Genomic DNA, 271471 nt, shown 5'->3' on the forward strand with positions numbered 1-271471 from the left:
TGTCAAGGCCCTGACACAAGGCCATTACGCTACTGGCACCTCCAGAAAAATATCGGGCGGTATCAGCTCAGGTAACCGATATATCTCAGCTGAGTGATTAAATGGATTATGGCCTCATTTCACAAACAAGAGGGACATTTACCCAGCACTCAGTGACTGGAAGATTTAAGTTTCCACTCTGTTAGAAGCCCAGTGATTCTAAAATACAAATTAATACTGGAGATAATAGATCTATTTTCTAACATATTGAAATATAAAAATCTTCCCAAGGCAATAAATAATTACAACATTTCCAACTGCCCTTTTAAAACTGGGTATGATATTTCACGTATCACTTAAATGATAGCTCTGTCTGTGCTAGAAACTGGAATAAGCAGATACAATCACTAAACTAGACAAGAACAGACAAAAAGCATTAACCCCATGCTATGAGCATGTCCAAAGCAACAGAGATAATAGTAACTGGATATAATATTGAAAAGCTAACTCTCAAACTACTTTGGCAGTGAACGATTAATATGGTCTATTGAAAGCCTGCTCGATATCAAACAGCTCTGCTTCTCACTGTTGTTCCAAGTTTCCCAGTGTCCTAGCTCACACCATTGTGCCCTGCCTGCCTGAGGCAGAAAACTGCAGTAATTATTGACGATTACCATGATAAACTCAGCATTAATGATGTACGATGGTGTCAGTGCTTATGTTCATGTACCTATGACCCTGCACACTTTCAACAATAGTGATTATGTTCATGATTGATACATTCACTTTGTATCCTTTTAGATCAGTTCAAAAGGCAAACAGTTATTGGTCATCTTTATTATAAACCTGGATAATGAAAACCTTGCTGATGTTCTCAAAGCTTAATATTTCCTCATGCTTTTTATTTTCTCAGGTATTTGAGCAATGGTTTTGCATTAGGCCATATACCCTACATACCAGGAAGAATGAACGTATGGGCATTACTGTCTCTATATCTTAACAGCAGGCTGAAATTCAAAACTCCTTCACTCAGTCTCCTTTCAGTTTTTATGCTATTAAAATTCTTATTAAATCAGTTGGAGTTTTACCTCAGTGAGGATGCAAGAGTACACACAAGGATGATTTGGCTCCACTTGAGAGGTTGTTTGGGTGAAGATTGTGTACATTAGGATTACTCACCAATGGGTGAAATAACTGTATAGTTCAGGGACCGCTAATGTTTTGTTAAGGTTTTCAGTTCTGTATTACTGCTGTCTAGAATATGACTCATGGTGGCACCAGGTGACAGCTCTTCAGTGACCCATAAAAAATGAGCTGGTAGTAGATGTCAGGTCCTTGGGGAGCAGACATCCAAGCAGGAAAGGTGAGCGAATGCTGTGTGAACTCCCAAAGTGATCACTTCACAAGGCCAGGAGGTCCCTGGCACACCACAAAGGAATTGTCCTACTTGCAGTTACAACCTTTTATTTTCCAGTGCTGGTGGTAACCTGTGCTGTTAATTAACCTCTCATTTATAGCTGATGAAGCTGCTCCTTTGTTGCTGTGGGGACATAGATACCAGCACACTCTGTCCCTTCCTGATGTGAAACCTGATGAAGGTTTCATGGTTTATGAATTTGTTTGAACTTTGAGATCTTATAAAAATATAGATGTTTTTATTTTCTTTTTTTTCCCTACCTTTGGAGGGTATCAAGGATGCTTCATGAAAGATGTAGCATCTCACGTGAAAGAGATGTTGAGATATTTCCTATATTTCCTCCAAAATGTTAGCCAGGAGACTTGATGTGTTTGTTATGGACTTTTTACAAAATATTGAGCAGCGGAGCTGGTGTATGTTCTACAGACTTTCTCCAAAGTGTTAGCAAGCAGAGATACCTCTAGGAGTTAGCAAACACAAGCAAATGTATGCAAAGATGTCTTTATTTTTAGTTTTATTTTTCAGTATCTAGCTCTTTGAAGCCACTGTTACTCTCTGGTTCATACTGTGGTGTTCCTAGGCAGATAGGATTTGAAATGTATATGAGTTTACATGTGTAGGACAGAAAGGGAGCCTTTAAAGATAGTATCTTCTTTACAGAGACACAGTAAAGATCATTGGATTTTCCTTTTTTATTTCAGTAATATTTTATTCTTAATTTCAGTGATTATGCATTAACAGGCTCATTTTCATCATACAAGCAAATATTAGAAAGGTATGTTTCAATATCGTCCTGATAAAGCCTCTCCAGAGAAATATCATTTACTATAGGTTACAAGTCCAGATGTGAAACACTGTGCACTGTAAGCCAGGACTTTTGCTGGTACCTTGGAGTCATTGTTCATCAGTGAACCATGGGACAGGGCACAGCCAAACTTGAGTATGGGACATATGACAGATTCCAGCATGAGCAGAGTGCTTGCTTTCTTTTTAATGAATAAGCCTGTGCTCATGACTGTCAACTGCTCATCAAAACAGAGCTTAAATTCAAAACTTGACACATGCACCACAGCTCTAACATTTTCCCCTTTCTGTTCCATCTGAGAACATAGGTAAAATTACCTGAACACTTTTCCTTAATACACAGAATACTCACTGCAGGATAAATTTATAAATCAGTATCATTCAAACATATGGATTTAATCCCCTATTACAGAACTAGGTACTACAGAACTAGATTTTGTCTCTCTCCAAAGCTGGAAAAAATAGACAAAAATATTAACAATTGAATCCCACATGTCAGGCCCTAGCTACAGTTATAATTTATTTATATATATCTATGAACAGAATTTAATTTCTCAGACTGTACAATTTCAAAATATATATTTAAAGATCATTACTACATTATTGAAGCACACTGAATCTGTACTTATTTTCTAGCTAACTAATCTTCCTTATTTTTATTTTGTTATAAATGTATTGCTACACTATTTGGGGTTTTTTTGCTAAGCACTTGCAAAATCAAATCCCCTCAGGTAAGGATATAGGATGAGAATGTCAGCTCATGAAAATTCAAATGCTTCACCTGCTCCTTTAATACACTCATTCCTTCAGTGCCAGTTTCTTTAAATACTTATCTGAATTTTCCTCCAAAAGATTATTTTACTTCTTTTTATAATAAAAAGATTCAAATGTGAGGATTTTTGTTTTGAAAACAGAATGAAACTAAACATACATTACAGAATTTTTTTTTTTTCTGAAATTTCCAGTAAAATAGCACATAGATTGACACTGGATGTTTTACTAAACTGCTACTTCAGCTCACTGGCCAGTTGACATCAAACATTAGATCCATCAGTGATTACAAATGTGGAAGACACTTATTAAATGCTATTTTTAGGCCGTTAGTGGTTATTTCTTGTATGCTCTTTACCAAAATAAACCCTGCCTACATTATTGTCAATCTGACAGCAGTGAGCTGCAAAATACAATCAGAAAGGCTATAAAAACTGCTTCTTAATGAAACCACTAAGGTTTTTTGTGGTATTTAGATTACTTTCAACAGAGCAACTGAGGAAAGAAAATTTGCGATTTGGCATTCTATAGTAAGCACTCAATAGCCCACAAAATAATGCTTTCACGTTAATCAATTTTGCCTTAACAAACATATTTTTTTTAAAAAAAATTAGGTTTGTAAGCCATATTGCTTCATTCCATATCCAGCAACCTTGGGATAACAGTCCCAGGCAGTAAGAGATTGTTCTGTAGGCCTCGATATTGAAAAAAACCCCAGCTTCTATGACCAAACATAGATTTCTTGACAATTAGACTAGCTGGACTAAATTCCTCTCTGACATGATTTATAAATTCATCCAACCTAATTTGCTGATAGGAAGCTGAGCACTGTACCTGGGTCATTTGGTCTGATTTATATCAGAAAACTGTACAAAAGAAAATGGAGCTTCTCTATCTTGCTCCTGTCCTCTCCTAGATTCCTGTTACTATATAACAGGCATCCTTTTCCTTTAATTACCTTCTTCACGGCTTGAGAGCTTTGATGACTTGATTAAGCCTTGCAGTTCAGTTCCAGTCCCTACCCATCTGATTAATTAGCCCAAACCTTATTAACTTCCTAATTCCAATCAATAATGCACTGATGCTGAACTGTGCAAGGGCAAACTAAGGATAGAAATTTTATCTGAAGACACAGAGCCACGTACAGTTTGTTCTTTTACATATACTTCTTCATAGCTGCGAAATGAAAATGACCTGTCAAGAATATATTTGTACAGGGATGCATTTTGTCACCACCTGTCGCACCTTAACCACATCTGCAATAAAACTTATAGAGACAGAGGCATATTTAGCTGTTGCTGGTGGAGCATGCAGGGGTTGTGATTTCCTGCACAAAATGCTAATGGCACTGGGAAGGCATGGCAGACCCCTGTCCTCTCCTGCATACCCTCCCTCAGCCTGTCCAGAAGCAGGGAGAGCCAGCTAGTGCATTTTACTTTATTTTAATGATGTCAGTGGAGATATTCCAATGCTAAAGGGTTATTTCAGCCAAAACAGCATCCAGCTAAGTAAATGCATGTTTAACTATGGGTGGCTAAAACGGAGCTGAGAGATGGTGGCACTTCCCCAGTGGCCCTCAGCTCCTCTGCTTCCAACTGTCACTGCACTGGTGCTGGAGGCCTAAATGCTACCCAAGTCTGGGCAAAAGGAAATCAGGGACTTTTTCTAACCCGGCATCATCTGAATGTGCTAGCAGAGAATTCAGCATGGCTGGAGCAACTGCAAAATATGTCAGGCAACTGTTTCTCAGGCTGCCACTTTCCCATTCAATGTTTGACCATTGCTACCATTTCACGTATTTTCATTACAAGTGTGTGTTACACCTGACTGTCACAGGCAGTAGTCGGCTTTTTTCTTTTAATTTTCTCACAGCAGCATTGACAGTGAAAATGGCATTCAAAGGTCTCCAAAAGTCTGATTCAACAGAGACTGCACATTAGAGTAGCTCTACCTGTTTTTATGAAAAGCATTGCTCTTATTTTCATTCAGTTCACTTGAGTTGGTCTAGCTTTCTTCAACTACTAGGAGGTGAAAAAAAGACCTCTTTACCATTCTTCCACCTGTGGTAGATAATCCTGGCAATAGCAAAGATAGTAAAAGGTGCAGCTTACAGCACACTTCTCAGCAATGCAAACTACTTCTGGTTTGCATCGTTGGAATTTAGGATAAGAGTCGGTACCTAAGACTGATGCTTGCTGCTAACTATCCACCATTTATTCTCCAAATTGAAACACACAACTTCCAGACCAAATGCATCTGAATAACAGACCTTAAAAGCACTGGTGCTAAGAATGTCTGCAAGAAGGGACCTGCATAGGTAGGCTAGCCAGCGGGAGGACACAAGGTGTCCTAATGAAATACCATTGTTATTCTTATTTTCAATGGGTTTTCATTTTCTGCTCACATGGGCAACTTTTTTCTTCTTATTAATGTCTGCCTTTCTAAACAATCTATAGTACCAAGTACCTCCATTATGCTTTCCACAGGCCACTGACAACAAACCACAGTTCTCTGTACAATACATTGTCTGGGAGGTAGTGGGTATCAAGGACTCTTAATAGTGCTGTGGCAAGGATCATTTGTTTAGCTCTATAGTGCAGGAGTGTCTCCTGAGCCTTTCACTGCCCGCTTTGCCTACCCTTGTGTACAGTATCACTGATGGGGAGTGACATTTCTTTCTTAGGGAACCTTCCATTAGAGAGGCTGCTTCTAGGCAAATCCGGTGGTGGAGTGTTTGGAAAACAAAGCATGGGCAGAAGTGGGCTTTTATCACATTTAGTCAAGTGATTGATAAGGAATCAGACACTTTTCCGGGTACTCAATAGGAAACTCTATAGAAGCATTTTTATTCCTGAAGTATTGCTATTTCTCTGAAGTTTTAAATATAAATACCTGGCATCTCATTATCAGGGCAAATTTCCTAATACAGAATTTAAGACAAATACCAAAAATTCCTTTGTGTCTCTACATTTGATAGAAGGTTTACATTAGCAACTAGTATTCGGGTATCAATGGTTTCAAGCTCCCTCCTACAATTTCCTAAAGGCACGAAATCATGTTTTTCACGTGTCTGTGATGAGATTTATACGGTAGGAAGAGTTAGGCCAGAGTAGTAATTGTATAAGGGTTATCTTGAAAGAAAGCTGTACATGAAGTTTCAACCTCATGAAAAGCATGCCTACACTGCAAGCAGATCTGGTTTTGAACAACGCCTCCTATTGTACCTATGTAAAATCCTTCTGCATGTGTGCTTGTGAGTTTTGAGTCCAGCATCATGCTGGGGTGTGAAGTAAATCATGAAAATTTCATCTTTATTGATGATGGTCTTTACTGAAGAAGCAGAATGTGGTTTTTTGCTTGCATTAACACAGCCCTCCAAAGCCATCCCACAAATCCTTGGTTCCTAGCATCTCTTAGGATATTAGGGGAAATCAAGCTGTAGCTGGGGACAGCAATGGACACGTGAGCTAAAGGACTGCTCATTTATTAGTATTTTGAGTCATATTGCCCTGGAAGGAACTTATGATGACCTCAAATCACAATCTTGGTGTCTAAGCACCAGGAGTTAGGCAGAAGCATCAGCAAGAGAGGCCATACAGCCTCGCTGTGCCCCGGCTTCCCATCTGCAAGCTGGAAAGGAGCAGTATGCTGATAAGCCCTAACAGAGGACTATGAACTGCAAGAAGAAGGTGACTTCACCAGCAAGCAGTTCTGCATAGCTAGAGAAGGTGTAAGGAAATTATATTGTTGCAGATTTAAGGCGCAAGTGGAATTCCACATTAGCCCAGATGGTGAACACTTTCTCCATCCTGCTAAGGTTCACAAACACATGGCCCCAAGCAGGAAGACTTTAAGCCAGTTTTTCTACTGACATCCAGGCTTTGTAGGGGAGTCTCATGCCCTACCACCACCAGTACAAGACCCTGAGAGTGTGCCAGGCTGAATGCACTACACAACTTGGCTGCTCTCCCAAGGGCCAGCATAGGCAGGGGGAGGCGTGCTTCACTGACCGAGATAAGCATTTAAGCAGCTTCCGATAATCCTTTCATTCATTAAACCACACTAAGCAGATTTACGTGGTCTTCAGAATGAAGTCAAACATCAGGAGAAAGGAAAGTGCACCTAGACTGATTGCACAAAGGCAGCATGAGGCTCTTGGTCTTTCTGTGCACCAAGGGTCTCCTGCCCCAGGACGCACACCAAGGCATGAGGCTGGCTGCAGCAGCCAGCATGTCCATGTTTGAACGGGTCGCTGGGTGTTGAGAAGCAACATGACTGCAGAGATCTTGGCACTCACAGGTTAGAGAACTACGCAGCTCTCCAGACACTTCTGGCATGCTGCATTTCTACCATGCTCAGGGTCAGTCAAGAACTTCAGGCAGACAAGGCCCAACACCTATCAAGTCTCCAATCTACCTCACCTGATTATTTCCACCACTCTGTCTCCTTTCTGTCCTCTGAAACATGTTCTTCACCTTGTCTCTTCCTTCCTCCTCTCCTCTAAGCATTGTCTTCTGTTTCCTCCCCACCCTCCATTACTCCTTTGACCTTTACCTTGCTCTGATAAGATGCCAAAAGAGCCCAGCCTCTTTTTCACAGATATTCAGGTAGCAAGTGATATCTTCTACCTGTCTTTCTTTTTTTTTCATTACCTGTTCTTCTCCCTTTCCCATTACCCCTCACCCCACTCAGAAACATGCAAGCCAGATAACCATCACAGGACACAGACAGCAATCCTGATGGCAGACAGCACTAAAAGAAAAATCAGCTCCTGCTACCAAGCCCTTACATATGGGCAAAGTGCTGTGGAGCTGAGCACAACTGGCTACAGCAAGAGGAGAGGACAACACATGTTTGGCCAGGCATACAGAGACGGCCATTCCTTCCCCAGAGTCACTCAGAGAGAGGCTGTTTCATCGTCTCCTTCCCTTCTGCACAGGCACCAATTTGCAGGGATGCTCTCTTTGTCCTGATACTGCTACGAATGTGGTGTCTACCACTTCTGACACTTCTTATGGAAGCCATGCTCTCAAGGACTATATGGTGAGGCTCTTCCTAATCATTGTCTGGGCATATGCTCCTGACACCATGAATGGCATTATCTGATCTGGTATGCATTTCCCTGCAATGCAGCCAGACCTGCCAGCATCAAGTGATCACAGAAAGGTCATTATGTTAGGTCATGTGGAAGATTTCTATCTAGTGCAATGGGGGAAGGAACAGCTCAGGAGAAGGCTTCAGGGACAGCCCATTGCTCCCCAGGCCAGAGTCAAGATGGCAGGAACCACAGCATGGGGCTGACTCTGTCAGCCCAGACCTTCCTCTAGACACCCCTGGACTGTACAACAATCTAATTACGAATAGCAATTGCTTAGTAGTTACTGAGTAAAAATGTGATATTATTATATTGTATTTCTTTTCTCGATACTCTTATCACAAACTATATATCCCATTCCAATCTATGTCATCCTGTTTCGATAGTAGCTGCTAAAATTCTTTCCTCATGTTCCTTGGGACTGCAACAACAGGCTACTTAAAACCTGCCTGGACCATTCATAGCTTAAACAGATTGAACCTGCTTATCAAGTATGGTAGCTCCATCATGTGTTAAAATCTTTTTCATTCTTCAGATGTGCCTACGGGGGGAAAAAAAAACCACAACAAAATCCAGAAAAGTAGGAAAACAGCTGGTCATATATAAAAGAAAGGAAAAACAGTCTTCTATTTATTTCCCTATATTCTTCCCTTCAATTATGTGGAAATCTTATTCTAAAATACATGTAAGAGATGAGATTTAAAAAAAAAAAAAAGTAACAAGAAAAAAAGATCTGGTGAGCATATCATCGCCCTAAAAACTAAATATTTCAAGTTAGGATCCATCTCACTCAGCATATATTTTAGCAAATGGATTGCAGTGTACAGAGGACAGTGAAATTCCCCTGTTCCAGATACCCCAGGGGCCTGAGCTATAGCTTTCATTCCAGGACAGTAATGGAAGATTCCTAACCAGGCTGTTTACTAAAACAAAAACAACTCAAGGTCACACTTCTTAGGATGAGATATGTTCAATAGAATCACTGAAAAGGGCACATATGTTCCATGCAGATGTACTTACAGATGTCAATCATATATGTTCTTACTTTTTGAAACCTGAAGTGTAATGGGGGTATATTTATGTTAAAAGGCATTAAAAAAATCAAAAAATCCATTTCTGGTAAGAAGCCTTCATACAAGGAAAAGCAAATGTTCTGTCCAGCTCTTTGGGTCCTTTTTTTTTTTCCTTTTGGCTCACAGACATTGTGGTAAAGTACAATAGAGACTTTGTAACAGTTATCGATGAGTAGCCAAGGACATCTGTGGTCTTGAAAAACCACTACCAAGGAAAAAAAAAAAACAACCCAACCTCAAAACCATGAAGTGAATTTTAAAAAGACCACGAAAAGCTCCAGTTCACTCTTCCTGGGGTCTCACATGGGAATTCTTCAAACAGTTGCCCTTTTTTTTTGTGTTCGGATTTCCTGTATTATTAAGAAGCCCGTTGATTCTCTGGAACCCAGAAGAAATCAGTTTGTTCCCTAGGTAAAACATGCCATGACTGGAGGAAGCAAAAAAGTGGTGTACCTGGAGAACTATACTTTTTCATAAGAAGAAGAGTAACATTTTTCAGATATGGAGGTGCTGGTCTCTCAGTTCTATGCTGATCCATGAAACTTCCAAGGCAAACTTCAGACATTGGGAAGTCAGTCATGAAGGACCAGTTCTAGGATTTACCCCTCAAAGTTGTGTTTTTTTCCAAAAGAAAGCTGCACAGTCCTGACCAATGTTGGACAGAGAGAGACAGTTTTCTTGACATGCTGACAGGAAAAAAATCAGAAATTGAAATGATTAGTTAAAATTATGAAGATTAACGAGGGTTGCAATGTCAGCCTGACCTCTGGCTAAAACTGAAGACACTTTGTTCTCCAATGCTATCAAAATGGTGATTTAAAAAAAAAAAAAAAATTGCATGTGTATACACATATACACACACACTTCCCTCCAGTCTTGTAACTACAGACTCATTATGATGGTGACATAACAGCTTACAAAGGCACCAGCACCACAGTTTTATTACACTTTCTTTATTTTCTACTTCATTAGAAATATAAAAGTGCGGAAAATTAATGTATTGACATTGTCTTTAGTGCTGTGAATTAACATATATCAAAATATTTATTAAAAGCTCTTATTTAATGAAGTAAATCCTCTGTATTGCAAAATATGAAGGAAAGCATCATGTTCATTTCACTTCAGGTTTAACTTCAGACTTCAGGCATGTGATTTGTTATGCTGTTCTTGCAAGTTTAGGCTTTTAAATCGGGTAACACAAAATGTTGTGTATTTTGTGCAGCTCTGGTGAACTGCAAACCTGAAAATATATAACATTCACATTGTAGCTTATACATTTTTTGCTGTCCTTACCTCAACATGCCTTTATAAATACCTGCGTGTACATTTACACACAAGAGAATTAAGAATCAAAATGGTCAGCAGCAAAGAAGAAAACAGTAATTTTAGAGCTTAGGTTGTAGCGTGACAAGTATTTAATACAGAAATAAAGCAATGAGATAATGAAGTTTTCTTCTTCTAAGGAATGCTATCTTCATACCTTACACCACTGTTCTCAGGTGGAAAAGGAGTACTGACAAGGTTGTTGTCTCCCATTGCCCCATTCCTAATTATCATTTTCACCCTATCTCATACATAATATAAGGCTAAAACTTTGGTGATTCACTGGAATGGGAATTATTTGTTGAATTCTTCTGTTTAATCCCTTTGGATTCTTATAGCCTGTCCATCATGGTATAATCTGAGCATCCTCTAATGCAATTTTTTCTTCTGTAAGAACCTCCACCCACATCTGTGAGAAATATTCGTCAAGTGCATGTGTTTAGCAGTAAATATCATAATGAGAAAGTTGACATACAGGCCAAATATTAATTGGAATATCTTCATTCATCTTTGGTTTTCAGGCTTCTGTTGAATTTGCCATTCATTCAAAGGCCCCACCCTATCTCAAATGACTCATGTTCTACTTGTCACATTTTTAGATCTGAAATATACAAAGCAATATGTATAAACCAATAGCAACCAATAATTATGCTGCATGCTGGAGCTAAATACTGTAATGTTAGCACTCAGAGAAGAGCTTGAGCCCCTCTACCCCAGACTATTCTTTTTAGTGACTAAGGTGCAGAAAGCACTTGTAACTCAAGCAAGTGGTTTTGCAATGGGTGTTGCTCGCCTATCTGCCATTCCACCAGGCCCTAGACTGTGAAGGGAGTAACTACTGAATATTACTGAGGAAATGAGAGGTGTAACAGGCCATAAGTATTTCAACATAAATATGACTATTTTTTTCTTTCTTAAGAACTAGCTAATAAGGAGTACATTCTAAGCAGCATAACTGGTGTGGCAGAAGTTTTAATCAAGCAATTCAGACATCTGTCTCTCTTCTAAAGACTGTGTGTCTTAGATCTTTTCCCATATATGTGCTAATTATAATCTTGAAAGTTTAAGTAGGTACAAAGTTGTGTCAATTTGTTCACTATTTAAAATAACAAAAAGTCTTCATCTCCAAGGAGAAAGTCTACATAAAAGGAAATTCAGCAATGCAGGAGAAGAAAATTCCAAGTATACTTAAAAGCCTATAACAAATAACTTCATTAAAAAGGGTGAGAAATGCAACTGAAAGCAACCTGTCTGGGGTATTCTGAACAGCTACAAGAGCCCCAGGTACAATGGGGATAGATGCCCTCCATTGACCAATTCCAATGGAGGGTGAGTTATTAGCTTAGCAGACTATTAGATAGATTCCTGAGCATGGTTACAGAGGCACATATACAGTGATCCAGCAAAAGGCATCATCAGGTATGTAAATGCAAGTTCTGCCCTTGGAAACTGAGCAAAATGAACTGAACAAATGGGATTAGGAAGACATAGGCAGCAGGACAAAAACAAGGATCTGGCAGAGACTAGCACACCAAAACGTTCAAGAGGGAAACTTTCCTTGCTTTGGACTTAGCCAGTGAAGAAATAGTAAACAGTGATTACAAATGTGTTGATCTGCTGCTTATGAGGCTGAAATTTAGAAGAGCTCACCTGCACTATAATGTTTCTTTACTGCTCTTTTCTCCCCCCATGCAGTGGGAGAAACAATGTGTTGTAGAGCACACAAAACAAAGGCTAGTTCCAAGCAGTCTATAGAGCTGACATGTGCTGCAGCTCCCTTCCAGGCCAGGCACTGAGGCTGCTTCCTTTGGAGAATAGACCATAATGGAAGAAGGAGGCAAAGCTGGCTGTGGGAAGTACATGCTTGTGTCTCACTTCTGTACAACAATTTTTTGAAGTCCATTAACACGGATTTGGGCTCTACTTTTGGCATTAGTGCAAGGGAACTAATGTAGCTGATCTGTGGCTCTTTTTTTCCATTTGGAAAAATAAGATGTTTTCCTCATCTGTCTTTACAAAAGCCTCTGAAGATCTAAGGACAAAAAGTATGAATTAATATCACACTGGAACATTAAAATATACCTATTGTAGCTCTCTCAAGTTTCTGACAGTGTACATCAGCCCTGCTCCCACTTTTAGTGCCTTGAGAAGATCCTCTTTCAGCAGAGAAATCACCAACAGGTCACCAAAACAGCTCCACCACCTCCCTCTGTCGCAGGCTTTCACCTTGTCCTGGCTTCTGTAACAGGGCCTTGGAGAAGGTGGCAGTCAGAAGTCAGCAAGAAAGAGGCTTGGAAGAGACCAACCTTCACCAGAGCCTGCCTTACACAGCTGGGAGCCAGAGGTGTTGCCAAGACCATCTCAGCCCAGCCAGAAACTCCAGGATTGGGATCATTGTGCTGCAAAGGAGCCATTGTAATGAAATCAATAGGGACGTTTTAAAATACCTTTACATGTCAATTCTAGTGTCAGAACAGAGCAGGTCAAAGAGGGTTGACCCTCATAGCAGGTTAAACTCCTGAGGGTAGAGATAATCTCGCAGCAGGAAGGGAGGAAAGTGCTGTGCCCGCCTGGGCCAAGATGCTTTCACACTCCCCATCGCCAGCTTTAGGCTACAGAGCCGGCCATTATCAGAGTCATTGTCATTATTATCTTTAAATCTGCTGCCTGGCATTCAGGCACCTATCAGGAAAAGACCCAAGACCCTATTAGTGAAGGCAATAAGCCCCCAGAAGGAGGGGAGGAAACTCATTTATAGATAAATTAACGTTCCTGCTGGCTACATTCCTATCAGCTTTGTTAATTCTGAAGTGACATTTATTGGTAAATCAGATTTTACCACCCTTTCCCATCAATCAGCTGGACAAGTCTCCTACCAGAGGTTTTTTTTTTTTATTGCCACACACAATAAGTCGCCAGACACAAACACGATCTGCTGGCCCGGGGGAAGCTGAGCATCAACCCTCTGCTCCCGTATGAAAACTATATGCCCAAAAGGCAGCACTGCCAATGTGTCCTGGCTGGGTCTGTGATATCCACCTTCTTGCTCTCAAGCTGCAGTTCAGGAAGTCAGCATTTCCCTATTAAACATATGAATCATTTGTGAAAGAATATCACTCCACCTCCAAATGATACTTTCAAAGAACAGGATGCCTAAATAATAGAAAAATCCTTTACCTGGAGGAGAAGCTTCCATTGCAAGTGCACATTAGATATTTGAAAACAGTGGTTAGAAAAGCCTGTGTATTTTACTGATATAAAAAAAGTTAGACAAGCCATAAGTGTTCATCTCTCACCTCAGTCAGTCAAGTCCTGCTGAGAATCGAATTCCTCAAGCTGATTGAGAAACGTTTTGCCCTGATCTAGATGGTCAGTCACAAAAGACAGTATCTGACAGGTTCTTACTTGTAATTTTAAGTTAATTGAATATTTTACCAGCAACTGCATAAAATTAAAAAAAAAAAAAAAAAAAAAAAGGAGTAATAAATAGACTCTTTCCCCCCTCAGCTATTCTTTTTGGGAAAGGGTATAAAAACCAATTAACTTCTTGATATATTGCTATCCAAGTGAATGGAAATGGGTGGGAGCTCACAATAGTCCTAGAGCTGTTTAGGGAAAAAAAAAAATCTCTAACTCAGATGCAGGTTTAAGTAAAATAATCCAAACTCATGAAATTGAGTGTGAAGAGCATGGTCTTTAAGGTGATGAATAGTACTAAAAGACCTCTTTACCCCTCTGCAGTTAACTGAACTGACTGCCTCAAGGTTTGACACCTTTAAATGTCCTGTTTTGCAAGGGAAAGATAGATTGAATTTGTAAAATCTTTGCCCTTTTTCTCCAGCCATACATTAACCCATTAAACCATATGATCCTTTAATTTTCTTTTAATCCATACCCTGCAAGTGATGGTGAAAAGAGAGCTGATCTCACAGGGCCACCCAGCCGCTGTGAGACTCGACCATGGGGCAGCTAAAGCACCTCAGATTAAACTCCGGCAGGTTAAACTTCTGATGAGTTTCTAATGACTGTAAAAACTCCCCTTTGGCCTTGGGTGTTATAACTATTTATGAGGTTGACCTTTAATTACTCTCTCATGTAGAAATCTTTGATAATATGTCTTTGAAAGCTTGACAAATACGGACCTACACAGCACAGATCAATACCAATATAGTAACACTATGAAGTAGAGCAGCTTCCACAAAAGCAGATGCTAAAATGTATTACCAGCAAATCTGCTTCGAAGGACTTACCCCTTCAGCTGGGCACCGTCAGCTCTTTCATATTACAGAATGGTCTAGGGAATGTAAAAAAAAAGTGCAAGGGATGCCAAATATCAATGTAATGTAAAGATTGGAAAGGGTATGAGCCACTATCCCACTGGGGCCCAAGGGAACCGCAGCTGTCATCAGCAGTCGGACAAGAAGAGTGGCTGCCATCTGCCATTGCTGTAAAGTCTTCCGCTCATCCTCTGTTCAGACAGGGCTGGGAAATAAATTGATGATGTTGAGTACCTAGTTTGAAAGTCACAGCATTTCTTGAAAAGAAGCTCTAGCAAATTAATTATCTTTTGCAACATGAGTGCCATTCAAAGGAGTAATGAAACTGAAGGTGAATAGTTATTAGTTCTATGTTCAGTTTACTTGAATATTCAGTATTGCTTGATTTTTCAAAAGGACATTTTTAGCAGACATTATACGTATGCATAGACATACCTACATGTACAGAAATGCACATATATGTGCATATATGTACACACAAATACAAAACAGTCAATAATATTCTGTTAAGAATGGTGAATACGCTTGGAAATACCTATACAGTGTAGAGGAAGGGGTTATCAGTACAACCATACAGTTTTATAAAACAGAAGTAAATAGGAATCTAATAATCCAGAATACTTAATTTTGATTTTAACCCAACTAGCATAATTCTATTATTATTGTGCAAGTTTAATATATTGTGTCGTAAGTATTATGGAAATCAGTGGAGTTTTTTCCTATGACAATGATTAAAAACACAAACCTGTATAAACACAATATGCATCATCTTTGGCCATTGCTGTACATTATACAGAACTGCCATTTGTTCTAACCTAATGAAATTCTGCTGCGGAGGGAATGAGTCCCAAAGACATAGATGGAAGAAAAAGTAATTTTATAATAATTTTTATTTCCTTATTGCTGCTAGAAAAGGAAGTGATCCATCTACCTGACAGATATAATTAAAGAAAAGTGACATGGACCAAAAAGTTCCATGGATTTTGGGGAGGTTTTAAATGCTACCAGTCACTTCAGTTTTCCTTCTCTTCTGAATTTCCCCCAAACTAAATTATTTTCTGTTATTCAGAAGAACAACTGTTCTCCCTTTGCCCTCCCATAGAACCTTTTTGTCATAACAACACCCTGGCCAAAACAGCTCCCACAAGACAAAATCAATCAAAGCCATAAAAGAAGAATGTTTTTGTCATGCCAGGCCCTACTGCTCATGGCTTACAGTTACAAAACCAACAGCAACTTAACTGGGTTAGACAGACCATCTGAATATATCTGGCCAGTTACTCTAACCAAAATCAACACACCTTTTTAATTTTAACATTATACAGTTAAAAAACCCAACATATAGAAGCAAGCTATGTTAACATGGTGATAACAGTGTCATAACGGTGTAGAAACACAAAAGGAGCTTAAAAGCCTGAAATCCAGGCACATTCCCCACACGGAGTTAAGCTCTGAGCGGTTTTCTCTTTCTCCCTGCCTGCAGATCTGGCACCTGAACTCTCTTTTTGATGGAAAAAAACTCAAAAAAATAAACTACCAGAAAGGCTCCCTCCCTCTCCATCCTTGTTTTCTCAAACCCGTGGGAAGGGGTCTGGGGGGACAGGTGAAGAACCCAGAGGCTTGGGCAAATAATCAAATGTCTCTTTTCCATGAATTTTCCCTTCTGCTGACATGTTTTTTCATGCTGAATTTTGGTTTGTGTGCATTAGAGTAACTGTGTGTGGGATCCCTCTGGTTCTGAAAATGGGGGAAAAAAGCTTAGAAGGAGAGGCATGGGTTAAATAGAAGCTTACTGTGATAAATATAGTAATATCCATACAAGATTTGATACCACCCTTGACCATAGGTCCATCATAGTTGAGAGAAAAACTCATTTTGACTAGCAAAGGTCTAGATCAGCCTCGTTGCACTGTGTGGAGCAAGAACACCCAGCAGAGGCCTGTCTCAGCTCCCCTGGCTTCAGAGCCATGGTGCGAAGCCTTCTTTTACTGACAGCATGGGGAAGGAAACCTTAGAGAAGAGCTCTAGACACACCGGGAATGAAGATCCAAGCACTGCTGCCCTCCAGGGCAGGACTGCCAATCTTCCAGCACTGCACATGACTTATGGAGGGGAAAGCCCCCAGCCCCACCAACATCCTTCAGTGCTGCCATCTCCAGCGCTCCCTGTTCCTGTCTTGCCTGTCCCCCATCGCAGCAAGAGCAGGATGCTGCCAGCCTGCATTCCAGCTTGCTGATGGGTACAGCCACACATCAGGCTGCAGGGATTGGTTCAAGAAAGTGAATGGATCCCCCTTTGGTTGTTTCCTTGGGGTTTTCACATCCCTGAAAAAAAAAAAAAAAAAAAAAAAAGAAATCCACTTTTCATTGAAAGAATCGTTTGGGTCTGTTGGTGAAACTGATACTGCAGAAATATATGTTCCTGTGTGCTGCCTTCCTGCTCGGTAATGGCTCTTGCATTAGGGACTGGGGGAGGAGGGGCTGCTGTTTTCCATTTGCTTTAGCAAAGATTGCTATTGAATGAAACCTTTAATGGGGCGTTTATGCTCCCACTCAGCTAAGAGCTCCGAGCTTGTGACAGAGTAGTCTTTCCCTCCACCTTCACAGCTATTAGAGAATCAATACAGGTAATCCTTCAGCTGGCCGTCAGCACCCCTCCACCGTGGGGCTGCCCTGGCCACTCCAGTGGGGTCACTTGTGGGAAAGCGAGACTCCTCTGGGGAGCTGCGTGCCACCACATCCCCACCGCCACCGCACCCGGCCAGCATCCTCCAAACCACACAGAGCCCTGCGACCCCGGAGGGAACACACTGATTTTGCTCGGATTAAGGCAAAGGATGGACTCGACCCTTTCTTCCTAGGGAGGAGGTGCTCCACAGCTTGATTTAATTTCAGGGCCTATCTGTGAATTGCATTTTTTGGCTAGTATAACCCAAGAATTCACCCTTTTCCTCTTCCTTGATAAACAGAGTTTTCTCTGTTTTCTCTGCTACTGCATTTCTGTTAATGACCAAGGTGTCTCCTACTGACTCTGCTCAAGTCCCTGCAGTCAAAGGGGGAGAAATTGTATTTTCTCACTGCTACTTTGCAGACTAATACCATAGTTTACAGGACTGTATGACATTCTCACACTGAGGCATGCAACAGTGCTCTCTACACTACTAAATTGCTGGGCTAGCCAGAGGTTAGTCCTGTGAATTTAAGCCTGATTGGCCACTGTCACAATGCAGTTAAGCTGGGGTTTCCAGGACAGTCGCTACAGCAAGACCTGCTGCAGAGTGACTGGCTGGGGATGGAGATGGAGTAGAGCTGCTCAGGTCCCACCGTAGGACAGGCAGAGGTGCTGTGACACTCTCCTCTGGTGCTCCTGCATATCCCCAGTTGCCAACACCCAACTCCAGGCACCTCTGAGGAACTGGCTTTTCAGAAAAGGCATTCACTGGTGGAGATTAAGCCTTTTTAAAGCTTGTGTCAAACACCAGTGCTGGTTCCACTGAAAATCTGGACATATTTTATATGACATCAAAAAAGAAGGAAAGCAGTGTGCAAAGCCAGAGTCTCCCGACATCCCTCGTGTGCCTGAGGCCCTGCACTACATACATTAGGGAAAGACAGAAGGGAGAAGGTGCAAGGGGATGTGTGTGTGAAGAGAGAAAGGGGAATGAAGGTGACAGTGACAGTGATTGCAGGGGTCAAACAAACCCCAGCACTTGCTGCAGAGGCACGTAGGACACAGGGGACCCTGAGAAACAGCTTTGTGAAGGAGAGGACAGCCAGTCAGGGCTCCCTTGGTGAATGATCTCTCTTATTTAATGGACAGTTTGGCACTAATCAATATTTGTTTGTGGCATAATCTTCAATTCACTAAGCTCCTTGCTGCTTTTTGCCTTCCCTCAGTGGTTAACCACCTCCCTTTTCCCCTAAGTCCCCTGGGGAGCGCAGAGGGACAGGGGCCAGGGCGGCAGGGGGATGGGGACCAGGCATTTAAAAAGCAGGGAGATGCAGGGAGATGTTGGAGGCAGCAGATGTCGGTGGCCAGACCTTTTGTTCCCTCGAACTTGCCAGTCTGAGCTCTGGGACCTCCTTTTTGTTTTTGTCTCTCCATTGTCATTCACCAAAGCTTTTCAGGAGTTAGCCACACACGCTCATCTCTCTCTCTCTCCACAGCTCCAACAAAACAGTCAAGATGATTGCCCTCATCCTCTGGTTTCTATTTAGATCACTTTCCATTTTACATTTAAAAAACCCTGACACAGTTAATGCAAAGCACTTAAAATCAGCTAGTGTCTTACATGGTTGACTCATCCTAACGACTTGACTTGCTGCTCCCCTTGGCAGGACCATTTTTAATTCTAGTTAGGAGAAAGAGCCAGGGTGCACATGTCAGATCCAGGGAAGCCACGCTAGAGCCAGTTTAAGCAAAACTGAGTGAGAAACATGGGTACCTACTGCACATGGTGTATTACTATAGTCACTGTCATGGAAAATGTCCCTTCTGTCCCATATTTGATGATGCGAAGAAATGCAAGAGTTGGATCTAGTACAGCATGCAAAGCCACAGCCAGGTCCCTCAGAGATCTGCGGGATGCCCTGCTTTCAGCAGCCTCAGCTCAGAAATGGCCAGAAGGAGCAGAGTACCGTGGTGTCTGCTCAGGAGCGACCTAGTAGCTGGGACTTCCCAGTGAAAGGACAGCCTTTACCGTTGGCTTGGTCACAAATATTCTCCCTTCAGTCGAACTTGCAGTACAGCCTCCTCCATGCACGTGGCTTTCTGCACTGTACTATCATCCTGGGAACCTGCCAGACGAAAAAGCACAGTGTGCACGCATACTCCTTCCCTCTCTCCGGTTCTGATCTGTGTGTGTAAATACAGAAACCTGGCTCCTGGTTGAGCTGGCCAGAGCCGCTGATTCATCAGGCTGATGGCAGAAGGGCCACAGGTGCACGTAAATGTGCAAATCCCCGGGAAGGAAAACCTCAGCTCATTGGGTGCACACAGGGAACACGTACACTACAGGGGCATTTCTGAATCTAAATTAAATCTCTCCTAAACCCTGACCGGTACAATCTTTGCACTGACAGTCACTGCATTCTCCTTGCAGAAGGAAATTTGCTGCGGGCTGGCAGGGCAGCTCAGCGTGCCCTCTCCCTCCTGCTCCCCACTGCTTTATTTCTCCCCACCCTGCTGTGAAGTGTGATGCTGGCCAACTGCCACCCCTGCTGCCCCCCAGCCCCAGCACAGCTGGGACTCGCTATTCAGAAGGGAGAGGACGATGTTATAGGGTAGTTAAATGCTATAGGGTAGTTAAATGCCTTTTAGTGCTCAATTCGGATCCATCATCTTGCTTGCAAGTAGGAGTGAACTCAGTCCAGACCTGAATAGCCTCATCCTCCATGAGGTATTGGGACACTTTAAAGCCTAATCCATCAAGACACTGGGTGCCTTTGACTTCTAATGCAGTCAGCTGCTACCCAGCAGGACAAGGACTACAATTCTCAGTAAGAGACAGTTTGACTCTGTAAAGACTTACAAATGACACAGAACAGACCCTTCGTCCATTTAGTAGTATCTCCAACATTCCAGGCAGAAAATAACCTATAGCCCATTAGTGTACAGTGCAGCCTCCAATAAATTATTTTCATCCTTTCTATGAATTTCGTTGTAAGAATCTTAATAATTATCATCAACATTTACATGTACAGGTTTAATGTGCAAGACAACCAGTACCTTCAATCACAAGTACAACTGAAACCCTTCCCATACTCTTTTTTACAGACAAGTCATCACACACAACTGTAGAAGAGTGCTAATATTTTAGTACAAGATATTTGGGGGTTCTCAAGCAGAAGAAAATGCACACAGCTAAAAGCACTACGGAAGATGCAGCACTTAAATAACCCTCATAAGAAACAAGGACATTACCTGCATGGGAAGCTAGCCATGCAGTTCACAGCATTTGAAAGCCATTCTTAGTCATAACATTTATTGTAACATTAGTTGATGATTTCACCAAATCCTGAGTTATTTATGGGACCAAACCAGCAAAGCCTTCACACAGATTTCACATTTCTTTTAGCCAGGACTCTCTATGCTTGGAGAAAACCACCTCCATTTGGATAGGCAGCTGGAAGTAACATTCAGTTCCCCTACCTGTACTTCAGCATGGTTTGTAGACATAAATGGTGTGATAAATTTTCTGCTCAGGAGTGAATTTTACCTATTTAGAGCTCACCGGTTCAGCCCTCAATATGTACAAAATTCAGCCTGCTGTATTATGGGAATCTTTGATAATAAAAAAAATAATAACAAAATGTGATCTTTGTTCTACCCTAAAACCTACATACATTCTTGCACAATAGTAATGGCTTGCTTATTTCAGATACTGCCTAGTGCTGGGCCTCAGTATTTTACTTACCAGTAAGCAGTTTTATAATTTTTTTTAGTATTTTTACCATGAAAACAATGAGAACAGAGCAACTTAAGGTACAATAAACCATTTAAAATTAGTGCAAATCAATATAGATATTTACACAGTATCTGCATGATACAATTAAATGTGCAGGTAACATTTTTCTAGCTCTATGCGTATTTAAAGAGATTGTTAAGGTTGGCACAAAATAAAAACTTTAATCTCCAATACTTATGTGCAAAGTCCTTGTTAATCCTAGCTGATCTAGGATATTAAGAGAACTTCATGATCCCAGTAACATCAACCCGTCTGTGTTAATCAGCCAGCTCCAGCAAGGGCTTCCATTATCCCTCCTGGACGCAATACACAGTCCCAGGGACACAGCGCAAGACTCTCACTTGCACAACCCCCTGTCCATGGCGCTGGCCACTCAGTGGTAAGAGGCTTCTGCACCAGTTACAGCACTCCCTATACCATGCTCCTTCAGCACAGACTTTTTGCTAAGCCTGCACTGAGCTGAGATTTCTTTCGTGTTGCCAGGGAACACTGTTCTTTAAAGTTTTGAAAATACTTTGCAAAAAATCAGGGTCTAATCACCTAGGATTTTACACTGAAATTATTGTATCCATTGTAATATGCACTTGAGACAGTCCTGGCCTTATCTATATCCTACACCTTAAATCTTAAATTTAGGGTAGGAGAAGGTTTTCCCCCTTCCTAAACAGAGGTTTTACAGAGCTGCTTTTGAAACCTTTGTGCCTTGAGAACTAGTATATGGTTCATTTTTAAAAGCATTCAGGAGTGACATTACAGCAGCCATCCTACAATAGAGCCAGCAGGAAGAAGCAGAGGAGTCCAGCTTTCATGTCAGGACTCGCCGCAAAGGCCTGGCTGGCCAGGACTCCCAGTAGTGGCAAATTTCTAGACAAGAGATGGTTACAGGACAGAAGAGCCCAGTGGTGGGATCATGTCTACTCCTGGCCTGTGCTGAGCCCACAGTGCAATGCCTCTACGAGGCCACTTGACTTTTAGCAACCCACCTAAGAGCTCACTGGTGCTTGGGAATACCTTCACATTTGGTCCTCTAAACTGTGAGAAGGCAGAGCCATCCTCCAATATCTCTGCTAGCTGGCACAAGAGGCCTGCAGCTATCTTGTCTCACCCTGCCCCTCTCCTGCTGGGCTGACCGGTGTCCAGTATCCTCTGGAAGTCAGTGTCAGTGTCCTGGTGCTCCCTGAGTCCCAGCATCTGAATGAAGGAATTAAATGCCCCTATGCTGGTCCAGCAGTCAGTATCTCTGAGGGAGTTCACATTTAAAGAGAACATCATTAAAAGACTTGCACCTTAAGAGGAAGTAGACCCCATACCCGGTCATGCACCCAAACAAAACAGGTTATTTCAGCTTTGGGAAATGCACTTGATAAAATGTCCCTCACACAAGCTTTGATACGGACTGCACTAGGCAGCGCTTTAGAGGCACAGACACACTCCTCACAGTGATGTTCATGCACAAAAGGTTCATGGGAGGTCAAATTCCCTCCTGCCTGTGTTTCCCTTTTGTGGAAATTAAGAGTATGGGAGGAGAGAAAGAAAGTTGGGGTAGCGCATATTGGACTTCACCCCAGTGTGACATCAGGGTACCCAGGTGAGATAAAATCCTGTCCCCTGCACTCAGAAATATGCCAGAGACTGGACATACCCAAAGAGTCACTGTGAGGGTAAGTGTCACCTCCTGCGGCATGCACATAACCATGCACAAACACATGCACATAGACTGTCACAGACGTGCGCTAGTCCACAACACGTCTGCACGGCTCTTGACTAATGAGCGGCGTGAATCTTCATGTGGAAGTGGTAATCCATCTGCTCTGGGAAGTGCTGGCCACACACCGAGCAAGTGCAGCCCTTCTCCTTGTTGTGCGTGCGCCGCACGTGGCTGTCATGGGCTGCGTGAGAGGCGAAGGTTTTGCCGCAGTGCTTGCACTTGAAGGGCTTCTCCCCCGAGTGCTGGCGGATGTGAGTGCGCAGGATGCTGGATGCCGTAAATGCCTGAAAGGGCAGGGATCGGAAAGGGGGGAGAAGAGAGTTTGAAGTACTCTGTTTTCACATATATAATTGCCCAGTTTTCTGCTAACCCAGACCCTGTCAGAAGCACTGTACCCTGGAAATAAGTCCTCAGATAGCTCACATCCTCAGACAATTGGAGAAAAACCAAAAACTCCCAGCAACGAGGAACCAGAAGCCAACAGCTAACACTATACAGATGTGGCTGAGTCCATGGAGTTAGATGAAGCTCAGAAAAAGATTTCTGACCAGAGACACCAGTAAATATCTTCTACATGTCAAAGGATGAGAAGTCAATACTGTCCTAATTAACTTTGCAGCTCCTTTATGTTTGGGAAACATAATGCACGTTTTCCTTTCAAAGTTAAACCCTTTCATGTTTACATACACTGGCTTGGCATTCAGCTGCCAGAATTCATCCATGCAATTCAGCATCCTTCTTTTGGGTTTCATTTTCCCCACTCCATCATACTCTGCTCTTCCTTCAGCCAAACCTTCCAGCTCATTGCCCCCACCACATACACACTTGAGCAGCAAAGTGTGCACAGTCACACTCTGTCCCCCTTGTAAAGGCTTCTCCTTTCACTTGGGGAGAAAACCGTCTCACCAAGACTTCAGCAGGAATGTTGCAAATTTGCCCATGTTTTCCCCATTTTTTCTTTTCCCAAGAGACACTTTCAGGCCCTTCACAATTTGCAGATGACACAAAATAAATCCTCTTTAGTACCATTATGTTGCTGAAGCATCACAAGTTTTCACAGCAAAGAGCAATACATCTCAAATACCTTTTCACTAGGAACCTTAGAGCACAAACAGATCTGAGATTCCTACAGAAAAGTCCCTGGAGGTGTGTATCAAGAGGGCCAAAATGGTGATCTTGGCCTAAAACTTTTCCTTTAATCTCACGATGTCACCAAGATAGTGAGCAAAGGGGCAGGGAAAGCAAAGCTGCCCTGGAGCACAGCCACCATTAGACGTAGAAGAGGTAAAGAGGAAGCATGACTGTGTAGGAGGAGCAGATGAGGATGATTTAAAACTGCCCCTGATTTCCCAGACGCAGAAATGATGGCTATGTCCCAGGATAGCTGCATCCTGCAGCCTGACGACTAATGGTTTAATATGATCTAATCTGTAACAGTCCTACCAGAACGGCTGGGGGCTGGTCAAGGGTCCCACACACCCTAGAGATCTGTTGATAGAGTAACCTGTGAAGCTCTGCCACCTCTTTCTGTGATCAGAAGACTGAAGGAATGACGTTTCATCCTAAACTCTGTCTACAAGTGTTCAGGATGTCTGGGAGAAAAAAAAATATAATAGCCAAAAGGAGTTTCTTCTAAGGTTTTTTACTACAGGACGCTCCAGCTCTGTGTTAGTCCAGCCAGTCATAAACAAAACCTCTCTCTCTCCAAAATCAGGAGCACCTTAACAGATGCTGACAGTGTTTCTGCATTGCATGGACACTCCACAGCACCTGGAGCCCTACAGATATATTCATCCACCAGCAGCCTGTACATCCACCCTCCGTCTGCTGGGAGAGCTGTCACTGCTCTCCCAAAGAGAACTCACCTGAAAAAACCCTGCTGTTAAGGGTAGTAACAGCTGAGCACATTTTGACCAGTGCTGTATTGGCCTATTTACGTTCTTTTTCAAATTAAACCTCCACGCCCAGTTGCACATCAATGGCCCTATTACTTCAAGGTAAACACACACAAAGTCATACCATGCAGGTTCTGCTTATGGGCGAAATCTGTTCATCGCACTCCAGAAGCAGTGTCAGTAATACAAAAAATTACCTATCTGATGAAAAAGGGGAATATTGGATCTAGCTGCATTGGATGGTATTTGAAATACTCAAGGTTTCCTAGACTTATTCCCACAGCAGCTCTCTGAGCTGGGCTGAAACACAAATTCCACATCAGATGGAGACAGTAAAATTGAAAAAAAGAAAATGGAGCAGGGAAAGAGCCACCCCCCGAGGTGCAGTGTGATGCTGAGCACAGAAGAGGACAGACGGGGGTACAGGACAGGGCTTTGCCTTACCTTGTTGCAGTAGACACACTTGTAGGGGCGCTCCCCAGAGTGAACCCTCATGTGTTTGTTCAGGCTGGAGGACTGAGAAAAGCTCTTCCCACACTCTGAGCACTGGGAAAAAACAAGAAAGGGATAAAGTTAAAAGGAAGCACACAACAGCATAGCTAAAAAGGAAAATTAGGTATGTCGTGTGCATGTGTTTTCCTATATATATTTATGTATATGCATATATTTATCTATATACATATATTTATGTATTTATGTATATACAAATACAGTTGTAATTTTAGCAGTAAAAATCTGAAATACAGTCAGAATTTTAATCTGGTTTCAAGAACAATTTTTTTTTAAAAAGAAGGAAAATCATGTAAAATTTCAAAGCCATTAAAATTATGATTAAGTGGTTAAAGGTGTGGTTAAAATTGTTTAATTAAAAATCATCCGTCTTCAGAACATGAACATGTTCTGAATATTGAGTTCTAGTAATAAAAATCTGAAAATTTATGTAAAATCACAATTTTCTTCAAAATGTAAATCAAGCTCCATTTGCTATTTTTAATTTTTGCTCGGAAAAAAAATCTTAAGGAGACATCTTAAAATAATAACTATTTTTCAGAAATGTGAGTCAGTCACAGCACTTAAGACTACAGCTTGATCTGTCAGAAGTGCCTCTCCTTCCGAGTGAAACAAGCAGCACTTCATTCCTCTGACCAAAGGAGCTGCCACCTTCATGGTGTGGCAGCGTGCACTCTGTGGCTAGCAGCAACGGGACAAAACCCAATTCACAGGGGGCTGAAGTCACTCAAGAGACTTGCACTGATTCAGTGCAATTTTGTATGACCCCCAAAATAATTTTTCCCCTCAATAATTTAAAAGAAAGTATCTTTCATGTGTTCAAAAACTGAAGAAAAGGAAAGGAAAGGAAAGGAAAGGAAAGGAAAGGAAAGGAAAGGAAAGGAAAGGAAAGGAAAGGAAAGGAAAGGAAAGGAAAGGAAAGGAAAGGAAAGGAAAGGAAAGGAAAGGAAAGGAAAGGAAAGGAAAGGAAAGGAAAGGAAAGGAAAGGAAAGGAAAGGAAAGGAAAGGAAAGGAAAGGAAAGGAAAGGAAAGGAAAGGAAAGGAAAGGAAAGGAAAGGAAAGGAAAGGAAAAACATGATTTTTAATATCCATATTAGAATATTTTTCATCTGTACTAAACGAATACAATATTCTAAACGTTGTAATATTGCTAATTTGGTTATAAAAGCTTTTCCTGAAAAATCCACGTTATTGCAGGATGATCTATAAAATGGGTATTTGGAAAATTTTCAGGATTGATTTAACTGTGCGATTTCAAACACTGGAACTTGCCCTTCCCAAGCCTTTAGGAAAAGTCTGATTTTCCACTCCCAGTGCTCCTAGAGAAAACTAATGCTACAGAGAGGTATTTGGTGGAGATGAGGAAAGCACCTCAGAAAAGATTTGCTTCCATCAGTTGAAAATCTACTCCACATTGAATGTAAAGCTTTTAACTCCCGTTTCGTCCAACGGACACAGATGTCTGTCAGTTCTCAAGACTGATGTGGGGGAGAGACATGAGACATCAACTCTCCTGATCCTGAGCAAGTGGACCCCCTTCAAACACAATTTAGCCCCACGCTGTGTAAGAAAACTAGCAAAACCCACATGCCAACACCCAAAAAACCCAGGAGAAATACAGTTTCTTTTTGAAAACTATCACCGAGACTGTGGAGTTAATTTTCCCAATATTAATTAAATTTCTTCGACTAAGCTCTGCTGCACAAAACACACTCTTCCTGTACAGGCAGAGCGGTCCCACCAGGAAGCTGCCGGGGAAACTGGAGGAGGGGGAACAACATCAGCATCTTCTTACCTCGGCCAAAAAGACTTCTTAAGTCTTTAGCCCCCCCCCGAAGAGTCAGAGAGACCAAGGAGCAGGCTCACCTTGTGAGGTCTGTGCTTTTCGTGAACGTGGAGAACATGGATCCTCAGCCTGTCTCTTTTTTCAAAAGATCGGCTGCAAAGGTGACAAGGAAATTTACGGTCCCCCTGGTCCACGCAGCGAGTGTACTTGAGGTGCTTGTCCCGGTAGTACTTGTAGGCAAACACCTTGCCGCAGCGCTCACACTTAAAGCTGTCCCCGGCTTCTGTACGGCAGAAGGGAAAGTGCCACCTCTCCGTTACACCACAGCAAAAGGGGCTCATTTCAAATCTGCTTCCTTGTCAGAGCTGGAACCCAATCGGGAATTTTAAGTCACGGGGGGGTGACAATGGTAAATGGATTCTGGCAATATAATTAACAAAATACACGTCGGATCTCTTAAAGGTTCGCTCCGCTCCACTTGCCTTTCTAACGGAGGGAAACAAACTGGAGTCCACAGCCTGATAAAATCATGGGGTTTAGCTACTGACTTCAGCAAAGGCAGGATTTCATCCTTGTATCTCCATTAACAGCGAGCAAATGCGAAAAACAAACGCAGAGTCCCACATGGAAGCGTCTCCCCACCCGGAAACATAGGCAGTTATTTATTATCAAGATTATCGTCAACTTTACCACCCATCCCAAAAAGAGAAATTAATTTGCACGTCTTTTCTATCATTTTTAAAATACTAACGAACAAAACCACGTTTATTTGGTTTTCTTTTGTATTTCGAACTGTTTGTAACAGCTGAATTTAGGAACAACACAGGATATTTTTCAAACGTTTACACATCCTTTTCTGCCTTTAATAAAAGTAGCTTTGGCTTAAGCCTTAAAGTGAAATGAACAATTTACCAGCTGTCTGAACCAGGCACCTTAAGACAACAGCTACAAAAATTTCCATGCCAATTTGCTTCTCCCCCTCACTGTTGCATCCAGGCACCCACCCCTCACCCGCTCCAGCTTTCCCTGAGTTAGCATAAATTTGTTTTCTCCATACATAAGTTTTGCTTAGAAGATTACGTCATACTTTCTGCACATTATAAGCAGAACTAGTCCCGGAGTAAGCGTATTTGGCATTTCTTCCGCCAGCAGTATCAGCATTATCGGGTCGCAACGACTTCAGCCTGCCCCATTTACTGAGAGTGATAATTGCCTGAAAAATGTTATCAAGTCAGGTATGTGCACTCGCAGGATAAAACAGGACCCAACAAAAAAGCCAGGAATGCCCCCCCAAAAGTCCCTCTCCTCCCGGAACGGGACCCTCCCCTCGAACAACGGCGCTGCGGAGTTAAGCTCGGCCCAGCACCACCAGACGTCTTACAGCCCCAGACGAACAGTTTGAACTCTCCGAGGAAAGGCGAGCCAGGAGCAAGCTGCGGGGCAGAAAGGGATGCCCCCCGCTCCCAGGTGGCAGCAGCCCGCGGGGCTACCCCCGGCCTCCCCGGGGCTGAGGGGACGCTGCTGCTTTGGGGTGCCGGAGGCTGCAAGGGAAGGGAAGGGCGAGCAGACCCGTGGGACTACTCCGCCACCCCAGAGCACCCCCGCGGCAGGGCCGGTCACCCCGCCACGGGCTCACCGTAAGGGCTGGGAAGCGTTCAAAGTACGGCACAGCTGGAAAAAAAAGTGATGCCCGAGCTCCTTTACCTCCCTCCACGCGAACCTAGTCCCGGCCAGGCGCAGGTCCGTGGGAACAAGGGGCAGTGCCCCTCGAGGGGTGGCTGGCAGGCTCACCTTCGGGGTGCTGCGGGGGTCCCTGCCCCTCCGGCACGCTTTTCAGGCTGATGGGGATGCCCAGGAACTGCACGTAGCAATCGCCGTACCACACCAGCAGCTCCTGCTTCGGCAAGATTTCCTTGCAGCTCTCGTAGAAGATTTGCCCCTGGCACTGGATAGCCGCCAGATTCTGCTCCTCGGGGAACCTGGCACAGTTCACCAGGGACATCCAGTTGCCAGAGCTGCCCTTCCCGTCTATGAAGTGGCTCAGGCGCCCGTATTCGAAGATCTGGCGAGCAGGGAGGGCCGGATCAGGGCTGACCGACCCTTCCCGCACCCGTCCCGCTCGCACCAACCCCACCACCCGCACTGGGCCGACCCCCTCTTGCAGGCTACGGGAGAGGGGCGGCCGAAAGCCTCGCCCCGGCCCCGTTTAAGGGGCGCAGGGGGAGCCCGGCGGTGCCTCCGCTACCTCCCACATCAGCGAGTTGTCGTCGTAAATCTTGATCTCGCTGGTGTTGACCACTTTGCCTTCGAAAGGGCCGAAGCGGACTCCTTTGGGAATGGGGTCCGTGCAGAAGACTCCGAGCTGAGACACGTCCCCGTACGCCACCTGCAGCACCGTGAGCCCTGCGGGGGGACAGGGCGGGCTGAGCGCGGCTCGGCTGCGGCTGGGCGCGGCGGGGGGAGCAGGCAGCGCCGGGCCCCTACCTTCGGGCAGCTGCAGCGAGTCCCTGTCGAGCAGCGGGGCGGAGGAGGAGTCCGCAGCACCTGCAGAAGAGGGACCCCCGTCTTCAGCCCGGCGCCGACCGTGCGGGTGCTGCAGGGCAGGGGAGCGGGTCCCGCCGACCCCGGCCGCAGGCCGAACCGCCCCCCGGCTTTGCCCCGGTGTGGGCTCGTAACGCAAGAAAACCGCGGGGAAGGGAAGCCCGACGTGCCCCCGGCGATGCCCCGTGAGCCCTGGCTGCCTCCGCGCCGCCTGCGCCCCTTTGGGGACCGTCCCCGAACGCCACCGCACACCCGGCCGCAAGGAGCGACCTTCCGTCCGGTGCCGCCCGGTGCCACTCCTGCCGCCGCCGTCGGCAGCCCCCCGCGCCCGCGTCGGAGACCCCCTTACCTGGGCTGGTGGGGGGCACCCGGAGCCCCGAGATGGCGTGGAGGCTCCCGGGCGGCTGGCTGCTCTGGAACGCCCCGTACAGCACCGCGTTGAGCTCCTCCTCGGTGAAGTGGTACCTGTAGCTCTGTCCCGCCGCCCCGCCGCCCCCCGGGCTGTGGTCAGCCCTGCGCGGGGGGTCGGGGCAGGGCGCCGGGGGCGAGCCCGGGGCCCCCGCCCCGCGGGGGGAGCCCTCCCTCGGGGGAAAGGGGTCCGGCGGCTTGGCGTAGAGGGGCAGGGGGAGCCCAGGGAAGGGCTCTGCGGGCAGTGGGGGCGGCTGGCTCTGGAAAGCGGGGACGCTGTTGAAGCTGAAGGGGGTCAGAGGCGGGGAGGCGGGGACCAGCCCGTCCAGGGGTTTCAGGGGCTGGAAGAAGTCGGGGACCGTCTCGAAGTACTGGGCGGGAGGGAGGAAAGAGGGGTAGTAGGCAGCGAGTCTGGCGGGGCTCATCCCGAGCGCGTCTCCGCCGTTCCCGGGGACCGACTCGCCGGCCAGGGAGAGAGCCATGTCGGGCCGGGCCCAGAAGGGAGGGAGGTGCTGGGGAGGGCAGGGCAGCCCCCCGGCTGCTGCGGGGCGGGAAGGATGGAGGCGCGGGAGCCGCCGCTCGCTGCCCTCCGGCGCCGTCGGGGCTAGCGGGCCGGCCGCCGGCCCCCCGCGGCTATATGGGCCCGGGGAGGGGAGGGAGGGAGGGAGGGAGGGAGGGGGCGAGGGAGGGCAGGCAGCCGAGGGTGACCCGCCCCGGGGGTCGCGCATCCCTGGGGGAGGGCGGGGATCTGCCCCGACAGGCGCCTCTACCCCAGGGCGGAGCTGCGGCTACTCCCGGAGCGGCCGGGCCGCCCCTCTCCACGTGGAGGTCGGAGAGGGCGGTGGGATTCCCCCCCCCCCCCCCCGCCCCCTCCTCCCCCAGCTTGCGGGACCCACCTCCCCTGCCGCCGGCTCTGCCCCCCACCTCCCCAGGCCCCAGCCGCTCTGGGCTCTGCCTCTCCCCGAGCTGCTGCGGGGTGCGGGAGCCGTGCTCCCCTCGGGTGAGCGCCTTGCCGGCGGGCCTCCGAGCTCCGCAGCGGGACCCACAGCCCTCACACAGTGCCTGAGGGTTGAGGTGTGGGGTTTGGATATGGAAAAAGCCTCCCCAACCCCGGTGACCTGCGCACACGGCAGCACGCTCTCAGCCACTGTCGGTTTCACGGGCATTGCGGAGCTGATGTTGTTTTAGCTTGGGGCTGGCAGTTGGGTGCTTGGCAGGACACTGGGCTCCTGCTGACGTTTCCCAGACGCCATGACCAGGCCTCCTGTGCCAGGACCTGCCCAGAACGGGACCAGGGGAAGACATCTGGCCATTGCCCCCTGCAGAGGTGCCGGTTGATCCCCTTCTGCAGGGTTTCATCCTGGTTTTTTTGTGGGGTTTATCCTCCTAATCTCTCTTTCCTCCCATGTGGCTACGTGCTGCAATTGCTATAAAAAGGGGACCTGGAAGGGGCTGCAGGATCCCAGGAGTGCACCCTGCCATTGCAGCATGTCATCCCTTCTGGTGCAGGGAGATGGAGAAATCTTTAGTCCAGGGCAAAATTCCATGCAGGATGGGTTACTGCAGGGCCCCCCCTTGGGTAGCTCATTCCCTGCCAGTGTCCAGCCTGGGTGACACTGCACATGCAGGCATGGCAGGAAGGGACAGGCTGGGCTGTGCTGCACTGCAGAGAGCTTGGGGAGCATGGCAGCATAGGGCTTCCCAGGGCACAGCATAGCACCAGCCAAACTGCACAGACACAGCTGGAGTGGGGGACAAACACAGCCAGGTCTGACTCCCAGAGGTTTAGATGCCATTTGAATGGTTATGGTGTACTATAAAAATTAAGTAACATAGCTCCATGTGATCTGTAAAACACTGCCTTCATCCCAAAGAAGGGATATATCCGGAATCACCTGAAGAAGCCTCAGGCAGAGAGACTGTGGCTCCGGAGCAGTTGCTGACTGCACTTGACCAGAGGTGAAGCCATCCTTCCAGTCCTTATTACTTATCTAGCCTGAGCAAAGTGCTCTGAAATAGAGTTTGAGAAAGAATCACCGAGTACCCCAGGGGAATGAGGGTGTTCAGAGCATAGGACCTCAGGCACTGTAATTCCTCTCTACCAAAAGCTTCAATTTGGACCTTCCCCTTTTTTCACTCAGGACATAAACAATAAGACAGAAAACACGAGCACCCAGCACTACAGAGGGAGACCCAGAACTGATCATGCTCTCCCAGCTCCCCAAACCCCTTCCATAGTCAGCCCAGCACAGCTTTGTGCCCAACCTTGAGTTTGAACACTTCTGTACTTTGCATTAAATGTATTGGGCTAATTCTCCTACCTTCAACCTCATTCTCCATCCCAACCTCTGTTTGCAAGACAAAAGTACTGAATACACCAGGGACAGCCAATATGCACAGGAGGCTTAGGGAGAAGGTAGGAATGCAGACTTCTGAAACTCACTTGAGAGAGTCCCTTAGCTTAAATAGCCTGATTTTTTGGTAATCTGTCTTTTTTTTTTACTCTCTCTGTGTTGTTCCAAACCTCTGTTATTTGTAAGACAGAACAGAATGCTGTATTGCTTTAGAAAACAGTTTCAGGCAGGCAGTTTAATATGGTTTTATTGATGCAGCATCACTAGCATAAAAGTAGTACCAGCATTAATCAGATTTACAGGAATAAGGCTTTGACTCTGATTGCACAGAAAATTTGAGTTACCCATAGAAATTAAGTGTTGCCAGAAAATCTGGAATTCTTTGGCTAGCCCATGCCCAGGTACCGCAGCACAGGGAAAGGAAAAGGGGCTTTTGAGGGAGACATGCTCACACTGGAGATTCAGGAGACATTAAGATCAACAAACACAATGTGAGATTTTAAAATCCTTGTCATTAGTTAAATTGTAGACATGCCCAGAAATAAAAATATTTATTTTTCTAGAAGCCTGATGATGCAGAGCCCAGGAGAAGACAAGGGCTTGAGGCACTGTTACCACTATATTGCAGATATTATTCGGAGGCTTTGATCCCCTAAGAGGTTAAAGGCATTTACTGCATTAAAAGAGAGATGGGGGGGAGCAGAAGTGCAGCTGTGCAGAGCCCCCTCCAGCAGACAAGCCAGTGCCACGGCCAGCCCTGTCCCCGCGGGCCCCGACTCTCCAGGGCTGCACCTGAAACAAGCTGGGGGTTGGTTTTGCTCACCGTGGCAGGGGGAGCAGCTCTGTAAAAATAAAACCAATTTCGAGGTGCTAGTCTTGATGCGTGTTTTCAGCCCGGCCAGGGAAATAGCTCGCCTATTCTGCCTGTGAAAAAGCAGGGCAAACAGAAACGTTGATTCACTTCAAGGGGCTCCTACACTCGGTTTAGGCAGGTGCCCCTTGGTGCAGAGCATCTCTGCTGCCAGCACTGTAGGGGGGACATCATGTGAAGGGAAAACTCACTCTGAAATTATGGCTATAAAAAGAAAAGCATTAAAAGGAGCCCTGTGGACTCCCTCGCTGCCACACCAGGAGCTGCTGGTATTTAGCACCTCACTCAGTGGCACCTTACAGATGTCCCCCAGGCCAGAGCCAACCCACCCAGAGCACACGGCCATGACCAGCAACATGCCTGTTCCTGCAGCATTTGGCTTTTTGGCTACTGAAGTGCGGCTCAGGTTTTCCTTTGGGATTTTCTTATGATTTTATGGCTTGTTACAAAGTAATCACAAAGTCTGTCAGTCTCCCTCCCCCGCTGAAGGATTTCGGAGGGTCTTCCTTCTCCACAGTGATGTGGGAATGCATATTAAAGACAAGCACCAAGGGACATCCCTGCGGGCTGCTTGCATACCATTCAGTCAGCTAAAAGTGGCCTGACACAGATGTCATCTCCTTGAATGGATTCAGAGTTCTTGATCCAAAAAATTGCATCCCAAGCCCTCCTGTTCTCCTCTCAGTTTGGACACAAGATCTTCATCATCACCGTTACTCCCATCTTCCTTACTCCAGTGTTAAAGCGCTCTGCCTCCTACACCTTCCCAAGCACACAGGTTACACCTACGAGCAGCCTCCTGATCCTCCAAAGATCACAGTGCCACAGTAGACCCGGATGCCCAGCTTCCCACCTGTGGGATCCCGGTGCCCCAGCACTTACACCGACAACCAACTGCGGCATGGACATGCAAATCCCAGTCATGGCACCAGATACTGTTGTGGGAATAACCCAAATTACAATTTAGATCAGGTCAGAGCAGAAGCAGTTTCTTGCAATGGCTATAGGATACGGAGCAGCAAAGCAACCGCCTCTGCTGATATGGACTGTTACAAAAAGGGAAATCAGATATTAAAGTGCTTCAACTTTCTTTTTCCAGTACTAGTTGTATCTTTAGATATAGCAGCATTTTAATGATGTTGTCATTAGCTCAGTGACTTCACTAAAGCAATTCATTGCTCTCATCCCATTCCAAATACATTGAGAATAGACAAATAACTGAAAAATACATGTGCAAGAAAAAGTTGGAGCAAGCCAATCTAAAACTTGGAGCAAACCAATCTTGTCATATAGCTGCAATCCTCCTACCCTTGCTGGAGTGGGCCACTGAGTGGGCACACGAGCAAGGGCAAGAATATCTCTTGTCCTTGTCTCACAAAGCCACTTTGCCTGCAGTTTGCAGGGAGCTGAGTAAACTACCCTGGCCAAGTTAATCGTGGATACTTCCATCCTCCTAAATAGTTGTAGTACAGTTCATGTGAGGTGATGAAGTGAACTGTAGTCTGAAACTGAGGAGGCAGAGACATTTTTGGAGCATTAGGAGAGTCTGCCCACCTCTCCTGCGCTGTCTTCTCAGGAACAACTCCTAGGGAGAAATCCCTGGCGCATTGCAGGAGCCAGAACAACCCCACCACCTGAGCAGCTTGTATGGGGCTGGGGGGTGTCTCAGTGTCAGTTGGTTGACCCCCACCTTCTTCATCCTTAAACATCTCAGTCAGTGGTGGCTGATAGATTAATTTAGAGTGTATTCAGTATGAACTGAAACATTTAAAGCAAAGTTCCTGCCACCTCATTGAATGAGCTTGACTTTTGGCTCTCTGGTGGAAGGAGGGTTTGAATGTTATCTCAGCCCCTTCCCCTGCACAGAGTCCCCTTCACCACTGAGTGCTGCTGCCTTTGGTGCCTAACTTCAGGGTACCTGTGGGGAACACCATGTTGGATGGCATTGAAACTGTCATGTCCCCTGTGCCCAAACTGTTGTTCTTAAAGCCAGAATATTTTAATGATCCCCAGAAGGGTTCTAGCTCCTCAGGGGAGCAGAAAGTAAAAAACCCCATATACCCCATTGGATCAGGGAGTTATCTGAGCATCCTTGGACACATGGACCTCTTGTACCACTGACAATCATACTGTCTGACCCTGGATTGTCCTGCCCAGCCAGCTCTTGTACTCAAGCAGGCTGGTATGCATTTGTCTAATGGCAGCAGCCACAGGAGATTCACATTTCCACTAGATATGTTATTTGCAGAGTTAGATGATTGATCCACCATAATTCACCAATTTCCTCTGTATTACCTGGTTCTACTACTCAGCTTTTATCAGGTTTAAATCTCTGTAAGTTGAGGCTATTCCTTTGCAACTGTGCATCTCCTTTTCTACCCAATTCTTCGCAACTTTGGAAGTTCAAATTGTAGAGTTCAGCCTCAGCCGGATTCTCTCAGTTTCCCTCCTGCTTTATAGCCAACACCATTTATCCATTTAATAGTTGGAAGTGATCTGTTACTTACAGAAGGAGGTCGTGTATATACTCTGGTAAACCTCTCTTTTCATCCTCCACACTGCAAATTTGGATCACTAGGCCTTCAGCCTCAGCTGTTTACAACCCTTACTGTTCTTCTAATATTCTATAAACATCTCTTTTCCAGTCTACCCATTCCAATTAACTCAAGGATTTACTAGCACTGGTCCTGTTTGGGTGCCCCCATAATGCTCTAGAAGTTTGCTTACAAACTTAACACGATGGGCATGTTAGCAAAGGATCTGTCTCCCATACCATAAGGATTATATACATTTAATCTTGGGAATACTCACAACTTGATGAGATCCTGCTGGCTACAAAACTACTAAGGGATGTTAGAAGCAGCTGCCTCCTCTAGCAGCCCCAGACCTGCCAGCTCCTGCCCAGCTGCTGGAGCACAGCCTGGGACCCAGAGCCTTTGCCCAGGTTGGGGGATGCGGCTGCCACTTTCCCTTTTGCAGGTTCGCCCGGTAGCGAAGCTGAGCACAAATTTCAGAGATACACCGACACAGGACACACACACAGAGGACACTGACATAGCCGGGCTTTTCGAGAGGACAGTGTTTGCACACAACGGGCTGGAGCTGCCTTTAGGGGCAGTGGTGCTTCCTCTGATTGTCTGGGTTCCATTTTCACTCTTTCAGGGGAAGGAAAGTCAAGTCAGAGGGAGCCTGTGTCATCTGGATCTTCAGCCAGGGAGTACAAAGCTGAGACCTATCCACAGCAAAGGGATAGGAGAAGAGGTTCAGACACCCCCAAGAAGACTTAATCCCCTCAGAACAATCGATTGCATGTTTTCACGTTTTTCACCTCCAGGGCAACTATCCAGAACCAGAGACTGAAGGGAAGGAGACAAGACACATGAGGCGTCCCTCCCGGTCACAATGTCTAGCATGAGCCCACTGTGCTGGCTAAGGTTGGGGTCATTAGCAGTGGTACCAAAGGAGCTCAGACTGGAACCTGAGACAGGGAAAAGTTAATGGGGCTGGTCACACCACCTGAGCTTTTAATAGCTGAGTGATTTCTCTTGCGCTGAGGGATGTCTCAAGAGTCTGTCCCTATGTGGTACAGACCTCAATGCCCAGCTCTCAAGCACCACCGTTCATACAGGTTCATTCACACCGTAATTCCAACCCAGACCTTTCCCAGCCCACGTCTCCTTTATCAATTTGTGATCATTCTTCCCTCTTTTAGCAGGCTAAAGAGTAGGAACTCTTAGTGAGACTCTGGACTGGCCTATATTAAAAACTGGGATTTAGCAGCCCCTGGACACCGCAGGAGCCTACAAAATGACTCTCGGCTGAAGCCTCAGCAGGGATTTCAGAAGGTCCCATACCTTTCTGAGCAGCACTGGGGGTTCAGCAGGGAGCAGCCCGTGTTCCTCCCAAGCGAAGCAGGACATGTGAATCCCAGTCATGACACCAGATGCTGTCATGAAAATAACCCAAACTGCAATTTAGATCAGGTCAGAGCAGAAGCAGCTTATTGCTATGACCATAGGAGAGGACAGGGAGCAGCAGAGTGACAGCCTCTGCTGATGTGAACCCTGTCCCTGTAGAGTGGGTACACGGTGCACACGCACCTAGAGACGCTGTGCCACAGACAGGATTAAAAGACACAAGTTGTATGTACCTGATACACGCTCAAGGCCACAGAACTGCTCAAGGCTGCTTTGACTTCAGTGCAATTTTGCTTTCTTCAGTAGAACTAATTTATCATGATGGTTTCACCACAATTATTGTTTCAGGGGACAGGGCAAGAGTTCAGTCAAGAGGCCCACTCAGGCTGTACTCAGCATCTCTACTTCCACACTTTGGAGCCCAAGAGGACAAGGCAGAGGGCAGATACCCCCAGCTGCTCTCTTCCCTCACCACAAGCACAGCATGACATGCAGCCCTCTTCCCACACGTGGAGAACCAGGATAAGCAGCAACCTAGAGAATAATTCAAAGCCTCTGGGCATCCCTGTTCCATCCCTGTGAAAAGTCTGCTCTGCAAGGCTCAGCCACGAGAAGGACCTTCAAAAGGCAGTGTCACTTTTTGTCTCTTCTGTCATGATGTCAGGTTAGAAGAACTGGGCTGTATGTTACATGCACTGGTCTCTGTCAACAAAGTCTAATCCAGAAAGTAAAAGGCAGCACTTTTGTAAAATCAGTTACATCAGATGTCATTGTTATCTCATCATATTTAGACTGACGCCAAGAGTTTTAGCTAAAACTGCTGTCAATATTTTTTTATTTAATATTAATAAAATGTAAGGGCAAAATCATGTCAAAGGCAAAGTTCCAATAGGAAACATTTTTCCTCTTACTATACACAGATGTTTTCTCTACTTGCTTCTGAACTCACATGGGGAAGAAACATCCTTCCTTCCTTTCCTTAACGTGGCAGTATTTTCCTCATATCCAAGGATCATGATCATTTTGCTGAAGCCAAGAGAACTGCAGGATAAGCCTTATTGTTTTTGTAGGAATGGCGAAAGGTTAATAATATTTGGAGGTCTTTAAAATAACTTTAGCTTCCAAAAATCTTTAATATAAATAGCTTTTCTCCCTCATCCATTTCCCAGAGAGAACAGCAGATCATTCTGATAAACTAGCACTCTTGTAGCTACTTATTTTTTTTTAAATTGACCAAACATTTCTAACTGTCTTAAATGAACCATGTGGCATAGCAAAGAGAACCAGCTCTTAACTCTACTCAGTCCCACTTCACACCATTTGAGGTCTGCCTCTGCTGAAACTGTCATGAAAGATGCCCATTTTGTTCTGACTGTGATATAAAAAAGTAGTCATAATGAACTGTTTTCACATTAAGCTCTATGATTAACATTTTTAATTAATATAGCACTATAAAGACAAAAGGATTTGAGAGTTACAACTAGTTGGAATATATTAGAGCCTTCAACATAGAAAATCTGCTGTCTTTTTAAAACCTGCTGATTCATCTACCCTCTAGTGCTTTAGTACTACATCTTACACCGTTCTATGAATAAATGAAGACACAACAGAAACACGTTGAAATCTCTAAAGCCATGTAAAACCCGAAGGCATTAAAATTTATTAAATGATGCAATAACAACAGAATTCTTTATTTACAATAGCATTATTTAACATCAAATAAGCAAATAGCATCAGCAAAGCAATATTAACTTGCATAAATGTATTTAAAATTTCTCTGAATATATCTACCTTTGCATAAACTGCTCACACTAGAAATACAAACATCAATGCAGGTGAACAAAGTGATGTTCAGAGTCAACTCCGTTTTGAAAATAAATCACAACCTGAAACACTGTAAGCTTTCTCCTGAAGAACCATAGTTTATATATTGCTTAATTTTACCCTTGTATAATCTTTTCATATACACACATCTCAGATGCAACTTCATGATGAACTGTACAAATAAAACCCACAAATGACATAAAGGGAAAAAATTAAATGACAGTAAATGTTTGAAGAAACGTGTCCATCATCTCTATTGAACAACATAAAGATTAAGTGATGATGCACTTATTCCAAAATTGTACACAATTCACTATACAAATATAATACATCAGACAGCTATGTAGGAATATACAAGACTTAAAAACAGATCTAAGGCATTATGCTAGATTTTAGCATTTTGAGGTTCTTGCACATAGCTTTTACCTGTAGTAAGAAACTTAAAAGATTTTGTTTTAGTCTACAAAGAAACACCAGGGAGAAAATTCTAATTAAAATCAAAGCCACTACAGTAAATTTTCTTTTGTGCAGAGAATGCTTTTGCTCTTAGGCAGCATACTACCATACAAATACTAGAAAACTTTTAAATTCACACCAACAATTAATGGCTTAAGTTGCATTTCAAAACTGATTGTGTATCTTTGGGTTCTGCAAGTGGAGCTGTGCCACCCATTTCATCTGTTAAGCCCATATGAATTCCGCTTTTAAACAAAGATTAAAAAATGTATTGTATAAACTGCAAAAACATTGCTTTTGATTAATACAGGCCCAAAGGGATATTGGTGTGGGACAATATTTTAAAGATTGAGTACAAATTAATTCATTGTAGCAAAACAGCTCACTTCACTTTTTAAACTTACCACATTACATGAACATTTAAACAGGTCGAACGACCATGTATATATGCTTATTTTTCACATTATGCGCCTTTCACATTTAGTAATGTAAGTAGAACACTGATTAATTGTTCTGTTAAACAAAATCCAAGTACTTTCTCCAACAAATTTACTGTATACAGGATGAAAAATACTGATAATGAAGGGAATTGATTTGGCTTTTTGTTTCTATAGTGATCAATATGATCAGAAGATTCCTTCACTCACTTTTCTCTTTCATTAGTTAGAAGGCGACTAAAGTCACGATGAACCTAAACGGAGCCAAAGTGATAGGTACAATCTCCTTTCTGTCAAAACGGCAATGGATGAAGAAGTATCATAATCACTACAGATGATAAGGGTTTGCAGATCTGTCATGAAATGGAACAAATTTAAACTATTTTGTCCACTGTGAAAAAGAATAATCTATCTGCAGAGGTTAAAGAACTGGAAAAGAATGGAATAGAAACAAAATTATTTTAAAACTCATTTACACTTTGTGGTGCATGAAGTTAGTTTCTTCAAATTTATACATTCCCTACATAAATAATTTTTTGTCAGATACATAATGCAAGCTTAACACAAATGTTATTGTAGTAATGAGGCTGTGGAGCTCAGGGCTGACAGCTATTTTGGTTTCCCATCAGCAGGTAAGAGGATGGCTCAGCTGACTAAATATTCTGTTTGAGTTTGGTAACAGAAGGGTGACAGCTGAAAAATGTTGTTTCTCCAGAACGGTGGCACTGCCCTCCTTAGGGACAAGCACAACTGTACATTTCCTGGGCTTCAATTGAAAGCCTTCTACAGAAACAGCCTATTTCAAACCATCTTTATCATATTTTCCTCAGCCTTAATACAGAATAGCTGCTATTTTATTTGAACTCCCACCTGAGAACCGAAACAAATTAAATGGCAACAGAATAAACCTTTCACTCCCAAAAGGCATGGCTGTTGAGATATTATAAAATGCATTGCATTTTACATGACATAAAAAATTTTGCGTTCAGGTTAGAAAGTTTGTGGATTGGGGGTCAGTGGAAAGAAAACGGAGGTCAAAAACATCAATTTCTTAATATTTTGAGTCCTCAGAAACTGATGTCAGTTTAATAAAAGATTATTCCAACCACAGTGGGCAAGAAAAAAAAACCACCCCCTAACAGTGGCCTGCTTAGTAACAGTTAGTTTTTCTAAGATTTGTTACGAAAGGATATAAACATACAAAAATCAAGAATTGGTTCCTACAGTGGCTGCATATAATATAGGTTAGTTAAATGACATTATGAGCAGAATCACAAGGTTTAGAAAATGAGAAGTCTCAAGCCTACAAATTAGGTCTAATCAAGGCATTGTGATCCTTTACAAAACACTTTTCCAGGAGACACACACGGCTAAGAAGATATCTAATTTAATACTGAAGTACCTCATTTGGAATCAACTTCACAACATGTATATCTCACAAAAATTATACAAGTAAAACACTTAAGTTTTCAACTTAAATTATTGCTTGTTTACATATAAACTGGATTTTAGGTACCTTACAAAACATCCTCGTAGTCCACACTGCTTTAAAATAATCAGAAACACACGATAGTGGTGAAGTCTGTAGTGATATCTGCTATAGGTATTACAGGAATTGTTATTTTCCCAGCTAAGGGATGGGAACCAGAAATTATCATGCTTTAAAGCAGGTATCTTGAGCTCTTTGATATTATGGACCAATTCTGCCACTACCATAACCAGTACATGCATTACCATTGAACTTTGCTGTCCAGCATCCAGTAACAGGCCATCCAGATTGCTGGAAACACACCTAGGGAAATAAAGGGGTAACCTGTTTTTTTTTTTTTATTCTATTAGAAAGAAAAGGAAGATGACAGAGGTCAGGAGAGCCAGGTAAAAAAAAATAATCACCATTTGCTGATTGTTAGGAATTTAATTAAATAAGAATGTAACCAACTTGTATTTCTGGATTCATGACTTGCATTATAAACATTATCACAAAACCCAATCGAAACGCCCCTTATAAACAGCCCTCTCACAGGGTAATTTTCACCTGTTTTACAACTTTAACCCCATTCAAAATTGGTCTGTATAGTTTTCTGCATCGGTTCATCTTCTCTGACTTGTTGTCAGTGGAACGTGCTCGTTGGAGGTCTCTATTTGTACCAGACGTTGCTTCTACAACCCTCCTCCACACCTCCTCTTCGCCCCAAAATGCAGGCCTTAGTCTAAAACACCAGTTTTCAGACGGAACTGAATCCTTTGCACCAGACTGAGTAAGCCAGGGAAAACAAAGCAAAAAAAACCCAAGGTCTAGAACTAAACAGAAACAGAACAAGAGCATGGTTGTTTTTCCTTAAATACATACATTTAAATACATTCAATCTGACATGGTTTATGAAAATTGCCTGTCAACATTTACTTTGCAGGAGAGATCTAAGTTGCACTAAGGTGAATGCAGTGAACAGACTGAGCAACTGTCTGTACGCTAGCTTCAGACTGTCAAAGAAGAAGCTGCTCTTCGGCAACGACCGCCCGGCTCCCCTCGGGAAGGCAGGGCTGAGTCCTGTCGGCAGCAGGCAGCCGCCACCGGCGCTGGCAGCTCAGCTGGGTCACGACAAACAGACGCAGCTCTTCAAACCAGTAAGGATTTGGGGCCATAAGCCCAGTCAGCTGAAGAAAGGAGCAACCGAACCACCCTCAGGGTCAGCAATATTTCTGCAAAAAAAGAGAAATTGGAGAAACACAAATTAATTCTTCCTTCTGCGATAGTGAAGATGGATAGGTCAATGAGAGCTGGATGCTGGACTGCAGGATCCACCATACATTGGTGTATTACTTCAAACTTGAAATTTAATTGGAATTTATAAAGCTAGACTATTCTCTGTGTACACTGATACAATTGACCTGCAATGTAATTCCAGTGATAACAGTGGGGGTTTAATTTCACTGCATTCTTAGGTCCAGTTATCATGATTGTTATAAACAAATCAGGATCATCTACCCCTTGTAGACTCCAGCTAAAGGCACAGTAATGTGGTTTTAAGAGAATCCTCATTCTTGGAGTATGTGCAAAATCTCTCTGTGTTATGGCTGCATCACCCTCAAAGGAAACACCTGCCTTCGTCCACCTTCCCCTCCAAGAATCATAACAAAAAAGGGAATAGCGAAGTAAAAAAGTCTTCAGCTACTGATCCCTAGAGATGTTCTTCACACTTACTACCCTTGCAGTGTCTTTACACAAATAGAGTAGAAACTGGTCTCAGCTGAGTTGTATTTTCTTATTCTTATTTCAGTTTCTATTTGAAAGAAACTCAGGATGTGGTTTTCACAGTTGTTTTAAGACTGTCCATTTCAGTGACTGCAATCTGTGCCTCTCGGCCTTCCTCCCCTTGCAAACTCCTGCTCCCATGGGGTGCTGTGGTCAGTCAGGTCAGAGCCAATCCAGCCAAAACCCATTTTTGTTCTCCCCTGGGGTTGCTTTTCACTTGTATCCCGTGGCTCCAGCAGCAGAGCAGCTCTTTGCTCACAGCCTTCTGCTGTGCATGAGGAAGGCCCTGTTTGCTCAGGGATGGCGCTGGCAGTAGGCAGTTTTCTCACCGGCCCATGTGCATGCTAGACTGCCTTCTGGAAGCTGTCTACACCATGCTTTGGACTTTACCATGCTTTCCTCTGCAATCCCACAAGGCCTAGAAATGTATCTTTACTAACAAATAAAGTCAGTGTCAGGAACCATTCTGTGATTCAGGAAAGAAAGGTGCTATGTTTTGGACACCTGCTACTCCCAGCTCAGCTGGTGCAGCTGGAATTCTTTCGGGCAACCAGCCACAAGCACGGTCCAGACGCCAACACAGTGAGTCCTGCTCCTGCTCCTCCTCGCTTTATCACAGGACATACACATCACACTCACATCCCTCATGCCCTGACTAATACGGACAAGCTAAACTTTGGCTCCTCTTCCTAACATGTTGAGAAGCAGTTCAGGGACCCTGTGACAATCCAAACGTGTCCATATTTTCAGAGTGAACATTTAGCAAACAGTATCTCTACAGAGATGTTAAATAAACGCTTCCACCATACCAGTGTCTTGAAAAAAATTCATGCACTACAAAAGATTTTTAAAAATAATTTAGCAGAGATCTGAATCACAGGGTGATAAAATACATAAAAGAGGGAGTAAGACAAAGAAGGCACAAGCATACCTCTAGAAAAACATTCCCCCATCTCTTTTTATATAGATATAACCAAAACAAACAGGACTTTAAAGAAACATGTCAAATTATTATTCCCAGGCTGATGGTGAATGTGGGAAAAATTGCTCAGAATAACTTCCATGGCTGATGTATGCAACTTCAGAGCAGAGCAGTAATCTGAAAACTCCAAAGATCATTGACTATAAGATTCCTGCTACACTGGTATTAAGTTAAACTGGAAGCCCCTCAAAAACCTCAGCTATGAACAGTACTCTTCAGACATCTAATTTTAAATAGGAGCAGGTTCAAAATTTTCTTTTACCATGTGAAATTAGTTAATACAAATTTGTTCCAATAATGGAAAAATAATATATTAAACTGTTCCAGATGCAACTATTTTCAGCTCTACAAATGAAGGGTACTTTGCGCCTTGAAAAATTCTCTGTCCTCTAGTTACTTTAAAAACAGCTTCTCTGTTAAGCATTAGTATCATCCTTGCAAGTCTTGAGCTGTAGAAGTTTTATCCTTAACATGTTAAAACAAAGTGAAATCAGTATTAAGCAAACAGATTAAAACAGTAGATGTAGAGATCTGACATCCATAGCTGTACAGATTTCAGCAATAGCATGTTATTTCCTGGTTATTCAACTCTAAACAGAACCAATCCCTTTAAAGAATACAGTTGTTGAGCTCAGTTTTATGAAACATTGAAAAAAAATATTAAATTTGTCAGAGGAGTTTCTCATTTGTCAAATGAATTTCTCAGCTTTCACATGCTAAAGCCACAACTACCAAGGGATGAAGCACATTAATCCTCAGCATTCTAATTACAGAGCTTGTGCTTTAAAAAGTTACACAGGAATAGTTTATAGCACAGACACATGAAAATAGTAGCTACTTAACCTCTATTACAGTTCAAAGTTCAGTAAAAGGTATTTATAGTGCATATAAACCTTCTACATTTTCCTTGACAGTCAGAGCTACATCAGTAGAATAAAAGTAAAATCACAAAGTGCAGTCCAATGTACCCTTACAAAATAATCCAAGAGGTTTAAGAAGTTGCTTTTCTGCAGGTGAGACAAAACTGCTCTCTATGCACACTGTCCTCCTCATTGTCGTGGCACCGACTCCATTATTTCAACTTTAAACACCACAGGTTCCCCATCCAAAGTCCTGCCACTTGTTTCCTTCCACTTGCATAGTCTTCCCTGACTTCTCTCCACCCTCTCTCACACGTTTCCAAACCTTTTCTGTCACATTCATTCTCTCTTCCTTCTCTAAATATTGCATTTTTTTATTAATCTTCAAAGTGACCATGAGATGGTTGCAGAAAGCCTCCCTCTATGCACAGACCCTCCGCTCTCAGAGACAGCCGCTTGTCTTTTCATATGAAACATGAAGGTATGAAAAGAATAGGCCTCCAGAAAGTTTTAAACACATATGTGTGGAAAAAAAAAAAAAAAAAGAGGGATACAATAAAATACACATATGGTTACTTCTTCCTCAGTACTTTCACATTGTTCATTTTCACTAATCTTGATATATTTGCAGCTAATTTTTTAAAAATTTCCCCTATTATTCAAGTTTATCTTGTCTAACAGTAGAAAACTTGAAATTTTGCCACTGGATTCAGTTTAAAAGGAAAATTTGTTTATTTAATTTCATCTTTCTGATCTCGACACCGCATACAAGGAGATGACAGGAAACAATGATGCGGGGGGTGGGCCCTCCAGCAGGTTACCTGATGACCCCGGTAGGAATAACGGCTTAGATCTGCCTGTGATGATGACAACAAGCGGCTGGGAAAATGGGCAACTTAAAGCCTTTTCCCTCCCATCCTGCTGAGCCGGGGAGGAGCCGGCGGGGTGGGGGCGGCCGCGAGATGGCGCCCCCCCCCTCGCCACGGGCCCGGGTCCCCGGAGGGACGGGCGGGGGGTCCCCGCACCGCTGCCTCGTCCAGGCCGCTTGGCTGCGCTTCTAGGAAGGTCGGCGTCGGACGTTCGGATGGGCCCGCACGGCCGCGAAGCTGGGATCAGCCAGGGGAAAGGCTGAGCTCTGGTTTGAAATCACACCGGGTTCTTGAAACACCGGGTTTCTTGTAGCAAACTTATGTTACGTGAAGATTATCGCCACAAAAAAACCTTCCGCTAAGGGAGGGGCACATAAAACCCACCTCATTTACTTGGCCACTCGCCAAGAACTCCACAATGTCTTTCCTTTAGTACTGTTGCTGCCTGGAATACAAATCGGTTTCGACCTAAGCAAACGCTAATTACCCTGTCAGTTGGAAATTTGTGTGAAAATTAGTTCAGTTCTACCACTCTTCTCAGAAGAAGCACTGTATAGAAAGTAATAATTCATGAGATTTTTGCCCTAAGTATAACGCAATGAGAAGTAGAGAAACACTTAGGCAGGATGAAACATGAAATGGGTTAAGCATGCAGCAGTGCAAATATAAATCACTAGTAGGTCTTCCCCATCATCAGCAAATAGTCATGTAATTGCTCTGTAAAAAGCAAATACAACTATACATAAGTCTGCTGAATGTGACTGTTTGTTAATTCAGTAACATAATGTATTCTGGTAACGTAAATGTATTCTGTATTATTCACTTCAGTAACACTAGTGGGATCTAAACAAGGAACTTAATACAGATGTCACCAAAAGCAGAATTAAAAAAATTAACTGCAAAAAACTTAATTACTATTACCCTGGGTACTTGCAGCTTTGTAAGTAAAAAGACACTGTATTCATTCTAGACCACAATATATTCACAGTTCTGTTGCCTCTGTATGCTATTTCTTACCCGTGTTGCATCTCCGTCCTGCTTTATCATATCCATTCCAGGCAGCTGGTTTGGAAAAAGATTGCCTCCCCTCATAGCAGGATCATTAACCTATTGGTAACAAGATGTTAAGGAGAATGAAATAAAAAATATGTTGGGAAGTGGGCTGGGAATTAAAAAGAAGCATTATAAACCACTATGCCACTTGCATATACCAACATCCACTTCTGAGATGATGCTGCAATTAGGGAAGTGACTATATAGTTGAGCACCCTTCTTGCGCAGCATGTGTTTGACGCATATTATTCTGCTTCACAGTCAACAACAAAGATTTCATTCCTGATACTATGACCCTTGTGTGTATTTTACAAAGCAGGCTCCATAAATTAGGTCAGTGTTATCTGAAGAGGACATGCTTGCTATGAAAGTCCCATAACTACTTTCTTAACCTCAGTAACACACAGCTTTTCTGCTTGCAAATTGCCACACAATTTTTTCAAAGCCTGATAAGATAACATGTAGGCTGAATAATACCGACTACTGACTTAGTTTTAATGACACTTATTTTTCTGCTTCTAAGCAATGGCAGAAAGTTAGCATTAAGTGGGAAAACGTGCACTAGCATGCTTTCCTAACTGGATGGTCTCAACAATTTTCTGAACACAGCCACAGGAAAGTATTGAAACTATGTATTTCTGCACCACCAAAGGGTTTGTCACGTTTAGTTATGTGGAAAGAGGGGCTTGCCAAATTTACAGCATTGCTTTCTTAATCAAAGGATTAATCTCACTGTGGTATAAAATACAAAACACAGCCTTTCAAGGTTCTAAAATATTAGAAAATTCAGCTTTCCTTAGAAGTTTTACAGGGAAAGAAACCTCTTCCTAGGGACCCTTTGTTGACTCGGTTCTCTCTGTTACTTCCCTCAGATTAGATGGATGTGATAACAGTGAAGATACACACCTCCAGATTGTGCTGGAAGGAAAAAGATGTTTCCCGTGTCACCTGCCCTTCAGGAGACTCGTGTTGCCAAGGAGAGGATATTCTGCCACTGCACTGCCTCATGTCAGCTACAGCAACCTGCTGCAGCAAGTGGGGAAGACTGTCTTAAATTTACCGCATCAAAGTCTTCTCATTTCAGGTCCTCCTGACTGTTGTTTCTGTTGCTATTCACCAATTCTGCAAAACGTTGCAAAGCTAAATGCAATCTCACGCAACCACCTAAAGAGGTGGTTTCGAATGCTGACAGAGACAAAACTGCAGTTCAATAGGAACAGTTTTTGGATATGATAAAATATTTTTGTTATAGAAATTTCAACTCTGAAGAAATTGATTAAGTGCTGCAAGCCTGTTAGTGATGATTTCTTCTTAAAACAAATGAGCAGATTTTTAAACCTGAATGTGAAAATTTAAATCAGAAGGGAAGAGAACCACACTATTTTGTTCAGAAAGGAAGAAATTAGACAGCTTTGCAACTTTATCTACATGCATTTGACTAAGCAACAGAATCCATGTTTGAAAAGTGTTTTCTGCTATTGATCAACATTCATCAGAATGCACAGGCACAAATGCCTTTTCTGTTTTTTCAGCAGACAAAGGAAGGAAAAAATAAGTAAAAATACAAAAACTGTATACTGAATCAACAGCAGTTTTGGAACAAAAAGATGACTGCATGATTTTCATCATGGCAGTTAGGACAGGTATGGAAAAGGGAGCTGGTTCAGTCAAGTTCCTACCAGAGATTCTCTTTGTCAGTGATGATGCAAGAATCCTGGCTGGCATGGTATCAGATTAAAAAAAAAAAAAATCTGTGGTTTTGTTACATGAATACATTTGCTTCAGAAGTCCTTGAAACAAAACACCCCACATTCACATATTGACTTTTCTGACTGCAATAACAATGCAATCTGAAAAGTATGGAGAAGGACAAAGACATGGAAGGGTTTATATAATTTTCTAAGGACAAGTCAAGTGGTGTTATCAGATACGAAATCTGACTAAAACAAGACAGAGGATATTTTACCATTCCTTTGCAATTAAGCACATTAATAGAGCCTCCTGTTAATAAAGCAGAATTATATACAAGGTGTCTAATAAGAAAAGTTTCCTACCCCTCCAGAACTCCTTTCATCCAGTATGCTGAACAAAATCAAAATACTGTTCCAAGATGACTCTTTATAGATGCCATGATAATTTTGGCCTGGGGAGTACTGCCCTGTGCAGATTAACAAAATCTACTCTAAGCGGACATCTAGATAGGGGTTTATTTCATACACTGAAAAGCCTCTTCTCTTGCATAGGTTTCAAATTGCTTCTCCAATAGCTCAGTAAATTACATGGATCCATGCTGCAAAGTAAGTAACAAGCAAAACCACAGCAACAGTCCATCGTGAAAGAAGATGAGGGCAAAGACACAGTTAATTGTGTGAATGGTGCAACACCGGGAAGATTTAGACTTTCTCGATGCCTGGGGAAGCTGTTTTGGACAGAAGGAACCTGCAGACCTGGCAGCTAGCATTTCCATTCCTGGTAGCAGCTTCCTAGAAGACACACTAGTAAGAGCAGCCAGAAGAGCTTTAATGTAATTATAAGGGAGAAGATGATAATGAGACAAGGTCTGATCTGTCAAGTACATAAAAGGGTCTCTAAGCATCATAAATAGCAAGCCCATTTTGGGCATAATCTTCATTTTTTACTTGGTGATGCCAGGAGCCTAGGTAGTAAACAAGAGAAGCTGGAGATACACCAGTATGAGCAGAAACACCAAACTTAGTATTTCTGAGCTCCAGATATGTCTGTATGATACAGTATAGTGCCACAAAGAGACGGCAGACAGAGCCAAACCAACCTCTTTGGTACCAAAGGTAATATACTTGCTTCTCACCAGGTAAATAAGCCCAGGGCACAGCTTTCTACTGACAGGTAATACATATTACTTTCAAAACCACCCAATAACATGTGAAATGTTAAGTTTTTTTCAAAAGATGGAACACATTTGTAGTGTAACCACTGTTATTTGCTGTGGTTAGAAAGAGATGAGCATGTGAAGTAAAATTATGTTTTATGGAACAAAAAATGGCATTGAATAAGTAAGTAAAAGTGTAAGTGACAGTATAAAAAAACCCAAAAGAATGAATGAAATGGTGACAGTCAGCAGAATTAAAGAAAATGTAGCCATTTTGAAAACCACCAGTTACAAGAAGTAGTTCGGCACAGCCGAGGTCAACTGCTAAATAAAGATGCCAAATTGTAAAGCACTATGCTCTGAAAACTGAAAAAAAATACCAATTTTAGTATTCAAATATACGTATTTATTTATTCGTGTCTCTCAGAAAAGAAAATGGGAAGCAGCACAGCAAACATTCCTGAGGGCTAAAAAGTACTGTCTTGTGGCCCAGAAATGGCCCCTCAGCTGTCAGTTGGCCACCTCTGACCTAGATGAAACATAAAACACTTGCTTGCAGCATTTGCAGATGACACAGTGCTGGGGTGGCAAATCAGGAGGAAAACAGGTTACTGTTACAGAATGAGCCACAGCACTTTGGCTGAACAGACTCAATCTAAGAAATGCAATTTGATGTAGACAAGAGGAAGGCAGTACATTTGGGAACAAAGAATGCAGGTTTCATCTATGTAGAACATGCTGAGGAGGATTTGGGGATCATCGTTAAGGGTTTCACTATGTGCTCTCCAGTGCGACATTGTCACCAACAGAGCCAAGGCAACCCATGGATTGAAAGAGAAATCAGAAGCAGAACTTGACTTTACACAGCTTTGATAAAGACAGTGATTTAACAGTGACTGTAATTACTCTGTTCATACTTCTAGAAGGAGATTACAACAGTGGAGTGTAAAGTAGATCCACAAAAGGGACTGAAAAACAAATGTTGAGATGCACAAGAACCTCAGACTATCCAGCTTACTGTAAGTTAGATAACTGCTATCTTGAAACAAGACCTTGTAGTCTAATAGGAAGGAAAAGCCATGTGACAACTGTGCCAGTGGAAAGAGTAGTCTGCATGGAAATCCTTGAAATAAACCCAATCTCCTTCTATAATGCATGTGTCTCAGTTCAGGTTCCTGGGGAAAATTAAGTAGAATGGGCAGGCTGAAAAATCAGACTGGGCTGTCACCTTCAAGTCCCCACTCTTTCATTTTTTGGTTTTGTTTTACTGCATTAAATGTGTGCAACAGTATGCACTTGGGAACTAATAATAATAATAAAGTCTGCTATACTTGGGCTTAGCAACTGGGAATATCAGAGAAGGTGACAGATTCAGGAGTATCAAAATTACTTCAGGTCACCAGTATGTGGCAGCTGTAAAAGACAAATGTCATCTGGGGCTATATCTGTCAGAGTATTCCAAGAGAAATGGGGAAGAACTGGTGTTATGCACATGGCTCTAGTGCTTAGGAAATACTGATTCAAACTGGAACAGGTGCAGAAAAGGAAAGGGAATTTAAAGCCTACAAGAAGAGACTGAAACACTGTGGCTTGTTTAACTTACAAGAAAAATCCCAAGAAATGCGAAATAAAGCAATCCAACAATCTCAAAACAACAGAAAAATCATGTTGAAAGAATGGCTCTTTCTAAAATACAAGAGGAGAAAAGAGCTATTTAAGCTAAAGGACAACATTGGAAAAGTTATCAAATTTATGCTGGAAAATGGACATACGTTAACAAGCCAGTAATAACCAGCTTTAAACTGGAACGTTATAGTCTCAGAAAAAAGGTTTATGATATTGTCCACCACAGCAGGAGATGCTGCCTGAAGACACAAGAGGTACTTTCCTTCCAATATTTCTAAGAAAAGGCCATAATTTCAAGTCTGTGTTTTGAACAAATGGGAGTTCAGCTCTGAAACAAACATGTGAACCCATTAATTAAGAGGACTTGTTTGTCAAATACTTATTAATGTACTGTGCAGTTTAATTGCAGGTCGACAAACAGAAATGTTACTTTCCTTATTTCGGATACCCTAAGTAGCAGTCTCAAATAAAATCAAGTGTGTAAACCTCCTCTCAGCAGAAAAGAGCAGGTTACTTACCTATTGATTCAGCAACATATTTTATATGCACCACATTACAAAGTGTGGATTTTGTGCTTGTGAAGGTGCCAGATTGATAGTTCTTGAAGTTGACTGCCTATTGTCTGGTACTACAATCACAGTGGCAGTAGAAGCATCTTCCACACACTGCCCACACTAGTATCTTTCACTCTTATCTCTAGGAAACAGCTGTCTGCCATTCAGTCCTAGCCTCCACTGCTGAGAAAGTTAGCAAGGACACTTGTGACCTCCAACTGTGCTATGGCAACTTACCTACTGAGAACAGCAGCTAGGTCAGCACGCACTTTCCACGAAGTCCAGGAGCAACTACACGTGCTAACTACAGTGGTGCTGGGTCAAAATGGGAAATTAAGATGCAAAAAGTGCTCTCTACCTCATCGGTCACCTTGGTTGTCTGAGTGCAGAGCTAAAAACAAAGCCTTTTTAACAGCATCGTTTCTCAAGAAAACTAGTAAAAGAAACATAATGGCTTACAGCAGTTACAGCCCAACGCAGCGGACCTGAAAAACTACTGAAAGTCAAAGCAAATCCTCTAGCTGTCATCTCACGTCCTTAAATTCTCACCTGCTCAGGACCCATGGAGGACAACCCTGATGTAGGCACAGAGGTCGCTGAGGTCATGCTGATCTGCCCTGTCATCTGGTTCATGTTGTTCATACCACTTGTGTTGGTTGCCATGGATACACTGATGTTCATGTTATTATTGTACATGCTGGTGCTTGCTTGCTGCCCAAAATGTGGTGGGGACTGTTGTGAAAACATGCTACAGCAAGGAATGGAAAAAGCAATGTGTCAGACTTAGAACGCTGAAGCCACTAAGAAACTACTCTCTTTTTAGTATATCTTAAGCTAGACTTTGTATATAGTCATTTATTCCAACTTCAAAGGAAAAACTAGTTTTCAGCTACATTAATGTCTAAGGAATAGATTTTCAAAATTTAGGGTCCCATGTCTGTGCACAAAAATGCATGCCTTTGCGTGTGAAACTATGGCAGAGTACAAATCTGTTATACGTGTGCAATAACAGACAATTAACTGTTTAAATGAGCTTTGCATGTATTTTAACTATGTTTAAGAAAGTAATTTTTGGAGGGAAAGGAAACCACCTTTTTCTCTTTCCAGTGTTAGCACAGCACAGGACTGTTGAGCTGAAGTTGGATCTGGTCTAAGAAGTTTTTTTTTTTGCAAAAGAGGCTATTTGCACATATGAATACCAGATTTGCACATACAATTATGGCAAGTGGGCTCACAAATATAGACATGCAATTGTGCAGAAATTTATTTACTAAATCTTGGGATCAGGTTTTGAAAATGTGGCACTGTAAGAAATACCATAAAGTCTAAGACAATTACCCTCTACGTTCCTTTAAGGTCATTTCAGAACAACCTAAGGAGAAGTAACTGTGGAAGATCTCATCCCAGATTTTATACAAAGTCAAGTGCTTTCTGGATAGTATCTTCCTTCCCATTATGTCGGAAGTTATATGAGAGACTTTTTTACATCTCCTAAAATGCATTTCACTGTTTACGTCTCGGTCTTTTCTACTTTTTCAGCATAATCCAACAGTCAATGAAGGAATTATTACCGACAATGTGTCTGTTTAGAGATCTGCATTAGACTGAAATACTGTGGAAGGGCTCCTGTGTGTCAGATGGCACTCAGTAACCACCTCCATATCAATGGCTGACTTTTACTTCCCTGGGAAGGACTGCTCCCACAGCTGAGGAAACCTTTCAGGGTTAACGGTCAACCTTGCACTTGGGTACTCCATTAGGCTATTGCTGTGCACTGTGAGACTCGGTGGAGCGCAACGGCATTCTGGGCACAGGACCAAACTCAGAAAATCCCACCATTCTCTTCCTTCCCATTCCATGTCTTTTCAGGCCACCTAACCCCATTTTTAAGTTGTTATCTGGATGGCTGAAACAGTACACTACAGATCATTGTGAATACTCAGTGGCTTGTGTAAACGCATTTGACATGTCTCCACTGTAGAGCTGCAGTTTAGCAAGCCAACCATTAGTCTTATCGAGCTGCCCCTGATGCCGCTTCAGCAGAAGCCATGACAGTGGTAGCTATGCCTCCTGCAGATGCTTCAGGAAGACAGTAAGGAAGAGGCATGGACAAGGATGAGGATAAATCAGTTGCTTTAAGGGGAACTTCACTTGGATCAGCATCATCACTGAAATACTGGTGGTTTGGGTTTATTAAATCTTTGTCAACCAGCGGGAAAAAGTTTGTTGCTGGGCTGGGATAGTAAGAGCAGCCTGAGAACTTCAGGACAACAAAAGCACTGTGCTAGAGACAACTGTGCGTACTCCAGTTTCAAGTGACACAGGCTGTACACCAATCTGATAGCTCCTCCTGCCTTTCATTGAAAAGCACAGATCATTGCAATCTGGAAGCTCATTGCTGCCTATTGATAGTGTTCAACATCCAACCCATTCAATGGGGACAGGCTGATTAGAGCTACACTGACTGGGGCATGGGCCTCAACTGAAAAGGTGACTGCATGCATGAGGCACGCTACAATGCTCTCAGAGAATGACAGTTATATGCTGACCCCCAGTATGTGCAAGCACTAATGGATTGAACCCGGTTGCAATCCAGCATTTGAAGTGGGAGGTGATATCCAGTCGCCACAATTCCAGCACAGTAGGGAATGCATATGCTCCAGCTCAGCTGATCCAGCCATGTGGAAAGCAGTGTGGGAGCACAACATGAAAATTGTACGCAGAAGAAATGCATCCACACAAACATAGGGGCTGGAGTTCACTGTGCAGCAGAGGTGCTTCTTAAGGACACACAGCGTTTTATCAGTTATCACAGACAAAGCAATGCATTGTGTGGATGCAGGTCTTTTAGCTATGCACTCACTTTGCCTTGTACGAAGACAGAATTTAAACCAACTCGTCAAGCCAAATTGAAAAGAAATCTTTTAGGATATAGTTAACAATAAACAAGCAAACAATTACAGAAAACAACTCCCTAAGTAAGTGTAGACCATAAATGACCCCATTAGTCTGTGTGTTCATTTTGGTTTTGTTCTAGATTTACCTGTTTCCACCCATATTCCCTTGTGCCCACCCATTCATCTCCGTAGAGGACTGATAGGCAGGATTAGCCTGAGACTGCTGAATCATGGGGCTTTGAGTATGAGCCAGTCTTGGGGACATCAGTGGACTCTGAGGAGTGGTGGCCCCTGTGAAGCCTGGATCGGGCTGCTGACTAATACCTGAAGAAGAAAACAAGAAATTTAGCCACTGTACATTCAAAGCTAAAACAAGCCAAGGTCTCATACCTGCAGACATGTCTTTACACTGTCCTACTTATGTCATCTGGAATCTATAACCTTGTGACTTACTTTTAATCTAAATCCCACATTAAGACATCATCAACTAATATTAAATGCATAACCTTAAAAAAATAATTTTGCATATGTTGGCCACCTGTGTGTCCTAATCACATAAGTGGTCTCATTCCTCTACAGACCAAAAGAAAAATACTAGTAAGTGATTGGTTTTTTACCCCAGAAACTGCATTCCAAACAACATATAAAACATATTGCTTCTGTCTATGAATCCATTTTGGCGAAACTTATGCAGGACCCATTTACTGCATGGCACTGCCTTTTAACATTTAGGCTATAATTTTCAATTTTTTCTAATGTTCTTAGAACCTTAGTATCTCTATTTCTGTGTCCCTGCAAAAACAGGCAATGCCATTTTGTGCAATCATTTAATGATTTTGTAAAATCAAAAAATTATCTAGATGCAAAGAAATCCTAATTCAAGCTGTAAAATGCCAATTGTGTGCAGAAATTATGTCTTAAACCGAGTCACTTTGGTCTTGTTTAAGTTCATCACAAACAGCATACTCAACAGAAACAAGCCACTCTTAATGCTGGGGTAAGAATCAGGTGGAATGAAATCTGTTCTTACATTTACTGTCTGTGTGACTTAACTTCTTTGTATCTTTGTTTATATCATAACATGGAAGTAACACAATGTCTCTTAATTTTCATAAAGCAATTACAAATACGTGGAGTGAAAGCACTACTATGATTTAGAAACTGGTGTAAAGGATAACAGATTGGTAAGAGTAGATAGCAAATTTAGAATTGGACAAACATAATTTGTTGTATCAGCAGAACTTGCACATAACATATTATTTAATATATTTGCAATATAACTTATACAATACTTATCATTATAACGTACACATGAAGAATTATGTTTCCTGGGGAAGAATCTGTCTGATATTTAAGCAGGATCTCATTATCAAAATTAAAAGAATTATGTACAGCTTTGTTTCTGGTCATTTTATGCTGTTCACCAACATCAATTCCATCTTTTTCTTCATTCGCACTTTATATATTGGTTTGCTTAGTTCAGTCAAAATTCAGAGTCCATCAAGCCAATACATACACATATATGTGTTCATGTGTGCATACACACTTTTATCTGCATGTATCTATCTATCTATATAAACAAACACACACCCTGCACTTCTGCTGCTGCTCAAAAAAAGAGCCGTGCTTGGAGAATTCTTGGTACTAGAGCTAGGAAAGTGGAAGGCACTATGCTGCACTTAAGGACTCCCAAGGGGCCCCAACCTTCATGTTTCCCATTGTTCCCAGGGGGCCAGGCAAGGACCTGTGGGAGCGGGGCTTGAACCCAGTAGTGGGGAGGACACAGGGGAGTAGGACTGCTGAAACGCACTGGGGGGGGTGGAACCAGTACCATAGTTCGGAGGAAATGGAAACTGCTGTGCGTTTGCCTGCGGGATCCGCGGATTGCTCATGGTTGCTGGTATGCCACCGGCGGCCACCATGCTGGGGGTCATGCTCAAGCCCTGCCCTCGCATCATCAGCGTCCGCTGCTGCACCTGCTGCTGCTGCTGCTGCATCTGCCGCTGTCGCAGGTGCTGGCTCAGGATCTCCCGCTGCCTCTGTGCCAGCATCTGCGCGTTGATAGGACCCTGCAGAGAAAACCACCGCCACCTATCAATAACCCCTCCTAAGGCAACCTGACCAGTGGAGGCATTTCCACTGGAGTAATCTGGAAGATTCCACCTTTTTTTCCCCTCATCACACAACTAACAATAATATTAAATGGGAGAAAATAATCCTATTAATACTTCTGCTGGGAAAGACTTCCAACAGTGCAAGAGTCAGTAACTGAAATAATACCAGTGTTTAATGTTGCAGTGATTTGCAATTGCAAATAGAGTAGCTCATTAAAATTGCGTCTTTAGGAAATGAGAAGCTTGGTTAAAACACAGTTATATTGTATGTCTAGTAAACAACCATCCACCCCATGTAAATACGGGAAAGACTCTCAGAAATAAAACAGTAAAATACTTCTCATCATACAGACTGCATTATTTGTATTCAAGCTTTAGAATTTATTGTATGTGTTTACCACATAGCATTACTACCGTATTTAAGTGGAGAGAGAAAGAAGAAAACAAAGTGATTTTTAAAAAAGTACTATTTCTCTCACCTGTGTTGGCACTCCAGGTCTCAAAGACAGATTCATATTGGAGACACTACTGATCTGATTTATCAGTGGCTGCCGATTCTAAAGAAAAAAAAAACCCAACACAAAAACCCAAAAGTTTTTAGAAGGAAAACAAGAAAAGGGAATTTTTATATACAGAGGTATATACATCTACTTCCCAATCAGTTGGTTTGAGGACCTAGCTTTACATACCCAAGCAGGGACTAGTTTTCCTGCTCAAGTCCTATTACTACTCACAGAATTCTGTTTCATAAGGAGATAACACACCATACAAATAACAACACAGGCACTAAGCTGTTTACCAAACGTGCTGCCTTTACAGCTCCTACCGTTTTTGAGTTTGGGACTGGACTGTTGAGGTTTACTCTGAATTAGACCTTATCCTGATGTCTGAAGGCAGAAATGATCTTTCCTCCTCCACTAGAAAAGCACTAATATCTTATTTAGAGTACTACAAACCTATAAATTTAAAAATGAAACAAGAAACAACAACTTAAAATGATTCTTAAAAGTTGACCAAGGCCACAACAAGGGAAAGATGTAGGTAACAGGCAGCAACAAAAAAAAAGAACTTAGATTAACTGGAAGACTCAAGATACAGCAAACAGGAAAAGACCTGTATAACAAAAAGCACCACTGTAGCCTTGCTCAAAGAATCAGTGAGACCTAGGCTTAAATACTAGGCACGTTCCTGAACAGTATTAGAGAAAGAATAATGGAAAGATGCAAAAAAGATAAAAAAAAAAATAACGTGCAGGGTATTGTCTCAACAAAACTCATTATGGCTAGTGTTTTTAGTTTCAAAGTGGAATTAGACTATAATAAAGCAGGGTACACACTTAAGACCTGGTCTACTCGCAGCAAGCTGACAGTCAGCCGGCTCTGCCTAGGAGAGGCACCTGCGCCGATGTGGAAGTGGGCACGGGAGGGGAGGTACCTGCTGTGCCTGGAGCCTGTGCTGCAGCTGGAGCCGCAGCTGGTTTGGCTGGCTCTGCACGATGCCGGCGGGCCGGAGGCCGGGCCGGGGCTGCATGCGAAGGGCTGCGTACCCCGGGCGCTGCCCCATGGGGTGGAAGCTCGGGTCCTGCATGGGCGCATAGCTGCCCTGCGCCATCTGAGCCTGCGCCGCGTACTGCTGGGAGAACACCGGAGCCTTCTGCTCCATCAGGATGCTCGACTCCTGGCTGGGGAAGGTCTCTGGGTCGACAGCTTGGCTCTGCAGAAATACGTGAACAATAGAAACAGTTGGCAGGACATGGCTTTTCACAGGATTATATGAGACTAATACAGTCACCCTGCAAAACCAACCTGCTAGGCTGTGAAAAAGAAAATTACATAAATTTTCTTTACCTAAATATAAAACTTCAAAACAAACAGAATTGCATTTGAGTGTCAAAACATATTAATGGAGACAAATTCCTCCTCTTTTTTCTTTTTAAAACAAAGACCCACAGTCTTTGTCATTTTCTTAGCATCGTCATTGTATCATTCTGCTAACAAACAGAAACCTGAAATGACAAATACTATATCAAAATCTGTAAATGAAGTGTTGCCAGCATATTTTTGCCATTGAATCCAAGATAAATTCAAGATGTTACAAATGAATAAGGATAAGAAAGTAGATTTTTATCAGTATCTTTAAACAAAATAATGACTTCAAATAAAGATGCCTGAAACTATTACAAAAGCTAATGTGAACAGAGAGCCTAATTCTTTCAGGGCACTTTTGCACAAACTGATTTACATTAGCATAAAAAAGCTAACACAATTCTAAACTCCATTCTAGATACTCCCCTAATATTTGCTCTAGCCAGAATAATTTTATAGCTTATTCCACACCGACCTTGGAAATCAAGTTAAATATAAATTTCAGTGCCGTCATGAAAGAAGACTTTAAGCTCCTATAAAATGTTTGACGGGTATTTTAAAAACATGTTCTAAAATGCTACAGTTCTGTTATCTGCAAAATTCTTTAACTGTTTCCACTGAGGTATTAATTAAATGGAAAGATATTTACCACTTAGTTTGAAATAAAACATTATTCGTATTTTTTTTGGGTGGTGGACACTGCAAAATTGAAGTCCACCAATAAATTATATCTCCAGCTTAACACCTCACTGAGTTCTCTGTTGTACCAAACAGGCTTGGAGATAGTTTTCTCATGTCCAAAGCAGGATTTCATTGGTCCTATTTCATATGTAAAATGCAGAGCTAGTTCAGAAGTTATGCTCAGGATGCTGATGAGTGCTGGGAAATGAAATATGTATTCTAGGTTTGTCTGAGAATATTAAATCATTAGAGACATGTAGAGTTGTTTTTGGAAATACAATTTTGATGCCAGAAACATCAAGCACTAACTTTTCCCCCCCAGTTTTTTTTTTATACCGCACTTCTTTACATCATATAAGACTGAAATGGACCAGAACCAACTGGAAGCTAATAAAAAAATAACTGTGGAGAAAAAAATGGATCAAAAAGAATAGAACAAATTCATGCTGCAAAGTTTAGGAAGCATGTTTGCAATTTAAAAAAAAAAAAAAAAAATCTACTTTTAAGTGCTTGGAGTGGAATCAGCTGCTTCAGGTGAAACTTGTCCCTTAACAGACATTAATCAACTAAAGGAAAAACTACATGTGAAATTACACGTTACAGGTTTGCTCATGCAAAAGCTTGTTGCCCCCATCACACAAAGGTCTTGATCTTGCTCCTTTGCTCCTAGGTCTTCATATTCTTTTTTCATCTTTCCCATATCCTGATGCTGGCCGTGATCTTACCTTTTTCCCACACAGTCATTTCTCTGACCGCCAGATGAGGAAAAGCCTGTTAAATTTCTGGTTTTGGTCAGGTTAGTTGCATAAAGCGAAGTGGCACAGCACAGGTCAGAAGCAGGAGAGCTAGAGTGTGGCAGGGGAGAGGAAGGAAGACTAAACCTGGGGCTGAAGAAAGTTTTTCAGGTGACCCTGAGCTGTTAGAGGGACTCCCACCAAAATATGTAACTCTATCCTAGCTTGCAAGAAGTGTTTTATAATCCCCTTTTCAACACATTTTACCTCCACCTTGACAACATATACTTTAAACGCAATACATAATACATGCAACGCAATGTCCAGTATACCTGGCTAACCAGTTCTGGTATTCCTAGAGCCCTGTCGATTTCTTCTAAACCATCAAAATTCCTTAATGCCATGTAAAGCTGATCCAGGAGAGCACCCTCATCACTTGGTGACTCTGATGAAGGATGATTACACAAGAGATCATCTGGTGAGCTGCCAAATGGTTGCCTGTCAAAACATGAACACAGCGTTGGTAAACAGCTGCTGAGAAACAAGAAATAATATCAGAGGATTAGTACTCAGATTGAACTAACAAGTGGAGACAGAAATTATTTTCATCACTGCCAATTTTGTTTAGAAAACTATTCCGGATGAAAGTTATGTTACGCAAAGAAATAACTAAATAGCATGATTAATGTCTATCAAGACCCTACAGGCACTGTGCATCTGACAAGTAAGCAAGCACACCAAAGGTACTGCCGAGTACTCATTTCATATTACAGGGACAACAGAGGAGCACAGTATACAATATAGTCACTGAACACAGAAGACTAAATAACTAATTGTAACTGAATTTTAGACGTTAGATTAAGTATACTATCACAGGTAGAAAAAGAACTGATTTCCAGAGACACTCTTCTTAATTGTTTTTCTATCAGACTAAGCAAGCCAAAGAGGTCACAGAAGGGTCCGAGGACTGTCTGAGCTTGCACAAACTGAACATCTGGAAAAGCTGGCCAGAAGCATGAGGGAGCAGGGAGAAAAGGACATTCCCCTTTTTGTTTGCAGCAAAACACTGCATCAGCTCAACCCATCTTACGGAATTGCACAGTTGGGTACCAGCCTATGCACTTGGTTATGTGCCTCAGAAGGGTGTCAGCAAGAATTTGGATACTGTCAGGCAGAGTGTGCTGGCTCTATAAATCCTGCTTACCTCACCCCTGAATTTGTATGCAAAGCACACTCACAGTTACAAAGGCAGAATAAAGATTTATTCCAAACCAAAAGGACAAAACTTACTGAGAAACAAACTAAATCTGAAATAACACCTTATCTGCAGCCAAATGACATATTTTTATTTTGCAGTTCACACACAAGCTTTACTTCATGTACAATACTACAAGACTACAATAGAAAATATAAAGAGCAAAGCATTCTGCAAGCAAGGGCAGCTACTGTATGCACATCATGGCAGAATCTCATCCCAGATAATTACTCAGAGACAACAAAAGCTGTCACACATGGAGGGAGGAAACAGCACTATATGTGAGCCCTTTTTACATGTCTGTTTGGAAAAACAAAGAAACATGTTTGTGTATTTAGTTTCCATAATGAGATATATGGTTGCCATGGAAGTCTAATCTCTCTGTCAAAGCTAAGCAGAAGGAAAGAGCTGCATCGTCAGGCTATACACCTAAAAAACCAAAGGATGGCAGGCAGGAAAACTAACAAAACCCATGTTTTTAATTAGATCCTAGACTGTAAAAAATAAAAATATGGATACATATGACATACCTTTAAAACATCACAAAGTATTAATCAATCTCATATATAGAGAAGTTTCTATAACTCTTACAGATGGAATTATAAATCAGTAAAAGGGAAGAGAAAAAAAAAATCCTTTGAATCAAATTGCTTGCAAACTTTAAAGATGACTTAAAAGAAGGAATCCAAATATCTGGAAAAATAATTAATAAGGTGAGCCAAAAAAACTCCCTCAAATTGTAAACGAGCACAAATATATATGACAAGAAAAAGTCTTTTCCCCCTTTTTTATATACCACAATGATAATGTTTAATTTTTCTCTAAAAGAATTATTTTTACTCAAGATTTAACCTTTATCAAATTTAACACTCATGATGATAATCAGATTATAAAAATACAAATCCCAGGGATTAATAAATAAAATAAGAAATGCCAGTACCAAGCAATTAATCATCTCTAGGTATAAATGATCAAAATATGGTTACTTTTAGATGCATCACAATTAGAATTCTTTTCACCATCTCCAGCCACAAGGAAATTATGAGAAATACAAAGGTAACAAGATGGAAGAATTACCTGCCTGGCTTGTTAACCAAATATGGCCCTGTATTTTATTTTATGGTGTCATTTTTTAAGTGAATAATGAAGTTATGCAAACAGTGATTTTGGCATGTGGATGCCCATATGAGAATTAGCACCAGGAAACAACTTGAAAAGCATGGAAAGTAACAGAGAAAATGCCACACTTAAATTTACAGGTAATATTTTCAGACATCCTTTCATAATGATAAGAGAATATAGTCAGAAGATTAACTTTTTTCCAACACACTTCTTTCCCAACAGCTTCATCTTAATTTTCTTTTCAGTCCTCCCCCCATTTACTACTGAAAAATATCCCAACTTATGCAGTTCAAAATATTTCAACAATTTTCAATTACTTGTCCATTTTGTATCACTTACACAGTCCATACATATATATATATATATAGTTTCTCTAATGTAAGCGGCAAACTTTTCGGAGAAGATACAGCTCTTTTTTAAGAAGTGTAAACTGCTTTTCATAGTTTTAACATTATTTAACAAGTCTTAATAATGAACAAAGTTAATAGATTACATATGAGTTAATGAGCTGTGATCAGACTGTAGTTCTGGCTACCTGAGAAGGAACTTCAGGGAAGAGACAGCCTCCCTTTTCCTTCATCTTTCCTTCCTTGCCTTTTACAGAATTTAGGTAAATTAAAAAACCCCGAACAAAACAAGTTAACCATGTCCTGCACTACCTAAAATGCTACCCGGCTGCAGGAAAACACAGCTATGTTATAACTACAAAGGCTCTGGCATTTTTCCACATTTAGTGTTAAGTATGACTGTTAATAGTAAGAACAACAAAATCAGACAGCATCATGCCCACATTAATGCTTGAGAGGCGAAAATGGTGCAATTACTCAAAGCCCTGGCAGTATTCACTGTGATACAGAACTTCCAATTCTTCCAACACATTAAAAAGAGAGCATTTGTAAGTATTACTTGGACGTGTATACATTTCATGAGCATAAAATACTACAAGCATTAAATTGATGTACATTTGGTGAATATTTTATGTAGAACTTAGTTTCCATGAGGTATATAAAATATAGGCCTGTAAAGTCTCTCCATGTTTTGACATGACACTAAGACTCACCTGTTCTGATTACCAAAAGATGCCTGGTCTATAGGCAAGATGCTGTCTGGCCACGGTGCAGTCTGATTTGGAGGCGCCTGTTGTTGGCTATACTGAGGTCCTCCTATGTTCATCTCCAATTCGGATGGCCCTAGTCAAGGAAAAATAATCACATAACTTCTGTGAAAAGAATCTACTTTCATGTTAATTCTTTTCACTGAATTATGTATGTTACAGTAAAAGCAAACAAAAACATTAAGACTTCAGTAACATTACACTGAAAAGCATCTTGATTTTTTTGTTAAAAATTGCTTTTAAAATTTGAGAAAGTAACATGAGAAATCTGAAAGTGGTTCAAAACCATAAAATAGCAGATATGACATCATAGATCCAAATATTAGTAAGATAAGCATTAAAAAAAAGACAGTATATAGAGTCAGTATCATAATGTACTTGCTTTACAGTGACCAAGAACAATTATAATGTTCACAGCATTTCCTCTTAAAAAAACCCACAGCCTTTAATAAACAAGGGGAACTTCATATCCCCTTTCTTTGGCTGCACCACTGTGGAGCTAAAGAGTAGCAGGAATCGTTCATATCAATACATAAATTAAAAGGTAGTGTTTTTCGCGCCTTCCCACTTCCACAGGAAACTTTCACTGTGGAATACGGTTCTCATCAAATCTATAATTGAAGTGAATATTTTTGTTTGTTTGTTTGTTTTCTGCTTCATCTTTGACAATCCAGCGTATGCCAAAAGGCAAAACTCCACACATGCCCTGACTTACCCATATTCATGACCTGAGATGGAAGCATCTGCCTCGGGCCAGGCTGGTTGCTGGGTCTCAAGGGGATGCTGGCCGTGGGGTTGCGGATCATGCCTGCTTGCACCGGCCTGTTCATGCCACTAGCTGTGGGCGCGCAGGTCACCCTCACAGCAGGAGCTTGGCTTCCCCAGTCTCCAGATGTCATGGCAGGCCGGGGTGCATTGCCACCAATCATTCCTGCACAAAAGCCAAACAGACTCAGGTGCCAGCACATGATTCAGAACAGCTTTAGCATTACAACTGCCTGATGAGCTGCATTTTTAGCGACACAAATTCAGTAGAGTTTCACTCAAAGCACACGGTACCACAACTGCCCGTCCAGATGTGCAAAGCTACAGAATGATGCCTTACACTGCTTAGTTAAGGGACTGGAGATTATTATACATTTTACAAGAGGAAGATCCTTTTATCATTTCCGAAATGCTGTTCAGAGTAAGTGTTCCCACATGTAGTCTGCAACAGGTGCTGAGGGTGTGTGGATAGCCCTAACTTCCTTCCTCAGGAAATGAATCACGTTTGCCGATGTGTGTGTCAGTGCTTTACTTTCCAAGTGCTAAGTGAGAATGAAGACTTGAGTAACAACATGTTATTGCTACACACACTTACAAATTAGAAGGCTTGAATTTAAATTTTCATTCTGCAAACATCTTTTGGCAAGTCCTTTCATTCATAACCTAGAGCCTTCTTAGCTTCAAGGCTCACCCAGATAATCTTGAACCAATATACAGTGCAGGGAAATTACTCACAGGAACTTTCCGATAGATGCTGAAGTTCATTACCGTTATTTTAGGGGAAGTCCTCCTACATCTACTGTAAACAACTGATACAGTTTATTTACACTTGGAATATATAGAGAACTACACTCTGACAGTAGCCAAAAAAACCCAACCAAACCCCAACACAAAAATCCCCCAAACCCAAAGACACGCATTCATAGTATTTATACATTTCAATTCTATACAGTCAAGAGAGCAGATAAAACACTGATTTCGGATTGGACTACTGGTCTCTACTGTTGCATTTTACAACATCCTTAAATGAATACTAAAAGCCGCACAAATAATGATTACTATTCATCAGTTCAATTATTTGGTGATATATAACCAAGGAAAAAAACCCTCTGAAGAGGGTCATTGTTTCAGCTACTGTATAAAATTTGCCACAGTGTTACATCCTCAGGTTTGTTCTGTTTGTGTACACATTCTATCAGCTGAAATATGTGGTGCGCTAGAGCAAATGGCAGGAACACAGATAATACTCTCTAACTTGTATACATAAGATGAATAACATCCTCTAATATGTATACAGAACATGAAAGTAATAGGACACTTGAAAGACTACAAGTTGACCTCTAAACTGCTTAAATAGGCTATTTCAGTGTCTGGCAGCATGTCTTTTTTAATACTGATGCAAACTAAATATAAATTTTTGACAGTGAATAGCCAGCTTACAATACCCATTTATTTACTCACTCAGAGTTCTTAGCGGCTGTTGCACACTTGGACAGTCTCAGACTATGTACTAGTTGAAATAAGTCAATCAGCCAGACTTTTCTTGTGAAACCCCCTATGGTATCTTTGTACAGTATTAGGACAACATGAATCAATCAATGCACCACAGATCAGGCGTAATCTATGACAAGAGGTAATACCACTGCAATATCTGATGTTTCCCAAAAAGTTTGTTTCAGAAACTGATGAAAACATGAGTATTTCTTTAATTTAAAATGAGAACTAAGGCCAGTAAGTAAAGGATAACTGAGGCCAAAACCAAGGTCTGTAGAGATACACATCATAAGGACAACAGTATTGCCCACAATTTTGTTTTGAAAGAATGTCCACTACAGACAACTGGCTCATTTATTTGCTTTTCCGAGGCAGAAAGATTGGATTTTTACCTAAGCCCCAGCTGAATCTGGAACATTGATGTGAACAGACTCTAATTGCCAATACACTGTGTTCATCTAGAAGTTTTCAAGTAGATGAAAAGCAGTGCATAAAGAGCAGGACTAAAAATACGCAGAAACAGAAATTAAAAATAAGTATGCCAATACATAACAGCCCATGAAATATGATTTTTTCCAGACTTTTTTACTTATAATAACCTGCCCTTGTAATAACCCCAACATTAAGTTACACATGCTATAGTCTGTTACTCAATTATATTTAAAAAAATGGAAAGTTATCTTACCTGTGCTACTGTTGCCTAAAGTTCCTTGACTTCCTATCATCCCTTCATTCCTGCCCATCAGTCCCGGCTGAGGTATTACTGAATAGGGGCTACTCGTTCTTATGGGTGGGAAAGTTCCTGCACTTGCTGGGTTCTGCAGTGTGATGTCAAGTGGTAAATTCTGGTTTGGTAATAACCTGCCCAGTTGCCCTGCTCGTGGATTATTAAAAGCTAGACAGAAGGAGCAAAGAAAAAAGCAAAGTTAGAAGAATGGAAACTTTACTTGTTAAAAAAAAAAGAACCCAAACACACTTTAAGCTCTTGGGTTGAGCTATTTAATGCTGTGTAATTTAACCACTCCATAACTGTCTGAGAAACATCCCTTCTTGACAATTTTATGTAAATTTCAAAATGGAACATTCTGACACTAAACTAGATATGACATATATTTTTAAAACTTTAAATGATACAATTTAACTGACAGAAGAGCCACTATAGCAAAATATACCACTATGTGATGTGCATACTACTGCCAATTAATCTTATACCTAGTAGGACTGTAATTGCATGCAGATGTCATCCTGAGGCAGATCGTTAGGAATTATCTCAGTTTTGAATGTTTTCCAGCATAAGCTGTGCCCCTGAAGAAGTTACCAAAATTAAGGACAAACTGAGTCTATATCAGATCTTGTAGCGTCATTTCTACATCTCCCTCTTAAATTCTTTTTTTACATTTTTTGTCATTAATAAAAATAAATACTTCCATGACTCAGCAACAACAAGTAAGTGGTCCAGAATTAGAGCTGTGCCACCATAATACTCTGGTAAACAAAACCATGCTTGATGGTTACTGTCACATTTATATAACTATTTTCTTTTGTTGAGGTGTTTTGTGCTCTTAAAACCAGCCTCTGCAAAGAAAACTGCAGACTGTCTCAGAAAAGTGAGCTTCAGATCATGACTGGCAAACATCTGGCTCAGCTGGTCTTTAGGCAATGTTCCAATGCATGAAAGCATCTCCTATGTGCACAACTAGTTCTCAAACATGAGTCAAACATTGACCTTGTGCCTATGATTCCATTTCTAATCATACCAACAAAATACATACAAAATAAATTAACCACTTCTGTGAAATTATTACTTGCAATACTTCTTAATAGCTTCCCCTAGGACAGTCTCTGATATAATGGCATCCTTAAAGCGACTTCTGCATTTTTATATTCACCACATTATAAAGAAGTTAAAGAACTTCTTTCTTATTTTAGATCAAAGTAGTGATACTTTGATACTTTTGAATTTGAGAACTTAGATGAGGTTTATTAAGCTTGTTAAAAAGTACAGAAACATCTTATTACAAAGGTCTCTGACTTTTCTTATTTTATAAAACCAGATTACAGGAACTCATCGTATTTATTTTTTTTTTAATATAAGTTCTCTGCCAGGTGAATTTGCTTATATGTGTGTATAGGAAATACACCACATCTTATACACCTAATTCCTATCCATGAGATCAAAATTTTGTCTTGACCATTCAAACAAGCAAACAAAACTTACTTATGAGACAAAAATGACCGTCCCAAGCTTAGGGTCATCATAAAGTGTAAAACCAAACTTCAGTTACAGTTTCAGAACAGTTTGCCCCAAAAGTTTAAAAAAATCACATAGATGAGTAAGTTATTATATGCGTAGCTTTGCCAGCACCCACTGATCCTACAAAAAGGAAAGCTGGAAATGCAGAACAAATTAACAACACAGTTGATGAGGTGCTGAGATCACAAATTCGTCTCTTGGTCAGGATGGGACTGAAGGAGACTCCCAAGGCTCCTTGTCTGCCTGTCCCCCATGCAACAAACTCCAGCAATTTGTCAAATCTAGCATCTTTTGAGTCTTCTTTTTTTAACAGGTAAAAATATTTTAAGTATTTTCATGTAAAACCTGTAAAATGAAAGCTGGTTATTTCATCAGAAAAAAAAAAAATTTAAACCCCCAAATCTCTTTCGGAATTGTGTATGACTTGACAGTCATTCTACATAGCTTTCTTTGAGCATATGAGAAGCCACTCACTGTTTCTGTGCACCTGTACGCTCTTCTACTGAAAACAAGGCAGAAGTTCCCTAGGGGAATCGGGCACAGACACAAGACTGAGCTGGGGGAAAAGGTTTTAGGGTTTTAATTTACATGGGAAACAGGATGCTGCTTTTACAGAACTGCTAACCACTGAGACACTCCCATTTATAATCATACTGTTACTGTACTGCCAGTAGCTTTGTAAGCAGATTTTAAGGCAGGTTAACTCTGGAAAGCCAAAAGGCTACAGTAGAAGGAACCAGCAGACCTTACTTCAGAAAGAATATGCTAAAAATTTCAGATGCACACAGATTTCCTTCTGACTTACGTGCTGTTGCTGTTAGTACTCCCATACTTACAAAAACGAGCACATTAAATCAAAGCATCTTTCTCTGAGCAACACTGATAACAAATGATAATTTAAGGATCTGTAATGGTTTTAATATTAATTTAAACACTAATATTTATTATTAATATTAATTTAACAATTTCTAAGTAATAATATGAGTTCATTTGAAAGTGGCATGGTGTTATTTCAATATCATTAGAATGGCTAAAAATATTATCTAAGCCCTATGTTTTATAAAAAACCACCAGTGTACATTTAGGGAAGTAAATAGAAATATATACGGCATGTAAATATTGGCCATCCTAGCCAATAGAAATAAAAATGAAGCAGTGGCTTTTTACGCTCTTTTCTTCAACATTTATAGCTGATAAGACTCCCATCTTGCTCGCTTTCCATTATTCCATGGTGGTAGACCAACATTTCAATGCTGACTTGTAAGTTAATTAATAAAGTTAAGGAACACTGTCAGCTGGAAGTGACTCAATTAAAAGCCACAATTTCAAATTAAACTCGGGCATTCCTCTTAATCATACGTCTTTCTATTAATCTTGTGGTTTTAGAAGACGACTCTCCTTTACGCTTAGAAAAGCCTCTCTCGTCCCTTCTACTGAAAGAGCTGCTGGAAAGGAGCGATCTGCACCACAGCAAAACGCAGGCGCTCTCCGATATCCACAGCAGGGGACGTTTCGTTTATTCTGAGGGTGCCCCTTCCGAGTCCCCAGGGCCGGGGATTTCGGGGCGCTGGGTGCCGCAGACACAAGCTCCCGCCGCAGCGGTTCCAGGAAGGCCGACCGCAGGTGGCGCTGTGTCACCACGCACGGGCACACCGGGCGCGGGAGCTGCCCCGCTCCGCCCCGGCCGGCCCAGGGCACCGCACCGCGGCCCGCGCGCCTTGGCGGCTCGCAGGCTTGTGGCCTACGCGGGCGCGGAAGGTGGACTCACTGCTCTGTGAAATCCTCATTGCTGGTTTCTGGGTGGCCACAGCCGCGCCGGGGCTGCTGTCACTGGTGAGCTGCATGAGGTCATTGATGATGGCTTGCTTGTCGACCGAGCCCGCTGGTGCGCCTGGGCGGCTATCTGGGAAAAGCTGCGGTAACTGGCTGTTCTGCAGGTCATCCAGAATCTCCTCCAAGTTATCCAATTCACTGCCTGGCTGCAATAAAAAAAACACAAACCCACAGTGCACGTCGCTGCTCGCCTGCTGTTGGCGTCCTGCTCCTGCTGAGCCAGGCAGCCCACAATTGTTACACCCGCACCGGCTCTGGATGCTTCCTGCAAGGAACCTTGTGGAGGAAGCTCACAAAGCTGTTGGAAGGGGACTGTGCAGGCTTCCCAGGGCACCTCTGCCTTGCATTTGGGGAGCCTGGTGTGGCACTGGCACCCCTTCAAAGCCCTGGCATCAGGACATACAAATCCACACATTCTGTACCTCAGGAAAATGGGAGATTCTCCCTGTGCACTCTGTGACCAGCACAGACAGCATGGATAATTTGGCAGGGGAAGAGATCCAACAGTGATGAAGATGGGGTTTATGTAGGTATAACCAATATTCCTTTCAGCACAGTCATATTTCTAGTCTCTTTATGACTTGATTAAAAGCATATGATGGAAAAGTTGCTTCATGGCTAAAACAATTCCCCATACGCATTTGCTTTGTTACATTCAAAAATTTAACACTGAATAATGCGATATAAGTTAACTGGCAAGAAATATACATTTGAATGAAGTTCTATAAATTAAAACCTGTCAGCTAGTTACTAGACTTAAGAATTGATTTTGCTCACAACTTCCCAAATCAGTGATAATTAACTTCTCTGTAAGAAAAAAAAAAAAAAAAAAATCTAGTTACATTCAATTCAGTAGAAACTTATCATGAAATAAAGAAGGGAAAAAATTTTCATCCTAAACTAACCTAAATACCGACCTGCAAGTTTTTCTTAAAAATGTTGATTTTCACCCTTTTTTTTTTTTTTTGGTCAACTTATCTGTCTATGAACCCTCAGAACGAAAAACTTTTTCTGACTGAAATTTGGAAATTATTACAAGTATATTCTCCAATCCTAAACCTTTGAATGGGGTAAAACTCTTTTGGGTAATAAGTAACAACAGGTAGTCCAGTCTCAGTTACCACCAAGTTGCACAGGAAACATTTCATGACAGCATTTATAACAAAAGCCTACTCAAAATCAGCGCCTTCATTAGGAAATGTGCAATGACGGAAGAGAGGCAGAGAGTAAGCAGCCAGCCGTGAAGGATGGGGAACCAAGAATAACACCACTATCATGCACACAACAGAAATACAATTCTTCCTGTTCTTTTTTGTTCTACTGCCACATCGTAAGCTTGTTATTTATTGAGAGCAAGATTACGCTGCAGATCACAGGATAATGTAGAAATACCTGAGATGGCTTTAATCTACCTACTGAGGCTCTCACAGCCTAGCTAGGAAGCACTGCACATTAGTCTGTACTAAACTCCCGCTGCCACAGCTAACCTGCTCCTGGGAAGCCCAGCTATTTTATTCAATGGTAGCTAAGGTGCCTCGAGGTTACATCTCTACATACCTTTTTTGGATGACTGACTGCAGATAAACACAGTATTACTCTTTACTCCTTCCACACCACCTCCTAGTCTTACAGATTGGAATATATAGTGCAAAAGAGGAAGGAGTTTACTCTGTTAAAAGGCAGCATGTGGGTGATCTGGAGGCTGGTGTTACTGGCAAAATGGGAGGAAATCACAGAATCAGAGGACTGGAAGAAATTTAAAGCCTCCAGGCAAAATCAGTGTATGCCATTTCCTACAGAAGTTCATATAGCCTCTTGTTAAAGACATCCAGTGACAGAAAATCCACAGCTTCCCCCGGGAACTGGTTTCAGCACACTGTCATCTATACTATTTGAGTTTTTTTCCTCAGTGTCAATGCAAAATCTCCCTCACTGCAATTTAGGCCCTTCCTTCCTGTTGTATTTGGAATCTGGAGAACAAATTTTGTTTCCCTTTCTTTTCCTAACCTTTTCTGTATTTGAAAACATGTGCCTTTTTGGGTTTTAAGCTGAAGTTAATAAGCAATCTCAACTTGTCGAATTTTCTTCAGCACATAACCTGTTTTCTAGACCTCTCATTACTCTTGTTGCTCCTGTGGACCGTCTTCAGTTGATCCACACTTTTGCTGAAGTGCTGTGTCCATAACGGGACTTAAGATGAAGCCTTAAGTGCTGAGTAAAGCAGAAAATTTACTCTACCCATAGTACACTCTGATCGTATATTCCAGAAAAGCCTGTGATTTAATTACGTGACATTACTGACTCTTACTCATCTTGTGCTCACTGATCCCTAGACAGCTCTGAAAAAGTCCTATCTAGCCAGTTGTCCCCTCTTTTAAAATCTGTGACATTATCCTCGACTAATTATAATAAATAGCATTTGTTCATCCTGAATGTTCTCCTAAGATTTCTTCCTCCATATCTCCTGTTTGTAGCTGAATTTGAATTGTCCTCCAGTGTATTTGCAGACATTCAAGTGCCACACACAGCTCTACCAAGCATACACTCTATTCAAACACTGAGAAGCTCTAGATGCCGCACGAGCTCCTGCAGCACCTCCATTTTGACAGTGAATCCTTAAATAACTACTTCGTGTGTAAGGATTTCCAAACAGCTTCCTACCCACTCACAGTAGTTTCATCTTGACCATGCATCTCTAATCTGCTTATGAGAATGCCATGCGTAAGAGTGCCAAAGAGCCTTACTCAAACCAAGACACATGGCATACGCTGCTTCTTTTATGCCAAAATGCCTGCTAACCTCTTGCAGAAGGAAAACAGGTTGGTCCAACACTACCTGCTCTTGACAAATACCCCTGCTGACTCGCTGCCTTCCAGGCATTTTCAAGCAGTTGGGAGGATACAGCACACCAACAGAAAAGGTAGGGCCAAGAGGAATCAAATGTGATTATAAGAAGTCTAAATCATTGGGCGGACAGGTGACAAGCAGATTCAAAAAGGTGCTCTGAGAGACAGTCGTGAGCAATGTTTATAGCAGCTGCATTTTGAGCACTGGGAGATCTGGTACAAGAAGACTGCAAGAGCCAGTAAGAGACTGATGTAGGGTATCATAAATTATAGAAGGATGATTCAGTATTCTTTGGGGGAATTAAGGCATATGGCCTTCATTAAACATATTTGAGACAACAGTGAAGGGAAGTTTTATATGTTGCAGGGTATTTTTTGTTTGGTTTTGTGTGGGATTTTGTGTCTTTTTTTATTCCTTTTTTAAAAAAACATTCTGGCTACTGCAATTCTTTGTTTAAACACCAGATGTAGAAACCCCTCCCCAACAAACCAACCCAAAACAAAGCCAGAGAAGAACATATTGATCCAAATGTGTCAGAAAACTGCACTCCCCAAGATGCTTGTAATTCCTCTCAGAAAGTGGCAAAGAAAGGCCAAATACAACAGATGTATTATAACAATACAAATACATAACCTTCCTTTTTTTTTCCTTAACATAATATCAAATATTTCACCTTTATTTTTTTGATGGGATGAGGGCTCTCAACTGCTGCAAAAGCTCCAAGGTAGATTTAGAATTAACACCAAGCTATGATGCTAACCTAAGTCTTTCCAGACCCACCCTCAAATGGCACCATATGCACTGAAACTAGCATTAAAATATTTACTTGGTTAGTTTAATGGGATTTTTCTTTTATTTATATTCTATATTTATTTTGTTAATGGTCTAAATTGAACTTTATGTAAATAGAAGGCACACCCTAACCTCCCTGTAAAACAATTATTTGTCATGAATTTAAAAAAAAAAAGCCCGATAAAGTGCTAAGCATCACAAGAAAGTTCTCATGCACATATTTTCACTATCTCTAAGCAATGCAATTACAACAATCTCTGTAGAACTTGGACACTAAGTGCCAGAAAACATAAGACAAATTGTGCTTAGAAATATTTTTGCATTTGAAAAAGTACTTACTTTCGAAGTACTTATCACTGTCATGTACAGAAAGGCAGATTAAAGTGTTAATTGCTTACAGATTTTTTTCAGCTCTACTGAAAGGCAGTACACCTCAACATGAAGTTTTGTTTACAAAAGTTCCTATGTCAAAGTCTAGTTTCCATGGATTGTAAAGGACTGGATAAGATCCTAAACTCTCTGGGAAAGAGAGTTCCCCATTGTGGGAAAAGAGACGGACTGCACTGAGACCCCATATTCCAAACTTCATACATGTATATTTCCTTTAGGACTATGTATGACAGAGGCACCTGGGACTTTTTCCTTACGACAGGATGTCTTTTGGTGGGGACATAACTTGAACCTATAGCTGCCTTATATAAACCCCAAGTTAGCCCATTAGCTACCTCTGTAGCGTGGGCAAAACAATTGGCCGTAAAAGGTAAACAAAACCAAATCCCTGCTCCAAACTGGCCATAAATTAAAGGATTATAAAGAGAAGGAAAAAGTAAATCAGAAGTGGAATCAATATAGTCTTTTTGACCCTGGTAACTGCAATAAACACACAACTGGCTAGAGATCCTGTTATAAGGCTAATCTACTACTAACTTCTGGAAACAGAACTCTAATTGAAAGAGATTCAGAAAATGAAATTTCCATTCTAAGTTTTTGATAGAATTTCAAGAAGAAAGCAATGTCCTTCATTAATTTAATGGATTCTGGACATCAAGAAATAGGGTTTTGGAAGCCGAGGGGCATGTGTAAAGAAAATATTTTAGTATTGGGAAGATACTGGTTTCCACATAAAGCAAGATCACAGCAGAGTTGATAAAGTGTATGAGAAACCCCAGAGCAGTTTCTGAGTTTTAGGACAAAAAGGTACATGCTTAAGATGCCTTCTGGAACAGCACTGGTGGAAGCTGTGGCAAAGTCCCTGTCAGACAAACAGGTTGTCTATATTCTCTGCTGGCTGAAAAAGAGGAGAGTACACTTATGGAGATAAGGATTTTAATTCCACACTGTGCCAAGTGCTTTCTCAGAGAATAAGCTACTGAAAATTTCTACATTTTGGTTTCTTCATCTGTAATACGAATATAATAATCCATGCCCAATTTTACAGAAGAGTTTTGCAGTGCAAAACAATGTGGCTAAACAAAACGTTTCTTTAGCAAGGCAATACCTGACATTGTCAGGGCATGATGCTTCCCTGTCGTAACCCTACACTTTCACTCTCCTTCCCCCAAGCTGTTAGCCGGTCCTTGTCAGATTTGACCATCTGCTGACCACTACACAGGCTGCTCCCAACCAGCAGCAGCGTGTGCTGGCTGCAGCCAGAAGCACAGTGAAGGGTTTTTTGAGAGACAGCACAAGCAGTGGGGCACAGGGAAGGAGTGTGCGGGATGAAGTCCCACCATGGCAGCTCCACAGTAGCTGGTGGGCCAGCAGGGAAATGTAGGCTTACTGCTGAGGGATGCCCTATAAAACAAACACGTAGCAAATCAAGACTCGTGTTTCCACTGCCTTCCCTTTTTAATAGTGGAAAATGGTATCAGCACTCATGGTGCTTGATATCAACAGTCCTACTACTGTTGGTACTGTAGGAAAAGCTCTGCTGAGCCTCCCCAGCAGGTCTCTCTTTCATCCTCTCCCCCACAGCTGCCTTAACTGGAATAGCAATCAGCCTAATAGAGCTTGATAACCATCATCCCACCAAGGAAGGGAAAAAGGTACGGTGGCTCTGGAAATATTCTCTGCCATTTGAGAAAGGCTTCCTGTCAGTTGCTGCTCTCTGCAGAAGTGTATGTTTAAACACACTACCTAGAAGACTGCTATTTTTAGTACAGTGGTGCACTTCAAAGCATTTCCTGCTCAGAAAGTCACACCAAAAGTAAAAGGAGAAAACGTAATAGCTCTGCTACCTCCCAACACCCCGATCCCCCTTGCAGAGGCCATCCCACTGCTGCTCCACTGCAGTTTCCAGAGAAACTGCACACTCCAGTGACTAATTACTTAAAAATACAACATTCCTCAGGGAGGAGAAGTTTTAAATAAACCTGCAAAATAGGTAACACAAGCACATGGCTAATTTTTACATACGGGAGGAAGAAGGGGGGGGAAGGATGCAGGAGGATGGAAGAATTTAGCACAAGAATCTGTGTTCTAGTCTTGTACTAAATAGTTCCAGCTTTGATCTAAATTTAGGCAATGAGCACTTCCTGTGGGAGACTGTCTTCCAAAGCTGAAGAGTTTTTGATGCTAAATATTTTCAGTGATTTTATAATTGGGGTAAAGTGGTTATTTGTTTAAAGGCCTGGCCTTCAGCTAGATAAACGCTTACATTATTTTATATTCCCTACTATTTCCTCTCCTACTCCACGTTGGACTTCTCCTGTTTATTCAGCTCCAGATTTCACTGCATTTTAAGTAGGTTTTAAAACTCTATTTACAACCAATGGGAGCAACAAAAGCCTTTCTGTCATTATCCAGCAGCCTTTCATCACAGCTGTGGGACTGGCTTCTCCTTACTTTGGCGCTAAGGAAGCTTGAGCACTTCAGCCCTTAGCATTTTATCACAACTCCTGCACTGCTTCGCAGTTTTCTGAACAGCCACAACTCCTAGACCTTCCTGTACCTCTGGTTCCCCCTCTCCTGGGAGACAACTTCCATCTTCAAATCTTAAGAAAAGGCAATACATCCAATAGTCCATACTCCAACCCCCTCAAGTTCCTCCCCTGACCTCAGAAACACAAAGCCTAAAAATAAAAAATGAATAGACTATTCACTTTACAAAGTTCATAATACTGGGGACCTGATTTTCAAATGCTTGAGGTTGGCAATGCTTGTAGACACTGAAGTCTCTTTCTTTAAAGTTAGTCTTATAACTACATGTTTACATTCAGGGTGAGATGAACTTGCCTGTCTTTACTCATGGAAAAGTAAGGCAGATAGTTTCAACTAGCCATCTAGGCTACCACTAGTCAATGGGAACATCACTAGAGAGCAGCTTACCTTCCACCTCCCCTGTTTGAGACACACATTAGCATAAGACAAAAAAAAACTCCTGGAGTATTTTCCTATTTTTCCATCAATGATAAAAGGAGCTCGTAGAACTACCGTGGACTAGACAGCTAACTTCTAGAGGGGACAAAACCTGCTCTTTGTGAATGGGTTCACAAGCTAAGCTGTTTCTTGTCTACTCCACAGAGATCATGAAAGAGGAAATTTTAATTCTTTTAGAAATGTAATTCTTGGGCAGTAAAACATCTGAAGACCGTGATTTTGATCTACTTACATAGGCCCAATTTTTTTTGTGATTTCCATATTTTACGTTCCTATCCAGTATCAAATACTGAGGACTGAAGGATCTCTGCCTTCAATCCAGTATTGACTTCAATGTGTAGGATCTGCACTAGGAACTGAAAACTATTAGATATTTCTACAATAGTTTATTCTTGCCAGTTTAGCTGTGTATTTGTTGATATCTGTGTTTTTCTAGCCTAACAAAGCACAAGTTCTCACAGAAAATCTAAGCCCTTCCCTCTACAGGCACTACAAAATAGCAGCTGTATTCAGAACTAAACTAGCATCCAGGCTTGAGGATAAATCCCTGTAGAAATTAGTGTAATTTGGCTCAGTTTCCCCCTAAAGCATGGGAAGGATTGAAAAACCACAACTGCTCCTACATAATGGCAATAGCTGTCAAATTCTGTTGAAACAGAGGAGGTGAAGTAACCTTAGGAGATGCCTGGATAACTGAGATTTTAACAATGCTGCGTCCATGCTGTAGTAGCACATTTGGCCTCTATGTTTTGTGGTTATAACCACTGTTGAAAGAACTGTCTACTGGTTAGAGACTGCCAAAAGGGCAAAGTTAAAAAAACCCCATCCAGTGGTGTGACTTAGGGCTAAGAAAATTTTATCTATCCCTCCTCATCCTCGAAGTACAATATAGAAAATATAAAATATTATGTATATATATACACACACGCACAATAATAATAAAAATACAATAGATTCACAAAAATAAACAAGGTCACAAAAACCCAGTCCGCACATTAAAAATACACAGTATTTAAAAAGTGAAGGATATGGCTGTGAATGAGAGACTCATGAACATTTGCACAGTGTATGATCTGATCATGATTTACAAACTAAGGCTTCATGCACAGGGCACTGTCTAGGGATTAATGACCAGCTGGGAGAGTTGATAGCGTAGGACAAAGCTAAGGATCATTAACTCCAGGTAGCTATAAACTCCCCAGAAAATGCCTTATACTAAAATTGATATGGCAATTACCCATTTTATAAATAAAATAAGCAGTAATATTGAAGTAGCAAATTGCTTTTGCTGCGTTCCTTTTTCTTGTAAAGCTCTGAAAACTGGAGCATTTTGGGCGATGTGAACCTGGTGCTTTTTGAAAGTGGATTCTGCATGAAAGCCAGTGAAATAACACTTTTTAGCATAGGTCCTAACAACATACAGTTTATTAGTATGTTGTGCAGCAAAGCAACAAGCAATCTTGCACAGAATGCAAAGAAATTCTGAACGCAAAATTCAATGCAGATAACCTTGCACAGCGAGACATGATCTCTGCACTGAACAATTAATCATCCATGGGAACTTGTGGCTGAATATAAATTTTTTTTAAGTAAAAAAAAAAACCAACAACAACACAACCCCCTTAATTGGCACAGAAGCAAGGGAAGTGTATTTGCCTTGATTTTAATTTGCAGCTCAAGTATAGCACAAAGACCAGCAATGCAAAGTTGGTATCAGTCTTTTCAAACAACTCCTGTCCTTAAGCATGAACCTGCTTTACATGGGAGAAGTGTAGTTGCTATGCTGGGCTAGGTCAAGAGCCCATCTAGCCCACAGCAGTTCAACAACAGCCTATGGGAAAAGCTGTCACAATGTGAGCATTAACCAACAGTTACAAGTATTTTCTTTTCATCTGACCACCATCTGGGAAAAGCTCCCCAGCATTCAGTCCCTGCGTTATCTATCTCCTCCCAGGAAGAGTCTGTTCTTTTAGACAGAGTGATGATCACAACTTAGTAGCACCAACTGGAAAATTGAGTGAAGACTGGATTTCAAAAGACAGGTAACAGCCCCTTGAAGTGTCAAGAAATTACTCTTAGAGGGAGTCAGATGCAGGAATGCAGGCCTAGAACATCTCATTCACACGTAATGCAAAGATTTGCTTACCTGTTCGTTAGGCTCAAAGCTTATCTCTTCTTTTTCCGTCCTCATAGCTATCAACTTTGTGCTACCGGAAGGGTCTGTCTTACTGTCCAACCGCTCCAGTTTTGGGGGTATGTCTGGTAAACCAATATCTTTAGTATCATCTTTATCTAGCAAGTAGCGAAGTAGTGCATTATTATTCTTCTTAGGACTCGCTGGCTCCTGTTTAACAGTCACCTCTGAACCAGGAGCTGTGCTACTAGACTCTTGGTTCAGTTCTTTGCCTGTGGCCTCTGCTGTGAGCTTGGCCAAATCTACAGGAGAACTACTGTCCTGCAATAGTCTGTGCAAAATTTTATGCTTCTCCTTGAGCGAGGTTCCGTGTGCCGAACCAGACCCAGGCAACCCTCCCGTGGAGTCCTTGCTAACGTCTCCCATGGTACTGGCCAAAGGCGAAGGCTCCATCTGATCCGATTTGGTGGTCAGCAATTGTAAGAGCTTTGTCTGGCTTTTTCCGTCGTGCAGTTTATTCTGTCCATCAGGTCTCTCACCACTGACAACCGGTGGCATGTTGCTATCGCTATTATCTTTCTGTTCTCCTGAATGGCAGCTATTCTCTGCTTGTCCAGTTGTACCTTCCGATTGCTCCCCATATAGTCCAAAGCAGTCTTTAGAGTCCAGGCTTCCCATCTTGCTTAGCTGGGGAGGATTCATATTCACAGGGGAATTTTGTAAATTTCCCATTTTTAGGTCAGGTGAAGCCAACGATGATCCTAGAGAAACGCCATGGCCCTCGCTGAGGGCCTGAAGTGCGTTCAGGGAACTGTTGGTGTAGTTATGGCTATTTCCTGTGCTGCTGCAGACTCCCACGGGTGAATGTAAGCTTCCTGCAGGGGAGAACTGACTGGGTGGGATGCGAGGGCTTCCTGCCACTCCAGGGCTCACACGATGCCTTGGGGAAAGCATAGAGTTTGGCTGCCCTGGGTTCATGCCAGGGCTGCTTTGTGAGGGGCTATTCATTTTTAGTGCATAGTTACTACCCTGAGGAGTGGATGCTTGTATGCTTGACACATGGTTCATTCCCCCTGAACCACCAAACCTGCCTGCTGGCATGCCCATTTGTTCCTTTGGGCCATTTATGGCAAAATTTATATTGCTACTGATGGTCATATCCTGACCTGGGTTCCCACTGCACATGGCCTGATGGGCAGGGCTGCTGGAGCTAATTGGGTTCAATATCTTCCCCATTCCTTGTCCAGTCAAATCCTGATTCATTCCACAGACATTCTGCTCTCTATGTGGCAAGGGGAAGAAAAACAACCCATTAGCTAAATGACAGTGGCCAACTTGCAATTACATTACAGAAAAAGAAGCAAAACCTCAAACCTTGCTTTAAAATAACAGAAGAAACCTACAATTAAAAACAAATTGACAATTTGACAAAAGTGATATGCAACTCTCAACATGGTTGCCCGTTAACAGTATGGTTTTTCAGTACCTCATTAACAAATCAGTGGCAGAGAGGAAAAACAAAATTATACCTCATTTAAATGACAGTCATTAGAAATGCAGATAGATTACAATTTCAGACTCTCTCCCTTTAACGTATATCTTTCTCTACAATTCGGCAAGAGCTAACTTCTAGAACTGACAGAAATCTCATCTGAAACATATGACCCAAACAAATACATGTTTTACAACAGCTGTGGACATCTGCTGGAGTTTTGAATTTCTACGATTTAGCCCCACCACAAGGCTGGAGTGGGCTATTTGCCCACCAAGTTCATAGTGAAAGGAAAGTTGAAAAACTTGCATTTCTACACTGCCAGAATATTTCGATACCGCTCCAAAACAGCATGTGAGCCAAGAGAACTACTGGATACTGCTTCAGAATGGGAACAGTCTGTTAGCAATCCAGTCCTGCATGGGTGTTTAGGAAAAAAGGAGAAGAAGAAGAAAACCCCCCACACATAGAAGCTGAAACTCATATTTTACATATGTAGGCTGTAAGATGGAGGAAACAGAAGACACACACACAGAGAAAAAGCTCTTGGAGAGCACCCGAAGGTCGCTTCTCTTTTCCTCAGTAGATTTTAATTAGTTTATGGGAGGATGCAATATACTTTTTACTTCTATGCTAAAACTTAAATCAGACATATTTCCAAATGCTAAAAGCTATAGAAGAGACAGAGTCAAGTAGATTAGGAAGAAAAAAAAAAAAAAAAAAGAGGTTCTGAAAAAAATCAAGTCAACTCCGGACTGCCAAACACAAATACTAATGGGATATTTTTAATATGTATTTTTGAGGAGATGAAAACCATTTGTACTTGCACAGGATAAGTGTAGATAAACTTTCACATTTTGCTCAAGCATGAGAAGTGAAAGAACTGAAGCACACAGAGTACTGAAGCTTGTTACTCTATATTTGTTACCTTAGGTATAAAGGCAAAGGTGAACAACATTAACTATAAAAAGAGAGGTGGATTTTTAAAACCTTATTAGAAATACAATAGTACCAGTGTTCTGCTAAAAAAAGCATGAATATTTGCAAGTACCATTTTTAACATGATGGTGTTTTTTTAAATTTAAAATTTAGCACTTCATGAAATACCAAGTATATTCAGCAATCCAAAGAAAACAAATTTCAGACAGCTTTTGGTCAGGTCAATTTCCAAATCTACAATCTCTGTAAAATATTTTCAGTTTTAATTACATTTAAAGCTGTTTTCTTCCTCTCAAAAAAGTGATACTGTGGGTGCAGGGAAATAGCATTGTAATTATTATAATCAGCAAATAAAACCTGAAACAAAACCTGACACAAATATACCAGGATGTGCAATGACTTAATTCAAATTTTACGCTGAAGTTCTGAGGTCATTGATTACTTATGCTTGACTTCAACATATTATTGCTTGTGCCTTTTTAAAAAAAAAAAAACCTAAGAATGGTGGCATTTATCAGGATTGGACATGTGCAAGTCACTACTCCAAGCACCATAAAAGACAAGGAATGAAGAGAGACAAGGAGTTAAAATATGCTGTTTGTCTAAAATGCAGTTCTAATAATCATAACATATTCATTAAAGAAGACCCAGGCCCAACATATGACTGACTGTGAACTACAGGAATTTAATCCTTCAAAGTTTTCTACATTTAATTACATTTGGAAAGCTTCTTGTGTCTACTATGCAAAATACAGTAAATTAAAGTACCAAAATTAAGAACATGAGATTAAGGGAAATGTTTTATGTTTAATGAAACATCTTGATGTGAAAATCCATCATGCCATTTTTAAGTACTGAAATAATCTTACAGCCTTTTCCTGCTCTAAGTGTTGATTCCAAAAACTTACTTTGTTTTCATGCTATCAGTTCTATGTCAACTGAACATCTATCAGCCTTAAACAGTCTATTTGCTTTGGTAACTTTGTACCTTCCCTGTTTCTCTGCAGAGTGTGGAAGTAATAAACTGGTCAGGATTACCTGTGAAGCATATGCAAGGAGATTACAAGCTGAGGTTCACTAGTTGTCTGAGAACGGATGAGCTTGCTCTTCGTTTGGGCAGAAACGATAGTGCCATCAGACAAGGAAAACCGATAAACAGGACTAAACGCTAGTCCCTGCCTCAGCACTGCAAGAAAGCAAAATAACAGAATTAAAGAGAAACTATAATACAGGTATCTTAGCTGCTCAGCATCTGATGTTCTAAATCCATCAGCACTGATACCACAAACACTGCATTAATTTAAAACAAATAAACAAAAAATAACGCAGAAGAAAAATTTTGAAAATAAGTAGATGGGATGCATATAAAATAAAGGGTCCTACATACTCTAGGGTGATCAAAAGAAAACCTATGTGGAGTGACAGCAATAACAGGACAGAGTATTTCAGAAGTGGACGAAGAAGTCCTCAGTATCTATTTCACTCTTCATCAAAGACGTGTCTAACTCCTTTTGTTCCTCATACATTTTTTCATCTGTATCATCTACATCATGATGATTAATATAAATGCCTTTAGCTTCTAGATCATCTGTTTCCATTAGCCTGTATCTTTTCCTCCTTATTGCCTGCTTAAATTATCTCGTTAGAGTTACTCTCACTACTTCTTTAATTTAAAAAGTACATAAATCTCTTCAATAAGAACAATTAGGAATAAGAAGAACTGGAACAAGAAATTATTACTTTTTAAAGAGCAAATACAAAAATATACAGCTCAAACAAATTACAAATACAATTACCTAAACCAAAAGTGGGGCTGTGCTATCCTTCCCCAGTGTTAAATATGACTGCATGTCAGGTTTGGGGTTTACTTCACTGCACATATTCTGAAGCCCTTAAATTTTCAATGTAAATCTGAACTTCAACAAATTCAGTTCCCTAACTTCTGTAGACCTCTGTGACATTTCTTTAATTAAAAATGAAAATCGTGTTATGGAAAAGCAAATTTCCAACCATTTATTCTGCTGTTCACTCTTTGCCATCAATGAAACAAGTCTAATAATTTTCAATTCCTAGTCCAAAAACTGTAAGATTAGGATTGCAGATACAGCGGGAAGGAAATACTTAACTGCAGAATTTTCATATAATTGTTTAGGGAAAAATAGGAATGAAGCAAATACAAATACTTTTAATTTCCTATTTTTCATACATATACATTTTATGTGGGTTTGTTTGTTTGTTTGTTTTTTTAAATTAATTGTATCATCGGATCTTCATTTCATTGCTCGTCTTTTAATATTTCCTGTTGTAATGAAATGACATGGTTTTCCAAGTGTGGTTTTATTAAATAGTCTCCACTACGGAGCTACTAGCTTTTCAGCCTTGCAGGGCTGGTTATGATTGCTTTCCTTCCCTGTCCCCCCCACTGTTATATATTGTTCTGCAAGGTTTTAAAGTATTATTTAGACAGTGAGAAAACAGGAAGCACAATTTAAACAATCAGAAGGGGGTTTTCAGAGTAAAACGTAAAGAAAAACAAAAACCTACAACTGTGAAACAATACAAAGCAGAATTTCACTGTTAGGTATGTCATTGTTTCAGTTTAACCTTTGGGCACCAGAAGGTCCAAAGCTCTTAACTTTAGCATATACCACATCAGGAAATTCCAGTACTCAATGCCAACAGGATACAAGTGAAATCTCTACTTAAATCATTTTCCAAACTAATTCTTTAAGCAAACAAGAGTGTTTCCGTATTCCTCTTGAGGAAATGCTATTTTTCTGACTGTGGCCAATAAAAACTTACCATATATTTTGCACTTTATACTGAGAGTTAATTTGAAATCTTTGTGGTTTTTGTTGTTTATCAAGCTAATGCTCTTTTTTTTTTTTTTTTCACACTAACACTGAATTACATGCAGGAGACCATTACTTTCTTTGCTTCTGTTCTCAAACCATGATGACTTAGAAAATGCAAGGAGTTCCTCACTCAAGTGCAAAGATGATACTGCCCAAGATACGCCTTGTTTTTCTCCTCCATGCTGCAGGGCAGGGGAAGGAAACATTTCAGCCATTATTCCTCTCTAGTGCTGGATCCTTTGCAGCAAAGCAATTCCAGAGGTTTTTCCTCCTCCTCTTATCACTCACTCTCTTCAGTTGCACAAGAAGAGCCCCCTCATTTAGACTAATTCTACAGTTGATATGATGATCCTAAGCCTCTCCTGCAAAATGATACAGTGTAAACTCCAAAACATGTATTTTCATCACTTCACAGATAGCTTAGAGAGGACCCACTCAAACCTCAGCACTGGAGCTGCTAATTTGGTCAGGAATCATTTGAAGAGGCCTGAAGTAACAAGTGGCTGGATGTTGTAACAGAAACTTCTAAATCACCTTTGGAACAGACAGGTCCTTACCTGACACTGCTCTCTAAACACCTGCTGTAACTTTAATTGCATACTATCTTCTTCAGTTCTGTCTTGAAATCACAGCATGAGGCTGTGAACTTTTAGCACTCCTACTGTATACACCCCAAAAGCTGTTATCTAAAATATCACAGTATTTCTGTGCCCCCACATTCCCAGAATGAAACCTGAAGGTTCCATGAAAGCAGAACATATTAAAGTGTTAAAGAATATTTAACTAACGCCGCATGACTAAAGCTTTTCTTTTTTTTTTTTTTTTTTTTTTGGTGTGTGTATTTGGTGGAATAATTTGAGATTCCAGTTACAATTCAGTTTCCAAGACAGCATGCCAGTTGTTTAATGACCATGGCAACTATTTCTTACAGGCCAGCTGTAAACCCTGTTCTACAAACACGAACCCAAACAATGATGCTCCTGCACTGGAAATGTTCCAGATATTCCCCACTGGTTTTGAAAGGACCTTCTTGTGGACTATAAAGGGTTATTTGTTTTTAGTAATTTGGATTTGTGTTACTAGAATTATTAGTATCAGGGTTTGATGAAAAGTAAAATTCCCACCCAGTCACTACCACAGAAACCTCATGGGGAACATTTCACAGTGCAGTACTCTCCTACATCTTGCCTACCATAATCTTGACTGAGTAGATGTGCTTGTGGTGTATCCTATAACACTTACCAGCTAGATACACTACAACAATGTAGGTTTCCAGATAGTACAAGTTCTGCATCTTTGATAAGTCACACTGAGTGTTTCTCACAGGAAATGTGACAGTAAAAGCCCATTTTTATAGAGAAAAGGAATACAGGTCAATGAACTGCAATGTGTGAGCTCAGGTTCTGAAGAATAGTGGGTAGTGAACGTTTTGGTGGGCAACATGCAAGGGTCTTTCTTTCTAAAATAACTGCGACAATCTGAAGATTTACAACCCTCTCCAATACTGCACAGTTATAACAAGCAGGCTAAAACAGGGAGAAAGGTGCAAAACCTCTCTAGAGCGAGTCAGCAGTGTGTCAAGCAAATCAGCTTGAAAAAGGGACTGTCAGTAGCCCTTGATTGTTCCATGTAAACATAACAAAGAGAACACAACCAAGAGCTACAAATGACAAACAGTTTAAATATAGAAAGTGCTAAAAATATGAAACCTAACCTTCCTGGTGATGCCTCTTGGCAAAAGATATTTCTCCCTCGTGCTGCGAATGGAACCTTTGAATGCATCTTCTCACCAAATCCTCCCAGCCAGGTTTCATAGCTGCTCGCATGCTACTTGTGTCCAGTGAAGTTATTTTGCCTGATATTAGATAAAACATTTGTTACAGCAATTTCCCCTTTGGGAGGGAAAAAAAAATAAAAATTAAAAACTCCTATTTCACAATACCTTGTAGATCCTGGCGAGTAGTAAAGCTCTCTGATGAAGGAAGAAGTGGTCTTTCCTTCATTGGAGCTCTTCTTGCAACACAAATCAAGCAAGACTGCAAATCTTAAAGAAAAATATTACCTGAGTAATTTGTACAGAAGAGAAAGATTTTTCTTCCACAAAGAATTCAGAAATATTTTTAAAAAGGTCTTTAAATCTTTTTGCACCAAAAGAATAGATTTTGTACCAATAAAAGGACAGACAGAACTCAGTAGTTTTACATCTTCATTATTTCTTACAACACTAAACAACACAGGAGAGGTGGGTTTGTTTTCTTTTTTAGAAGAAAAATTATCAAGGACTCTACCACAGACCACAATTATCGGCACATGTTTATGCATATACCTGCAGCAGCTCAATCAGTCAGGAGATAAAAAAGTATACTGCATGCACGGAGAGCACATTTCTTCACCACTTACCATTTCATACCTTCTAAGCCACATTTCTTAAACATGCCCCAAATGCTTGCTGTCCCTGAGAAAGCAGCTTCATAATAAGCCATTTTTACTTATCTGAATATTAAAATACAATCTGAGTAAATTTACCTGCTGAAGTAGTAAATGGCAAAGGAAATGGTGAACCACACTTGTCTTCAAATTCTAAGAACTCAGAAGATTGCCCATTGAAACTTTCCTCCCAGTCAGCTACATTCTTCTTACGCTTGCAGTAATATAAAACTAGGATATCTCTTTAAGGTAAACAGCTTCTCTCAATTTCAACTATATTGGTTTAACAAATAGATGCCTGCAAGTGTATATGTTCATAATCCAAGATGAAAGTACACTTCTACAGTTAAATGAAAAAGCAAAAATCTTACAATTTTTCCATTTTTCAGAATTTAGAAGCCACTTTATCAACTTTACCTCACAATCAACTGCACTGGAACTGCCAACCCACAACAGCATGGAAAGAGAGAACACTAACACAAATAGAAAGTGGTAATTACCTTCACCATCCTCCTTGAAGGAATTTGGTTGAGAAACAGCAAAGCACTGCATAGTTTCGTATTTCTGATGTGCTTCCTGGTTATCATGGCCTTCTTCAGAATCAGCAAGAGGTTTTACCAGCATCCGACAATTAAAGGTATGGCTATTACGCCTAGGAGTGTCACCAGACCAAGATCCCCCGTTCACTGAGCAAAGCAAAGATCATATAGTGAGATAAATCTGGTAGCAGTCACTTCTGCTGCTTATCCACAGGAAATTAATCAAGGTGCAGACTGGTCGGGAAACAAGCTCATTTAACAACAACAATCTATTTTTAATATTAGAGCCCAAACCAGTACATAACAAAGTAATTTATAAAATTATCAGATTTGAAGAGCACTGCTAATTTGTTCAGCCATCATGGTTTTTTTAAGTGACTTACAACAACATAGTAGAAAAGCAGGACAAAAGTCTAAATATTGGTGCGTGTAAAAGTTATACAGTACAGTGAAAAGCCTACTGAGTAGATCAAGTTAATTTATGTGCCTGGAAGAAATAAGGCAGTATGTAGGCTCTGTCCAGTGAATTTAGAAGTGATTAATACAAAAGAGATGGCAGCATTATATAAAAATCTGTGTCCAGATTAGAAATAGAAAGAAAAGAAACTAATATGCATTTATAAAAACAGGAAGCAATAAAATTGGGAAACACACAGTCTCAGCTACAACAGCACAGACTGAAGGGATGAGAATGTCCTGGGTGCAGTGATGGACAAAACTAAAGCCTAACATAGTGCTTAAGTAAAAAAGGAAACAAAATTCTGAGATGCACAAATATAGGTATTGGACATCAGTCAGAGTGAATTAATGTAACACCACATAAGGAAATATCAGGGTCATATTTAAAATACTCTTCACTTGCCCTCTTCAGTCATAAAATGTAATAGAGGCAGTAATTTATGGGGTTTAGCCATTTACATTTTTGATCCTTCAGGGGTTTATAAGTAAAGTCATAAAATGCTAAAGTGAATTACATAATACTTTTTAAACTGCTGTGAGTAAATGAGGTGCCCAGTATTGACTTTTTCTTTTCACCTCTTCCAAAAACTAATGACATTCAACACAGTATTAATATGAATCCAAAAATGTCTAAAACTAACAAAAAAGAGGTTTTGAAAAATAAGGTAAATACTGGTGAGACTAAAAATACTGAAATAAAAATTCTAGCATAAGGAGTTTTCTGATTTTTCTTTTATATTCCCCCTTTTCTTGGGCCGTTCTTAGAATAACCAGCCTAGACAGAGAACTAACAGAGAGTTCACATAGCTAATGCTGTCTTTTAGTGATTCACTCTGGAGATCCATTAAAAATATCAGCTAACATGAGTTACTAAGAGTAATTTTAACAAAGAAGAATCTGAAAAGAGTGGAGGATGCTTTTGAGAATAATATTAATCATTTATACAGCCTATATATACATTAAAAATAAATAGAGTGTATATGATGAAACTGTAAGTAGTGGAAGGACATTAACTTAAGTTACTGAAACGCTGATTTATGAAACTGAAGTTAAATAAGTAATGGTATGATATGAGGAAAAGATATATACCTAAAGATTTTGGCAGCAGGATTTTGACAAATTCATTGTGGTCCCCTACATGCAGGATGCTATATATGCTTGTGTTCATCAGCTCTTCTTGGTTGTACCTTAGGTACTGTGTCACATTCTCAGAAACAAACACAACATTACCTTCTGGGTTCACTACAAAGAAGAACCCATCTAGGGCCTAAAGAGGGGGGAAAAAAAAAGCAGAGAGAGAGAGAAAAGAGAAAAAGAGAGAAAGAGAGAGAAACACAATACCAAACAATCAGATTAACAACAAGATACCCAGAAAATAAATATTCCCTTCAGAAGACATAGCTGAATCTTTCTGCATCCATCTCAGTTCTTATATTCTTGTCTGTAATAGCAAAGGACACATTTCAGATTGAGCATCTAATCTTACTTATATCCAACCAGTGTAAAAGCACAGAAGGGTGCACACCTTGCAAAATAATGAAACCCACATATGAAAACAACCAAATCCCCTGCCCCAAACAAACAAACAAAAACAATGGAAGAGATTGCTACCTATCTGCCTGCCTGTGAAGTAAGAAACCTGGACCAGAAGCTGGTTCTGCTAAACCCAGAGCCTGTTCACTCCTCTGTGCAGCACAGGGAGACTGATCCCAGGAAAACATCACAAGATGTGCTGGCACAAGGCAAGGAAAACCCTGGCAGAAAAGAAAGAGAAAGGCTCTCTCCCTATCCCCAGCAGTGCATCTTCATAGAAGCAAGGCCCCATGCAGCCAGGAACACGAGGGATTAAAAGCAGAAAAGGGCAAAGGGAGCAGAGAGCAGGCAGTGAGCAGTGAGGAAGGGGCAGCTTTAGTCTCTACTCCCAGGACTGCTTTCATTTTTTTTATTTGACACCAGTTTAATTCAGTCCACACATGATCCAGGGAACAGGAACCAGACTTTCATCTCTTCAACTCAGCTCCATGGTACTCGAAAGGACTTAAAAGTTTCTGTGAGGAAGTGTCTACATTAGTAATTTCTGCTGATTGGTTTCCCCACTTATCTCCTGTGACGGTGACAACCTAGCTGCAGCATTCTTTCCAAGATATCTGCTGTATGTTATCCGAAGCCTAAGCCAAATACTGTATCACTTCTACTTGATGAGGATAAAGTAAAAATTTGAGTATCAGTAAGAACTTCCCATGCCAACTTTCTTTTCCTTAAGATGCAAGCATGATTGTGGATGGTAGAAATATTTCAGAATACATCCCTCTAGTCATATGAGCAGATAAAGTGGGATACACTTAAACTTAAAGCACCAAAGCTTGGTCTAAGTATTCAGTTAACAATCAACCCACACAGACTTCTACAGCTTTGCCTGATTTATTCACCTCTCTAAGGACTGGTGGGAAATCACTGGAGCAGTTGTTAGTTATTGCATCTCCAGGGCCAGAAACAAGTCAGAAAAGCAGGCAACCTATGATTCATCATGGGTTAATTAAAAGTGACTGGATCCATACTACACCCGAACTCAGCTCACTGCAAAACAATCCAACAAGGAGGAGCTGCCATAGCAAGCGTATACAGGCATGTGGCATTTTTGGTATGACCAAACTTGCATACTGTACAACTTGCGTGTTGGTCTTAGCAGGCAGTTCTTAAGTCCTCAGGCTACAGATACATATTAAAAACATTGTACACTACTGAGCAGTTAGCAAATCCAGACAGTACAAACAAGGCGGCTAAGAAGGGGTCTTATTTCTGTCTTCAGTCACTTAGCAGAAGGCTAAAGAGAAGACAGAGCCGGGCTGTATTCAGAGGTTCACAAGGGAAAGACGAGACACAGGAACCTTCATGGAGATACAAGAAAAAAAAATCCACCATGAAGGTGGTCAGGTGTGGGAAGAGGCTGCCCAAAGAGGCTGTGAAATCTCCTTTCCCAGAGATTCAAACCTTGACTGGACTTGGACCTGAACTACCTGCTCTAGTTGGTCCTGCTCGCAGTGGGAGGTGGGACTCCACAAGCTTCAGAGGTCCTTTCCAGACTAAGTTAGTTAATGATTCTGCTAAAGGGGAGGGACAGTGAAAAAGGGAGGGATAGTGAAAGCACAACACACAAGCAGAGTGGCTGAGCCAATGGTTGCCAAATGATTTGTTTGTTCCATTTTTAAATTACAAAATAATAAAATCCACAAATAAATGTACAAGTATATACTTTTCTGGACTGCTTCTAAATTAAGACAAACTGGGTCTTTTTTTCTCCTGTTAATTGTTACAAATTCTAGTCTCTGATTGTTTTTTATCATTGCCTTCTTTTTGTTTCTGATCATTCTTGGTTCCTCCCATTAATTCATATTCTTTGGAGAGCTCTCTTATTTCCATGTGCTTTTGTACCATTCATGACATTTTCCTGCTGACTAGTTTAACAATGATTTACAAGATTTAATTAATTGAGGCCCTAATACAATTCTCTATCAGCATCTCTGCTATGGATTAGTATCTTAGACTGCACTTCACTACTGCTTGAAGCTAATGTAAGCATGGCCTCTTTGGTTTAGTCCTTTCTGTGTCATGACGGCTCCCTGTACCATCTGAGGATATGAAGAGCTGGACTAGAGAACTGAGTTGGCTGAAAACTAATGCAAGAAAAAAAAAAAAAGATGCTAGCCACATCTGTCCCCTGAACTAGCCCACCATGAAACAACATGGTGTTTAGAGCTGGAAGAAGGTTGTGGGTTTGGCTGAACCATTCTGCTTGGCAGTGGTCCACACTTCCATCAATTCAAAGGGATCGCACATCCAAAGCCATAGCAGATGTTTATCAGAGTCCTAAGAAGAAAACTTTCAAAGGCAGAGATGGCAAGCAAGAGATTATGAAGAGATTACTGGCATCCCACAATAATCTTCGGTTTTCCCTACTATTTCCAACTATGGCAACCTTTTTGGCAAGGAAGTTCTCTGTGCTGCTTCCTCACAGCTGCTTCTTGGGTTTACCACAGAAGTGGTCATCTAAGCCTAGACTAACACAGGGCCTTATATGCCAGTCTCCTATTTCTTTCTATTCTGTTAATAAAATAATCTTGTAGGTAAGCAGCACCAGGCTTTGGAGCAAGTTAATACACCAAGCCACTTAAATCTTTTAGAAGCTTCCACTTTTGTAGTAATTTCTTAATTCTGTCCCCAGATGTATGCCACCACAATAAACAACTTCTCTTCAGAGCTACTGGGACAATGGGGAACAAATAATGGACAACATGCTGGAAGAGAAAACAAGAGAACAGATATTATTTTAGATGATATACTGGAATGGAAAATACATTTGTGTTCTTTGAGATCCTGTCAGCTCTCTCTTGACTATTTTTTCACCCTCTCTTCCTATCTTCTTTATGCTTTAACCAAGAAATATGTTAAAATATTCCTCAGAGGCAGCTGCATGATGAATTTTACTCAATTCCTTCAGTTGGAAAGACTCAATACTTTGAGGATTCTTCAGTTTTATTCTTTAATAAAAACAGACAATTATATTTCTAAATAAAATCAACTAATAAACTGTTCATCAGTATTGCCATTTTTATTATTATTTGGCAATGGAAAAGGGTAGGTTTTTTAAGAGTTTGCATAAAGGGGTTCTGTAAAGATGAAATAACTTAATTGCATTTCCTTAAGGAGATAAAGACACAAAGAAAGTATCTGTAGTCTTTTCACAGCAAACCTATAACAACTTTCAGTCCTTTTAAGTGTCTTGGTGAAAAAGGACCACGGTTTATTAATTTAGTTCCACAATCTTTCATTGTTAATATGCAATGGTTTTACTGCGAAGAAAAACTAAATTAAATGGAATAACGGAACAGACGGGTGATTTTACATGTCATGTTTGCTGCAATAGCCAATCATGCAAGATAAGCCAGGAAAAAAAAAAAAAATCATCTTATCCTTATTTTCCCTGTGATTAAAACAGGTCCTTACAATTAAATTAATAGGAAAATAAAGATAAATTTTAACATAACAATGTAAGAGATGAATGTTTAACCTTGCTTGATAGCAAAAACAACACCACTCAATTCCGTAAGCACATATAATAAATATCAAATCAATTAATTTGTTACCCCCACTTTTCAAAGAGAATGTTTTCACTCCAACCTGTCTAATCTTCCTTATGTTTAGTACTGTGATTTTGGAGCTTTTATTTCATACGTAATACAGAAAACTATGTTTTCATCTAACAAATCATGAAAAATAATGCAAATACTTAAAACTGTTACAGTGTGCATCTTGTTCCTGCAACATTCAGAAATGACAGAGTAATTATGCTTCTGCCAAAGTTGGTTCCTTTAGCTTGATTCAGAGTTTGTGTTTGGTTTTATCTAAAGTAACATTTATTTTTCCTTACAGATAAAGTCCACAGTCAGAACAGGAATAAACAGTTTGCAAATGAGCTTAAGCAGATAAAGCAGTAATGCCAAAGGACAGTAGCATACGACATTAGGATCCCAGAGAACATACCTACCCAACATTACTGTTAATACATTTAGAAGATAGATTTTAACCACGCAGTCTTTTGGGATATCAAAATAACAGCAAAATCAGACAGAAATCTTAACTGAACAAACTGAAACAAACTGAAGTACATGTCTTGAAAAGCTCTCATAGATTACTTTCATATTCTAGAGGGAAGAGTCATGCTGTAAGTGCTGAAATGATAAATCATTAAAACAATATAGCAATGACATGCAATTTTAGAGGAAGTATTATTCATGTGTTTACCACTGTGTATGTAAGCCAATGTTTAGGTACAACAGGTCTTCCAGATCTGTTGTGGTTTAGAACAACTAAAACACGCACATGCAGATACCCAAGACTTGCTACCAACTGAAGCCCCTCAAGTTGTCTGTGTTACAAAGCAGCAGAATTATCTCTTTCTCCGCCTCTCCTCACCCCAAGTTAAAGAGAGTTTCATCACTGAATCAAACAGAAATATGCTGCCTGCTCTTAAATGACATAAACCTAAGTAGCCAGGATGGCTTGTCTCTCTTGACCATTCTTTTACAGAGACCTCTGACTGCACTTTTTCATTTCATTACACTGCTTTTCATCCTAGGGGGAGCAGAACTGGCTTAAGTAAAGGAATTTTGTGCTCTTCACCTCAAGCATCATTGGTCCAAGTGCATCCTTGTCGATGACACTCTGACCCGTAGATGATACATCTGCTTTCTGCACTTCATCTTCATTAGCTGCTGCTGCTTTTTCTGCAATAAGGAAAACTACGTGTTAAATGACAGAACAGTGCTCTCGAAGTGATACAGTAAGAGCCCACAGAGTATTGAGACTAGCTATGAAACAGTTACAGTGCAACAGTTCTGAAAATGAGATTAAAGAGTCTCCCATAATGATTCAACAGAAGCATAACTACTGTATTTGCTTCTCAGTTTTGAAGTTTTATGACACAAATGAAATAATTTCTGCTGTTTCTCTGCTAGACATTTTACTAAACTACAAAATGTAACACTGGACAAAGACAAGGGCTCCTTATGACGGTGCAATGAGCAAAAGCCAGGATCAAGGTGTATTAAAAGACTGATCTGCACAACGACTCACAGCTGCACAACTTTTCCACGATCGCTATATTTAGAAGGAAAAACGTAAGTCTGCAATCTACTGTTTCAGTACTGAGAAACAGCAGTCTCATTTCTGTTCCCATGCCTCCACCCATATATTTACTAGCACATAATTTTCATACTGCCTTATTTACCAATATGGTATTAAAACTACATACAATTTCAAGTGATGTATTTGAAAATTACAGGCAAGAAAATAATGCTTTAAGGTTTCTGGACCATAATGCCACATATTACTAGATGTTATATACAGTATCACAGATCATATCCAACTCCAAACATAAGGGATATTCACACATACTGGAACTTTCAAATCAAGAGGGTTTTTATTCCCTATCAAGTAGTGGACTGCATTAATTTTTCTATTCCAAGAATTATATTGGTGCTTAAGGGAGAAGTAATAAAAGTAATAAAAACACTATACGAAATACATATTCCACATTGTAAGTTAATGAGACAAGTAATTTTTTGTTGCTAGTTCTATTCTCAAAACATTCTTTTATTATTTTTCAAGCAATTATGTAGAAGGTAGGGCTATACTGCAATCTAGAATGTTAAAAATAATTAAATATTTTTATTTTTAATATTATGCAATAGGTTATTTTAATAAACATGAAAGCACACTGAAATTATGATAACAAACATTTATGCCTTCTACAACAATAAACCAGAAGATGATTCATTGCAGGAATTACTGAAAGTACCATGTGCGGATGGAGCAAAGGGTCTTTGGAAAATCACCCTTAGTGAAAATTAAAGCATCAGTCATACAAATTGAAATGTATCCAAATGTACAGTATTTTCCACTATCTGTAGATCTGCAATACTGCAGCGAAAGTTCCTCTGAACTCTTTCCTTGGCAGAGGTTATAAGGTCAGTGTGAATATACGCTGCTTAAACATACAGTAAAGGAACTGCTTCTGAGAACCCCTGGGTGCTCTCCTATCAGCAATCACCTGCTGGCAATAAGGCTTTGGTCACTCAGGCTGTCTCATCCTAGATTTCTATGGTTTCTTGCTTTCATGAAAAAACAGTCACAAAAATCTTAGCTGTCTTCTCAGGGTATGTTCATACACAATATAACACCATTGTGAATAATGATGAAACAAAATTATTCTTAAAATGGACTTTTTCAACTAATGGAATAATTTTAAATCACTTTGATTAGCATAATCTGATAGAAATAAATACACTAGAAAAAACCATTGACCACTTAAACTCACCAGGACACAAAATTAGTATTTCTGGTTTGGACTGAGGAGTGCAGTGGGATTTTATTTTTTTTTCTTTTCTTTCTTCTTCTTTTGGTAAAAAGCAAAGATTAGGTGTAATGGAAAAAAATTGAACAGTCCTTCCCATACTACAATACAGCAGAGTTGGCACCATATGATGATACAATACTGAAAATATTTTCTAAAAATTGCAAAAGAATTCTAAAAGATTCTAAAAATAGGGTTGAGCTTTTAATAAAGTGGTGATGATATTCGTTTCCCATCTGTTCCTGGTAGCATAAAGTGATCCCTGGTTTCACACTGCAAAGTATTATAATGGATACAGATACCAGCTTCCTGCTTTCATCCCCTCACTCCTTCAACCACTAATACTATCTTGAGTATTGGAGAACATGGGATTATTCTCTATGTGCTAGAAATGGAGGGGCTACAGATATGGTCCAGCAATGATGTGCAAGCACATTCTTTACACGGTGTTTCCTCATTTCACCTATTTACAAAGACTACTTGTACTGATTATATTTCACATAATACAAAACATTTGCTGAAGTTCACTCTTACAACCACGGAGTTCATACAAACCACCAATAACATATCTATAAAAATAACTGTTCTCCTTTATGCGCAGAGGTGAGGTTTCATACAAAGAAAAAGGAGAAAGTTTTTAATTACTATAATTTAATTATTATAACTATATAAACACAGAAGCTGCAATACCAGGAGGGACCAAGGACCTCTCAAGCCTCACATCCAGTCCCTGACAGTGGCTGCTTTCCTCTGGTTCCCCGTTTCTCCATTTCAACCTTTTGACCCCTGACCGCTTCCATTCCATCATCAGCTGTCCCTCACAACCATTCAACCTCTCCATTTTCTTTTCCCTTAGACACCCTTTTCCACAGAGGGCGCAACACCTTTGTGGGATCAATATACACCATGCTTGCTCAAGGGAAAAGTGTAATGAATGGAGAAAATATGAAAATGCTATTTAGACACAAATGTTACCTACCTGCCTCTCCCAGTGATGGTGACACCATACACTACACTACTCATGATGTTTGGTTAGGCATTCTGAAAAACTTTATAAATCACAACTGCTCCAAAATCATAGACATCATAATTGGATCTGTAACTTGATTGTGTAAGAATTTAAGTGGCCAGAGAGCTTAGAAAAGGCTACACATTCAGGCCACATATCCCTATATATTTATTTAAGTGGCATTGTATAGGAAACCATGGCCTCAGACAGCCTCTGAGTAGGACCAGCAGTAAGTTATGTCGATGTTACAAACTACAGCTACAGAGAATGTTCAACTATGCATTAAATTATCCATTTTTGTGACTGAACTACAAAGCCCCTCGTGAAGACTGTATCAGCACATACAGGAAAAGTAAGTGCAAACCCTGTCAGCAGTGTCAACCTGACAGTCAGGCATGGTGAATGTCTTGAAATGTGAATCTTTTGTTCAGTGATACAACACACGGGGCTAACTGAGAACAAAAATTTGTTGCAGGAAGGTTGGAAAAAAACCAACTGATACACAAATTCCTAGTGCCAACAACACTCATGCATTTATCACGGGTCAGTATTTTTTGTTTTTCTTAGCAGTTACACCTTCTGGCGTTAAGTAGTGGAACCAAAATATGAAGTTTACTGTTCCTTTTTTTACTTCTATCTTTTATAGATTCACTGGGGGCCCTACAAATAAATCAAAAAGCACAGAGAGTTTATTATTTCTACATTAGATTAATGATTTTTGAATGTTAGGGGTTAGGAAAATAGCTGCAGAGGCCCAACCTTGCAGAGCCTCTCAGAAGCCTTTTTTCCAGCCCCACGGGAATTGCTGGTATTACCCTGTGACTAACCACAGCCACTAGATTTTTTCCACTGCGGCCACTAACATGGAGAGTGGGAGCTGGTTCCCTGATCTCGCACCTTCCAGTGATGCTGCCTCCTAGAACAGTGATGCCCCTGTTCAAATCTAAAATACCAGGAAAGTGTTACCAGGCATCTGATGGGCACAGCGGTTAAAGCAGAGCGGAGGTTTAGTATGGAAAGAGAAATACAGCCTTGTGCCGTTGGAGGAAGTGAGCGGGGTAGAAAGGGACTTCCCATGGCTTCACCTCCACACAGGGAATTCTCCACTAGAAAGGGAACGCTAAATTAGAAACTGGTCCCATCCTTATGAATATGGCTACCAGGGATCAAGCATATTTTATCTAAATTACAGCAGAATAAACTTCATGCACATGAAATAATTATTAGCTTCGCTCAATTAAGAGTTTAGCCTAGAGAGAGAAAAAAATTTAAATAAAATAGAAGTACTCCTGAGAGAGATACTACAAAGAATATATACATTCAATCATGTAGCATTTTAGTGATGTGTGTAATTTAAACAGTGGGTATGTTTACAATTGTATAAGCAGTAATACACTAAAATACATATTAGTATTTTCAATTGGGCATCTTACTAGTGATCATAAACTGTATTTACTTTTCTATGTTAATATACAGAAGAAAGAAGAGGAAAAAAAGCCCTCACAAATACTTTCTGACAAATTTATCAGTGGGAAAGCCTCAAGCTTTATTTGAAACTCATTTCAGATTCTGAAAGCAAACCTTTGTGAAATCACATTAGTTTAACAGAAATTTGTAAGTCTGAGTAAAAGAAGCCAAAAGCAATAGTTTGAAGTCTCCTGCTACATTTTAACTTAGTAAGCCTTCCTGGTTTTCCATCTTCCCAACTCCAGCTATGTCAGTTCTCTCTGGATTTCTGACAGCAGACTCAGAAGTGCTACTGACAGGCATCACCTTCTCTTGGTTGTGTTTCAAACCCTCCCTTCCTACAGGTGGGCAGGCAAGGACCAGCTGAACCACCCGAAAAGCTCACTTTGTATTCAAGCTCTACTCCAACTTCCTTAATGAAACCAGCTACAGAAATATTTCCCCCTTTCAAAGTAAAGTAAAACCATAGCCTCTGTAGGGACTGCAAAAAGATGAAGCATAATCTGAAAGCAAAAATTTGCATCAACACACATTTAGTTTATTTTTCATAGCAGAAACACTTAAGGTTCTTCTTAGAACAAGAGGAGAAAAAAAGAGATGCTGGTGAAACCCTGGACAGGGCAGCACCCATGCTCTACAAACTGCTGAGGAAAGACGTCAAGAAAAAAAGCAGTGTAACAGGCAGAATCCAATTGATTATCCAATCCTGTTTAAAACAGGACTTCTCAGGTGCCCCATATAATTCCTGTTCTTCATAATTTTCTGAAATTGCTATTGTCAAACCCTTCTCAAATCATATACCCTCATTTATATAGTAATAGGTTAAAAATATAAGCAAATAGATTTATTATAAAGGATACTAGAAGGCTTAACTCTGCAATTAGAAAAAACACATGAATCAAGAAAGATCCTTATAACAACAGCAACATCACTTGAAAGTGATTGTAAATGCTATATAATGTTTAAACATGCAATTAAATGTTACACTGCAACTGTCTTGAAAACAACTTATCTTCTCGATTTCGTATGCATTAGCCAACTACTTGTGTCTTGCCTCATTCATATTTGTGAGTAAGTTTACCCTGTGTGGTCCTTTTGATCTCTCCTGAATAGCCGTGCAAAAATAAAATCCAAACAAACAATCTAGGAAACAGCGAAAGTATGTAACTGGCCAAAGATAAAGGTAGGTACAATATTAAAAACTAATGTTAACATATAATAGAAAGTATACTTAGCAAGCTGCTAAATTTTAGTTGACATTACAGTTTTAAGTATTAGATTTAATAACATTTGAAATATTAGATTTAATAACATCTGTATATGGCTTGCTAAGTAATGATGTTGGCTGTGGTAACAGACAGGAGCTTTTTAACATGAATAAGGCTATACAAAAGGTACCTTCAAATGGATCGACTTGAATAAAAAACCAGAAAAACAACAAGAAAGAAAGCTTGTATTTGGTAACGTGAGTAGTTTTGGATCACTACACATGATGAAGCAAAGCAGTGAAGAACGTGTAAGTTATTTTGATGCTTGGTTAACCACAGGGAAAGCAGCTCTGCCTTGTAGCTGCGTAATTCAAAGCACTATGATCCATAGCTCGCATGGAACTTGATATCCACATGCACGTTTCTTACTCAGCTCCCATTGCCTCGACACAAGTTGTTTTTTCTCCGTGAAAGCAAGTAATTTTTCAAAAGACCAGTGCCCAAGAAACAGCAACTATTTCATCAATCAATTTTAAGACCAGCTTATCCTATCCCTGTGAATAAAGTTAGCTACTATTTTAGGGAAGTGATTATGTAGTGAGGTTGCTCTTTCATCATACAGCATACATCTGTCCAGAGCAAAGAAGCTATTAGTCTCGAATACATCTTTTTCCCCAGAAACTATAGATCAAATCTTACAGGAAAAACTATGCCACATCTCAGGAAGGTTTTAGGAGGTAAAACAAGGGAGAATTATGCATCTGCACCAAACTAAAATTAGAAAAGCTGCCATATGGCTCTGTGAAGCCAGCAGCACGTTCTTATTCATTAGGAAGCATTCTGCTAACATAAAAACACAAGGCCTTCCTGTGCTCTCCAAATGTGTTTATCTTTTCAACATTAATGCACGATATATCATCAGGCTGCTGAAATCTCCTGCAGTGCATATTAAAAAAGCACAGCTGCACTTTTTCTCAGCACGTTTATTCACTATGAGCAATCTAAGAGCACAGTTTTGCCCACCTCCCTAACACACGTCTCTCTTGTTAGCACAGCTTGGATCCCCTTTGGTTGGAAAGGGCTGCGCGCCCACCTGCCTGCTTGCCTGCCCAGCCCAGCTCAGGCCAGCCCAGTAGCGCCCTGCACCCCCCCATGCCCCAGCTCCACTCATCACATGGTTTCGCTTCATATTTACTACTGCTGGTGGAAGCACACTTAAACGGTAAATGACCCCAGGGCTTAAGCTAAAAGCCCTTGGAAAGCTGTAAGCTCAATTACTCGCTCAGGAGTAATAGCACTTACAACACCACAATTTCTTCTTCACAGTATTTTCAACTTTTAATTGGCACAGCTGCTCTCCCGTCCCACACATACCTGCCCCACCTTCCATCTGCAAAGAAGCATCAGTAAGACAAAAAGCTTTGCATTCTCACAAAAACATCAAATACAGGTAAACTTTCATGGAGCTTTTCAAGCTTTGAGCGATGCCTGCTCTTAGAAAATTCAGTAACAGTAGCCAGTGTATAAAATTTTCATGGACACTGAAAGTAAAACAAGCACTGAAAACCCATGATGGATGGATGTATAGCAACAAATGGAAGTAATAATACATAAAATTAATACTAGTTTCATTTATCTTAATAATTTTGACATTTCTCCATCATTCTTTTTTTTTGTACAAGTCAGCACTTTTGTCACCCAATACAACTTCTGTAAGAAGTACTGCCTGAGAAATAATTGCCCCCAGCTCAGTTAAACTGGAACAAGGACAAAAATAATGAAATTCAACTCACCAAGAATAATATTTAAATGCTGGACAGAAAGGAGCCTGGTACGTCTGTATGTATTTTTTGCTAAATAATTTAATACGCATTTTACTACCTTTTCCTTGGTTTCTTCTCTTCCCCATTCTCGTTTTGCCTGTCTTTTCTGTCATCACATCTACAATCCCTTTTTTCTCTCATTATTACAAAACTCGATGGTATACTTCTTGGAAGTGAGGAAGAGGACAGGCGGCAGCCCCTTCCTTCCTCCCGTTGCCCCAGGAGCCAGTTGGCTCCAAGCCCCATGAGCTGGGGTATCACAGTGGCCGTGCTCCTGGCACACAGCCCCATTCAGAGCACCAAGGCTGTGTCTCAGCCTCTATAAATATACTTAAATAGCTTCTCTGAAGATTCCTAACTCTTGGATTTAACAGCGGCAACTAAAAATGACAATGTTATTTACAGAAATAGAATTATTTGCAGAAATATGTACCTACTATTCCCAGATTTATCTGCTTAATGCAGTGGCAGAGATTATTCACACCTGAAATTATCTCAGAAGGTCACTAGTTTCTGGTAAATTAAGGACTGGGGACTGAAGTAAAACCCAGAATTACAACCCATTTGCTGCTGCTTAACTGAAGAATAAAGTGTCCTATCCGAGACTCCAAATCCTCAATGGCTTGATGCATCCCCAGCATGCAATAAAAATATAAAACAACACATCAAGTAAAATAATTTCCCTGCTGAGATTATTTTTAGTATTTTTATTTATCAGTAAAGACACAGAACAACTGTCATCCTATCATTTAAGTGCAATCTAAACTAAGACTAAAAGCAACGCTGGATCCAGAAACTTTCTCACCTCATGCCTCAGTTTAAACATCAAACCACCACATTGTGAGTAGAAAGTTGTTTTTCATCTCTTGAATGTGGAATTAAGCTTCCATCATGACCATCACCTACTGAACCCCTGGACATGCTGCAACATTGACCTTTTCCACTAAGTGGAAAGCAATATAACTGGCTGTAGTTTTATTCCTGCAGAATTTTAAGACAGGTCTTAGCTTATCAAAATATTTGAGTACATTCAACATACGCTTTTATATAAAATGAAAGGGTGTGCTTAACTTGCAAACTGACAAATTGAAAGTGTGTGTACATATTCCTGTGTTTTTAAGCTATAGTCTTTCCCTCTTCTCCAAAAAGACCACTAACACTTATCTTTCCAGTGTATACTGACTGACTAGAGAGAGAGCATAAATAAATTAAACATCGAAGGTGGTGCCTGCCCAGGAGACCTCCTTATCAAAAGGCCAAAATCCAGGATGGTGCTGAGAATTTATAATTTTCAGTGGTTTAAAATGCTTTTTTAAATGCTGGGGGTTTGGGGATTTTTTTGCATTTACACTTCCTACACTTCTGACTGGTTGTGGTGTAATTTAGAATAAGTGCCTAAAATACAGTACTTAGACAACACAGGAGTACACATAGTAGATCAAGTACATTGGCTATCCATGCCTTACCCAAAAATACCCTCAATTTAATCAGTCATTTGTTATTCTACTCTGGAATCAGATAAGCAGATTCAAATATATGTATCTGTAGCTGTATACACAAACACTTACATATCCGTGAAACAGTTTTGCCTCCATTGGTATTTAGATGACTTCAAAGGACTCACGTAAACTACTCAACTGTACATGATAACAAACGCCATGCACCCATCAGCATTGACCTAAAAACTGTTACATTAATATGGCTGAATTTCAAAAGAAAGAGCCAAGCTAACTGACCTCTGCACTGAAATATTAGATATAAATATTTGGCATCACTCAGTTTAACAAAGTAATTATTTTCTTTGGTATGTACTGAATTAGGACAGAAAATTTTACTGTATTTTTTGGCATTTACAATTTTATAAGTGTCAGATATTTACTTAATGAGTAACCTCATCTTGTTTTGATAATTCATCTCTAATAACAGTATTAATATGAATGTCTAAATGGTGGGAGCCTAATGTTCTTTAACATTTTGGCTGAGCTGATGTTTTCAAAGACAAGAAATATGGCAGGATCAGTTAATTTTGTTCAAAACAGGGCTCCATCACTGTCTCAGAAATAATATATTGCTTTCACAAAAGTTAACAGCTCTGCAGTTTGTTCTTTGATGCATAAAAACACAGGCAAGATTTTGAAAACAAAGATACAAGGGTTAACGCTCTTTAGACTAAAATCTGCAGATGCAATTGCCAAGCTAATTAAACTTAAAGGTTTCCAAAACTTAGGCCAAAATAACATACTGGAAAGGAATAGTAATCTAACCAGACACCATTTCTTGAAGCCTTACTCTTACGTACTCAACCAACTGTTAAAAGGAAACAGATGACTCCTGTTCTTCGAATGCCACATCGCCATGATTACAAAATATCTTCCTTATTTTAGGATGCTGATGATAAATCTTTGTGACACACCAGATCATTCACAACAACAGGCAAAGATCTTTTTGCTTTTATAAATTGCCATCAACAACTGCAAAAGTTTTCAAGAGACCTAATATGGCACACCAAAAAGAAATATGATGTATCATGGGCTCCCTATGAGCCCATGAAAGAAAAAAGTTTCCATAATAAAGCATAGGCCAAAATGGAGCACAGATAATTGAAGACAGCTAAGGAAGAACAGAAACAAGTTTAATTTAATGTGTCCATGCTAACATGGATATCAGGGCTCCTACTGTTTCTAATAGTTCTGATTAGAGTAGATAAATCTTTTACGAAAAAGCTCTAAATCATTACGGACAAGTAAAGTTTTCTTCCTATAATAGCCCAGTGTTCAGAAATAGAAGCTGGGGCCCCTGTTCTTGCTTGTCTAACCCACCATCACAGGCCTCAGCCAAACATTTAAGTCAATTTAGAAACAGAAATGTTCCTATTACTGCAAGGAAAGCAGAAGGAAAAACAAAAGCTTCCTAAAAGAACCTGTTTACTTCTGCATGTTAGTTACTTAAAGGAATTTTTAAAATCCAAATCCTTTATGAAACTGTGTTTAAGATTAATTTCATATATTTCAGTAGTGGCTATCTTACTTCAGGTACAATACAGCATGACTGTTGGAAGGATGGTAATGACTATTAACACATATTGTTTAAGATGTTCTCTAAAATTAAAGAAAAGTTCGGCTTATCTTGTTGCTAAGATTTACATCCAGACGAAGTCACTTTTAATCTCAATTAAATGAATTTGTTCTGTCACATTTTAAAATGTCTGCTAACAGAACTCGTAGGTACAAATGGGGTCCCTTCAATAGACTGAACCATACTTACAACTTAATTAATTAGGCATTATAGAATCATAGAATGGTTTGGGTTGGAAGGGATCTTAAAGATCATCTAGTGTCACCCCCCCACCATAGGCAGGGACACCTTCCACTAGACCAGGTTGCTCAAAGCCCCATCCAACCCAGCCTTGAACACTGCCAGGGAGGGGGCAGCCACAGCTTCTCTGGGCAACCTGTTCCAGTGTCTCACCACATTCACAGTAAAGAATTTCTTCCTTACACCTAATCTAAATCTACCCTCTCTCAGTTTAAAACCTTTATAACCATCCTATCACTACACTCCCTGATAAAAGAGTTCCTCCCCATTCTTCGTGTAATGCAGTACACACAAGTACTGGAAGGCTGCTATAATGTCTCCCTGGAGCCTTTTCTTTTCCAGGCTGAAAAACCCCAACTCTCTCAGCCTGTCGTCATAAGGAAGGTGCTCCAGCCCCCTGATCATCTTTATGGCCTCCTCTGCACCTGCTCAAGCAGGTCCATCTCCTTCTTATGTCAGGGGCCCCAGAGATGAACACAGTACTCCAGGTGGGGTCTCACGAGAGCAGACAGGGACAATCACCTCCCTCGACCTGCTGGCCATGCTTCTCTTGATGCAGCCCAGGATATGGCTGGCTTTCTGGGCTGCATGTGCACATTGCTGGCTCGTAATCAGTTTTCCATCCACTACTGCTCCCAAGTCCTTCTCCTCAGGGCTGCTCTCAATCCACTCATTGCTCAGCCTGTATTTGTGCATGGGGTTGCCATCCATGTGCAGGACCTTGCACTTGGCCTTGCTGAACTTCATGAGGTTTGCACAGGCCCACTGTCAAGGTCCCTCTGGATGGCACCCCTTCCCTCCAGTGTGTTGACCACATCACACAGCTTGGTGTTGTTGGCAAACTTGCTGAAGGTACACTCAATCCCGCTGTCCATGTCGCTGACAAAGATGTTAAACAACACCAGTCCCAGCACCAACCCCTGAGGAACGCCCCTCGTCACCAGTCTCCATTTGAACATCAAGCCATTGATCACAACACTTTGAGTGTGACCATCCAGCCAATTCCTTATCCACTGAGTGGTCCATCCATCAAATCCATGTGTCTCCAATATAGACAAAAGGATGTCATATAGGACAGTGTCAAAAGCTTTGCACAAGCCCGGGTAGACGACGTCAGTTGCTCTTCCCTTATCCACCAGTGCTGTAAACCTGTCATAGAAGGCCGCCAAATTTGTCAGGCATGATTTGCCCTTAATGAAGCCATGTTGGCTGTCACCAATCACCTCCTTTTCCATATGACCTAGCATAGTTTCCAGGAGGATCCACTCCATGATCTTGCTGGGCACAGAGGCGAGACTGACTGGCCTGTAGTTCCTCACGTCCTCTTCATTTCCCTTTTTTAAAATGGGGGTTATATTACTCCTTTTCCAATCAGTGGGAACTTCACCGGACTGCCACCGGTTCTCAGATATGATGGACAGTGGCTGAGCCACTTCATCCGTCACTTCCCTCAGGCCCTGTGGATGCATCTCGTCAGGTCCCTTGGACTTGTGCACCTTCAGGTTCCTTAGATGGTCTCAAACCTGAACTTCTCCTACAGTGGGTGGTTCTTCATTCTTCCAGTCCCTGCCTTTGCATTCTGAATCTTGGGTGGTGTGGCTGGAGCACTTGCCAGTGAAGACTGAGGCAAAGGTGCTGAGTACCTCAGCCCTCTCCATGTCCCAGGTAACCAGGTCTCCTGTATCCTTCCAGAGAGGGCCCACATTTTCCCTAATCTTCCTTTTATCACCACTGTACCTATAGAAGCTTTTCTTGTTGCCCTTCATGTCCCTGGCCAGATTTAATTCTATCAGGGCTTTTGCCTTCTTTAGCGTGATCCGTGGCTGCTCAGACAGTTTCTCTGTATTCCCCTCAGGTCATCTGTCCTTGCTTCCACCCTCTGTAGGCTTCCTTTTTGTGTTTGTTACTGTTTCTTGTTCTCTATTTCAGAGCCATGAAGTAGGGATCAGCATCTACTCTTAAATAAGTCAGTATAATCCATAAACAGAAAAATAATTAAACACAAACAGTATCACTGTCTGTATTTTCTCATTGAGCTTTATCAGTTCTCCTCTGAGAAGAAACTTCATCCTGCCTTAAAACAGCTCCCTTAACCACAGGTGGCTAGCAGCTCACTGGAAAGGATGCTCCATGTCACAGCAGTGGGCGCTGCCATAGCTGGCTCTGTAGCTTTGCTGCTCTTCCCCAGCCCCAAGCTCCTGATGCAGCGCAGGCTGGGAGTGAGGTGCCCCCGCTTGCCAATTGTCGCATGGAGTATGCTGAATAAATGTGGCTTTAACCTGGAAATGTTGAAGATTAAGGTCTCACTCCACTCATGTCTCTCCTTGGCACAAAGGCTGGTGATGCAGGTCTGCAGCCAAGCCCATGCATCAGATCAGAATCAGGTCATCAGATCATAATCCAGAACCTTCTCCTCCAGTCTGCAATTTATTTATTTGCTTGCAAAAAGGAACATGGGTGCCTGCTCCTCACTTCACCTATTAAAGCACCAACAGGTGAGACCATTTAAATACTAGTTGTTATTCCCACTGGATTATGGGTTTGCCTCAGCCTAAACATTTAAGGATACTGGGTTTTGAGCTAAGTATCTAAATTCTAAGGCATCTGTAGATCTGGGCCAAAGTCCTTATTTAAAAAAAAAAAAAAAAAAAAAAGAAAGAAAAAAACAACAAACACAAAAACCCCCAACAAAAGAAACCAAACCCCCACCTTTGGAAAGGGTTTAAGATGTTGAGATAAAGGACATATATCCCTTGTCTGAGCTTCAAAGAACGAATGAATGACAACACCCATGACCATGGCAGAGCTTGTGGAAAGGAAGGGTATTCTTGCACCATAACTCACATTGACCCTGAGAAAGCTAATATCCTCCTTCAGTTATATTTAATAAAGGTTTTATAGACTGGCTTCTCTGCCAGTATCACTGATACAAAGAAGCAAGGAAAAAAAAGCTTACTGGGCATCTTTACATTTTATATTGCCAACTGCAAACACATAATTATATTTTGAACATTAAGTACAATGGCCTGACAAGCTGTATTACAATGTCCAGTTAAAATCAGCATCTCTAGCAGCTAGACAGATGGTAACTCAACTTTCAAGCTTAATAGTAAACACAATAATACTTGATATCGATCGGTGTAACACTCAACAATTCATTAGTAAGTTCTGTCACATTCCCTAAAACTATTCCATGATTTCTTACTGCAGCACTACGAGAAAAAACAGTATCAGAGAAACAACAGTGAAATGGAATAAAACTGCCACAGGTATGGTGATGCTGGTCCCAAAAATATGGTTAAAGCCACACTGAAGGCAAGAGAGCATCATGGGGAAGAAGTGAAACACAAAACACAAGACAATTATTAAAAAGGAGAGAAAAGTAAACAGCAAAGGCTGAAAATAAAGACCTTCAAGAGAAAAGGAAGAAATTGGGAAATACAAAGAAAATCCATTCTACATAAAATACGCTTTTGACAGCTAGCGACAGGGAGCATTGCGTTCAGAAGAGTCAAGAGGGATACCAAGAAATAACTAAAGACAGAAAAATAAATTCAAACATTCAAATACTTCCTCCAGGTTAAGGACGTGAAAGGTTTTGTACTAAAGAAGGAAGACAGGAAGAATTTTATGTTATTGGCACAAAATACCTCAATATTTTTCCACCAAACACCAAAACAAAAAAAACAAAAAAAAACTAAATGAGGGTCCCTCTGAGTTTTCCAATCTATACTTAGAATTTAGAACCTTGATATCTATTCCTTTTTTTTTTTTTTTTTTTTTTTTTTTCATTTCCAAGTGAATCAATTGTTATATTTAAGCAGACTTCCTCTTCAATGTTGAACACAGGCCCGGACCTAATTTGACATAGAATAACCTGTCTCTGGAAGGCATCTCCTTCTGAAGGCTCATGGGAACTGCAGGTTGTTCCAAGTCTTTCTAGGCAATTGTGCCTCAGAAGAAAAAGTACCAGTAAAAGGCTAATGCTCTTCATGCTTACACATCTTAAGATGATGAGGGACCACTCTAACTGTCTAGCCAGATGTCTGTAATGCATCCCAAAATGTTTCACCAAGTGACTCCTGCATCATGCCAAGAACCTCCACTGAATTACAACATATATTTTGAAGGACATTCAAATCTGATCAGGAGGGCTGACAGAACCTACGAATTTCTTCATTAAATTGCTTCAAATTTCAATTAGCTTTCCACTAAGAATCTGCACCTTATGTATGAGTCAGCTTTGGCCACCTATTCCAGCTGTTAGGCTGTATCCTGCCTTTGTGTGTTAAAGAGTCCTCTGTGGCAGGCATATTGCGTAGTTCCATTTCACTTTGTGTCAGTAAGCAAAGCAAGGTTTGCAGGGACATGCCTTTTGGCTTCAAGATGAATAGAGGTACCACACTGCTACTTCTTCCAAAGGGGCACGTGGATACTATTTTCAGATAACATGGCAATATCTGGAGCATCTCCAGTTAGTATCTACTTTGAAAGTTTTCTACTTTAGCAGAACTTAAATTTATATACTTTTCTGTCCCCATCTTCTGACATTTGCTCTGATCTTGTGCGAGTTAAAGAAGAGTGGTTTGCTTTCAGAGGGAAGAGGGAAAGTATGCGTGTGTTTGTGTGTGTTAAGCATGTAGTACACTCTGGACTACCCATTGTCTTGTAAAATACATACAGATGCCAACACACTTTAACAATGAAAGGAAACACAAGGCATATATATCTTGGCTCTCTAACCATTTGTCTGAAGATATTCACGGGGAGCTCAACAGTGTACATGACAGAGCAAGTAACTGATCATTTGCCACGTCATCCTTCAAACTTCAGTCTGTTTTTTTCCCCAGTTGCATAATGTGGGTTTTCATAAAAGAAACTGAAAGCTGATGTAGTAATTGTTTTTCATACTCTCAGTCATTTCACATTCAAGGACCACTATTTCTAACTGCATATGCAGAATCTTTTACAGAAATAACAAATGCATGACTTAGAACAGATGCAATTATCTTGGTTCTAGTTTGAACACAGAGGAGCCTTTGATCGATACCTCTTTAATGTGCTGCGAAGCCACAGGTTTTCAGGATTCAAACATGGTATGAAAGGCATTGCACCCTATTGTGAGTAAATATTATATTATCACTTTTCAGGCTGCAGTCTTTAAAAAGAAAAGATAAAAGAAGCTAGGTTCCTTATAATAGATGATCTTATTTTGACTGAAGTATCATCACTACTCTCAGTAAATTCATTTGCTATTCCATAAATTAAGCTCCACAGAGACAGTCAAGGTAACATGAAGTCTCCTTCTTCATTTACTTGCTTTACGTGCTGCTGAGATTAGTACGTTGCATTCACTGATCTAAAGCACACAGCAAGCCCTAGTGTTCTACAGTCAGCACCTTTTACACTGCATACCTTTCAGCAATAAGAGACTACAAACACAAACATTAAGACTCAAATCAGCAGTCCCTGGTTATTATTTAGCACCTAAACTCAGTACTTCTTCTTTAGCACCTAAACTCCATATTTTTTATTGATCACAGAATCATCAAGGTTGGAAAAGACCTTGAAGATCATCTAGTCCAGCCACTAACCTAACACTGACAGTTCCCAACTACACCATATCCCTAAGCGCTATGTCAACCCGACTCTTAAACACCTCCAGGGATGGGGACTCCACCACCTCCCTGGGCAGCCCATTCCAACACCTAAGATACCTCTAAAGACAGAGCAGCTGGTGAGAAACACTGGACTCAAGAGCTTAGTTCATACTGTGGAGGACTGGATATCAGACTATATTTCTGGGGTTTTTTTCCTCCCAAATTTAAAATGCTAAATGCATTTATGATGTTTACAGTTCATAAGAGAATACATGATAAACTGCAAAAGAAAAACTGTAAAGTTTTGAAGTTTAAAGTGCTCAGTAGCAGTTTAAATGTAGCCTGAGAACAATACACTGTCTGCAAGGAGGTAGACTCCAAAATCCTAAATTTCAGGAAGAGATGTCTCCATCTTTCTTCTACAAGACATTTTTTACTACACTCCCAGAAGCACATAGACCACTCTACGATCATTAAATATTAAAGTAAGAAAACCAAAACTTTAATGAAAATATTCCTGCAATGAACAGAGGGAATACTTGAGACATATCCCCAAAGCATGTTATATATATGAGAAGCAGCTCAATCCTTTATAGCATTCCCCACCATTGATATTATAGACCTCTTAGATCTCAACCGTCTTCACAGCTACAGAACATAAAATAAGCAACCATGGTCCACTACTTTGAATGATTTTCTCTCTTAGTCATTTAGAAGGTATGAAAGAAAACAAGATAAAGATCAAAGAAAAGCAAAATACCACTAGGATGCAAACAAACAAGCAAATTTTCATGTAACACCTGCCAATAATTACTATTTCTACCTGAAAAAGACCACTATCTTAACATTTAGGAGCAAACATTTAGTTTCTCTTCAACTTTGAGCCACAACTTGGGAACCAAAACTTAGACTTCTGGACTAAAACTCCAAGCAAATTATCTCTAGAACTTAAATCATCCATCACTGACAAAATTGAAGCCCACGGACAAGAGACATGTCTTGTTAAGTGACAGTCATTGCCTGACACCCTGCAATACCCAGCCAAGACGGTGGTGGGCATTAGCCCATGGCTCAGTCATTGCTGGCATGCTTGGACCTGTGTTGGAGGAAGCCCCACCAAAGACCTGTAGCGAGATAGATGCTCTCCTCCCGGTCAAATCAAAAATCCTGCTCAGGCTTACCAACCAACCACACAAATGCTACTGTCAGGGTAAGGGAAGGAATGGAAACTCAAGTCCAGAAAGAGGGCAGGGATGGTAGAATCAGGGCTTTCAACAGCTGCCTCATTCCCACAGGTTAGCCTGCTGCCTGCACATCAACATCTTTAGGACCACTCTATTATTGCTCTTGTCAAAATAAAGAATAACAAAATTGACCTAGATCTCCTAATCAGATGATGAGTAAACAGTCTCATTAACTTTGAGGAACAAGGCTATATTTATTCTAAAACAGCAGATAGGACTTCAACCATGATTAGGAACAAAAAATGACAACAATCCACTAAATCTCATTAAGTGCATAGATTTTACACTGGTTTTACCATTTTTATTACCAGTTTGATGATTATTTTTGTCTGTTTTCTTGAAGGAAGAGAATCACAGAATCACAGACTGGTTTGGGTTGGAAGGGAGCTTTAAATATCATTTAGTCCATCACCTTTGCCATGGGCAGGGACACCTTCCACTAGATCAGGTTGCTTAAAGCCCTGTCCCACCCGGCCTTGAACACTTCCAATGCTGGGGCATCCACAGCTCCTCTGGGCAACTTGCTTCAGTGTCCCACCACCCTCACAGTAAAAAATTTCTTCCTTATGTTCAATCTAAATCTACTCTCTTTCAGCTTAAAACCATTGCTCTTTGTCCTGTCACTAGAGGCCTCAGTCTCTCTCTCTCTCATAAGCCCCCTTTATATATCTCTTCTCCAGGCTGAACAATCCCAACTTTCTCAATAGTTTGAGCCTAGTGTGGACACAGCTATATGTCATAAAGGCATATTCAGCTACTCCTCTCATAAATCATATTAATTAAATTATAACACTGCTTCCACAGAAAATTATTAGTATAGCTAAAATGCCATAACTTCTGTGTAGATAAGGCCTAAGCTAACTATTGTGCATGATACACAAGTCCAGTAAAATAAGCAAATCCCAGGAAATTTTCCACTTGATGGGTCTGCTGGCTAATGACTACTTTTCATCGGAGCCAGAAAAGAGAAAAGAAACTGATGGTCTGCATTACCTAAAACCAGTTTAAATTCTTCAGTGAATCAGTAGTTCTCTGAGGGCATGCTAGTAGTAAACTGGCAACGTAACTGGATATTTAGCCAAAAAGCTTTACAAAGTACAGAGGAAGATCAAAGCCATTTTCAGTGCACCACTCTCAGCTGTAGGTAGAAGAGACAGCAAAGCAAATTCAGTAATAGATTTTTTTTGTAAATGTTCTGCATAAATTGCTTCACTTCACAGCACAAATTCCTCTAACACTTAATTCAGTCTTAAAATCCCATCAGGCTGAAAGTACAGCACATATAAATAATAATAGCCATGCAGAACTCCTTCAAAAAAAGATTCAAAAATTGGCATAAATTTTAAATCTCCTGCCATCTCAAATATGATTAACATAAAAAAATAGAATTACAGTAAAATTGACCAACTAAAATATTTGCAAAACAAAAAACAACAAACAAAAAACAAGTCTGCATATGCTCTCTTGTCTTAATATCCTGATTTGGTAAGATATTTATGCACATAACTTTAAACCTTTAAGTAGTTCCACTGACTTAACAGGGATTACTCATCTGCTTAAAGTTAGGCAGTTGCTTAAATACATTGTGAAATATGAATCTAAATTCAGATCTGATAAATTCAAAGTAGCAGCAGCCAAAGTAACACCTCATTACAGCTTTAAGACCATGCTGTTTTCCTTTAGCGAGCAAATTTACTTGCATACTGGCCTGGAGGCAACAATCTACTATCTGCTGGAGTGACCCTGTGATTACAAAGTAGTACTGCTACAGGGAAGCAAAAACTGGTTTTGCTATCAAATGTGAAACCAGAAAAAGAAGATATATATGATTAACAACAAGCCTCCCTTTTAAATTCACACCGGTTCCATAGCTCTTGCATGTCTCTCTTCACCAAGTACTTCTTCACCCAACATTGTTTAGCTTTCACATGGTGATTCATTCCATCCAAGGTCTGCCTTGCAAGGCTATTCTGAAAACAAGATCTGACAACTCAAAAGTGTACATTAATAGCTAGACTGATAATCACCACCCTGATATCCCTTCCCTGTACTACTGAAAAGCTGATCTACAGAACACAAAACCTCTTCAGAAACTGGTGACACATGAAAGCTGAACTCTGCAGGAAAATGGAACTGAGACATAAAAATCACATTTGGAGATACTTTGGCACAGTAGGTTGTATCCCACTGTATGTGAATCTAAATAAGACAGGTGGATGCCATTCTAAAAAAAAAGGCCGCAGAAAATAGAAAGGCATGGAGAGTAGAAGGAGAAAAATAAGAGATGCAGACGTGGAGTTTAATAAAAGGTACTCGGGGGACTTGAAAAAACACATCTTGTACTTAATATCAGGACACATTCTTCAGCACTCCTACTGAAGGGGTCAGAGGAGACTGCTTAGCTAGAGAAACTGCTGAAGAAGCTTAAGGTGATCTTCAGTATCCTCTGTACCTACTGCATTGCTGATATCCAGAGAAGAGGGCAAACGCACAACTAGATAATGAAGAAAGGGAGGTTTCAAAGCCTGAACCAGGAGATGTTCAAGCAGTGAAATGTAACAAATAGTCTCTGCTTTAAAATGTGAGCTATTTACCTGCTGAGACTGAGGTTAGCACGATGGATAAAAAGAGCTTTAAACTAAGGGTAAAGGTTTAATTTTTATATTCTGCTTAATACCAAAAAAAAAAAAAAAAAAAAAATCAGCTAAAGGGGGACAGAGCAACTAAAAAACAGTAATGAGAAAGAAAAATGCTAACATAATGAGAGGAGTCAGGCAGATGGCAAGATTCAAGGAAAAGGACTATTGTAGGTATGAAATGAGACTGATGTGAAACAGTTCAACTAATTGTAAACTAAGGAAGAGAATCCAGACTCCTTTATTTGCTGTCAGAATTGTTGTCTTCAGATATGAGAAAACATTTTCAGCAGTACTTATACAACTGAAATGAATCTGTCTTACGTGCTGAAATTGTTTCTTAAAAAGAAGGTGGGATCCTAAAATCAACCAGACGCTATTGTACTAAATATATTTCTTAAGTACAATCAAATGGCTTTATAGCTTCTTGGCTTTCTGGCATATAAAGGAACATTTATCCCCAGTGGTCTTTACACTTGCCTAAAACAAGCTTTTTTAATTAAGCATGTGCAAATTGGAACTTGCTGTGCTTGTACGCATCTGTGTACATTATGAACATCTCTGTAACATATATGACTATTACTCCTTCCAAGTAACTTAAGACAGACTGCAAATAACAGGAGAACTTACACTTTCATAACCATGTAATACAACCATAAAATCACCATTTCATATTACTTTTATCCTATAAGTAAAAAACTGAATTAATTTTTTCCCAAGTGCTTGAAACTCAAGTCTCAAATACCCAGTAAAAATATTCACTTAAGATTTACATGAATACAACTTCTGTTTCATCTTCATGCTAAAATCACAATTTTTCATCTGCTCTGGACATCCACAAATCTCTATTACTGTAAGGTAATATGGTAAAAGTCCTCAGTAGAAAATTAAGCTTTTGTAAAGAAACTTGTCTTAATTTTCCCCAAGTACTAAAACCATTTCAAAACCCAGATTAAAACTACATGCAATGGCTACATCTTCCAAATATCTTTAATTCTTCTAATGAATTCAGTTGCATGCATATATTTATAACTTGCTTTCAAATTTTAATAAACTGAATCTCTAACATACCACAACTAAAGAATCTTTAAAGTATATACTGTGAGAAACGATGTAAAGATAACAGATATAGTATTGCAAATATATATTTGCATATAAAATAGATCAGGATAACATTATACTAAATTATATAGTATTACTACAGAAAAAATCTATTAGTTTTTTTAGCTACCAGCCCAGCAAGCTTGACATGGGAAATGAATATCAGTCTGTATTTCTTCCTTCCTTGTTTTCATTCCTAGAACCTAGAATAAAGTCTCCTTGTCAAATTTCCGTAGCAGCTATAAAACCTGTTGCTTTCAGTGGCTTAACAAGGTATTTATAACAGACTGTGCTTTTGTAAGTAGATTTTAATGTGCAATTTTATTTAGAGATGAAGAAGAAAATTTGTGAAGAATTCTTAGTATTCGTTTCAAAAATCCAACATCTTTACTTTAAAACTTCTAAATAATAAAACTGTAAAATAAGTTTTCACTAATGTAATTTATTCTGTCTTCGAGGAAATGCAGAGAAGACCCACTGCACAAAAACTGAGCCATCTTAATTTGTCCGTGTTATTGTAGAATCAGTCAGGAATTTCAGCACATTCATTTAGTTTTGTCCTACAGGTATTCAGTGTAACACTGAAAATGAACAAAACATCTTAACTGTAAGAAAACATGATTTTTAACCTGAGCCTCATAGCACTTTATACAAGTACAGTATTATTTTAATGACTTTGTTTTAGAACTAGATATTGTTAAGATAATGCAAGTGTTTCACCACTGTAAAGGTCTTCTAACACAACTTGGCAGTGGAAAAGCAATCAGAAAGATTTGGAACAACCTAAAAGTTAATGTATTTAAATGATGAATATATACAAGCGCAGGATTCCCAATGTGATGTGATAAACTACCTAAAAAACATGAGACAGCAATAGTAATAGCCTCATTAGGTCTTCAATCTGTTTGCCTTGCTTAGGTCAGGTTTTTTGTGGCGCTTAACAGAAGTATAGGTGTGCCAAACTGTTTGTGCAGTTTGAATGTTAACTATATGTGACACCTATTTGTTAATGAAATGGCCGTTCCAAAACAATGTTGCATTTCAGACTGTGCTGTCATTTCAAATTTTTCTTAAAAGGAAAAGCCTTTCAAATTTGCGATTACAACAAACAGATGTAGCTTCCATGTAGAAATCTGTATCAAACTTCTAATTAGTTTAAAGGAATAATATCAGGTATTCTAATCTTTGCTTCTGGATTCCGAGATGCTATTAATGTCCACCTTGAAGGTCTCAGTGGTTTGCAATACCCTTTAGAGAGGCTTAAAGTCTAGCCTGTACCAGCTACGAGTTTTATACAAAGACCCAAACAGTTATCAGACAATCTAATTGTTCTCAGCAGAAGAACCCTGTGCAACAAATCAACATCATAAAGAGTAATTTAGTATCTTTATTGCTCAAGGGTTGCAAAGTACTTCTAGCTGTTGAAATAAACAGTATGCATAGCATTTTAGCTTGTCTTTAGAATTGCATTTCCAGTTGTTTTTGCAATAAACATTTACGAGCTTAGAAAATTAAGTTCACATTCAGCTTTGGTACAATTCTGGCCCAGGACGACTTAAATAATTTACATGTAACCTGGTCTGATGAGCTTGAACATTTTATAACAATATGAAAACTGTTTTTATAATACTGGTCCCAAACAGCAAAACCCTGGATTTGCCAAAGTTGCCATTAGTTAGAGCCAGATTTTCAGACTAGACTTTCTAGAGCTGCTGAGAGAATTACAAGTGGACTAACAGATTTTTCTTTGTAGACCCACTTTCCAGAAAAACACAGATTTTTGTCCTTATCCCTTCTCAGGTAAGGATAAGAAGAATGTGTCTCTTGGTGACAGTGAAACAAAAATCCAAAACTGAAACTGAGAAAAGGAAGAAGAAAAGAAAATAAGGAAAAAACAGTAATCTCGAAAGCCAGCAAGGTACAAAATGATGATGGGCACTGTGCCAGGTTAAGAGGTATACTTCTAATATGGGGCACTGCAGCTTCACTAGAACATCCATTTTAAAAATTATGGCAACCTAACAGCAATAAGAAGAGAACAAGATGAGAAATAGGAACATTCCTGAAGATTAATCAATTAGAGCCACATTGCAGGCAGTTCACACAATTTGACACTTCCCACTTTCCATTTAGCTTTGCACAGGCTGATGTCTGAAACTGCAGACCTACTTATCTACTTGCTTTAGAAGTAAATCTATACCTAAATTATGCAACACGCAATCTCCACTTTTTTAACTTCACACATACAGTATGGAAAAGGAAGCATTATTTTCCCACAGAAATCACAGAATACTAAAAAAGTAAAAGATGTTAATTACAGTGTTTGAAAACCAAAGGAACTGCTCTAAACACAGTTTATAAAGAGATTGCAATCTTCTACAGTAAAAGAAAAATGATACACACCTACTTTAAGAATATGAATCTGCCCCAAACACCTGCAGTGCTATTCCCGCCTGACCTGTGCCACAAAAGCCACTTCCAAAAATTTAAAGTTTCTAAAAGATTTGATGTTTTTCTTTAAATACAAATATACCAGAAGAAAAGAAATACAAAACTAATCTTCTAGACAAAGAACAGGAAGAAAACTGTCACGTTCTCTGTTTACATTTATAACAGGACCCTATCTAGAGATTAGAATAGTTTCAAATCTATTGTAGTTGAGGATATGATGTCATCATTTAAGGGACGCAGATAATTTAGTCCACAATATCTATTCATACCAACAAAAGAAAGCAAAAGGGGGATGCAGAATACCCCACTCTCCTGGATTATGCCTATTTTTCATGAATTCATCATCCTTGTAAGAGTATGCAAGTAGTTTTTTTTTTTCCTTCAAAGCCATCTGCTAGTTTAACTTTTGTAAAAGCACAACTGATTTCAATTCCATTAGATGCACACATTGGACTGACTGATTTTCTCTCGGCAATTTCTGAATTTTCTGTGAAACTTATTTTTAAAATACTGAACATGATACTTAACACACTCCTTTCACATAACATTACAGCATTTTCCATCACTGATTAATGAAAAACTTGGGAACTTGATAAAAAAAAAGCTGAAGAGACTATTGGGTTTGCCAAAAATAAAGTAATAACACAGAAAATATTCAGAGTAAATTAATTAGTCTTCTTACCTTGTTCTTTTATCTGACGAATTTGCTTCACAGTTTCTTTCAAGATTGCACATTTGTCAGGTTTAAAGTTAAAGTTGTCAATATCATTAAAATTTGCAAAAATCAGCTCTGCAAGTTCTTCTATGTATTTATTCTCTTGCTCACGATTGCGTTTCTCAGTGCTTCTTTTAGGGCTGAAAGAGGAGTTTATAAAAATGTCGTATTTAATGTCAGTTCGCTTGCTTTCTGGCCAGCTCAAAGATGATTTCAAATGGTTTCAGAGGAGTTTAACAAAACCAGAGAGAACTACCCTATCTCACTACAAAAATATAACTTAAAAGTTTCTCAAGCAGAAAGGTTTCCTCTGGAACAAGGAAAGGAGCATTAAAAAAGATGTTACTTATTTTTTCCCAGCGGTCATGTTCTTGTTTCAAAAGAGAATTGGGATTTGAAATTCAAAACAAGATTAATTGGGGGAGTGGGATTTGAACATTTACAAGTATCTCTCCACATTGCACTGAGAATCCAAGGAGTATCATATAGTGACAGTGTATGAGAACATAAAACAGCTTAAAAAGTTAAACCAAACAACCCATACTCCCTGCCTCCTTGTGAAATTACAACTGACAGTCATAAGAAAAAATGGTGAATGAGTGGTTGTGCTTTACAATTTCTTTGTGTTGGTAATGCAATTACTATAAAACTGAAAAATACTTTTCAAGTCCCTGATTAGGATGCACAAGAGAGGTGGGTGGTAAAAAAAATCTTAGATTGTCAGAATGAGTGACTAAAGATTCCTTGCAATGATTAGCCAAAAAAGATTTTATATAGCTCCTATATTGTTACCAAAACTCTGCATTTTGGCACTACACTGATTCAAAACAAACAAACAAAAAATAATAATAAAAGACAGTAACTCCCACCCCCATCCCAAACCCACAACACGGAATTACTGCATCAGAATAGTTTAGTACTGACTTCTCTGCAAGAACGGCAAGTTTGACATTTTCTAACTGAAAAACATATGCACATGTAACATTTTTTAAGCTGTTCTCTGCACATGTAACATTTTTTTAAGCCTTTCTCTTTCGATGTTTTCAGACATAAATGGTCTAACCTGGGTCCAAGCTGATCAGGATCCTTGCGCTTTCTTGACTCTGCTCTGGATGGGTCAGAGGTATTTTCCCCCATCCCACTCATCTTGAACACATATCAGCAACTAAAAGGAAGAAAGTGCAAGAAAGGGTTATGGTGGAAAAGTCAGGAGTTCTCTGCTCGTATTTCTAAGTTTCTTGTTCCATGCTCAACTCAGTTTTTACTTGGCAAATCTATCATTCAAAACAGAGTTTGTTTGAAAGGTACTAATAAAAACACTGTGTTTATGACCCATAAAATGCTACACAAAACTCCTTCAGAAGAAAATCTGTGGTGGGCAAGCAAAGCGTTATCATCTCTTTGATTGTTACCAGTTATATAAGAATAGATAAGTACGTTCTGTGCCTGGGTTGCTGAATTTTCATGGCAATTTTGCAAGGTTGAATGAGGGAAGACAAAGGAAAAGCCATAGTGCCACACAACAAGAAAAACACAACCGAATTGAAATACATGAAATGAAACATGTATCCCAGCTACATGAAAAGGTAGCACATGCTGCTTTAGTTAAAAACCAGTAGGTAATCTTTGCACAAGTACATGTACAATATTGTAGAAAAAGAACATGTGTCAACCCTAGAGATCACTGAGAAACTGATAAATATTTTGTACATATAATCTACCTCATAAGGAAAATAACTTGTCAGGATACCACGTGTTAAAACAAAACAAGCTTACTTTAATTTGTACAATGAACAGCCCCACTCCTGGCTGTCTGTTGTCCTATGCACCATAGGAGCATATCAAACTCAGCTGCCCCAGATTACATGCTCCTCAATAAGTACCAATATCTGGAGGCAGAAATCACTACTACAAAGGGCATAAGGAGATAATGTAAATGATCAAAAAGCTCATGCAAGACAGGGCAGTCCTAGCTCACTATCTGCCTAGTTGCTGCCAATTTTGTAAGGATGATGGCCGAGAGATATTGCCAGACATTTCAGAGAGCTCCTGTATTGTTTGGGATTAGCAGAAAAATAAACATGAGGGTCATGAAGGAGGTGAGTGTCTCCAGGAGGTGATTCATACCATGCTAAAATAAGAGCTAGAGCCCGTGGTACTTTCTATGATCACTTCACACTGGCATAAAATGGAAATCAGGTATCAAAACGAGGGGATTCACCACATCCTTCAAGCCCTTCCTTTCTGCCCCACCAGCTCCCTTCATTCTGCTGGCCCAGTCAGCCATGCATTGAACTTAATGAGGGAACTGCTGTGGGTTAAAACTGCAGTCCCCTTCTCTTTTTCTTTTTGACACTTTATAAAATCTAGCAGCCAGAGTATGTGTTAGTAATAGGATGTTCACACTGGAAATCTTAGTTTTCTCAATGAACTGGCTGAATGAAGATTTGCAGAAACAGCCTGGAGACTAAGATCCAAGAAGTTCTGTAGGGATGCTGACAAAGGCTGCTTATTGAAACTCCAGCAAGCAAATGAAGACTCAGAGCTGTCTCAGGTTCAAAACTGAACACCAACTAACATTTTTCTAAATTAAAAAAATAAAAAAAGCCTTTCTTTGTACTGAAAATATTATTTTTAACCAGTTTGAGGAGAAAGTGGAGTCATTTTCCTTTTTCTAGATACTGGTCAAGTTTCATGAAAAAGACTGGATCATGCCTGAAACATATAGCTCCCAGATGGTCTTTGACATAGATGGTATCAGATTCTATTTGAAAAATAAGTGGATTATCTTTTTCTGTATTGAGTCTATACATTCATATGTGTATCTACATGTATGTACATACTGCCAATGTTTTGAGAACTGCAATAAGAGCATGAATGTCCTGGTTCTGCAGTGGAGCAGAGCTGAGCTCTCAAAAGGAAGATGTACCATCACAAACTGCATCATTCTGTACTTGCTGGAGAACTCCCAGTGACCCCAGTCAGGGCATTCACAGCACCACACCAACACCAACTTTACTGCAGAGCCTGAAACATCTACCAGTCTCCAGCGTGGCCTGTGACACCGGCCGTTCCTTAACAACTACATATCTTCGTTGATTTCTAGCCCCAGCAGTCATTCAAATCCTAATTTATCTAAGTACAAAAGTAGAAATATACATTCGCCTAATTTGTTAGTAGCTAAGCACTTCCTTGAAAACACACAATTTCACAAGTATCACAAGTAGAGCTCCAAGGAAGGAGCAAGATGCTATGACTGTGACAATAATTAAAGAGAAGTTGTGAGGAGACAGCAGTTCCACGTCTCTGTCAGTGGAGAGTTTGAACTGTCCTTGGGGCTCTGACCCAATGTCTAAATTTTTCACTGACCAGGGTGAGAAAAATCATCAGCATGATGAAAGCTGTACATTCCTGAGATCATCTGGTCTCCAAGACAAACTCACATGGTTCAGAAGAAAAATTAGGCTGGGGAATCCCTTTGTTTCTTATGCTTCCCAAGAAATACCTGAGAAATGTAAATCAGTTAACTGTTTTTCTTGATAAAAGCAAGCACAATTTACAAAAACCTGTCAAACATTCAACTGTCATCTTCTCCCCCAGAGTATTAAGAATTAAAGTCAGAGGTAAGCATTTAGGGGGAATACCCCTCTCCACTCCTACTTCCTCCCCAAGAAAGCAATTAGGAACAGTTATTGACAGTTTTCCCACCTACTCTGCCAGGCTTACTTCAAAGGGAAGTTTATTTTTGCAGGAACCAAAGTTTCACCAGTAGCTCCACCAATGCATAGCTCAATTCTTCTTACATTCACACTGATGCTGTTCTGGAGGAATTCCACTACATCTACAGTATCAGCCTTCGGAGGAAACATTAAAACTAACCTCCCACCATAAACATCTAAACTTCATCCTTCTGTATTTAAGGGAACAAAAGTGGTATCATTATTACAAAACCAGCACCTTCTTCTCTCCTTATTAAACACACTAAATGGTTCTAAATAAATTATTTCTTTTTTTTTTTTTTTTTTAATTACATGTCATTATGTCTTTTTGTCAGCAGCATTATCAGTTTGCTCTTAGAAAGAGTTACTCCTTTCTTTTTACTCATCGTAAAATGTTTCTGGAAATCTACCACCTATTATCATATTTGCTTTCCACTCTCCCCTATGTCTTCATTAAACAAAAAATCATGTTCTATACCTCAAAGATCTGTATAGGTTCTGCAGCTCCTGTGTTGTTGATGCCTGTGCTTCAGAGAAGAATGCAAAATCCAGTTAGGTGCCTTGGAAAGTGGAGAGAGAGAGAGAAGATACTACAGCAATCTAAAAAATCTCACAGGCCAAAATGAAAGTCACTCAGCAGTATCTAGTACACAGTACTAAAATCAAAAGGATGTGCTCCCAAACCCTATCTTCCTAGGGATTTAGGAGCTGACCGGGGTAGGTAAAGTTCTGCTATTCTCTTGGGATTCAGAAACTAGAATCCTCTCCTGAGTTAGGATAAATGAGGAGGTATCACCTTTTAGCTGCTACCCAGCTCTTCCATAATGCTACATACCAACTAAGCCAGCCAGAAACTGGGAGTTGGAGATTCAGTTCCCTCTTCCCAGAGGGGTTTCAAGCCTGTATTTTTTATCACGCAGGACAGCCTCCTAGGTGGCAGGCTATCTGTTTGCCAAAACTGGACATTTATGAAGCAAAGAGAGCAAGGTTAATTAACTCTTGCTGTGCAGTAGGAATCTTTAGGTGTATAGTCCATAAACTCACAGGTAAGTAGTTCAAACACTGTCTTAAGACGCAAAGGATTGAGGTTTGAATCCCTTAGGCTGAGGAAGATAGCAAACCTGTATCTCCCATTTCTCAGCAATGACTCTAACAAGTCGAGTCAAAGAGGTGAGCACTCTTCCAGTTTCCTCATGTCTTTCAAAACAAAGCAGCTATTTAATTTTTTTTCTATGAGCTAATTCACATTCAAGATCTATGCATACTACTAGATGAAGGTCTCTGGAGGGTCTAGGTACCTCTACAAATTTAATGCAGCATAAGCAAGGAACCAAAACCACATTTTTCAGAAGAAAGTGCTTCTGGGCACATGCGGTAGCAATGAGCAGGCACCTAGGAAACTTTCAAGTGAGAATTAGATTGATTTGATAGATGAATTTTAGACATACAAACAAACATTTGTGGGCCAGGAGCAGCTAAACTGCATATAGTGCTTTTTAGGTTCTGCCTTAACACATTCATTTATCCATCTTAAAATGTCTTGGTTATTCATTATTACTAATAGTTTTATAATACACAAAAATTTGTAACATCAAATAAATTAATATTTTTTAGCAAGATAATTTAGGAACTTTTAAAGTTGTTCTTAAGACTCTTGAACCACATGGATAGCTTCTCAGACTAGAAAATTAAACTCCCAAACTTGAAGTCTGAATTTTTCCAGAAAACGTGACAATTCAAAACTGAAGCCACTGTGAGTACAATGACAAGTCAGAGGCTCAAAGTTTTTCTCCAATAAACCTTCTCTATAGGGAACTACCTTCGATTAGAAAACAGCATTCATCCTGCTCCTCTGATCTTTTTATACATTTCTGCAGGAATTTCCAGAAAGAAGAAAGATATTCAACAGTTCGGTTCATTTAGTGCTTTAGAAGAAATGGATATGTAATATCAGCTCTACCATATGTCTTCTGAAACAAAAATCAAGAAAAAGTGGGTAAGGCTTATTTAGCATAGTATAGAATAGGAAAAGGATTAATGAAATTGGGAATTAGTAAAAACAAAACCAACAGTGAACACTGCATTGAGGAGAGAGAGACAGAGACATATGTTTGTTAATGAAAAAAATAGCATCATGATATGTCAGATGCTGAACTAAACCAATTTTTATTTGAAAGAAAATGTCTTACAAAGCTGAATTTGAATGCGTGTCTTGCAGAATGAATTGTCATGCAAGACCAGGCACTCCCTTTTTTATTGTGTAAATAATACCCTTTTTAAGTTGTTTGGGAGCTGTACTGCGCTCCAAAATACAAACATAATATCCCATTGTGGAATTAGTATTTTGCCTTCAGTGGTGGTAGCAGATTTTTCTTCTCAATATATATTAAGGTTTTTTCCCATCTGTCCCACAAAAAGCCCTACAACGAAAACTAAAAGCTGAACTTTTAATGCTGACTCAGATGTCCCTCAAGCTTCAATTCCACTGGGCATCAATGAGGAGCAACAGAGCAATGGAAAGATAAATACACTCACAGCAGCATTTTCATACAAGGAAGGAGATAATTAGAGAAGCAGAATTATTATTACTAAAAATACCTAAAGAACTAATGTAAGTAAATACCTTCTTTGTATTTACTTTTATCACCGTAAGCATATTCTCCTGCTCTCTCCCACAGGCCTAAGCATCCAAAATACTTGTAGATAAAATCACTGTCTAATTTTCCAGTTGTTAAATGCAAATGACAAATACTGAAAAATTAAATGAATAAACTCTTGGACAGTATATGTTAGTAATTACAGTCATTGAGACCTAACCAGTTTCTACCAGATGTTGGGAGACTGAAACAACAGAGCCTGAAAGAGGTCTAAATTCATTTTTTCTTGTTATCAGTAATAAAACAATAGTTTCTGCTCTCGTCGTGACAGCATATCCTCCTTCACATCCTCCACCAGCAACCGTTCCAAGTTAGAGTACACAGAGAGACTTAACCTAATTATAAAGCAATAGTAAACATATTTTCTCAAGACATTCATCTTTCAAAGGGAAAAAAACCCCAAACAATGTAAACCCAAAAATAAAACACATGGGAAAAAAAAAACCAAAAACAAAAACAAAAAAACCCAACCAAACCAAAAAAAACCCAACCAAACAGAGGCCCCGTGAAGGAGAAGACAGAAAAAAATTTATCACAAATCAGTTGCATGAAATTGTAACATTTCTTCCACTCCTCAAATGCCACGAAGGAACATGGCATGCAGAGTAAACCTTCCAGTACTGATCCTCAGCATCAGTGAATCCAGTTAATCATCCAGAGTCAATGTAGAAGAAGATAATGTGCATTTTATCTCTTATCAGGGCAGGCCATCTTCCAAACAAGGCCTGTTAAACTGTCAGATTTATTATAAGCCTAACAAATGCAGTTAAAGAATAAATGAGGATTACACCTTCAAAGCTGCTATTTCAATCTGAAAAGTAGCAAACAAAAGGTAAAGTACCATATAGCAGACAATCAGGTAGCAGTACTATACTACCACCCTTCCAGCACACCAATACATGCATTTAGTGTAGATACAACTGATAAATATAGAAGTCACTGTTTTATTGAGTAACAAACAGCAAAAATGCTGTTTACTGACCAAAAATATTACAAGTCAGTGAAAAGTTTGGCAAAAATTTTCTCTAACGGCCCAATTTACAAATATAACCAGCTCATATTCCTGTGTTTAATTATAAACTCAAACATACATCCATTCTAATTTATACTTTTTTTTTCTGTGAAGTTCTCATGACTAGAAGCTTTCAGTCTCTGTTTCAAAATTACTGATGTAGTCCATGTAGCATTAATTCTGGTAGAAGACAGAGGAAAGTTGGAAGTCACATGCAGATTCTGATTCTTCACATTTTTTCCTGCTTATGAACTCTTTTTTCACTGGCTCCATTTCTGAATTGGAAAATATTTAATATTGATACATACTGCAATCTTCAACCTTTTTGAAGAAGGCAATACTTGCTAGCCACTTTCCTGGGCCTCAAAAGGAAATCGCTGTCAGAGGCCGGATAAGATGCTAGATCAGAGATTGGAGCCACGGGAGCCTAAGACCAACCTTGTATGGGTGAGCCACAGCAGTTCAAGAGGAAGGGGTGCTTTGACTCCCAGCACTTTTCACTGTCCCACCCATCAGAATCCCAATAAGCTAACTGAGCCCCCCCCACCCCACACAGCTTGGAAAAGCTCAGCCTCCTCCTTTGCAAACTTTCTCTTGCACAGGTATTTTGACAAATCCAGAGAGACATGGATAAGGGTTTGGAAATGAGTAAAAAAATAGAGATGAAAATCAAGGGAAATAAAAGGAGCAAGAAAAAAAGACTGTATTTCCTGGTAAAATTAAATTAAAGCCAGAGATCCACTGCTAAAAAGTTTGACAGAAAAGAAAGTTAAAGATATATCAAACCATCCTCCTGCATCACTGATACACATAAACCGCATGTTCTGGCACCAACTTACTATACCCATCCTTCATCACCAAACACCTGCAATTGGGATATACCCCAAATGAAACAATGCCAGTCTGCCAAAATGTTCAATACCTTGGTAACCTCATATTAAAATACAAATTAATTTATTCAAGGGTATGCTCTTTTCCTGAGACAGGACTGCCACTTTCACTACAGATAAAACTGTCTAAAGTCTTTACCACCCTGCAACAGTCACACAATATAAAGTGAAAACAGAAAACAGAGTTTCTTTGAGGAAGGTTGTAGCAGCAAGCTGAAAAACTCCAGTCACCTTTAAAAGACTTTTACTAAAATCTGATGTGCACCTGTAGCCTTTTCTATCTGAAAGTAACACTTATTACTTACAAGATGCAATTTCATTTGAAAGAGAGCCTATCACAGATTACATTAAAACAAGATTTATGTTAATATTTACTAAATTCTACTTTATTCTTGAACTCCACAAACTAAAACTAAGAAAAGGAACATAATTTACTAGCAAATGCCATTGAGTCTGTGTAAAATAGAACAGAAAACTGGCTCCAACACCTACTACTCACATTCTTTCTCAGTCTACACAAAGCCTAACAGACTATAAACAAATGTTTAAGCTCAAGGCTCTTTCTTCAACAATATCTTTTCCCTTACTTCTGTGTAATGGCTTTAGAGTGGTGTATTAGACAGTAAGAAGACTACATATTCCATTTGCAGCCTGAAAGCCAATAATGCTCATGAATTTTTTACCTGAAAGACACTTCAAGATGCCACTGGGAAGACCATCTAATAAACACATTAGGCTACAAATGGGCAGCAGCAGCTCTTTAACACATGCTTTAACAATCAAATAAATGGCTAACATTAATGTTCAATGCTACAGACCGGTATTTAACAGGACTTTCTTTAAAATCCACCTAAATCTTGAAGGACAAAGAAGTTTTTCTCAGCTACTCAAAACCACAGGTTTGAGAAAACCCCAGTTCTGCTTGAGACTTTGCAAAAACCCCTCCAGGCTGACCCCAGCACTGTAAAATGGCTCCTACCTTCTGTATTCCCATAGGCTAAGGCTCTTAACAGAGCCACTCAGCTGCTTACAGATTAGACCACGTCAGCCACCTCTAATATGCCCAGGAATAGTAAGACTAGGCTTTAATAAAACAACAGAGAAAAAACATTGGAGGAAGAAAGTACCATTTTTTTTAAACATAACATATAACAGGTTTGCTCAATTTCCACTTTTAAAGAGGAAGAGGTCTGTTTTCACCAAAACATTGTCAAAGAGAAGGCAGGTGGTACTACTGCAAAAAATTGTTCAAGACTCTGTATTGTAATTTCAGGTTTGGGATTCTACCTCTCTCTTGTTATCAAGAAATGTTTCTGATTCTTAATACTCAAGGACAAAAGAAATGCAGCTTAATACCACTAAAGCTCCCCTTAAAACACCAGATTATAAAACAAAATACAATGCCAGAACATTATTTGTATATATGCCAGCCATTCTTGCATCCTTGGAGAGGGAGAGGAAGAGGAGACGAGAGAGAAAGAGAGAAAGAGAGAAAGAGAGAAAGAGAGAAAGAGAGAGAGAGAGAGAAAGAAAGAAAGAAAGAAAGAAAGAAAGAAAGAAAGAAAGAAAGAAAGAAAGAAAGAAAGAAAGAAAGAAAGAAAGAAAGAAAGAAAGAAAGAAAGAAAGAAAGAAAGAAAGAAAGAAAGAAAGAAAGAAAGAAAGAAAGAAAGAAAGAAACCACAAAAGTCATTCTAAAACCACGTAACCTTCTAGGTTGTATTTGATAAGTGTCAAACTATGGCTGCAAAAAATATTAAGCCTGGAAGCATTTTCACTGGAAAAGTAGGAGTCCAAATTTCCACATAAGATCTAGAAATTTTCTTATAGTTCACAATTATTAACAATTTTACTTATGAGATTGATTTAGAAGCCTAGTATTTCAAATCTACTATGATTTAAAGTAAAATGTTGTGAATAGGATAGGTGACAAATGAAGCAAAACTAACAACACAGAAAAGGATAATATTATAGGAAACTTTGTATTTAAATAGCTTTCATTTCCAGTTGATGGTACTTCTGAAACACTGAGTTAAGCGTATTTTAACTACTACTGAATCCTCTCTGCCAATCTCAGTTTCAAAACTGTTATTTGTCCACCTAAATTCCCACGTCAACATTCCGCCTCAAAAACCACCAAAGAGCAAGGGGAAAACCAGACCAGAGAGAGGAAAAGAGTGAAACAACTGCTCTCACAAGTGATAGGCACCATGGAAAAACTCAATCCAGCACCATTTTCTAATCTCATAAATATAACTGATACAAATGTATACAATACTTACAATACCAGTAAGCTTATACAGTTCACTGTTATTTTCAAGACACCTATCTTAGCAGTGAGAAAAATATGACCGATCACAACAAAGGCATTTATGCATCTCTGTGGCGTGGGCATGCCTATATTAGGATTTAACTCCAGAAAACTGCCTGTCAAATACCAGTCTGTTACTTTAGAAAAAACATATTCCATTAATAAAAAGCTCAGGAAACTGGGTTCCATAGCGGTAAAAAGTAAAAAGCAGAGGGCGAGCCAGAGAGAAGAACATTGTGTTTCCACATCAGTTGTATACAGTAAGTAACACATAGAGTTATCGAACCTATACACAGAGATATCAAACCTATCATATTTGAATTTGAGTTCCATCACTTCTCAATCTCCATTTCAATGACTTCACGCAGGTGTCGGTCCTCCTGATCACTAGGATAAACTTAGCATCTCTACACGCTCAGGTGCAATGTGATGTGCAACCCAAGCTTGAACTTGCAAGAGATGCTTATGTTGCATGCCACCTTTCATAGCTCTAATCTGATCATCGAAATAATGTTCCTTCAGTCCTGGAATAGATACTGTTACTGAAACCACATGATCTTACTGAAATTTTTGCTACAGTTCAGAAAGCCCAGCTCTGTGTGTCTTCTCTGGTGCCTAATCAAAAATTGAATTCATGTTTTTGATTTTCACGTAGCTGCAGCACTAAGAGGTTTTATTTTTCTCTTCTACCCAACCACCTATTACTTGGAAGCATGCTGAAACTTCAGGCCATTCTTTCGAATGCCAAGCACTGAATTAAAACTCTGATTTGCAGGAAGTGTACCTAAACATTATCTAAAGCATTTCTACAGATTCTGACATTGTTATGGTGAACAAATAACTTACTACACACACACCTACAACATACAGTTATATATTCCACACTTCCTTCTAAAATACCGAGATGCTCTCATAAGCATGCATTTAGTTTAAGAGTGTGTAACAATACAATTTCAATTTAAGAGTCAAGAATTCAAGCTTCTTTGTTCCAGAAGGTTGCAAGTTAACAACAGACCGAAGTCAAACATAAATATATTCATGTTAAATAAATGCTAGTACTCAGCTCCAACAAATAGCCATGGTCATAGAAATGTTAACAGCTGGCTACGAGGTGAATTTGACTTCATGTTGATGTCCTCTGTCAGTCAGGGATGTGGCTGGTGCCCACACAAGGTTCAGAACCCTGCTCCACTTCCTGAAACTGTATACCCAAGTCATCCGCTTCGGTATGGTCCCTGGTTTACCCATCCTCTCTGCCTCTGAAATTCATATAGAGCATCTTCCCTGGAGAAGCAAGCATCCTCCTCACCCTAAGATGACTTGCCTCAGCCCTGGTCCCAGAGGGTGCCCTGGTGACAAGGACGCGGTTCCAGATGTTATGGAAGAGACCAGATAGGGTTGGCCCCTATTCCTATCCCATATATGCATGAGCAGGTAGTTCCCCATAGCAGGTGCTTCCTGCTGATACTGGTACCCATGCCAGTATCATCCATTTATACTGGAGCAGCAGTCTAAGAGTTAGGAAGTAGAATAAATTTTATTACTCTTTTCTTATTAAGGTTTGAAGAACAACCAATTTAATACATGCTTTTTGAGAGAATACTGCTATGTGTATAAAAGATTATACTTGTATCGTCTCTCAACATGCAGAATTAGTTTTGTACTTAATACAGATGTCTGTTAGATGTATCTTAAAACTCTTGGCAAAGGCATTGAAAGTACTATGTACATTGTTAATAAGCACAAAAATTAAAAGTAATAGAATAAATTAGATCAGAACCACACACAAGTGTCTTGGCAAAGTACAATTAACTTGATAAAAATTAAATGCCCATAGTAGCCTGCACACTCTAATTGAATACATTCTTAATACAGCCATGAGTTTAAAAACTGATCTGTGAATATGAATAACAGTTACTAATGACTTCAAATTTCATGTTGGTCTTCATTCTATTTGCTTTAGTAAAATACTGCAACCAGCAATAACAAAAGAAGATAAAAATTTAATCATCATTTGAAAGCATTTAAAAGGAAAAGACAACTCAAAAATCTTGTTGCTTTAGTTAGTCAACTGCCAAGGAATAAAACCTTGTGGACACAAGCTCTTCACCCACAAGTGGGGGTGTGTGTGTGTATATATATATATATATATATGTGTAAACACATACATATGAATACAGACTATGACCAAATAAAACATACATAGGAATGGCTGTATAAGTCAAATGAAAGAGACATCTAGTTAGTGACTAGTCTGTCATGGAAGCTAATAGCAGATGCCTTGGGAAAAAGTAAAAGGCAGCTGCAGACTGATCTTTCTCCTGATAACTTCTCTCTGTCTCTGACAATCAGTGGTTCAAGCTTAGCTGTGGTGTTGCTGTCCCTCCTCCTCCCTCTGAACATATCTTCATTTGTGCCCAATTCCTTCTTAAATCCACATATACCTTTGGCCTTCACCACACTTACAGGCAACACCCTTTACAAGCGTTACCACAGCTCCCTTAACAGCAGAAATGACATTCTGGAAAAAATGAAAGAGTTCTAAGGGGATGTTATGACTTAATTGAAATAAATCAGAATTTTATCACTGACTTCACTGAAGTTTGGATTTTCCTCCTAGTCTACTAGAGAAAGATGTCAAACTTATTTCTCTCTTTTGTAGGACACAAATCACTCCATCGGCCTGATACACTATGTTTGTATCCTGCAGCCCAAGGAAAACAAGGTAACTCTACTATTAAAGCTGTATGTTCATTATCAGCCACTTTATTCTCTTTGTAAAAATAAACTGAAATTAATTTCTGTTAATAATGAAACCATTTATGGTAAAGAAGAATCACAAATGCTAAGAAAGAATTAGCATATATTCCAGGTATTTTTAATTTTGGAATATAATGAAATGTAATTACTAAAGAGGGGAAGAAACACCCACTACATTCATAAGAGGAGTTGACTAGAAGCCTGAAATACATTGCCCCAAAGTAAAAAATAACACACATTTAAAACTAGTTGGACTGAACGAACACCTGGAAAAACTTCATGAAAAGTAACAAAAATATCTTTATTACCATGCAGCTCTAACATAAGTTTCTTCATGAGAACCTTGTGTTAGATGGTTGCTCCATCACAACAATAGCCTACGCTATCAGGAATGGAAAATCAGAGCTCTACAGTATCCTGATGGAGTTTGTTTGGGGACAGGATGCATAGGAGAAAATTAAATGGGAACAGCGAAGAGGAGATTCAGGTACAACACACACTGCAAATTAAGTGCATTTATCATAAACTTTTGGTTTGATTCTTCATGTAGGATTTTCATCAAATTCCTGAGATCTTTCTTATGCTCTGTATCCTCACATCCCAGCCAGACCTTCCCAGTCCTTCACTGTACAGCTCCAGCTATCAGGGAAACTACCCACAAGGTCAGCCCCTGTATGGAGAGTAGCCCACTTCTGAAAGACACAAGACTTTCAAATCTTACTCCTCACCTTCAGAGACTAAAGCTAAAATTACTTTTAGTCCAATTCAGGCATCCTTCTAGTCCTGCCACAGCTGGAGGTAAGCAAGTAAGAAAACCTAAGGAGGAATGCAGGCAGTAGGACGACTCCATTGGGATTTCCTCGCAGGTACAGAGATTATCAACTTACAATCTTCTCCTTTACTCAGCTCAGACAGCTTGTCTTGTAGACCCACTCCTCAGTCCTTAACTCAGCTTTGTTACTACAATTATGGAGCTATTCTATAAGAGTGTGCTAACAAATTTATTCCATTTATTAATGAAGTAGTTTCTGAGAATCAAGGTTGTTTTCACACCTCTCCTCAATTTTTTCCCCATTACCAGTCCAAGTAAATAAATAAAATGGCACTGCAAAATCTAACTAGCCAGTTGATTTCCTAATGACATTTGTTATTAAATACCGTGCTAAGAACTCTGGAGTGAAATGAAATATTTCAAAGTAGTACTCTAGCTCAGACTTTCCAAGAAGGGTTTTTTTCTTAGAACATGGTATATTTTGCAATGCAGTCATGTCTTCCCTCCCTCCTTGCACAAGAAGTTTACCTTACAGAGATGACAACAAAAAATAAAAAAAAAAAAAAAAGAAAAAGAAAAAAAAGGAGAGCAACACCTTTTGAACATTACCAGTGTAACCTTGTTGACTACAGTAGCATACAGGATTTTGAAGAGTGGACAAACAAAATTACTCTGGTCAAAGACAGTCCTTGAAGTTTTCTATATGCAGCATACCATACTTCTGTAAGAAATTGCTTATGAAAGAAAATACGCCACCTTGAGTTTTGTGAGAACACGGAGCCACCTGAGGAGCACAGTCTATACCAAAAGGGTGATGTTCAAATTTCCCCCCTTAATACATCCTAAAAGACATCAGGCAAATCAAAATGACTGTAAAGCAGAAAAAAAATCTATTTTTCTACAAAACATAGGTGCCAACGTTTCAGCAAGCACTACTTGGCCCCCACTATCTTGTTAGATCTTCCGTAATGAAATAAAGGAAGAAAACACAAGAAGCAGAGAGGAAGTTTCATTGTTCTTGTGGCTTTGACATTTGGTGCCGCAAACGTGACGGGTTCTCAAGCCTCCACTCAACAGCAGTGCCGGCCCCAAGCCTCTGTATCAAAATGTAGGTATACTGCAATTAAAATAATCAAACTGAGACAAAAGAGAACAAGCAAATAAATAGCGCAAAGTTGTTTACGTTTCTGGCTCTGCCCTCACAGTATGAAATAAAGTCTCTTCAAACACATACTACATTAATTTGAAAAACAATAATATTTTCCTTCCCCCCTCCTATCTCAAAGTAGCATGAGTTTTTCAAAGTCCTAAATAAAATAAACTAAGGCATTTCCTGTATGTATTTAGTTAATTATTAAACGGATTCTAAGCATGATAGCCACCACCACTATTTCAGTATGAATCCGGGAAAACACACTTTAGCAAACTGCCAGTGTACTGCAGCAATGACATGCATCTTCACAATCCAGCCCTTAACTTTGGAGGCAAAATTCTAGAGAAGTGACAATCAGCACCCCTACGCAAATTCAAACACTTCATCTTTTTTTTTGTGGTCTGGGATTAGTGTTATTGCTGTGAGGTAAAGAGCAATGCCAGGCTTAATGCAGTGTACAACAGGAAAATAAAGCCAACAAGCCTGCAATAACTTCCCGAGCAGGGGAAACAGCATAGTATCTTCACTTACTACAAGTAACTATCTATAACCTTTTTTCAGGGGCTTTATTATTATTTAATTAATCTGCAATATTAAATGTTGCCCTCCCAAGGTTAAAAGAAAGGTAAATACTGCCAAGATATTTAATGACATCAGCATGCATAACCATGAGATAAATACGAGGTCTGAAGATTAACTGAATGTCATTCTGTTTACAGGATCGTGTACTTATAAAGAAAACTATTAAGATTAGAGAACAGAGAAAGTTATATAACTACAAACGTTTCAGTGTGTTTTGTCTACTTAAGCTCTTGGTCAGAAAGACAAAGCTTTATTGCAAAAATGTCTCAGTCTGACTTACTCTGTACTTTTTCATGTGCATAGAAATTACTGAATATTGAATAGTAATTACTGCAATGAAAAAGACATTCTTGGGCTCCACCTCCTCTTGACAGTGGGAAAATATAGATGGGTTTGTGTATTATTCTGGTTGCCAGAAAACTTGCTTACAAAAATATTTCCTGTGCACTGACTAAGATATATTTAGCCTCATAAACCCATAAAGCTGTCACAGGCAACCACAAGTACACCTGTAGCCATTAAAAAGGGGGAAAACTACAGAAACTAAAGAATCAAATTTAGATTGTTCCTTTGTAGAAACATCTTTATAGTCTCTTGCTTAAAAAGAAATTAGCTCTTCCTCCCACTTGCCCAAACCAACACGCACCCCCTGCCCACCCCCATCCAGACACCTATGATGCACACACGGGAGCACACATACGTGCAAAAAGACAGCACTAACAATGAAGTCACAGCACTTCAGAAACACACCTTGTCGTCTTCCAGCCTTTGCAGTTGAAGGCAGATCTCACTAGTTTTTCTGCGTCTTCAGATCAAGATGTAGATAAATTCCCCATCCATCACACTGGCTTTTTATTAAAAACAGGAGGAGAAAAAAAAAAAAAAAAAAAAAAAAAAAAAGGAAAAATAATACAATAGAAAAGGAGACAATTACAGTAAATTTAGAGCCTTAAAAATATCAGGTCTCCGTTATCCCAAACCAGCGTTATGTCTTGATGTAAACCAAAGCACATGCTGAGTGAGGACGTGCGCACACAGCAGCTTATCATCTCTGTCATCTGCTTCTAATGACAGCTGACAAACTGGCCACGCTAATCCTTCCCTAACTGCTGATCAGAGAGATCCCCCTTTGACAATCCAGCATGGTGGAGTACTCGAAAATTCCTCCTGCTTCTGTTCTGTTGCTGCTCTAAAAAGCAGTTTCCTTTTCATTGAGATAATAGCCTTTTCTGCAGTCACGTGGCGCCCGGGTTACATTAGCAGAGCTTGATGATAATAGACAAGAGTAACTCCCCTCCCTCCCTTCTGCTGATTTTAAGCATACGACTCCAGGAGAAACCCAAACCCGGCACACTTGAAATAATTTTGCATCTTCCTCTATCAAAAAGCAAATTGTGCTGTTGGTGGAGAAGTACGTGCACTCTCTCTACTTCTTGCACCAAAACTAATTAACAAATACATTTTTAGGCAGTGCCTTCATTGGGGCACACACACTAGTCATAAACATGTCATATGAGACTAAACTGAATATTAAGCATGCTTAATACTGAATATCTGGCATGCCAGAATTACTCTTTTTCCCCTAGAGTCCTTTAATTTTTGCCTGTAATTTCAGTTCTGCTGCAATAAATACTCCTCTCTCAGCAACATCCTACGGTTCAACTTCTCCCAGCACCCAACTCTGCTGCGAATACAAAAAAGCACAAATAACAAATGATTCGCACTACAACCTCCAGTGTGCTTCCCTTTCTCTTTTCTTTTTTCTTTCTCACTTTTTTTTTTTTTTTTTAAAAGTAACATCATTTATCTTTCTTTAACTCAGTACCCTGACAACCATCTTAAATATTTTTTAAATACACTGCCCAGTGGGGAAACCTACCTAAGCTTCAGCTTCAGAGTTCCCATCCCTCCTGAGCGCCAAGCCCCGGGCAGTTTTGCACCTCACTGTTCAGAAGGTTTCCTGCTTGTAAAAGGCAATGTATACATGCAAACACACCGCTCTGTCCTGCTTTCACTGAAGTATTTCACAGACTGAAAGCAGAACAAATCTTTCCTCTTCCGCACTAGCACACCATTTCCCTGTTGGCACACAGCATAATGACATCCAATTTATTCTCCCTGGGTCTGTCCACCTCTGACAGCGCTGGGCAGTGCAGGAGGGCACAGACCAGCACAGCCTTTCACCTGACATTTCAGTGTTGGGGTTGGCAAACTGTTTAAGAAAGCAGTGGATGAAGCATCTTAAAGTAATTTTCAAGCCTGCAAAACAACTTTTGCAGCTTTGTACCTATTCTTTTCCAATCTGATTAGGAAACAGAATTATCTCCTTTTCTCATACTACTTCCATCTTTTCCCATTACACTAGATCATTCTATTTAAAGACAACATTGGTCATAAACTTACCGTTTCTCCAGAAACTGAAAAGGGTAATGTTAGAGACTGTGGTTGTACTTACAGGAAAATAAGGTGGAAATTGTGAGGAAATAGTGGCTATCCCGTACACACCACCTTTGCCAATGTTGCCCTGTCACCTTTTCTGTTTACTCCACTCCGCAGGGACAGCCTTACTCAGGAAAGTGGCCCTGCCCAAGGCTCTGGGGGATCCCTGCTCCAAGGCTACGATCAAAGCACAACTTCTCTGCGGCAGAGGAGCTGGAAACAGAACACGAACAGGGGCCCTTCTGCAGTGGCATGAATCCTCTTTTCTACTTTTCTCTTTTCCATGCTTTAGAAAGAATCTGTGAGAAAGATCCTCCGACCAGGAGGAAATAATCTGGTTCCATAAGGAGACTATGTAATACACTATATTCAGCAGAAAAACTTATAAACATACACACTAAATTGAGGTTAGGGTTTTTTTGCCAGTTCTTTCTAAGTATGTCTTTCCATCTCAAAGTGCCACACTATATAGGGTAAGCAAAATGAACATTGTTCAGAACTACATATAACTTCAAGCCCAACAGAACAAGAACTGCTTTGCAATCTTAACCTTCTTTTATTAAAACAAATTGTCACTTGCATCTTCCATATTAATTCCTTCCTCTGAAGGCAGGTGTATCAAGCATACTGGTTAAACTGGAAAATGATACAAATGTGGGAAAAACTGTGAAGATTACAGAGACCATCTCTGATATTCAAGAAAATATATTAATAGAGAAGCACCAGAAGGAAAATGAGCTTTCACAAGAACATGCACACACACAAAATACTTCACTTGTGAAGTACAAATCTAAGGAAAACAAAAAAATGGGAGCATACCAGTCAGATACCATAGCTAGAACTGTACTGCTAATATTTACAGGAAGGATAAGATGACAAATTCAAAGACAACACAATATGGTGAGCAAAACCACAATAATCACAGTGTTAGGAAAGGAATTATGTGTAAATACAAAGGAGGTAACAGAAAAGGGTCATTGTAGCAATAAAATATCAACTGAAGACTGAAAGGAGTGAAAGTATACAAATGTTAAAAAGATTGCTCTGTGAAGAACAGAGTGCAGATAAAGCAAATGGAGAAGAGCGAATATACCACTGCAGTGCACAGACTAAGGGAACAAAGAAACGAGTGAAAAAATATTCCTGTTAGAAAACACCAGTCTGATTATAAATAAGGAAACATGCACAGCAAAGGAGGAAAGGGTCTTTGGTTTTATCAGGCAGCAAATACATGCTTCCAGTGGAAATGACAGAATTCTTGCTTCCTTTTAAACAGGGTTGGCACAGGAATCATATACATAATTTGGGGATGAGCAGGTGACCTTTAAGACTAATTCTGGCACTACAGCTTTTTTTCATTTTAGGATAAGACAAACATCTTACACAGCAGAAGATGTTCATCTAAGTTTTCTCTAAGAAATATATTTCAATAATACCTCATTTTGTTTGCCCAGCCACACAGGTGGCTTTGCAGTAGACACTGGGAAGTTGTACCTTCACTAAAACATTTACAATTTATGTTTTAACATGATCAAATAATTGAAATTGATAAACAGAAAACTGCTTTCATTGCGTGCGTTTCACAGTTGTCTTGAGTTTGTGTTTTCTTTTTCTTCCGTTATTTTCTCTTAAGAAAGAGTGAATTGGGCAGAGACGAGGACATACCATGACACAATCTGGCGTTGTTTGCCCTTCTTCTAACATACCTGCAACCTGAGGCAAGGACTGGTAAAGCAATCCCAAAACATCTTTTCAATCTTTTTAGTCCCAAAACATGATTTTTCAGTCCTTTCTCTCACCTTCCATACCATATTCAGGGGTATCCAATTCCATCTTCATAATCCCTTCAATCCTCTCAGTTTGGAGTACCCAAAGTGGTACCATAATTGCCAGCTATAGTGACAGCCCTTGTTTACACTGCCAAACAGACACACCAAAATGTGTTTGAAAGATTACAGAGCTGACTTGCTAGGCTTTATTCAAGGAAAGAGGCCACTGACTTTAAGAAAGCTGACTAAGCAGCATTAAGTATTGCTTATGAGAAAGACTGGAAGGGCAAAGTCCCGCACCGGCACAGGAGCAACAAGCAGAAACTACTAGGACTGACTGCCAAGAAGCACCACAAGGATATTACTGCTCAGGTCAGGTCAGGAACAATGATTTTTCATGTGTTACATTTCAGCAAATGTAGAAGCAAGCATAGAGTTTTCAAATATTAGGTCAATTTTTTGAATTCCTCTATCTGAACACTAACAAAAATGTTAGGGTTTTCACCTCAAAACTGGAAACCTGTTGACTTATATGTCAATGATACTAACATTTTATCAGTTCAGGAACTCCTAATTCACCACTACTTGAAAACTAAGTAGATTTTAATTTTTCCTTTTATCAGCTGAGGAAAAATAAATAGGATACTGTATATAAATCTAGTTTTTCTGACCTCTGCATCTCCTCTTGAGGGACACAAGAATCGTATCAAATGTACTTCCACTAGGATTTGGAGCACTTGGCATTTCTCACAGTCAGTCTGTGTATTAGCAGTACATATATGTACAGTGCTAAGCACCTTGTGACTTCTGTTCGTGCGAGGGCAATGAAAAGACACCCTCCTCTCTCAACCTCTCAGATACTACTGTTGACGTCTCTTTCTAGTATGAAAAAGTTCATGCTTCTTGAACACAGCTTACCAAGGCTCTCATAACTATGTAAGCATGCATGCAGCCACCCACTCGGAGTATTCTGTGTGCATGTTTCTGCAATATCTAACTGGAGAATTCAATACTGCGGTGTGTGCTATATATAGCAATTAAGTTCTGTATGGGCATGTCCATTGACAATTGTGCTCTTTTTTTTTTTTTTTAATACAAGTTTGATGACTATGGTTAACTGAGATTTTTGAGTAATGATTGGTTGGGATTTCTTTTTTTTTTTTTTTTTTAATTTCTACTGCTTCACTCTCTTACCTTTAATTAAGAAGGCATACAACAGAAGAAAAAGGGCTTCTTTCAGTGTGATCTGGAAATAGTCAGCTCATGGCTCAGCTCTTTCTCATCTTGCAAACTATGAAAGGGTCAGATCCCCTGCTCAGGGTGCTTGCTGGTGCTATCCATGGGTTAAACACAGCAAGGTGCTCTCTGGGAGAGATGGGCCTCAACCCACAGAGAGACAAGTTCAAGACAGTGGGTTGGTTCCATCTGCACTGACGGCACATGAGAGGAACCCAGCACAGGAAGTTGAGCAAACCAGAATGAGAAGGGAAATACTACATAGCATAGGAAGAAATTTGTATTAACACGGTATGTTACATGAATATAAGAACATTTAGTGCTACCACCCATTTTTAACGGAATGTAGCTAAATTATGAAGAGTCCAGGATTTTTGTTTTTAAAGAAATTACTTCTAGCTCTACAGAATGGGCCTTTCAGTGAATATATTTTTAAAATCAGTTCAAACTCATTATTTCACCTCATCCCAGAACAGAAATACTTATATAGGAAAAGACTTCTGACAATAAAAGGTTCCTGAAATCTGCGGACCAACAGCTGGCAAGATTCCATGGCTGAGATTTAAATTAGACAAAAGTTTAAATTAGACAAAAGTCAGACTAGAAAATATTTATTATTAATAGCAGAACAAAACCATACTAATTCATCAAAGGATAGGGTAGGGTTTTTTTCATGTAGTTTCAGCTAGGAACAAATATATTTCTAATTGACATGATATGACTCAATCAAGGTAGAGGACTGAGGAAGAAATAATTTGGTGAAATTTCATGGTCTCTGATAACCAGGCAGGGCAGCTCAGTGTAATGCTCCATCTGGCCATAACAGCAACGTTGTATGAACTCAGCAAGATCTGATATATTGTCTGTGGTTTTCCTTGAAACAGAAAGTTGCTGTTCTATTTAATGCAAGTGGGACCTCTACCTTTAGTTCAGCATACAGCAAATTACTCTACCATACCTGGTGATGAATACGTGGGTCTCTGTACCTAGACCAGTCTCTGAAGAGAAAGTTAACATTTTGCATTAAGTCATAAAAGTCTCATGTCTCATCTATGTTCAGTAGCCGTCTTCTAACTGCTAGTGGCTTGCAGACATTGCTGTACATTTGAAAAGCCACTTCCCGTGAGCAGCGAGGAGGAAACACACAGAGACTGTATGTTGCAGACCCTGAAATTCTGGGCTTTCAGTTCCCTCCAAGGGACCTCACTGAAGAAGGGAGACACTATCAATTACAATGAGCTTCACATGGGAGAAACTGGAACACACAGACAGTTGCTCTTTACAAATTTGAGAATAAATAATAAGCTAATTTAGTGTTGCATCATCCACTCTAGCCAAATCTTACAAACGTGTCAAACAGCACTAAGTCAGTGTAAATGCTGAATGGTAAACAGTGATGAACAGTAAACACTAAGGTCTAACCTTCTGCCTTAACCATTAGGAATTTAGTGCACAGTAAAGCAGGGTCATGCCCCAAATTTTGGTATTATTAAACACCCAGAATATCAGTGGATGATATGATGTACAGAAGAGAAACTAAAGAAAGTTAGCTTTTCATTAAGAGTTTTAAAGTGTTCTGGTGATTCTTCTATCAGTATCACACAGAATCATGAAAAAAACCCTGTTTAACTGAGCCCAAGCATAAATACTCCTGAAAACTACAAGGGCTGTCAGAGATAACACTATTAGATGAGAAAACCAAGATCCAGGGACTGCAGCCTACCACGTAAAACAAAAGTGAAAAGTAGTAGCAGCTGGAATTAATTTGATTTACAATCAAATAATGAAATACTCTGATATGAAATAAAAATCAAGTTTAGTACAACTGGTGTGTGCTCCTTTTTATAATGTGGTTGATGTGACAAAATTGAGATTTAACTGAAGTATTGTGAAAATTCAAGAACTTCAAATTTTACCTGGTGAGGGTAAAAGAGAAAAAAACAAACTTGTGCTAAAACAATGGCAATCACTGAATGTAGGGTAATAAGGAATATGTAAAACAATGACAGTTATGTGTTCAAGAGAAACCAGAATTTTTCACTTCTCATCCGACAAAAGTACAGGTTTGCTACTAGTGTCAGTAATAACAAATGGGAGCTCTAAAACACGGAAGACAATTCATCTAAATAAAGTAACAGCAAAATTTAGGTAAGCAGGAAATTATTTGCAGTGGAAATGAGATGTAACATTCTAACAGAGACCTAATTCTGAACAGAAATGCTGCACAATCTCAAACCTCAGTGTGGTTAGTGTTGAATATTTAAGTCTATGATAAGAGAGGAAACATGTCAGGACTTGGGTCTATTGCTAACTCTTAAGAGAAAAGTTCAACACACTGAATTCCAAAACAGAAATCTATTTTTCAACTTCAGTTTGTTCTAGGTTTTCCCTAAAATGGACTGCAAAGTAGGTGCATATGTATGACTGAAGGGAAAGGCTAAGAAACAGCATACAGCTCAATCATTTTAATCTGAAATATTTAGAACATATAGCAGATCCTGTCCCATCCTGAGAACTCCTACACACACACATATTGATGTTATATTGTACATCAAAATTTAAAGTCAGATGCAATCTTTGAAAATAGATTGCAGACACATTACAACTGCTACCAACTGCAAATAGCAGGGCTGACAGATCTTCCCTCAATGTAAAATTAGTGGCCCCTACCATGCTTACACATTTTAAATTTTCCACAAAAGCAATCTCAAAAGCATTACCTTACTCTAATCTAAGAAAAATATCAACAATATAGACGGCGCATTTCATTTTCTTAAAGACTGCACTTGAGTGTGTTGTACTGAAGCAAAAGATGATACAAGGTCATTTAAATGGGGAGAAAAGTCAAGTTTGGAAGAATACATGGCTATTTCATTGCTTTGCTTTTGTCAAAAAGGCTCCCATCTTTATCTTTCAAACACATGGTTGTCATGCCTCTCTCATCTTGAAACTGCAGTACTTCACAGTTCACAGGACTATTTCTCAAAACCCTTAGTGAATCACCCTTAGTATGAGATTTATAAGTTATTTAGATTTTTACAAATTGCCTCTCCCAGGTTCTTAAGAATCCACATTTTCTAAGCTTCAAGTTAATAATGTAATAATAAATAACATTGTATAAGCCATTTACCTTGAGTGAAAAGAGTATCCTTCTGAGAAGATATCAGCCAAGTCCCTGAAATTAACTGCACTTTCTCCTGTGCAATTTCTTTCCTAAAACTACACAGAAGATAGGCAGAGTATGCAACACATCAAGACAAAAAGGCCTCACAGAGAACATTTTGCTGGCAGTTTTAAAAGCAGTATGGCAAAAGAAGACAGAGATGATCTGTGAAATAATCTGGACGTAAAGTCATATATGGCTTTCAAAAGTCAGAAATTCAACCACAAGCCAACAGACAACCAAAGCAACTGTGAGAGAACTGATGCGCTCTGTGTTTCCAAACTACGCCTCCACCTGAGAAGCAGGATGCCCCACAGGGCCACTTCAACACCAAGTGTATGGCTACCACCACTGTCCAAGGGCAGTCCAGCCAGCCTTACTTGCTGAGCAACATTTCAAGACCATCTTGCAGTTTTGTTCTATGACATGCATTTGTATCAACTGATAAGGACATCTAGGGTCCTGGACATTCAAAGGTTGGGACTTCTGGGTTTGGGTTGCTGTTGTTTTGGAACATCTACACAGACACTCTGATAGCCACTCAGATTTTGGAAATTGCTTACTTAGCTCAGCAGAGATAAGCTTCAGGGACAGTCACTTGTTCTCCCAGACAACAGCCTAACAGGGGTGGATACAATATAATTTAAGTGAACTAAGGCCATTAATTAATATTAAAGGGAGTTTTGCTCTCAAACTGGACTGATTCTCTTGATAAGATTGTGTGACATTGCATGTGTTTGCAGATGTTACTGTTCAAACAAAGTTGAAGTATCAGGGGGCAGCTGAAGGATTTTTTTTTTTCCTTGAAAGGCCTTTGAAAAAAAAAACCAAACACTTTTCCATTGTTTTAATCTTACATGGGAGCAGATGCAACATACAGTGATGACCATCCAGAAATGTAAGCCTTTCCAAATCAGTAGGCAAAGATATCTAAAGAAATTTTAAAAACCATGGAACTAAGCCAATAAAGAATGGCAAATGTATGTCCCTATTAGCCAAAAGAGATGCAATTTCTTAAATTACCTGCTGTCTGGAGACTTCGGATTTAACACAGTTCTAAATATGCTAGCTCTACATACTATATATAGGCATATACTAGTTGGCACTGAGGAGGGGTATACGTGACAACACTTTCTGAGAGGAGCAACAGGTCAGAGCCCCCAGTGGAAGTAATGAGTGATGCACTGGGAATTAAGTAACAGGGTCAATTAAAATGCCTTGATTTTAGAAAACTAGGCAATATGAGATTACAGTTCCTGGCTGCAATGTTGTTCTTCCCTACTAAAGGAGGGTTTTGAAAAAAACTTCTGCGGTGACAATGTTATTTTATGAGTTTAAATATTTCATAATACAAGGGGAAAAAACAGCAAAGGGAATATTGAGTTGGGTATACCCCTACATAACATTGACACTAACATTTGTGTTTGCAGTGGAGATTACTGAGAAGGATAAGGAGAAAGAAGAGGAAGTGATAAAGTACCCATTTAAGTTTCAGGTACTTACGAAGCTTCCATGACACAGGGATCCCTGCATTCTTTAATACATCACACTCCCTTAATATCTATGCTACATGTAAATTTATATAGATGAATTACCTTTATTAATATATAGCCTGCAGTACACCTCAGCCACTTTCAGAGTCAGAGCAGGGGACACATAAGAAAAATCAGACTAGTAAAATCCTCAGACTCTACAGCTGCAAAGAGGGCTAGATGAAAGTATCAAATAAATACAAAGAACAAGCAAAATGATGCCTAAAGCGTAATGGAAGAGAACCAAGATGGAAGGCAACATGAAGGGAAATATTTCTGAGCAGATGGCTCCTTTTAAGCAGACAATTTACTATGGCCTAAAAGTACAGTCTTCTTAAACCAGCTGTATTAAGACACGTAGAAGTAATTTTTCTTTGAACAATTTTACCAAAAATCTCTTACTTGTGAATAGCATTGCTTCCCTTCTCAATCACAATTTTCTTTCCAGTAACACTTCCCCAGTCTTTCCAACTGGATGTGACTTCAGCTGTAAAACTGCATTCATCCAATAGTGCAGTAGAGAACCAAAGTTACCCAGGAGTCTGTTATCCCTGGGGGGGTTTTAAAATCTGTGCAAGAACCCTCTTGCCTCTGTTGTCAGTATTAGAAAGTCTGGGCCTATCCCAAATAGTTAAAGGCTCTTTTGGATTTAGCTGCATGCAATTCTGACCTAATATTTGGACTTGGATTAAAGGCCAAGCACATTAAGTGTATGCTAATGTCATGGATCTCAATGCTAGATAATTTAAGTGTGCTCTGCTGAAGACCATTCCTGAAAGTATTTCAGAGGCCAAAACTGATACAAAGAAACCCAGTTATTAAAATAACATATCTCAGCAGGAACTTCTATACCAGGTCTTCAAAATCTGTGCTAGTTGTCTACTGACTTCCAAGTATAGTTGAAGATGTTCACATTGAAGTGTAAAGCTTGCAACATGCCTATTCTTGCTTTCTGTATGTTTTATATCTGCCTATATATACACATATATATAGCTTATCTTGAATAACACATAGCTAAATTAATAAAATAAATAATACAAACACTAAGCAGAAAGCACAACTTTTTTCCCCTTCTATACTTTGATTGACAATTAAGGCCTACAACAAACTCTAGGAAACATACTAAAAGAAAAATCAGTTTCTTTCACAGCATACTGCTGTCATTTCAAATATTAGGAAACGGGTAATGCTTATGAGTATTAGTAACCACCTGGAAATCAAGTGATCTGTTACCCTGTAGTAACTCTGACACAATTTTGATGCCATGAAATTCTGATTCCCTTACTTCGAAACCCAGTCTTCCCCCCACTTCAGACTACTCTTTCTAATCTTCTCACATTCATTCCTTATTTTTAAAATGTTTATTATTTTGAAAACTGCATTTGCACTTGACAGGGGAAGCTGGGTATTAACACTTCAAACTAATTCCTTGGAGATACCAAAGTTTCAATATTATCACATACTCATAAAGATTATATTAGATTTCATACGACCAACACTTCTTTTCTAAGTAGAGCTCTGAAGATATGACTTCTGTTCTCAGGGGAAAAAGGAACAGACCGGATTTCTATAACCCTACAGTCTGCATGCTGTGCATGTCATGTAGCAATAAATAATTCATATTTTGACCTTATGGGATACCTTTTACTCATGGATTTCAAAGAGCTTTTGCAAAGGTGGATATATGTTTTATTATCTGCAGTTTATAGATCTCAGGATGAACAGAGACATAAAATGACCTATTCAAGGTCATTCAGTAAGCCAGGTGTATTTAAGTGGGTAATATCAGGCATGCTGCCTTTTTACTCAGGTTGCAACCTACAATGACAGTAGGAAAACAGTTAAATACCGCCTTGAACTTCAACAATACTCATGAGAAAGCATGATGGGTGTTAGCCCTTTTAGAAATACAGAAGTCTAAACATATTCATGCAGAAAAGGAGAAAAAAATTACTAACTGTAGGAATGTGGTACCAGGACCGTACAGAACTGCCCCAGAATCATCTTGTGCAAACACTCTGGAAAGGGCACTGACTCCACAGGCAGAGCTGTCAGGATCTGCTGAACAGAGTTGTCCTCTTCCACACCGAGAATTTCTTGGAGACCATATCAGAGACCAGACTGAACTTGAAAAATTGCAGTATACTATTATATAAATTGTACAGAGAGGTACTTCAGCAGATTATTTTCTGATATTGATTTTATGACACCTTGTGAGCAGTCCAACCAGAAAATAATTTATTTTAGAAATACCGATTCTACTTACAACAACATTACCAAAAGAAGGTACACTACTAGGACTTAAGTTATGTAAACCAGAACTGAAGCACATTTAAAATTCCAGGACATCTAAAATACTCTTTTATCTCAGAACACTAAAAAGTGGTGTTTTCCCAGGGGTTAATATTTCACTTTAACTTCTGAAAAATACTGTAAATAAAAAATAAACAAGCAAAAATCTTTGCATAAAAAACTGTTTCATTACAACCCCAAACTGAATCATAAACATGAGAATAGTTATGAGAATGTACCACTGCAGGAAGACAGTTTGTTAGCTAACTCCAAAGCAATAATGCTTTGGATTAAATACTTAATCTAGCAATTCTCTGAACTGTCTTATCTAACCTTAAATCCAAGGCTCCATTCATGTCCTTAACTGTAAAGATTATGTGTAAATGCTTTCTTGGAGTAAGATCAGAATGTTCTTTACTTTTCAGGATGGAGTCCTTACGTTGTCTTAGACTGCTGAGGACTTAGAAGCACACAACATGCATAAATTATCTGTTCAGTTGCCCTCTGAAGTACAGCAGTAGTAGGACCCAAGGTCCTTATGTGGTAGCCAAGAAAGATAACAAAGAAATAAGCCTTGGGTTGTTTCTTTGTTTTGTTTGTGTTTGTTTCTTTTTCTTTTTCTCCAAAGAAAGAACATACTACAGCCTGCCACTCTCTTCAAATAACATGATGTTTAAACAAATCAAAGATTTATATTTTACAGGGGAAAAAAATACCACCACTGTTATCACCACTGGCTTATAACAATTGGTAGTGAAACACTATTTCACAAAAGGTCAGCACTTCAAAGCTAGATTTAACTAATGCCACCATTGGAATGTTTCCTTTAGAGAAAACAAGCTTTTAAAAAGACCAAAAAAAAAAAAGTCACAAACCACACACACTCCTTATTCTGCACATGCTAAAATGAGGTAAACCCAAAACCTGGCTATTGACAAACCAAAGTATCATTGTGAAAAAAAAAAACAACCTGATTTTTGTCTATACAATCAGAATGAAATGGAGTTAAAAGACATGCAGCGTGCACTAAGAAAAGACAGATTTGCCAGAATTTTCCTGGGATTAATTAAAGGGGAATCATTTTAAATCCCTCTTCTACCCAAGCCTCTGCAAGTTGAATTTACTCCATTTAGGTAACAAATGTAGGCAGGGAGGCATGTGGTATTTTCCAATCAAGTCATCCACAGCAAAGCAATCTGGTTTAAAGAAAAGAATTTTTTAAGCTTTCAAAATATAAACTCATTCGGAAGACCAAATGAAATATATTCCTCTGTGCAAATGGAGTCCTCCAGACAGTAAAACGAAATGTGCATATGTCATCAAAAAATTCCTGTGCAGAATTTACAAGAAGCCGTCAAAAGTCTTGACATTTATGCCTGACTGCAAAAATATTTTAATGTAATGGAGAGATAAGTAATGCTTCTTGGTGGAGTTCAGTCTCTGACTCCCCTACAACTGATGTGTAAACAGGAATATCAGCATCGAGGACCGGGATGAACACAAGCCCCCATGTGAAAAGAGACGGATAATGATGATTACCACACACAGCACGTTTCACCACAGTTCGCTCCATACCTTCTTTGTATTTAAGCTCCTTACCTTTTTTTTGCTACTACTTTCACCACCTGTGCTTAAGCAGAAATTATTATAGGCTTATTAGCTGTAAGTGGTCACGTCTACAAATATGGGAAGGGCTGGTGCTTGGTGCCAATCAGCTTTTGCTAATCTGCACCCTACCAGTGCTCCCGCTGCGCCTCGAGATTGACCATCAGGAGGTCAAAACCATCCCCTGAGCCAATGTGGGGCACAAAATCACGTTCCTGTCTCCCTCTCTTCTGCTAAAGACTGGTATCAATCTAATTCTCATATCTATGGAAAACAAACGTGTAGAGTTATTGTATTTTTTTTTTCATTTTCAAGGTATTTGTTATGTCATGTATGTTGTGCAAAGCCAGTGATCTCCACAGCTTGTGAGGGGAGCTGTTTGAAGAGAAAATCTCTCTCAGAAGATCAAACACCTCGGGAGCGGGGATATTCTGAGTTCCCATCTCATTTATAAATGAAGAGAGACAAGTGCAACACCTTCTTGTAATAAATGTTTCACCTTAATTTTGGTGCTTTATGTAAAAAAAAAAATTATCTAAATCTGCACCTTGTCTACTATTCCACTAGCAAATTAAATTTATCAGGAAAAACAGTTCTTTTAGCTAGATCTGTATTAGCAAATTATTACTTTTATTCTCTAGTTACACAGCCAGCACTTAGCTTGGTGAGCAGTACAAAAATAACTATGTGTTATGCTATAATATATGTATTAATTTATTTGTAATGATTATATAATGGTTTAATGACAAGTTTAAAACATCTCAATACCCAGAGTATTCCTGTGACAACAATTCTCTTGTAGTAACCTAAATATTACTGGTACAGTGGTGATGGTGCTCTCTTGCCACACTAATTTCAAACCTGAGTTAGATCAGCTAAGTATTGACACCGGTGAGTGTTGCTTCGATATGGGACAACAAGGAAAGATTCCACCAGATTTGGAAGGTTGTCTTCTGGGAGCAGAAAAAGCCCATCACGCTTTACTTCTCTCTGTATGCAAGATGCAGTTTAAGAAATGATAGCTTTTGTCAGTTACTCTTTCAGAGCACATACAAAGGAAAACTAAATTAGGTATTTAGATAACACTGAAAGGAAACTAAGCTTACATGTATTGCACACAGGCGTTTCACCCACTTACCAAAGGGTAGATAAGAAGTTTTTTGCAACTCATAATGGAAACCTTCGTACTTAGCTTTGAGCGATACCAGAAGAGCCATTTTAACTATTTTATTTCCAGCAACAATTGGGAAGTATGAGCCCCTCTGTTATACTGTGGCAAGAAATAATGATCAAAATTAAAAGAAGAATATGCAGGCCCTATATAGCACATGTCACTGGTTTAAAGGTTTACTATATCCTTCAGTTTTGTGTTAACAAGTTTTATGTTTTAAAGAAGCATACAGGGTATTCCTTAAGTAGCTATAATTGTTGAAGATTATTTCATTTACTGGAACACAAAACTAGTTAGTCTATTATTTACAAAATAGCTGTGAAAAGTACACATCCTTCAATTAGATTTCTATTTTAATCAGTGAAACCATGGGAATGATCCCATAATATTTCAATAATGTTTCAATAATAACATTTCAGTAATAACATTTCAGTACTTTTTTCTACTTCAAAAAAACCCATGAAAGAACATAATGAGATAAAATCACTTTCTCAAGTATGAAACCCATCTCTTTAATTCATTTTCCTTTCTACTCCATATATTAAGAACGTTTTTTCTCTACCGAGTTGGTTTTGGTTTTTTGCATCTCCCAAGTACAACAAATCCAGAATACCCCTATGAAGTTGGTACTTACAAGGCAGAAAGCTGGCAATAACTGCCCCTATTTTCAGGTGGAAGAGCTGTCATGCAAACAGCCCTAATTTACAGAAGTCATTAACACAACAGAAACAACCACCTCACACTGAAGAATTACGCTACTACCTTTAGATTAAGATTACTCAGTTACATTTTAATGAGGTCTGTTGGGTAACTCTGCCAACCTACTATCTCTGGTGGAGGCCGGCTGTAACCCCGCAGCCCAGCCTCAGCAGGGAGCACAGGGCAGCACCGTGGCTCATGAGCCTCCTCTGAAGAGCTGGGGCTTCAACAGGTCCAGGCAAATTTCAAGTGCAGCTCAAACCTGGATATCTGAAGGCTGCTCATCAGTAAAAGAGGGGAATGCACAGGTGGTTTTTTTAAATGACTTAAAGTTTGGTTGGTGGTGTGTTCTGGGGTTTTTTTTGTATGAGGGGGATCAGAAAAATGTAGAAGGAATTGGTCTATGACAGTGTGTGCTGTTCGGCATTTAAGAAGAGTAGTTTTCATTTCACTGTATTTTAACAGCCAGGAAAGTTTCAAAATCTTGTGTGATCAGATCAAACTCATGTGGTAGCAGTCACCGAGCTGTTTAAGTGCCTTAAAGCTCTCAGCAGCAGCTCTTTGCTGCAGGTACAGGCATGGCTAAAATGAATACAATTTGTCTCCAAAAAGAAATGAAATTAAACCCAGCAATCTATGTACAGTACAAGCTTCAGCATGATTTAAGAAGAAAAAAAACCCAACCAACCACTCTTTATTTTATCAGTATTTGAAAATTCTCCCTTCCTCCAAAAAGCATTTTTCAGTCTCTTATTTAGCTTATTACCATATGCTTGCAATTTCTACTCTCTGTAGAAGTTATTCTGGAAAACCAAAGGAAAATTTTTGAGAACCACAGATATAATAAAATAACCCCCTCCATGAAATGGTCTAAAAGCTTGGATTGCTTCTGCTCCACCTCCCCACATCTGGCACACGCATCAGATTACAGGCCAGAAGGCAAAGCGAAGAGACGGAAAGGGAGATAGGGGCTGGATCACAACTAGAAGGAAGCACGCATTCTCTAATTCAGACTTTTTTCACAAATGTCGATACGTCAAAGTGTGATCAATAAAACCAAACATGGGAGAAGTCCACGCATGCGTACACACAAACATTGCTCCCCCCCGCTTCAATGAGTTCCCCGAAAGGCAGTCAATTGCACGAAATATGCTTGGATGACTTCAGAACTATCATTCTGTGCCAAAAGTGCAACTGTGATTCTGATTTTGTTAACGGGCAAAATTCACAGGAAAACAGCAATCATTCATCTCTAATTGGCAAGACTCACTTTTTCTAATTTGTGAAGTTTTTCACAGGTATGAATAAAACCGAAAGACACTGAATTGTTTAAATGCCACAATATTGTCAAATAAACAGAGTTTATCAACTGGTCTTTCTGCTGTTTAAGTTTTGCAAACTTAAAACTCAACCAGGAAGATGCATGCATCTATACAAGGATGTAAGGAGCTGATTGGGAGTGTTGTTTCCCAGACCTCCTTCTGTAGCCACATTCTCCTCATCCCTTCAGCCCCCACATCAGCAGCACAACAGCATAAAACTTCCACTGAGTCTTTCAAGGTTAGCAATAAATCTGCTGCAGTCTGAATTATCAAAATTATTCAGACCGTTCAAATTATTTTTTTGTTCCAAATGGACTTGGCACGCTGGTCAGGAACTTGTCAAGTCAAACACAAGCAACAAAAGTGGAATTCTTCTTGCTAAGCTAATTGATGGTCCTACAAAAACGAAACACGCAACTGCATATTCAAAACTTTCAAAGACTCACTGTATTACAGTTACGGAGTCCCTTCCCCTCTGTGCCTAGTGTAATATGATCGTAATTGCTGTGAAAGGGCGAGAGACCGACTATATGTTAAATCCTGCCATCTGTAGGTGCTTTACACAGTTCCATTTGCTGCTGCCGGGTCAAAAGTTTACCCTATTTTCGCTTGTTCATAACCAATCACACAAGTCTCTGCTATGTGTAATCTTTGACGCACTCTCAAAGCAATTTTTGTATTATACAGTCATATGATTACACTGAAAAAACCCACACATTTTATTAAGAATACACTTCTTGTTAGTTAGCTTAATAATTATTATTATTTCCATATTCAGTAAGCGTACTATACCGACCTCGTTCTTCCCAGTTAACTCCCTTGGAGCACAACCATAGTGCCATGAATTCTCCCTGCAAAATGCTCCAGCATTTCTTGCTAGCTGCAATCCAGAACCACATGCAAGACAGGGCTGGAAAGCATTCATGGTACCTTTCGTTTTAAAAGTAGGGGAAAGCAACTGCTCAGTTTGTCCTAATAGGAAGAACATTAAATTAATGTTCACAGTGAAAATAAAAATTGTCTCTGAAAATTAGGATTGTCATAAGAATATTCCTACATATTTACCTTAAAAATTAAATCTGCAAAAATATACTGCATGGAAACATTTATGCTGCCTCTCCTACTACTACCATTATATCTAAGGAACAAGTAGTCCCATGAACAACAGAATTAATTAAGCCTCATCACCCTTAGATTTACACCTCCTGGTTCATTGACTTTGGTGTCTAGAAAGGTGAAAGCTTTGACCGAAGCTTTTCCCACAGTTGGGACATTTGTTTAGAGTCCCTCTTCTTCAGGATTCCCAGTCAACTAATAATATTATTTTCATGCTGTAACCCTTCCCTCTGTCAGGGCACCTTTAGGTGTTTCCACCAATACTCAGCTACTTATTTTCACAAAAGTTGTGGTATCTGAATTTTGAGATCTTCGCTGCGCCAAAAAATGTGATCGAAATCACCAATAGGTTCAAAAGCTACAGAGAGGAGATAAAGGGATGTGTGTGCCTGTACACAAGTGCATGGTGTGACCTCATGAGCCTTGTTTCCATAGGAAATGAGGCTAAAAATAAAGGAGAATGTTTGACCTTATTGTAATTTCACAGAAAGCTAATTTAGATGGACCATACTAAACAGCTGGCTATACTAACAGATCACCTAAAGTTAATATCACAATATTTAAATACATCTCGTAGATTTTGCAAGACGGTTTTCAAAGGAAACAGACAAATAGGCCCCATTTATCTTCTAATAGAAGATATAAATAGATACTTTTCCATAGACATGTATTTTACTATAATCTATGAATTGTGATAGATTTGCAATCCTTTAATTTTTTTAATCTAGCATTTATGCGAGTGTGTTCTGTCTCCAAGGATATAAACACAAGTCAGCACTCACATGAATAGCTGCATTGCTCCATTTCACATTTGACTCTTAGATGCTAAACCCTTCGTAAATGTAACAGAGAACAAAAGCAAGCCCATGCCACTGAGATTAGTTAAGTAACATATACCAGGGAATAATCAAACAAGTAACAGCATTAAGCCATTTCTAAGCAGGTCATAAAATATGTTCAAATACAAAATTCAAAGTTATGAAATCCAACCATTTACTAACAGACAGAATAAAAATTACCCCAAATAAATAAATAAAAATATAGATTCTAAGGCCAAACCAGTCCATCATGTCACCTCTTGTACAACAAAGACCATAGGATTTTACTTAGCAGCTCCTAAAGCAAGTCTGATACTCTGGCATCCACCAGTGAAGTTTCTTGCATTGATGTGTTGTTACCGACAGCCTACCCATTTCAGAACTGACCATGTCTGGACATACACATATTGTCAAAAGTGGAACAAACAAGATATGCACTTCTAAACCAGCATCTGTGCTTGGAGATACTTCCATGGCTCTGCTCTGCAAATACAGTTACAAAAAAGTTGTTCCATCCTCAATGAGCAGTCATTCATCTCTAAAAGCTTTAACAAACTTCCAGACAAGACCTTTGATCTATATGCCTACCTTGAATAATTCTCCATGTGCCCATAAAGATGCTGCATTTTTTCTCATTTTTGTGTCCCTTATTAACAACAGTGTCCCTTACTAACAACAGTGACAGAAGACTAATTTAAAATCCTGCAGAAACAGAATTTTAAAGTGTCACAACTTTACTGAACCCTGTAATTTTTCTTGCTGTAGGAAAATGTAGAAACTCTATCTGAAATGGAAACCAGATTTGAAAGAACAAACAACAAATAAAAGTTGGGAGAAGCCCTGAGACCACTTTTTAATTCTTAAAGGTATGAACTAGAACCTTAGAGAAATCTTCTAAGTAAGAATATTGCTAGCTAGGAGTCCCACCAGAGTAAAAATACACAGGAACTGAACCCAAGCTGTTACACACTCTTTAATAAGGCACATCTCTTTAGAATGCTATCCATCAAGCCATATACTACTTCTATCATATAATTCCATAAACTGATCAGTATCAGTCAATGCCTGACTTTTAGAAAACAGAAAAAGCTACTGGTAATGTCGTATTTCTCCTAAACAAACAAAAAAAGTAAAATAGAATCAACATTTTACAGCAACGAAACAGATTTACCCAACAGTAAAACATGTTGGTATACGTGACTTTATATATATATTAAATAATGAATTATAAAACTATTAATACTAACAATCATACACCAGACATTAGTTATTAACTATGATATAAAAATATAGACAAGATAGAGGCTTCTTTTATACATTATATACATAAATATAAAAAAATAAATAAAATGTGTCCACATATACACACAGCATTCAGACATCTGTTAATAGGACTGGTGTCACCTATGATCCAGGCCAGGAACAAGTGAATAGTCTTTCATCCAGGGGAAAGCAAGATGGATGATGTTTAGAGGAAACCCACTCCACTCAGCTTATCAGCAGCAAAAGGGCAAAGAACAGTGGAAAAAGCCTAGTATAAAAGAAGAAACAAAGAAAACAAGGTGACAGAACTGACTCTTAAGAATGCAAATGGGAAGGGTGAAGGTAAGCAAAGGTATCTACATGTCTGAACACAGAGAAATTTTTTACCTGGGCAAAAAAGTTTGATCAAGAGCAGAGCTCAAACAACTGCAAGGGACAAGAAGACTGAAGGAGTGAAGCTTACAACTTAGGAAATCTCACTCAAGATGACCCAGTAGCATGGAAACACTAAAGCCATTTGCTACTTTGTCTAAGTTTGTCCATCTCTTCTCATTTTTCTACAATGCAAAAAGTGACTGCAGAAAGTTTGCAACTGAGCATTAATTTATCCTATTCTTTATATTACTGGGGCAATTTGGAGAGTTCGACACTGATCTTAGCAATTTGGTTAGGTGACTCATGAGCGCCCCTGAGCGCCCCATTCCTGGTAAGGAGAAACAATCTGTCCCCAGCAAACAGATCTTTCCTGCCAGAGCCAGAAACCTTAGAGGAGTCTGATGAGGCTCAGTGGAATTTACAAGTACCTGGATTTCAAGTAGGTCCATAGAGCAATGACATGAGGGAACTGCGATGCAGGAGAATTGTTTTCATTCAGTTTTATTTAAGAACAATTCTCCCATATATACTAGAGGTGAGGCTAATTGCAATAACTCTTTACAACAATGCATGTATTTTTCTAATTGACTGTATTTGAATTAAGTAATCCAGATTATTTGTATAAATTCACATACACAAAAGTAACTTAAAGGTTTTTCTACCATCAGCTGAAAGAAAAGTGGTAAGTCAAGATCTTAAAGCTAGCACCCTCTTTGTACATGATTTTTGTATTACTTCATTTTCACCTGAAACATCTTTATTATTACAAGAGCTTAATGGTTTCCTAAGTGTGAAAATTCTTAAAACAGTGAACCTGAAAAAATACAAAAGTTAAAAATTATAAATCATATAAAAATCTAAATCTTCATTCAGTATTTAACCTTATGATGATAAAAATACACAACCAAGTGTGGAAATAATTGTTAGAGCCATTTGTTTTGGATGACCTGCATAGATTAAAATGTATTCAGTGCTCTCGGGTAATAGGTATCTGTATTATCTCAGGATAATAAAAACTTTATAGACTATCACTGCATGCCAATGAAGAGTACATGTACAATTTTTTTTTGTTTTAAATTTTTGGTTTATACGTATACAGAACTTTCCAGCTTCCCATGCTCTTTTCAGGCTTATCAGTTACAGTCTCAAATTAATTTTGAAATTCTTCTAAAAGGCAATACAAAACTATAATATCAAAATCCACTCAAAAAGTAGTATTTGACTTCTCAAATGGCAATTAGAAGTTTGAATCTGAATTACTTCATATGGAAATGAGATGCTTTTTATATGGCATGGTAACTTGTAATTGATAAGGTCATTTTTAATGAACTGTTTTAAAGGATGTGGTTTTCTATTAAGAGAGTTCGCTTATTACAAGGGGTTTGCAATTATATTTGGTGGTGGCAGAACCTCACAGACCTCACTTCCCGGTCCCCAGGTCACTAACCTGACCAGCCTGCACATGTCACAAGTCTATCCTAGAAATACCGTCAAGATGCCATCATGGAAATCAGACCGGCCTTTCTACCTGGCCCCTTCCACTTCACCTTCTTCCACTCCCCTGGAGGCAGCCCTCTAAATTGGAGAGTGGCAAGCCTCCAACACAGTCCAGTTGCTGGGCAGCATTTGCTGCTGCAAAGCTGCTCTCCATCTCCTTTGGTAAAAAGCAGAGCAGATGGAAATTTCCTGTAGGCTGGTCTTGGCCCACAGACCACTAGTTTGGACCATACTCCTCTATGAATAAGAGCAATCTATTCATTGCATCGAACTGACTGGCCCTACTGTCCTCTTTTACAACGCAACCCCATCCAATCCCCTAACTCAGTGATAAAACACAGCGCAGTGTGAGCACATTTCATTGCCTGTGCTTGGGTTAGGAACTAAGCCATGAAGGAAAATATGGCCATGTCACGCTAAGCAAAGAAACACATGAGTAACTCTGGCAAGCACCTAAGATAAGGCTCTTCTGAATGACTGAAGGTAATGTTATATTGATGTTATAATAAATTATTACCTACACACAGACACAGAGTAAGCAGAAGCAGCAGCAGAAGCTGTGCAACCGTGCTCTTCGGAGCGGCAGCTGTATGTTTTCTTAAAACATTGGAAGATGAGAACAGGAAGGAATCCTTTACAAAACTAAAAATGTTATAAACCTTGCTGTCTCCTGAAAATTCCCAAATTTTATTTAGAATGAAACACTTCAATATAGCTACAACCATGTTTTTTCAGAGGACGCAAAGGAGTTTTCACTTTCATTGGCCTTCCCTTGTCTCCCCTGCTAAACTACAGCTAAAACCATGAGGGAGCTTGAAGCAGAACTCTGTCCTGATTTCTGTTCCCTTCACAATTGCTGTCGGATGTATCCTGGTTTTCACATAGGCTGTTAAGACTGCTTTTGCTTTTAAAACTCCATTCAGAAAGATGAGTCATTCTGGTCATCAATGTAGCTCTTCTGGTTGTTCCACTGACAACAAAATGGGTTAGTCAGCTTTTCTTGAAGAAGGGGAAACCTTGGGCAGCACAGGATGAAGTAGTCCTTTTAAAGACTATTAACTTTCTTGCATAAAGTCAAAAGATGGTCACTGTGAATGTATGATATTTCGTAAGGTCTTGAGGAAGTATTCTCCACCATTTATCTGACAGTTGAAGAGAAAAGCTAGGAAAGGGAAAGGAAATGTTTCATATTATGCTTAGGACAGAGTAGTGTTTGTTGAGCTCTGCCTAAAAGCTTCTCATGGCTTTTCAAAATGCCGTGCTACCTCTCACATGGAGAAAAGCCTCTCTCCAAGAGTCTGTCACAAGAAGAAAGCTCCACTGTTGATTACTGTATGCAGCAAGTGCTGCGGCTTCAGTACCCAAGCAGAGCTTCCCTGGAGAAACTCTCATGGGAGAGCTCCCTTTCCCTGGAAAGGCTCCTCATCAGCTCTTCCCAGCAAGCAAAGTACATGGGGAATAGTCAGTAGCTATTTGCTGCTCAAGTGCCTGATATCAGCAGAGACAGAGAAGTGATGACAGGCCCTTTCTGGATGAAAAGTTAGGGGTCTCCTCAAAGGCCCCAAGCAGCCTAAAACATATTTGAACCAACCCGAGAGTGTACAGGAGCAGAAGAGGAACTCTAATTCTTTTGTACTCATGCTTTTCTGCCATGCTAAGTGCATGAGCAGAGTCAAAGGCAGGATGGGTGAATTAACTCAGAAAAAAGCTGTCCAAAAAAGCTGAGCAATCAGTCCTCAAAAAATTAATGATAAAAGACTTTGAATAAAGCCAATTTGTAATGGAATGTAAGAAGGGAAGTCCCTAAAGAGAAAAACTGTCTACCAGCTCTGCAGCAGGTTTTGCTGCCCCATGCAGTTTACCATGGCAAGAAGCCAACTTGGCAAGGCTCGCTCTTCTCCAAGGAGCCTGGCAGTGCTCCAGCCACACTCACAGGTCTCATTTCTGCTGCCAAGCTCGAGGGGCAATCGAAGATCCTGTTTTGTGAATCTGCAGATCTGGTTATGACCGAGAATATTTGTGTTTTAAAATGTTCTTAAGCAAGTCGAGTTCCCTCTGTTTATACAGTGACTGAACAGGCGAAACAGAATACTTAACCCAGCTAGAGAAAATGAGCCACAGATTGTTAATTATATGGCTATTTGCACTTTGACTGGAAGAGGAAGTAAGCTGGTTATAACTACTTTGGGCTTTACTCCTGCAACTGCATTGAAACCACATTTATGACAGCTGAAACTATGCAATTTTATATAAATGTGGGCACTTCCTGTTTTTGAAACAAGTCCTTGGGTACTCGCCCTTACATCACGGTAACATTGCTGGAACCAGAACGTACTAAATGCGCTCAGTTTTGAAGACTGGTCTTAAGATCTTATTTTACTATTTTTAAAAGTGTAGATAAAATGCATATATTGGACTACTGCTGTCAAGCATCTCTATTTCTAGGACCTAACCATACTCTTTAGGCATTAGGAAACACATATGTTTTCCACGTGTGAGACTGAAACGCCCAGCTGTCACCCGGGGCGTGCTCAGTCCTTGGTGACGTGGTCACGGTCACTCCCGGACAGAGAGAGAGGCGTGTTGCGTTCCCCCAAGCAGGCAGGCTGCACTCTGAATTACACACGCCAGCAGATCTATCTTTTTCCACTCAATATGCAGTATTTCAAGTAATTTGTAATAGCAGCTTTGTTATTTTGCACTGTATGGTATTAATTCTTCATTGTGGCAAGCATACGTTCAATTTTATAGACACTGAGTATGGGGAGTAACACAGTCCTCCTGGCATAAATTGAAAAAAATCGTTATTTGACTAGAAGATAATTTTGAAAATACCATTTAACAACCCTGATAAGCAGCAGTATGTTTCCTGTGCCTTTTCTCTTACTTTGCTTATTTATGTTAATTGGATCTCACAAACCAAACTTCTGCAGTGAGTACAATTACATAAATCAGCAGTCTGCTTTTCCATTGACAGTCATTTTCCTAAGAGATTACAGCAGGAAGACTGATCATATTGTTCAAGTGAAAAGCAAATGCATATCCAGTAATTCCTGATGATAAAATGTGATAATTCTTACTTACAAAAAATCCCCACCCACATTTAATTTACAATGTATTCCTCCAGATTTAGTTCGTGACATATTTGAGTCAAGTACCCCCTATAAATGCAAGATATTTACAGTCAAGATCACCAAAATCCTTAACACAGAGAAGTGTCAGCATTTCTACTACCTTTGTTTTGCTCTCCAAGACCACAACCTCTTATTTCTGACCATTAGATCCCACCCTTTAACTATGAGAACTTGTGAGCTTTGCAGCATGTGAACAATTACACACCTCTTAGTCTTAAACTGGAAGAAGATAAAATAAGGATTCCATTCAAAACCCATTATGTAAAAACCTCCAACTAAAAGAAACACTAAAATTAAAATTTCAAATTCAATTACACCCGATTTCTTGATTTCTCTTCACTTAGCTTCAAAGTAAACACAGTATACAGTCTACTCATGCTCTTTAAAAACACTTCCCTTGGTAGCCTTATTCCTGCCTCAAGTCAAGGCATGGTTTCAAAGTGGCAGACAAGCCAATCTGCAACTAGGAGAGGCTGATCCTTCTGTCCCTCTTCCAGGTCATCTTTAGCACAGACATTTGTCCAACTCTGCAGTTAGCAAGTTCAAAGAGTTAAAGAGTCAGCCAAGTAACCCAACCAAAAAAGCAGTTAGCTGACCGCTGGTTTGGCTCCCTGAGCCAACTCACCCCAGTCGTGGTGACAGCAGCACTGGCACGAAGAAGATGGGGTAATACCTCAGCAGGGAGGGTACAAGTGGCACTTCTGGAAGCTGTTAGACCAAGGTTAGCTGCAATGATGCTGCATTTGTGACATCTCCACAAAAACTGGCCCTGTGTTCAGCCCCCATCCTCCAAACAAGGGAGGACATAGGAAAATCCAATTCATGGGGTGCAGTCCAAATCTCCCTTAAGAGCCTCACTGAGCTACAGACGCAAAGTCTCAACTCCTCTTTTGACTTTTTTTTGACTGAAGTCTATTGTTTCTACATGGAAGTGCTCAAGTCCAGATCTCTGCAAACTTATTCCCAAAAGTAACATGAGCATTTCTCATAAGGAGAAGAAAAAAAGACTTAATGAAGGCAACCCGGATTAGCTAAATGATACATCATAGTGGAACAATTCTGCTGTTAAAGATCATGCAGATGTTATGATGGAGGCAAAGAAAGCCTTTCTTTAGCTACAGCACAGCTGCTGCATACAACTTCAAAAAGACTTGGCACAGGACTTCAGCCACAGAACTTCCCCCTCACTTCATTTCATGCACGTCATCTGAAACTTCAGTGAGCTGCACCAAGGACAAAACTGACACAAGGGGAGTTTGGAATATCTTATCAGCAGGGAGGCAGCTCCTTGCACTGCCAATACTCACATGCACCTTCACAAAACTCAACTATACATCTCCAGTCCTCCTCAGTCCAGCAATCCCTTAAAAGCAGTAATATTCCACACTGCTGTCCGGCTTATTTATACTTGCAATATCTTCTAAAGAAGACAACCGAATTACCACATAATTAACATATATTAAAGCTTCAAAAATAGCCATAATAAAAAGTAAAGGAAATTATCTGTTAAAGTAACATTAGAAAGTATTATCAACTTCCGTTCACATCCTTCATTCACTGAGCCACTCTGAACAGTTAGACACTCTGACCACGAAGCTGAAGATGCCACAGCTTACAATGACATTGAATGTACATGCCTAATGCCAGTCTTGTATTTTCCAGATAATATATGCACTACAAAGAAAATATATATTCACTGTCTAAATTCAAAGTTCAGCTTTCCCCTTTAAATGTGTCAAACTATTACAGCTAGTTACATGTGGGACATAAGAACTTGCATTGATTTTACATACTTAACTGTAAAGCACATAGAACTTAATTCATTTGATCTGCATATTAACATTACACTTACTTGTGATTTCCTTTCAGTGACGATAATGATAGATGTACCTGAGAAACCTAAACTGCTTTAAGATGTGTGTATGTGTATGAGATTAAATTAGAGCATTCCTGATGCATAGGAACAGAATCTTAGAAACTGTTTTTAATTTCTCCCTTTTTCTTCTTTTATTTATTCATATGACACCAGCTTGCTGACTCTTATGACATTCTTAGCTTCCACCATGTGAAGTCATAAACCAATTTGTCACCTACAGTATTCTTCCCACAACCGTGAAGTTACAAAGAATAATTAGTCCAAACAAGAAAATGGCAGTAGGAGCAACTAAAATTCTCTTAACATTCAAACTTCGTAAGTAAAAGAGAGTTGAAAAAACTGCAGAAACAAGGAAATACAAGCAGAATGCACCAAAAGAGGTTTTTTTAAAAAATTAATCAATTACTTTATTGCTAAGAAATGGATAAAAAACTGGAAATCCACAACTTTAAAGAATACTTGCAAACAGTGAAGAAAACTCATTAAAGCAAAGGTAAAGCTTGAAATACTAGAAATATTAACCACAGTATTACTGTATTCATGAAAGCGTAAGACTTCAATATGACCTACTTTAATAATAGTAAAAAAACTGAAAGAATATGGGCACTAACCCCCCAACTCTACTGGTTTTATAAAACACCATCTACTTCTCAGAATTAGTAACAGACTCATGAAACTGAACCAATTTGTTCAACAGATGTTTCAGTTAACCCAAAGGAATTTTACTTTTCTATTGTAGAAATAGAGCGTGCCGAATAAAATTCCACTATTATTAGCAGCTTTCAAAATATATTAGCTCAAAATTAGCTTCCATTTCCATTCTTTCTTTCTTTCACATAACAGAAAACATTTTCCATACTGGATTAGATGTGCCACCGAAATAAAGTAGGCACACTGATAACACAAGTCGCCCTCCTCCTCTCCCCCGCCCCCCGTTTTATGGGATACGCAGGAACGGCAGAGTTTTTATTTTTCTTGGCGTTCCTCTCTCCACATTAGCCGATAATCTTCCCCACGTAGCTCTGCCAGCGCACTGCCCCGCAGGCCCACAACACCCCTGCTGTTCCAGTCCCGTGCTTTTCTCCAGCAGGCTCTGTGAATTGTGTGATCCTTTCGTAATGTGTGCTATTGCATCAGTCTAATTGCAACATAATTTTCAATGTTCTAGGTAAAGCAAATAATTTCATTTTTAACTTCTGCTCATAAAATACAGATTGTTTCTACTACCCCCCCACCTTTTTTGTTTATGTTTAAAGATTTAAAGAATGACTTGCACTGCACAGCAGTAGTCGAACAAAAATACCTCTGGTTTTCTTAGAAAGCAGCACTTAAAAATACTGCTCGGCACCTAAAGCATTACTCCAGCCTTTCACAGAGCTGTATGTAGTAGATCCCCCATGAGCAGGCTGGAAGGAGAACGTGCATTCTTACTCTGTGTATTTAATATAATATTTAGCCATTACAAAGCTTCATAGCTTTTACTCTCTCTCTCTCTCCTATAATAGAGACTAACAGCTTATCTGGCAAACACACTAAGTTTCTAGGCACTGAAGACACACTCTTTGTTAATTCATAAAATATGATCTAATGTTAGATATTTTGCATTCAGGTTAGCTAAGTTAAAACAATATTTAGCTTAACCATGCCTTGGCCAAAAAATTCTCTGTTATCTACTGATTACAACAGCATTGGAGCTAGCTATGGACATCACAGTGGGAAAATACAAATCCTGAGCCTGAAGAAATGCAGATGAAATCCTGACCTCAAGCCATTCTGATAGTGGACATTACAAACACTGTCTACTGTGCATCTGATACAATAACCAGGCACAAGAGGCATGTGCCTGCGATGAATGATGAATTTATGTGTCATTTTGGTTTTATGCACATAATATTATCTGAGTTGACAGCATCTAAAAATACTGTGCTTCTTGCACCCCAAATCATATTATGTGATACAAACATCTACACTAATACCAATCTGCAGAGGCAAGCACTCACAAGAGGAAATGTCAGAAGTAAGTTTTAGAGAAACCTAAACTTTGTCTTTGTTTGCTTCTGTGGCATGGTATACACCACAGTTATGTCATACCATTTCCACAGCACCTCTGCTTCATTCAGCGTACAGAATTACCACTAATCAAAACAGTACTCTGTTTTACTCTTGGTATTTGGCGTATGGTCCGATACCTTATTTACTGCATGCTACTCATATTTTTTTCGGAAGATGGAACAAGTAATTTCTTTGTGAATTTAATGGTGCAGCCGAGTGCTTCACGAACATAATGGTTAGTCCTACTGTTATTCTGTTACTCCTAACTTAGGATAACTGTGTTATTCCTAACTTCCTAACTAAAACAGCGACAGCTTTAAGGTCAAAATGATTCTCCAATTCTGAAGACAACTTTGTCTCCAGTTTGGCATAACTCAGACCTAATTTTTTCACAGCACTTAGCATTACATTGTGCTTTATATAGCGCTTTCAAACCTCAACCCTCACTGCTTCACTCGCAGTTATCAGTGCTCAGCACTTTTCCAGATCAGATCCAAAGATCTCAAGTCATCCGCGAGAAAGCAAGACACATACAGTTAGCAAAGACACGAGAAAAGCCAGAATCGAGCAACTTACCTAGCATCACCTAGGAAGTCGGCAGCACAGCCAGGAAGAGAGTCCCGTTCGCCAGGGCAGCATGCAGCTGCGCAGAGCACCAGAATGGCTTCTGCCTCCCGCAATCCCCTGCCTCGCCTGCCACACGCGTCCCGACTTCTGCTGGAAGTGAGGCAGGGGTACTACAGAGAACAGCCTTCTCCACCACATCAACCAGATTCATTCCCAGAGCAAGTCCATTCTGTGCACGGAACAAAGCAGGGGTCCTGCAGAAAAAAACAGCATGTCAGTGCACAATTAAATACTGTTAAATTGTAAGGCTTCCTCACGAGGGGCCAAGTGAAAGAGCGTTGCAAAGACAAGCTCAGTTTTGACATTCTTTGACTTGGACACTGCCACACTGCAAAAATTTGCCATTTCCTGAAAAAAGAAATCAAGACATCAGACCTTGTACAATGGAGTCACACTGACACCTACAAAAAACAGGAGTGGGGTCGAAATCTTTAGATATACCATGCAGCTCTTGTGGCAAAGGAGTAAACTGGTTGCAAATGCAAAACATTTCTCTGCATGGGGACTAGCCATAGATGATGGTTAAAAACATATTCTCAAGGAGCTTCTACTGAAATCAAGGAGTGTTTATTTATATCCAAAGATCTCTATAGAAAAGGACCTTCCAGAACAAACTCCTCTGCCTGTTTTCCTCAAGCTATACCCTCTGGCCTATGTTGATTCAAGCCCTGGTCCCTCATTCTTACCTTCAGCGCCCATGCCAAGTGTCTCCTCACCCCCACTCCCCAAGGCTTTTCACCTCTCCTGGCTCAGTCACTTCCAGGCTTGGTTGGCAGTGCCACACTCTCCCCCCTTGACTTCCCCTTTCCCAACACACCATTGTATTGCAGATGACACCAAGTTGGGTGGGAGTGTTGATCTGCTCGAGGGTAGGGAGGGTCTACAGAGGGATTTGGACAGGCTGGAGCGATGGGCTAAGGCCAACTGTAGGAGTTTCAATAAGGCCAAATGCCGGGTGCTGCACTTCGGCCACAACAACCCCCAGCAGCGCTACAGGCTTGGGGAGGAGTGGCTGGAGAGCTGCCAGTCAGAGAGGGACCTGGGGGTGTTGATTGACAGCCGGCTGAACATGAGCCAGCAGTGTGCCCAGGTGGCCAAGAAGGCCAATGGCATCCTGGCTTTCATCAGAAATAGCGTGGCCAGCAGGGACAGGGAAGGGATTTTGCCCCTGTACTCAGCACTGGTGAGGCCGCACCTCGATTACTGTGTTCAGTTTTGGGCCCCTCACTACAAAAAGGACATTGAATTACTCGAGCATGTCCAGAGAAGGGCAACGAAGCTGGTGAAGGGTCTGGAGCACATGTCGTACGAGGAGCGGCTGAGGGAACTGGGGGTGTTTAGTCTGGAGAAGAGGAGGCTGAGCGGAGACCTCATCGCCCTCTACAACTACCTGAAAGGAGTCTGCAGAGAGATGGGGATGAGTCCCTTTAACCAAGTAACAAGCGATAGGACAAGAGGGAATGGCCTCAAGTTGTGCCAGGGAAGGTTTAGACTGGATATTAGGAAGTATTTCTTTACAGAACGGGTTGTTAGGCGTTGGAATGGGCTGCCCAGGGAGGTGGTGGAGTCCCCATCCCTGGAGGTGTTTAAGAGTAAGGTTGACTTAGCGCTGAGGGATATGGTGTAGTTGGGAACTGTCAATGTTAGGTCAATGGTTGGACTGGATGATCTTCAAGGTCTTTTCCAACCTAGACGATTCTGTGATTCTGTATTAACTCTCACTCTCACCCTGGGGTCTGTCTCCTCTGTTCACAGACTAAGGTATTTTGGAGCCGGGACTCCGCCAGGGCCCCAAGCATGCCAGTGCCCCACGGGTGTGCTTCTGGCCCTCAGGCACTGCAGTACAAGCATTGGTTTCATCCCCCAGGTCAGCCTCCCCCTCCCTTTCCAGGCCATACAGCTCTCACATGCTCAAGATGGCATGCAAGAACTGCGATTTCTTTAAAAGGTTAAAATTTGGTTAGATCTGAGACTTTTAGAGTTCTGACAAAGGCAAAGCCATGATTCACAAGCCGCTCTTCTTCCCCAGTGCCTATCACCAGCGCTTCTCACAATGCCATCTAACTCCTAGTCTCTGCTTCAAAGGGAGGGACATAGAGCATTTCCAAAAAAATGGTTTTTTAAAAAAAAAAAAAAAACCAAACAAAAAACAAACTACGATGTGAAATAACTTATTCCACACATTCTTACAGAGAGCTAAATAATTTTGGCAGAAAAAAAAATTAAGCTAGGGGCAACTGCCTAGCCCCAAAACCTAATGTTTTGCAAAGCTATAAAAAACTCTAACCACTATCTTGTACTGGGAAGTGTCAGGCAGCCTTCCTTACTACAATTCCTGTCACTTCCCTTTCAGTCCTTAACAGCCTGATAACTAAAAAATACTAACACCTGAGACCAGTGGTCAAACTGAGGAGTAGCAGCTGCGGGGGGACAGTGCCGGAGTGAACGCCACGCAAGTCACCTTTGTCTTCACCACCAGTTTCGTTGCATGCCTACGAGCAGTGTTCAAACAGCATTGTCAAATGACAGCACACAGTCCAGCCATTTCATCCTAGAGGTAGCAATGCTTGCCTGAAAAGCTACAGTTGCTCATGAAATACTTCCAGGCCACGAAAAACTGTAGTAAAATGCGTTAGCTTTATTCCCCATGAAGGTCACACACACAGCTAACAGTGATAATTTAAGCAAATCCATTTTACTTCACATTTGCACTAAATTAGGAGCAGTCATGTATCAGTTACAAAGAGGAAGGGTAACTTTGTACAGTACTATTGCTTGTGATCATCTGCCCCTGCCTGGAGGGGAAATAACCTTCTTGTATGAAACTCTGGGAAACTTTTTCTTTCCTTTTCTCTATTTAGCAGTTACTTATCTCAGCATGAAAAACAAATGCAGCACACTGTTAAGTAATATACAGAAAGAGGAAAACTTCTTAAAACAGACAACACATTCTTTTAGAGCCAAATGCAATTTACAGATTTTTTTACTGAGCTCTTAATAGCAAACAAGACAACAATTTCTTGATGGCTCTTATAAATACTTCTGTACAAACATGGTCCAGAAGAGCAGACCAAAGAAAGAGAAAAACAGTGTCACATGCTCAAAGATGGATGCAAATTATAGTATAGATTAAATGCACTATGACACTTGTTTTTCAATAAGAAATAATTATTTCCAAGGAATTACTAACTATTCCTATGAGATCGTATTTAGTCTAGAGTCATCTGATGTACCTAATTTTCCAAAAGGACTTACTATGGCAAAAAAAGTGACCCACATGCATACTCCTAGAATACCCATGTTTGTTCTTATGAAAATAAACTGAGAAGCTTCAACATCAGTGTGTAAAACATAATGAAGCATTAAAAGAACATTTCCATTTTCAAAAATTACTAATAAATAATTTTATTATATCTTAAATTTAATTTAAATACTGAAACTAGCTATCAAGCATCTGTAATACCTACATTTTGTTTTTTTAAGGAAAGAATAATTATCTGATCACTAGTTACAGTTAAGATCAAAAATATAATTAGGTTGAATGAAACTTCAGTACTTCAGTGTACAATCATGGAAACTATACAAAACTTCTTCCTTAAAAAAGAAAGCAGAATTTCATGCACTATTTCATTTGGCAGAGTATAACATATTTGCTGTCAGCAAAGGACTTTTTTCAATGAAGAAAGAGGAAAAGAAACTATTTCCATTCATACAGCATTGGCCAGTTGATTAGAAGGATCAAGCACTGGTAGTTGTCTCTCAACTGTAAGCAACTGTAATAGATTTAGTTCCTACAGACCACTCTATAGTGTTCCCAAAAACTCAGCTGAAATCCAGCAGACTCCAAAACCACGGTTTGTTTAACATAAACTAACCTAATTATTTTGTCATCAAAATCAATAGTTATAGGCTAAAACACTGTATCAAGTAGGAAAGCTTTAATGTAAAACAAATCATAAACCACTGATAACGGACATGTTTGAAAAGGCTCTAGGACTGCATGTATTTATATAAGATTTGTGAATATATAAACACTCAGTTATATATGTCAAGAAAAAGGTGAGGCTCTGTGCAGTGAACTAATCATGAAAAAGACTAATCTTCCTTAGCACATGTGTATTCTTACAAGGACTTAAGCCAGCTGGCTACAGTGTATTGAACATCTTACCCAACAGCAAAGATTCATCCAAGACCATTAATACATTGTAAGGTAAGATTCCCTTTCTCGTTTGTTTTTTTTTTTTTTTTTTGTAAAGTAGTTTCCAGCATTTTTGAAGTACAAGTTATTCCCTGAAAACCTTCAGCAGCTTTCTGTTACTAACACAATTATCACAAAAGCCTCACTACAATGCAAATAGCGTATTTGCTATGATCAACGTACTGGCATCATTTGATGAGGGATTCTTCTCTACATGGTAAAATTAATTTTGTTATTAAGTTAGTGTAGGGAAGATGTTCTTTAATTCATCATAAGGAACATAATTTCCTACAATACTAGAACTTTCAATCATCAAAAGTCCTAAAATCATGCTTCCCTTTTTAATTTCAAGAAATACCTCAAAGAATTGTAATATCTTATATAACTACTGCTACACTAGCATCAACACAAAAACTACTTCATGCATTGATCAACATGTGTAGTGTAGTTTACTCTTTTATTTCAATCTGTTCAAATAACATGACACAATAAGCTCAGTATAAAACATTATGGTTCTTATGCAGATAAACAGACTCCCACATTAAGGTTACTGCTCCACAATACATTGCACACAGCTGCTCACAGCTTGTCCTCACACTGAAAAACAGATTGAATTGGAATAGCAACCCTATACCTGGATTCCATTGATTTTATTGACTTAGGGCAGAGTATGAAAAATAACATTAAAAAAAAAAGAAATCTGAGTTACCAATGCTGACAACAGCACCTACAACCTGCCACTGCTGTAGCAGTGGGAATCCTTAATTTTGTGGCTCATTGTCATATGAAAAGAAGCCTGTGTCTTGGAAGCCAAGTCTGCTACAAGAAGCGCCCACAACACCAACCTTCTACTGCTAACCCCATCCCCAGCACCGTCGCAAGTACAAGAGAATTTATCTTCAGTTAAATATTTTTAAAGTCGAATGCCTTTTCCATTCTTTCCTAAGCATCTAGTGAAACACCAGGTGCAAAGTGAGTCAAAGTATCATAGCTTTATGGACATCAACTCATGTCCCCCATTGACTTTCTTAGGATCTACAGCAATTTCCAGCAGCTCAAGAACTGCTCTGAATGACCACAGGTTTTAGTTGGTCATTTTATAAGCACTTACTTTAGACTAATATTTAAGCTCATCTCACTTCATGTACTCTACAAGAGAATTTGTTTTCTTAACCTATGAATGACAGTGCCAAAAATAGCTACAGAGCAAATAGTAATGGGTATAGAATAGTATGTTATCCATAAGGTATCAACTAAAATAAATCCACTTATAGTCTGTTAAGTTTTCAAAACGCATTTGCGTCTCAGATTTGTGAAAATTGGAAGTTATATACTTATGTGTGATTTTACTTTTTCAAAAATTAAATCAGAGAGTTATAAAAGCAAAACTGAATAACAGCACAGATATAAAGGTATCTTGCATATAAAGCTAACAGAAAGTCCTTACAATAAATGCAAATACACCTGTAATATTCTCTGGCCACTGAACTGGCTCTTAGAAGATATCTCTGAGTGAAGATGACTCCTGGTACACATTTGGCAGTACTGTACCAAAGCAAACCTTTTAGAGTTATCCCCCTCTTATTATCGTGGCTTAGAACAGGAATGCACTGTGACCATTTTGTGAGCAAAAACCCCTTTTTGCTACAGGGTTTTATGACTATTTTTAAACTAGGCTTTAGTTTTCACCTAGGTAACTTTCAGAAATTCAAAAATACATGATAAAATTCATACATTTGCCAAAGACTCAAGAAAGTTCTCCATAGACCAGAGAATAAAAAATAGGAGAACTGAGGAGTTTTACTGCTTCTAAATATACAAAAATGCATGTCACGCACAGGTTCCTTAATAAAACAATGACAATTAAATTCTATTATACTGTTTGTGCCTAATTTGTGAGATTATTTGAATAAAATGTCCTTTTTTTACACCATCTTGCTATTCCAGTAGTGTGCTTAGCTCCAGAAATTGTAGGTTTTGAGCCTGACACCCATGATGAGAAAGAGCAGAGAATATTTTCTAACAGATACTTTGTGAGCAAATGTGGGTTTGGTGCCTCAAAGCTTGACAGCTCTGATCTAATACACTGATTTCTCCTCTACCCCCCTTGGGCTACATCTGTAAAACTTAGTAAGCTCCTTTTTGAAATCTCTTATTTGAACCCACAAATCCTTCCTCTCATGGAAATACCCCTGACACCACCACATTATTCTGGACAGAAATGTTCAAAGTGTGCTGTTACACCAGGGTTCTGAGCCATCCTAACAGCTACTATTGAAAAGTTCTCATGCTCTTGTCCCTTTCCTTGCATTCATCCTATCTTTTAGTGAACCTATTCAGCTCACTAATCTGGCATAAAACTATTCACTTTTTTTTTTTCTTTTTTGGTAGTTTAACAAACTGAATCAGTTCATCAAGGGCTGAGAGAAGTTTTAGAGCCAGCAAGATGGGGGTACAACATGACAACCTGGCCGAGACTATAGAGAAGATGACAGGGAAAAGAAAAAGGACTTTCCAGAAGTCACCAGTTTTTTACCCCTACCAGATTAGCTCAGTTTATCCTGCCATACCAAACCCTACCGCTCACCTGTTGATTCTTCTCCATTTTGCACAGATACATTAACACTTGATAGCCCAAAAACTAGAAATCAGGCATTTCTGCTGTCAAGTGAGTGCATTTGTCTAAGCTAGACAACTCCTGTGAACCCAGTATGTCTACCTCTGCAGCCCTATGATTATCACCATCTTCTCTCTCTCTCCTACTGAAGGTGAAGAATCTCTGAATACCCCAAACAGCAGTTTCCAAACTGTAATCCATGGTTGATAGACATGGTAAGTGGTCTATAGCTAGTCTGGTAGAACTGTATCACACAACATAATTAGAAATGCCTAAATTTCACAGGGTTATACCAACAGCCAGTGAGAAAATTTAGTAATGGGGGGGGAACACCCTCAAAAACTTAGGGAAGCACCTTGTGATAAAGCTTCCTGGCCTGGGTCCTTGTGCAAGAACTGAAGAAAGCTCCCAGCACAATTGATGGCCAAAGCAAGCCCCGTTCTTTGTCTATGGTCTCAGTGGTACTTCTCTCACCTTCAGACAGTGTGGCTGGACACCATGAACACCACACACTCAATACACTTCAAACTGGACAGTGCAGCAGTTATGGAAGCTTTTGTAAGTCTTTCAGCAAAGAGGAAAAAAACAACTGTAACTTCAGTAATTTGGTTCAAATTGAGCTGCCTGGTTTCTATTATTTTTGGATTTCTTGCCAAGCATCTTTTTTTTTTCTTTTAAGCCAACTCACCAGCAACTCTCTATGTAACCCAGATGAAGAAACAGCTTCTTTATCACATAATCTCCATAAATGTGAAATGGTTTTAATACTTACCTCCAGTGGCAGTTACACACAGAAAGAAAGAATTATTATATATTAATCCCATTAATTTCTGAGTCAAAAATAATGTCCATCATTTAAATACAAGTTTAAAATGAAATAATTCTACCCAACTTACTAAAAAAAGTCCAGTAGCACATACTATGCATATGTATTTATATAGATATACACACGTATATATAAAACTATAAAACATATATAATATATATAATTTCTAATGCTGGTTAAAAAAACTGTCCCAAAAATGCTACTGAGTTGTTCTAAAAATCAAAACAGCTCCAATTTTATGACTAAATTTGATGACTCATTTTCTTTTTTGGTTCCAGGATCTTTCTGCAGACACTCCTAAAAATGAGGAAACTGCTTTTGTTCCTGCTGAACACAAATGGAGTAAGTTGCATCTCTCACAAGAGAGAAAATATTTTAATTGCTTCAAGTGTTCCTGAAGCACAAGTGGAAGCAAAGAGAAAAGCTGCTGTATCTACATCTCAGTGCAACTGCAGTCCACAGCTTTCACCAAGTTAAAGTAATGCTCTCATGAAAGGTAGGGTACAAAGAAATTCTGACTACACATAAATTAAAGGAGGTAAAGAGAACTTCACACTTCGCTACGCACCTCTTCAAAGCGCCCTGAACACACCCCTGTGCCACGTTTACATCCTCCTCTATTTCACAGACTATTGACCCACCTCATCTGCTCCTCCAGTCACATGGGCACTACTCCTCCCTTTAGCCACTTTTTGGGAAGCTAAGGGCCTTTTATATGATTGCTACCTGACTGGTTTCTAACCAGGCAGGCCAGTTTTACTGCTGTCTTAATGACTGCAAATGACAGGACTGAATTTTCCAGTTTTCTGAGTAGCCACTCCACCAGGGGATGTGTGGAAACGTGGGTGCACACACCTGGCCATGGCCCTGCAGACTCCCAGCTCTTGCATCACGTCTGTGCCGTACCCTTGGCATGGCTGGTACCACTGCACACGCACAGGGCATCTGAGCATGCAAGTCAATCATCTTTAGCTGCTTTGGGGTTTTTTTTACTAACTGGCCAGCTGGCATGCCTAACTCTCTATTTTTCTCCTCTTGCATGTCAGCAGGACCGTCAGCCTCCCATTCCCATCAATAGCCTGCAAAAGGTTTTGTAAATCATCCTTTGGTAACACCAGGGCTTCCAACCTCACATTTCTTCTACCTCCTCTTTCACTCCACTTCCCATGCACTCCAAATCCTCATTCCTATCTATCTTCCTTCTGTTCAGGAGGTAGGTCTTTCAGAGTGCCAACTTTCTGAGCTGCACTAGGAGGATGGGCAAAGAGGGAGCTGGGGATATTATGCTGCAAGGTGTTAACGGCCACCATCAAATGGTTCTTTGATCTCCAGACAATTACAGAGATGGGCCTGCTAACCAGATGCAAGGGGCTCCCTCTTTCCCCTATTTCTTCCTTCTGCATCCCAGACGGACAGAAATGCCATCAACTTGAGTGCAAGACCCTATAAACCAATTATAGGTTTATTTTGAATTTAAAAAGGACTATTTTGCTTTCATAGGAGAAATGTCAGAAAGAGTTTGCAAACCAACAGTTTGCAAGTCTCTCTGAAAGAGACTCTTGTAACAACTCCTGTCTGCTTAAGAGCTGTCTGAAAATATGCAATTGCTGAAGTTTAACAACACTTAAAGTTCTCAAAAGTTCTTATCACAATCATACATAAGAGAATTCCTTTTAAAGCTAGAAATACTAGACATATGAGATTGTTTTAGTGCTTTCTACTAATTAGTACTGCTTTTATTATACAGGACAAGAAAATGACATTTTTTTTCCTAAACTGGCAGTGAACAGCCAATTCAGTAAGCTGCATTTTTGTTTTCTGTGACAGGGCAGTGGAAAAATCTCTTTCATTTATTAGGTCTACAGAGACCAGAACTGGCTGGGCGTCAAACCTGCTTTGTAAAAGCCCAGATCCATTCAGCCATGTGTAGATTCCATAATTCTTTACAACCTGTTATCAGTATCAGCTTCACAAAAGATGAACCTTTGGTGTCTTCCAACTAGTGTTAGTGCAACCCTTTATAAAAGGGACCAAAAACCTGAACTGACAGTTCAACACAGAAAGTAAAAAAAACCCACCTAATAGCAGTGCCAAATTAAATTCTTATTAAAATCTAATATCTTTTTTTTTTTTTTTTTACTAGCTGAGCTTTGCATAAAGATAGAAAACAAGATCTCCTACAGTGGTGGATAAGCAAGCTGGATAGCTATTTAAATTAAATAGCAGATTGCTCCAAGCCCCACTGCGTGCACCTACGCTACTTAAAGTGCCAGTTTCATCACCTCACTTGTGATTGCAGGGTAGCCAGAACCTGTCATGGGGACAGACAGGGCAAGGCCTTAAGCTGAAAGGGTGCTGATGGCAACCTGAGATAGAAAAATAAACTAAACTTTAGAAGGATGGGGCTTTCAGGAAGGAAGAAAACTACCAGGGTAGAGTGATTGACTTGCTTTTAACTACAACAACGATAGATTCCTAGATGGCTTTGATGAACTTATTAAAATGTGCTGCCTTATTAAAAAGGTACTTCTCACATCAAATCAGGTGCACACTATATAACATCCAGGGGAAAATATTAAACTTCTGTTTTCAGTAAACACACCCTACATCACATTCTTACATTTTCTATAGCAGAAGTTTATGAATAACAGCACCCACACCACTTCTTAATCTCAGACTTTAAAACTGAAAGAACTAATTAATCATTTTACTCAACTGAAATATTCTTGCTACGCTAAGACTCCTCTGTATCTGTCTATACTGACAACATTTCCTTGAATTTCCCCTTTTTTTAGCAATGGATTCTATTGCATTCTTTAAGAGAAAAGGAACTGCAAACTAGCTCACAAATGTTTCCCACATTATTAAATACTGTAAATAATTATTTTTCCATTTGGTACGCTTCACATAAGCTAAGTGTAGTGTCCTCATTCAATACTAGGTTTGCAACGCTGCAAGCTTGCATATGACGCAAACGTGAATATTAACAGTCTTAACACCCTTCCGCAAGTTACATATATTTATCAATACAGATAAACATGCAAACATGCACGTGATTTTCTTCAAAGTTTAATAAAATCTGCAAGGTCTTTACATCTCCTGAAAGCACGTGTGATTTTTATCACCACCACATAAACAGTCCTCTTTAATACTCCTCACTATGCAGTCCGCAGATCACAGGAACGCAGAGACTCTGAACTTAAGTTTTATTTGCACAAAGAGCACAGGGAACATTACACACCACCATTTCTCATATGGAGAAGGAGAGAATCTGTATTCCTCACACACAGATTCGCCACGATTCATACTTCAGCTGTAATTTGCTGATAGCCTGGGGGTAAGGAGTAAAAATTTTTGGAAGTAAATAAATGCAGCAAAATACAAATGAAGCAAATACAATGTAGAAACAATTTAGCACTACTTTAGGAGTACAATGTACAAATGTGGCTCATCTACTTTCTAGAAATCTGCTGCAAAACGTTCAAACTCTACTAATCTTTGTCACTCTTGAAGCAAAACAGCTTTGTGTTGCCTCTAAAAATAGGGAGGGAGTAGTGGGGGATGGGAAGGGGAGAGAGTAAGAAAAGTGGGAGTGAGAACTGATACACCATACTGACATTAATTTATAAAAAAAACAGTGAATTGTATTCTTAGACTATGGCTTTTCTAACAAAGTCAGGCACATTTTCAATTATCAAATAAAAAAGGTCATCCTGTACGTTTTATTTTGTACATGCACATGCAAAGGAAAAAAAGGAGAAGTTTTGTTTCATCTGTTACCAAAACCACCATTCTGCAGTCAACACTTTTAATGAAATACAGGCCAAAGGATTAGTCAGAGCAGATTCATGGAAAAACAAAGGAAATCTGTATGCAAATACAAGCCTATCACGGTAACTAAACCCAAGAATGAATCCTGCTCGAGTACCTCCAAATACTATCCTGCAAGGCTCCCTGCAATGGCTTCCACTCACCCCAGCTCCACAGCAACTAGCAGCAACTTCAGTAGCCACTGCCCTGAAGACGACTAATGATGCTAATATCATAATTAAGCACTAACTTAAGTATTCTACATGTGCCAGAAATATAGTCCAGATGTGTTAAAAGTCCTTAGAAGATTCTGTTCATTTTTTTAGGGAAGGAGCAGACAAGGACCTGGTGGGGAAGGCAATAGGTGAGACTAGAGGGTATGCTACTGGGCTATAGGAAAGGCTGCTGCAAAGCAATTGCCCAGCTAGGAGGACAAGTGATTTGAAAGCTAGGGTGTTACAAACAAGCGAAGAGAGTCATGCTTGTCACCAGAAAAACTCAGCTGTTGTGAGGAGCCAGAGTCTGGCTGGTGGACGGGCCGTGAGCATGGAGCAGCACCAATGCAGCATTGTAGACCTGGCCTGGCAGAGGTGGAATCGGCAACCCAGCACTTTCCATGGCTTAACATTAGGCCAATCTCAGCTGGGGCTTTGCGCGAATAAATACGACTCTAGGAGTTCTTCTCAGAGGGTTATTTTTAAATACCTGACCATATGAGCTTCCTTGGAATAGGAAAAAAGGGGAGGCAAAACTAAACAGTCATTACATATATGTTTAAATATAACATTAAAAAAACCACAAGATATTTAAACTGACTAGAAATGTTCACTTTCACTTTAATTTTAAAGTTGGCAATGGACCTGGACAAAAAAAAAAAGGTTATATTCTGACCAAGATGCAGCAGCCTGGAGTTTCTAAAACCAGTCTTTAAAACAGTTCAGAAGAGAGGGGGGAAAAACTTGCTCAAACTCTCTTAGAAAAGCAGCAATTTGGGTTTGAGTCCTTATTCAGATATGTGCTGAAGTCACTCAGAGCTAGAAGAGAAAGCTCAAGTAGCAAAGGCAACAGTAGTATGTGGCTGTACAGAGTTCAGTTCACAGCAGCAACATCAACAAATAAGGTCGGGAGGTTTGACCCTGAGTTTTCTCAATACTACTTTCCCTGCAAGAAGCATCTGCACTAATGCCAGAAAGACACTTGTAAGTCTTTATCTACTTCTGTTTCAAAATAGACATAAACATGTCTAGATCTATGCAAATTATCTCAGAAAATGTAGTGGGATGCTCAGAGAACACATGGTCACAAGCGCCAAGCATTATCAAGAGAAAAGGCTGAGACCCAGACAGAAAATACTTACATCTAATGGCACATTTTGGGAATACTGATACTGTTTGACTGCTGGGAATCTAACTGTATTTTTCTAGCAGTACCTGTTAATATATTTAGAATCAAATTCCATAACACTACCTAATATTACAAAGCAAGCAACTGCTTGAAAACATGCTTTCAGTATATAAGAACTATTTTTATTTATAGAGAAAAGTATCTGTTCATCAATTAATCTCAAATCAACTGTCCTTTCTGTTTATTTGGGATTTTTTTGGCTGTCACTATCAATAATGCATGCAAAAATTTGCATAGCTCTGCCATAGTGCTGGTTAATTATCCATTCGCTGACGTTCTTCTAAGCAAAATTATTTTATTTGTCAAACAAAATTGTCTTTTTAATAGAGTGTTTTGACAATGGAAGATCACAATTTAAATATTAAAATTACATTATATGATCTCAATATATGATGGTATTAGCCACTGAAAGAATGGCACTTCTTCCGGTGTGAGCGTTACCTTTCACAGTTACTGTAATTGCTTACTCCCTCCTCTTCTCTTGGCTTTCTAACTTTGGACTTTCATATCATTAGAAAAAACTGATTTTTTGGTTTCAAGAAAAATACACTCGCCCTGTGTCTTGGAGTGGAAAACATGGATATATCAAGCCTTCTTTTGAGTAAAACCCCTTAAAAAAAAACCAAAAAACAACAACCCACAAACCAACTTCCCCTTTCCCCAAACCCACCAACAGAAGAAAAACACCAGAAAGACCCAACCCCAAATGATACCGGCTAATACTTACAGGTTTAGTCATTTTAATTTTTGGATATTCAGTACATTTTAATTTACTATGAGTACATCTGGATTTCTGGAACTGCAGAGCTTCCCTTCATGTGGCAGAGCACAAAAAAATATTCTGCGCTATCTGTTTCCTTTCTGCTACGTACACACCATATATTTGAGATGATCTGATAACTCATTTCGGTTATGCACAAGTACTGAACTAATAAAGTTTTTGATTGTTTATTGGAGGAGGGAGGAAGAGGTACATTGACTTTTAACCAAACTCTGTGACACTGTATGAATCTTTCCTACAGTGGCCATCCTTAAATGTTCATTTCGGCTCCAAAGCAGCAATTTTCTTTCTGAGCTTATAGGATTTCTCTCAAAGTACACAACTTTAAAAAAACAAACAATCAAACAAACACAAAAAAGAGCATGAGCATTCACACCACACGTACCATGTGTGCACTAATCATCCATAGAGACAGAATTACATTATTAAATACACTTTTCAGTATCAGCAAGTTCTGTACTTGTATTTGCAATATACCTATGAGTCCTAGTTGTGTCCCAGAACCCTTCATTTCAGGCAAGGCATTTTGGGATCCCTCACTCCAAAGGGCTGACAAAAGGCTAAAGGCAATGAACTGAGACTGACAGGGGAATGAAATATTTAATATTTACAAAAGAAGATATGGAGTTCCAACCATAAATTAGCTTTCTTCAGAGTTGTTTTATCCCTTAGTATTTATAACCAGTTACAAGATAATAGTTAATTTGGTGTGAGTGCAACCGAGTATCTGCAGGAGACTAAAGCCATTAAAACCATCTGCAGACAGCAAGTGGAAGTAAGTGATCCTAGGGCTACTTGTATCTTGAAGGAACACTGCTTCCTTTCTACCCATATAAAACTTTTCAGCATTCAAGAGAGTTAAATTATAAAACCATGAGAGGAAAAAGCACAAAAAAGCCCTCACAAAACACCTTAGCACCATCAAGACCAGGTTTCACATGACAATAAGGGTTATCATCTCATTCACTTTGTTTCCATGTTAATGTACCAAAAAAACCCCCACAAAACCAAAAACAAATAGCGTACAGGAGTAGAAAATTAAGCTCTTGAGTTACAACCTACCTTAGCTTGCCTGAGCAAATCAGTCTCCTCACATGGATGAATTATAATGTATTTAACCACACACATGCCCTTTTCCAATTGTGCTGCCCTCTGTTCTTCACTACAATATTCACTATATTCAATGTTTTGTCTTACTTTCATTGCTCATTGCATGACTGCACACACCATTTATTGCAGTATTCAGAAGTGTTCAGTGTTGAGTATTACTTTCATAAGAGAACTTTATATGAAGTTCATCAGTAAGTTGACCTGCTCCACTTAGAGCATCATTTGCATTTAGGATCAGCATTATGCCTGCTTCCAGCATGAGCAACAGACAGTATATAAATGTAGGTAGTTATTATGGAAACTTAGGACCCTTTTTTCCAAAGTACTTGGGAAATATATTTATTTAAATATTCAAAGCACATCATCTCCTGACTCAAAAGTACAGCTTCTCCTTGAGAAGACTGAGCACTCAGCATGTTTGCAAGTCAGCTCAAAGCTGAGCACATGCAAGCAAGATGCATATTTAGTGCCAACCTCCTAAAAAGCTGAGTGACATGTAAGCATCACACAAGAAGTAGGTGGCAGAGCCCAGGGCAGAATTCAGTTCTTTACGGACACCTTGGTCGGGAGACTATTTTCTAACTGCAAGCACTGCCCTATTCCATTCTCACCATCCATTTTCTCCTACCAGTAAGACAGCAATCCAACAGCACCCCTATGAAGAATGGGTCCATGGTATGTGCTATAAAACCAGGGGCCCAGTAGTAAAATTGTATGCAAAGCGGAAGCCTGTGGCATGAAGCATACACAGCCAGGGAACTGAGCTACGCCTGCACAAATAACCTGAATTTTGGCATTTTTAACTTCTGTGTCATAGCTTTTGCACCTTTAGTATTCTTTCAGTATTTTTGGTATGTCATTTATTGTGTTTTGGAAAAAGCAACAGCAACAATAACAAATCATCACTAGGCATCATAACTTCAAGCATGATGAAGACAGGGCGAGTGAATACCTCGCAGTCCCAGAACAGATCTCCAGTGCCTCGAGCGTACAAGGCAAGCAAAACCAAGCAAGACAGCCACCTTCTAATATAGGTTCATTTCACAGATACTATGAAGAGCAGAAAGATGGTAAGTCTTTAATCTTTGTTTTCATTCCTAAATAAGACTATTTTCTGAAACTATATGCCCCCTGCCCCCTTATCAGCACAGCATGCAGTACCAGCATGCTCTGCTGGGCATAATGCCTCTCCAGCTGCTCCACCCAATGTGGTTCTCCCTTCTCAGCCCCAGTCCCACCCACCTGCCTCCTGGCCAAGCACCACATCCCCATCCAGAATAAGATGGGGAGCTGGAGAGCTGGCAGAGCTAGTCTATGCAGATAATGCATTTATTTTGCAAAAGAAGCTGAGTGAAGCGCAAGTATACTTGTTAAGGACAACATCTTCTAATGTTTCATATACTGACGTCAAAGTATCTTCAAGCTTACACTCTGACCAAGTTTGCTTGTTTTTTCATTGGGACAGAACAAAATGCATTACAAAATGTTATCATTCTTTTTTTTTTTTTTTAGAAAAGAAAATCTTCACTCCAAAGCATACAGTCTACAGAACTGTTAAAAAAGGACACAATACAGTTTTAACCAGTCTCATTCACAAAAGCAGCTAAAAATTTTCCACTGAAAAATACAGAACAAGTATTTATTAATTCAGCTTTAGGTAGACACCTACCACAAAAACTTGGTAAAGATGGAAGCAACTGGAAATCAGATTTCATATTCATACTGAGAGCTGTCAGCAGAAAATACAGATATTATACTAATAATTTGGCTTAAAATATTACCTTCTCCAACTCTTTGCCCCTTTTATGTGGGTTGTCAGCTTTACAGGCCAGAATTTTTTATGCATTGAGTTTTATTTATATATATATATATAAAAAAGTATATGTTTCTACATGTTTATATATCTTATATATAAATAGGTTTCTATGGTTTATATATACGCAAGACTACAGCCAAAATTTTATTTAAATATTAACAAATCAGACTTTGGGGGGGGGGGGGAAGGGAAGACAATGTTTTATAATTTAAGTAAATTAAATTTGAAAGAATAAAGCATCTGTTTTGGAAAAGTGGGCATTTGCTGAAATACTTCTCAACTAAATGTCAAATCTATTAAAAATGTACTGCAAAGGCAACTCTGGTTCTTTGGCATCATATTTGTTGCTGAACTGTTCATTTATGGACTACTAGCACAAGTTTGAATACAAATGTAATGTGTAAATTACACAGCCCCAATTCAAGATGTCTGTGAACTAAAAATAATAAAGTAATTCAAGTCTCATATGAAGAGCCAGATGTTTATCATGCTGGGGAACTGGGGATTTCATATGCTTTCCACCTTCCCTTTCGAGTTCCCTTAGAAGGACACTCACGCTACTAATGTGTGTAGTAAGCAAACACCTGATCACATTACAGAGCACAGATTAGTAAAGCAGAAGATCTGTTGTGATCCAACAATCTTACTACAGACAATAAAACTAAATTAATTTTTGAATTAATCTTTGAAGTAGTGCTTTTCTTCATAGAAAGACATCTGATCTTGATTAAAAATTGCTGTGAAATCTACTGCCATATATGGCAATGTAATGTTCTGCTGTTGTTATCCTTTCTATAAAAACTTGCACCTTTAGTTTTGAAATAAATTTATCTAGCCTTCCTGCCCTTGGTTCTGCTTATAGATTTGTTTGCTTAACTTATGGGCCTGCTATTGCAGAACTGTTCGTTGTGTAGGAACACAGAGGCAGACAAAGGTCATCTCTTTCAACTTTAGCCTTGTCTTTTCGAAGGGAAGCACACCCAGGTTCTCAGCTCTTTCAGCTCTTTTCTGATTCTTTAATCAAAAATATCTGACTTGGACCAGTTCCAATTTATGAACCCAACTTATGGATGCCAGCAAACTAAATAATTACCATAGCTTAATACAGAAATTATACAACATCCTAACTACTGCAATCCTCTGTTCTGTGCTTTCTGTTTACACAACCACATTTGTATCAGTCCTTTTCACCAGGATTTTTTGGGAACTCCTGGGTTCAGGTGATTATTCACCATCACCCTTCCAACAGCCACCTTTGTTATTTTGTTTCTGGATGCAGGCCTACATATTTAACTGTATTCAAATGCACATTTTGTTAGCCTGCTGCCACTTTGTCAAGTGATCCATATGGCTCTGTAGTAGTTGGTTGTTCTCTTCACTGTTCATCATTTCAAACACTTTTATATCATTTGTATATGAAAAAAACCTGCAAAGTTCTATTTTGTATCACAGATATCAAAGTGACCAAATAAGTCACCCTGTTTTCTGATAAAGTAGTTGCTCAATAATTCCCCATTTAGAACATGTTAGTGTGGTGCGCATGTATCACTGAGTTTGTCTTGTTTTAATTTTTTAAAATTCTGTGCAACACCAACTCTAACTATATGATCCACAGGGCCATCTGAAAATGTAACCAGAATGAATGACAGTCATGGTTCTAACTATACCTTGAACCCCCGCAGTATCCAAATCCCCAACATCTGTTCTTTCTGTATATACGTATTTCACTGTGCAGAATGACTGGAAGAAACATGGGCAAAATGAGATAGCAAATGTGGGGGTTTGTTTTGTTTTGTTTTTTTAAGACTAGATTTAGGGAGCTCTTTTAAGGAAAAGAGAATCCTGATTCCTACTCTTTGTTCCCAGGTCTGTTTCTGGTTTGTTTTTCAATGGCTCTGGATTAAAAGAACAGAAAAAATATTTTTAAAAATGTGTAAGGAAACATCGTACTGTCCTTGCACAGCTACTGCTGGGGAGAGAAACGAGCTGGACAGCAACCTCTGCACTTAGTCACCTAAAGTTTATCTGAGCTCTGTTTCTGGAACATATTGTATCTTAGCATATTACATGAAAACTACTAATTGTTCTCCAGATAAGATCAGAAATGATCTTGTCAAATAAACTATATTAGCTAGCATTAATTATATTGCTCTGTTTTAATTCCTGGTTAATCAAGTCCTTGGTCAGCCTTTTTGAGATTTTATCTAAGGTTGGAGTTAGGCTGTTAAGTCTAGAATAAGCAATTCATTCTGCCCGAGACAATATTAAATTTCTTCCAGGTATATCTCAAATTTCCACATGTGACAAGTTTCAGGCGGTGGGGGGTGTAGAATAAAAAAATAAAAATCAACATTATCAGTACAGATAGCTCTGCAGATAATCCCATGAAGTTATGGACAGAAGCTGGCAAACTAACCCAGTATGCCTAACTACTCTGCTGCTTCATAGCCTCCTGAGAGAGTACAGGAAAGGCAAGTGTTTCATCATCGGCTCATGATACCAAAACACAGTTGGTTTTTTTTAAAAACAAAATATATGAGAAATACATTCTTCGTTTTCTGTATTGTTAATTGCTAAGTTAGAGTTTTCTCCTTGGGTTGCTTTGCTTTTTCTTTTGTTACTTTCTACAATCACAAGCTTCTGATTTAGACTAGTCGTATTCCCCCCTCTTTGATTTGTTACACACCATTCCCAAACTGTCTTTAATTCTCTTCATAATATTGAAGGTTTTTAAACCATCATTTTTCATCTGCAGAGTGTTGGTTTGTTGTTGTGGGGTTTTTAAAGCAATTATTTTTCAAATCATGTGGCTTATTGTTTGTGTATTTCACACTTTCTACAGTGTAAAATATGCAAATATACACAAGCTTTTGTGCACCTAGCTTTAGATATGTACTTCCCCCCACCCCCAACTGGTTCAGACTTGATCATGCTTCGAAACTTGCAGCATTTTTTCACTTGTGTGTTCAATCTTTCTCTATTTCACACAATGGGATGTAATGTCTTTTTTTTCAGAGCAGAGTGCAAAACATCTTCCGTAAGGAAGTTGCCATCTCTATATTTAGAACACTCAAAATTATGGTACTACCAGAGGGAGACTTAGTATGTACTCCTCAGCTTGAAATCTCCCACAATATCCTCCTCTTCCTCATCTCTTGGAGGGTCAATCATTCTCAGCTGTAGCGTGACTTTAGCAGATCTTCATCTGACACTCTGTCATAAACATTTAAAATCATTTCCCTCAGGGTTGTCTGAAAAATCACAGATAATTAATGACACCATTTCTGACAAAGTCAGATGTCCTCCATACACGTAGGTCTGTTTCAATTTTCCAATCATAAATCTGCATGTGAGGTGGGAGTTTTTTTGTTGGTGGTGGTGTTTTGGGGTTTCTGTTGTTTTGGTCGTTTTTCAGATATTTCCTTATGGACACAAATGTTTCTCAGAGTACATTTCTGGTTCAAACATTATTATATTTTCACTCGCATTTGTCACACCAAAAAATTCACCAAATTTACAGTACTGCTCTTCCTTAGCACACTACCTTCCAATTTCCTTATGCCAGGATGTTAAACCTTAAAAGTCTCCTTTCAACAAGGAACTGAAAAGAATGAGACAAAAATCTCTAGTGGTCATGCTTTTTCTAACTAGTGTAGCTTCCCCACCTAAAAGAGTATCAGTCAATAATCTAAAAAATAAACAGGGGAAAAAAACCCCACACCAAAAACCCCAAACAATCTCATCAAGTGCTTTTTGATCTTTGGATTTTTTTGTTATATAAATTGTTCACTTTTCTAACACAGGAAAAAAACCTAATGAGTGTCTGTATACATAGTTTTTTTTAAATTCTTTGCTATATATTTATAACCTGGATCAGATGTCCATATACTGGAAACAGCACTCTAAAAAGTCCATGATGACTTCCCAAGAGATGCCTCAACTTGATCCTTGGCTTACTTCCAACTAGCCGCCTTTTGGGAAGAAAGTTCACTTCCTTCACCACCATCTTCATTTTATTGGAATGGAAAGTAAACCAAATAGAAACAGGAACATTCCAACCACAACACAAAGACAAAAAAAAAAAAAAAAATCTTCTTCAAATGAGAAGCAGAAAGTGGCAAAACTGGGGACTACTTTATTTTTTTGCATCACAAGTTAATCACAGCTGTACTCAAATTAGCACAGCTACAGAACTGCCATCTGCATACCAGCACGCAGGGCAGGAGAACTCCATCACTTTGCTCAAATTTAAGGCCAGCATTGCTAAAGCCTTCCAAAATAATTTTACTTTGTTTTCAAAGATACATTAAATCCCTAAATTTTGTCAACATTCTCTGTGGAAATTCTCTGTAGTCGCAAGTCCGTGAAAACATGGCTGGTTTGGTTTGCTGATGACATCAGTTAGGAACAAAAGCACTTTGGCTTGGAACGGCTGGCACCCTGCATCTCTGCTCGCCGACTCCAGTGTATCTTACCTACCCTAGTCTGTTTCCATCATTATTCCTCATGTGCATAAAAGATCTGCCCTGCATAAGAAGGGCATTATTAAATTAGTATCATAATCTGCTCTGACCCACATAAATTTAAAAAGAAAATCAAAACCAAAACCACAACTTTATTTTTCTTATTAATAAAGTGAATAAAACAGCAAAGCAGGACAATGAAATAATTTCAGTCCACAACATGATATAAACAGGAGCCATACTGATCCCTTTCATTAATTAGGTACAGAGGAGAAACAAGGAAAAATGAAGCTATGCTCTCACAGTAGCAAAATATTAATTTAAAAAAGATGTTTTATTATAGCAGTTAAGACATTTTACACATTTTTAATTTTATTAAAATTTTTAAAAAGTTTTAACTAAAAGCAATAAACATCAGTTTATCACTTTTGCATTTCTGACTGACATAAGAAATACTTAAATTAAGCCCTTTCCAAGACAGTGACAATGTTAGAAGCAGATATCAGATAGTTCTGACATTTGCTGAAGAGGCTTCATCCCATCACACAATAAATGAGTTTCTGAATTAACAGAAAAGACAACACATTTGCGGGCAAACAAAATTCCACTTCTTTCCAATTATCTAAACAAACAGATAACATTACAAATATGAAGCAGTAGTCTTATGGGAAAAAGAAAACAAACTCCTCATTAAAAAATGCCCTTTGCTAAGCACTTTTACATACACTGGAAAAGTGACCATCCTACTGATGCCATTATGCAACCCTTACGTACGCATACATGTTGATTTTCATATACAGTGAAGAGTGATAAGATATAATCAGTGATCTAATTGGTGCCAAGACTCAAAGTCTTATACATGTTCCCAAATAGAGAAAATCAAGACATTAAGTCACCTTGCAAAACAACAGGGATATTAAAGGTTTAGATTAGCCTAGCTTTAGATACCATCTCTAACTGTGATGACAGACTGATGCTTCCCAGAAAGCTGAAGCATCTTTCCCCTACAATTTTACCTAAATTTTTTTCCACTATTGTATATGGAAAGAAAACCTTTCTGATCTGATGCCTTGACACAAATTTTGTGAAAAATCTTATTAGCAAAATAACAAAACCATTTACATGGAGGATTACACCCAAATAAGGTTTCTATCATCCTACAGAATGACTTCTAAAAAGTCTACAAAATAACATTAACAAATAAACAACTTTGCAAGCCTGTTCTGAATCAACTTTTGTTCTGAATCAACTTTAGTCCTGCATCTCAGACTAAGCTTTGACGTTACTAATGACAATGTAATGTATCTTGAATGCACCTGTGAAATCTAAAGTAAAATTAATGTATCAGTTAATCCAACATGCACACAACGAACTGCTGACTTCCAACAGCCACCTTGTTTAATGCAGATTTACAAATAGCTTTACTTTAGGCAAATAATACATGCTTGCTAAACATAGTCATTCAACAAGCACTGTGACTAACAAAGATTACTTTCCTACTGGTCTGTGCCGCGTGTGGTTGATTGACTTTGTAAAGCTCTTCCCATGCCTGAGACATTTATGAAATCACCCTAACTTATGCCAACTCCTTTGGGACCAGCACCTTTTCTTCCTTGGCGCAGGTACTAATAAAGTCTCTCTACTTTACTCGACTTTCTGTTGTTATAAATGTCTTTGAAAAATTTATTCCTCCTCCCTTTGAGATATTTGCCCATATTTACTGAAAAGGGCTAATAATTCAAAACTAGCAAATGATGAAACCCTAAGACAGGCAGACAGCCTAATCACAATCATTGCTTTCAAAACAAGTTTAAACATCGAACTTCTGAGTTTTAAATGGTCATTTAAAACTTTCTAAGAGAAGGGTATCTTGGTATATAGGGAAAACTTAGCACCCTTCACCACATCAGTGTTGTACTACCCACAGCTCTTGAAAGCTGATGAGCCCAGAGAAACTGCACTGAAACACAGAAAGCCTGAAATTCTGGAAGCACACAATTAAGGCATTACCTTGCCTGGAAATTAAGAGTGATGTTGGGTCTGTTACCTGTTTTGACCTAATTAACTCCTTACTAAAACAGGGGAAGACAAAGCAATTGTTCTTCAAAAAGTGCTAAACCTCACAAGTTAATGCTTAAGCTTCCCCCTAGGCTTTAACTCCATTAACTAGAGGTGTTAATGAGATCAAACTAGGTAAATCAATCAGGATCACACCTTTAAAACCTGGACTAGACAAGGCCTAACCCTAATATATATTGAGTGGATAGATTTATTAGCATGCTTATTAGCATAACTGTCTAGCAAATATCCCACTACGCTTCTGAGCATCAATGCCTATAAGGTGCAATAATATAAACAGATTAAAGGTTTACTGTAACAAAGAAAAGTTGTGACACACTGGGCTAAGTGAATACACGCCAGTTAAACTCACCATACGCTTTTCCTTTAATTGGATATAGGCCACCATCTTCCAGCATTACTTAAACGATAAAGGTCTAGCTCTAATATCTCTAGATGAAACCTTCAGCAAGATAATATCTGTAACCAGGTTTGGTTCTGAACTCACAGTTTGTAGTGGATGTAAGGTCCCTGTGGCCAGCATGAATGCAGTCCTGGGTACTGTATTACACCCATAGCACCATGCATTAATTGTAAGGTAGTCTAGTTTTTTACTGAGGGATAGTCTATGCTGTACAGTTACCACAAGTAATGGCAAAGGGGAATACATATAACAGGGTAAGAGTATGCACAGAAAACTGAGGTTTAACTGACAAACAATAACTTCCTCGCACTGCACCAATGCAAATTCCCTTGCTCCAGACTAAGCAAGACCCTAATTCTAACTGAGAAGAAAGAGCAGCTCATTATTCCTTGGACATTTCAGCAACATCTGAGTGAGTAGTTCTGGAAAGGGGCAGAGTAGATGCCATGCAGGCAAAACCGTATATTTTCCTTTTACTACAGCTTCAGGTGCAAAACATCCCAGAACAGCAGGATCTAAGAGCATCCACAGTGCACAGACTACTTCACAGATGATTACAAGAGGGATTTATTCATTTAGTATTTCTATTTTTAAAAAAGCTAGATAGAAAAATTCCAGATTACTTTCTGCACCAGGATTTCTCCAGCTTTTTGAAGTTGAGAAGTTTTATTTGAGGTTATCACATAACCGGGAAATCTTGTTGCCCAAAACTTTGAGCAGATTAAAACGTTGTGATTTTTCTAGAGCTATCTTGCTGGAAACAGTCCTTAGGTTCATACCCCTCTGAAGATGTTAAGCATGTGCCAAGTCTCCTATTTTAGGCTCATCTTCCATCCACCTCCCTTATAAGGGCAAAGTCTTCCAAGTTTTAATCAATCCAAAGTACTGATTATATATTAAAAACGTAATGCTAAAATACTAATTAAATTATTGAACAATTATTCAATTATTTCCCCTTAAATTTTGCAAAATTATGTACATCATTCAAAAAAAAGCAAGATCCCAATTTCAGTCTCTCTCAACCAGCACTACCACCATTCAGAGTTTGAATGCAGAACTAAATGCAATAACCACACTACAAAGAGCTTAACAAATGCATACTTTAATAGTTTCCTTTTCTTTTTTTTTTCTTCCAACAAGTAGTCTAAACATACTACAGATTTTATAGAAGGAAGACTTTCAGTGAACTATGGTAAAATTATGTCCTGATAGTTCTAAACTACATTTTAGAAAAATCAGTGTACATAAAACAATTTTCCTTCAAATTTGCTTCAGCATTGTACACATTAAACAGAAAAGAGACCGTGGTATTCTAGCCAAAAAAGGAGTATTTATACAGACTGACCTTCTCTTAGGTGAGTTAAGGCAAAATACTAATTGTATGCATGTAGCTCCTCACAAATGATGTAACCAACAGCAGAATTCCAGCCTTATCAGAGACTTGAATATTTTCCTGAAGACAATGTACTCAGTTTTTCTTACTACTGAATCTTTCTTGCCTTGGCAAGTCATGAAACTTTGGCTCCAACCTCATGAATGCCTAGATTTGATTTGATAATATTTGAAAATAGCCAGATTTTCTAACATTGGCTATAACTTCATGATTCTTATTCAAGAAGCAAAAAATAAAACAAGATTCAAAGTAATACAACAAAGCTGAAAACAAAACCTTTAAAAGGCACTGTAGTCACCACCCTGTTATTTCTTTGCAGATTTAATATCATTCTAGAAAACATAAGAGACTTGAGATGCTAGATGTGCAGATCTTGTTCAATTAGCAGGAGGCACCTATTTGTAACTCTAAATTATAATCTGAAGCCTAGCAGAGATTTGTTGGTATTTTGGTTTGATTTTTAATATATTGGTCTACAAAGTAAAAACCAAACGAAAACAGCTCCCCAACCCCAAAAAATCAAACTCAAAACAAGACCCTAAAACAGTAACCATTTTCCATCCCTGCCTACAGCTGGAATAGCCCACCTTTATAGCCTCCTCCTCTTCAACATACAGAAATTGTGGCTGTAGCTAAAAATGCTTTAGTCAACAGAAAACAAAAGAAGCATTCTTCTGTATTTTTAATTCGGCCATATCTTTATGGTCAAACTTTGCTTGCAACCTTTACAGCAGGTGGAAGCCAACATGATATTCAATAGAAAGCAAAAAATTGTTTTTAAGGCAATAAAATGAAGAAAGCATTACTCTACTGAATCACAATTATGTTAGTGAGCACTTTCTAAAGATCATATCAAAGATAACTAAGACTTAAAACCTGAATAAACAAATACAGACAGACTAGAAGGATAGGCATCTTACCATTTTGTAGAACAATTAGGAATATTAATTTTCCAATCTACTTCCAAAAATCCAACTGTCATATTCTAACTCACCCACTTTTCCAGTTCTTATGTGATGAATTCACCCTTTCGACATTTGTAGTCTTCTTGACAAATAATAAGTCTACTTAAATATTTAATGTACTGCTTTTATATGCAAAATGTTGTTATATATTTTATAGAAGAAAAACTTCAAGTTAGGATACTGGGGGTTTCACTCCCTCCACAGGTGAATGTAACTGGTAGAGTTATGAATCCTAGGATTTTTGCATCATTTAGATCACCAGGTAGGCAGGGAATAAGAAATTCCATATTCCTTCTCATAATAAAAGGCAATTTTAAAGGTTATTTTAGAACCACTATGTAATTCCTCAAACCTCACTATTGTCTAGTAAACCTGCAGAAAATGATTAATTTTGCCATGTATCCCAAAAGCAGACAAGTACACATTTCTGATCTGTTCCCAGTTCTTTGCAGGATGATTCCGTATCTGCAGGAAGGCCAGAGAGGATAGGCACATTGCAAGGGGATGCTATTTCTCATCACTACTCCTCAGTACATTCTCTTTATATTTCAGTCTTCATGAAAACTAAAATCACCAAGCTTTCTCAATAAATTAATCCTGTTATAACTAGATGACCTTTTCTTGTGATGAAATGAGGAACGCACAAGAGGCATCCCATGGAACTGACTGTACACACACCTTAACAATGACAATCTGTTCAGGCATGCTTGAAAGCCTAGAGGTTTTGATCTTTCTGTTTATATTTTTTGCACCAAAGGACATGGCTTAAAACATGGAAGTGCACAACAACTGCTTAAGAGTCAACATGAGAAGGCAGGAGTTAAACTGCAACTTCTATAATGTGAAGAACTATCGTGTCCTCAATCAGATGAAATTCGTTTCCCCAGAACACGTTATCCTCTGTGATTGTGGTTGAGGACCTGGTCCTTAACACAGCTAGATATAACAGGTCAGTACATTAATAGAGTTTCCAAGGGATGCAATACTTAGTGAGAGACAAGAGGTTAAGAAGGAGACTAAGTTACACTCTCAACCCAAGCAGCAGCCCTAAGAGATACTTCAGCAGGGGCTGTATATCCACAGACAACTTTTCCTTTGGACAGAGAACCTTCCATAAACATCCAGCATACTGCAAGAATATTTGATTTAGGAAGACCTGTCAACATCACTTCAGTAAAATCATCTTGCTTTTCAATAAACACAGTCAAAACGAAATTTCTAAGAAGCACAAGGACTCTAATATTTCAGTTAAACTAATCGCAAATCTAGAAATCTTTCTCTAGTCCCTAATGCCAATTCTGCCCTACCCACACTTCACTGAAAACTTAGAAGAACAAGCCAAATGGGCAAGAAAGTCTCACAGCCTGTTCCTTACAGTAAGAACATTTGAGTTTGGCATATATTAACTGCACTTTATGGCAAACATTCTATTATGTAAATATTTATGAATAATTTCTTTGTATTTAAATTAAAAACTCAAATGGAAATACAAGGCTGCATACCACAACGGTTGTTTTAACTAGTGCAATGCAATTAATTCATGTTACATGTCAGCCAATTTAACCAACCAGAACCTGCGTGTCCAACAGATTTTGAATAAAAATACCATCAGACAGTATTGGTGACAGAAGCCCATACAAGCACCCTAAGAAATATTGAGAAATCTTGTTATAAAGTGATAGTTTTAGTTTTAGAAGTAGTATTTTGGCATGGATGGAAGTGAATTAGCATTACAGCAAGTGAGTAAATTAATCTGAAAAGCAAAAACTACATACATGTATTATAAGCGATGTTACATACCAAGTTGCTCCAGCTAGACCTTGCCATTTAGGACATAATATTTTCATAGTGCAGCCACACAGATCCCAGAGGCTCAACCCACATTTCCTGACTTCTACAACAAAGAGTGTCATTAGCTACCAGCATCATCAGGAATGCGGTACTACAGTAACCATACTTAAAGAAACCTTTCATCTTGTTTGAGAAAAACAAAAGTATGGTGAGACTGGTATGACAAGTTAATCAACGTTTAAGCTATTAACCATTAGCTTCAAACAAGACAGCTCAGCCGGTAAGCACAGAGTCTTACACATACAGAACCTGTGCTGAACTCGAGTTAATACGAGTATTAAATGTTCAGTTTAGTCTGCTTATTCCGATTCTTGCCTTCAGTTTAGTCTGCTTATTCTAATTCTCTACTTCCTTTTGTTTTCATTTGATTCATATATCAAGTAATGCATAATTTTATAAGATTTAGCTGCTAAACCAAAGTCTCAAAGGAGGTTTTCCTTGCTACACAAGTCTACCACTGGATTCTTAAGAGCACAGATTCAAAGTTTATTTTACTAATCTGCTGCTCAAAAAAACTGTGCTACTGGGTTGGGGTTATGACTTTTCTAGTTCTTATCTTTTTCTGCAAGTTGTGTTTAACTGCTGATTTTAATAAAGCATTAAAATGTTCTTCTATACTTAGACTCAGTTGAGTCTTATAACTCCTGGTAATCTTACGACTTTTAATTCCTTACATTCCTGTATGTAATTTTGCTATGCCACAGCCAGTCTAGCTGCAATGGGAGCCAAGATCTCTGTATACAGACCCTCTGACTATGCCTCCTATTGTTACATCCTTTGACACCTTAATATGTTGTACTAAAACAATACTACTGCTTATATTTTTACTTTAGCTTGTCCTAACATTGCCTTTTTCATGAGGTACATACATACCTAGAACAATATGCACAGATGAGGAAAACACCAATACGGTCAAAGTCCTTAAACGTCTCATGTAACACACACAAAAACTGTACAGCATTTTTAAAAAGTTGTGGGTTTTTTTTTCCACCATGCAGCTGGTGAAGAATATCATTCCTGCTTCACCTGATTGGATGCAACATAAGCTGGGAGATTCAAGAAATGTCTTCCAGTAACCCCACAGTCAACTCGCCTGCAACAAACCTCCACTTCCAACACTGCTCTGACAGCTAACACTTCTTGTTACATACTTGGGCTGGCTGTGGTATTGCCATCGATTTCTTGACAACATGTGTGCACTGAGTTTCTAGAGATCACAGGTTAAATATTCAAGACAATCCTGCTGCAGTTATCTGTAATTTGTTCACATAAATGTTGATTATATTGGCCAGGCTGGTGGAATAAAACCACTTGCTATTCCACTGTGTGACTGCGGAGCCCTGTGTGCAGTTCAGCTAATAAAAGCAATGAAAGTGGTATTGCTGGCAAAGAACTCAATTTTCTTTACCTGTAACTTCTGTATTTTGTTTCCCACTGGCATTAATATCAATGGCTACATCAGTAAAATCTGCAGCCTTCATGAATATTACCTTCTGAAAAACTTTTTAGTAGTTAAAATAGATTACGAACATTTGTATCTCTGCTTATTTAACTTCACAGAAATATAAAGGAAACAAATTACCTGAAGGATAATTTCTTAATTATCATTTGCAAAAATCTTGATTTTTTTTCCTTAGTATATTTTTACATAAAAACTGGAAACCTCCTCAGTCTTCAGCATCACTCTTCTCATCACATTACTTTTCATTAACTGTTTGAATCTTAGACCTCTGAACAGCAGCTCCAGAAGTCAAACTACAATGAGTCACTGAAGGTGCTTGCTAGGTGAGATTAAGACAGTTCCAGTCATATGCTGATTAAATCTACATACACCAAACAAATTAACTTTCATTACAAAGTTCTAAAATGCATTTGCCTTTTACAATTACAATAAACTTTTTTGTTTTCAGCATGGATACCTAGGGAAGCAACACAATCAAAATTACAACATGCCTGCCAGTTGCAACTTTTGACCCAACTGGCCAGGGTCCATCAAGAATGAAGAAGGGAGAAGAATGTCCACATATCCGAGAAGTTCAATGAAAATTAGGAGCAGGCAACTCAGGCATCCTCAAACACCCTTTTTTTTTAAGCAAGTATTTTGGTTGTTCTCAAAGGCCCTATTTAGAATTAAAGACTCGCTGTTCTGTGAGCTGCACAAACATGGGGTGACAGCCTCTGTCTTGCAAGGTTTACTAGGAAAGTTTGTGGAACCCTGAAGGGGTTTCCTATTATTCTCAAAACTGCTGTTTGCAGGGTAGTAAGAATCTGATTAGAATTTCTGTAGATTTGGAAAATACTATAATCTTCTATCAAACATCATAATAATTCTTTGTCCAACAGTTAAGTACATAATACACACACACTAGAATGAATATATCTAACTACCAACAAATGCATTATGCATAAAAACTCCAGAAACCGTGATATGCAAACTCCTGTAATTTCAAGACTTGTTTTTAAAAGAATGAAGTTTCTAGTAATTTCAGGACATTTGTTTGTCGAAGTTGAATTTGGCCCAGTGTGAGCCAGGCCACTGAAATGAAAATGCCAGGCATACCCAAAACCATCAAATCACAGTATCTTTTCAACACAGTCTCAATGTCAAACAGTAACAATGAAAAAAGAAATATATACTTCAACTGCCTAACTCCTTTCCTCATAAAGGATCCTGAAACCTTTTCAAGCAGAAGTGCCTACACCTCAATGGTTTACAGTATACCTTTGAATTCAGCAGAGGAAATCCCTGTGGGCTACATAACTGTTTTCATTTTGTCCCATGAAATTCCATTCACTTTTGGATGATGTATAAGCTCTTAAAGTCCAAATTTTTCTCCTCTCTTGCATTCCTGCAAAATTTTTGGCAGCATACCATAGTCATAACCAGCAGTTATAAAGCTGGGCTCACTTCACCACCAAAGCAACAATGGAATTGCCAGAATCACTTTAACTGGCCAGCAGAAAACTTTCCTCCCACATCCTCTCATTTTACCTTCCAAAAGTCACCAAGCAGGTCAGAAGATCCCTTATCTCCAATCATGACATAGTGATCCTAAAAAACCAAATTCAGCATGCAGCTAAAATGGCCAATATTCCACAAGGTGGTAACAAAGAGAATCATTTTGTTAAGTCTTGGACAACAGAAGACTGCATGACTAGTCATGACCAGAAACTTTCTTGCCCATTCAAACAACTTAAAACCTAAATTGAACTATCCATCCTACTGAAGACTGATGGCAGACAATTTTGCAGCTCAGTTGAATACTCTAAAGACATCAATGCTGCAGTTCAAAATTACAATCTTATTGCTTCCCACTAATTAAACCCAGGAATGTTCCTGCACAAATTATTAGAGAACATAATTTAGGTTACACACTCAGGTCTTTGAAACATGGGAAATGGTAGCTTGACAGTCATCAGTGCTGCTTTGGATATTCTACACTGTCATGCAAATGCATTATGACTGAGTTTTTAACTTATGTAATACCATTCTTTCATTAACTTTACCTTCTAAATTTACTGTGAAGAAAAACAATATACAAATGTCTGACAAAGGCAAATGAGTACAGCAACCAAATACGAGTAGACCAGGACCCTCCCACTGTAGCAACTTCCAGATGAAGAACATGCTCTCATTCACACATTCTCAATTCATTGCCATAGGAAGATCATAGAATCAGAATGGTTTGGATTGAAAGGGACCTTAAAGATCATCTAGTTCCAACCCACCTGCCAGGGGCAGGGATACCTTCCACTAGACCAGGTTGCTCAAAGCCCCATCCAACTTGGCTTTGAACATTTCCAGGGAGGGGGCAGCCACAACTTCTCTGGGCAACCTGTGCCAGTACCTCATTACTCTCATAGTGAAGAGCAACTTCTTCCTTACATCCAATCTAAATCTACCCTCTTTCAGTTTAAAACCATCACCCCTTGTCGTATCACTACATGCCCTTGTAGAAAGTCCCTCTCCAGCTTTCCTGTAGGCCCCCGGTAGTTACTGGAAGGCCACTACAAGGTCTCCCCAGAGCCTTTGCTTCTCCAGGCTGAATAACCCCAACTCTCTCAGCCTGTCCTCATAAGGGAGGTGCTCCAGCCCCCTGATCATCTTCATGGTCTCCTCTGGGCTCACTCCAGCAGGTCCATGTCCTTCTTATGTTGGGAACCCAACTGACAACTGTCCTGCTTTTAATCTCTCCATGTCATTCATGATCTACCAACCTCTATCCTATCCTTTCTGGGCATAGAACAGATGACTATTTCTTCTCCAGACAGAAAAGGTCCATTTTCAGAGTCTAAAGAACAGCTGACCACACTGAGTGAAATGAGGGTAAATGGTGGGAATTAGCCATAGCCCTCATTTGCAGCTGCATGTTTCAACTGATCCTATCTCAGGAGGGCTCAGAGCTGCAGATGTTCCCCAACCAGAGAGATAATCTCAAAGAGAGATACTGCCTGAAATTTTCTTCTTGCTGCTTTGAATTGCATGGAGTTACCCCTCTCATCCTTCCCCAAACTGGAGAATTTAAACTGGAATCACTGTGACGCTATCACAGAATGGCTGATGTTGGAAGGGACCTCTGGAGATCATCTAGTCCAACCTCCTGCCCAAAGCGGGGTCAGCTAGAGCAGGCTCCACAGGACCACGTCCAAATATCTCCAAGGGTGGAGACTCCACAACCTCTCTGGGCAAACTCCCAAGGCAACAACCAAAGATTATGTAGTTTTTCATTTATGATGAGCCCATCCAAACACTTTATTTGGGCATTCCTGCCCTGCTGCACTTCAGAACATGAAAGATTCATCCAACTTTGGGATTATACATGCCTCAAAGCCACTTGAAAGAAACAGGCTTTCCTAAGCACAGTCACAAGACTCTCCAAACAAAACTTCTTCCCAGCTACATTTATATTCACATAATCTACATACAGGCTAGAGCTCAGTGGCTCTGTATGATTTGATTAAAACGTTCAAAGAAGTGTTTACATCTTTTAAAGAAAAACTGATAACTGCTATCTGCCCTTCTATGCAATTCTAGAAGGGAGACATGGACCTGCTACAGTTCATAATATGCACATTAATGAGAACAGCTGAACAAGACTTGAGTAGCTCAGCTGTGGAATATCAAAGAAAACAGATCTTCCCATATGATATCCATGATATCAACAAGAACTTCCAGAAAGCTTGAGGAAGTCCTGGCTACAGCTATCAGAGACATAGTCTTAGCAAACAAGTTGCTGGAATCTTCCTAGACCTTTCAAAGATGACTGATTTTGCTTTGGATGGAACCAACCAAGAAGCCAAGGAGAAAGGCTGATCATTTTTGCAAGGCAAACAAATTCAGTCCTGTGTTCCATCAGCACTTCTTAATGCAATAAGAGAGGAAAGTGGGAAGACTTCTCAAAGTAAAGACTCTTTAGCAAGATTTCTTCAAGGGATTTCTAAGTGAAGGAAGAAATCCGCTAAGAGGGAAAAGCAGCACTTTTTTATTATCACAGAGACTTGAGATACATGGAGAATAAAACAGCCTTGATGGAAGATTTCAGACCTGCATCAGACACCAAGCAGTCTGGGTGGAAGTACCAGTATGTCAACATTAACATCCCAGAAACAGTCATACTTTGATTCACTCAAAGATGAAGGATACAGTACTGACTCCAAGGTATGTAATCCTCCAGCCTTAACAACCTCACCGAACTGACGTAATTTTGACACAGGAGGTGTGCCTGTTTAGAGAAACCCTCATGAAATCTCTTATCCCTCTGTTTAGCCAGCTCTGTGAAAGCAAATAATGCTGGGCCACACCTGGGAATCTTTGATCTCTCCTGCTTCAGGGAGTAGTAACTGCCAGCCCAGACAGACGGATGAAGTGGGTCAGAGCATTTCTTCATGGCACGAAGCTTCTTTCAGTCAACAGATCTTCTGTCTCCTGGAGCTGGCTCTCATAGCCAGAATATGTCAGAGACAACTTCAAGGCAGGAGTGTGCTACTGAGAGAGCATCTCAGAGTCACACCAGCTCTTCATGAGGTTTTCCATTAAGAATCATTTTAGATGGGTATCACAGACTCCTCAGAAAGCCTCACAGATTTCCCACAAAGTCTCCCTTCAGAGTTTAGAAAAGAAGAGAGGTGGAATGCTAGAAAACAGGCCCTACGAACAACTGTCATATAGCAAGAGGCATTTCAAAGACCAAATAGTTTGATTTTAACTACCCTGCTTCTTTAAGGCTGCCCCAAGGCCACCAACAAGACCAGACCTGCTCACTCTGGTGAGAATGAGATACAAAAGCCAAATGCAGTCAGAGACCACCCTCCAGCACAGACACAACCTCAAGCACCTCTGCAGTCCAGCACTTGCTTGGAGATATGTTTATGACCTGGGCAGCTCACAAGACAATGGTGCGCTAGAAAAGAAGAGTCTGCAGGGCAAATTGTACATGTGGCCATTCTCAGGCTGAGCACCTACTGACTGCCATCAAACACAGACCTTGGTGTCAAGAAACAAAACCAAAACCCAATGATTTATACCTTACATCATGGTAAAAACCAAAAAGCTTAACTAGAACTTCCCTAGCAAAAGTAACCGTCTCCTCAGGTAGGGAGAAGAGCGCAGCTACCTGTGACACACAGCTGGCTGATGATGCTTCATCTGCTGTATCTTCACTTGAAGGCAAAGTACATGCACCAGCCCTGGACAGCTACGCACATCTGGTATTCCACATGTACAGCCACTGTGGGCAATCTGGGCACACGCCTGGCATGCCAGGTTTCAACTCAACGCAAACACAATGAAATAATTATGTAACAAGAAATTGCCTTTAAAAAGCAAAGCCAAAAGCCACTAGAATTAAGAGGTCTATTAAGAGGTCCTGGGCTGCATCAAGAGAAGTGTGGCCAGCAGGTCGAGGGAGGTGATTCTCACCCCTACTACTCTGCTCTTGTGAGATCTCACCTGGAGTGCTGTGTTCAGCTCTGAGGCCCCCAACATAAGGAGGATATGGACCTGGAGCAGGTCCACAGGAGGGCCATGACACGATCGGGGGACTGAAGCACCTCATGAGGATGGGCTGAGAGAGTTGGAATTGTTCAGCCTAGAGAAGAGAAGGCTCTGGGGAGGTGCGTGTCCAAAGAAGGGCAACGAAGCTGGTGAAGGGTCTGGAGCACATGTCGTACGAGGAGCGGCTGAGGGAACTGGGGTTGTTTAGTCTGGAGAAGAGAAGGCTGAGGGGAGACCTCATCGCCCTCTACAACTACCTGAAAGGAGGCTGCAGAGAGATGGGGATGAGTCTCTTTAACCAAGTAACAAGCGATAGAACAAGAGGGAATGGCCTCAAATTGTGCCAGGGAAGGTTTAGACTGGATATTAGGAAGCATTTCTTTACAGAATGGGTTGTTAGGCGTTGGAATGGGCTGCCCAGGGAGGTGGTGGAGTCCCCATCCCTGGAGGTGTTTAAGAGTCGGGTTGACATAACGCTTAGGGATATGGTGTAGTTGGGAACTGTCAGTGTTAGGTCGATGGTTGGACTGGATGATCTTCAAGGTCTTTTCCAACCTAGACGATTCTGTGATTCTGTGATTATAGCAGCCTTCCAGTCCTTAAAAGGGGCCTGCAGGAAAGATGGGGAGGGACTCTTTATCAGAGAATGTAGTGATAGGACATGGGGTAACAAACTGAAAAAGGGTAGATTTAGATTAGATGCAAGGAAGAAATTCTTTACTCTGAGGGTGGTGAGGCACTGGAATAGGTTGCCCAGAGCAGTTGTGGCTGCCCTCTCCCTGGAAGTGTTCAAGGCCAGGTTGGATGGGGCTTTGAGCAACCTGGTCTAGTGGAAGGTGTCCCTGTCCATGGCAGGGGGGTGGGAACTAGATGATCTTTAAGGTCCCTTCCAACCCAAACCATTCTATGATTCTAGTGTCACAGAAACAGCACTATGGTTAGACTGAAAAAACCCTCTTTAATTCTTTGCTATTTTCAAGTATTTATAGTCTTCTCTATGAAATAAGTGTAAGAAACTATCAACCAAAACCTGAAAGCTTTCAGTATAAAAGCAACTCAGATTTCATTCAACACCTTTTCAGCCTGAACATGAGAATAAATCTAACCATATTAACTTTTTTCAGTTACTGTTCACAAGTCTGCAATTGTACTTTGATAATATCCAAGTTGATATGTCCATAATAATCAGTTACAAAAGCTAGGCTTGCTTACATTTCATAAAGATGGAATCAACAAGTTTAGTTTCCAGCTCAGGAGATATCCCTACTTAACAAAGCATATGTTACTCAGTTAAATATTATGTAAAAGTTTTCTTAAAAAAAGAGCATGTGTTTAATCGCTGTTCTGAAAATCAGGGCCCACAAAAAGTCCATATGTGTAAAAGTATTGTTATTTTTAAATGATTCCACATGTACAGTTACTCAAGTGTAAAAACGTACATTTTCCAATACAGCAGATCAAACATGAAAAAACTGGAAAAATGTAGTAATAGTGGAAGATTTATCTAAGAAGAAAATCATGACAGTCTGTGTTAAGATTTTTACAGTACTAAAACTACTAAAACGCGTGTTCATGCCGTGGCCAAAAAAGTTATAGTATAGGCTTACAAATAAATATTAAAAAGCAGAAGTTTCCAAATGGTGGTCCAAAAGGCCATGGTCTGCACATGGTCCTATTTAAAGAATTTTCCCTGTAAGTCTCTATTACAAGTGCACAGTGGTCTTGAATATACTGAAGGAAGAAAGCTGTTTCACTGCTAAAAAAATCTGAAAAACCCTGGCTCACTTTAAGTTAAAGAAAAAAAAATGTTTAAGAAGTCAAACAGTTAACCTTTCCTTTCACACCTATTCAATACCCATTAGAGGTTCTACAGAAACAGTACTTAAGTCAAAACTAGTAATTATTTAATAGTGTTTTCAAACATATCCAAGCTATTTTGGTAAATTGGTGTCTTTGGAGCTATGTTTCTTATTTATAGTCTGAAAGGCAGAGGCTGCTCATACTCATCAATTCTATAACCCTTTTTTACATCTGAAAAGCAAATATAAACTCTTAGGGTTTTTCAAGACCTGAAGGCCCTCTCATTAATTAGCTTTCTAAGCCATTTAAAAGATGGTTTTTGAACATCATTCAGAAAATGTTTTGTTTAAATAACTGCTTAGGAAACACCATTCTATTCAATATTTAAATTTATAGTTTCAACAACTCACTGGAATTCTATAGCAGAATTTACTATCATTATCCTTGGCAAACAAATCAGAAGCATCATTTTATTCCTTAAGTAACCCTTAAACTCTACACCAAAGTAAGAATGTGAAGTAAGAGACCTGTCAGAAAAGGACTGGCTTTCATTTATCAAAAGTCAAACATGACACACAAGTGTAAGAACCAAGTCGAAAGTTGTCCCTTAGCTTGAGCCGAGGTCAAGCACAAGGGCAATTTCTGCCCACTGCAGAAATTAAGGAAACACCTAAATCTGTATTGTAACATGTATTTTTGCACTAAGATGGCACACTAGCCTTTCAGGTAGACATGATGCTCATCTGAATGTGGTATGGACCTATATATGCTCTAGAGTGTGTAGTGGACCACATTTTTATGCATGGCTGACAAATAAACCCATGTTAAAGGGTCCATCTTCAGAAACAGTAACACAAAAATACCCCAAATACAACATGCTCCACATTTCACATTCAAAACCTACCAATGGCTACAGCCAACTCAGTCACACACAAGGTAAGCTTGATGCAAAGATACAGAGCTATAAGGAGAGAAAAGCATGCTGTTCGTGTAGTCTCACCCATGTCCAGATGGGCTTAAGGGATTTCAAATTCCTAACAATTTCACTATTATTATTGTTATTAAACTTACTATAGCCTCATAATAACAACATCCTGACAATAATATATTGCTCCAGAATTGAGCTTCTAGTCTTCCTGATACCTACTAAGTCTACATTTTACTTTGTCCACCTGATAAAAAGCCAATGCACTTTGCCAAGAAACACACAAATAATATTGGCAATAGGTAAGTATGTATGTTCCAGGCTTGTATTTTGTACAGAACAGTCAGATTTACATCGTACCCAAAATTTGATTTTTCTTCCCAACTCAGCTGTATGTTAAGCTAACTTTATTTGCTGTTTATACCTTGATTGGCATTTATGTAGTGGTACTACATATAAAATGCTGCTGCTGCCAACCACCCTGTATGGCCAACACGTTGAACTATTATACTAAAGAGGAGACAAAACCATTGCACATGTCCACAGTCTACTCGGAAACAAATCCACAAAATAAGAATAAAATGGTAATTTTTTTTCCTAACAAGTTTCAGAAAGTGTTTATTTAAGGTTAAATGATTATTTTCTTCCTGTAATAGCAACTTTTTCAAAGTTGGTTAAAATGTTTGCAGTTATAATCTCTGCAGGTTGCTAAACACTTTCAGGGTACAAAGTCACAAGTTCTGTGGAATGCTGCTCTGTGTACCCTGCCACCATCAGCACAACTGCCCTAGGTAACACATACACCATACAAACAACAGCTATAACTGGAGAGTTAGACATCTGTGCTTTTAAGTTTTGTTAACAACAGAAGACACAGCAGGTTTCACTTTACCATGCAAAGCATCTTCTGAGTTTCCTACGACCACAGCAAGTGCCAAGTCAGTGCGTCCTTTCCACACAGGTTTAAAAGATAATCCAGGAAGTCAAGAAATCACAGGATTCGTGCGGAATGTAATAAAAAAAAAACCAAACAAAAAACCAAACAAAAACCAGAACAGGGTTTCCCTACTCTGTGATATGGTGAAAATGCATGTCAGCAATCCCTCTGTTTTAGTCTCCATAATTTTTTGTAAGAAATGATAAAGAAGATTGTTTCCCCCAAATGTTCTTCCAAGTAGTATTGTTCTACATAAACATTGTGCTTCTATCAATTTATGCTATTAGCAAACAAGTATATACAGAAGCATATTTATTTCTACTCCTTGTCACACAAATGCAAAAAATTTCAGTTCTTGAAACAAGTGTCATTGTGAACTAGAGTTTCAAATAACAGCTGGAAACATTTAGATTTGTCTTGTGTTAAAATGCTAACATGACATATGTTAAAACTTAGATGACTGAGATTACTGGCTCAGCATTCCTGCAAAACTTAAATTGTGCTTCATAACATTCAGAAAAGCCCCAAATAGGAGAATACACAGCCTCCTGACAAGTGAGCTCTCTCCCAGGGCAACATATCCCATGTCTGGCAAATTCTGCAACGTACACAGGGGCAGCTTGCAAGGATTGCTAAACACCCTAAAGATCAATACCTCTGCACAGGCAGCATGACCTGATATCCAGCAACTTTTCAGTTTAATGCTGGTGCAGAAACATGTATGATCTTGGTTTCTTAAATGAAAAACTGATGGTACTTAGTGATGCACATTTATAGTTACAGAACTGTTGTAAAGTTCTCTGAAGATATATATATATGTTTCAGTACAGCATGAAAGTTTCTCAAGTAGCAAACCATTACTGCCTCCATTTTTAGGAACCTTGGCAGTAAAAAAATAAAAAAGAATTAAAAAGCGACACCATCTCTTTCAAAAAAGAAAGCATTTCTCCAGTGCTTCTATTAGCTCAGCAATGAGAACACATCTCCAAGGGGGAATTCTTCAAAGAAAAAAAAAAACATAAATGAGTAAGCCAAAATAAATAAAAAGCTCACACAAGATCAGATAGCGTGATAGGGGCATTAGAAACCTGGACAATTGGAGCAACTGCTCCAACTGTCAAACTTACCATTTTTTTTTAAAAGATGGCATGACTTTGTTTTGCTTCTGTGAAACAATATAAAACACATACTTGAGTCCTCTAAACAGTGAACTCCATCAAGCAAAATTTAAGACATTACAGACCCTTCCCCCTCCCCCCCCCTCGGCTTATCTTAAAATGGCTCATGAGAGGTTTTAGGAAACACCATGTAAGAAGAACTATACAAACAAATTTTAAGAACATTTCTCCTTGCAATCATTCAGAAGACAAAATTACAGATCTCCTTACTAAATCGGGCCTAAGAAGGTCTTGTATGTATACTAAAGGTGCCCTTGGAATTCATTATTTCTTCTAATTTCCTCATTAATTTCAAGAGGATTGAAAAAAACTTGATTGGCTGACAGGTTTTAGTTTTTGTTTTCTAGCCATAGTACAATATTTTAGCATCACAAAAATGTCAACTAATGCTTTAAAAAACCCTCAAGCATACCCTTATGTCAGTAGATCTGCTCAAAATGCCACCAGAAACAAACACTATCACACCCACAATTTATAATTAAAGAAAATACTCTTCATATCTAATTCACATAAAACTGTTAAAATACATAGTCGTGGTGCAAAGTTGAGGAGTAGCCTGACCTCTCAACTCTAGAAGACTCATTCATTAACGTTTTCTACATGAACAAAAATAATAGCAATTTTAAAAAAGGAAGGGAGAAGGAAGGAAAAGAATTTTTTTTTTTAAAGAAAAAGAGCAAGTATTCAAGGCCATAGCCTTGAATTATGTTTTAATGTGAACGCAAGGTAATATAGTTCTGAAGTACTTCTGACAGTAAGCAGAAAATGTTAGCCACCCCATCAGTTGGAATATACACCTGGTTTGACTGAGGTCTTTTCCTCTCAGCATTGTTGACTTCTGCCCAAGAGTTAATTAAAATAAATAGGTTGTATCTATCAAAAGTACAAAAATACGTAACAACTACAGCTTAAGCTAAAAACAGGTAAATTCGTATTGATTTACAGAAGTAGGTCTTCTTTTTAACCCTGCAAAGAAATTAAATGTTCTAATCAGCAAGTGAAGGTAGATAATTTTCAAACCTGCATGCACCCAAACACAAAAAGGAAAGAAAGGAGATGCAGTAAAACCTGTTCCAACATGCTGTACATTAGAAATCTGACTCTCGTATTTCCGAGCAGCCAAATGAAAAGATGCAATGAAAATCAGGTTAAGAACAACGTAGAACAAAAAACATACAAAGCTTCCACACATCACTGGATTGATGAAACCCATTAAAACACATTTTTGTAGTTTAAAAAGGTCAAAACCAAAAAAACCCAGAGGATTTATACTTAATTCCGTCTTTGAACACACACACACACACACGCGCCCTTCACAAGTGTCCTTGGATCTTAAACATACCTTCCCTACAGATCATGAAATTGGCAGTATCAGAAAAAAGTGTTTGACTAAAGCAAGATGACTAAACCAAACATCCATAATTCAGCAGAAGACATTAAAATGTTAGAAAATAAATGGATTTAAGAGTACTAATAGTTTACCATGAGGATATGAACTCTATATATGGTAGTCTTCTGAAATTACTGAGCTGAAGAACAACAGCACAATGAAAAATTCCAGCAAAAAGTAACTTCAAATACAAACAAATGCACAGAATAACTACTTGTCCTTTTGTGTACGGCCCATTCAAAGCTGGCTTTGCAATCACAGCTCTGTTGGGCTATTTGTAGGATGACAGGTAATTATTTACACACAACTTTTAAGAGCAAAGATGGACATAACATACAGTTAAGGCAGGCAAATGAAAGGCAGCTGAAGCCTGCACTGATACTCTCCAAAGCACTCCCCATGTGGAAAGCTTCTTTCACAAGAATTCCCACTAATTTACAACAGCAGAGGAATCATCCCTGGACAGCTGGGCTGAGATTTTACTCTGCTATTGGTTATATTACATTCCTGGTGACAAAAGTTGTTGACATTAAGGCTGAATAGTAGAACTGGCACTAGAATAAAAACCGTCTTGCATATCCTTCCAACATTTTTTCACTACTGACAGCACTTGAATGGCCCAAGAACTTTGTTTAAAAGTTTAAGTACAAGACAAATTTCATAAAATGCAATCGAGGAAATAGGTCTTATACTCTGCCTTACAAAAGGTTGATGTTTTACTTGCTTTTCATTGGCACAGGCCAGTGTTATTTTGTCACTGCCTTTGAAATCATCCACCCATTTCTTCTTTACTTTGCAGTTCCTAGGAAATGTATAAAATTCAGGCCCAAATGTTTCAGAACTCATTTTTCCCTGAAGGCCCTTCCTTAACGGGACAAGCTCACACATGTGGCCAACTGCTATATTAAGGAAGAGGATTAGTATCTGAAAACCAATCAACATCTACATCACCACTGAATGGAATAATTGAAATTACTGCACCATCATTCATCGATAGGCCTGCAAATGAGCTCCAAGCATCGCTAACGTGGTGCATGAGAACAAGAACGGGGCTTTAAAAACTCAGTTGTTTTCCTAACAGGGTTGTCACTGTTGCAAGACGTGACTTGGAAAGCTTATGAGGTGCAACTGAGTACTTACTCAGCTGGAAGTAATAGAGTGATACTTTCACAAGAGCCTTTAAAAACCAAGTGTGCAAGTGACATAACACCTGTAGATAGAAAAAGGACAGGAAAACAATGTGTAGAGGAGAAGAATAAAACACATTTATGTGAAAAGTGAAATTGTTACTTTTAAGGTTTTTTCCTCGTAACCCTGTTGCCTGGTAATAACAGTGCATATTTTAGTAACATCCATTTGTGTATTACACTTGGGAGACAGCTAAACACTCATTTAATTTGTAGAAGTGCACTAGATGCAATAGCCCAATCTTTCCGCTTCTGCCAGAGTTTATGACAATTTATTTATTTACTTGGATTATTTCAATCACGAGAGGCTGGACTTTTAACAACTTCTATTGACCAAATCCTGAGATATACAGGAAGTATATAAACACTTAATCCGCACAATTACGTTGAAACAGTACCATACATGCTGTCCATACTAAAACAAACACGGGTATTTGTGACTATTGAAATCATCATTTTAGCTCTCAATTTAGGAGATTTGGGAACAGAAACCTTAGAACATACTTGCGCATGAAAAATAAGAGTATGTCTTAATTTAGAATTTGCTGGCTGTTACTGATGTAAACAGTGCAACAGAAATTTATGTACTTTTTTGATACTGTAGTATCTTAAAATAAAATTTGTTCTTAAAGGATGGTTGTAAAAATATCCATCATAGTATTTACAGTCAAATATACAAATTAATACATTTACTACTGAACTAACATGCCATAAGTTTATTTTCCAAAAACATTTGTCACTTGAGTAGAACAAACAAGTACCTTAAGTTTTTTAAGACTTCTGCACTTCAAATTTCTCATTTTATTGCCCTTCCACATCCACCTGCTTCTTTTCATTTATCTCCATAACTATGTTATATTAAAATGCACATAAATTCTGCATTTGGTAGAGACACGAGAGAAGATTTTTCATAAAACTAGAATTCTGAATGGTGTTCAAATGTATGCAGATAACATTACCAGTTTTGTAATGCTGGCACAAATTAGGTCCTATTCATTTTTATGGTTTCTGTTACCAAAAGGAAACAAAGAATGAGTGTGCTCCATTCGGTTTCTTAAATGCAGAAGAATGAAAAGTATCAGAAGTACAATTCAAAGTGGTGCTCATTTGAAAGCTGAGGAAAAATATTTTCGCAAAAGAGAAGTGTTAACATTTCAAACCATTATTTGAAAGTTCTTAAGGGAGAAGTTGAGAGAGGGAAGGACAGGATTACAGCAATGATATTACACACAAACAGAGAGTCTTGTACAGTGGAGCAAAGCAAGTGTATGCGTGTGGGTGGGAAATTATGTAAAAGGAAATATATAAATGAGTCAACAATTATATTTATTGTTTTAAAAATACCCATGAAATTTTGTTCCATCGTGTCCAACAGACTTTAGTGGATGCCCTCACCATCTTATAGCTGTAACCACAGGTCTTCTTCCTACCATTTTATTTTCTCCAGAATAAATCTCATTTGGAAGATGATCATAAACTTGTTAGGGCAAAAGTGATGGCACCCAGTTTCTGTTCCTTTCCACATAACTTCCCACAGCATGGGAGCAGGGAGAAGGTGGCACTGATGCAACTGCAGACTGTTCAACTTCATATTAGCAGCATTCTCATTTTCTAAAAGATAGTGTTCATCCAAAACACTAACTTACCAAAACCAGTTCCTCTGCAAGAAAGTTCCAGTTCTAAGAGAGTCCTGTTAGAGTAAGATTCAGGATGAACCTCTGAGTGAGGTCACCCCAAGATAACCTAGTGAACAGTCCTGGTGCTTACTACAGATGTTGAAAATCCTAACTTGAATCAGACAAGTTGGCAATTTTACAACTGGAGTCCCTGTCACCACAGGAAAATGCCATAGCACTGGCTATTTGTTATTTCAGAATCTCTTTCATCCACACAGTCTGTGAAAAATTTCTAAAACCATAATCTCATCCTCATATATATCAGATATCTCACTAGTTTTGAGAAAGGGAAAATAAAAGTCTGAGCCCTACCCTGCTTAATTTCTGACACTTGTTAAAGCCTTAAACCAAGTTTCTTACCCTTCACTCCCATTTCCTAAGATACTCTCGCGTAAAGGGGCTGACAGCTGGTGTGCGTGTATAGCAGGAGCTATGGGACCATCAAAGGACTCCGTTATGTTTAGTTCCTCCTTGGCAGACACTTCCCAGACGCATTAGGAAACCAAGTGGCAGAAGGGCCAAACCCAAGAGACAACTCAAACTTCACGGGTACTTCACTTGTTTGTCAAAGATTCAAAGACTGCCATAAAATAATGTATATCATCAGAATCTAGCCAGAGTCAGTGCAAAAATTTAAATTGTACACTTGATTATGGATAACAGGACTCTCTCTGCTCCTTAAAGTAGCATCACAAGAGCTTCTCAAGGGCCACCATAAGGCGATGAAAGGAAAAATACAGTGTTAAGCTCGTCAGGTGGTCAAAAGCTTCTCTATCAGAATAAGATGCTTTCAACTTCTTTTTCTAAAGCCTAAAGAATGGTTGAACCTTTTTAGGTAATCTTTTTGGTAAGGTTTTATATTCTGCACAGAAATTTAAGTTACATTTTGTGGTAAAATTTTAATCTACTAAAATATAAATGTTCATAAAAAAGACAATTAAGCTTCATCTGCAAAAAAATATTAAAGCTGCCAACATAAAGTGCACACATGAAAAATTAAGCCTATAAAAATATATAATGAAAGACATCTGGCACAAATGTCAGCGTTTGCATGCTTGTTTTGTCAGCTGTCAAATCATGGTAATATACGATGGTAAAAGGCACACTGACAGCAACATTCCTGGTATTTTAAAGATCATGAAATACATGCAGCTATAAGAAAATATCTGCATTGCTACCAAAGTAACCAAACAGGGCTGGTGGTCTTTAGAAAAACAGTCATGCTTAATGCTTCTGACTCTCAAATAGAAGTCTGTGCGGGACAGGTCCCAAATTATTTCTTTCCCACACAAACCTTTTAGGAAAAGTTACATGAGTTCTGAGCAATTACACATGCAATCCTTTATAGAGTTATTGTAGGTAAATACTGTTCCTACACAGCAAATGACATAGGGTCGAGAAATGTTATTCATTATACACTTACCTTCGTCAATAAAAAAAAAGTCTTTTAAAAATACATGTAAGAGGAAAAAAAGTTATTCCCAATAACTCCCTGCTTGATTTCATCTCAGAAAGTGAATTATTTTGGTATGTTTTACTGATTTAAAAAGCCAGTGGTTTTCCTCCATGTAAAACACAAGTTCCAGATATACTCTGTACTTGTGCATATGAAACACTAAAAACCAGAAAAACCTCAGGATGTGGTCCTATTATCATCCTCCTATGGTCCACCCAGACCAACAACAAGGAGTTAGAAAGAAAATTCAAACATTATACTGATACAGGTTTTGAATTTCATATATTTCTTTACAGAATTATGATTGAGCAGTAATACCATGGGACAAAAAAGAAAATGGTCTGAGATGATGCTGCATACCTGAAGATTTTATATAGCATTATAGTCATCATCTCCTGGAAACCAAGGGAGCAGTAGTAATAAGAGTTAGTCATAAAGACTGCAGCCTAGTTTCCTGTTAAATATATAATCATGTTGCAACAAAAACACATTACTTTTAAATAACCGTTCCTTAAAAAGCATACCTGAATTTTTTTCTGCTGTAGTCAGGATCTAAATCAGGCTCGCATTTATTCACATCCCAGACACACTGTGCCATTTTACTTTTAATGCTGAGGAGGGTGAATGAAGAAAGTTTTCACTAGAAAGTAAGTTTATTTACAGTTTGATCGTGGGGTTTTTTTCTTTTGTAAAGTTAATTTCTGCCTTAATGTTATGAAGTAAAAAATTTTTAGCCTTTCTTACACTGACTCTGCAGTGAGAAAGAGAGGGAAGCAAGGCAATATGAAAAGGATGAAACTAAGACCCCTGGCTAGCAGAGACACTGCAGCAGGCACTGGACTTGGTGAGTCCCTGGGGGAGCTGGCAAGCGATAGGTTTTTCTGGGGAAAGCCCAGTACACAGATTTTATTAGGTGGCATTTTGCAAGATAAACTGAAGCAAAACCACTGAATTTAGGAATTAATGAAGGCTAGGTTAAAGCTGGCTTGCAATCATGTTGAAGAACCTCTGCTCAGGGCACATAAGATGACACTACATTTTCCAGTTTTTCTGAAGTACAGCTGGCCTCATCAGGGGCATCAGACCTGACCAAGGGCATCTTCTACCTCACAGAAATCTCTGACGAACACGAAGCTGGCCAGTAACAGCTTGAGTTCATGACACTTGTTACCATTCAGAGAACGTTCTCCTCAACCTTTTTATTGAGTAACACTTAAAATAGACTAACTACATAAATCTCACTGCTTTCACTCATCCAAATAGGAACCAAGCACGTAAGAAAAAGTTCTCATAGTGGTTTATGTCTACAGTCACTCACGCCAAAAGATATATACATACATATATATATATATCTCCACCTCACTCTTTTCAGTAAGTTTTTGTTATCACCAAGACTATTAAAATGAAGCTTTCCACATGAGCAGTAGCTCAGTGAAATATCACTGCCATTTCAAATGCTGTCTGTATAATATCAAATACCTCCAAGATACTTAATCAGATTGATTATCTGAGGCTGAAACAAACAACTTGCAGCACTGACAGCCAAAATCATTATGTTAGATGTGGGGAAGGACAAATGAAGGCCTGCACTACCCCACTGCCAGAGAACACTGTATATTTTCTTCCCGTCTCTACCTTGAAAATCAACAGAGACTTACAAAAAAAAAAATGGATGTTAAGACATGGCATTATGGTTAGTCCATAGATGAAAAAATAAGACTACAACCATCAGCAATAACTTTACATTAGTATAATGAAAGGATTCATAATCTCCATATTCAACCTGAATTTCTCAGTGTATTCTTTAAAGAAATTGAGTTCTACATTTTAATTACCCATATATATCTCAGAAGATCATATTAATATTGTACATTACTTCTATCAATAGATTTTGAAGCACATAAGACACTGTCTTGATATATCTTCTGCTTTTTAATATACAAGTCTTAAACCTCACAATTCCTCTGCATCAAAAGGTGTTTCAATCTCCAGCTGACAAGCAGAAATAGTAAGGTGCATAGAAATTTAGTTTGACAAACACGCCAACACCTCTGCACTTGACTGACTGTGCCCTCAGCCATCCATAATTTTGCTCCTCCATAATGATTTGCTGACACCAAATCAGGGTTGTCAACAGGTAAAGTCCTTTCACTAACAGGATGGCAGTTATCTACCTGACCACGTATCTTCTTGCAACCTGCAGAAGCACAGTTTCTCTGGGGCAGAGGAAGGAAATGGCAAACACACACACACTACCACACAAATGCACATAAACATGTTTTGTCTCAGTCATGATCACATGAGTTTCATTTCCTTTAGAAACCAGACTAAAATTGAGAAGGGTAGGGAAGATGCATAAATACACATCTATTGGATTCAGTTATTCTCACACCTTTTTATCTCTCTACTACTCACTTCCTCAGTCACTTTTGGTCACCCTGTTACATCCTACTGATCATCAAAGAGAAGCTTGGGAAAAATTTTGGCATCCATGTAATTCTTGTAAAAACACTGGGAAGTATAATTCTCTCAAAACAAGGATCCTAGGGAACTAGGGAAGCAGTATTTTGGCTGTTTACCAAACATTTTACAGCAAAGGTAATTAGTAAGTTACATACCATTGTAAGCAACACCAGCACAAATCCAGCTTCCCTCACCACTTGCTGTCTCTTCTAATGATGCCAAGATCGTGACAGGCTTACTTAGCATAGTTATTGTTTCCAATTTCAAACCTTTATACTTAATTAAATTTCAGCTCTAGATGATGTATCTTAAACAGCTCAACAAACCAAAAATACTCCAACCCCATTACTTCACCTTTTTTTCCCCTCACTGCAGCAACAATGCATCAAAAACACTTCAGGAGGATTTTTGTGTTGAATGGCTAAGGTTTGCTAAGCGCATGTGATAAGCTATTTTTGAAATAAAATACACAGAATAACGTACATTTCAGTAAGAGTAACTATCCGGATCCTCATCAGTCTTCCTGTATCAAGAGAGAATTCTATGTATCAGGAGTAAAAGTCTGACAGAAGTCACATGAAAAAAAAACAAAAAGATGACTAATCGATTGTATTTCATGCATATTAGGTACAGTCTTCCATCACCTGACAAACTGGAAGAGCTGCCTCTCTGTCTCTTGTAAAAAAACCTATTGCCTTTTTGGATCAAAAAGTATCAGACATTTGCAACTACTTCCAAAGTTTTATATAATACATAATTACACATGCCTGCACACACATACCATACCACCACCTCCCCCCGGAATTCCAAGATTTCCATTCAAATGCGGAAAGAAGAGCTAAAAAGATTGGAACAGTGATCAGCATCTCAATACTTCTTTCAAGAACCAACAGGAAATGATAACTAATGAAAAATTCCAAATATTATTAATACAGGAAAATATGTCCAGCTTTGACAACCAACACAGTCATGGAATAAACACTTCCATCTTCAGTAGCTGCTAAAACAAACACTCTTTTACAGGCTTTGACAGAGAACAGAATTCATTTCCCCTTTACAGCTGCACTGCTTCAAAGTCAGTTAAACATCAATGTGACAGCCTTACTTGCAAGAGCTCAGACATTTACTATATTATCTTAGCCGGACATGAGCAGAAAGCAGAGACTGTGAAGGTAGAGAAGTAGCAGGGGAGAGAGGGAAATCAAGACTGTTTTTCTTAAACACCTTATGAAGTGTTCGTCTTAGTTGTTGCCAGAGAGTTATTTTTCTTGTTCATTTATTCTGTATTTAAAGACCTGGTTAATATAAACATAGCACAAGTCTGAAGGCAAAAAGTTCACTAGGAAAGAGCTTATTTACACAGATATTATTCGGTTACCAACTTCTCACTCTGTGATACACTGTGCTTCCAAAACGAAACTCAAGTTGACTGAGCCATTATCAATGTTTACAAAATAGACTATCTTACTTGCAACTAGCCATCACCCTATTGGTTTTCTCATTAATATCTAGAAGACACACAGTTTAGGTTCTTACCCTAATTTCTGCTACAAACTTTCCTGTACAACTCCTACCTCACCAGACCATCATGAAGCTTCATATATATTAATTTGACACAGAGCAACAAGCATTATAATAAGTACATAATAGTAAGCAGGAAGGAATATTGGCCAGATGTCAAACCAACCCTAACAATGTGTACAGGCCACTAAATTGAATATCTTGAATAAAAAATAGACATCAAATAACTGTAGCAGCCAGTTGCAAGAAGTGGTCAAGAGTATTTCCTGAGATTCTGTAGAAAGCTGGCTGCTCACATGATGATGGCTCTGCTTACTTCCAGATGCTTAATTGCATTAATCTACGTTCTTACTACTGGTTTCCCATGAAAGCAGTTGTTGTTGCCATTGGGGGAAATGATGTGATCGTAAAGAGATGTCTTATGAATTACCTACCAAAATACAACCCGAACTACTAGCAGAAGATTTGCTGAGTGACAAGTTCTTTCATGGCAAATGATCCCTCAATACCGCAACTCAGAAAAAATTCCTTACGATACTGAAGAAGTTTTCCATTAGGACCCTGAACATATTTAACACTTCCCTATGCATGCTATAAGCAAACTTGAAAAAAATCTGTATCTCTTCCTTTATTCTTAGTGGTATTTTGTATTCAACTACAGAAGAGACGGCATGTCTGAAATACAGCTTAAACCACCAATCTATTTAAAAAAAAAAAAAAGAGAGAAAACAGTAGCTAATAAAAGCAAAATGTTGTCACACAAAACAGTCTGTGTAAATTATGTTATTAACTTCTATTCTTTTTTTCTTATTTGAACCCCAGCTTTGGGCCAATTTGAAATTCTAGAGAAAGCCTGATGATTTGTGGCCATACAACTTGGCAAACCATGTAAGTTTATTTTCAGGAAATCTCTAGATCTAAGCTAATAAGAATTTGAACCACCTTTCACCTTCCGAAGAGTCACCTCAGGGTTAACAGAAAGGCAAATCAAGATGCACTTCACCTACCAATAATAAAATCACTCTTCTTCACACTTCATAGCAGACCCAATCTAAAGATTTTAGTCCCAATCTAATTTTTTCACAATAATATTTTGTATTTGAGGTTTCTGTCTGGAAGTCATCTGCATGAACTCCCATATTCCCCTTACTATATCTGGAGTCAGGAGACACTTCAGTTTGTATTTCCCCTCTAGGAAAAAGAAGAGAAGCAAATCAAGCATTCCCTACAAAAGTTTTTTAACGTCTGCATCTTGAATAATCCTCTTTCCAAATAGCTCAAATGAAAGACCTTCAGGGCATGCTGCAGAAGCTGGCCAGTCAGCCAGACTCAGGGGATGAGTGGGCCTGCAACTCTGCCTACCATGGGGCGATGGTGTTTTGTTTAAGCATTTATTTGTTAAAAATATTAGGGTTTGGAGAGTTGGGGAGGTTTTCTGGTGCTGTGCTACTGTACCCTCCCCACTCCAGCACCACTATTTTTAGTAACCCACAAATGTGTAGCTGTAGGAGCTCTCCTATCACCAGAAAGCTATCCAACTTGAAGTGGAAAGCAGCCCAACTTGTGCATGCTAGCAATTCTTCAGATAGAGGCTGGTGAGCCCGGCCCTGCTTGCTTCTGCTGCAGCTAGCACTTTGCTATGTGCACTTTAATGCAGTAGACAGAAGAAGGGCTTTTTTGCTTTTGTAAACAAAATTTTGATGGAAATACTGCAAAATAAATCTGTTTATTTTCTATCTTTATAATCCTTATTGCACTATATTATTTACATCTCTGTCAGCTCCTAGAAAGCACAGAAAAACCTTCATATCCTAAAAAATTTCCTTTCCCTACACATGTGCAAAACTGATGACACTGTTGTTTTACCCAGTATTTCCTCCCAAAATCACAAGTCATCAGACCTGGTCAAGACTTAAATTTCCATAGCTATTACCAACTTCAAAAACATGCTACAACATGCTGATATACATATTAAAAATTGATTACTAACTTATATAGATGGAACTGTACAAGAATAAATATATGTGTTTTTAAAAAAAATAATTCTCAGAATCAACAGTAAGTAAATTCTGTTAAATACGTAATTCAAATAATGTATAGCCACGGTTACTCAAATCAGAAATCTTGGTTGAAATACCACATGCCTACGTGGTACATGACAGACTGGCAATGGAAAGTTCTGCAGGACGGGCTATGATCAGAGTGGCGCTGGAGCTGAGCCCACGACTCATTTCAAAACTGATGTCAAAAAGTCCTGTGAAATTTCTCAGTATATGCAATGCATACTGCACAGCTTGTCTCCATTCAATACTCCTGAAGAGACACTGAGTGCCGTTAAAGTGATGTATTATGCTAAGCTTTTCATGATATTAATTTATATCCTATGACATCACAAACTATAGATGTTTAAAAATTCAATTTAATTTGCAAGACAGAGAAATATGTAACCTGCTAAAATATGACTAGGTATGTTATATGGCTTTTAAAGTTGAACTGTAGCTGAAAAAATTATAACAGTAATATGCACAGAATATCCAACATAAAATAGAGTGAAAAGTAAAATGTTGGAGTGAATTCATTATTAACCGAAATCTTGCCTTTAACCCCCCAAATTCAAGTTAGTAATTAACTGCCAAATACTCCTTTTATGTATGACACAGCATAATACATTTGAGTATTATATTTGTATTTCAATACTTTGCAAATTAATTTTAAAGGTTTTGGCAGGATAAACTTCTACATGCATAAACTTGCAAAATATTCAAGCTGCTTGTCTACTTATAAAAAGCAGAACTTCTCCCTTCAGTTCCAGTCACATGAATGTCCTTCAATAATAAGTTTTATTATGGAAAAAAAAATATTCTTCTTGTCAGGGCACAAAACATTTATGCAAATAAAAGAAACACAAAATAAAAACTTCTCCATGCATAAGTAACACTGAAGACAAAACAAATACTAAACCCCTAAGCCCATCCCCCCCTCAGGTAAAGAAGACATTTTCCCCTTATCCCTCAGTTATATCAATCTCCAATTACACAGTTGATGGTAAGTAAAAGAAGAAAAAAAATGCAATTTTCAACCTCAAGGTAGATCTCAAAAATAAGCCCCATTCATATAATCCCTTAGTCATCTGGTGACACTCCTAATTTAAAACAACAAATTATCCCATGTGGCTCCATTATAAGGTGATAGCTAGCACCTCTAGTAATTTAAAGACATCCCATTTTCCTTGAGGTTAACCAGACAGCAAATCAAATAATCCCACAGAGGATTCAGAGCAGGCTTGACCCATTACTGAAGTGTTAAATTAGAATTTCAAAGAGTAACTCCATAGTCACCCTTCACAGAGATAATTTTTAATTCTTCCTCTGTGAAATGTGAAGTTAAGTCAATATTCAATGTTTTATCTCATAACATAAGCAGACAAAAATGCTGCTAACTCAAAACAGTCTAGATAGATTCTTGTTTAATAAAATAGCAAAAGGCCATTGCTTCAACATTTTAATAGGCAAGTTCTTTCCAGCATTTTTTACAATTTCAGTATTAATTCACAACATAGGTAAACAGAAGCAGGCATTTTATTTACATTTGAGGAAATAAAATACATAAATATATTTTTATTTATTTTCCCTACGCAATCCACAAACACCAATGAAACTGAATTCTGCATATGGAGAAAATAATGAGGGTTGACCCCATTTTACAGCTAAGAAAGTGAGGGACTTAGAGCTCAAGTGACTTGTTTTCTCTGGCAAACCTGGCACCGAAGAGTAAGCTCCTGGCTCTCTAGCACAAGAATCCCTGTCGTTACCCATGTAAGATCATTCCTGTCAGTATAATTATAGGGAAATTTCCATCACATGCAGGGGCAAACATAAGTCCCCAAACTCTACAAATGGTTCTCTGCCACCTTATCTAAATTATTTGTTGATTAAACAAAAAACCCAACCCAAACAAAACCCAAAAAATGTTGTCCAAGGTAACAAGATGTTCAATTTTTGTAGCTGACCCTCAGCCAGCCTGAATAAATAGTGTAAACTGCCTGTTTAACACAATACAAGAACAGCAGAAGCTTGGCACATTAAGAGCCACAGAGCCCATCACAGGCATGGCATAAGAGTGGCTGATATCACCCAGTACCCCAAACAAAGCAACAGGACAGAACTAAAACTGATAATACAATACAGTATATTGTAAACTTACAACATAGAAACAAACATACACACACAGAAAAAAACCACACATTTTCAATTATTGAAATATTAAATAAAAAATTCTCATGTTGTTGCAGGTATGCACCCTCACAGAAAACCACGTTGCATTAATTTATTCTGTTCCTCAAGACACTGTCTGTGTAAGAAAATACCAGTTCCCTTTTACTGACTTCCTTCCCTGACAGTGGTAAGCAAAAATCAGTTAAAAACAGTAAAACACAGTGTTGTCTTTACATTCAGCTAATGCAAGTGAGAAATATTTTCAATTAGCAGTAGGTTTGACTCAGATTTTACATTTTCATCTTTCTTGTATTGCTAGTTAGCTCAACCTTTCTGCAAGAAACCCTCCTATTTCTCTTCTCAGAATCTTGTCTCTAAAAAAGTCCCTCCTCCCCCAAGGAAATTCTAAGGGCAGGCTCACTGTCTTCCTTTCTCAGCTTCTGCTATACAACTTGAGTAAAAATTATTTACACAAGTGCAACAGAACAGAGTACAGCTCATCATGAAAGTTACCACTATGCTTATGCCACAATATTTCCACAAAATTAGAACCGTAAGAACAGTCCCCAAATCATGTCAACAGCAAGAAAAGTTGTGGCATATGGCCCTTCCCACCATAACACAAAATACTCACTAGTGGTTTTAAATTTTTAAGGGTTTATTTCTACCTTTGCCAGACACAGTGTACATGGTTCACATTTTTACTTCTCATTTGCTCCGAGAGATCTAAATATGTCTTTTTTTGTATCTTCTCAGATTTTCAAGAATTCATCAGTTTTACACAGTAAAATACTTCTCACTGACCTTAAAGGATTTTGAAAAAAGATGGTATACACAGTGGCAACCATGTGAAACTTTAATTTCTGTTATATCTTTGCAGTCAAATGTATCCATTTAATTATGGACAATGATACCTCTGATAGCAGGAACAGAGCTGTGCATATGATGGATTTTTCATTTCAGCCACCAAACAAGAAAAGAAAAAACAAAAAAATTAAAAAGTGTTTCAAGTTGTATAAATGCTCAGTTCACCAGGAAAAATGCCCTTGTTTCAGATAGCTTACTTCATGTCAAAGTAGGGTAAGCTATCTCAAAGCATTAAGAGCATCCACAAGGGGATTTAATTGCTAAATATATCTGTGAATATATACCTTAGCTTCCTTTGCAGTACCTTGTCTGAGAAGACAACCTTATAGGTAGCAGATAAATAAATCTATAAAAGTGGGCAAGTGAAGAATCTACTGTCCTTTACTATAGGGCACACACAACAGATAGGGCGCTCACTGCCAACGTAGAAAATTCAATTCTCTGAAAGTATTTATGCGCCAATAAAAAGCAGAGCTGTTTCAGAGGCAGCAAAGTTCTGCTCAAAAACATTCAGCAGCCCAGGGATGGCAGCAATCTCCTAAGAGGCAGGAGACCCAAATACAAACCTCTTCTCTAAATTAGGAGCATTGTGATTCCCTCCTCCATCTTGTTGCGCACCCACATCCTGGTGTTCAGAAGGCGGCGTGCAGCAATCTGCCCTCCCACCTCTCCCCTCTTCTTGCAACCAAAGACAGGTGTACCCCTATTTCCATGCTGCCAGTGCCCGTGTAGGCACAGGAAAGGGCTCCCCAGCCCGGTGAAGCAGGTGATGTTGGGAGCCGCTCTCTGCCACAGCTGTAAAACACTAGCAACCTGTCCATCCCCAGCCTGGTGCAATGGGGAGAAGCAGGGCTGCCCCGGACCCGGGAGCAGCAGGGTAAACTGCAGCTTGTGGGGAGCAAGACCAGACACCAGGACGCAGACGAGCCATCCGACCCATCACAAGCCATCCCTCTACCTGGCACAGGGTGCCACTGAAACCGTAGCCCAGGGAAAACCCTCACCTTGACCACCCACAGCGGTTCCGCGCTCAGAGCCGTACCCCACAGTCGGGCTGTTTCCCCATGACTTATTGACTGTTAAGTCTTCCTGTTAATCTAGCCTCGATATCCAAAACTTCTGATTTCAGAATTTCCTAAGTGAGCCATTATAGCATTTCTGATTAGTAGCGAATTTTCCCCCTTCCTCAGCAAAGCTACTCATGAAATTCAAGCCAACTCATTAATAGCTTCAAGCTAGCCAAAAATACATTTTCAGTAAGTAATTCCCCCTCAAAATACACAGACGCAAGTATGTCCAACTCTTACTAGAGAGTTTCATAATAATGGATCAAGCTGTCCTGACCCAAAATATCACTCCTCCTACACTACTGCCTGGGGGCTTTGACTGATGGCAAAGGTGGAGGAGAATGGACTATCCCAAAGCTTTATCAGGTTGTATCAAAAGACCACAACATACAAAAAACTTCTATTGGAAGCTGGGGGCGGAAGGAAATAGCTCAGAAACTGAGTGATGAAGCAAATAAGAGGAAGACTAAGTAGGAGGGAACTTTGATAACTACTGTTACTGGAATCAAGTTCAGCAGCAGCAGGCTGTTACTTGTTTGTTGGGTTTTTTTAAGAAGTGCCTACAGTACCTGAAACAGGACCAAAGCACCATATGCACAGTTCCATTCTGATATTCAAAAACAAATATATACTACTGTGAATCGGATGTGCTATACACACAGCGTATTTGACACTAACCAACAAAAGCAGAAAATTAATAGAACATAGCCTGTGGTGTACAGTAGTGGTGGTAGTGGTGCTTGGGGTGTGACAGTGGTAGAATAGCATGTGATATTTCATATAAAATGACCTAATTTGGGGTGGTTTGGGTTTGGTTATTTTTTGCTTCTGTGGATTTGTGTAGAGTATGTTTAAGTGTGGCAACCATAGTGTTATACAACAGACTCACATGTATTGATTCCTCAAATATTGCAGTGTTGATCAAGAGCCTAGAATTTGGATAATGACAAAAGAGTGAGCTCATGAGGAAGAAAAGACTAAAATCGCAGCCAAGGACAAGGAATATTTTAAACATCAGTAGTCATGCGTCAAGCTTCATGTACCATCAGCTGCATATAAACCCTATTCCACTGCAGGATACATTCTGGAAGTTACATACTGTAATTACAGACAGAAAAAGTTTTACATTAGTCTGTTCAGCAGGACTGAGCAATAAAAACAGAGTTAACCAGGATTTGTGAAGAGAAGCCAAGCAAAAACCCACAACTGAAAACTGAAAGGCCATAAAAATTAACCCAAGTGAAATTTTATATGTGTTGGCCACCTACTTCTAGAGCAATGTAGATGGTTTTACCCCATTTCAAAATACTACTAAACTGTGGCACCACACAGTAGAGTTTCAGGCTTACAACCTGAACAAAGAAATGTAGAAAACATCTCACTCTTTCATAGCAATAAAACAGGTAGAGATTGAAGGACAAAGGAACCCAACGCGAAAAGGGATCTTCAATTTCATGTGTTACTTGTAAGGATGATGATTCAAAGTTTAAGTGAGAATATCCAAATATAAGCAAAACATGATGAAAAAATATGAATGGAAACATTTTAACTCCCTCTGACACTACTACAGCTTTCCTCAATGATGAACTGATTTGCAATACCTACTATACAACTAATTATTCTCTCAATTCTAATTTTAAATATTCCTAGATTGCCTATTGCTGTCGTTTTGAAAGATACAGAGTTTGGTGTATACAGAACGCTGTAGTTTATTGAACTGGGATTACTGAAGGAACAAAAGTCCTGATAACGAAAAAAGGGAAGAATCTGGACCATAAAAACAGATGTGAGAACAGGAGAACAGAGCATATTCTTCATTTATCATGGCCACAGTTGTAAATAGTTTTACCAACGCATTTATACACTGACAGATATTGTGTACATAGGAGTGTCAGTACCCCTTTTTGCTTGAGATGAGATGACTAGAGGAGGATTTTGTAAAACATTTTGAATAATTTGAGCCCTTCACAATGATACTGTAAAACTCACCAATATTTCTAGATAATTTTAAAAATACTTAACTTCTTAACATCTGTAACTTATCTAAGACTCTTCATCTGAATTTTTCAACATCCAAAGTTTTTTTAAAAGAAAACCTGTAATTTCTTGCCAGTACAGGTAATACAAACGTAAATTAATCAGATGGAAACACACTGTGCCACACTTCATATTAATCAGCTGCAAATTCACTTACTATTCTAGTCACATAAGTCTTCTGAGCCTAACATCCCAGCATTGTGACATTATAAAAATTTACCCACTTTAATGTACAGAAATATCCATGAACCTCAAATTATTACACTATAATGCTGTCAAATAAACAGACTACTGGAATTCAATTTCCAGAAAGCCAAGGCAAAATCTACTGGCCTTAATCTGGAATACCAGTGTCATTTTCAAGCCCTGTATTTAATTAATACTATTTACTGTCAAGAGCCAAGCTGGGTAAATATTTCACTCTTTCCAATTCAGGGGCTAAAGGCAGGCCCAGAGGAAAATCTGCCCAAGTAAATGCATCTCATCTCCTTTGATAATGCAAGTGCTCAGTTGTCCTGTTCTTGACCCCTCTAGAATTCCCAGGCTCCAATACTGGTGGTACAATGTCATCAATCTATATTTAAAATATATATTGATTTTCCACGGATGATAATGACAGCTATTTCTTCTGCAAATGCGTATATACTATACCTTTGCTCATATAAAAAGGTTCCTATCAAGGTAAGAAATGAAAAAATCTTAGCAAAGCCCATTACTAAGTCAAAACCAATATTTAAGAAGTGAATAAAATCAAGTTAGCAATCTCATTTCCTAAATATTTTTTATTTATCTCACTGAAACTGAAATGTTAAAAATAATCCTCCAGGATATAGCTACATACAAAAGGCAAGCTTCCATCAATTGAATGACAGTGTTTTCAATATATATGAAGTTTGGTACCATCAATTCAGTAAAAAAATTCACTGACGGAGCACTCCATTTCAATCCATTCAACAGTAATTAATGAGTTTTTCATATTTAAGAATGGTTTACAATGTATTTGAAAGTTGTGGCCTCAAAACTATGAAAGGACTTTAAAACTGCTTTCACTATCAACAAATCTAGTTCTGCTAGTTGCAAGCATGATGAGATTTCTCTCTACAATACTCTCAATTTTTCATCAATTTTAAAGGAAATGCAATATATTACGTTTGTGTAGATTTCAGCTTTTCCACAAAATAAACCCCAAAGATTTCCATAAGCTCTCATTTCCAAATTTAGGGGGGAAAAAAAAAAAGTCTGTGGGGTGCAATTATATAAATCTTCATAGACGCTTATTTCTCAATACTTCTTGTTCTCATTGTACCACCCACACATAACTTCACTCTCAGATTAGGAGTATCATTTTAACACTGATTGCATTAAATTCACCATAATCAAGCATCCACTTTTACAGGCATCTTTATAGGCAATCCATGTTAACTAATGTTGCTACTGAACAAGAGTGACTGAAAAGAGAAAAATCTGATCATATTTCATGCAAAACACAACTCCCCAATTTCAAGGTCTAGGAATGGGGACACATTCCCTTTATTTATCACAAACCAATTCTATGTAGATTAAATATCCCTCACAGATCCCTCTGCAAATGAGAAGGCCCTGTATTTTATTTCAGATATTTCAGAAACATAGCTCCTGTAGGAATTACAGTGCTCTGAACTGACTCCAGAGCTCTAGGTAGGCACCATCCCAGCCTGACTTTGCATGCTGACAGAAATGAGCTCTCATTCAGATTTGATACTTGGAACCTACTATAGGTTCCTCACTGCATCCTTAAACTAATACTGAAGGCTCTCTAAACTTGTTTCAATATAAGGCACTCTATTTTCAGTATTATACTTTATTTTCTGACAACATTCCCTTTACACACACATGTATTAAGAGGACACAGTCAAAAATGAGACATCTGTCAGAATTTTCTTTATCTACTACCGCTGTAGACAACAATAAGGAGTACTATAACTCAGAACAAACAGACACACAAATATTTTCTATCTATCACACTTGACACTAACTACAACACAAACGCCAATGAAATCGCTACGAAGTTAGATTGAAACAGACTCTCCAGATCAAGAGTGACAGAAAACAGATTTCTCTAATCCACATTCTCTTTTTTTTTCCCTGAGAAATGTTCCTTGCAAAGCAAAACATTTCATGCAAAAAGAAAAGGAGAAAAAAAAAAGTTTCCTGACTGAAAACCTTTAGACTAGGAACTACAGATAGTATTTTTATCTGTTTGGGTTTTTTTTTTAAACAAAAATCTAAACTTTTCACCATCTTTAACTGCACAGCTTTTTGGTAGCATGCAGCAGCTACTTCCCACCACCCCAACTACCAGCGTACCAAGGGAGCAGCCACAAATTCTGTCATTTACATTATTTCTTATCAGTTCATATACACACAATCTAAAGCAAATCAGTCCAAGATTCACACTCTTATCCATTATATCATCTAAAAATAGATCCAGTAAGTATTAAGCAATGGTTTCACTTTTCAAAAAACTTAATACAGTGGTAGACAGGTTGAATACACATGATTTTAGTCACAGCGGTGGTACAGACACACAAGTCAAATCCAACATCTATTCCACAAGCAACTGCAGTGAAAAGCCGAGGCCAGGATTTCTTAAACAAAACTCCAACTGATATATCCTTCAGACACTAGTATGATTTCAGGTGGGTGTACTAGTTAAAATAAACAGCTACAGCTCTCTGATCTTGAGATGGAGAAGGTGAACATCTAAGTACGTTGAACAATAGGAGTGAAATAGGACATTCAGAAATCAATGGAAGAATTTCCAAGGATTCAAAAGAACCAAAATTTGAAACTATTCCTTGTCCTATGCAACCTACTTTTGCTTAACTGTCTATCACGTGAACACATGAATAACTGCCCACTTCAGAGCAAAAGGATATTTTGAGTAGAAACCTACCTCTTTACCTCATCCTTGCCCTCTACATCCTTTCACAACATCCATTTTTTACAGTGGTTTCTTCCTCACTGTCATCACCACAGACTTCATATACCAATATTTATCTCCTACTTGCTCTTATTAAAGGTTTTGAACTTTTCAAACACAGCAACTATGTTTTAGTCAGTATCTGTAAAGGTACCAGATTACTTTTTGGCACAGTAACAACTACATTTACAATTTTTGTGCAGAATGTAGCAACACTAAGCAAAAGAGAGGGGGTGTTTTACCCACATACATTAATTAGGGGAAAAATCAATTGTATTCAAATTGCTTTTTATTTGAATATTTTCTTTTTTCAGTCTTTACCTAATGCATTCCTTTTTAAATGGAAAATTACAATTGAGACAACTGAAAACAAACATACTATCAACTTGACAACAAAATTTCATGTTCTCTTTGGAGAATTTTGGCAGTGACTTTTTTCTCTTTCTGTATTACACACACCTAACTCATTCTATTACGAGCCTTATTCACTAGAAAAAAAAATATTTTAGATTCTTACTATTTCTTTTTTTAAAACAATTTGTTTAAATGATCACAAAATCAGCTTATTATTGAGACCTGCACATGCACATTATTATGATCATTATGCAGCCCAGATAAGTAGCGTAAATAAATAATATAGTGTAAGTAATAAGTGTAAATAAGTAATAATATCTATGTGGCTGAGCATTTTCAAGTTAATAAAATACATAAACAAACTATTAACCAGTATTACAAACTTCACTGAACACAGCGAACTACAAAGTGTTTTATCAGAACAGCCAAGGGAAAATGCAGAAAAAACCCAGAAGCATGGAAAGCTTCTTAATCTGTTTTCATTCAGTGATGCTAGAAAATTCAGTAAGTTTAAAGAAAAGCATTGTTAGTTTGCAAAAATTGCTCAACATGATTAACAAAAGAGGAAATGATACTTGATGTGGACATATATAATTTTACCCATAAATGGCTGGCATTTTACAAAGTTATCCCCCAAACAACTAAAAACCTTTTCAGCAGGCTCATTTCCCGCCTCTATATTTAGTGTGCAAGCCTCAAAAATACATATTTCTGACCTTAATAAGTCACTCTACATGTTAGAAGACAACATTTATTCACGAGTACCCTGAAAAGGTTCTCACATAAAATCTCAAATGCATATTTGTAAAATATTTATAGCAAGTGAGTATATTGATATATGAAACATACCTAAAATGAAAGCATGGCATTTATATTCTACTTTCTTTCACTGCACTACCGAACTATTATTAGTCTGCATTTAAACAATCCGCAGGGGTCCCTTTTTCTAGTTCTCAGCGGTATTATCCCTTCTTGTGAGCAGAGTTAAACAGGCACAGCACTGCCTGATGGAGTCATCAGACAGTAATTCTTGAGCAACAAGCAGTTTAAGTCATCAGTGCCATTACACCGATTTCAACCCTCAATTTAAGTAATTTATTAGTGCAGATAGTTGGATGGAAAAGCTTGTATTATTTCATACTCAACCTTTGCCATAAGACAGACCATAATCAGCACATTTGAAAAATGTCAATTCTTTAGTTACAGTATAAAATATCAAACGAACTTAACGTTGATCCCTTCAGCCTTTCTCAGCAGAGACTCCCATGTCTGGTCCTGGTACTAAAGCAAGATCCCAGCTTCCATAACCAGGCTGGGCGTTATTTTTGAAAGTGCCTAAAATGTTCGTATTTTGACTCACTGTATAATATCATACGTTACTTAAAACCAAGGCTTGTTCTGCTGTATCCACACAATCAGTTTAAGACATCTCACATCAAATTCCCCAGTGAAGAAGATAAAACTGTAACACAATCCAATTAAATGAAATAGGATATAGGCAACTCACCAAGACTCACTGAGGCAGGCAACAATTTCTAGGGGCTGTGCGTGCAGGGGGCCTCACTACTCAGATACATCTCAAGAATGCTAGGAACAAAATTGAGAGAAAAAGATTAGTCTTTTTTTTGGAGGAGACAGGCATAGAAAAATAAAAATATGATGCGTAGCACACTGCAGCTTTAAGCATAACACAAGGAGGGGAAACAAACTTTGCTGAGCATTATCTACTTTTCCAGACATAACTACAACCCCCTTCCAGCTGCACAATCACTCCAGGCACACAACTTCCTCTCTACCTGCTGCCTACTGCAAATTCACAGTGACAGCAACTAAGATGTTTACATTAACTTACACTGTACACAGCCTTTATTTTAGCAAAAAGAATCTGTGGGAACCCTCTGTGAAAGTAGCCGGTTCCTTTTTTGGTTGACTGCTTGGCTGGTTGACTTTGTAACACATTAGTTTCAAATCTCTAAAGAGGAGAAACTGGTGTTCTTATAAAACATCTTTCAACCATTATTAAAAGTTGTAGGTACAGAAGCATGTTTCTTCTCTGAATATCCACTTACAATACTCCTGACCCAAGTGATGAGTATCAGTGGACAAACAAGCAGAAAGCTCTTCATTAGTATAGACCTTAAGAGTCCAGTAGAGCAGAGGACATGCACTGCACAGCAATACACACTTCTTCAGGGAAGAGGAGCATGCCACTACCCACAAAAATATTACACCTGCATTTCTGTTTGTAGGTCAAACAGTACTCTATGTTAAATGTATCCAAGCATGCTACCAAAGAAGAGTTTTCTATCTTTTTATTCTGACAAACAAAAAGGCAGAACGTAAAGAAAATGAAAGATACACTACAAGAGTCATCAACAGAAAGAAAACCCGCACTAATTATGCCTCAAGAGAAACAGAATTTAGGAACAACTTCATTTTTTCTGTCATTTCTGCCGTCTCTTCTTCAAACAAACTCTGCTTAAGTTTTTTCAGTCACAGGCAGGATAGGATACCACTACAGTAACAGGCTACTCAGGGGCACCACTAACAAAGAATTATTCTTATATCAAATATATACACAGAAGACATGACTACATTATTTCCTCAGGAATGCCCAAAAAGCACACGAGCTCTAAAGATCACAACAACGGGGCTTCAAGTGGGTCCTTACTGATAGAAAACATCATTTTGACTTAGGATAAAATTTTAAGTAAAACACTACTAGATCTTTTGGTGATTTAATGAGATTTACAGTGTCTGTTAGACACCCACAGTTCAGAGAGACATACCAAAGAGAAGCCGCTGTCTCATCAGCAAATGCAGGCTGCAGCCCCAGCCCATGGTGGGGAGACCTTTTCCACAGAGGAACAATAACGATAAGAGTGCCTGTGCAGACAGAAGCATTTCCCACTCATCTCCTGTCCTTCAGCTGCTGCACAACAGTGAATGAGAATGACTGCTCTACTGCCGTTTGTTTCTTGACAACTAGCGTGGCTGCTCACTAGTATTTTCCTACTGCTGGTATATTTTTGGGTCCCACCTCCTGATCTACGTGGCCTCCCGTACTGCAGCTCAAAGAGTCTGCACACCAGTAATGTGGCTCCTGACCGCTACAATGTAGCCCACAAAACGCTATGGGACAACAATGGAAATGACAAGTTTTGCTGATTTTCATTTGTTCTATTCATAAAACACTTAATAACAATGCTGTCTGAAAATGAAGACAATATATAATAGTTTCACTGTAGAAGCACTACCTTCAAAATACTAACGAGATCTTTCTTTCCAAATAAAACTCTTTAATTATACAGCAACTAGTGACAAGCCTATGTATCCGAATAGATATATAATCTGGTATATTCCAGATTTTTTCCTCTAACTAGACTGTCAGTGAAGGAAAATGATGAACATGAAGTGACGGGCAATGAAATTACCTACTAGTCCTTTGCCTTCCCTTCTCAAGCCCTTTCTGAAGCTTGAAATAAAGGAAAGCCAACTTTGCAGCAAGAGGCAATGCTAGTACCCATGCCCATGCAAATTCCTACAAGAATCAGGGGGTTCTTGGAGTGCCCCTCAAAACTCAAACCACTCTTGCATAAAGCCAGCTTTTACAGTAACATAATGCTGTTAATGGTGGTGCTCAAAGGCCTGTAGGTAGGCCTCATGCAAAGGCCTACATGAAGAATAGGTCTCTGCCTCAAACAGTACACAAATTATCAGCAACGGCTACAATATTAAAATGGAACATGCCGTTGCCATCATTCTCCACGCTTGCCATTTTCCAACACCACCAATCTTCCACCCCACAAAGAGTAAAATAAAACTTTTTAAAGGTTAAATAATAACTAAAAGCAATATGGCCTAGAATAACACACCGTCCTCTAAATTCAGAGTGCTTTATGTCTTTATTTTCCATTCATGCACAGTCATTTCTTTCTTTTCCAGTGCAAAGGGACATCTGTATTCCAGGAACCTAAGATGCATTACCTCCTCACCCCATAAAAACTGTAAGTTGTGAGCAAAACTCACAGTATCAACTCTACAAACTACAGTTTAGATAAAAGGGAGTGAAGGACTACCACTTCAGACATACTTGGAAGAGACCATCATCTCTAGCGTGCAATCTTAGTGAACATATTTTTTCATCTACATACAGTCTTCAGGTTCCCTCATTCTTATACTAAGAAAAGGTGCCACAAATGATCTCACCATTGTGCAGTTAACACTAATTTAACACAGAACTGTAGCAAGAAAATAGTTTGAGGCCTTATTAAAAAGTCAGTATGTATCAAAGTAAGCCATGATTCTTAAGAAAACCAGCAAAACAAGCAAAAGTATATTTGCACTGCAAATACCAACACAAATTGGCAGGCAATTTAAAAAAAAAAAAAAAAAAAAGCTTTAAACTATACATTTTGTAGCCAGGAAAGTATCAACAGGTTGACTTTTTCTTTTAAGATAAAGGCAACAAGTATTCTGGCCACATTGAAACAAAATAGCATATTTCTAGTTGTAAATTTTTATTTCGGAAAAAATACAAAGATTTAGACTTGAAGAACAGCTTTTGTCCTTGAGAATATAATTGAAATCCTCTAAAATTAATATATATATATATATATGTATACACTCATAATCTTCCTCCACAAAGAATCTGTTTTAGGAAATTGATAGAACAAGAGGAGGACATTGCTTATATCTCTGGAACCAAGGTACAAATTTTTGTAAGGGTAGCAAGTGAAATTAGTTGACAATAATCACATTTTTTTCTGGGAATAACATAAGTGGTGGAATAACGTAAGTGGTTGGTCAGCAAGTCCTGACATCAATTTTGAAATAGGAAATAATAGTATAGACTTTTAAACTATCTTGTGAACTCAAAGCACGGTGGAACATGTATGAAGAAGAGTAATCTCCACTGTATACTGGGTGATATCTGAACCCTCACTTGCACAAGTATTAAAACATATGACCTTGGGTTTTGTGTTGTTTGGTTGGGGTTTTTTATAAATTTGATTCCATCACACAGGCATATGATGAATTTGTAAATTCATAAAAATACCTGTAATAAATGTGTCAGTATATACTATCAAATTTATTCATAGGCAGACTTTCCTCCATCCTCAAAGTTTTCTTTTTATATGCAATTTAGTACCTCCTACATAATCTGTGAGGTACAAATAGGTGACATACTGCATTGTTTTTAATCGGAGTGATTTTCTTCAAAATCCATGGGCAAGGCTCATTAGAGATCAATACTGACAGCAACGAAAAACTAAGTCCGTTCACACACAGATGAATTACAGCATGGGCAGAGTAAGAGTAAAATTCCATAATAATTCTGACCTAACAAGTAAAATGTTATTTCACTTTCCATGCCCATTCTTCAATCCCAGACTTTTCCACGGAGGCAGCCAATAAAGCAGCCAATTGTGATATGCCCACTATAAATCCTACCAAAGAGCAACAATAGGTCTTACATAGCTCACTAAAAAAGCATCAAAATAGCAACTCTCAGTCATCACTACATCAGATATATGTTCTCACTATGTCCCACGATCACACACCCCCCACCCCCCCCAGCAGAAACTCATGTTATCCATACTACCTAAGATTTATTAATAAATCAACACATTCAGTAGATATTTTAATTAATTTGCCACCTATACTCTCTACCCTTTCATTAGTCCACATTATATGGAAAACATTAATGTATTATTTTAGCATAATACAAGTTATCCTTTTTAAACAGCAAGTAACTTCTTGAAGTTTAAAACCAAACAGAAAAATGTAATTAGGCCTTTTACAGAGGGCATTGCATCTTAGCTGCAAAAAGCAAATGCACATAACAAAGAGGCTTCTGAATATCTAAGTAATGGGAGCACGCACACAGAAAGAGTGAGATTTACTATCCGTTATAACTGCTAAAATGAGAGCAAAGCAAGAATAATATCTGCCAGTAACTGTATTAATGGGAGATTGTTATGGAAGCCATTTAAGGAAATGCAAGACTTGGAATGGTATAATGATGCAGCTGCAGAAGGGAAAAAAAAAAGTGTGTATTGTTAATATGTTGTTCTATAGCTTCAGACATTTAAATTAATGAACCAATTTCAAACTTCAAAATGCCAAGCACCCCAGTGACCATACACTTTCCATAGGAATTGTGCTTATTTTATTTCCATAAAACTCTTAAGTAAAATTTCCATTAGTCTAACTTGAATAACATGCAATTTCCATAGAACAAGATTGAAAAATCATAAACAGGAACAAAATGCAGTGCAGTAAATCCACCACATTCAAGATCTATTTTTCAAACTATTCATCAACTCAAAATAATTGTATAAAATCAGCAGAAGTATTCCAAATGCTCAGGAGAGGAAAAGCTGTTCTAGGTAACAGGCAAATGCAGGACCGAATAAAAGAAAATTAGTTTCTTCCACTCAGTTTTTTCATCATGTAAATACTATTTCTGAATACTCATAACACTGACAAAATAGCTTTGCTTTAAAACTGTGTTTAAAAAATTCCCTGGTTGGTTTGTTGTTTTTTTTAAATTCTGTATCCTAATTTGATTAAACTATACAAGCTGTCTTTTTTCATGTCACATTTCTACTTGGTATGTTTTGAAAAGGCTAAGCTACTGAATCATTAAAAATAGGGAGTGTTTGCATAATGTAAATACTGCTGACAAACTACCAACTGTAGAACTGGTAAGATGCCTTAGTAATATGTAACCACTGATGTAATATTACAAATTATTCTTACTACTCAAAGTTGCCATTTCACCAATATGTATGCCTGTTCAAAATGTTATTCCAACACAGAGCAGGAGTCCTGGCAACTGTATTTATTCCCTGAAATCTGAAAATATTATCAAAATATTATCTATAATAAATATGTGAGATATGTTGTCTAAGCTCGATTATCCTAATGGGTAAAAGCCAAAGAATACTTCTGTAAGGTTTAAATTCCCAAGAGAAGAGCTCAGATCCCGTCTGCAAGCACACAATGGAATCACAGCTGACGATGCACATCTTTTTCTGGATGTCTCCATATGCTCAGGAGGGGGTTTCTTCACCCCTCACCCCCACCCCCCCGGCTTCTCCCTCTCCACCTCCCTTGCTCCCAGCACTACATTGAAGGATTTGTCATTATCTGCCACCAGGAGTATGAGAATGTTTTAACAACTAACAAAAATAAAGTAGTGCAGTGAACTTCACCTCATTTAAAAATAAAAATAAGTGATCCTGCCAGAGTATCCATCTGTAACTAAATTAACTAATAGTACAAAATAGGTGGATGAATGGATGCTGCAATATGCCTTCTATAAAGTAAATATCCATGTTACTCTGTTCTTAGTTTAAAAGGTTGTGTCAAACAGAAGAGTATATACTGTAACAAAACATCTAACCTCTGATCTCCAAAGCCAAACATAGAAATAAGTGAATACTGAGCATTTTAACGCCTATAAGAACACTGAAGAAATGTGTGGAATTTGTTAAATACTTTATACCTACTTGCATACAAACTGCATTGTTTCAAGAGGCCGAGCATAGCAAACGTACAAAAAATGAACGTGGCAAGAACAGTTTTAGTTCAGTGTTCCCTTTCTCCAGTGCACAATCTATTAGCACTGGGCAGACAAAGAGAGTCACGTTTATACTTGAATTTAGTATCAGTTTTTAGTTCAGCTTTTTCTTTTAAATTAACTGACAGCATCCTCAAGGCTTAGACCTCACAAGCCTCCACAATTTCTGCAGTTCTGGTGTCAGGTGCTAGAGAAACTCCAGCTGAGCACAGAAGCCCAGATTTTGCCAAAGAGACAGTGACATCAGCAACAAAGGCAAGAAGCAGAAGACAGTGGGCACTGTAGCAGCAGCTGGCTCACTCACTGACTTTGTTCTTCCTGCTGCAAAACCTGGGCTCCCTGCAGATGGGCTAGCTCTTACTGTTTTTTTTCAGGACAGAGGGAAAAGTTGGGAATGTCAACACTACAGACTGCTTACATGCCTCTTCTGACAGAGCCTTTCAGCCTTAAAATGAGCAAGCAACATCCTAAATGATTATAAAAACATAAACGTTATCCTTAAATAATTTTTACTTCAGAGCTTCGGTTTAATGCAATACGCTACACTTTATGTGATCCCTAGAATTTTCTAATTTTTCCACTAGAAATAATCTTTAGTTTCTCTCTCAAATAATGTGGGTTCAGTTAAAAAACTTAAATTGAACTGTCTTATTCCCAAAGTATCACTCTTGATGGCAATAAAGTATTCCTTCCACAAATGTCTCAAGTTTCAAATTTAGCACTGACACTACCAGGACACACAATGAGGAACACAAGGAGATTTACACATTTAGTAAAGAAGGGTCTTCAGACATTGCAGAGATACTGATGAAACACATCATATGTGGATCGTCTCCGTAGTAAAGATCACAAGCTTGAGAAAATACAAAGTTGAGAAATCTTTACTTTTTATGTGAAATAAAAGCGTATGGTGGCTGAAAAAAAAAAAAAAAAAAAAGAGATGATTACACCACCTTTGTCAGGCATTTATTGCATAATGTTCACCAAAATGAGATACAAACATATTAAAAATTACGTGATTCTTCAAACATTTGCATGATGTTAAAAAGATTGACTTTTCTTCTTAAAGTTATTCTCAATATTTCTGAAGGTTGAGTCCATGACAGAGTATTTTCTTCAAGACCGCAGATGACCAAAAGCAGCTATGAACATTAAGCTTATCACAGCACTTCTCATAAACTTAGGGTTTAACCACCTGGGGGCAATTTACATCTTTATCTCGTGTCACACAGCCGAGCTGACTTCCATGTTCCAGTTCCCAAGTAGCTGCATCACAAATACCAAAATAAGGGGCACAAATGCACGAGTGTCCATACGTGCTTGCATACATGTCTGTACGTGCAAATACGCACAAGCCTGGTATATCCTATTTGTGACACCACTGCTGACGTAAACAAGCAAGTGTCCTGAAAAATACGTAGGAGGGACGGTACCCGCACCAACTGTGATAAAACGACTGGTTTCCATTCACAGTGGTCTTAAGCTGCATGTGAGCAAACAAGAGCCCTGCTTTGGGGAAGAATAGTTTCGATATGACATTAACAACAGTGTGCAACATTGTCATTTCTCCAAGAGTGTCCAACAGAGCGGACCAGCAGCTCCCTCCTGCTCGGCACCCGCAGAGGATTCCCCCATGAGAGGAGCCCACCAGGTGGCCCAATGCCGCTATCGGGTTGTGAAGAGCCAGGAAATTAACTGGCTAGAGTTGATTTTATAGTTCAGTAAAAACCCAAGGGGATAAAAACCCAAATGACTGCCTTCAGTCACAATGGCAGCAAACTAAGACCAGAAAAAAAAAAAAAAAAAAAGCTTTAAGTAAAAAAGACTGCCAGGCTTAAACTGCTTACTTATTTACATCAGCAACAGAGCTATGCTTTAACTGTGATAGCCAGACACTATATGCTTAGTTCAAACCATACTTAAATACCATAAAAATATTATCAGTTCAGTTCTAGAGCCTATTCACCTACTACTATGAAAGAAAAAAAAAAAGATAAATACAAAACCAATTGATTACTATTGAACAAGCAGGCTGTTCTCCTTTTACAAGGAGACTCTTTCCTGGCTAAATTACAAGTGTATTTAGACAGTGGGCTCCTGCAGACTCACGCTTCAGACAGAAGTATACAGGCTAACGCAAACTAAGATTCAGAAATCATTATTTCCCAGTGACTACAAGCAACCTTTTTTTTTTTTTTTTAATTTCCTTCCCCCCCCAACGTTTTTTTTGCCAGGCTCTGGGGCAGGTTTCCTGCCGACAACCCGCACGCCCCTCTCTCTGGAAGGAGAGGCATGTGATTCCCGGGCTGGGGGGACCGCTCAGGCCCAAGCGGAGCCGAAGGAGCGAGGGGCAGCGAGGGAAGAGGGACGCGGCTCCAGTTACACCGCGCCCAAGAGCCTCCGACCAGCGCGGCGGCAGCGCGGTCCCCGCGGAGGCGGCGGCGCACACACCGCCCCCCGCGGAGGCGGGCAGGGGCTCAGCACCCGCCCTCCGCGGAGGCGGCGGCTATCTCCCCACCCCTCCCCCCCCAGCTCCCCACGCGATTGGGGGCCCGTTCCCGGCGGCCGCGGAGCTGCCCCCCCCGCAGCCGCCGCCGCCTTGCGCGCAGCCCCGCGGCCGCCGCCCGCCGCCGGGACGCGGGAGCGAGCGGCGCCGCCCGCCCCGCCAGCGGCACCCGCCCAGGGACCCCGGCCCCGCGCCCAGCCGGCTGCCATCCCCTCCTCCTCCTGCTGCTGCTGCTGCCGCCGCCGCCGCCGCTCCCCGCCCCGCGCACACACACGCAGACACACGGCACTGCGGCGGCCGGGCCCCCACCCCTCCCCGGGCCGTGGGGAGGCGGCGGCGGCCGGGCGCCCCGGGGCTGCGCTCGCACGCAGCTGTGCCGCGGCCTGGCTGCGCGGCTGCGGCGCCCCGCCGCCCGCCCCCGCGGCGCGGCTCGGCACGGCCCGGCGCTGCGCGCACAGGCAGGCGCAACCCCCGCGCAGAAAGTTAAGAGAAGTTGCCCGCTTCGCCCTCTTCCTTCCCCGCGCGTCTCTTGCGGGCGCGGAGCGGCAGCGGGGCGCCTCAGACCCGGACCCAGGGGAAGGGGAGAGGGCACCGGGCGCCGCGGGCCCCTGCCCGGTGCGGGGAAAAGGGGGCGGCCGGCTCGGCCCCGCGGAGGGAAAGCGGAGCGGCCCGCACCCTTGCGCACCAAGTCGTTGTCAGCCGGGGAAGGGGAGGGGATGAACACCGCCCTGCTCCCCAAATCACCCCTTTTGTCACCGGGGAGAGACCCTCCCTCAAGTTTCTGTGTCCGTGTGTGCTGGGGGGCGAAGGGGGAATGTCCTAAACACAACACCCTGAAAATCGCCCTGGGCATCTCAGCTGTCCCATCCTCCCCCCGGCTCGGGCAGGGCAGCCCCCTGCCCCCCGGATCAGCCGCAGCACCCCTCGCCTCCCCGGCTCCTCGCACTTTCTCCCGCTGCCGCCCCCAGCCAGGGGCGCGGGGAGGCGGCACCCGACCTCCGCCTGGCCTGGGAGCAGGAAACCAGCCCCCTCGGCCCGGCAGGGTGGGGTGCCGTATGCCCCCCCCGCACCCCTCCGCTCCGCCGAAACGGGGGACGTCCCAGGGAAGTAAAGCCGGGCCCCCCCCTTCCCCTCCCGCTGGGCCCCGGGGGTGCGAGCACGATGCCCCGGCGAAGGGCAGCCCCGCGGTCCCCTGCCCCCGGCTCCCCTCCGGTTCCCCACGGAGGGGGCCGCGGCCCCCGCCCCGCTTCCCCCCCGCCGCCGGCGCGGGGGGAAGCCGCCTCGCCGCGGCCGCGGTGCCGCCCGCCAACGCCGCCCCTCCGCGCACCGGCGCGGCCCCGGGCGTCCCCCCGGCATTACACAAGGCGGCCGGGGAGGCGCGGGGGGCTCGGGCACACCCCCCGCCGCGCCGGGGCCGAGGGGGCGTGCGGGAGCCGTTACCGGGGTCAGTGCCGTCTCCCGCCGCTGCCGCCGCGGCTGCCGCCGCCGCTGACCTTCGCTTTGTAAGATGAAGCTGAAGCTGGGGCTGCGGCCGCCATGTTCCCGTTTTAATAACTGCCTGCTTGTTTATTTCAATGGAGACCCTCCCACCACTCGCCCTCCTCCTCCTCCCCTTCTACCCAGAGGAGGGCTGGACGGGGAGGAGGCGGGGGGAGGCACAAGTCACTCCCCCCTGCCCCCGGGCACGGCGGCAGCGGCCGGGCCGCGGGCTGGGGGAGGCCGGGCCGGGCCGGGCCGAGCGGGCGGCACCGCGGCGCGGCCCGGGGCGCTGCTGCCGCCGCCGCCGCCGCCCCTGGGTGCTGCCGCCCGGCGGAGCGTGGGGCTGCCCCGCTCCCCGCCCGCAGGGACAATGGCAGCCGCCCCGCTCCCTCCCAGCCCTGCGCAGCGTTCCCGGGAGCCTCCTCCGCGGGAGCCTCCTCCTCGGCACCCGCACGGGGAAGAAAGGGGAAGGAAAGGGGGGAAAAAAAAGAAAAGAAAAAAAGTCCTTCGCCCTCGGAGGGCGAGACTTTAAATGTGGCCCTTGGCGGTCGGCCCTGGGAGGAACCTCGCTCTCAAGCGGGACCGGAGCAATCAGCCCTGATAGGGCTTTCAGTGGCCCACATTCACAAAAACGGGAGGACGACGACTCGGTCTTATTTTCTTTCTTTACACCCGAAAAAAATAAATAATAAAAAGAAAGCACACACATGCTGAAAATCGTGTCACAAATACGCAGCATCAACCGTATCTCGCTCAAGGGAACGAGGGAACGAAGATGCAGGCTTTTCCTAGGTTGGAGGAGTGAATACGTGAGTTAAAAATTATTTAGGGCTGGAGGGTGATTGTTAAACATTGCCCTTTAGTTCAAGAAGCAATCCATGGTGCAGAAATCCTATCTTAAAATAAAAGCTTTACATTTTCGCGTATCAATAATGGCAAGCTATACTTTACACACTGTAATAATTGTTATTTGTGACATTTTCTCAGATGGGTGTGCAGCCCCAAGTTTTTCTGCAGCTATCCACAGATTATACATTGTCACTGGTGATATATGGCTAACTCTGCTTGCAATTAGGCTTGTCCAATACTTTTTTGATCATAACCCTTGTTTTTAGATGGTTGTATTTTGCCCTACTGTGCTGCATACAATTTCCCATACTTGTATCTGACTCAGTTTTTTTTTTTTTAAGCTTTCTCTTTCATTGGGCAAAAATAGTTCAATTGTTTCTCTGAACAAATTAAAGGAAAACTGTCTTTCCCACTATCCTCCTCCATGCTAAAAAAGTCTTTGCAACCAAGTCGCTGAAAACAGATTCTAATATTTTCCTCTTCTGGAGAAAGAACTTGGGTGTGGGAGGGATGGCCATTGGAAATTTATTTCAATTTAGTCCTATTAGGAAATGGGGGTAGAGGGATTGTAGTTCGTATATACTCATTAGAGCTTTGCTTCTAAATTAACTGTAGATCCTACCTACATTAAACACCACTGGTTTAGGGGGAGTACTTTTGGCAGCATCTCCAGAAGACAAGTGGCCATGCTCCAGCACTGGGCTGCAGCAGCTGGAGAGGACAACCTTCCTCAGTGGCCCTCTCCATCAGTTGTACTCCACAGAGAAATTACTCTGTCTCCAGGAAGCTCTTCCACTCTGCCTGTACACAGGCAGGCAGCAAAGAGATTGAAGGTTAATTCTGTCTGAAGAGCAGAGAAATCAGAATATTACCTTGAAATAACATGGCAAATGGGAGTAGCTTGTACGTGAAAAAAACCTGGGGCAAAGAGTTCTGGAGAGACAGAGCTTTTCCTCTGGCCTCATTTGCTATATCTGTGCAAATCTCTGTAGCAAATAAGCTGAGTTATACAGGCAGTAATCTCATTTACCTCACAGTCGTGATTCATTCGTTCTCCTATGCTAAGTGAAACAGTGATCCGCTGGGGGAAAAGAAAAAAAAATGTATGTCTTTAATTTTATGACCATAAGCAGTCCAATTTAGAATTGCACAGGTAATTTTAATTCCAGCATTTCTTATTTATGAAAGCTTGATTTTTCCCAACTTTACATTTTCTTTAACATAGCCAAAAGTCTTTATTAAACTGGTATCTAAATTCATGGAAAAAGCAAGACCTTTTAAGGCGCTGCAGTAAAACATAAAAGATATTCCATGTAACACAAAGTTTATGGTCTCAACATTGACAAAAACCCCTGATGTGGCTGAGTGTCCTTGTCAAACACATACGCTCAGATCCACTGAAATTTGTTAGAAGCTTCTAACGCATAAGCAAATACATTTTGTCATCTAAGGCCAAAAACCCAAAACCCTGGTTACAAATATCACTGTGTGCAACAAAGACCAGTAATTATGTTATTCCTAACTGCTATTCTTTAAAGGGAAAGCACCATCTTCCAGATGGGAAACAGATTTGATAAACACACTTCAGTGACGGATTTTATTCAGCATTACAGCTCTTCTCTGAACCTTCTCCAGTGTCACCATTGCTGCATTGTGCTGACCAGAGCTGGGTTTGGTTTTTCAACAGAACCTTCATGTGTTCTAAACAAGACTAATGTAAGCTTTCTGTCATCCTCTCATATTCATCCTCCTCCCATTTATATTTCTGCTGGCTATTTTGTTCACAGCATAACTTTATGCATTCACTTGATTATTCACTGCGATCTGCAAACCTTTCCTGGTGTGAAATTTAACATGAGAGAAGGTTTTAATTATTTTGAATTTTCAGTGATGTTTGGTTAAATGTAATCTCATAACTTTTTTTTTTTCCTAAATCAACAGGAAAAAAAATCAGAATCTGAATGCAATCATGTTTTTCTGATCAGTATAGCCATATATTGTCAATATTATTTTTTCATACTTACTTTTTCTACATAACATATTTCTTTAAAAATTGGTACACAGGGTACTGTGAGTAAAACTAGTATTTGCAGGTGTGTTTCTAACTGATTTTCAAATAAGTTATTCTTCCATAAAGTGAAAGGTTATGAACAAATTGTTGAATGCTTATGAACTTGGCGGGCCACTCAGGTATGGCTGCTGTCTCATAAAGCTCTATCTGCAGCTTTAGTGTGTAAGGAAGAAGGGTTTATGTGCACCTGCTGACACCAGGACTATATGTAACGCAGCTGTTGGTGCACAAAGCCTTTTTCATGAGCAGCTGCATTTACCCTGTAGAATCACTCTGCCCACCTTTATGGGGAATTGAGTCCCCACTTACTCATTAACTTTCCCAAGTGAGTTTAAATATGGTCTTTATGAAACCAATAAGATTTTTGTTGACACAGTATATACCTAACTCAAACCCACAAAGAAAACAAAATTAAATTTAAAGCCATTTAAACCTACTATACCATCTTCACCCTCTTTGGGATGGGGGGACACCTGTTGAGGTCCTCTGGTTGAACCCTCAGTTCCAAGTAGAGCCAATCTTGAAGTCATGCCATGTTTTCCAGGGTCACACCCAGCTTTTTTACTGTCTCCAAAGATGAAGAGTCCACAGCCTCTCTGGATGACCTGTTCCAGTGTTTGACCACAGTTGTGAATTTTTCTTTTCCCCTGATACCTAATAGGTCTGTTCCAGCTTGTGCCTGTTGCCTCTCACAGTGAAAAGGCCACTGTGGACCTCAAAGAAGGCTTCATCTTCTCTATACTTGCCCATTGGGTAGCTGAAGAGAACAATAAAATTCATGACAGCCTTCTCTTCTTAACAGCCTGACCTTCTCAGCCTCTTCTTGTATGTCATGTGCTCGAGCACCCTCACCATGCTGGCAACCCTCCTCTGGATTTTCTTTTTTATGTCCATGTCTTTCATGTACTGGGGAGCCCAAAACTGCACACAGTAATCTAGATGTGATCTCACAAGTGCTCCATGGATGGGAATAGCCACCTTTCTCGACCTGCTGGCTATTCCTTTGCTATTGTGGCCCAGGATGCTGTTGACCTTGCAAGGTCACTGCTGACTTACTTGTTGCTCACCGGGACCCCCAGATTCTTTTTTTTGCAAAGCTGTTTTCTATCCACTTGGCCTCCAGCTTATAAAGTGGATGGCTATTCTGTTCCAGAGGCAGGACACTGCACCACCGTTCATGGAAATTCATGAGGTTCCTGACAACCGTTTCTCCAGCCTGCTGAGGTCCCTCCAGTGCCCTGACCACTCCTTCCCAGTTTTCTGTCATCTGGACTTCATCTCATCACTGAGGTCACTGACACAGTATCTGTCCTAGTATCCACCCTTGAAGCATTCTGGCCACCAGCTGGACCTGCTACTGCTGATCACAGCCCTTGAGCCCAATGGTCCAGCCAATTTACCACCTAATTTATCTTCTTCTTAACCTAGCTCATACCTCTCCAGTGTGGTTAAAGGAGGCCTATGGGTGACTGTGTCAGTAAACTTTGATAAAGTCAAGGCAAAATTGACATTCACTGTTCTCCCCTTCTGCGCAGACTCAGTTATCTTGTTGTAAAAAGCAGTCATGTTGATCAGGCAGAATTTGCCCTTTGTAAACCCTTACTGCCTGTTCCCATTCACCGTCTTGTCTTTCAAACACCTGGACGTGGTATCCAGGAGGATTTACTACTTAATCCTCCCACAGACTGAGGTCAGGCTGGTTGGCCTGTAGTTCCCTGGACCTCCCTCCTTGAGGATGGATACAACATATGTCTTTTTCCAGCCACCAAGTGCTTCCCCCAGTCACCACCACCTTTACACAATACACGTACACCTGTCATGATACGCATACCCTATCGTTACCACAATTTCTGTGCCCCTCTGACCTCACATCACATCTCCAAACTATCGCTGATTATCCTCCTTCCATTAGCTCTTTACCACGTTCTGCCCTCTCAAAATAACACACTGACTTACATGGCACTGTGTTCTTTAAAGCATCTAGAATCTGGCTCAGCTTCTTCAATGGCACTTTGGCTTTGCTGCCATTTGATACAGTGGTACACCAGACTCATTAAGAGCTTGCAGTGAAGAGCATATCATAGCAGTATAGAGCTTATGTGCTAAAACTAAAGATAAGATTTTTTTTGTTCTAGAAAAACTTCAGACATAAGAAAAAATATTTTTTGCACCTCAGATAACAAACTTGTAAATTAAAGGGTGGCTAATCAAACATCTTATTGTATGTCAATGTCTTATTAATTCAATAATTTGCTTCATTCTTTTTTTTAAATCAGACAACCTTGAAAATGTCCTTACTTTCTTAATACAAGAAATCAATCAAGATCAATTTCACCTTATAAAATGTTTTGAAGAAAGTTATAAATGTATTATAGGTAATAATTATAATTTTAATCAATATTTGTGTAAATGTTTTTATACTAAAATAAATGACTCATTTTACTCATGCTACTTTGGTAGCAGTTCATGCTAAGACAAAATAATGTTCAGCTGAGGGAAATACACCTGTAGAACTAAAGCACAACTGCTATACTAGTACCAGAAGTGTACATATTTTTCTTGTATGGTAATATAATACCTAAAACCTTGCATTTTTACCTTGCTGGACATGCACCTCCATTTACCCAGCTGCCTTGCTTCTGCCACTTTCCTTCAGCTATGTATAGCAATTGTGACCACATGAAGTGCTGGATCAGACAAACAAAATCTGCCCCTGAAGTTCTTCTCACACACTGTGATGGGACTGCTGAGCAGGTGGCACCAAATTCCAACCATGAGAAAAGGGGTAGTGCCTGCTGGGCACTCCTGGGCAGCCTGCTGGAGATGACCCTGCTTGAGCAGGAACGTTGGACCAGATGACGTCCAGCGGTCCCTCCCAGCCTCAGGAATTCTGTGCCTCTGTGATAATTTTTGTGGAAAACAAAATTCTTTCTGCTACCCTGCTTTATTTCACACTGCTCTCTCAACTTATCCAATCATTTTTCTCTTTAACCATCTTTTTTTTTCCTTTTGCCCTTATTTTCCCCTTTATTTTTGCTAGTCTTTTATTCTGTCTCTCTCATATTCTCGTCCTGCAGCATGTGCTCAACAATAGTTTTGCTATGACATACACTGTATATTCATGCAGACTACTCAAAAAGACATTGCCATTCCTCCTACTGAAGATGAAAAAAGCCCAGCTCACCCCTATAATCCAACTTTAACCAAAAAATGTAATCAGCCCTCAAGCATACACAGTAAAGGGTATAACTGAACTACATATAAGAAATAGAGCTAGAAGTGTTTCATTACAGTTTTGCTGTTTAAAGAGCAATGTTGTCTTCCCCTTGTAATTACACTGTCGAATATGTTAACTTACCTTTTGTTTACAATTGTGTAACACTGTCTTCTTTCCTTGATTTCCTGCACTGGAATACACGAATTTTTCTATCTTCATGAGAACCTGTTAATAAAAAGCACTGCTAAGGAAGGGCAGAATTAAAAGCCACCCCACTACTAGCAAGCAGAGATGTACACTTTAACAAGGCCCCTAGACACACCCTTTGTGCTGCTCTCTTTGGGGTGCCCCCCCCAATTATTCTAAGACAGCTTTATTAGTTCACATTTAAGAATTACTTCTCATAACTGACCACATACATCAGAATGCTTTCCTCCTAAATCACGATTGTGCAACGCTCAGCCTAAGTGACCCTACATCTTTTATGTTGAATGTACTTTCTAAATCTGCTATTAAGCTGATTACACCTTGAGGATGATCAATCCATGTTCTCCATTGGCCACTTACTATGTAAATCTAGTTATGTACATATGTAAATTTACCAACTCATGTAATTAGAGCACGGAAGATATATAAAAAAAACCCAAACAACAGAATGGTGACGAAGCATGTTTTTAACCAGCAAAAACTCAGCATGTCTGTACAAGTAGCACATTTCATGCAGCAGACTTAAGATCTGCCTCTTTCTGTTGCAGTTCTTAATGCCATTATGAAAGAGGTGAAATCAAGATGGAAGGATGACAGTGATTTAGTCACAGAACCAGTTAAATGGCTTTCCAAACTTGAGGCCATAGATAGCTTTTTGATTTACAGATAGCACAGAAGCTTTATCTTACAAACCTTTAACCGTAGTAAATAAAGTCTAGAAAGTATGAAGAAGGAAATAGAAGGAGACTAGCTTCACTTCAAGATAGAGTTAAGAGTTTTAAGTTCAAGTTCTGTGAATTCAGACATTTGACTGCTTGCTGGCTTTTAAAATTATTATTTTAATTTAATTTATTTTTATTATCAAAACAATTACATTTTCATTACAGCTTCTTAAGTTCATGTTTTTGGTTCAACTTCCAACCCCAGACTTCTGAATAACCAAATTGTTGTTTGGAATTATTGTAATCTAACAAATATTGGAAAAATAATATTGTCCCTGAGCTTTTTGGACTATGTAGTAGGACAGAGGTTTTCCATTCCCTGAGACTACCTCCATTTCACCCTTAACGGCATGCCCTCTGAAAGCACCTTAGCATCAGCTTCATCTAACTCACCAGACGAAGGCATCAGGGATGGGGAACAGTCATTCTTAAAGACTGAGCCAGAGAGAGCAGAGCAACCAGAGGAGTTGAAGATTTCCCTGATCGGTTGCAGACATCTGTCCTTTCCTTCCCCAAGCAGCTCCTTGGATTTGCAGACTCTGGCAGTCTCCTTGAACTGGCTTCCCATACTTTTGGGCTTTAGTAGCAGATACCAGTACCACATGATTCCTCCAGGTGTAGGATCAAGATGACACATTGTTCACCATATAGCAAGCAATTCTATGGTTTTCATTCTCCTTTCTTGTATCAGGAAGGAAGGGTAACGGTGTTGACTTTAAAATAATCACTGGGCATCAGAATTAGCACCTCAGCAAAATGAGTCTCAGCTCCAGCCTCCTTGCATACTCAAGTAGACAGCTCTATATCAGTAAAAGATCATTTCTGAAGTTGTGATACTATCACAGTACATTCTCACATCTCTGGTTTTTGTAGACAGAGATTTTGCTTTTGATTTTACTACCTGTGCCTGTTATGTATATCCTTTAAATATGGCTCATCCCGAAATAGTAAGGTTAGCAAAGGCTGAAGGTGGAAGAGGCTACTTTTGTATTATGTTTTGATTTTTTATTTTCTTATACCATCCCACTCTAGCCACTCCACTTTTAAGTTCTCAAATACAGTTGTAATAATTATCATAATGATTGCAAAACCAAATACTAAACAATAAAGTTGTTTCATAAAACCAAAAAAATTAAAAAGATAAAAGGAACTAAGAAATGGATAAACTAACTGAGGGCTTGTGTTTGCAGTAAGATAACACATGCTTGAATAGGCGCTTGAAAGATGATGCAAATGCACAGAATGGTTTGAAAAAGCACAATTTGTAACCATGTGTGTACTTACACATAACTTAACCAACTCAACCTTACCATTGTCTGGTGACTCCAACCTGACAGCTAAGGTAATGGGCTCTGTCAATAGTTCTGCTTGCACTGTTTAAATCAACAAGTGTTTTGCAACAGCCACTGCAGCCCTAACGTTTGGAAGACAAGTGGCATAAAGCTATCCCTTCCCCCACACACCTTTGCAGTCCTTTCTGTGCTGTCCCTCTCAGAAGACAAGTTGCAGCTTTCCTCTCCCCATATTGACTCTTAAGAGAGATCCTGCGTTAGACAATTAAGTATGTTTGATAAGATGGTTACACTGTGCTTCCTGGGATGCAGGCTTCCAAAACAAATTGACCTTTGTATACTCCTCTATTCACAGTCTCAGTCTTATGCTTATCAAAGGGAAAAAAAGTTTTTTGAAGAACAGACTGAACTAAGGTATCCATTTTTTTACATCAGAGAGTGCCAAAGTACAAGAAAAAAATTAATTTCTATATAGAAAACTGTCACATTCCTTCTTAGTTTAAATAGCTCCGGGTTAGTTAAATATACACCCTGAATCCAGAAGAAAAGAAACAACAAGATCATGAGGCTGAAAGAGGTCAAGAGGCCATCTGTGTCCACCCTCTTCCTTTAAGGCAGGATGATCAACCCCTATATCACTCCTAATGCATTGGTCTAACCTGTTCTTAATAACCTCTGATGAAGACAGCTCAGCCTCCCAGACTACTGCATTGCTCTACTCTCCTCACCATTAGTTTTTCTAATGCTTGAACATGGTTTCTTGTGTTGCATTTTAAGCCTTTATCTTCTCCTCACATCTACCATATACACGGAGATTTTTTTTCCCTCTCTTTTTGTCAGTTCTCACCCTTATGCAGAGCTGCTGCTGCAGTGTTTCTTCTCAGTCTTTTTCTAGCCTGAACAATCCCAGTTCCTTCCAGCTCTCCTTTTAGGACATGTTATACCAGTCTCTGCTCATTCAAGCTGCTGTGGACTTTCTCCAGTTGGTGCAGAGAAAAGGATGCATTTTTGATACTGAGCATACTGCTTAGTTTGAGGCCTTCCTGATGCTGAAACTTCATTTGCCATGCAGGCTGTATGTATGTCCCTTTCCACATCCCAATAATTCCTCCCCCACCCCTCCGACAACATGACATTGCTTACTTTGTTCAGAGATCAGATCTACCATCCTAACTTTAGGGCCCCCAAATTTAAAAATGCAGTTTGATACTTTATTACAGACATTATATTGATGTAAAGACATACACCACTTCAACTGAAGGCCCCACCCAGTCATTATTTTAAAAAAGTATTAAAGAAAGAATTCCAACAGAGGTGTTTAGAGCACTAATATTTGTACATTTTGGCAAAATCAAACCTCTAAATCAAAGCATAATAAACAAAGAATACTGCTACTGCTTGTGCGTAGATGTGCCTGAATTTTTCAAAGACAATGGCACATACATTATTTTCTGTACTGGTCATATTTCTACAAAACAAGATCAGGAATATCAGAGAACCACTCATCTACAGAAAAGTCTTAATAACATCTCATTATAGTCTTAAGCCAAACAGTCCATTTTGTAGGAAAAAAACCTCCAAGGATGGAGAAAGATACTATTTATGTCTGTGAAACTGATGGTCGCATCTGCTCAAGTATTCTATTCATACCTGTATATTTTTTAAACAGGTCACATAACTGTAGGTTCAAACAGGGAACTACACTTGTGCTGGTGATTAGTTGTTGAACAAGATCCCATTTTGCTAAGGACTGTACAAGTTTATTGCAAAAAGATTTTCCATAGCCAAACATTACAAGCTAAATACCAGGTAATGAATGAGTGGATTGAAAAAAAAAAAAAAACAAAAACGAAAACCCCCACCCTACAACCCCCATCCCCATGTTGCACCTAGAGACTGGATTTAAAAGGAACAATGAAAGACTGGCCAAGTACAGGGCTTGGTATGGTAGAGAGGTGTCCTACTCGAGCAGCTGCTTAACTGTTGTTGAGTCACCCTTGGTAGAAACTAGAGCAGGGTAAACAATGCAACAATTCAAAAAATTCAGGAGACACCCTTAGGTAAGTGATTTGGCAAATATATTTAGCTTTGCTGGGGATACTCACTGAGACTACTTACATGCCTAAGTACCTTGCTAATCAGGAGGCTATTTAAGCTATTTGGAGTCAGAAATTGAAATGTGTTTGTTTGTGTGAAACTGGTGTGCCTGGTTTTAGCTAGTTCTTTCAAGACAGAATTATGCATATTACAAGATGACTTCCAAACATGCCTTTAGTTGAATTTATTTGCTACCTATATATTTTTTAAAGATAATTTTGTCATACTCATTATTGTAGATCCATATATTCCTTTATTTTTCTGTTAAACTGAAATCAGTGAAATAAATTAATCAATACAACACTTCAGTATACATAAAATACATAATTTTAAGGCAAAGCGTGTTTGCAAACAAAAAAGCTTTTTTAGAAATTACTTAAATCTCATCCCCTACTGCTTTTTTTAAATCTTTCATTTTCTTTTAATAATGATGATAAAGAAGGAACCCTGGATTGTGACATGTAGAACGAGTACTCTTCAAGGAAAATAATATATAATTGTGTATAATGTGTATAATTTTGAATGTGTCAATATTCATAAATATAATACATTTTGTTTTGTTGTATAACAAAACACATGGTTTTGTTTTCCATACTGACCATCTTACATGCATTTTTATGACAAAAAGCATTTTAGTTTATAATCTACCCGTAAGAACAGAGTAAAATATTCCTATTAAATGGATTATATCCCTTTTCTCTGGAGGAGCTGCTCATAATATTATCCAAGAATTCTATTTGATTTACTACTTTCAAGTGCATTAAATTCCTCAGTGCCTGTTTCTTAGCATCCTCTTCACTGACACATTGTTTGTGATTACTTGCAAATTTTGGTGGAGTAAGAAAATATGTTAGAGAAGTCATGTATTGTATTTCTATTTAACCATCACTTGGCCCATGCAACTATGTAGTAATAAATTGCAATTTACTCACTGTGTGATCTTATTTCCCAAGTACTTTCTCACTATTCTGTCAAAAACTAAAAAAAGTAAATTATAATCACAGATATCAAGGAGAGCACGAGCAAGTAGGCTTGCCTACATCAAGTAAGCCTTCCTAATTCACATGACTCAAACAAGAAAGTCAAGTGAGCTGGCAAACCCCAAACAATGGAATGAAGAAGTAATGCAAGAGTAATTCCTAATTGATGCTGTTTATTTTGTGGAAGCAGAGTATCTAAACATTTGGAATTTCATCTGAACACCATTCAGAATATGTTGCTTTTAAAACCTATATTTATAATTTCTAATATCATGCATTGTATCTTGAAATGCACCTATATACACATTATAGGCATAAAATGCCATCTATAAAATCACCAGGTGTAATTATTCATACTCATTGTAATTAAACACACTGAAGTCAAAGCAAAGAGACAAAGTAATAGAAGCTAAGAGAGGAAAAGATAAAACTATGCATATTGCTGGGCAGATAAGATTCTAATAAACAAGAATACTTTCAAGAGATAATTTCTCCTCTTTACATGTAAAATCCCAGTTTGGTGTCTGGAGTAAGAAATTCTGGAAATTAAATGCAAATTAAGGTGAAACTGAAAATCAAGTTGTTTCTTAAACAAGGAAATGTACATACATATTAGATATCCCATAATCCATAACCAAATCATGACTGAATTTCTACTTCAGAGCAAGTGCAAAGGTTTATTGCAAAAAAAAATGAAGTTGCTGAATAGTCAAGGAATGGAAATATTTCTCTATTTACACCTGCAGCAATCCTAAACTTCATGTTCCTCTAAGACCTAACTACCTATAATCCAGATAGGAAAAACCTGAGAAAATACTGTACAGATTGCAGTAAGGATGGAATCTATATTGAAATATAGCATGATTTTATTGAAAAAAGCTGACAATGTGAAGATTCAACTCTATACTGTGTTTTGCAAATGCAAGTATTATTCTAAATACTAGCAGGAAGGAATCTCGCCCTACCTCAAATCACAGTCTCTGCAACTACCACTTACTTAAAAAAAAAAAAAAAAAAAAGGAAAGAGTGCTTTGTAGTTCTTGTGTAACTGGTTCACACACAGGTAGGTAGAAATCTGCATCAAAACCCTGCGTCAGCTCTTTTTTATATGAATGTCTTGTACTACCCTTATCTTGCCCCATGCATTGGGATGGAACTACACATTGACATCACTTACATAAAGCAAAATAAGTTGTACAGCATTAAAACCAGACCACAGACAACATTTTCTGGCTATACACTATGCTTTTTCTAGCCAGTCACAGTCCCCCCTGCATTGCAAGCTCTTCCTATTGATACTGCTGCTTACTGCCTGGGTTTAGTATAAGTAATACTCTGAAGAAAATGCTCCTACGGGCAGGGCAATGGAAGGTTGCAGTGTATCAGCTCCAAACTGAAGTATTATGTTTTTAACTATTAAAAAGCACAGCACATCTGTACTATTTCAGAGTCGGTTGCATAGTGTGTTTCATACATCAGAAATTAAGCCCTACCGTCGCATCGAAACCCCTGTGTGTCTGGATATTCCAGATGCTGGAGGTGCTCAGGCACTGTAAGAAAGGCAAACCTTTAGGCACCGAAGAATGTACTTGTAAAACTTCCGAAGAAAACCACTATGGAAGCCAGACTTCCAAAGTTGACATAAACTAGCAATCCCAGCGTGGTTTTAACTGTGAAAAAAGCAATGCAAGCATTTGATTTTTGGAAAAGAAATCAACTCCTTTGGACTTCTCAGCCAGAATAATGAGATATTATTTACCACTCGGGCCAAGGGGCCCACTGTGGTCCAAGCCAGGACCAAGGCCCAAATTTACACCTCCTGGATTTGCACCCGTACAGTTTCTAGTGGTGTGCTCCTTTTGCCCTGTCTGCACTCCTTTAAAACAGTCCTTGCCTCCATCATATCTTCTCTTGGTCTTTACTTCCTCTTTCACTGAGAGTGTTAAAAAAAATCCCCAGGCTCCCTTTTCCACAGAGAAGTTGCTTTCTCTCCCATCTTGGGCAAGCGTGGCCAGAGGGGAGGCATTGGAGGGGAAGAGCATGCTGGGGTGGCTGGGGCTGGGGGCTCCTGCCCCGCTGAATGCTGACAAGTGCAGTGTGGTCCTGCAGCCCTCCAAAGCCAGCGCTCAACCTCGACAGTCCGTCACAGGCACCAGGAAAAAAAAAAATATTGCACTACTGGCAATTCAAAGAAATAGTTGGTGAAGAAACAATACAAAAATAATAAAAATTCTGAGGTTTGTTTGTTTATCACTTTCTTAAAAAAAAGTAAATATTGCTTTTCTGTAGAACTTCTTTTCTTGAAACCTGGATATCAGGCAGATGTGGAAAAAATAAAATAAAGTAAAATAAAATAAAATAAAATCCCTACATGATGGTAACAAAAGTACAACCCCCCCTCTGCTTCCCATAGTTAGTGCATCTCATCAAAAGCTGTATGGCTTCAGGTACCAGGCAGCACGCCCAGAAAGACCAGCCTCAGGAGTCAGTACCAACAGGCCCCCACTTTAACTTTTCATACAAAACGAGAACAAGCCCAAAACGAGCATAAGAAAAACAGTTCTGCTGCTGCTGGGCCTGAGGCACAAGGATGGAGCCCATTTTGTAATTTCCTTGTATCTCAATAGAATAGCTTCCATAAGCAATTAATTAACTTACAAACTAATTAGAAGAGGTTCAGCACCTTTAAAAATTAGGCCCTCATTTTTCTAAAAAATTAACAAAATAGTAATTCTGTTTGTAGAAATGAATTTCCTACAAAGTAATAACTGTTTTCTCTGGATTTCAATTCCTTAGTTAATTGCATGAATTAAAGCATAGAAGCTTCACCAAAAATATAGTTAAGTCTCCTCAGTTTTTTTAAGGGATACAAAAATTTGTGTTTATGTAGCTTTGCTTGGGAACCTAACATTTACTAAGATAAATGGTAAGGTAATTATATTCAACGTTACTGAAAGAAAATGACAGAGAACCTTATGTAATCGTTCTATTTCTGCAAATACACGTTTTTTAGCTGCTAGCCTGCAATCTGTATTTTACCCAGTCATATCCCAATTTCCTCCCTAAGACAAGCTGCAAATTGAGTTTATCGTTTATTTTAATATTTCCTGCCATCAAATTATATGGATAAGAAATCCTGTATACTTGTGCCATAATCCCATTTCTGATGAAGAAAAGAATATACAGGCCTGTAGTATAATATTGTCATGCAAACGGATTTGTGTCTCCCTATCTTAGCTTGCACAGACTTTGAAATCTTTTAAAGTAAACAACATATTTTTCTTAGGTTAGCTGGAGAAGGAACATAGAAACTTCACATGGAAAACTGAGATATCATCTTTCAAAATGAACAAAATAATGGACTGTAAAAAAACCCCTGTGTAACATGGGTTTGCTTACAGTTCCATTAAGAAACGAAGAACAGTTCTCCAAGCCCTTCACTGAAATACTACAATATAACTTGAGACACAAAACAGATCTTTGTTTTTTACTGAGTGCAATTTTTGTGACATGCATGTTTAATTTCATTAGAAATTAAACAAAAATCCATGTCTCCAAGGATGAAAGTAAAAGAAAGAATTATATTTGCATTAAATAAATTTCAAAAGGAAAAAAACCCCACAACCCAAACAGTCACTGTGCAGAAAGCCTAGTAGAGGAGAGCAATGTATCTTTAAGAGATCAGTGAAAGTACTTTGATTTCCTAAGAAAAAAAAGTTGATGTGAACAAATTAATGTAAGGGGAAACACAGCGGGACCATCATAACTGCAGTTTCTCCAGAGGAATACCAAGCAAACTATAAAACCAAAGTGAAAAATACTTGATTATATGGTAAAAAGGCAGGATAAAATCAATTGATGGAGGGATTTTAAATTGGTATTTACATATTTTTAATGCAGTTGAAATTTTTATTATAAATCCAGTAAAGCACAGGAATTATACATGTTGAAATTCCTTAAATTAGATGCTTTCTACAGCAAATATACAGCAAGACAAAATGTTCATTATTTTTATGCTAGATGATAAGCGAAGTACAGAGTACAATCTGAGGAAATGAATGCAGGAATGGCCAAGATTTAACAGTTGGTAATTTCAGGGTACTTGAAACTTTACTGTGGTCTGTTCTCCTGTCCTCAATGCTTTCTGAAAATCAGGTCCCCTCTGATGTTTCCACAGAAACTGGGGCACACAGAATAACTAGCAATTTGTTAAAACTGTGGCCTGAAAGCACCTGCAGGAAATAGATAACCTCACAGTTTGATGAATATTCTGACTGACTCCAGTGAAAATTTTGGGCAAACACAGAATATAGTGGAATCAATCACAACTCCTCGAAAGAAAAACATAAATCACACACATAAATCACAACTCCTCGAAAGAAAAACTAAGATGCAGCATCCTATCTGATAAAGTTATGAAGAAAAAAATCCAACTTATTTATGAGGAGGGGAAACAACCTCCTCAACGCATCAACTGGCAAAATAATCACTACCAAGCAAACCAATATCAGATGTATTGTTTTGGGAAAATACCAAACTAAAAGCCAGGAGTGCCCAATACCTCTAAGTCTGACAATCTAACCACACTGCTGTGAGACACTGAGGAAGTTCTCTCTTACCACATTACCATGATAAGGTGGTGCAATTAATATTAATAGCACAGGGTGCAGTGATGCCTTAATTTCTGTAGAACACTATAAAACTATAAAGTATTACACGTTCTATTTTTATTACTATTATTACAATGCTCTTTATTTTTCAGCCAGAAAACTGTTGGTAAGTCTTTGAGAAGGTTTTGACATACCTGAGTGTATAGGATATCCACAATAAGAAAATAGTTCAAACATGATGATACAACAAAAAATACTAATGCATTTCAAGACTGTGGTCCAGAAAAAGTAAGATACAATTATTAAAATATATTTGAAAATATGCTGGAGAAAGTTAAGAATATATAGTGTGTATATATATATATATACTATATACAAGGCCATATACTATATGGGTCTGCTTAAAATCTTCCTTTCCCCTCATCCTTGCATCAAGCAGCCCACCTCTGGACCTGTAGTCACATGGGTGCCTATTTTCTAAATTAAAAGTCAGGAATTACGGAAGAGTATTCTTATATACCCTCAGCATACCTTTTCAGTATCATTATGAATAACCTCACAAAGAACATGCTGGAGTGCTTTGATTTTTTATTGCAAGGCAGCAGATCCGAGGAGAAAATGCTTGTTTCGAATAAGGTGCAGCAAGGAGTACACCTGAAAGAAATATCAACTGCTTAAACAAAATTGATGACACAATCTTATTTGAAATGCTTTAAAAATGGAAATAACGCCTGTAGTTCCCAACCAGGTTGCCCTCATGAAATAGCAGGGCCTGTTTCACAAGTTTGTATGAGGGTTGGTGATGTGTCTTGTTAATCTTCCGTAAAGAGTGACTATATGTCTTGAAAGCCATTTAAAGCCATCTTTAAAAATCAGAAAGGTAAGCAGTGAGTATTTGAGTTTATTTAGCTCTCTATGAGTTTAAGGAGGTGTATAAATGGGTTTCATCTCATTTAGCATCTTCATTAATAAAATGGCAGAGCATGTTGTAAACAACATGCTAATGATATCACATAATGCTAAAATAAGGTGGTCTGATGACATTAGTGAGAATGGAGATAATGCGAAAAACAGAGAGGATGAAAACACTGTAAGAAAACACAATAACAAGCTTTGAAAATTATTACAGGGAGAGCACAGGCAAAGTCCATGAAGGGAAGGCTGAGCTGGTGAAAGCAGGCATGCCAGAGCAGCCCTGCAGGTGACACTAGACAGCAATTTGGAGGAGGTTTCACAATGTGATGTAGTAGTACAAAAAGTATGTAAAATTCAGGCTGCTATTGTGGCGTTTCTCTTCTAATAGAGCAGAGAAAGCCACTTTTGCTAGCTAAATCTGGTTCAGTTTTAATTCCCAGAAGACAATGCAGCATGCTGGCATAGATTGGAACGAACCAGAATGAAGGGTAGAAAGAGAGGAAAAGTCTAAAAGGTTGCAAGGAAAACATTAAACTGTTAAGAGGTTTTGAATTTTCCCTTTCACAAATGTTGCGAGAGCTAAAGTTTGGAAACATTAAATAAAACATGATGGAGAAAAATGAAGGAGGGGTTGGCAATGGGTCTATTTCTTGATTGAGTCAATTCATTCTGGCCAGAAACGATTCAAAGTCTCTTGCAAAAGAATAGTGGCAAATTAGAAATGAGTTGTGGTTCTCTTCACTAGTCCCAGGGAGAAAGGCTTCCTTTTGCAAAGACCTCCTGCCAAATGGTATCTCCATCAGTCACAACAAAAGTGTCAAGGTCTGAAAGGAGAAGATGGGCAGCTTCCTTTCAGAAGTACGTCTCAATAATTCTCAAATTATATAATGAACGGTATTCATCATGAGGACTGGGGGCTCATTATCTGCATTTTTCACAAGAATTATGACCAATATTTTAAAAATGTGTCAGTCTGAGAGCTGACACTCAAATCATGTTAAATCATCTGAAGTAGAAAGCCACAAACTTCACTGTTTAGCAGAGAGCATGGCTACCATTAGACTTTGTTACTTCCTCATCCCACCAAAGCTTCCTTGAAATCGTGTTGTTCCCGTCTCTATTTCAAGACTTTCCAGCTCTTGTCTCTCAAACAGTGCTTAAGGTAATGGCTGCTACTGACAACGGCCTTGATGAGAGACAATTTCTGGCCTAGTTTCTAATAAATACAACAACTACTATAGCCCTAGTAGGGTCTGCGTGCACTTTTTCCTCACTGCTGCTGTTATTCTCTGAAACTTTGCAGTAGTCATGTAATACGAACAACTCTGCTTTATGCAGAGAGAGAAATATAAAACTTCATTAATAACTGATCTTTTTTTCCTTTCTGAACTACTAAAACAAAACCAACATGCTTCTCATCCTTAATTTTATGCACTCAGATTTGAAAATGGTGAATCACAAGAATTAAAAGGCAAGGCAACTCCATAAATCTTGCTCCATAAATCTTGGAATCAAACAAGAAAACAACATAAAAGTGGGTCTAGGCATGCTCTATCCAGCCAGCACACAAAACAGTATCAAAGGTTCACCATCACATATCCAGGATCCCCCACTTCTTAAAGCCTCTTCCTCTGGCAAGTTACCCATGACATTTGAAATAATCAATGTACTTGGCTCATCCCTGCATTGCAACCAGAGCACCTTCTGCACAGCACCTACAGCTTCTGCCCCACCCTGCCAGGTCGCAGCCTGCAGGATTTCTTCTGTGCTCTGTTTTTGGACTGCATCTAACGGGTACAGCCCAAATACGGCAGTAGAAAAACCAGAGCTCTGGCACCATGGGCAACGGTGTGGTCCTGAGTCTGAAAGAGTGCGAAGGCAATGAGCCATCCCACCCTCGGTCGACTTCCTGATACCTGAGCACGCACCCATGCGTTCACATACCTACATGCATGCACGCACAGTATGACAGCTGTTCAAAGTCACAAAAAAACGTGATGGATAGGTGTTGTTGGTTCTGATCATTTTCCTCTCAAAATAAGGGCCATTTTGTGCACTGTTATATGTACTACATTGATAGAATCAATGGTAAGCTTCATTCCATTTATAAATCGAAACAAGTTTTCCTGATTACGTTTACATCACTTTGTTTTTTAACATTTCATCACAAACAGGGCACATGTGCTGGAATGACATCAAGGACTCTGATGACATAGAAAATAGGCAGATATCTTTGCAGCAATACTGACTTCTGTTGCTGGTGTGCAATAAAAAAAAAAATCCTTTTTCATCAGGAATCTGAACATAGGAGATTCCAAAACACCACAGGAAGCAACAGGAAATTGTTTATGAACTATGATTGTATATTCATAATCAGAAAAAAAAAAGGCAGAAAAGTAAATAAAATCCATTTTTAATTCGCGATCTTTTAAGCTTTTCTGACACTGGCTCAGCCTCCCCCACTCTGCCTCTCCTTGCACTGAATGCTGCCTGATCACATGGCCACAAGTCAAAATGAGACCAAATGACGCAGAAAACTAAAATTGAACTTTAACCCCACCTCCTCCCCCCAGTTATTCCCCCCTGCACTGGCAGGAAAAAAAAAAAGAAAAAAATCCAAATATGAAGCAGAAGTCATTCCCCCACAAATGCCGAAGTCAAACAAAAAAACAAACAAAAAAATAGTATATTTAATTAGACACAAAGACTTTTCTTTTTGCACAGTTCTGCCAGGCAGATTATCTGCAACTAGAAGTAGAGCATTTAGAATGAAGAGCAGAAATAGAAATGTAGGGGTGGGGACTGCTAGCTCAGAAGAGCCTTTTGTCTGGCAATACTGTGACTAAAGATAATCTTTGTTTATCTTGTATGTTTAACTTGTGTCTTGTATATCCAAAGTGTTGGAAAAAAATGTGGAATTACAAGTGAGTAACCGAACAAACCCATAACACAGGGTATAATTTCTAGGCATGGTGAAGGCAGGAAAAACAAACTCAGCAGTTACTATACCATTTTTTTTTCTTCCTTCATAATCTCTCCCAGACTTGTGGTACAATAATATTACAATTAAAGTACACTTTGACTAACAATTTCACAGCAGAATGAAATGAAATTATGTCACATTACTAATACAGAAAAGCAGAGCTGCGATGCACCCTGGCTATGCGAGTACAGCTTAAAAATAAAACTTTACAGAGAAGAAGAAGTAAGCTCAAGGCTGCCGAAAACAGAATAGGATTTAAGTATTTAGTGTCACCCAATCAGTGAAATATGATTAATGAGTCTGGAGGAGTACACTGCTTTTTAGTCTCCAAAGCAAGGCGGACATGGGGGGAAACATATTTGAGCTCTTCAGCGATAAAAGCCACAGCAAAATTCTGCACAGCTAAACTACACGTTCAATCGCAGCTGCTTATTTCTCCTCTGTGTGATTAGAGCCTCCCATTTCCCTCATTACAGGCTTGATATTATTGAAGCAAAGCCAACAGCAAGTTAGCAAGCCAGCAGGGGAGCAAATTGATTATACAGTTAGCTGTGGAAAAACTGAAATTCTTTATTAAGGGGAAATGAAATACAGTTAATTTATGCTTCAGCTGAACCCCTCCCACACTACACTTACTCTGCTGGTACTCTGAATTTTCTCTGAAGCCACAAGACAGCCAAGAAATTACAGAAGCTTTATTGATATAAAAATAAGTCAGGCCTTCAGTATTTTTTAAAGGATTTTTCTAATACTAATTACCATAACTCACTCACTATATAGGACAACATGGCATTAAAAACTGAAAAGAAAGAAAGGTGGAAAGCATTTGGGTTTATGTAGACTAGAAGACTTTGCTATCTGTCTTTAACTGGCGGTAGAGACAGTCCACAAATAAATGTAAACATCACTTTATCTGTAAAGCAGCAACTCAATTTTTGTGGTATTTCCATTATAAATCTCTTTCACAAAATGAATAAAATAATCCTTGGGACCAGAAGTCATTTTCAGAGAATAACAGCAGGCCTGTTACTTTATTTCTGAGAAGAACAGTAGGTTAAGCTGTAAGATAAAGTTTGTTTCTAAAATGAGACCTTCCACAAGACACCACCCAGCATCACTCTTGCCCTGTTCCAAGTGATTATATCCAAGCAGTTCAGATCTTCCTCACAGAGCTGAAAAGCACTGAGAGTTCATGAGCAGAAAATTCCTCCTGCCCTGCAGCCCTTTGCTCTCCAGCCCCAAACTCTTGCCCTCGGCAAAGCTCTGAAAAATAGGGCTCTGGATGGGACCCCACTGAGGAACATCCCCTCTCCAAACAGCTGTCACCTTCCATGGCTCTCAGCAGCCATCCTTCCCAAAGACAGTCACTGCTTCTTTAATCTATTTTTCACCGTCCCTTTCTATCCCCTGGCAGGACAAGGGATACATCCTCTTCAGAGGGCACCTTGACTTCTGTCCCACGAGGCATGAAGGATGTGGTAGCTTGTGGAAGATTACCATCTTAACAAAAGAGAGCCCACACAAGAGTCCCATGGAGAGAAATGCTTAATGAGACTGCACTTCAGAAAGGGAAAATACCATACAAAGCGTCTTTAATAAAAAGTCTGACTTAGTCAAGATTCACAACCTGAATCAAACTGCAAGGAGGAGCAGCCCTCTAATTGCTGGTGTGCCTGAGGTAGACCTTCCTGTGTTTCATTAGCTTTTCTTCTGCCTTCTCTGCATTTCTGACGCTTCATTCATGATGCTATATCCCTGTAATATATTTTTTCTCCCAATTACTGATGAGTGCTTTGAGATTTTTCCCTGGTTTTCAGATAAAACTTACTACCAATTTTCTATACCTATCAGTGTCTTTTTGGCTGAAAACATTGTGCTGGGAGGGGACACAGCCAGGACAGCTGACACCAACTGACCAAAGGGATATCCCACACCTTATGATGTCATGCTCCACATACAAAGCTGGGGGAAGAGGGAGGAATCGGAGGGACATTTGGAGTGATTGTATTTGTCTTCCCAAGTAACAGTTACATGTGATGGAGCCCTGCTTTCCTGGAGGTGGCTGAACACCTGCCTGCCGATGGGAAGTGGAGAATGAATTCCTGGTTTTGCTCTGCTTGCATGCGCAGCTTTTGCTTTACCTATTAAACTGTCTTTATCTCAACCCACGAGTTCTCTCACTTTTACCCTTCCAATTCTTTCCCCCATCCCACCAGAGCAGGAGTGAGCGAGCAGCCGTGTGGGGCTTACTTGCTGGCTGGGATTAAACCACAACAAACATTCAATGGTCTTATTAGAATAAAAGCAATCAAGCTTGATTTGCACTACCCCCTTTAACGTTATAAATATTCAAAGAGAAGTAAAAATACACGATATGCTTTTATTTCCTCTTACCCTCCTCCCCCAAGAACTGGAGAAAATATAAGTTTTCTTTTTTCACTTGCTGCTATAATATCCACTGACTAATCCAAGGAAGTGATAATAAATGCAAGTGAAAGTTTGCACACAACTTAAAACGCAGAAGAGCTTATTTCACTGAAGACTGGATGTTTACCAGGAAACGAGATGGGCTCAAATTGCCCTTGTGAGTGCTTGAGACATATACTATATACTCATTAAAGATACCATTGAAGTAATATGGAGGAAGACATAAATTGTTTGAAAGGATAGTGCCAAGACTGACAAATCTAAAATTTACTACACAGTCATACAGCAGCTATTTTGGGAGCCACAATCACCTCTTGGAAAAATAAACACATTTCCACAGAACAGCAATTCTGTATGTTGCACTTGGCCATCTTGCCTGAAGCCAATGGGGTAATGACTTCTACAAGTGGCAAAAAACAGTCCCTTGGCAAAAGTGATCCTTAACCTCATGAAATATGGAACTATTTGCTAAAAGAAAAATAAAATTGAAATGTGTTTTACCTAAATCTATACCTAAACAACTATTTATATAGTTGTTGCTTGTGAGAAGATTTCTACTGAGAGACAGACAGTACACAAACTCTGACACAAACAATCATTGACATAAAACACCTGCTTTTGTGCTGACAGGTGGTTTTCAAAAAGAAACCAAACTTAACTGCTTCACAAAAAATTAAGTGAGAGAGATTTCCAAGAAATTCTCAGTGTCACTCTGAACAAATCCTTTCCTCATTCATAGCAGCTATCTATTTTAAATGGTATTATTCATATTTGATGAAAAAGCACCATAAAGAAACCAACAACCCAAACACACAGAATACCTTGTAGCTGTGATGGGGACGTATCCAGAAAGCATCCAGAAAGTGTGTATGTATGCCTGTACACATACACACACAGTCTTTTGATAGCCTTTTCTTTTACATTTTATTATGCTTCATTTTGCTTTTCATTTGTTATGTGGCTGTTTTTTTAACATTTATTTTTAAGTTATATATATATATATAAAACCTCAAAAGATTTCTATTTTGCTAAGGGAGCATGGCAAAAGATTGTAGAAGAGTTAAGGCTCTTCTAAGTTACCTAAGGTAAGTGCCATAGAAAATTCCTGTTGTGAAAATTAGCCCTCACATGTCTATGCAAGCTCTTTAGCTAAGCGGTGCCATCTTAAGGAGAGGGCTTAGTGGAATCTAGAGCCTGAGCACCGATTTGGAGAGCACCCATGATTTGCAATAGAGCTGTCAGACATAGCATGTGATTTCATAGTATATGACCAAAAAACCCAACATGGCACATGAAAAGCACAGGGCACAGAGCTTTTCTGTTAGGAACAGGTTGTTTTTCTGGAGATAGGGCTGGATACATGTAAGAGAATTGCATTACTAAACAGATCTGTTCACGTGCAACAAATCTGACACTGGACTCCCTGTGAAAAATGTGAAATTCACTTTCAGTATGAGGAAGACAACCTGATCTATTCATGGTGCATGTGCCATTTAACCATCTGGGGTCTCAGATGCCCCCAGGCTGCAGTCAAGAATTTAGAGGTCCAAGGTCTTTAAAGTCCTTTGGGTGATCCTGTTACTAGTCTTAAATATGAAATAAAATACAATTCTTATATCTTGAAGGTGGGAAAAATTTCTTTTGTACAGTAGGCAACAAAGGTAGGTGGCTGACAGCATATACTGAGTGAATAGCACAGCTAGAGCTTCTGTCCTAGCCAAATGCTTTGTGTGTTACACAGTATTGTTTCCTAATACTTTCACAGTTGCTTCTAATGCTTTTCTGCTAATGAGCTCCAAATGCTTGACAAAGATTCAGAGTTTCAAAAATTGTTACTGTTAAGTGTATTTTTTTGTGAACTCAAGCTGAAATCCTAAAAAGAACATTTAAGAAGTTGGCCTGGCAGTTAGTGCAACAGACAAGCATCTCAAAGGCAGCTGGCATCAAAAAGACTGACAAAAATGAAGGCATTCAAAAGTCCTCATCAAGTTTCAGAAATCTGTGGCCTGTGAGTCCCATTTCCTGCATCTTTAAGACATAATATGTAATCGTTCTGCATCAGAGAGCATCCAACTGCAGCTGGGAGCAATTGGCATCACTGATACCAACCATTGCTTTGCCAGGTGTATGAACCTGGAGTTAAATAATTTTATCCCTAGGTCATTCTCTGAGTCAGTTGCAGTGCAGAGGAGAGGTGCCTTTCCATCACCTTGCTGACAGCTTAGACCCTCAACAGATGCAAAGCACTCATCTTTCTCTCTACCAGAAGTGAAAACACGCCTTAACATGGAATTTCCTTGCTGTGACAAAACCGAATAATTTTTTTTTTCAGTTTACTACAGTTTGAAATGTCATATCAGTCTACTTTTATGAATATTCTTAAAATAATCTAGAATATAAATTGATCAACACAAATTAAAAGGACTATAAAATGAAAGAGAGATGGAGAATAATGCTTTACTATTGTAACAATATTTTATTAACATCACTTCTTGAGCGAGGCTGATGCACTGCACAGGAATCTGGACTGTTTTGCTATAAGTGGAAAGTTACCTAAGTAGGATGTCTCTGCAGAGATGAAGGATGCAGCAAAGAGGTGGAGATTTAAAAAGCCAGATCTGGTTCTCAGAGAGAATACAGCAACATAAGAACAGGTACAGGAATTTGGAGACTTTTTTAGCTTCACAGTAAGTGCTTTTAGCTGTTATGTTTTTCGTAGCTTTTTTACCCTGTATAGAATCAACTCTTCAGCATTTAAAGCACTAAAAGACCTAGGAAACCTTAAACAACTGGAAAACTAAAAAAAAAAAAAAAAACCAACACCCACCCAAACCATCTGAAGCAGTATATATCTATGTTGATTCACTTGGAATCCTGGGTAAAACATCCCATCAGATCTAAGATCTTTTATAGGGACCCAAATAGGGAAGCAAAGAAAGTCAAAAAGGAAAAACAAGGGGAAAAAGAAAGTTTGATATAGCAATAAAACATAGGTCTTTGTTAAATTCCCAGATCTACTCTGGGCAAGTTTCATTTTGAGGTACTATAGGTTCCTCATGTGTGGAAGAGGTGTAATCTCCAAGCCAATGGGGACGCTATGAAACTTAACACCAGCTGTTTGTTCCATTGGTGTAAATTACAAAATGAGATTATACACTTGAAAACATGGAAGATTACAAGAAGAAAACAGACAAAACTATCTAACATTAATACAATTTCTATAAGCTTTTGCTCGCCTAGGCCTAAAGCAGAGGGCAACTCTGTTCAGTGTGCTTTTGAACAGCAACTGGAGATCAGCTAGGATATTCACAGTATCAAAGCAGATAAATAATGAAGTGGACAAATCATCCAGCTGACACTTGAACAACATGTCTAAAATGAGTATATCCAGAAGTACCTAGTGGTTGGAGAAAAAAAATTCCTTGCTTTTGCATTACAGGTCCTATTTTTAAATCACTGGTATTTTAAAAAGGTTTTCAAGAAGAGTGTTTTCTAAAAAACAGTCAGAATTTACAGAACGAGACCAAAACATGAAGTGCTGGATGACTTTGGGTGAAGGTTTTGGCACAGGCATCTCAGCAAGACAGCCCAGACTCCTGGCCAGGCTCCAGCTTTGGAAGCCATCCTCAGCCTCCTCCAAGATGACTATCAGCTCCTCTTCCTGCTCAAAGCTGTTGAGCAATAAAGCTCTGAGTTGTCAAACTGATACTGCTCTTTCAAGCAGAAGTGGCTGTGATTCAGTCAACAGTGAAATAACCCTCCTAATACTAAAACTCCCTGAGCTCTACGGGAATTAAAAGTACAATTATAAATACAAAAAATTTGTTTTGCTAAGTTTTTGGGGAATATTGATTTGTTATTTTGGTGAATAGTAGTTTGTTACATTTGTGATGTCTCATTAGTAATGACTGACCACACAACTGCTGGAAATCTTTCACTACAAACAGGAATAAGGTTGTGCACTTTACAGCTGCATTTTAGTAGCATAAGCAATATTATGAAATATGGTTTTATTCTTTCATCGTGTCATCTCACTAAAACAAGAGAAAAGAGGATGTTTGAGCACAACAGAAGCACTTAAAGTCACGGGACTGGCAAAGCTGAACTTGAAAGATCCCTCCTCCCCCCCACGGAAGCAGTGCTCTGGTCATGCTAACATTTCTTCAGCATCCCTAAAAGTGAACCAGAATTTCCTCTGAGTACTGAAATTAACTGAGATTAACTCTTTCTTGACTGTCACACACAGTTTTTTTTGGTTTGTTTGTTTTGGGTGGGGGTTTTGTGGTTGTTTTCATTTTGGCTTTTTTTTTTTTTTTTTTTTTTTTAAATGTGTTTGTTTTCCAGAGGGACCAAAATGCTGCACCTATAATGTTTTATTTTCCAAACCAAATTCAAACTTCTGGTCACCAGCACCTGTACCTCAGCACTGACTTCTAGCTCTTTCTTGACTATTCCATTAGAAAGAGTGTTCCCTCCATAGCATTTCCTAAATGGCTAAAGCATTTCTAAAACATCATACCTCCATTCCATGTTCCCCATGTTGCTGCTGTCAGGAACTATTTAGAGGTGTGTTTGTGAATCAAAAGCTAGCATTTTAGAGAAAAACAAACAGTAAAAGTCTAGCTTGCCTCTATCTTTTTAGAAACTAGCATATTCATACAATGAACAGGACTATAACAGGAGGTGTGCTCCTATTCTCCTTTTCTCCTCACCACTGCCTTTGCTATGAGAATGAAAGCCACACTATGACACCTGCAACAATATCAAAGTGGCTGAGGACACAGCTCCCCTGGTCCAGTGGTACTGGAGGGGATCTGTGTTTTCAGAAAAATCTGAGGCATACAAACCATCATGATAATTTAGTTTCCTTCAAAGGGATTGTAAAAGCGAGAACGGCAACTGAACTAACTATGTATCTGTTACTGAAGTAAACATATTTCTTAAGTAACCAAGCTTCCATGAGAAATGAGACAGAGAAAAATGATTAATGGGCAAACCAGCTAGAAATAGATATAAAAACTAGCTTTCATACAAAGGATTTTCTGACTAAGACCATGTTTCTCCACTGTATCTATGTAAAGAAAAGCAGATCAAAACTGCCCAGTCTTTCTGATCTAAAGCATATTTCTGGTTGTATTACAAAAAAGCCTTCTTCAGGATACACCCATTGGGAAGTTCCAGTGTTTTTGGTCATGTTGGCTGTCAAATACACACATAAAACTTTGTTCATGGCAAGGACTATTTTCTGTTTCCAGGCTCAGACTCTTATTATAGCTTAGATCAAACCCTGTAATAAAACCCTCTAACAGCCGCCAATTCTATCATACGCAAATACTTAAAACTTCTACTGAATCCCCTAGCCTAATTTACCATCTACAGCCTTACTTACCCCGAGAACATTGCCAAAGGTGCATTTGTTCCTCATCATTTCATATTCTAGGCATGGCCAAAGTATAAAATTCAGTTGTTGTGTTCATCTTCTAATAGGAAAAGAACTGCCTTAACATCACAAGAAAGCAATTCCAATATGTTGTTGTTGTCTGAAAACTGGGTTTTAAACTAACAGACCCTCATGGTTTTGTTAGACAGCCCCTCTGAAATGTTGGAAAGAACATGGAGCACTACTAGGTGCACTTATAAGAACCCAGAAAACAAAATCCCCTAGACCAAGCTGCCCATGGCCCTTCCCTTTACCCTCCAAAAACGACACAAACTCCTCTGGAGGAAGAGGACACTGCTGGGTGACCAGAGGCTGCACCAGGCTAGCAGGGGCTGCTGCAGCTATGCTGCTGCAAATACACATCATTTCTCATTTTTGCCAGAGGAGAGAACCTGTGAACAAGGCTCCTGTTATGAGAGCAATGTCCAAGTATTACGGACCAGCTCTCTGGCCTGCAATCAACAGGAAGATACATCAAAAAAACCCCAAGCAAGAGCCATTGCATGAAAACAAAATGCAAAATGGCATGTAAAGAAAAATGAAACACAAGAATGGCAATGTCTTTCATTTGTAACACCACCTTTAAAATTTACTTAAGCCTCATTCATTCGATAAGTGAAGAAAGCACACATAAACTCTTTAGGTGGAGCAGGGATGAGCGCATAATGACAATAAGAGGTTTCTGTTAAACCATGTCACTACCTGCTGCCAGATTACTGAGATTTTTTTTTTATTAAGGGGCTAGATAAGGAGGCAGCAGATGGGCATCTAACCCAGACCCGTATGCACCTTGTGGATACATATAGCAGCCATTCGGTCATACCTACAAGATCTGAGGATTTTTAGGACATGCGCGAGGCCACTTCTCAGTCTCAGGCTCACCAGCCCTTACACCTCTTCTCCCGGGAGCTACTTCCTTCCCTGCAGCAGCCGGGGACACCAGCTACGCCTGCCAGGTTCTCGCCATGGAGCCTTGAGCTGAACAGCAGAAGACTTCTCCTTCCCATCCCTTAGCAATTCCCTGGCCAGTTGCCAAACCTCCTTGCTCCTCACCACTCCTTTCCACACTGCTCTTGCTCTTTCTCTTTCAAGCTTAATATCTCCAACATCTCCCCACAGTAACTAGTCCCTTTCCACCTGCTGCTCCCATTTTGCTTTGTTTCATGACTGCTGTTGCACAACTGGATGTATGTTCATTAGCCTGTAGCTGGTGGAGGTAACCAGACTCCCTTCTTAGCCCTTTCGAGTTTCCCTCTGCAGGTGTTTGTATCCCAGCTCAGGAATCACCAGTGTCCAGGACAAACTTTTTAATAGACTAACTAGAATATTTTAGGGGTAAAAAAAAGACATATTAAAAATTCACCAGCAGCCCAAGGCAGCAAAAGATAGTAATTTGCTTTCTGAACTCATTTGCTGTTGAGTAAATTATAAAATAAAATTATATTTCCAATTGCTGCCTTCAAAGGAGCAGAAGGGAGTTGGAAAGAAAAAGCATAGCTCTGGAAAATCAGGAGATGTGGCTACAGTTTTCACCTCTGCTAGAGAAATCCTCTGACATAAGCGATATCCAGGCTGTAGGTTCGGCATTAATTAATCAGGGTATGGTGGATACAATGTTTGAAACCACTTTGCAATTTCCAGATAAAAGTTGATGTAGTTGGAGGTTTGTAATCAACTATGCTGTGTTTTATGCTTTTTACTTAACATTCTCTTTATCATGCACTTCGCCAGGAGACATAAAAAACTGAAGACAGAACAGTGATAGGAACAGAAAATAAGAGACTTTTAACCTTGTAAATAAGTGTTAAGCCTTTCTAGTGTCAGCAATGTTCCCAGTGAAGATAAACATCGCTCCCTCTTGTGGCTAAAACTAACTATTGCTAATTTAGCGGCACTTCAAATATTTTAAGGAAAATTCATTGAAGAAAGGATTATTCGCCTAAATTTGTGTCTTAATGAGCAGCCACTTACATGTTCACACACGCAAAAGTATGAGTGTAATAATACACCATGCACAGAGTTCACGCTGGATATACAACTTCACCTACTATGTCCCTGTTATAAAAGGCTACCAAAAAAAAAAAAAAAAAAAATATTATCTCCCTCAAAAAGGCTGACAACACCAGAAAAGAAAACTTACAGGGATCTGATATGCAAAAATCTACAACTCCATAGAAAAGAAGCTGTAAGTGATAGAGTTTTTCATATACAAACACTACTGATCGGTTGCCCCCTAGACAACAAAGAGTTAAACTCACAGACTAGCTTGGAAATTAAAGATGTGAAACTACTGGATTCCTTCACAGGATTAACACACACCCTTAAATCTCTTCTCAGGGTGTGCAGAATCCTATACAAGACTTTCTGTGAGCATTTCAAGACTTCGGTGGCTCCAGAGACCTCAATAATTTATTTTTCACTTCACCTGAATGGCCATTATAAGTCCAACATACAGTGCAATGACACAGTCAGTCCCTTACCATGTATAAGTAGACACAAGATGTGTTATTAGTGCTGTTTAATAGAGCTGTACCAATGCCCCCTGATGGCTTGAAGCTCCCCCCCTCGCCCCGGTTTCCAACTCAACAGCAAACCAGGATGGCTCTCATTTCGTCTCAATGCAGTGGACCCTTCTTTATGCAGATTTGCATAATGAACTTGCATAAACAGGTCCCCAAAGACAGAAAATAAAATAAACAGTACTACTCCCAGTCAAGCTGCAATTTAATCAACAGAACTATGAATTATTTTCTATGCTTTCATTGCTAACAAATCACGATTTATATAAAAAGCCAAGTATATTAGAATTTTTATATGAAATATCATTTTACAATAAATTCCTCCCCAAAAACACTGCAGTGTGAAGATGGGAATAGGAGACTATGGAATTGCTGAAATCTGTGTTCTCTCAATTCAATAGCAAGTTATTTGAACAAGAAAGCATTATTTCATGATACAGTATGAATAATATGCTTATTCACAGGAGTAACAGCTAACTCGGGTATTTCCAGCTGATTATCAGGAAACATTCAAATTTATCTAAAATACATAGTTACTGTTATTTGTTGCAAAGAATGGTTGGAGACCAAGAATTAAAATACCTTGAACATAGGACATACAATGTCATTTAATCCCAGACAAAAAAGCAAATGTGCGCCCTGGGAATTTTCCACCCCACCTTCTGTAAATCTCTTTCAAAAGGTTTGTTGCATTCAAGGTGCAAATGTCCTTGAAAGAAAAAAAACAAAGAGAGCGTAACGATGATATTTTGGGAGCAAACTGTGACTACTTATGTCCATGCTTTCCAGGAACCTGCAGCTGCTTTTTTTCCTTAGTAGTGACAGCAGCTGATCTCGTTCTTTTAGGAAAACTAGACCTATCCCTACAGGAGTTTCCTCTCAAACAGCCTCCCCACCCTCCCCCATCATTAAGGAACCATAATTCAAGCTTAAATACTTTGGAAAGAAATTAATTTTCCTGCAGCAAAAGAAGACTGATGCACAAACATTAAAGCAATCTAATTTTAGATCATTCAGACAATACACTGGATCCTTACGTGCATTTATTTAAGGCTATTTATAGTCCTCCAGACACTGCTGGAAGTACAGTCATCCATTGTGGAGCTACTCCACTGTACTCTGGTTTGGGAGGGAGGGAGGAGGCAATCAAGAGTATGATTGTTCTGGGGAACACAGGTACGGAGGTGTTAGATGAAATGTTCATTTGCAGTCTGAACGGAGATCAAAAGGTTCAGCCGCTTAGCAACTCTGCTGCTGCCAAAAACCGTAGGGGCACTGTAGAACTTGGAAGTCCCAAACCACACCAAATTACAGGCCCAGATAAAAACACTGCTTATAGCTGCAGGCATGGAAAAGGGACCATGTGCCAGAGCAGGGGAAAAAAAAAACTGAAAAAGTTTTCAATCCTCTGGGGACACTTCTGGAGCAGAATAAACGGCTATACTGTACCTCAGAGCCTGAGCGTTGAAATCAGCAGCTCCCTCGTAGGCATGTGACTTCCAGAACAAAGTTCTTCTTTTTGTTGTAGGCACTTGCAAGCTCATCTAAACGTTGGCACTCCACAGGCTCTAGGGCTGGGTTATCAGAAGGCCTCTCAAACCCCAGTCTTCAGTTCTTCTTTTTAGTTAATTTTTTTAAAAAAACAATACCAACATATCTTCTGGTTTCAGATTAATTTTAACAATGCATCTAGGGCAACCTTTCCAATGCACACATGCAGTGGTAGGACGAAGAAGGCTCCCACCACTTTACATGTTGAAGTGTAATTCAGACCCGGTTTGCCATGGTACCACAGAAGCCTTTGGACCATCAGCTCCGGTACTTCTGCTGTAAGATGAGAACATATTGCTTTTCCAGTTCTCCTTGTCCAATACATGGATCATCTTTTATCACATTTAGATGCAAGTCCTGGGGCCGTTAGCTCTCTAGAGCAGACATGCTATTTTAACTCAGTGTCATTCAGATATCCAGGTCAAAGGACTCTGAGTTGAAAGTATGGAAAATCCGAAGTGCTACAGTACAGCATCTTGTTTTCATCACAGCACGTCTTGAAAAGAAAAATCTGCTTTTGAAGTGGATTTTTGACAACCTTCCCCATGAAGCTGAATCACCTGGCCATACAGAACCCAATGTGTTACAATTTTTCTTTAAAGCAGCAACTGCAAGGCACAGCAGATAAGGAACTGTGACCTACAAATATATTTTAAGTCACTGTCCTAGTATCTATGTTGAGCTAAGTATGATCCACTATTTAAAGATAAACAGGTATGAAGTTTAAAATGACTAGTCCAAGGTTCAAAAAACAACTGAGATTCAGAAACAGAATTTAACTCATCACAGTTTTCAAGTTAATATCTTAATGATACTATGCAGCAACTCAGTTTGATATCAGAGCTAAATCCACCCTTGGAAGTATTAGCAGGCTGGTGTTGGGGTGGTCAAACCATACTGCTCTGAACTCCAGAAGATAGTTCCTCATTGGAAGAGAACAACTTTGCATATTATGAAGTACCATGGACGAAGATAAGTAACTAATAAAATAGAAAAAGGACAAAACAAACTGGCTTAACAACTAATAAGTTAGCTCTATCTTGAAGATTTTTTTGTTTCTAAAATTACGTCTTCTGATTGGTTATAACCCTTTAAGAACTAGCTGATCTCCAATTAAAGAAATCCAAGCTACTCCCAGCAATGAGGGCAGGCCAGCCAGCCAGCCAAAAGGGTTAATTTGTTATGCTGCCTTTTTCCAAGACCGCATGACCCCAGACCTTTGAAACATCCAGTGTTTGCTATTGAAATATTGCAGAACTAAGGTATTAAGACCAGATCAGGTTTTCTTCCTTACTTTTATAATTCAAGTATCTGTTCCTCAGTTTTTCAGGAGTTTGTATTTTGTACAATTAGTTTTAGGTTCTAGACATAAAAGCTCATGGCTGAGAGGCTTCTTCTGAGAGCAGAACTTAAAATAAAAAGAACGGTATAACCGACTTGATTCTCTCTGGCCTTAAAGCAGGATGTCTTTAACGTTCAGCTGTCACTACCCTTATAGAGAAGTAGGGAAATGCAATACAATTGCAGTACAAATGTTACTGCTTAAAAGCACTTTCCTGAATAATTTGAAAAATGTTTTAATAGCACCAGCAAGAACAACACAGAACAACTACTGCACAGGCACTATGCTACAAATAAAACCAAGAGGCCACTAGAGAGTGAACATGGCCAAGGAAGACCAGGCTGTATTCAAGATACAGACTTTTGCTTCCGTGTTGGCAAGTTACTGTTTATTTTCCTTGTGGGGAACTATTGTATCACTGATCAGTGTCCTAAAATTAATATCTCAGTATTTCACTGTTCTAGGAATGTAGTTATGAAACTCAACTAACAGGTAAACACATGCAGCAAAACCAGCTAAGATGATGTGAAATGCATATCATAAAAATGCGGTTTAAGATTAAAAAAAATAATGAGATCTAGAAGTGAATGAACTGTTAGAAGCTAATAAACTTAAAATAACATATAAGCCCAACGATGAAGCATTTAGTTGAACTAGAAAAGGTACCTAAAAGATAGCGTAGATAATTGGATGTACAGAACAGTTTCTGCACAAGAAAATTCTAAATAGACTGGGAACCCTCAGGCTTGAAACAGAGAGGTCTATCAAATCATGTGTAGTATGAAAGAGATGAAGAGGGAATGATTATTCACTACTTGAGACTCACACAAGGAAATCATCAGGTTTAAAACACAAGCCAAATGAAATACTTTTTCCAAACAAGGCATAGTTAAATTGTGTAACCTACTGAGTGTTGTGGATGCCAAGTATTTAAACGGGTTCAAGAGGGATTATACAAATGCATGCAGAATACTTCCATTGGTGGCTATAAAAAAATAAAAAAACAACAAAAGTTTTGATGCAACCAGATGCTTCAGAAGTGCTTAAGCTGATGACTGCCAGAAACTGGGTGGATGAAACAGGATGACACTTCTCTCAGTCTCACGTCCCTTCCCTAAAGAGCCATGAAGGCAAGACACTGGAGCATGGGGTCTTCTGGGTTTGTCCAGCACAGCAGCTCTCTGCAAAGGAGCCTTACAGCCATGGAGACAAGAAGTCTGCCGGGCTCCCCTGTAAGAGGAACCTCCAGGGTTAACCAGAGTTTCTCTCAGTCCTCACTGCAGCTCATTCTCATGACTTCCCTGACTTGTGGGGCAGAGAAGGGGAAGAGGGGAAAGTGAGGGAGCAGGAGCAGAGAGGGTTGGGAACACTATGGCACCATTCATGCCACATCTAAAAACTACACCAACATTTCCTTCACCTTCTAAAAAATTTTCCTCTAGAAATCTTCTGAGAGTTTTCTTGACAGCACAGACAGTTTACAATGTCTGAAAGTTTTTTTTATGGCATGCTATGAACAAAATTTAAATACCAGTGCCAAGAATTAGAATGATTTACATCATTCTCTCCAGGGTGGGGCATACTCTATCCTCTATTCAGTTAGAGGCTCCTAATAGGCCCCATGCTGCTGAGCTGCGTTTATCGGCATAAATTAAAAGGTTTCCA

The 271471-nt window shown here is 39.5% G+C and overlaps 2 protein-coding genes across 10 annotated transcripts; both read right to left on the minus strand.

Annotated features, from left to right (window-relative positions):
* Positions 1 to 22969: 22969 nt before the first annotated feature.
* PRDM14 (PR/SET domain 14) lies at positions 22970 to 30535 on the minus strand. The gene is given in 8 exon segments (XM_074859189.1): positions 22970 to 23197; positions 25253 to 25354; positions 27185 to 27387; positions 28896 to 29166; positions 29350 to 29514; positions 29517 to 29564; positions 29567 to 29648; positions 29916 to 30535. Coding segments are annotated over 8 exon segments (1719 nt in total).
* An 8277-nt stretch (positions 30536 to 38812) lies between these two features.
* On the minus strand, positions 38813 to 236825 carry NCOA2 (nuclear receptor coactivator 2). Of its 9 annotated transcripts, XM_074882705.1 has the most exons (26): positions 236546 to 236824; positions 226519 to 226598; positions 164217 to 164461; positions 122626 to 122707; positions 121872 to 121933; positions 119492 to 119593; positions 118396 to 118568; positions 94128 to 94231; positions 89037 to 89214; positions 87450 to 87635; positions 86465 to 86566; positions 86237 to 86377; positions 82706 to 82853; positions 79249 to 80518; positions 70021 to 70231; positions 66684 to 66893; positions 64455 to 64670; positions 63686 to 63815; positions 60581 to 60746; positions 58403 to 58681; positions 57448 to 57525; positions 56686 to 56923; positions 55001 to 55178; positions 52507 to 52705; positions 46894 to 46983; positions 38813 to 42612 (listed from the first exon to the last, which is right to left on the minus strand). In XM_074882705.1, the coding sequence occupies exons 6-26, from the start codon at positions 119572 to 119574 to the stop codon at positions 42601 to 42603; spliced, it is 4392 nt and encodes a 1463-aa protein (XP_074738806.1). In that variant the 5' UTR covers positions 119575 to 119593; positions 121872 to 121933; positions 122626 to 122707; positions 164217 to 164461; positions 226519 to 226598; positions 236546 to 236824; the 3' UTR covers positions 38813 to 42600. The 9 variants fall into 9 exon arrangements, 8 of the variants coding, with proteins under 8 accessions (XP_074738806.1, XP_074738815.1, XP_074738796.1 ...); XM_074882714.1 differs by lacking the exon at positions 121872 to 121933 and having other exon boundaries at positions 122626 to 122674; XM_074882695.1 differs by lacking the exons at positions 121872 to 121933; positions 122626 to 122707 and adding an exon at positions 135032 to 135129.
* Between the last annotated feature and the right edge of the window lie 34646 nt (positions 236826 to 271471).

This window comes from Strix uralensis, chromosome 1 (genome assembly GCF_047716275.1).
Source record: "Strix uralensis isolate ZFMK-TIS-50842 chromosome 1, bStrUra1, whole genome shotgun sequence".
In the NCBI taxonomy this organism is placed as follows: domain Eukaryota; kingdom Metazoa; phylum Chordata; class Aves; order Strigiformes; family Strigidae; genus Strix; species Strix uralensis.

Coding starts and splice junctions, on each gene's coding strand:
- NCOA2 (XM_074882685.1), bottom strand. CDS start 119,574: ATGAGTGGGATGGGGGAAAATACCTCTGACCCATCCAGAGCAGAGTCA. Junction 82,854..86,236: donor CAAGAGGCATCACCAGGAAG/GTTAGGTTTCAT, acceptor GCTTTCTTGCAG/TGCTGAGGCAGGGACTAGCG. Junction 70,232..79,248: donor GCTTTGAGCCTAACGAACAG/GTAAGCAAATCT, acceptor TTTTTATTGCAG/CCAGGCAGTGAATTGGATAA.